The sequence below is a fragment of the Schistocerca nitens genome, chromosome 5, assembly GCF_023898315.1.
Source record: "Schistocerca nitens isolate TAMUIC-IGC-003100 chromosome 5, iqSchNite1.1, whole genome shotgun sequence".
Lineage (NCBI taxonomy): Eukaryota > Metazoa > Arthropoda > Insecta > Orthoptera > Acrididae > Schistocerca > Schistocerca nitens.
Genome location: NC_064618.1, coordinates 637,593,903 through 637,882,260, shown reverse-complemented (window position 1 = coordinate 637,882,260; position 288,358 = coordinate 637,593,903). Strand labels below are relative to the sequence as shown.

General features: G+C 40.6%; 1 protein-coding gene across 1 annotated transcript; it reads right to left on the bottom strand.

Annotated features, from left to right (window-relative positions):
• Positions 1–68,638: 68,638 nt before the first annotated feature.
• LOC126260636 (uncharacterized) lies at positions 68,639–274,975 on the bottom strand. The gene is made up of 23 exons (XM_049957973.1): positions 274,928–274,975; positions 273,103–273,252; positions 260,131–260,309; positions 257,475–257,635; positions 242,029–242,145; positions 238,762–238,909; positions 228,114–228,279; positions 227,824–227,972; positions 222,384–222,648; positions 211,940–212,091; positions 198,543–205,188; positions 191,098–191,361; positions 174,881–175,109; positions 148,731–148,883; positions 147,617–147,815; positions 146,631–146,785; positions 130,839–131,124; positions 118,585–118,699; positions 114,324–114,615; positions 109,035–109,133; positions 103,307–103,489; positions 85,597–85,707; positions 68,639–74,870 (listed from the first exon to the last, which is right to left on the bottom strand). Exons 2-23 carry the CDS (start codon positions 273,183–273,185, stop codon positions 74,772–74,774), a joined length of 10,251 nt encoding a protein of 3,416 aa, XP_049813930.1. The 5' UTR covers positions 273,186–273,252; positions 274,928–274,975; the 3' UTR covers positions 68,639–74,771.
• Positions 274,976–288,358: the final 13,383 nt, after the last annotated feature.

Genomic DNA, 288,358 nt, shown 5'->3' with positions numbered 1-288,358 from the left:
CTTTATTTCATAGCTGTGATATTTAAGCACGATCTATGGCAGTAAATAAGAGGGAAAGTTTCGTTGAAAACATGCAGGAAATTCAGTTACATAATATAGGCTTTTGCAGTTCATATTTGCATTATTGGTGATTTTTATTTTATGATCAAAATGCCCCAGTCCAAGACATATTTCGCTGCCTAACATTTTGTCTTCAGGGAAAACGGCTACTCTGACAGAGAGATAGATAGGGCACTACACCCTAAAAGATCTGGAGTGTATAACAAAAAAAGAACCAACTAATGGTAAAGTTTGCCTCCCGTTCATAAAAACCGTTACAGATTGCATCGACAGAGTACTGAATGGGTTCTGGGTGGCAAATTCGTAAAAAAATATTGTTGATATTAAGATGCTACGTATTCTTCCATACTTTTATAAATAAGTATCATTGGACTGTAGATCCATGTACATTTATTATGTGAACATATGCAGTATGTTATCAGTGTGGATAATATCAGAATTCAACTGAAATGAAATAACAGCAACAGCTATGTGATTTGATCCATCCATTCATGAATATACAATCTTTCATCGTGATTCTCGATGTCACCTGTTCCAGGAGGTCCTTTCAGCAGTTTGTGTGATGTCGGAAGCTTTTTGACATACTTGTTGTTCTGACTTTTGGGGGGAAATGGCATATGGGGTTCCCCAAAAGCTCCATCTTTGGTCTGCTGTTATTCCTCATACATGTAAATGATCTTCCGCCTAATATACAACAAGCTAAATTAGTTCTTTTTGTGAATGACTCTAGTATTGTAATCAGTCCAAGTGTACTTACAGCAACTGAAGAAATAGGAAACAGTGTTCTTAAATGTATAATTGCCTGGTTTGCTGTGAATGATCTGACCCTCAATTTTAAAAAGACATGACATATTCAGTTCTGCACATATAGATGTACTATAACCGGAGATAAATGTGGTACATCATGAGGAAATAATAAATATGGTAGAAAAATCAAAATTCTTAGGTATTCATATTGATGAGAGTTTAAACAGGAAAAGCACGAACAACTTGGTTAAGTGACACTGGCACTTAGAATCGTTGTAAACCTAGGGGAAAGACAAATCATAAGTTGACATGTTTTACATATTTTCATTCAATAATGTCATATGGAATAATGTTCTGGGGTAACTCATTTTTAAGCAAGAAAGTCTTCATTGCTCAAAAACACACTGTAAGAATAATATGTGATGCTCACCCATTGTCATCTTTTAGATATCTGTTTAAGGAGTTAGGCATTTCGAATACTGCTTCACAGCATATTTATCCCCTCATGAAGTTTGTTGCAAATAATCCACTGCAGTTCAAATGGAACAATGATATACAGTTTGGAAGGTTGGAGACGAGATACTGGCAGAAGTAAAGCTGTGACTACCGGGCGTGAGTCGTGCTTCGGTAGCTCAGATGGTAGAGCACTTGCCCGCGAAAGGCAAAGGTCCCGAGTTCGAGTCTCGGTCGGGCACACAGTTTTAATCTGCCAGGAAGTTTCAATGATGTACATAATTACAATACCAGAAGAAAACCTGATATTCATTACTTCACATTAAGGTTGTCTTTAACACAAAAAGGAGTGCACAATCCTGCAACCAAAATGTTTGATCACTTACCCTGTGATGTAAAGTGTCTGAGAGATAGCAGAATAAAATTTGAAAATAAACTGAAAATGTTTCTCCTTGACAATTCCTTCTATTCCATAGAAGAATTTCTGTTATTACAGCGTGTAAAAGGTAGTGGGTAGGAATTACTAAATCACGTAAAAAAAGAGAGAGAGAGGAAAGAAGAAGAAGATAAATAAAACACTTGTAAATGGTCAGCAAGTATTCATATTTACAAAATAATTTGCAATGTGAATATAAAAGACTCATTCTACATCATTATGATACACTGTACAAATGGTTTGTGGAACATGACACTAAGTCACTAAAGGCATCTGCTAACGAACTCCAACTGCCGTGTGCCGCCCAATAAGTACCTCAAACAAAACGATAATTCAGTATAAATGTTTTTACTAACACATAACATCGAGGGCTAGTAGAAATCCTTGGGCAACAGAAGAAATATTGAATTTAATTGATGAAAGGAGAAAATATAAAAATGCAGTACATGAAGCAGGCAAAAAGGAATACAAATGTCTCAAAAATGAGACCGACAGGAAGTGCAAAATGGCTAAGCAGGGATGGCTAGAGGACAAACATAAGGATATAGAGGATTATCTCACTAGGGGTAAGATAGATACTGCCTACAGGAAAATTAAAGAGACCTTTGGAGAAAGGAGAAACACTTGCATGAATATCAAGAGCTTTGATGGAAACCCAGTTCTAAGCGAAGAAGGGAAAGCAGAAAGGTGGAAGGAGTATATAGAGGGTCTATACAAGGGTGATGTACTTGAGGACAATATTATGGAAATGGAAGAGGATGTAGATGAAGATGAAATGGGAGATATGATACTGCGTGAAGAGTTTGACAGAGCACTGAAAGACCTGAGTCAAAACAAGGCCCCCGGAGTAGACAACATTCCATTAGATCTACTGACAGCCTTGGGAGAGCCAGTCCTGAAAAAACTCTACCATCCAGTGAGCAAGATGTGTTGTGAGACAGGCGAAATACCCTCAGACTTCAAGAAGAATATAATAATTCCAATCCCAAAGAAAGCAGGTGTTGACAGATGTGAAAATTACCGAACTGTCGGTTTAATAACTCACAGCTGCAAAATACTAACGCGAATTCTTTACACACGAATGAAAAAACTGGTAGAAGCCGACCTTGGGGAAGATCAATTTGGATTCCATAGAAATGTTGGAACACGTGAGGCAATACTGTCCTTATGACTTATCTTAGAAGAAAGATTAAGGAAAGGCAAACCTATGTTTCTAGCATTTCTAGACTTAGAGAAAGCTTTTGACAATGTTGACTGGAATACTCTCTTTCAAATTCTAAAGGTGGCAGAGATAAAATACAGGGAGCGAAAGGCTATTTACAATTTGTACAGAAACCAGATGGCAGTTATAAGAGTCGAAGGACACGAAAGGGAAGCAGTGGTTGGGAAGGGAGTGAGACAGGCTTTTAGCCTAACCCCGATGTTATTCAATCTGTATATTGAGCAAGCAGTAAAGGAAACAAAAGAAAAATTCGGAGTAGGAATTAAAATCCATGGAGAAGAAATAAAAACTTTGAGGTTCACCGATGACATTGTAATTCTGTCAGAGACAGCAAAGAACTTGGTAGAGCAGTTGAACGGAATGGATAGTGTCTTGAAAGGAGGATATAAGATGAACATCAACAAAAGCAAAATGAGGATAATGGAATGTAGTTGAATGAAGTCGGGTGATGCTGAGGGAATTAGATTAGGAAATGAGACACTTGAAGTAGTGAAGGATTTTTGCTATTTGGGGAGCAAAATAACTGATGATGGTCGAAGTAGAGAGGGTATAAAATGTAGACTGGCAATGGCAAGGAAAGCGTTTCTGAAGAAGAGAAATTTGTTAACATCGAGTATAGATTAAGTGTCAGGAAGTCATTTCTGAAAGTATTTGTATGGTGTGTAGCCGTGTATGGAAGTGAAACATGGATGATAAATAGTTTGGACAAGAAGAGAATAGAAGCTTTCGAAATGTGGTGCTACAGAAAAATGCTGAAGATTAGATGGGTAGATCACATAACTAATGAGGAGGTATTGAATAGAATTGGGGAGAAGAGGAGTTTGTGGCACAACTTGACAAGAAGAAGGGACCGGTTGGTAGGACACGTTTTGAGGCATCAAGGGATCACAAATTTAGCATTGGAGGGCAGCGTGGAGGGTAAAAATCATAGAGTGAGACCAAGAGATGAATACACTAAACAGATTCAGAAGAATGTGGTTTGCAGTAAGCACTGGGAGATGAAGAAGCTTGCACAGGATAGAGTAGCATGGAGAGCTGCATCAAACCAGTCTCAGGACTGAAGACCACAACAACAACAACAACAACAACAACAACATATGCCAAAATCCAGACCTGAGCTGTATTTAAAACATATCTTTTAACAAAACATTAATAAATGACACATTTTCTCAATTATGTAAGGTGGCAGTCAAATGAAAACAAGATAGGACCCACATGTTGCCAATGTTGTTTTGATTACACTGCAGAAGTTTTGCTGGGAAGCCCTTACGTATCGTCCACACAGTCTTGATCTGTCTCCATATGATTTCCATATCTTTCAAATACTGAAGAGAGATATTTATGGCCATCTATTTTGTTCTAGCAAAGAGGTGCACTCTTCAGCACAATCAGTGTTTCATAGTCAACCATAAACATTTTTCCCAGAACGGACTGACCCTCTTGTTTCACAATGGGATAAATGTATTAACAGCTATGGTGATTGCTTTTGGAATAGTAAATAGTTTAAAATGGCTCTGAGCACTATGGAACTTAACTTGTAAGGTCATCAGTCCCCTAGAATTTAGAACTACTTAAGCCTAACTAACCTAAGGACATCACACACATCCATGCAGGATTCGAACCTGCGACCGTAGTGGTCGCGCGGTTCCAGACTGGAGCGCCTAGAACCGCTCGGCCACCCCAGCCGGCCAGTAAATGGTTTACTTACTTTTTTCCCCACCTGTGTCACTTTCATTTCACTGTCCCTTGTATATGATGACAAGGGTATAGATAACTTCATGTCTCTAACTCTAGGCCGAAGAATCCTAGATTTAAATATGCGAAAATTCTGTACCCTCACAGTACTAAAAACACATGGTATTGACACAATGTTTAAACCAACAAGAAAGGTGCATGGATATTTGAACACAGCAGAGGAAAAATGCCCATTGCTTGAAACAGCACTAGTATATATGAACTACAAAAAGTGTACATAGGAGCTACAAAAAGAAGCATTAAAACTTGCCTTAAGGAACATGGGCAGTTGTCATCTCGGCAATATGGATAAATTGTCAGTGGCAGATCATGCACTGGGATAGGGAACCACAAAATTTGTTTCTCTGACACTGCGATTTTACAAATATAGAATAATTACTATGCTAGGGTGTATAGCGAGGACATAGAAATTCAATTCAAAAGAACAAACACAACTGTAACTGAAAGACTGAAATTAGACAAATTGTGGGCCTTTATGCTAAATAAAACAAACAGCACTAGCTCTTCCCTGCTACAAGCTCAATAGTACATGTTAGTGTGACTTCAAGTTCATTAGGCAGCCATCAGATGAAGTCATGAACTGACCAATGCCTGGATATGTATAAACAGTTTGGCTTGCTGAGCTTGTTTGACATAACCTGCTTTCTGTATCATTATAGCCTCTGATGATGTCTACTGCATTGAAGGAGGGAACATTAGAAAGAGAAATATGCCTTGGACCATTCTCTAATGCCCATAAAACAGAAATCTCAAATAATGCATGAGTCTGGCTTTAGCTACCAGAGACTGTGGTCACGTGTGTTTGAGTTGCGTTTGTGTGTGTGTGTGTGTGTGTGTGTGTGTGTGTGTGTGTGTGTGCGCGCGCGCGCGTGTGTCTCTTGTCTACTTTCGACAAAGGCCTTTTTGGCTGAAAGCTCATTTTGTGACAGTCTTTTTGTTGTGCCTATCTGCGATCAGCATCTCCACTATGTGGTGAGTAGCAAGTATCCTTTTCATAACACTGTTTACATTCCATCCCAGATTTTTCACTGTTCAATAATGCAGGAATTTTTCAAGAATTAAAAAAAAAATCAGAACTTCTAATACTACATTCAGTAGTCTACTGCACCTTATTTAATCTATTATTCTATTGTAGAAAACATTCATATTGTCATGTAGAAGAAGGTGTAATTAGATGAATGATGAACACTAACTTCACATAACAAAGGTTTATTCAGCACTTGCACATACAAGAGCGCAGAGCAAACTGCCTCTGGGCAGAACACATTCAGTGTATATACAGCTACAGAACATTCCAGTACAATGATTCTTGACATTTGTGGATACTTCTAGAATGTACTTGAACCGAATATAGAAATTAAAATTGGATAGTCCAGGTGAGTCTTGAACTCATGACCCTCCATGCAACAGATTAGTATCATAACCACTACACCATGGTGCTACTCAGCTTCTTCTGCAACATTGCTCTCTCCTTAAGAGAACAGCGTCTCGGTGTTATGTCCTCCTAGTCCGGGAACGAGTCATCGGTCCTGCATACTCCGACTCCTGATGACTGATTCTCGCCCTGGCAGTGATCTTCTTAGAACTTCTTTTGCCGCTACACTCTTTGTCACCTTTCCACTTATTGCCTGTTACTGGAGGTTTAAATTTACTCTGGGTTGCAGGATCCTTATAGGGCTTCATTCGAAGGACATGGACCGTATCTCTGATCTTTCATTGTCTTGTGTCGAGGTCGAAATCTTCAACTTCATAAGTAACATCCCACAACTGCCTTACAACCTTATAAGGTCCAAAGTAGCACCTGAGGAGCTTCTCAGAGATACTAACCTCCCGAACAGGAGTGAATATCTGGACCAGGTCACCAGGCTGGTAGAAAACAGGGCAGTGGCTCGCGTCATACCTTCGGCGATCGTTTTCTTGAGCCTGCAGTGTGCGGAGTCGAGCTAACTGCTGAGCTTCCTCAGCTCTGGTTAACATCTGGCCGATGTAGTCATCGTCCACGTCATCAGGATGTAAGGGAAACACAGTGTCCATCGTCGTAGTCGCCTTATGCCCATGCACCAGGAAAAATGGTGTAAATCCTGTGGTGTCTTGTTTGGCGGCGTTGTAGGCAAACGTCACGAAAGATAGCACCTCATCCCAGTTGCTCTGCTCAACATTGATAACATGTTGGCCAAGGTCATTTTAAGGCATTCAGTAAACCCATTAGTTTGCAGATGGTAAGCAGTCATCATGTGATGAGTAATGTTGCACTGACTGTGTATCTCTTGTCACAAGATTCAATTGAAAAACTTTCCCTTGATCCATAATTAATGACCTTGGGGCACTGTGTTTTAATAAAATGTCTTCCATGATGAATTTGGCTACCTCGGATGCTTCGGCTGTTTTCATGGCTTTTGTAATGGCATAGAGCATCAGATAATCAGTGCAAAAAATAATCCATCTATTGCCACTAGCAGACATTGGAAATCGTCTGAGGAGGTCAATCCCAACATGCTGGAAAGGCTTTTCGGCTGGTGGAATTGGTATGAGTTGGCCAGGTGGTTTCTGAGGAACTGCCTTTCTCCTCTGGCACTCTCGACAGTGCGACACATAGTGACGGACACTCCTAAATAAACCTGGCCAGAAAAATCTCTTGTGGATCCTATCATATGTCTTAATAAATCGTAAATGTCTGGCCTCTAGTGTGTCATAGTATTTCTGTAGAACATCTAAGCGCACGTGTTCAGGAATCACTGGTAGCCACCTCTTTCCAAGCAGATCAAAGTTTTTCTTGTAAAGTAATCCATTAACTACCTTAAATTGTCCTTTCACATCCTCTGACCGATTTAAGGTGAGCATAATTTGAGATATCTTGGCATCCTTCTGCTCAGCAGAGAGATCCTGGAGTGCAGCGAGACAGTTACTATCTTCATCAAAGACTTGATGGTCTTGCACAGGGTTTCTTGAGAGACAGTCAGCACCGTGGTGTTTTCTTCCACTTTTGTACATTATGGTAATGTCATACTCTTGAAGACGTAGTGCCCACCTGGCGAGTCGTCCTGTTGGGTCCTTAAGACTTGTCAACGAACAAAGTGAATGATGGTCCGTAACAACTGTGAATGGCCTTCCATATAGATACTGTCGAAATTTGCACATGGCCCAGATTACAGCAAGACATTTTCTTTCTGTAGTTGAGTAGTTTCTCTCAGCTTTTGTAAGTGTCCTAAAAGCATAGGCCATAACCTTCTCTTTTCCATCCTAAATTTGCACCAGAACAGCACCGATCCCATACTTGCTGGCATCTGTGTGTAGTTCTGTAGGTGCTCTCTCATCATACGGACCAAGTACAGAATCAGTCATTAGAGCTTTTTGCAGCACATTGAAGTAATCTTGTTGAGCACCACCCCAGATAAATTTAACATCAACTTTTAACAACTCTTGGAGTGGTGTGGCTTTGATACAAAAGTCTTTGATAAAATGGTGGCAATAAGAACTTGATCTGAAGAAGCTTCTAACATCTCTAATGTTTTTAGGAATAGGAACTTCCGTTATGGATCTCACCTTTTCTGGGTCTGGCCGCACACCTTCGTTTGACACAAGTTGTCCAAGTATTTTGATTTCTTTTGCTCCAAAGAGACACTTTCTTGGATTAAGTTTCAGTCCGCCTTGTTGGAGACACTTAAGAACGGCCCTCAGTCTTTTTATATGTTCACCAAATGTCTCTGAGAACACTATAATGTCATCTAAATAACAAAGACACATTGTCCACTTCAGGTACTTTAGAAGATTATCCATCATCCGTTCAAAAGTTGCTGGTGCATTACACAAACCAAACGGCATTACCTTAAACTCATACAGGCCCTCAGGGGTGATGAATGCAGTTTTCTCAGGATCAGCCTCATCTACTTCGATTTGCCAGTATCCCAAGTACATGTCCATGGCTGAGAAAAATTTAGCCCCCATCAGACAATCTAGTGTATTGTCAATTCGTGGAAGAGGGTAAAAGTCCTTTTTAGTTATCTTATTAATCTTCCTGTAATCAACACAAAAGCGTCAACTGCCATCTTTCTTCCTGGTGAGGACCACTGGTGACAACCATGGGCTCTGTGAAGGCTGAATGATGTCATTCTTCATCATTTTCTCTGCCTCATGGCAAATTATTCAACATTCCATTGCTGACTCACGGTGTGCTGGCTTATTGGTGGATGGTCTCCAGTGCTAATCTGGTGCTTCACTGTCAATTTGTCTAATTTACTCTCCACCTGTGAATTGAAGCATTTAGAGAACTCTTGAAGAATGGCAAGTAGCTTCTTCTGTTGTTCCTTAGTGAGATCTGGTGATAGTCGAGCTAGAAGATCTTGTTTCGTAGTGGTAGCACTAATTTCGCCCACAGACTCGGCATGGGAGGTTTCTATGATGCTCAGCTGTTCTTCAATTAATGACTCAGCATTTGCTATGCGCATGCATCTTGGAAGGATCTGCGGTTCTCGGCAACAGTTAACTGTCGACAATTCACCAAATCCGTTCTTAAATGAGACGACAGAGGCTGGGATGACCAAGTTATTCTTCAGTGGTATGATTCTCTTACATTCCACTACAAGATCCATGGGTTGATGCGGTGGCATGACAGGTGACAGTTATCTTTCTAGCAGTGACTGCAGGAATGGTCACTTCGTCTAGCACACAGTCTCCACACACTCGGATGCGCATCTCCCTGTCCACAGATCTCATCTCGTCTAGCATAATGTTCGAGCGACCACAATCTATAATTGCCTGAAAATCTTTCAAAAAGTCCTATCTGAGAATGATGTCATGACTACACTCTTGTAAGATGATAAATTCTAAGGTCACTTATACCCACACGAATGGTACATCTTCCTGTAGGTTTTACATATATCCCATTAGTCAGCTTCAGCAGAGATGTTTTGTTGTTGATGAATATGGTTTTCTGCAACTGGCGACGGTACTTCTCCAAAGTGACTGAATATGATGCTCCAGAGTCCACAAGAGCTTGGGCTGGTTGGCCATCTATGAGGATATCAACGTAGTTTCCTATCATTTTTGTAGTGATCGACAGTGGAGGAATTTTCTCTTCAGTGGCCTCACCTCCAAGAAAGGTTGCACCCTTTAGTTTTCCAGGTTGTGGTGGCTAGGTGATCAGCTGGAGCTTCTAAACGATGATGGAGACCTGGATCGGCGTGTTGGGGAGTGTCCTCTCCAGTGGCTAGCTTGCGGCAATGGTGACCTACGTCATCCTGCACCCACATTTTCTTCGTCCCAGAGTTGGCGTCAGCTAAGATTAGTCTGCTGCCCTCTGGCGCGTGCATCATCAAATATCTGCTGCCTTTCTCAACAATAGCGCACCACATTTCCTGGTTGTCCACAGTGGAAGCATACTGGTTGGTTATCCTGGGTCCTCTAGACGTCAGTCTTCCTTGGTGCCGAAACAGGTTCCTCATGTCGCATTTTAGGAACGTAACTCCACCTGGGTCTCAACTTTTTCACCATTTTAAAAGGGAAATGAAGGACAAGAGATTGGGTTCAATGTCTGTTCCACTTCCTCCCTTATGACCTCTTGAAGCGTTTCGGTTTTTTTCTCGCCAAGCAATCCAAGTGCCTTCTGAACTTCCTCTCTCACTATCTGATGAAGAACACTTGTTAAACCTGTTGCTTCCTCCATCACAGACATCAATATGACATTTGGAAACTGTTCAAACGTCTTGCATGTAATTCTTTTTTGATGCATTGTCTCAATATACTGGCACCATTTTATGAAGTCGTCTGCTGTCGAAACCTCCTTCAGGAGTAGGGCTTGATACATGTCCTCAGCAACACCCTTCATGAGATGTGCAACCTTATCTTCCTCCTTCATTCTTGGATCCACTATTTTACACAGCTCCAAGACGTCTTGAATGTAGGATGCTGTAGTTTCTCCTGGACGCTGTGCCCTGTACTTTAATTTATCTTCAGCCTTGCACTTCTGTCATTGTGCGTCGCTGAAATACTTGCACAGTTCTGCCTGGAATACTTCCCAGCTTGTGAACTTCTCCTCTTTGTTCTCATACCTTTGCTTGGCAGTGCCCTCCAAGTAGAAAAATACGTTAGCCAAACACACGGTGTCATTCCATTTGTTAAATTTGGCTATATGCCCATATACCTTCAGTCACTTGTTTGGATCTTGGCCATCATCACCAGAGGACCTGGAAGGATGTCACATGTGGTGGCACACAGTTACTGTCATCGTAACGCCCTCTTCTTCTTCTGTCTCTGATAGATTGCTATCTATTGAATGTGGCTCGAACTCAGGTTTCTCGCCACATAAACTGCGGTTCTGTCGTGGCCTGATGGGAGCCACTGTGTTGTCGGTAAGATGCGCTATCACAAGTTCCAATACCCAGCACCTCCACCAGAATAATGTCACATAGAAGAAGGTGTAATTAGATGAATGACGAACACTAACTTCACTTAATGAAGGTTTATTCAGCACTTGCACGTACAAGAGTGCGGAGTGAACTGCCTCTGGCCAGAACACGTACAGTGTATATACAGCTACAGAGCATACCAGTACAACGATTTTTGACATTTGTGGATACTTTTAGAATGTATTATAACCAAACATAGAAATTAAAATTGTACAGTCCAGGCGAGTTTTGAACACGACCCCCTATGCAACAGTGTAGTATCATAACCATAACACCCACGGTGCTACTCAGCTACTTCTGTGACCATATTTTTTGTGCTAATTTGTTTTCTTTTTATTTTATTTTACTTTTTTTAACAGCAAAGTACCTTCATAAACCTCCATAAACAGAGCTCATTGGTTGGAAAATCCTAAATCTAAACAAAACTTAAAACCTCTTCATAAGTATATTTGGTTCGTACATGTTGCTGGCTGCTTATTTACTTGAGTAAAATAAGTGCAATTAGCATTGAAACCTGATTTTCAGATTAAGTCAATGAATTTTGTCAAGCTTGTGGTATCACTAGCTAAAACTATGACTGTTCTGTTGGTTTCTCCTTTTTTTTTTAGTTTCTGCAATAAACACTAGGATTTTGTCAAAAGTAGTTCCGTGAGTTCTGCACCTGGAATGCTATACCTAGATAAAGTTAAAATATTTTGTCTTAACTCCACAATAGCTGCTTTCAAATACATGTTCTTCTTTAAGTGGGTCGAAATCATATCTTGCTTTGTATTTCGTCAGCATTTTCGTAAGTATGTAGTACCTCCACATGTCACATTACTCCCACAAAAGTGACTGGCAACGTTTAAATTTGGCAATGTTATTTAAGACTTTGATCCTGCCCTCTATAAGCCAATAATCTGAACTTGACTCATTTATGTTCCAGCACATTAGGAGCGTATTTTTACTTTTTTGAATGTTCTTGCAGGCATCTACAGTGAAAGATTGTTTCTTCCCTTTCTTTTTTGTGTTACCTATGTTATTAATTTTTACAACCCCATCTCTAAATTCTTGTCCTCTTACAAAGTTTGATCTTATAAAAATGTAGCCCATCTTGATCTAAACATTTGTTACTAATTAATCCATTCAGTTCCTTAGAAATTGCAACATATTTATTGTGTTGCTCTCTGATATTCAGTTTATTCACCACTGGCCACTTACAGCAGAATAGGGTTGAACATTAGTTATACAATTACGAATAATTTTGACAGTGAAGTTGTTACAATTTAGTTATATAGCTTTTGGAAATATTGTTACTGCTAATGTCAATCATACTTATTTCAAATAGTTCAGCCATCTTGTAAAGTGGGTGTTTGAGTAACTAATCATATATCTTGTAACACCTCCGATTTATGTATCCCGCTCGATCGGGATCTGATAGCAGCCCAAATAATAATTAATTGATGTGACCGAGTACCTAATGGGGCTGGCAATCGGATTTGACTGCTACGGAGTTGTTACATTCCATTTTGTCCTTCTCAAACGCTGTAATAATGAAATGTCTGGTGACAAGAAGAACGCCAACACAGCTTCACTAATCAAGACCTATATTTGTCTCAAAAACACAAGAAAAAGGAGACAGCCACTGCCTTCGTCGTACATATTTAATAACGGCTAATCTCAGCACAGGCTGTAGTAGCCACCAGAAAGATCGCGGGAGGCGCACATTGGCACGGCGCGTCACGGGCGGTAGTTGCCGCAAGTAGAGTCCCGTCCACCAGAGGGCACGCGAGAATTCGGACGCGACCTCTGCCGGCGTAACAACAAGAACAACAACAACAACTCCAGCAGCACGGGCCGTGCCCAGTCAGTCAACATCGGGCATGCCTAGGACACAGTCCCGGTCTACGCTAAGTGAAGTGCGACGTAAACGTGAACAGTGTTACTACACAGGCTTCCTCGCTATTCATTATTGTCACACGCAAATTCAATCACTGCAATCCAACACTGCAATCCAACACTGCAATCCAAATGATGCCGGCATGGTAGACGCAAAACTACAAATATCGGCACAGAAATATCACTGATCACTCTCGTAATTATACTTTTTCACTTTCCCGTATTATTCTAACACAAAGGGATTAAACCGCGGCGATGGCCACTCCCTTTGTCGGTAAACCTTTGCATCACATCAACCGGCCTCCGCACGGCTCGGCCCGCAACCAAGGAACTGACTCAACTCTACACTCGCTCTCGCAACCCGACACTATCGATTGTTTGCCCTGTCGACCTGTGCCGAGTGCAAACTTATAGTAAGGGCCTACGGACCCCTTACAATCTTAACTTTGAAAATATTGTAAGACAATGTCCAAGCAGATACTGGAAGTTTATTGCAATGTTTTAAGCCTGTTACTTTTGTGAGTTTGCTGCCTTTATGCGTCTGTATCTTGTTATATTGAGGTTCAGTTTACCTTTGGTGCTAAAATGGTGTATAGTCTCTCTGGTGTTGAACTCATTTAAGTTGCTTTTGAGGTAAAGCAATGCTGTGTGATATCTTAATAATACCTGGAGCTTGGTAAAGAGGGTAAGGCATTGTTCCTTAGGTAACTTTGCCATTATTCTGATTACATTTATCTTTTTAATTTCACTTACACAGCAGGAACGTCCCCATAGCACTATGCCATGAGAAATGCATCTTTCAGATACTCACTAGCCCAGTAGTGACTGTATCTATAATTTCCACATAAGATAGCGTACTCTTGCTATTCTCTTGTAGACATGACTAATATGTTCCTCCCAGTTTAAATTCTAATTGTGAAAGCCCAATAGTTTTACTGATTTACTTCCACAGCTGTAGCTAAACCCAGAATTAGTTCATGTACTTATTAGGATTACATAGGAGTTTACTGGAAGAAAAACAATTATTGCTAGTTCCAATTTTTCCTGTGTTGCCTGATGTGGTTCTGTCATGTCACAGAGGGTATTGGGCAGTGCTGTGTCATCCGCTGCTACAAGGTTAGGCAGATTATTAACTGCAATATGAACAGAAAGGACCTAGGCCCAAGACCTGTGGCACTCCAGTCCAAACTTCCTTCAGAAAGGAGCATCTATTTTTAACTGATACAAACTGCCTTTTGTTGCAATATTATGAAAAGGAAAATTGCTACTCGCCATATAGTAGAGATGCTGAGTCACAGATAGGCACAACAAAAAAGACTCTCGCACGTAAAGCTTTCGGCCAGTAAGGCCTTCATCAAAAGTAGATGACACACACGCGCGCACACACACACACACACACACACACACACACACACACACACACACAAATCACACACAAGACTGCAGTCCCAGGCAACTGAAACCACACTGTGAGCAGCAGCACCAGTGCATGATGGGAATGGCAACTGGCTGGGGATAAGGAGGAGGCTGGAGTGGGGAGGGGGAGGGATAGTATGGTATGGGTGGTGAACAGTGAAGTGCTGCAGGTTAGACAGAGGGCAGAAGAGAAGTGGGGAGGGGGAGGGGGGCAGGAGTAGCAGAAAAGGAGAGAAGTAAAAAAATTGGGTGTGATGGTGAAATGACAACAGTGTAGTGCTGGAATGGGAAAAGAGAAGGGGCCTAACTAAGGTTGAGGCCAGGAGGGTTACGAGAATGTAGGATGTATTGCAGGGAAAATTTCCCACAGTGCAGTTCAGAAAAGCTGGTGTTGGTGGGGAGGAGCCATACGGCACAGGCTGTGAAGCAGTCATTGAAATGAAGGATGTCATGTTCAGCAGCCTGCTGCTCAGCAACAGGGTTGTCCACTTGTTTCTTGGCTACAGTCTGTCAGTGGCCATTCAAACGGACAGACAGCTTGTTGGTTGTCATGCCCACATAGACAGCAGTTGCAGCTTAGCTTGTAGATCACATTAACTGTTATCACAAGTAGCCCTGCCTTTGATGGGATAGGTGACATTTGTGACTGGACTGGAGTAGGTGGTGATGAGAGGATGTATGGGACAGATCTTGCATCTAGGTTTATGACAGGGTTATGAGCCATGAGGTTAGGGGTTGGGAACAGGGGTTGTGTATGGATGACGAATATATTGTGTAGGTTCGGTGGACGCCGGAATACCACTGTGGGAAGCATAATGGGCAGGACATTTCTCATTTCAGGGCACAACGAGAGGTAATCGAAACCCTGGCAGAGAACGTAATTCAGTTGTTCCAATGCTGGATGATACAGAGCTATGAGGGGAATGCTTCTCTTTGGCCAGACATTGGGACTTTGGGAGGTGGTGGGAGGCTGGAAAGATAAGGCATGGGAGATTTTTTTTTGTACAAGGCTAGGAGAATAATTAGGGTCTGTGAAGGCGTCAGTGAGATCTTCGGCTTATTTCGAGAGGGACTGCCCATCACTGCAGATGTGATAATCATGGGTGGCTAGGCTGTATGGAAGGGACTTCTTGGTGTGGAACGGGTGGCAGCTGTCATAGTGGAGGTATTGCTGATGGTTGGTAGGTTTGATATGGATGGAGGTACTGATGTAGCCATCTTTGAGGTGGAAGCTCCACCACTGTTGTTTTGAACTGCAATGATTACTTGGCAGAAGGACTCCACCAGCTGTCATATACTTCCACCTACAAACCTTGCCACAGTGACCCCATTCTAGAAATCCAGCAGGATCTCTAGTCACTCTTCAAATCCTTAGGCCCATCCCAGAACCCCTCCCTGGGGTCCATTTCTCTACTCACCTCTACAACTCCCAGCACTCCTATCTTCCTAAAGTCTATCAACCTAACCACCCAGGATGCCCAATTGTGTCTAGTTACTGTGCCCCCACTGAGAGAATCTCTGCTCTCTTAGACCAACACCTTCAGTCTATTACCCGGAACTTACCCTTCTATATAAAAGATGCCAACCATTTCCTCCACTGACTCTCCACAGTTCCTATCCCTTTAGTACACGGTGCCCTGCTCATCACTATTGATGCCACCTCCCTTTACACCAACATTCGTAATGCTCATGGCCTTACCGCTATACCTTTTTCAACACCCAACAGATTCCACCCAGAATCCTAAACCTCTCACCTGGTTCAGATTCACTGATGACATCCTTGCGATCTGGGTCGAGGGTGAGGACACCCTATCCACATGGTCCTACTCAACCCAACAACCCACCTTCCTAGATGTTGAACTCCACGTCAAAGATGGCTACATCAGTACCTCCATCCACATCAAACCTACTAACCAACAGCAATTTCTCCACTTCAACAGCTGCCACTCATTCCATACCAAAACGTCCCTTCCATACAGCCTAGCCACCCATGGTTGTCACATCTGCAGTGATGGGTCGTCCCCCTCGAAATATACCGAGTGTTTCACCGAAGCCTTCACAGACCCTAATTATCCTCCCAACCTTGTACAAAAACAAATCTCCCACACCTTATCTTTCCAGACTCCCACCACCTCCCAAAGACCCATTGTCTACATGTGAAACCAGTCATGTGATCTACAAGCTAAGCTGCAACCAGTGTGCTGCTTCTATGTGGGCATGACAACCAACAAGCTGTCTGTCCACATGAATGGCCACCTACAAACTGTGGACAAGAAACAAGTGGACCACCCTGTTGCTCAGTAGCAGGCTGCCAAACACGACATCCTTCATTTCAATGACTACTTCACAGCCTGCACTATATGGATCCTCTCCATCAATACCAGCTATTCTGAATTGCACAGGTGGAAACTTTCCCTGCAATACATCCTACCTTCCCGTAACCCTCCTGGCCTCAACCTTAGTTAGTCACTGTCCTCAACCATCCAGCTTCTTCCCTATTCCTATTCCAGCACACTCATTCCACCATCACACCCAATCTTTTTACTTCTCTTATTTTGCGCTATTCCCACCCCCTCCCCCCTCCCCCCTCCCCCTTCCCACTTCCCACCTCTCTCCTGCCCTCTGTCTAACCTGCAGCACTTCACTGTCCACCACACCTACCGTACTATCCCTCCCCCTCCCCACCTCAGCTTCCTCCTTACCCTCACCCAGTCGCCACTCCCATCATGCACTGGTGCTGCTGCTCAAAGTGTGGTTTCAGTTGCCTGAGACTGCAGTCATGCATGTGAGTTGCATTTGGATGTGTGTGTGTGTGTGTGTGTGTGTGTGTGTGTGGTGTGTGTGTGTGTGTGTGTGTGTGTGTGTGTGTATGATCTGTTTTTGAGGAAGGTCTTACTGGCCGAAAGCTTTATGTGTGACAGTCTTTTTGTTGTGCCTATCTGCGACTCAGCATCTTTGCTGTATGGTGAGTAGCAACTTACCTTTTCATAATATTATTACATTCCATCCTGAATTTTCCATTGTTTGATTACTGTCTTTTGTAGTGTAGATATGACTTGTGTTGTGACTCGCCTATCTTTCAAAGTGCTGCTGTGCAGTTATGCGCATCCTCTATATGCGGCGCTGTCTGCCAGCCATGCAGCAGCAGCGCCACCTAAGCGGCCAGCCAGACTGTGGCCACTGGACTCTGACTCAGTTCAGATTTCATTGTTAAAGTGTACACACATCTTACTTTGTTTACTTGATCTGTGACTTACATGTATTGTGGCGTCCTTGAAATATATTTGTTCAACTTCACGTTATAACAATTGGTGACGAGGTAGTGAATTTTTCTTTTTCATCATTGACCCACAGGTTTCCATGCCTACTTTAGAGCAACTATTGCAAGGTCTCATCGAACATCAAATGCTTCTCACAAATGCAATTCATGATTTCATCGCGGCATCCAATGCGGGGTGTCTCTTGTCATTGTCTCTCCCTCCTTTTCCTCCTTACGATGAGATGGCGGAAGACTGGTCTGATTACGAAAAACGTCTTCGACAGCACTTCTTGGCATTTCATGTCACGGACGACCAAACATGTAAGTCACTGTTCCTTTCATGGATTTCACCTCAAATGTATCGGTTGTTGTCGCAATTGGCTCCTTTGAAAGATCCTGCGTCTTTGTCCTTTGCTGAAATGTGCTCACTTCTGTCCGTATATTTTCAAAAACATACGCATGTGGTAGCCTCTTGTGTTGCCTTTTATCATTGTCAAAAACAATCGAATCAATCCTATCGCGCATGGGCTGCTGAACTTCACGGCCTCAGTCGAAAGTGTCAATATGTTACTGACGTTCACAAAGAATCCTACGCAGATTCCATGGTACGGGGTGCTATTATCTGGTCGGCACCAGACAAAGAAGTTAGGCAACGTGCCCTTCAGTTGGTAAATTCGACTCTAGATGAAGTCCTATCCATCGCTCAGCCTTTTGAAATTTCTCACGCCGCTGGAGCACAAATAGAGGCAGGGGGTGACGTCGGGGACGTACAACCTCTGTGCGCTGTTGACGAAGTGTGCGGCATGTCCCCGCCGGCCGACATGGCCGCAGTACGCTCCCAAGCACAGCCTCAGCCTAACCGTAAGCAAACCTCTAAGAAACTGCAGCAAACCCCATAGCAACTTCTTTCATGTCTGTGGTGTTTTACATAACATTCACGAGAGGATTGTCCCCAACGTTGGGCCGTGTGTCACAAATGCAAAAGGAAGGGTCATGTGTCATCCGTTTGCAAATCCGACCACATACCTGATGTTCATGCACATGATGCTTATTCTGCTTCTGTGTTGTCTGTCAATTGTACTTCTTCCCTTTCAGGGAAGCTATTCCTCACTGTCCAAATACTTGGTTGGGATGTTCACATGCAGGTGGCTACTGGTTCTACTGCCACTATCATCAATTCTCAGATGTATCTTCAGTTGGGTTCTCCAATCCTGTCACCTGTCACTAGGCAATTACTGACTTACAATAAACAAAAGAGATCTCTGTTGGGACAATTTGATGCTGAGGTATCTTACAAATCTGTGATTCGCACTGTTCCCATATTTGTGGTCGACCATAATAATGCGGAGAATCTTTTTGGTTTCGATGCCTTTCACATTTTTGGGTTCTCCATAGATGACTCTGTCAATATCGTCTCTGATGCTATTCCTTATGCTCAATTGGCTTCCTTGTCGATGACATTTTCATCCCTTTTTTCTCCTGGGTTAGGCCGTGCAAACGACTTTGAAGCTCATGTCATGCTCAAACCCACTGCTTGGCCTAAGTTTTTTCGGGCTCGGCCCATTCCTGTGGTCCTTCGTGATCGGGTCAAACGGGAGCTGGATCGTGTCACTGCTTTGGGGGTCTTGCTTCCTGTCACTTCCAGTGAGTGGTCCTCTCCTGTCATTGTCATTGCTAAGCCCAATGGTAATAGTCGTCTCTGTGGCGATTTCAAAGCCACTGTAAATGCTCAATGCCTCATCGACACTTACCATATGCCTCGACCTGAAGTTCACTAAACTTGCTGGAGGCCAGTATTTTTCTAAACTTGACCTGTCAGAGGCTTATCATCAACTTCCTCTCAGGGCTGCTTCCCAGCAGTTTCTGGTCCTTAACACGCCTTTCGGCTTCTATCAATACCAACAATTGCCATTCGGGGTTGCCAGCGCCCCTCCTCTCTTTCAGCGATTCTTGGAACAATTATTGCTCACTGTCCCTGGGTGTATAAATTACATGGATGACATTGTTGTCACTGGCTCCACCACTGAAGAACTTCTTCAGAATCTCCGCACACTTTTTCATGTCTTACAGACTGCCGGTCTTAAGTGTAATCTTCAGAAATCAAAATTTTTTCAGGCATCTATCACGTACTTGGGGTTTCAACTCTCTCGGGATGGTATTCGTCCACTTCAGCAAACTGCGCTGCGATTGATGCCCTTCCTCGCCCTACATCTATTAAGAAACTGCAGGCCTTCTTGGGGAAAATAGCATACTATCACAGGTTTTTACCGTCTGCTGCTTCGGTGGCTCAGCCGTTCCATCGCCTGTTGCATTAAAACGTGCCTTTTCACTGGTCCGCGTCATGCGATGTGGCTTTCCAGAAATTGAAGATTATGCTGAAACAGGCCCTGTGCCTGGCTACTTATCAACCTGGCCAACATCTTGTTCTTGCCATGGACGCCTCTCAATACGGGGTCGGTGTAGTCCTTGCGCACCATTTTTCTGACGGTTCTGAACAACCCATTGCTTATGCCTCCAAAACACTCACGGATGCCCAACAAAAGTATTCTCAAATTGAAAAAGAAGCTTTGGCCATTATTTATGCTCTTCATAAGTTTGGTGTTTTTCTCTATGGATCCAGATTTCATCTTGTTACGGATCACAAACCACTTGTTTCCTTGTTTCATCCATCAACGTCACTTCCCGACAAGGCTGCACACCGCCTCCAGCATTGGGCTCTTTACTTGTCTCATTTCAATTATGAGATTCATTTCCAGCCGACGGCTCAACATGTGAATGCTGATGCACTGTGTCGCCTTCCCATGGGTCCTGATCTGGCATTCGATAGGGACGAACTTTTGCGTTTCCACCTGGATGTTGCCGAGCAGCGGGTTGTGGACGGGTTCCCCATCACCGGGGACCGGCTGGCGGCTGCTATGGGTTCTGATCCTACCCTCTCCTGGGTTTTACGCTGTATTCAGAAGGGTTGGCTAGATCGTGCATCCGCTAAGACTTCTGATCCATTGCGGAACTACTACGCTTTGCATTACCGCCTCACGGCTAGGGATGGTGTTATCCTCCTTTCCACCGACAATGCTTTGCCGCATGTTGTGGTACCTGTGTCTTTGTGTGCTTTGGCCTTGCGCCTCCTTCACCAAGGGCACTGGGGTGTCTCTTGCACAAAATCTCTGGTGCGCCATCATGTGTACATCGACTCTGAAATCGCACACGTGGTCGTTGCCTGCGGCCCTTGTGCATCACAGGCCGCCGCCCCGAAGTCATCTTTGTCACCGTGGCCTTCGCCTGAGAAGTCCTGGGAGCATATTCATGCTGACTTCGCAGGACCTTTTTTAGGTACTTATTGGCTTCTCGTTATTGACGCCTACTCTAACTTTCCTTTCATTGTCCATTGCACGTCGCCTACCACCGCGGCAACCACAAATGCTCTATCTCGCATTTTCTCTTTGGAAGGCCTTCCCTCTACTCTTGTTACTGATTATGGTCTGCAATTTGCCTCTTCCAATTTTGCGGATTTTTGTGCCCGTCATGGCGTCATGCATGTCACGGCCCCTCCGTTCCATCCACAGTGAAACGGTGAGGCTGAACGTCTGGTCCGCACATTTAAGGCTCAGATGAGGAAACTCCTGACTTCTTCTGCTGCTGATGATGCGCTTCTCCAATTTCTGGCTTCTTACCGTTTCACCCCCATGGGCGACCACAGCCCGGCTGAGCTCTTACATGGCCAACAGCCCCACACGCTACTTCATCTTCTGCGGCCTTCCACCTCACGGCCACAAACCCAGATGGAAACGGGTGTTACAGTGTGTCATTCGGACCAGCTTCGGCCTCGTGTGCTGGCATCGCTTGTTCTGGATGCCGCTACACCACCTTCATCTCTACCTGATGCTCGAAATCCTGTAATCTCTCATTACTCACAATGCAGTCCTCTCACCATCATCTCGGTGCCAGCACAAGAACTGACGCCAACAGGAGACGTGCCCATGCAGGAACCAGATGACCACCATCTGTCGGAACAACTCTACTCGCCTCCTTCTCCTACAGACGCGGACACATTGCCCAAGTCTCCTGTTATAACAACCGGACTTGCCACAATGGGCAGATTGGTGCACGGGGCCCCAGCCGATGTGACCCCATGTCTCCTGTCATTTCGACCCGTTATCATCGGGGACACTTCCGTCCTTATGGGAAGCCTCCTCCTTGAGACTTTATGGCCAGTCAAACAACACCTATGGACGTTTGCAATCTACGGGCCACCTCCATCAAGACATGTGCAAAAAACTTCAAAGGGGGGAAAAGTGTTGTGACTCACCGATCTTTCAAAGTGCTGCGTCCTCTATATGTGGCGCTGTCTGCCAGCCATGCAGCAGCAGCGGCACTTAAGCGGCCAGCCAGCCAGTGTCTACTAGACTCGGACTCAGTTCAGATTTGACTGTTAAAGTGTACACACGTCTTACTTTGTTTACTTCATCTGTGACTTATATGTATTGTGTCGTCCTTGAAATATATTTGTTCAACTTGACGTTATAACAACTTGATTATCTAAAGACGGGTTGTGTATGCTATAATATGCCAGTTTTGCAAATAGGGTATTAAATGGTACATGGTTGAAGGCTTTGATGAGATCACAAATTACAACTGATATTAAATCCTCATATTCCAATGCAGTTAGCACATAGTTAACAACTTCAGTGACAGCAGCAGTGGCATTTTTGTCACGTTGGAATCCAAACTCTCTGTTAGGGAAGAGCTCATGCTTTCAGAAATAGCTCTCTAGTTGGTTGTACATTAGATTCTCAAAAACTGTGGAGAAAATTGGGATAATAGAAATTGATTGGTAGTTTTGGAGCAAATGCTTTCTCTCCTTTTAAAGACTGGTATCACTTCAGCAATTTTGAGTGCATCAGGTAAACCCCATATTCTAAATATGTATTAAAGTTGATGGAAAAAATTTGATGGATGAGAAATATTATTTTTTATTCACATAATTAGAAAACCAATAGCAGTTCATGTTTCTGGAGTTTGAGAGCCTTGACATATATTTCATAATATCCTTGGGTATGACAACATTCCAGTGGAAGGCATAACCCTTATGTGGCTTAGCACGAGAAAGATCTAAAGCACAAGTGCCATTTTGATTAATTATGGCTTTCAGCTTACGCACAGATGTTATAAAGTAATCATTTACTTCTTCAGGGTCCAGTGCTGCATCTTGTGTGTGGGTATGGGACTTTTCTTCATTTTTGATGTCCCATTCTACTTTACCTTTGTTGGGAGTACCATCTATGTATCTATGTATGCACAGTCTGAACATCTTTTCCCTAATATGAGCCAGCTCATCTGTGTACCGTTTTAGATGTTTCTTTTTCTTTTTATGCTTAGGGCTAATTTTGATTAAAGGTAACAAGAGTATCACACTTCAGTGATCTTTTTCAGGAAATTATCAACCACGGCTTCCCCATGCCCTTCCCCAGTTGTGTGTTGTATACAAAGTCCCAGCTAACATCAGCTAATCCGTAAATAAATAAATTAATATACTCATCCTTTTGGCCTCTTATCCCTGTAGCATTAGACTTGATCCCAGCTGATGTGCATGATTTAGACAACTGATCACAGCTGAATGTTAATATTAAGGTTCATAGTCTGCTAGTGCATGACTAACAAGACTGACGTCATAAATATTTCTGGAAAAATTAGCTATAATATTATCCAGGCAGGCATTATTCCATGTGGGCTTGTAGTTTGTACAGTGTACATTTAGAGATCTTAATATATTAGAAAATGTTCTTTTAACTTGTTCATCCTTGTTGGTCATTTCAGCATTGAAATCACCACAGATAATGACTTCTGTCTCAGATTTCAAAATTTTCCTAATAAGCAATTCAAATCTTTCAAAAGATATGTTTGCATATTATCCTGGAAATCAATACAGTACAATATTGTTATTTATTTTTTCTATGTGTTTGTCACTCATGGTTCACCTGTACAGGATGCCACTTAATGTTAATTTTGCACTGTATTCATGTTTTTCATCATACAAATCAGATTTTGTGCTTCATTCATGATCTCTTCTTCACTGCTGTTCCAGAGTGAGTTTGTCCCCAAACGGATTTTCATTCTGACATACCTACAGAAAAGTATTTTGTTTCATTGTCTCCAGATTGTTTAAGTGATTATTTAACTGATGCCTGCTTATCCCTATACATTTTTTTTTTTTAAATTAGTGACTTATGAAGAAGTTATCTTTAGTGCTTTGCCTGTCAGTTCCTTGAAGGTTTCTTGCTTTGTTTTTGCAATCCAGTGGTATTAGTTTGTATGTTCAATGTACTTTGAGTTTTTCTTTCCACCCTCTTTGGCATGAATATCAATTTTTTCAGTTTGTTCATCACTTTTAATAATATACACATCCACATTGATCCTGCTTGTTTTATAGTCTCATCTACCAACCTTTCATTTGGTAATCTTCTGTCTTTTTTCACCTTTTAGAATCTAGCCAAGAACTTCCTTGATTCACCTGTCATCCATTTGTCTGGCTACATGTCCTGCTCACATTCATTTCATTTTCATTACAATCATGGCTACATCTGGTACACAACTCTGTTCCTTCAGTTTGTTTTCCTGCCTCTCCTAGCTATTTACAACATGCATATCTCACACCTATCTTATTTACAATCAGAGTTATTTAGATTCACTCTTTCTCATGAGAGTTTCCAGAACAGATCCATAATTAAATAACTAAATGAGCTTACTCGTGGTCTTTTCCACTAGTTGATATCACTGCACAGTTTTTTTATGTCAGTATGGCAATCAACCAACCGTCCATCAGAATAAATGGCCACTTCCAGGCCAAAAGCCAATGGCTAAGAAAAAAGTTGACCACTTGATGGTACAACATGCAGCTCAGCACAACATGCTCTACTTCACAACCCGGGCCATCTGGATCCTTCTACCACCACCAGCTTTTCTTACCTGTTCTTGATATACATTAATGACTTACCATTCCACATTGATGAAGATACAAAGTTAGTTCTTTTTGCTGATGATACAAGTATAGTAATAACATCCAAAAACCAAGAACTAAGTGATGTAATTGTAAATGATGTTTTTCACAAAATTATTGAGTGGTTCTCAGCAAATGGACTCTCTTTAAGTTTTGATAAAACAGTAAATGGCACAACTCTAGTAATAAATATAGACTTTGAACAGAAGTCTTTAGCTAAGGTAGAATTTTCAAAATTTTTAGGTGTGTGTCCATTGATGAGAGGTTAAACTGGAAGCAACACATTGATGGTCTGCTGAAACGTCTGAGTTCAGCTACGTATGCTATTAGGGTTATTGCAAATTTTGATGATAAGAATCTCAGTAAATTAGCTTACTATGCCTACTTTCATTCACTGCTTTCATATGGCATCATATTCTGGGGTAATTCATCGCTGAGTAGAAAAGTATTTATTGCTCAAAAACGTGTAATCAGAATAATTGCTGGAGCCCACCCACAATCATCCCGCAGACATCTATTTAAGGATCTAGGGATCCTCACAGTAACCTCACAGTATATATATTCACTTATGAAATTTGTTGTTAATAATACAACCCAGTTCAAAAGTAATAGCAGTGTGCATAGCTATAACACCAGGAGAAAGGATGATCTTCTCTATGCAGGGTTAAATCTGACTTTGGCACAGAAAGGGGTAACTTATGCTGCCACAAAAGTCTTTGGTCACCTACCAAACAGCATCAAAAGCCTGACAGATAGCCAACTAACATTTAAAAATAAATTAAAAGAATTTCTAGATGACAACTCCTTCTACTCATTGGCTGAATTTTAGATATAAATTAAGGGGAAAAAAAACTTAAACATTAGTGTCATGCAATATTTTGTGTAATGTAATATCTTGTACAGACATATTTTGTTAACCTGACAGTTTCCACATCATTACGAAGTGTCGTATTCATGATCTATGGAACAAGTATTAATCTAATCTAATCTAAGCAGACAGGCGTTATCCTTGCAGCACATCCTTCACACCCATAACTCTCGTGGCATCAGTCTCTGTTAACCCACTGTCCCTACACCATACAACCAACATTTTCCCATTCCTCTGCCCAATCACCACCTCCAAATTCACGTCTGCCCTTCACCGTAATCAAGCATCGCTCCCCAATGGCTCTTACACCCACGAATCATGTGCCTAGCCCGTGCATCTTCTTCCCTTCCCTCCTGCATTTCTAGTTCACAAAACAGTTGCCTCCCTCTGAACCACTACCTGCCCACCCCCAAACCCTCTTCCTGCTTCTCTTCACTCTCTCCCTCTACCCGCCCCGTCCCATGCACATTCTATCAGAATCTTCTTACTATAACTAAATGAATTAATTAATGACATATATCAGTGAGTAGTCGCCTCAATCCTTATGAGGGTGATAAAGTTACTTGATCTATCAGGAAACAGGTAATAAGGCTGCAAGCTGAATATAAGCTGTGACTGCAGTAATGGGCTTCAACACCACCATTAGCTATCGTACAAAGAAGGTCAGGTTATTTAGGTAGGAGAATTATCACCACCACTGTGAAAAACAACAACATTTATCATCCACTACTGTATAAAAACCTTCTCCAGACTTCTCCATGCATTATTTATAGACTTTAACTATAGTATATAAGTAAAGCTGTATGGCCTGAATGGCTAGGAGACCCTGAAGGGAAGGTTCAGCCACCTATCTGGAAAGATTTCCCCTACCCTCTGCACCTGCAAATACCTTTCCATCACGAAGTACAAGAACTGTGTATCTAAGAGTACCTATTAATTGTTGGTGACTGTAATTGTGTGTGTAGTGTAGTGTCATGTTCAGGTTGGATAATGATGAAATAAGGGAAAGGGTGAAACCCAGTGCTAGCACATAGCCTACTTCTCTCAAAGAGCATAGAAGGGGCCACCAAGCTTAAAATCCTTGTCCAATGGAAGAACCACCATCAACAGTGTCACATACCCTCACTTCAGGAGACAGTGCAGAGAGGTCTGGAATTTAGTCCAGGACATTAGCGCAAAGACTGTTAGTCAGAGACTTTATGCCACCACTTCTCCTCCCCTTGCCAGCCAAATACTGGCACTGAAAATTTCATTTCCTACCAGGATTCAGACCAGCTTACTGCCAAATCAAGCACCACTGCATAGGCATACATTAGCGACCTCAGCTATGGAGGTGGGTGTCTTTAGTTTTAAGTATCAGTGTTGCTCCTGCATGTTATGTAATGTCATTCACACATATTCAATTAGGTCATTGTCTTGGTCTTTTCATATCTCGTGAAATTCAGCAAAGAACTTCCTTGAACCATCTGTCATTTGTTTGTTTAACTAAATGTCCCACCCAACTCAATTTCCTTTTCAATACAATCATAATTGATGAGTTATCATGCTAAAGGTACCAAGCACCAATTTTGCGGAAAGTGCATTGTGCATTAGACAGTACATGAACAGGCATCTTATGTACTAAAAGGGCTATCTCCAATGATGGTTGATGTTGGTGCTATGAAGGGCAATAGATGGCATGAGAGGTAACTCCAATCACTTTTTCATGCTAAATGGGGTAAGACCAGAAGGTGTTATGTGAGTACCTGCATGTATGAAGCATTTGACACTGATACTTGTTTCAGAATACTCTTAGTAGTATGTTATGGCTATCAGCCATATTATGTACTCTTTAGATTTTTTTCTGTTGAACATATTATTTTTATAGTATTATCTTTTACACTTTGCTTTAATGGGTCAGATGGTGGCAGTAAGCTGAAACCAGTCATATTGTGAATTATATATGAATGTGTAATCAAGACAGATAGTTGTGAATAAAATGCCATATGTTATTGTGGTCATTTGTATAGATATTACATCTTCAATGTTGGTATTAAACAGAATGGACAGTTGTGCTATGGGGTGTTGGGAAGGCAAGTATGCTTGCAAAAAAGGGTCCCCAGGAGTACAGTCCCATTTCATGTACTACATCTGCATCTACATCTTCATCTATATACATACTGCACAAACCACTGTACAGTGTGTGGTAGAGGGTGTATGGGCCATCTAGAGGAGAAGACCTCCCTAGTCTCCCAAAATGCCAAACTCCCAGTCTGGTTCAGGTTCAGTGATGACATCTTCATGATCTGGACTCGGGGCCAAGACACCCTGTCTTCTTTCCTTCACAGCCTCAACATCTTCTCCCCCATCTGCTTCATCTGGTCCTCCTCAACCCACCATGACACCTTCCTAGACATTGACGTCCTTCTCTTTGGAAGCTCCATCCACACCTCTGTCCACATTAAGCCTTCCAACCACTAACAGCACCTGCATTTTGACAGCTATCACCCATTACACACAAAAAAAACTTCCCATACAGCCTAGCCAGACCTACCGGTAGGCTGTAAATAGGTCTCCCTTGCCATTTCCTCTCACACCCCCATCCGCCCCCAAGAACCAGCTACAAAGGAGTGCTCCATTTGTCACCCAATATCACCCTTGATAGGAACAACTGAACCACATCCTTTGTCAGGGCTTTGATTACCTATCATCATGCCCTAAAATCTGGGACATTCTACCCAAGATCCTTCCCACCTCGCTCCTAAAATGGTGTTCCATTTCCCACCCAACCTCCACAACATCTTAGTCCATCCCTATGCATCTCCCAATCCCAACCCCTGTGCAAGACCTCCCCAGTCCACCACCCAACACTTTCTATTCCAACCCTGTCACAGGCTTATCCTACCACAGCAGGGGCCAGATCACCTGTGAGAGCAGCCATGTCATTTACCGGCTCTGCTGCAATCATTGCACAGCTTTTTCCACCAGGATGAATGGCCACCTCCAAACTGTGGCCAAGAACAAAGTAGACCCCCTTATGGCACAACATGCAGCTGAACATAACAGTTTTGGTTTCAATGGCTGCTTCCCTGCCCAAGCCCTCTGAATCCTCCCCTCAATCACCAGTTTTTTTTAACTGTGCAAATGGGAGTTATCCTTACAACACATTCTGCACTCCTGTAATTATCCAGGCCTTAGCATATGGTAACACACTGTCCCCATACTCTTCACCCAACAGTTTCTACGTTTTCTGTTGTATCAACCCGTCCCCATTTGCATCTCTCACCTTATTTGTTTGCTGCCCTCTGACAATGCACCCACCCATCTTTTCTCACTCCTCTCCTTTTTCACTCCATTTTCCCCATCTCACTAGTCTCTGCACATTTTGCCAGACAGTGCTGCCCTCCTCTTCCCCCCACCCCTCCTCACACCCGTACATTGCTATACCTTCCCCTTCCCCACCCCACCCAGGTTGCTGCTTCTGTCCCACATGATAGTTACTTTCATTCTAGCCAAGGCCACCAGTCATGTGTGCATGAGGAATGCTTGTTTGTGTGAATGAATGGTGTATGTTTCTGTGTTTCTCTTTTTCTGTCAAAAGCTTTGTGTAAGTGTCTTATTGTCACACCTGTCTGCAATTTAACATGTCATCTTTATGGTAAGTAGTAGTCTACCTTTTCTTACTTTGTTGATATTCTACCTGGAGTTTCCATTGCTTAACACATATATTGAACACACTTCCTCTTTCCCCTCTGTGTTCATTTGTTCCTCCCACCTCTGTCTATCTCCTCCTCCCTACTCTTTCCATCTTTTCATCTCCTCAACCCCTTCTCTCTGACCATATCTTCCTCCCCTTTCCCTCTGACCATATGCTCTTCCCCTTTCTCTTTTCATCTCAGCTTAACTGTCTTCCTTTTCCACCTGTCGACTATCCCTCTACACCTTCCACCTGCCTCATGCATCTCTCCCACCTTCTCTCTCTGTGTCCATTCTTCCACCCATTCAATCTCTCCATCCCCTCCTCTGTCCTTCTCAGTTTGTCCCCAGCCATGCTCATTGGCACATGTAGCCCGTGCAATACAGTTCAATAAAGCAAGCCAATACTACTCCCACAACTTGTCTGTCATGCAGGGCAGGCTACACATCATAAGCTTGAAAATCATTTATTTGCCCCTGGTATATAGGCCGCCATGCAAAGCTGGTTGAGAAAACATGCCAATACTACTCCAACACAATACGCCTGTCATGAAGGGGAACCTAATATTAGGGAGTGAAAAATTGTTTCTTGCACCCGACATGTAGGCTGCCCTGCAAAACAGGTTGATTTGGTAAGCCAGTAGTTTCCACACAACTTGCCTGTTCTACATGCAGCCTATATGCCAGGGACCAGGAAAAACCAATTTTTTGCCATACCTCTTCACCTATTATAGTCAGGTGGTCATAAACCATACAGTCTTGATACTTGCGAGGCCTACTGTTTCTGTACCAAATTTAGTTGAAATCGAAAATGTTGTCTGGAAGGAGATATCGGACATACACATATATACACACTCTGCTTTTTGTATATATAACAGACAGAGACTATCAGCCTCAAACTATCACTGGCTTCTTAATGCTATTTGTGCTTGTGCCAGTTACTTTTAACCTAGTAAATTAACAGGAAAACCACTATTTTCAAAAAGGTTACTGTTTTGTAAGCTGTATTAAGAAACTGTTATTCACTTCTATGGGAACAGGATATGAATAGTGGTATACAGAATAAACTGTCCCCACTAATATCTGCACATACATATATTTCGACAACTATCATACACGCGCACACAGTACAAAGTATAAGAACAGGCTGAATTAATGTGGCGGCTCGAATGAGTGACCTGAGTCCCAAAGATTACCGTTGTCTATGGTCGATATAATCTATCAACGCCACACAGCCCCCCCCCCCCCCCTCCCCACCCGCAGTATGGAGTACCACATGTGAGTCTTGAGGGAAGACCCATGTGCGTATTGAAACTGTTGGTGGTCGTACGAGCTGGTAGACGCATGACTGGGACCTCCACCCTGACCGAGGCAGGGTGCGGAGGCAGAGGGACAGGAGGCAGGTCCACCTCAAAGTAGTTGAGCCAGCGAGGATGGATGATGTGGCGGCTAGCCCGAGAGCACGCGGGTTGAACGGCAGATGGTGGGGTGTAGGTGTGGCAAGCCCAGATGCTAATTGAGACATCCGGCAAGACGAAGGCGCAAATTGTTGTCGGGTCACACTCACGAGGGAGGTTGAGGCTATGCACAACACTGACGTTTAACTGGTTGTCGGGTAGCAGGGCCGCGGTGTCTGTGAGTAGAATGAGAATCCATCCGTCAAGAGTGACGACTGAAATGTCGTCCACGCGGTGTGGGGGCACGTTGCAGAGCGGGGTGACTATGGGGGGGGTGTCTCCATAGTCGATGAGGTAGCAGCGAAACCCGCACATGGGGTGGAGGGTGACGTGTCTGAGATACCTGCATAAGGTGACGGGGAGGCATCAGGTGAACAAAATGGCATGGTGGCCCGAGGAGAAACATTGTCGGAATCCACAGCGGGAGGTAGACTGGCGGGAGAGTCGTTAGGAGAATCAGACTGAGCCAGCAGAGGGACGTTGAGGTCCACGAATGCTGGTTTGAGTTGGTGTAACGAAACAGTTTGCGGACTGTCTTTGACGATTATGTTGAGAGTTGTATCACCCCACCGGAGGACTTTAAAGGGGCTGAGATAAGGTGGTTGCAGAGATTGTCGGACCGAATCATCTTACATGGGAGCAAGCATTGAGAGCGGTTGGCACGTAAGTGTCCGGCAGGGATTGGCTGATAGGTGGGTGCAGGCATGGATGTTTGAAATGGGTGCACATGTGACTTATGAAATCCGTGGAGGGGGGGATGTCTTCAGCTTCAGGTCCTTGAGGCTGAATGAGTTCCCCTGGTAGGACAGGGTTCTCCCCAAAAACGAATTTTGATATAGTTCCCTACAAGTTGGGCTTGAAAGTTGAATTGAGGCCGAGCAGTACCCATGAAAGTGCTTCGGACCAGATGCAGTCGTGGCACCTGAGCACCGTTTTTAGAGTGCAGTGCCACTGTTCCACTAACCCGTTACTTTGTGGGTGGTAGGCTGTGGTGTGAATTTTCTTTATGCCTCAGACGTTACATAAAATGGTGAACAGGGAAGACTCAAACTGCCGACCCTGGTCAGTGGTGATGGTGGTCGAACAATCAAACCTAGCAATCCATGAGGATATAAAACCCTTGGCCACGGTCTCAGCAGTGATGTTAGGTAAGTCCCAGTGGGAAGTGCGGTCAATTGTGGATAGAATGTATCTGTGGCCCTCCAACGGCAGAAGAGGGCCAATAAGATCGTATGTAGATGACGAAATTGTCATGGAGGGATGTCCAAATTGCCCAGTGGTGGGGTGGTTTGGCGGCTGATTTTGTTGCATTGGCAGGGGATGCAGCTGCGTGCCCAGGTGCGACAGTCCCGTTTTATATTTTTCCAAATGAAACGCTCGGAGATGAGCCGTGTAGTGGCACGGACGCCAGGGTGTGCGGGGTTATGCAGACCATTGAAGTCCTGCTGGCGCAGAGGGGGGGAGTAATGGGTGTAAGGTACCGGTATAAGAGTCGCAGCACACCTCATCCACAATGCCAGGGAATTTAGCTTCAGTAAACACAAGGGATGTTTGAGGGTCTGTGAGGAGAGCTTGAGATTCCTCGTCCGCAGCTTGTAGGGTGGCCAGGTTGGATAAGTCAATGATGTGTGAAATAGTATTGCTCCGAAAAAAAAAGAAAAAATCTGCGGCGATGTTGTCCATGCCTTTGATGTATCGAATGTTGGTTGTGAATTGGGGGACTAGATCAAAGTGACAGGAACACTGAGGGCGTGGATCCTCATGGGGAGGGGTGGAGTGGGGGGGAGGTTGCAGAAAGAATCTGCGAGTGGTTTGTGATCTGTGAGGATGAAGAACGAGCGACCCTCCACGTTGGGGCGGAAGTGTTTGACAGCCTTGTATACTGCAAGGAGTTCTCTATCGAAAGTGGAGTATTTCTTCTGAGCTTCTTTAGAGAAGAAATGAAGAGGGGAAACTGTGTCTGCCTTGTGTTGCTGTAGTACCACTCCCACTGCAATGTCACTGGCATCCGTCATGATGAACATCTCGTCCGAGAGGTAGGGGTGGGTGAGTGTCACGGCGTGAGCTAAAGAAGTCTTTAATGCATTGAAAACCTTCAGCATAGGTGCAGTCCAACGAATGGATTTGAGTCCTGAAGTCTGTTTACCCAACAGTGAGTCTGTCAGCAGGGCCTGCACGGCGGCGGCAGAAGGCAGGTGACAACGGTAGTAATTTATTGTACCCAGGAAATGTCGGTGTTCTTTGTAAGTAGCCAGAGGTGGCAGTGAAGTGATGGCATGCACGTGACATTTGGGAGGCTGTATTCTATCGGAGGAGATGGTGTAACCCAAGAAAGTGATGGAAGGCTGACACAACTGGAATTTTTCTTTGTAGACCTCGACGCCGTTGGAGTTCAGAGTCTGGAGGGCCATGGATAAATGATTTTCATGTTCCTCAGCTGACTTGCTTAAAATGAGGATGTCATCCAGATATGCAAAGCAAAACTTGAACTGTTGTAAGATGGAATCAATGAAATACTGCCACATATGCACCGCATTTTTTAGGCCAAATGGCATGAAATTGTATTGGAACAAACCAAGTGGCATGATAATAGCTGTATTAGGGATGTCATCCAGTGCTACGGTAATCTGGTGGTAGGCACATTTACAGTCAGTAACAATGAAGATTGTAGCGCCCGATAACATATGAGTTAAATCATTTATGTTAGGCACAGAGTAATTGTCCATGACAGTACGAGCGTTTAAACGTCTGTAGTCACAGCACATTCAGAAAGAATCATCATGTTTGAGGACAAGGTGGATTGGTGAAGACCAGTTGCTGTCTGACGGTTGCAGGATACCTGCCTCCAAAAGTTCGTTAGTTTGCTGCTGGGCTGCATACAACTTGAGGGTTGAGAGTCTAACCCTGTGCCTAATAGGAGGGCCGGCAGTGGTAACTATCATTCCGTCAGTGACTGAAGAAACTGAGAACTTCACATGAGACTGATTAATGTCCTGACGCGAAGTTTTTGGACAGGTAGGGCGCGACGAGGTGTAGCCATTAGTGCGAGTGGGAAAAGGCTGCACGAAAGCCACATGTCTAGTACGTGAGCATGGCTTGTGCTTGTTTGGAGAGGGTGGCTGCAGGCGCCCGCGGAGCGGGTTGGAATGTGCGGCAACTGTTTGCTGTCAATGCTGCACTTGGTACCCAGCGCAGAGAGCGGCATTGGCGTCACACATGGAACAGCGATGGCTGCTGAGTCACGTGGCTGGTGCGCGAGAGAGGGGGAATGTTTATCAAGATGCGGGGTGGCTGCCTGCACGGTGGGCACGGTCGTGTCACACGCGCAACTGTTATTAGAAGCACTGTCTGACACATATGGCAGTGAACGTGGTGAGCATGTCGGGGATGCAGAGTCTACCAGACATGAATCGTCACACGCAATTAATGTTCTTGGACTAACCTGATGAGTGTCCGAGCTGGTGTGTACTGGAGAAACACGATTAGGTGGCGAGACTGTGGACTGCAGTTTCAGCAGCGAGGTACAAGCTGTGACGAGCTCGTAGTAAGTGGGTGCTATTCCTTGTTTCAGCTCATTGTTTTCCATGCGGAGTGGTGCCGCCGAGTCATATTTTGACAGTAGGTCAGTGACGCGGGTCACAATGTCGCCGACAAGGGGGAAGCACTTGCGTACCACCTCACATTTCGCAAGAGAAACAGAACGTGGAACATAAGTGCGGGAGCATAGTATCTGAGTGTTAGTGGGGTGGTGTAGCACTGAGTCCTGAACTACATTCGGAGAGAGTTTGTAATGGGACAAAAATCCATACCGAGAATTGGAAATGTAGAAAGTCCACTGAAACACAGAGAAGAAGATAGGTGTACCGTAACTTTGACAGAGCCTGAGGTTTGTAACGTCGATGCAGTGACAGCTCGTAGAAGTGACTTCGTTGGTGAAAAGACGGGAAAGCCATCGATGTAGGTATGGCAGACACATCGAGACCAGTCTCGACTAGGAAAACGAGCCATGATGAAATGTCAGTCATGTACAAACAACCGCTCAGCCGGGCGGATGAGTGGACGGAGCGCAATGTATGAGAACGCCTGTGAGGTTCCCCGCAGGACTCGGTGTGTTTTAGGTCTTGCAGTCGGCGTTTGGGTGCCGGCAAAGTAATTGGCACTTTTTGGCATTATCGCCGAAAATGTTGTGGTACCAGAGGTACCGATGAGCCGGATGCGGTAGTGGTGGTGACTGCGGCAGCAGAGGAGGCTTGTCCTTGTCGATTTGTTCTGGCATGTATACTGGCACATACGGTGCGTGGGTGATCCTGGAGTGCTCGGACAGTGGAGAGAGCGAGCGGATATTGCCAGGCGGTGTAGAAGGTGTGGAGGCGGAGTGAGCTCTGCCTCTGCTGGCAGACTGCTGGTAAGCAGGAGCAGTTGTGCCAACCAGCGGTGAGTGGTGAGCTGGTTGGTATTGTTGTAGCAGTGAATACGGTTGGTCTGCGACAAGGAGATGAGAGCCGATTGACTCAAAGGAGTGTGGTAGCAGGTGGATCTGTAGGTCGGTAGGCAATCTGGCAGGCCACTTGCCCACAGAGTGACGTCTGGCACGGTATGCTCACTCACAAGTAACCAAAGGTGGCGCCAGAGTTGTGATGGAGTTCGGTCCCCCACGTGTTTCTTGTACAAGATCTTGACGATTAATTCTTGTGGTGTGCAGGCGAGTCATTCCATGATAGTTTTCTTCGTGAACTCGTACTTTGGTGGAGGCGATGGCGGGAGAAGTGGATCGTAAATTAAGTCTGAGTGATCGTGGAGGTGCGTGACGAGACACAGGACTTTAAAGTTGTTGTCAGACACGTGATGCAACTCGAAAAGATGCTCGACAAGGGCAAACCGTCATACAGGGTTGTCTTCATATAAAGGTGGCAGCTTCGGCAGATGACCTGGGGGAGGGGACGAAGGTGGCTTTGGTGTCCCTTGGAAAACCGGGTGGTCTGTGGCAGGAGAGGCTGTACAGCAGGCTGGCACAGTAGGCATGTGTGTGTTACTGGCAAGAACGTCCATAGCAATGGTGGGTCATGGCCTTGACATGTCATGGAAACACGATGCGGCTGGCATGTTTGGTACCTTAGGAACGAGTGGTTGCGCGATACATGTAGGGGTCCCGTAAACTGGGCCATAGTTTACAGCTACTGATTTGAAATTGCCCACCTCGGAAATAATGTGGCTGGCGTGGCAGGCACAGATGGAACTGTGGGAGAGGCGAGTGGCTGAGCAGTCAGAACTGGGGCCCCCTGTGAGTGTGGGGAGGGGAGGGGGGGCGGGGGGTGGTTGGGTCGGTAACTCATGTGACTAAAGTGTGAGTTCTCTGTGCACATTGAAAACATGTCCCGTAGGGTCAGACTATAAATTACCAGTGGAACTTGCGGAACATCACTGTGGTGTGGTAAGACGCCCCTGGAAGGCAAAATGCCAAAAGATGCACTCGAACCCATGTGATCAAAAAGTTGAGCAACAGGTCTGGGGGGTGAGCAATTTTGCACACATGGCACAACAGTAACTGTTGTTGCGGCCTGTTGAGAGTCAAAGTACTTGTGTGAATGTAGATTGCTTTGACCATTATACGATCGATCAGTCGGTAAACAGTTCTGAATATTATCCACTTCATACTTCACATGGTAGCGAGCACAGTCCGGCAACGCGAAACCCGAGTCCATTGTTTGAGTTAATGGTGTAGCACTCAACCGTTGTATAACAACAAAGTTTGAGGTAAATGTGGTTGGAGATCACGAATCACTATGGAGTAATGGAGAGCTGGCAGTTGGAAAAGAATTGAAGGGGCCTGGCGGTCGGAGTTGGGCTTCCAAATCTTCGAACAAAGCGTTGGGTGAGGTGGCCATGGCGGCATGTGCATAACCTGTTGATTTACATTACCCAGCGCGGAAGACATAGAAACTTCGGGGTCACCAGTATGGCAACAGGATACGAGTAGTAGGATATGGAATAAACTGTCCCCACTAATATCTGCATATACATATATTTCGGCAGTTGTCATACACATACACACAGTACAAAGTATAAGAACGGACTGAATTAAAACGGCGGCTCGGATGAGCCACCTGAGTCCCAAAGATTAATATTGTCTATGGTCAATATGACCTATCGACACCACACTCCTATTGGTACCTCAATGTTCACAGTAGGTAAGCCACCATTCAAAAAAGGCTCAAAAGAACATATGGGAAACTATTGCCCAGTCTTTCTTTCTCCATCACTATACAAATATTTGAAAAGGTAGTCACCACACAAATTCAAAATTTCATAGAAAAATTGAAAATAATCTCAAAAAATCAGTATGGATTTCAAAAAGGCAAAACCACAGTATCTGCTATAAATCATTTTGTTGATAAAATTAGCTCATCTCTAGACAACTCACTGCATGCCACAGCAATTTTTTGTGACCTATCAGAGGTCTTTGATAGTGTGAATCACTCCTTGCTACTCTGTAAACTGGAAAAGTGTGGAATTGGGGGTATGGTACTAGAATGGTTTAAGTTCTATCCAACCAACTAAAGACAAAGAGAGTGGTTACATCATCAGAGAGAGGAACTTGTACTTCAAAATGGAAAACCATTTCACACGGAGTACCCCAAGGTTCTGTCTTAGGTCCCGTTCTGTCTCTGTTTTACATAAATGATCTACCACTTAATATTGAGTGTCACTCAGTTTTATTTGCAGATGATGCCTGTGTAATCATTGAAAGTAACAGTACTGATCAAATTCCACAGATTATATTAAATACTTTAGAAAAATTAGATACCTGGTTTGATTTAAACGGGTTAAAATTAAACATTGAAAAGACTCAGTTAATGCAGTTTAAAACAAAACAAGCAAACTTAAGTGATATTCAGGTCAGTCACAGCAACCAGGATTTGCAGGAAGCTGGCTGTGTGAAATTCTTAGGGATGCAACGAGATAAATCTATCGTTGGGGTCACGTATACAGTACCTTGCAAATAAATGAAATAGCCTAGCATTTGCAATGAGGATTTTGTACAATGCTACCAGTATGGGCATAGGAAAAGTAGTCTATCACAGCTACTTTGAGTGAGTAATAAGGTATGGAATTGTATTTTGGGGTAACTCAAACCATATGTGTCGAATACTAAAACTTCAGAAAACTATCATTAGAAATATGCACAATGCACAGCGAAGAAAATCATTTCGCCCACTCCTCAAGAACCCTCACTATACATAAATGAGCTGATTATCTTTGTCCACAGTAACCCTGATTTATTTGTAGCAAATCATTTTTAGCATGATTACAACACCAGAAATCAAAATAATTTTATGCTGCCCACCTATTGTTTAAAACTTTATGCTCAAACTCCACAGAATATGGGTATGAAAATTTATAACAAAGTGAAAGGAAGAGAATTGCTCTGCATGAATTTAGAAACACTGAAAAGATCCTTATATGAGAAACTAGTCCAGAAATGTTACTATTCAGTAGAAGAATTCGTAAATGACAACCTGAAAATTCGAGCAGGAGAGAGCAAATATTTAGGACTGTTAATTTTTAAAAGTTTGTTACTTCTGAAGAAAAAGTATTAATTGCTTAAGTAAATAATTATTCAGTACCACATATTATATTACTGATATTCAGTGTGCGATTTGTGCTTTTACCAGTGGGGGGGGGGGGGGGGGGGATGTCTTAGTGGGTTAGTATAATTATGCATGTTACTAGCTTGGACCGCGGTGTTACCCATGGTTAAACAGTTGTTTATAAATAGATGTTAATGCCGAAACCCACTATTCACGTGTATGCACTATCAGAAAAGCCATCCCTTGTTCTATCTTTAAAAGTACATTATAGGTAAAGCTTATTTACAAAATCATCTACATACAAGTATACGAGGGGAATTCAAAAAGTAAAGGCACATTTGTGAAAAGCTGTACTTATTCTGATGATAGAAAACTGAAACATGCGTTATTTTTTTTCGTAACCTCCCTGGACTTCAATGCAGTTCTCCCGACATTGTACGAGTTTTTTTTTTTTTTTTTATTTCATCAGAAAATACGTTTTTCAGTTGCATCTGTAACCAATCTTGCACCGCAGCAATGACGTCTTCATCACTTTCAAACCTTCTTCCCTGTAGTTCTTCCGTTAAGGGTCCAAACATGTGAAAAGTGCTTGGAGCCAGGTCTGGACTGTATGGTGGATGTTCCAGCTCCTCGAATCTCAACTCCTTTATTGCGTCGGCTGTCCGTTTGGCAGAATGTGGGTGAGCGTTATCTTGCTGCAGAATGACACCTCTTCACAGTTTTCCACGACGTTTGGATCTGATTGCAGGTTTTAGTTTCACATCCACCATACAATACAGACCTGGCTCTAAAGCCTCATTTACGCTGGGTGGACGTCTTCCAACATTGTGGCATGCTAGGGAAATGTGGCGTGTGTCGTCTTGTAGCATGCTACAACAGGCAACATCTTAAGGCGTATGTTGCATGCGGCAGGTTAATTTATACCAAAGCAACAGAATTTGTGCCACACGTGTGTCGGTCTTGCAGTATAATGGATGATAAAGTGATCACAGTGGCAGCCTAATTGGTACTTGCACGTGTAGCTAACAACGGAAATGAAAACTAAACGAAAAGAAAACGATGGTGGAAGAGAAGAGTATTTAAAGAAGGTCCACGAAATAGTATCATAGGAACTAGAAGCAGCCATCACATTACGATTTTTAGCCACTGGCGATTCATACAAGTCACTAATGTACTTATTTAAAGTATCATATTCTGCTATTTCCCTCATAGTGCCAGACGTATGTGAAGCTGTTTCATTGGTGTTGAAGAATTACATAAAGGTAAGCACGCAACATTCAATACTGATTTCATTTAAGTAATGTTTTATTGGCATTTTTAAGCAAATTAAAATGGATATTAAAGAACTGTTAAAAAAACTTATTTTTAAAATCGTATTAATTCCGGCTCTTCTGTTTCTGTTTGAACAAATTAGTCACAATTATTATTACCCACATATACAATTTCACAGCTGTGTTTTGCAACCAATATTTCGATGCTCGGAGTTTGCTGTTCATACTCCCTGTAATATTATTGGGATTTCCGTAGTATGAAAGCTGTGAGTACCCTTGGAAAGGCATTCACCTAGCTTTATATTAAATGATCAACTTATGAGATGAGATATATTCTTTGAAAGACATTTGTTTTATATAATTTACATAACAGTAAAGATGCGCATCTAGTGCAGACGCTAATACATCGATTGCGCAGTCAAAGAAACATTTTAACAGAAGCTGAACTGATGTTCCGCTTCGATCTAAATAAAAGATGACAGTAACAAACTTTTGTAGATCTTCAGATTTTAATGTACTTCTGCTTGTAATGTGAAAGTGTAAAGAAAGTTGACTTTAAGCCATAAAAGTGAGCGGTCTAGCCAGCGTGCAGACAACATTATTAATTAATAAAATTCGAGTAATTTATGTTCGATACTGTAAACCGCAAGTTATTGTTATGAAGGTGTTGAACGGTGCAAGAATTGTCTTAAAGGAAGGAGAAAAGTAATGACTTAATTTGTGACAAAAACGTGAACCAAGGAGCTAACACAGGACAGGCTGAAATCTGATCGCACCATACAGTTAGAAAAGTACTTATGTAAGTTATACTGCCCCCCCCCCCCCCCCCCCCCCCCCATGAACCATGGACCTTGCCGTTGGTGGGGAGGCTTGCATGCCTCAGCGATACAGATAGCCGTACTGTAGGTACAACCACAACGGAGGGGTATCTGTTGAGAGGCCAGACAAACGTGTGGTTCCTGAAGAGGGGCAGCAGCCTTTTCAGTAGTTGCAAGGGCAACAGTCTGGATGATTGACTGATCTGGCCTTGTAACAATAACCAAAACGGCTTTGCTGTGCTGGTACTGCGAACGGCTGAAAGCAAGGGGAAACTACGGCCGTAATTTTTCCCGAGGGCATGCAGCTTTACTGTATGATTAAATGATGATGGCGTCCTCTTGGGTAAAATATTCCGGAGGTAAAGTAGTCCCCCATTCGGATCTCCGGGCGGGGACTACTCAAGAAGACGTCGTTATCAGGAGAAAGAAAACTGGCGTTCTACGAATCGGAGTGTGGAATGTCAGATCCCTTAGTCGGGCAGGTGGGTTAGAAAATTTGAAAAGGGAAATGGATAGGTTAAAGTTAGATATAGAGGGAATTAGTGAAGTTCGGTGGCAGGAGGAACAAGACTTCTGGTCAGGTGAATACAGGGTTATAAACACAAAGTCAAATAGGGGTAATGCAGGAGTAGGTTTAATAATGAATAGGAAAATAGGAACGCGGGTAAGATACTACAAACAGCTTAGTGAACGCATTATTGTGGCCAAGATAGATACGAAGCCCACACCTACTACAGTAGTACAAGTTTATATGCCAACTAGCTCTGCAGATGACGAAGAAATTGAAGAAATGTATGATGAAATAAAAGAAATTATTCAGATAGTGAAGGGAGACGAAAATTTAATAGTCATGGGTGACTGGAATTCGAGTGTAGGAAAAGGGAGAGAAGGAAACGTAGTAGGTGAATATGGATTGGGGCTAAGAAATGAAAGAGGAAGCCACCTGGTAGAATTTTGCACAGAGCTCAACTTAATCATAGCTAACACGGTTTAAGAATCATGATAGAAGGTTGTATACATGGAAGAACCCTGGAGATACTAAAAGGTATCAGATAGATTATATAATGGTAAGACAGAGATTTAGGAACCAGGTTTTAAATTGTAAGACATTTCCAGGGGCAGACGTGGACTCTGACCACAATCTATTGGTTATGACCTGTAGATTAAAACTGAAGAAACTGCAAAAAGGTGGGAATTTAAGGAGATGGGACCTGGATAAACTGAAAGAACCAGAGGTTGTACAGAGTTTCAGGGAGATCATAAGGGAACAATTGACAGGAATGGGGGAAATAAATACAGTAGAAGAAGAATGGGTAGCTTTGAGGGATGAAATAGTGAAGGCAGCAGAGGATCAAGTAGGTAAAAAATATAAAAATGCAGTAAATGAAGCAGGCAAAAAGGAATACAAACGTCTCAAAAATGAGATCGACAGGAAGTGCAAAATGGCTAAGCAGGGATGGCTAGAGGACAAATGTAAGGATGTAGAGGCTTATCTCACTAGGGGTAAGATAGATACTGCCTACAGGAAAATTAAAGAGACCTTTGGAGATAAGAGAACCACTTGTATGAATATCAAGAGCTCAGATGGAAACCCAGTTCTAAGCAAAGAAGGGAAAGCAGAAAGGTGGAAGGAGTATATAGAGGGTCTATACAAGGGCGATGTACTTGAGGACAATATTATGGAAATGGAAGAGGATGTAGATGAAGATGAAATGGGAGATACAATACTGCCTGAAGAGTTTGACAAAGCACTGAAAGACCTGAGTCGAAACAAGGCCCCTGGAGTAGACAACATTCCATTGGAATAACTGACGGCCTTGGGAGAGCCAGTCCTGACAAAACTCTACCATTTGGTGAGCAAGATGTATGAAACAGGCGAAATACCCTCAGACTTCAAGAAGAATATAATAATTCCAATCCCAAAGAAAGCAGGTGTTGACAGATGTGAGAATTACCGAACAATCAGTTTAATAAGCCACAGCTGCAAAATACTAACACGAATTCTTTACAGACGAATGGAAAAACTAGTAGAAGCCGACCTCGGGGAAGATCAGTTTGGATTCCATAGAAATACTGGAACACGTGAGGCAATACTGACCTTACGACTTATCTTAGAAGAAAGATTAAGGAAAGGCAAACCTACGTTTCTAGCATTTGTAGACTTAGAGAAAGCTTTTGACAATGTTGACTGGAATACTCTCTTTCAAATTCTAAAGGGGGCAGGGGTAAAATACAGGGAGCGAAAGGCTATTTACAATTTGTACAGAAACCAGATGGCAGTTATAAGAGTCGTGGGACATGAAAGGGAAGCAGTGGTTGGGAAGGGAGTAAGACAGGGTTGTAGCCTCTCCCCGATGTTATTCAATCTGTATATTGAGCAAGCAGTAAAGGAAACAAAAGAAAAATTCGGAGTAGGAATTAAAATCCATGGAGAAGAAATAAAAACTTTGAGGTTCGCCGATGACATTGTAATTCTGTCAGAGACAGCAAAGGACCTTGGAAGAGCAGTTGAACGGAATGGATGGTGTCTTGAAGGGAGGATATAAGATGAACATCAACAAAAGCAAAACGAGGATAATGGAATGTAGTCGAATTAAGTCGGGTGATGTTGAGGGTATTAGATTAGGAAATGAGACACTTAAAGTAGTAAAGGAGTTTTGCTATTTGGGGAGCAAAATAGCTGATGATGGTCGAAGTAGAGAGGATATAAAATGTAGACTGGCAATGGCAAGGAAAGCGTTTCTGAAGAAGAGAAATTTGTTAACATCGAGTATAGATTTAAGTGTCAGGAAGTCTTTTCTGAAAGTATTTGTATGGAGTGTAGCCATGTATGGAAGTGAAACATGGACGATAAATAGTTTGGACAAGAAGAGAATAGAAGCTTTTGAAATGTGGTGCTACAGAATAATGCTGAAGATTAGATGGGTAGATCACATAACTAATGAGGAGGTACTGAATAGGATTGGGGAGAAGAGGAGTTTGTGGCACAACTTGACCAGAAGAAGGGATCAGTTGGTAGGACATGCTCTGAGGCATCAAGGGATCACCAATTTAGTATTGGAGGGTAGCGTGGAGGGTAAAAATCGTAGGGGGAGACCAAGAGATGCATACACTAAGCAGATTCAGAAGGATGTAGGTTGTAGTAGGTACTGGGAGATGAAGAAGCTTGCACAGGATAGAGTAGCATGGAGAGCTGCATCAAACCAGTCTCAGGACTGAAGACCACAACAACAACAACAAGTTATACTGCTTATAAATAAGCCCTAATTGCTTGTGAGAATTGTTTGAATATATTTAGTGTTTACCAGATTTCTTATTCTATTCTTTTCCTTTATATTTTTTTTACCTCCATGCCCTATTATTTTTATAAATGTCAAGCAGCCTTTACTACAGCAGAGAATACTGCGGCATCCTGGTCGTAGACAAAAGGCCGCTCCTTGTCTTCTATACAACTCATAGCTGCCCCATTTATTCATGGTTTCACTTGCAATTGCAATTTTTTTATTGTTAATTGTTAAAAGTCCCTTAGGTGATTATAAAATTAATACTGATTACGTAAAGGAATCCGGGTTGTTCTTTTCCAAATAAGAGAAGTCTTTACGTAATCAAAAACTAGCCTCCTTCTGACAACGATCAGGAGCCGACCAGAAGACGGATGTCTTCGACCGCTTTCGTGTCTCCTGTGGCAAAGCTGTGCCGAATTGAGAACATGACATTCTAGTATGAAACACAGATTTAAATGGAAAGAACTGAAATATATTTAACCTAATTTTTTTTATCATACTATATCCCCCAATGCTGCTTTAAAAAGAACATTTGAAAATATGTGCTTGACCAATGTGGGAGGTACATGTTCTTCAAGAGCTACATCACAGTCATCTTTTGATACTGTGTCCTCTGTGTCATCAGTCTGAAAAAATAGGGAAAGTAATGAGTATGTTTTACTTTTCAGATTCCAAAGGATACAGAAGAATGGCAGAAGGTAGCAAGAAATTTCGAAGGGAAGTGGAATTTCCCTCACTGCATAGGATCCATATATGGCAAACATGTGCAAATTATGTGTCCTCCGAATACTGGAAGTGAATACATCAACTACAAAAAAAAACATTCATCATTGTCCTTATGGCAATTGTAGACACAAATTTCTGCTTTCAATATGTAAATGTTGGATGTCACAGGGACAGAAAGAGAGTGGAGGAGGAGATTGACTTAGAGGGGGAGAGAAATTGATCTTAGCGAAGGGGAGAGTGACGGAGGGGGTAGGAGGTGATAGAGGAGAAAAGCAGATGCACAGAGAGAAGGGCAGGAGGAAATGGGGAGTGGGAAAAGAAGGATATGGACATAAGGGGAACATAGACATCTGGGCAATGCCGAGTTTATTTACCTTATTTATAAAATTAGTAATACTTCATATATTGTTAATTAACAACTTTGTAAATGATTCATGTAATATACGATACTCAAACTATACTAAAATATGAGATGAATAAAATGTAAAATTAAAATTTTTGTTTTGTTTTGTGCTTAATTTTAACACTCTGAAATTATATGTGAAAGTTAATTTGTTAAATATTCATATTATGACAAAGCTACAGCAAAGTGTGGCCGGTTCAGCTAGTACTACAGTGTATAATTGTAATTTTAACTTACAGAGTTTAGTTGAAGAGATGAGATGAATCAGACTGCTCCTGAAGATTTGAGGGTTTGTCTGTTGGTCTGTCAAGGGCACTATGGTGCTGAGACTTGATCCACCTTGCTGCAGATTCTTCTGCAGCGAAGCATTGCAGTGGAGGTCCATTTATTGAAATGAAAAGTAGATTTGAAAGTGTCGGCCTTTGTAAGTGATTTCTCTGATCAGTCTGTGTTAAATTCATGGCACTAAATCCGCGTTCACATTCAGCCGTATATATAGGTATAACTTCGACTGCTTTCACAAGTCCCTTCACAGAATTGGGCATGTGTTGAGGATTTTCTCTATAGATTCTAAAATCTTTAACTAGTGACGCACACGTGCTTTCACGTAATTTAAAATCAACCTTATTACACAAGCGAGAAATTGACATGTCACCATAAAACACACATTCATAAGCATCTGAAGGCCATGTATCTGAATTTAATACGGCTATACCCGAAAAGAAATCCAGGTCCTCAAAGCGGTTTTTTATATTGTCTACCAAAGACTGAAAAAATTTGTTCCGAAATGTCTGAAATCTGTTATATTCATCACAAGATGGTTCTTTAATTAATACCCCTTTGAATGTGCGCTTTTCCTCCAACTCTTGTACTATCATCCTAATTCATGGCAAGTCATTTGTTTTCAATGTTTCAAGAGTTCTTATAGCCACGTCAATTTGCTGTTTTGTTTAAGGACTGAACAATTTCTGTTCTGCATAAAGAATGATAATACTTGTAGAACTTCTAGGGCCTCATAAAGCATAACTCATTCCATTACAAGTAATCACTTTGTGAGATGTTTTAGTAAACCTTCAAATTTAGATCGCTCCTGAATTGATCAGGAACCATCATGTCTCAGTTTTTCAAAAAGATGGACAAGAGAAATGTGACTTTCAAGAAAAGCTTGAACAGCATTAAATGAGGAAGCAACCCAACGTACGCGAACGAGAAAATACAGAATATAAGGAATCTAAAAAAACCTGTATATGGTATACAACTGCTACATCATTCATAACATTGTGGACAGCTAATTCCATGTTGTGGTTCATACAATGAACAACAGTTAAATCCTTATGTAAATGACTACACTGTAGAGTGGCTACGCCTTTGTAAGCAGCAAGCATTGTTGAGGCACCATCTGTTGCGATACCTACAAGGTGTACTAAAACATCATTTGTAATGCCATACTTTTCAAGAGCTACTAACAGTGTGCTGAAAACGCATTCTCCTGTCCCACTTTCTAATTCAACAATGTCAAAAAAATAATTGCAAGCAACTCCCTCAAAGGACAAACGTAAATGTATTATTAAAAAAGTTTTATTGGAAACCGTTGTACTATCGTCCATCATGATACTAAAGTTTGTACCTGATTCTGCAAGGAAGTGAGCAAGATTCTTTTTCATTTCTTCTCTTGCAAATAAAATTATATTTCGGCATGCATGGTCAGAATGAAGCATATTATCGACTCATAAACCATTAAGCTTTTGTAGTTCGATCAGTTTAATAAGTCACAGCTGCAAAATACTAATGCGAATTCTTTACAGACGAATGGAAAAACTGGTAGAAGCCGACCTCGGGGAAGATCAGTTTGGATTCCGTAGAAATGTTGGAACACGTGAGGCAATACTAACCTTACGACTTATCTTAGAAGAAAGATTAAGAAAAGGCAAACCTACGTTTCTAGCATTTGTAGACTTAGAGAAAGCTTTTGACAACGTTAACTGGAATACTCTCTTTCAAATTCTGAAAGTGGCAGGGGTAAAATACAGGGAGCGAAAGGCTATTTACAATTTGTACAGAAACCAGATGGCAGTTATAAGAGTCGAGGGGCATGAAAGGGAAGCAGTGGTTGGGAAAGGAGTGAGACAGGGTTGTAGCCTCTCCCCGATGTTATTCAATCTGTATATTGAGCAAGCAGTAAAGGAAACAAAAGAAAAATTCGGAGTAGGTATTAAAATTCATGGAGAAGAAGTAAAAACTTTGAGGTTCGCCGATGACATTGTAATTCTGTCAGAGACAGCAAAAGACTTGCAAGAGCAGTTAAACGGAATGGACAGTGTCTTGAAAGGAGGATATAAGATGAACATCAACAAAAGCAAAACGAGGATAATGGAATGTAGTCAAATTAAATCGGGTGATGCTGAGGGGATTAGATTAGGAAATGAGACACTTAAAGTAGTAAAGGAGTTTTGCTATTTAGGGAGTAAAATAACTGATGATGGTCGAAGTAGAGAGGATATAAAATGTAGACTGGCAATGGCAAGGAAATCGTTTCTGAAGAAGAGAAATTTGTTAACATCGAGTATAGATTTAAGTGTCAGGAAGTCGTTTCTGAAAGTATTTGTATGGAGTGTAGCCATGTATGGAAGTGAAACATGGATGATAACTAGTGTGGACAAGAAGAGAATAGAAGCTTTCGAAATGTGGTGCTACAGAAGAATGCTGAAGATAAGGTGGGTAGATCACGTAACTAATGAGGAGGTATTGAATAGGATTGGGGAGAAGAGAAGTTTGTGGCACAACTTGACTAGAAGAAGGGATCGGTTGGTAGGACATGTATTGAGGCATCAAGGGATCACAAATTTTGCATTGGAGGGCAGCGTGGAGGGTAAAAATTGTAGGGGGAGACCAAGAGATCAATACACTAAGCAGATTCAGAAGGATGTAGGTTGCAGTAGGTACTGGAAGATGAAGAAGCTTGCACAGGATAGAGTAGCATGGAGAGCTGCATCGAACCAGTCTCAGGACTGAAGACCACAACAACAAACAACAGTTCGATTACTGCAGGATGATGATTGAGTTGAGTGCATCCGGGCCTGTAAGAACTACTGAATTTCAGGATGTCGTTCAAACAAAGCCAAATTTCTGATTTCCTTAAGAGCAGTGCATTACCTGATACGTGTACAAACTCTGACAGTCAGGATACTAACAGTGGTGCTAAAAGAGTTAAATTTCTGTGATAATGATAATTTCTGTTTAGCTATTACATATGCAGATCTGAACAACCAAGCAGTTGCGATTGCTTTTTCTTGATGCTGCTTTACCCACATCTTTTCACTTTCACTCACGCATTTTTCTAAACTTTTCTTTTTTATATACTCAAGATTTTTACGCACTTCATGTGTGATTTGCACTTTGCATGATCCCCGATTTTATCATTTAGTTTTTTGGCATTATTAGCAGAAACACCAGCTAAAAACACGTTATCAATACACACATGTTCACTGCTTTCCACCTTAAGTTCAAGAACTTGTGAACACACTGTGCATATTACTAAGTTTTTTTTTCATTTACGGACAGCCACGGCTTATTCTTTTGCCAGTTTTGAAAAGGTAATAAGGCAACACAATTTCCTACTACAATCTCAAGAGTACTGTTATTCCCATTCCTACCTTGAGAAGTGTCACAATTTTCAGTCACCAGAGATTCAGTGTCTTCCCCTGTATCAGCACCATCATTACCATTTTCTTTTTTACATTCACTGTCTATTTTAACTCTTTTAGCACCACTGTTAGTATCCTGACTGTCAGAGTTTGTACACGTGTCAGGCAATGCACTGCTCTTAAGGAAATCAGAAATTTTGCTTTGTTTGAATGAGATACTGAAATTCCGTAGTTCTTACAGGCCTGGATGCACTCAACTCACTAATGAAGCTACTGAAGCGGGAACATGTGAAGATCGCCGTGTGTTTGTCAGACGCGAGGCAACGAACACACGGCACCAATTAATTTGGAGTACGCTATGCTGGGGAGCCTGTGTTAAGCTCAACCCACATGGTTCGCGGCTAGTGAAGTCAGACTGTCCGATCCCGTCTGACCAGTACCGTTGCTCACTTCGCGCTACTTTGTGCTTTCGTCCCAGGCGCATTAGTCTGCGCCATACCATTGCCAAAAGGTGGCCGACCAGTAAATGTTCGCACAGGTATCGGGTCACCACCCTGTGTCAGGGCCCGGGTGGGAATTTCAGCCCCAGCTAACCCAACTCTGCGGTACGACTGGTGCGGTATGACTGCCACACTACTTCCCTCGCAAGCTCGCATGTAAACGGATGACGCACCTTAGATGAAAGCAACAATGACAACATGATAATGATGATTTTGTTCTAAATGTTTTGAAATGCTTAACTACTACATAACACTTTTTCAAAATTAATAAGCAAACATATTAATAGTATTAATAGTAAGACTGTATTAAAAACTTTCAATGTTCGGCTCCACAAATTTAAATTATGTGTAAAGTTTTACTCCAGTGCGTGGGAAATAAACATCCCAGGTTGTGATGCATAAACTAAAACCAGAGGAGGGGATGGTCTGATCCAGAGGGGGGGAAATCCCCCCCATCCCCCCCTGCAAATCGCACACTGCTGATATAAGGAAAATTGTGAACCAGCTTTTGTGTTTTGACAAGTCTCCTGAATATTAAGTCGATGGCTTGAAATTGCATGCTATAAGAAGGCTCTATTTGAATTTTTAGTGGAGTTTTTTGAATACCTTTGCACAGAGTAGATGCTAGACAAGCAGGCAAAGTCTACATGAAAATTATTTTTGTCTTGTATTGTGGTTGTACAAATCACAGTTTCACTGAAACTGGTTTTTATCAAAAATGGCTCTGAGCACTATGGTTTTTATCCTCAGCAGAGAAAGCATCAAGCACATTTACTGGGAAGTGAGTGTAAGGCTTCCAAGAGGCCTCAGCACGCTGTGCACTTATATGCTTTACACAATGGTTATGCAGCTCTCCTCTCCTGAATAAATACTTTATTTACTTTAGGTGCATGTCCCTAGAAAACAATACTGTAGGACAATAGGGAGTGAACATATTTTGCATGAGTCAGATTACTCATCTTTAACTCAATAAAATCAGAGGTACCTGAAACAGCAAAACTTGCTATTCTGAGCTGCTTCATTTCCTTATTTATGTGTAGCCTCCATTTTAATTTGTTACCCTGTTGGAGCCCAAGGAACGTGCAAGAACATGGACACACAACCACCAAGCTCTGGACACCTTTGCCAGAGAATATGAAGTGAAGACTGTATATATGTCAACTAGTTCACATAGACACCATAGCTTTACTGTCATCAAACAAGGCAAAGTTAGCAACAACATTGTGTACTTCATGTATACTTAAAATTTACCAGAAGCTTGGTGGAGGAATAATGTCAGTTCATTGGTCCCAACTCTCTAAAGAGTTTTTTCTCTCTCTTTTTTTAAAAATGTTTCTGTCACTCTTTTCCATGAATGTTCTAATGTTAGTCTGATGATTATGCACTTTTTCCCTCATGTAAATTACAAGTATCGGGTTTTTCATTTTGGGAAAATACTTATTTGTGCAATTGGATGGGGGACCCAGTCTTATTATGGAGAATAGAATCTATTTATTCTATTATTTTCTCTGGTCAGTCACCTGGTGTTAGCCATATTGATGTGTCCATGAATAATAGTTCTTTTTTGAATTTCATTGATACTAAACTATTTATTTTTGTAAGCAACATGTCATATTACATGAACCTAAAAGAAAATTAATTGTGTTAAAGAAATAGTTTTATGATGTTAGTATTTTAAATCCCATCACCTCAAGTACTCACACCAGGAATTACAGCTTGTAAAGTGAAGTAAGTAGTTGTAGCTCTGCTTTTTCACTCTTATTGTCAACAGACTTGGAACTGTACCCATAAAACAATTTTCCCCCTTTGAGAGGACGAGGTTGGAGCCTAGTTATTATAACAGAATTTTTGTAAATTTGGAAGATATAATTTTTAGGCAATTTAAAATGTCATAATAGCTTTTTTTCTTAACAGTGATTGCTACTTGTACATGTTTCATTCATCGAAAGTAGTAAATAAAAGTTGACGTCTTCCACTTCACACAAAAATCTACATCACCAAGCAATTATGTCTACTTGCTTGATCAATATTTTGTCACCTGAAATATTTTTGTTTCGTGAAACAGAGATTTTTGGGAACCTGTCACATTGATTTAGGACTTTCAGAAATTCTGGACTTCTGCAATCTCACAGGAAGCTTACCTAAGGCAGGCTGCTTTCTACAATCTGCAGAAAATGTCAGGCATGCTTCTAAAAATCTCCCAAATCAACTAGTGTCACAACACTGTGGTTCCTACTTCATTTCTTTTATTCTTGAATGTTCCAAATACAAAAACCAGTTACTTCATGTTTCTTCACTACAGTCTTGGTAGATACAACACTTTGGGAAACGTCAATTGGGTGTATACTTACCTCATTTTTTTTTTGTTTCAGGGCATTTATTGACATTCTAATGTATTTGATTCACACTTTTACTGCCGCAGTCATAAATTTCACATTGTCATAACCTTCATTATTTGTGTTGAACCTCCATACGTGCTGTAATCCTTTATAATGTGTCTTGCATTTTGTGTAAAAGATGGTTAAAAATGGCCCAAGTCTAAAACTTCTTGTAATTTGAAGTAAAAATAAATATGTTACTTACGACATTATTCAGTCAAAATTGTAAGAGAGGCTCACATGGTTCCACTTCTACTTCTACATCTACATACTCTGAAAGCCACCATATGGTGCATGGCACAGGGTGCAAAGTACCAGTTTTCTCTCACAATAGTCCTCCGGGCTCTTGCAGATTAACATGACTGTCCTTTAAGTGCTGTTCCTTGTCCAGCTTTTTCTTGTTGTGTTCAGATTTTGAATTCTTGACCTCTGTTTTTCATCATTATATACTTCATTGGACATCATAAATAAAAACAGCAACAGGAATAACATTGTGCAAAAAGTGAACCATATAGTCCAGTCACAGTGTCACAAAAAAGGCCCTCTGCTTACAAAAAATGAGGTAGACAATCTTATTTTTTTATCTTGTGTATATAGTTGAGGGTATGTAGAATCCAAGTTTTCAACCTTCAGTACACTTGGGTCAACTTTAAGTGGCAAAAAAGCCACGAAATTTTGGCACTTTTTTCAGATTTTTGCACATTGCTAAAAAATTATGCATCTGCTGGAAGAGCTACCATTACCAAAATGAAAGATCATTAAATTTTGCATCGCATGATTACTTAAAGGTCAAAATTGGTGCAGCTGTTTGGTTGCAATAAGCCAACTTGGCTAAAAAGTCTTCTCCAGCACCTCTAACTCAAAAAGAGCTTCTCCAAATTAAAAATGTCAAGTTATCAAAGATTTAGAGCATGAAATTTCATGTTACAAAAGCATCAACTTTTTCAGTTTTAAACACTATTAAATATCTTAGGTTTCAAACAGAGCAATAGCATCCATTTTATAAGGGTTAAGTGCACCTGACACCTTAGTGTGCTAACAGTGTGTAGTCTTTCTATCCCAGTATCTTTTAATTAAAGTTTCATCACTTTATGAACAATATTTTACTTTGCATAGGGAAGTAAGCTAAGTTTCTCCCAATGAGAATCAATATCCTCACCACAACAAAAGCAATGTTTATTAGAATCAAATACCTTCTTGTATGATTGAAGATTCAAAGTTGGCTGAAGTTGAAGTGCACAATGCTTGTCAGAAGAAGCACAAGAACTCAAAACTAACTAGATTGTCAGTGACAATGTAAATAAACAAAAGGCCCTGCACTTTTCCTTACATGAGATGCTCACATTGGGAGATTGAATGGATGCTACTGAGTTCAAAAGATTTTCAATTGAAGGCTACTTCATCATTAGGTAAATTGATAAATTTTGGTGTGGGGTATGGTCTGATATGACAATAGAGCAAATTTTAATGTAGACAATGAAAGCAACAGGTAGCTAAACTCACAGATGTGGATTTTCAGATTCTGTGCTCACAAAGTGGACTTCAGGGATGGCATCTTTATGGGAAATTTGTCAAAAAATTGAAAAATTCTGTGGTATATCATCAGGAACAAGCAAGCAACATGTGGTTGTAAAAGCTTCACACAGAGATCGAAATGCAGCAGGCAGTGCCAATCTGAATTATTGGCTGTTAAAACATCCACCTTTTCCAAAATATAATGTGCTGATGTCAATAATCACGGAGTAAGTTGTGATTAATCCGTAAATTGTCAGACTCATTAATAGAGAGAATTAAACAGATCACCAGCATTAAAAGAGAGAACTGTAAAAACATCTCATTTCAATGCAGCCCGAAGGTCATAACACTTGCACCCTGCACTGTGGTTCTCAGGATAGGGAAGAAGAGGATTCCAACCATAAACCCATTACAAAATCAATATCTCTATGATGCAGTCACACCCCTCCAACAGAATGAAGTACCCAAAATGAAAAGCTTTGTGGTGGATGGTGGTCACCTGCTCCATAAGTTTGTTTGGCATGTCAAAGAAAAGTTTGTAAGCATCTATATGAAATATGAAACCCATTTGAGAAAGCACCATGGACCCTAAATCGCAGTTATATTTGATGGCTAGCCAAGTGATGCTTTGCAAAGGGGAATAAAGTCTTCTAAAAGATCTCTTTGTTAAAAGACATCAGGTTCTTCATCAAATAACATTTTCAAAGAAAATAAAAATGCTGCAGTCACAAATAAGAGCAACAAGAATCACTTGATCTTGATGCTCATGCAGAAATTTGAGGACGTATGTATGCAAGTGCTACAGGCAGAAGAAGATACAGCAGATTCATAAATTATGGAAACAGCTATTTCCAAAGTTGGTGAGTCTGACAGTGTAGTAATCATGAGTGAGGAGAGCGATGTGCTTGTCTAATAATAGGTCGAGAAAACAACTTGTACTTCCTAAACTGGGAAGACAGAAATCAGCAGGAGAGTGGTACTTCAGTAATTTTTTCACTTTCTATCCTACATTTGCCTTTTCAACAATGCCTTACAGAATGGCCAAGGAAAAGGGAAATTACTTAACTTTAGGGCACAGCAGCCACACCTCAAAGCGCAAGCTGCTGAATTCGTTAAACCTTGTCTCTCAAGATGTAATTGCACACGTAGGAGGACAGCTATTGTTAGCACTGTAGGGAATTCCAACTGCATGATTTTGTACAAGCTTTTTGTAAAGTCTGCCCTGAGAAAATCATTCAAACTTGGAAGCTACCAGCAACATTGGACGCAGTAAGGTGGCACTCATTGTGGACCTGCCATCAGGTGGACTCTTGGCTGGGGAAGAAAACTGATCCATGCCAGTGGGGCTGCAAAAAAACCTTATCAGGTTTGTTTCCCATGGCAATGACAATAGACACAGCACCATACACGCTACTGAAGACAGTTTACTGCGCATGCAGAACAGGATGCACAGCTATATGTGGATGTCGCAAATCTGGACTCAATTGCTACTTGATGTGCAAACACTGTTGTGAATTATCTTGTGAGGACGCCACAGAAATTGTACTCAGCTTGGATGAGGAAGGTATCAAAGAGGACGAGGAAGTTGTGAAGGCGCCACAATAGATCCTGAAGATCATATGCTGGACCGGGACCTTCCGCAGTCTCCTATATGAGCTTGATGGAATTGAAATTTGATAAAATGTGAATCTCTGTTATTTAAATTGTGATTTTTAATACTGTCATGCACTTCTATTTGTTCATTTGTACAAATTTTTATGTTACACATATGTAAATACATATTTACCACTAGTATGAACTTGGTTTTAATTTTAGTGGCCCACTACTACAAATAAAGGCATGGATAAAAATGTATAAAAATACACATGAACAAAGAAAAATAAAAAAATATGTACATAGAAACAAATATGTGCTCATTAGAGAGCTATCTTCCCACTGGAAATTTCATTTCATTGAAAAACTTTGACATACAAAAAAAAGCAACAAAATGGAATTACTTTGTTTTTCATGTGTATGAACGCTTTATAGTGCCTAAAACTGAAAAACTAGATGCTTTTGTTACGTTAAATTTCATTCCCTACAACTTTGGTAACTTGACAGTTTTTCATTTGGAGTAGTCATCTTCGAGTTACAGGTATTGGAGATGAATTTTTAACCAAGGAGGTAATAATGAACGAAGTTTGACAACTGATTGAAGCCAGACAGCTTCATCAATTTTGACCTTTAAATAGTCATTCGACACAAAATTTAATGCTCTTTCAGTTTGGTAATAGTAAAATTTTCAGTAGGATGCATAGTTTATGAGTAATAGGTGAAAATCTGATAAAAGTGCCACAATTTCTTTCTTTCTTCTTTTTTTCCCCACAAAAAGTTGTCCTGAGATTTTGGAAATCAAAAACTTAGATTCTACATACTCTCAATTATATTAACGAGATAAAAAAATTAAATCTTCTAAATCGTTTTTTGCAAGCAAAAAATACCCTGCTACTGGACTAATGTGGCTACAACATACGACAGTGACTGGCAACGTGTGCATACTGACCCTGTGTTTGGCACATGTGCAAACGGTGCACAGTTTGCATGCAACACTGAGAGGTTTTTCATGGATGTACTGATTAAAACTGTACCTGAAAAGAGAGATGTAACCAAGGGGCTACCAACAGAGTATTCTCAAGGATTGTTCAGTGAATGTTGCTGCATATGGACCTACGCAGCAGGTGCCTGGCTCATGCGCCAATGCTGACGCTGTTCATTGGCGATGCTTCATTGCTCAACAATTGCATGTCATTCACCTGTACACATCTCCACAGCCGTCATTCACCCTGTCATCTATGTCCTGTATTGATCCACAGTTGCCTTGGAGCCGGTTTTGGACAGCGCCATTTTCCCATACTTAGTATACTTTAACCACAGCAGCACGCGAACTGTTTACAAACTTAGTCGTTTTGGAAATGCATCCACTCTTGGTCCGAAATCCAATGGCCATGGCCTTTTGGATGTCAGATAAATTGCTCCGTCTCTGCATCATGACAACTACTGCACTGTTCTCCGCATCTCCCGGCACCCTTTATCTACTCTAGACTGCTGGTGCTGACAAAGTGTCATCTGTGAGTGGTTATTGCATGTAGATGTTCAACATACATGGTGGTCACATTAATGTGTCTGGACCATGTATGTGGTATCCATTCCTGATGTTAGTCACTAATATAATTTCTGCTGCTGCTCAGTACCTTCGTCTTTCTTTGGTTTACTCTTGGTCCATATTCTGTTCCTATTACACTGTTCATTCCATGCAACAGAGCCTATAATTCTTCTGATTTCACTGAGGATGGCAATCTCATAAGCGAATCTTATCACTGATATCATTTTACACTGAATTTTAATCTCAGTTCTGAATCTTCTTTTACCTCTTTCATTGTTTGAATAGTAGAGGGAAAGATCATCACTTTTGATCTGAGTACTTCTATCTGAGTCTTCCATTCTGATTTTTCCCTCTCGATTCTAGTATATACTGTAGATTACCAACATTGCCGTATAGTGTATACTTATTTTGCCGCACGGAGTAGCTCTTCGAAACAAGCACGCACACTGCAAGCTGTTTGTGATATTGCATTGACCTGCTGGTAGATGACGCTGTGGCGGGGAAAAACGAACTGCATTTAGGGGTGGGAATGGTCCCCAAGAATAGTTGCATACTTGTGCTGATCCATTGTGCCTTCCAGAACAACTTAGGAAATGACACGAAGGCATTCTCCAGACCATAATGCTCCATCCTTCGGCCTGGACCCTGCCGACGATTCCTGCAGCGTGTTTTGCTTTCAGACATTGAACGCTCTATATGCCAACGCCTTCTGCCTGATGGAGCATAACATGTGATTCACCTAAAAAAGGCCATCTGTCACCACTCAGTGGACATCCAGTTGCAGTACAGCTGTGCAGATTCCATTTTTCCTTGCAGAAAAAATGGATTCAAATAGGTATATGTTTGTAATTGGAGTTCTAGTTTCAAAAATTTAACCAGTGAGTGGTGCTGTAAGTGTCAGAACGCATATGCAAACCAACACGCACACAGCACGTAGCTGTATCTCAGTTTGCATCCTAGATGCCTAATATAACTGTCTCCATGAAGGACCGCACATTGCTGGTAAAGCTATTTTACAAGAACAGTGACTGAGTACCAGTAGCCCTGCAGTAGTCCCGGATTCTCAAGAGTATGAAAAAGGGCATTGATCTGATGTCTGGGAAAATGATTACAAAATTTGAAAAGGTGCAATGTGGCAGAGGTAGGAACACAATAAATCCAGTTTGTCAAAGATGTGGCCACAGCATCGCAGGAGGGGTTAAGCAGCGGCGTGCAAACATGCAGTGAATGGGGAATTGCCCCTTTATGCGTACAGACAAAACCCACTTGCAACTCTAAGGACATCTCAATATGCAGAACTACAGAATGTGGATAATGGAAAATCCATATACACATCAACCAGTACCACTTCACTCTGCTGAGATTACTGTGTTGTGTGGGTTAACGGCATCGTTTATCATAGGGCTGTATTTTTTTGAGGAGAAGAGCCTGTGGGTCCTGTTACCTGTACTGTCACTGGTAAATGCTGGGAGTGTTTTTTGCACACCATCATTCCCACTCTTCAACGGTGCTGATGTGTGGGTAGGATCATTTATATGCAAGACGATGCTCCTCTATACAATGGATAGCAAGTGAAACAGCTGCTGCAGAGGCATTTTGGAAATGATTGAATTATCAGCCATTATTTCCCTTCAGCCAGGCCTCCCAGATTACCCAATCTTAATCTGTGTGACTCCTGGCTGTTGAGCTATCTGAATGATGGTGTGTACAGTGCTCCAGTTATGAATGTAGGTGGTTGGTTGGTTTGAGGATTAAAGGGAGCAAACTGCAGAGGTCATCAGTCCCTTGTTTCATAAACACACAGAGCACAGTGAGACCATCCATTAGTCATTCGAAACACAAGATAAAAATTCCAGGGGAAGGAAATCCCCAAGGTCAATAATAAAGAAACATGGAAAACGGAGCACAGCAACAAAAACAACAAAGAGAAGAAAGGCAGAAAGAATTAAAACTGTTCAGCAGAGGATCTTGGCTGGCTGATCACGAAAATAAGAGGATGAGCCAGCCACTCTGCAACACGTTAAAACCTCCAGCCTAAAAGATTAGGATGGAGTCGAATTACAACACAAAACTAATTAAAAGATACAGCTCAAAAGAGGGTGGTGTTAAAAAAAAAATTAAATGGACCTATAAAAGCCGCTTGCGTGAATAAAACTTAAAACCCGATCTGCCATAGAGACATTGTCACCTAAAAGAGAGGATAAATCACCCTGGAGATTAAAAGCACACCTGAGAGCGGTTAAAAGAGGACATTCCAACAACAGATGGGCCACCGTCACGGTTGCACCACAGCGATAATGAGGGGGGTCCTCTCGACGCAGCAGATGACCATGCGTCAGCCAAGAGTGACCAATACGGAGCCTACAGAGAATAACAGAATCCCTGCGAGAGGCCCGCATGGAGGAACCCCACACGGTCGTGGTCTCCTTTACACGCCGCAGCTTGTTGGGTACAGACAGAGTGTGCCATTCGTCTGCCCACATCCCAAAGACCCGACGGCGTAACACCGATCGGAGATCAGTTGCCGGGAGGCCGATCTCCAACGGCAGTTTGCAGGTGGCTTCTTTAGCTAACTTGTTGACGTGTTCGTTTCCCGCTATCCCAACGTGTCCCGGGATCCATATGAACACCACTGAACGTCCACGCTGTTCAAGAGCATGAACGGACTCCTGGATGGCAACAACAATGGGATGGCGTGGGTAGCACTGGTGAAGAGCCTGTAGACTACTGAGAGAGTCACTGCAAATGACAAAAGACTCTCCAGTGCTGGTATGAATACGCTCAAGGGCACGAAAAATGGCTGTTAGCTCTGCAGTGTAAACACTGCAGCCGTCCGGCAAGGAGCGCTGGTCGACATAGTCCGCATGAGCATAAGCGTACCCCGCACGGCCATCAACCATCGAGCCATCTGTATAGATAGCCTCCGAGTCGCGGGATGCGTCGAGGAGAGCAAGAAATTGGCGGCGCAAGACTGCAGGAGGAACTGAATCCTTTTGCCATTGTGAGAGGTCCAGCCGAAGCTGCGGCCAACGAATACACCAAGTTGGTGTATGTGGGTGGACCTGAAAAGCAGATGGAAGAGGCAAAGACTCGAGGTCACTAAGGAGTGACCAAACACGGATCCCAATGGTATGGCCTGATCGAGGCCGCCGGTGTGGGGTATGGACTGCCGCATTAGCGAAAAGGAGACGGTAGTTAGGATGATGAGGCGAACAATGAACGTGGGCAGCATAGTTGGCTAAGAGTTGTAGACGCCGAATGTGGAGCGGAGGAACCCCAGCCTCAGCAAGTAGGCTATTAACAGGACTGGTGCGGAATGCTCCTGTCGCCTGTCGAATCCCACAGTGGTGAATGGGGTCCAGCAGTTGCAACACTGAGGGCGACGCTGAGCCATACGCCACACTCCCATAATCCAGTCGGGACAGCACAAGGGCTTTGTAGAGCTGCGGCAGCGTGTTACGATCTGCACCCCAAGTTGTGTTGCTGAGGCAGCGGAGGGCATTCAGATGCAGCCAGCACTGACGCTTGAGCTGATGAATATGTGGAAGCCAAGTAAGCCGGGCATTGAACAGCAATCCCAGAAAATGGTAAGTGTCAACAACCCTGAGCATGGCATCTTATGAATGTAGATGAATTGAAGGCACGCATGGCACAACATGATCTGAATGTGACCTCTGATCTATTGTCGATCATGCTGTTTCTCAATTTCAGCTTGGGGCAAAAAAAGGTGGACAGCATATTGACCTTGTCTTGCACCATTCTCGCAACAATTACAAACCAATGTCATTTTGATTTTTATGTGGTTTTTGGCTCCAGGACCATTAAAAACCAATGCCATTTTGATTTTTATGCTGCTTTTGCCCCCAGGACAATTAAAAACCTATGTCATTTTTGAAACTTCCTGGCAGATTAAAACTGTGTGCCCGACCGAGACTCGAACTCGGGACCTTTGCCTTTCGCGGGCAAGTGCTCTACCAACTGAGCTACCGAAGCACGACTCACGACCGGTACTCACAGCTTTACTTCTGCCAGTACCTCGTCTCCTACCTTCCAAACTTTACAGAAGCTCTCCTGCGAAACTTGCAGAACTAGCACTCCTGAAAGAAAGGATATTGCGGAGACATGGCTTAGCCACAGCCTGGGGGATGTTTCCAGAATGAGATTTTCACTCTGCAGCGGAGTGTGCGCTGATATGAAACTTCCTGGCAGATTAAAACTGTGTGCCCGACTGAGACTTGAACTCGGGACCTTTGCCTTAAGCTGTGAGTACCGGTCGTGAGTCGTGCTTCGGTAGCTCAGTTGGTAGAGCACTTGCCCGCGAAAGGCAAAGGTCCCGAGTTCGAGTCTCGGACGGGCACACAGTTTTAATCTGCCAAGAAGTTTCATATCAGCGCACACTCCGCTGCAGAGTGAAAATCTCATTCTGGTATGTCATTTTTCTTTTTGAGTGGTTTTTGGTCTTGGGGCAATTAAAAACCATATTTTCCCAACCAGTGTGGTATGACCTTGGCATCATGGATGGACTTACTTAACTAACAGTGCCACAGCTGTTGACTGCTAAACTTGTGCAGCTATGCACATTGAATAGCTGTCATATTGTGATTCATCTGTCATCTGCAGCAAACCCCATTTACTTTAAGAAACTTGCAGCACCGTCTATAGGTCTAATTTCTTTTTTTTTTTTTTCATGACTTTCCCCCTGCGTCAATAATATGCTATTCAAATTTGACATCATTCTCTGTAGTTGTTCTCTTTCTATAGAGTTTTGAAACTGGAATTTTAATTATGTAGTTGAACACCAGAAGTGTTAACTGGATGGAAAAGTGAGGTATACCGTTTCTTTTAAAAAGTGTATGTCTAAAATTTCAGCTGAAACTGAGGAATGTAACCAAAGATATGCCACATTATAGATACGACCTGAAGAGCATACCTTGTGATATACAGTATAATTCAGGAACAAGTTAATGCATTAGAGTTAGAAAAAAAAAAAAACCGCAAGAGCTCCTGACAGAAGTAGCATACTTAGTTACATTTTCCAGGGATCATTTTGCATGACAGATCGTAATGATGTGGAATGAGTAACTTTACATTCACATCACAAATTAATTTGTGCATACGGTTAAATTTTGAACATTTATAAGTAGTTTTTTTTTCTTTTCTTTTTTAAAAAAATGATATTCAGATGTGAGTTAGTAATTCCTCTCACCACCTTTTATGCATCACAGTAATAGAAATTCTTCAACAGAATAGAATGTATTGTCAATGACAAACTCTCTCAGTTTGTTATCAGATTTTACTTTGCTGTCTGTCAGACATTTTATATCACTGGATAAGTGATCAAAAATTTTTATTGCAGCAATATGCGCCCCTTTTTATGCTATGCTGTCAAGGAGGCAGTAGAAAAACACATTCCCAAGAAAAAGAATATCAAGAAGGCTAGATGGTTGTCGGATGAGGCATTGCAAATTGCAGAAGAATGAAGGAAAACAAAAGCCAATGGAATAGATCAGCAATGTTTAAATTAAATGCAGAGTTTTGGAAAGTAGCTACAAGAGACAAAATATCTTCTTAAATGAAAACTGCAAAGTAGTTGAAGAGAATGGGGAAGATGAGGGATATTTACAAGAAAATTAGTGAACTTAAGGGAAAATTCCAGATGAAAATTGGAATGATAAAAGATAGAATAGTTAAGATCTAACAGAAGCAGAGTAGAAGATCCATATAAGAAACAGTTGCATACTGATGACAATGAAGATAATGTGATTTTAGCCCAGAGCCAGATATTTTTAACAGTAAAGTCAAATAAGCCCTTGGAAATCTACTAAAAGGAAGGCTAGTGGACATGATGGAATTCTAACAGAATTATTCGAAACAATTGGAAAGAACACAGTGAAAGTGCTGCATTCAATACATCAGAAAAAATGGAGAACCCAACAGCAGCCAAAAGACAGCAGAACTCAGTATTCATCCTAATTCCGAAGACGTGAAGTCTTAAAAGACTGTTCAAACTTTCAGACAATCACATTTATCTCATAACCTAGTCATGCTTAAAATTTTTCAAAATAGAGTTGTGGGCTGAGAGCTACCCGAAGAACAAACTGGATTTTGTATAAAAAGAGGAACCAGAGATCTCATTGCCAAAATCTGATAGATTACGAAGAAGGCAAGAGAATTCCAGAAAGATTTGTACCTCTGCTTTATTGATTATGCTACAGACTTTGACTGTGTTGACCACAAGTTGAGGGAAGTACTCAAAAACATGGGGGTGCCAGATCACCTCTTTACCTGAGATGGAATTTATACTCAGTCAAGAAGCCTTGGTGATATCTTATATGGAGCAACTAAACGGGTCAAGATTCAAAAAGGAGTATGGCAAAGCTGCATATTGTTACCTTATTTATTCAATATGTATGCAGAGCATATCATAAGGAATGTTGGGTTAAATAAAGAAGAGACCGGAATTAAAATAGCTGGGATATATGCAGATGACACTAAGCTGATGGCAGAGTGAAGAAGTGCTAAGGAACCTCTTACGGACGGTAAAAGAAGAAGGTGCAAAGGCTGGTCTAATGCTGGATGTGAAGGAAATGAAAAGTATAGCAATTACACCTAGCCATGCATGGAATATAGGATTAGAAATAATGCAGGTGGTTCCTATACTCGATTACCTCAGCTCCCAGATTTCTACTGATTGATCAAGAGACGCTTGTTACTTGGCAGAAAGGCAATGTCCAACCTTTTTACAATGTTTTAACAAGTACAGACATAAATTTCACAACATAGATCCATGTAGTAAGGACTATGGTCTTCCCAGTTGTGATACTTGGATACTAAACCTAGACCATAAGAAAGGCTAAACAGGACAGAATAGACATCTCTGAGTTTTGGTGTTGGAGGAGACTCCTTAGCTTTCCATGGACCGCAAAGAGAACAAATAGGTCACTGTTATGGGAATAAAACCAGATTGCTCCTTGGAAGGTCTGATACTGAAACAAAAACTAACTTACTTTAGGCACATCATAAGAAGACATGATTTGCTTGAAAAGACATTAATGCTGGAGAATATCAAAGGCACAAGGAGAAGAGAGCAGTAAAGGATGAGAAGGATTAATGGCATCACAGAAGTAATGGATTACAACCTGAAAAGTTTGTAGGAGAAAGTGCAGCACAGAAGAAATTTGCATGCTGTAGTTCATGGGGTCACGGAGATTTGGAATCAACCAACAAATAGAGAAACAGAATGTTAAAAGCGTCGCAAGGGACGCTGTAGAAATATGTGTCCAGTCTCTAGCAAATGAGATGGGAACTGAAATTGAGAGCCGCAAAGAAAAAGCTGAAATGTTTAACTCTGTTTTCAAATGTTCCTTTACAAAGGAGACCCCAGGAGAATTGCCATACCATTGGAAAGGTGTGTGAAGCCAATATATGTGTCATTAATGTTGAGAAACAGCTGAAATTGTTACAAATGAATAACTCCCTATGTTTCTATACTGAATTCGTGGCTGAGTTAGCCCTTCTTATAACATACAAAAAACTGTGCCCAGCAGTCGGAAGAAAGCACATGTCACACCCACTTAGAAGATGGGTAGTAGAACTGATCCATGAAACTACTGTCCAGTATCCTTGACATCAATTTGTTGTAGAGTCGCAGAACATATTCTGAGCTCAAACATAAGGAGATATCTTGAATAGAATGACCTCCTCTATGCCAACCATCATGGATTCCGAAAACTTTGATCTTGTGGAACTCAAGTCACACTTTTCTCACATGACATACTGAAAGCTCAGGATCTAGCTAGTCAGGTGGATGCAGTACTTCTTGATTCCCCAAAAGTGTTAGACTCAGTGTACCATACCTATGCTTATAGTCAAAAGTTCGATCATATGGGGTGTCAAGCAGCATGTTATTTTGGATGGAGTCATCTTCTGATGGAGAACCAACTTCAGGTGTGTCCCAGGGAAATGTGTTGGGACCCTTGCTGTTCTATTGCATATTATTTGATCTTGCAGACATTAATAACAACCTCAGACTTTTTATGGATGAATCAGTTCCAACTAAAGCAAACATTTCCCTCCATCTTTTAAAACTGTCATGGGTTGCACCAGCAAAGTACTCAGACAACACGATATTAATTCAGTATTCAAACAAACAAGAAATTTGCGTGACTATTTGAACATTGTGAAGGACATACACCCGCCGTCTGAAAGAAGCTGTATAAATATTCAGTCAGACCTTGATAAGATTTCAGAGTGGTGCAAAGACTGGTAACTTGCTTTAAATGTTCAGAAATGTAAAATTGTGTACGTGGATAGATACCTCACAGAAATTCTAATCATCATCCCAAGCAGAAAAGAGGAGTGATCAAAACAATGGTAGATTGTGTAGTGGACTGACAAGGCAGCCAGTCCACAGTGACGGGTAGCCGAAAGGGCACACGTACACACACGCCGACTGGCGCGAAGTCTGGAACAGGATTCGTAATGAATGTGATAAAGAAAAGAACGTAGCTACTAGAACACTTAACTTTTATATTGTCCTTTGGTATACAGCATTCTTGATGATACAAGTGAGACTGTCTTGAGATACATGCAATGGTACAATTGGCGCCTTGCTAGGTCGTAGCCATTAACTTAGCTGAAGGCTATTCTAACTGTCTCTCGTCAAATGAGAGGAAGGCTTCGTCAGTGTAGTCGCTAGCAACGTCGTCGTACAACTGGGGCGAGTGCTAGTCAGTCTCTCGAGACCTGCCGTGTGGTGGCGCTCGATCTGCGATCCTGACAGTGGCGACACGCGGGTCCGACATGTACTAATGGACCTTGGCCGATTTAAGCTACCACCTAGCAAGTGTGGTGTCTGGCGGTGACACCACAGATTGGGCTAAAAGAATCTATGAACCATAGCACTTGTAAGATGAGCAAGATCATTTAAGAACAGCCTTCAGAAGCCTGCTCTAACAAAGAATTAAATAGGGCACTACATCCTAAGAGTTTCTAGGAAAAAAAGAACCAACTAAAGGAAACATTTTCCTTCCATCTTTTAAAACTGACATGGGTTGCAACAGCAAAGTACTCAGAGAGAGAGAGAGAGAGAGAGAGAGAGAGAGAGAGAGAGAGAGAGAGAAAACAAACGGTATTAATACAGTGTTCAAACCAACAAGAAATTTGTGTGAATATTTGAACATTGTGAAGGACATACACCTGCCGTGTGCCACAGTAACCATGTGTACATAGGAACTACAAAAATAAGCATTAACACCTGGCTTAAGAAAGACAAGTGTGGTTGTCACCCAGTCAAGATTGATAAATCATCAGTTGCAGATTACTCCTCTAAGACCATAGAAATACAAAAGCAATTCCAACAAAATAAGGATTAAGATTAGACAAGTTGTGGGCCTTACCACTAAATAGAACAAAACAGTACAAACTTCACCCACAACAAGCTCCATATCATACATAAGCACAACTCCGCCATCTTAGGCAGCAGTCTGATGGTCTCATGAACCAAGCATTGTGTGAAAACATGAAAACTAGAATTATAGCCTAAAGTTGCACCAGATTTTCTAAATACCTGTACATCCATAAGTGAAATGTGACCTCCTTTATCTTCTTACATTAGTAGTAATGTCATTTACAAGATTAACGAGTTCAGAGAGTTCTTTTTCTCCATGAGGCCATATAGTGAAAGTATAATCCATGTAACGAAACCGACAAGAGAGTTTCTTCTTTACCTTGTGAAGTGCTGCTTCTTCAAATTTTTCCAAATAACAATTAAATACAAGTGCACCGAGTGGGCTCCCCACATCCACACCATCATTTTGCTCATATAACACAGGAAACCATCGAATTAGTTTCTCCAATACTGTGATTTAAGCAAGGTCTAATAATTAATATGCTAGGATGTACAGAAGGCCATAAAAATATAAAAGCATAAAAACAATTTCAACAGACAAGAAGACGGATTGGAATTAGACAAGTTGTGTGCCTTCCCAGAACTAAATAAAACAAACAGTGCCACTCTTCCCCACAACAAGCTCCACAGCATACATTGGCGTGAGTTCTTGATCACACGCAGCAGTCTAATGACGTCTCGAATACTCTGTTACTTGGATACATGTAAACAGTTTGGCGTGCTAAGCTTATTTTAGTCCATAATAGCTTTCTGAATCATTAAAGCCTCTAGCAATGTCTGCAGCATTTGAAGACAAGACATTAGGCAAGAATTGTGTCTTGGACCACAGCCAAATGCCCGTGATACAAATATCAGCTATATCATCAACCAGCCGTCCAACATAATCAATGGCTCCCACCAAACTGTGTCCAAGAGCAGAGTTGACCATCCAGTGGCGGAACATGGTGCTCAGCCCAACATGCTAGAGTTCAATGGCTGTTTCACAATCTGAGTAATCTGGTTCCTTCACCACAGCATCAGCTTTCTAAAGTAAACAAATGGCAGTTATCCTTGCAAAAAATCCTTTGTTCCCATAATGCTTTTGGCCTCCCCCTCTGCAAACCCCCAGCCCACCACCCACCTCCAGCCTGTCTCAGGACCCTAAATTACTTCATCCTGCACCCACACCCTCTTCCCCAGTCTCTCCTTCCTCTGTTCTATCATTGCGTGCCAACCCACTTCCCTGTGTCATCATCATCATCATCTGATGCTGCACAAACTCACCAGGGCTGGCACCAGTGTGTCACATCCCTTTTCTGCACCTACTGCCTCTCCCTCTCACATTCCTATCCTGTATACCTGCTACCTCCCTGCAAGCTGTCAGTCATGCTTCCCCAACCCTCTTTCCCCCTGACAAAACCCCTTGCTCTAGTCTACCTACATTGCGTATTCAGCCAGCACAATGCAGCTGTACAGGTGTGTGTGTGTGTGTGTGTGTGTGTGTGTGTGTGTGTGAGAGAGAGAGAGAGAGAGAGAGAGAGAGAGAGAGAGAGAGAGACCCAGTAGGAATGGTCAATATTGAGGGATATAGGAACGATCATTCAAAACAAAAACAGTCTAGTAAACTAGGCTCTAAAATGCATACCCGAAGAGCTATGAGCACCACTTCATCTTGAGTACTGTTAAACCTCTTCTGCTGAAAGCTCTTAGCTTTCATTATTTTGAGAGGTGGTAGTACGGACCAAAACGAGAAAAAATGTCCAGTACACATGGGCTCTAAAGTGCACACCACCAGAGCTATGAGCACTGCTTCATCTTCATCTCTTTTACTGAACAAGTGCTCATAGCTCTTACAATATGAATATTAGTGCCCATGCTTACTAGTCTTTTTTTGCTTTGAATGGCCATTCCTGTAATATCACTAAATACTGACCATTCTTCATGGGACACACTGCATACACAACTAGCTTAGCATCTGCTGTTTGCTCATGTGGATGATATGCCTGCATAGACTTGGTTTTTTTTTAACTACATTTTTATGTTGTTCACGAATTGCAGTGTCATTTAAACTTTTCAAATTAATTAAGGCCCTAGAAGCATGGTTTTTTCAGAATTTACTTCTGACCAAAAAGCAAATCTTGTAACTGGAATCAGAGGTCTTTGTTAATCCTGCCTTTTGAGTTCTTGTGGTGATATTTACATGGATGCTTTCATCTCGTAACACATATTTCTTTAGAAGCCAAATAGCAGTTTTCATAGATCTAGCTTTAAAAATTCTTTAGTAGTACTTTAACACACAAACACACACACACACACACACACACACACACACACACACACACACTTCGCCTGCTGTTTTACAATCTTAATGGCTGAATTTCTAAAAACGCTAAAACAGGTATTTTTTACCAAGAAACAAATTATTAAATTCACAGTTATAGCTTCAAAATTTCCTTAATAGACATTTTCAAAAAACCATTCACCCCTACTTCACCCCTTTAGGAGTGTAATTTTAAGCAACTCCTTATTAACCATTTAATTGCTCTGGATGTCTTAACGCGCGCACCTTGCTACCTGTCCCTGTGTGCTCTGAACGTGTTTACACGTGCCACCAGTCGTCCTACCTGGTACTCTGAATGTGTCTACACGTAGACATGTTGAGAGTACCAGGTAGAAGGAATGGTGGTGCACATAAACACGTTCAGAGTACACAGGGGCAGGTACAAAGGTGCGCGCACTGGCACATCTAGAGCAGTTTAAAGGTTAAACGAAGCCTACAGTATAAGATCAACATTCGATACAAATTTCAAGTTTCTATCCTTAGCAGTTTGGCCTGGTTGACGATGAATCAATCAGTAATGACATAAGTAATTATCAGTTTCTGTAGCCCTCAGTGTGTATCTTCCATAGGACCCAAAAATATTAGAATAATTACAGCATTCACAGAGGCATTTAAGCAGTCATTCTTCCTGTGCTTCATGAGTGACTAAAATGGAAAGAAATCCTAACATATGGTATCATACAATGTATCCTCTGCCATGTGCTTCACAGTGCATTTGCAGAGTATGCATGTACAAGAAGAGTTTGTTGTAAGTGTATTTTATTGAAGTAGCCAACAATGGTTGTTTCTGCTTGTTAATGTCAGCTTGACTTGTTCTACTTCCCTGAAGGCTCTCCAGGATGTACAGAACAGGGTGTGTGAATTCATAAGCATTCTGACACAAACTGTATGGATATTATGACAACGTAACATTCTACTGTAAAGTGTTCAATATAAATTGTATAACTTATTAATTCACTAATTTTATATTGTATCATGGCTAATATACTCAGACACAAAAAACTGACAAGTATAAACAATCAAGACATTTTATTTTTAAATGATGTATTATGAAAAAACAAATTTGCTACACTATTACACTTATGTAGTTCTGTAAGTATCAACTTTGGTTATGTAGTTCCTAACTGCTATTACATCACTGAGGTATAAAATAAAACATTTATCTTATCACAACATTACAGAGCAAACTCAGAGGAGGAAAAATGATATGCTACTGGATTCCAATGTACCACTTTTAACACTTGTACAATCATTTAATACTTCTGCTACACAGAATCTGGAGAAGACATTATTAAACAGGAAAGGGAGGCTGATGACAACAGCTAATTCACAAAACAAAAACGTGCTAGATTATTGCATGTCTTGATGGAAATACAAATCAATCCTAAAACACAATTTCACATAGGATGCAGACATATTTTCAGTACAAGTTAATGATGTTATGTAAATGCTTTTGCTTCTATGTTAAATTTTTGACACATATATATTTTTTCTTTAATTGTCTTACAATGAACTTCTGGATAGGATATGGAGACAGATCATAAATTAGAGTACAAATGGTAATGAGGTGCAACTGTACAAACAACCTATTGTAATGAAAGATAAAAGCCTGAAAACGCAAAATAAAAGAACATCAGAATTCATATTAAATAAACTTTTGGTTACAATTTCTCAAAATTTGTTTCACACCAGATATTTTATAGTAGAAAAGCTGGAACTTGAAATGACTATTCCTTCACAAAAAAGTAAAAAGTATAGTGATAAAGCAGTCAAACAAAATTTTTGGCCATTTATGTTACTGTTTACGCAGACAAAACTAAGGTGCTAAACATTCACAATTCCAACAAAAATATTTTATGACAATCAAATTTTCCAACCTGTCCTTAAGTAAAGTATTAATGTATGCCTGCATCATATGGAACTTCATGTATAAACAAAATAGCAGCTGATCACAAATTATGATGTACTTTTCTATTAAGCACAAGAATTAGTGAAAACATTAATTGTGCATAAATAAGTTAAATAAAATAAATATAAAAAAGCTTACAAGTAATTTTTCATTTGTAATTTCTGTACATATAAATTACTTTTTTCTTAAAATACCACATTGTGCTACATTAGTAAAACTTTAATCAAAATGATATACATGTCTGAAACATTGTCAATAAATACAATGATGTTTCATCAAAAATATTAAACAAACAGTACATATTTCAATTCTGTACAAAAAGCAGATTGAAATACTTCATTAAAACAAATCACACCTGTCAGTGCAAAAATAAATAACCAGTATTATTAAAGTTTTTTATATACTGTTCCTATTTATGTTCTTATGTGAACTAATATTCAATACACGAACAGACTAAGAAACCAAATCAGAAAATTTAGATTTATGCATTCTGAATGCAGATTCTCTTTTCACAATTCTTTTAAAAGCTAATGGCAGTGATAATTTTGTTCAACCCGTTTTTAAAAACATTCAACATTCTATGCATCCTTACATTGTAAGTTTTTTTTATGGCATCACCAAGATATAAATTTCTTCAACACAACAATTTTAGTTTTACATTTTCCATATGCAAAAGAGTTGTATGTTACAACCATATAACAATACACTATAGTATTTTTTTTATGCAACACTATTTGCATGGCACATAGCAAACTGTATCATAAAAATGAAAAATATTTCACTACAAATTTTAAAATCTTTTTTTTTTGTGCGAAACTTTCTTCCGAACACTCAAAAACTGTACCTTAAATGCAATGATAAACAGGGAGATTTAGCAAATTTTTCGGTCCACATTAAATTGCAATCCTGCAGATGTGTATAATATAGAAACAACATATTTGTGTACCTCGCTGACAGATCATCAGATACAAAATTATAAATCTACATTACAAATACTGAATAAATAATAATTAAAAACAACAATAACAATAACACAAACACTAAATTTTTTGAGTATTAAGTACAATAATCAGATGATCCTTTTCTAAGCAACACAGTTTTTGGCAGGCATGTACAGAACTTTCACAAGATATCTTCTTTATGACAGAGAAATAAGAGTCTTTGACAAATATACTGTGGAACTTCTTCTGTCAGACAAGTAATCAGATAGTTATCAAGAATTGTATTTCCATTGTTGTTTCATGCTCACACAAGGGACTTTTCAGTAGTGCTTGTAGAAAGTGTTTCACACCTTCCCACAAATATTTGGTTGCCTTTGTATCTCATCCTCATACATAACATTCTTGAACAGAGATAAAAAAATGAAAAAATAAAAATAAATAAATAACCCGCAAATAAATAAAAAAACATTAAAATGAATCGCATTGGGACACCCTCAGATTAAAAGTCAGACAGTGGGTTAAATGAGTTGATAAAATGAACACAAAAGTAAAAGATGAAGACTAATGAAATTTAAGACTAATATACAACAAGTATAATATGGCTGTCAAAAATGTAAAGGCAAAAACTACTGAGAAATAAGCTATCAAGCAAGTTCCAAGTTTCTGGGTTTTCAGGCAAGTTAATGTTGCCATTTTCCTTCCACAATATTCTGACAGCTTCCCCAGCCATCTTTGGCAGCAGATCTCGTTGGTTGCTGTTTGAACTCCAACTAAACTGTGAATGGACCATGCTGTCCTTGGCCAAAGTATAACAGAAATTTAGGACCGACCAAAATAGCTATGCCAAAACATAAAAAATCTGCACTCTACATCTGATGAAGACAACTAAGGAAGCTATCAAAATATTGTGAAAGGAAAATGACATTAACGTGATTGCAAACCCAGAAACTTCGAAATAATCAATTTAGCAGAGAAAATCTGTGTAAGATTACAAGGTTTTTCTGAAGGCAATTCTTACATTTGAAGTAACAGGCAAGGCATAATAAAAGAAAAAGTTGAGAAAAGAAGTGTAGCTGGTAGAGGGTGGGAAAAGTTTACCTAGTTTGGGACAAGAAAGATCTGTGCTCCCCCCCCCCCCCCCCAACTTATTGCCAATTTTGTCTTGTCTTTTGCTACAACCAATGTGTTCACTTATTCTCGAATTGTGATGTTTTTTGTTTCACACCATCTGTCCTAGATATTGCAATTTTTTCATTTGTTACATACAATTGCTGATTTCATTGTTACATATTATTAAAGGCAAAGCTCACCAAAGATTACATTTAGGTTTGAGACTGTCCAGTCCAATTCCTATGATTTCCACTGTCTATAGGTCGTGAATTGCAAATCAACATTATATAACAATTAATTATGAAATCAGACAGCTCTAAGGAAGACAATACAAAGAGAAATTCAGTTGTTTGCTACATCCCTTTGCTCCAAAGAATGAATATCATTATTCAAACAATATATACAATTGGTAAACATGGAGCCAGTGGTCAAAGTTTAGAATTGAACCCAAGACTACAGTGAGGTGCAAGATCATAACAGTGCTTCCACACAACAATGTATGGTGGAAGATATATGGAGATGCTGTATGGTCAGTGACTGCTCACTGTGACAACATTGCTTTATGCAGAGTGGTGCTCACAGTATTTCTCAAATAAAGCTCACTAGTGGTTACACAACCATTTTCCAGACCAATGGGCCTGCAGCCATGGCACACACAAATGACCAGCTTCAACCCACATGTAATATGTTGTAATTTTATTCTTTGGGGATGGATGAAGGAAGAGGTTTGCCATCAGACACCAAGACAAGGGTGAAATGGAAGTAACAATCATCACTGTACCCTTGAATGATCTGTACCACACATGTTGAGAGCAACACATGAAAGTCTACTGAACCAGCTATAAAAACATGATGTCAGTACTGGCCTTATGCAATAATTTAGCTGGCATCATACAAAACCTGAATGTTACTATGCAATGACCAAGTTTTAATGTACCCATTTAATTCATAATAAATTATTTGAAAATAGGGAGTAACTTATCAAACACTTTGAACACAGCTAATCCTATACACCATTCAACTTACAAAAAGCAATTCGTCCTACACAAAAATATAAATTTGTATATGAAAACAAGGTAAGAAAAATTTCAGAATAAGAAAATATATAACTAACTATAAGCAATATAGGATTGGTTTTTCAACATGTCATTCTAAATAAGAACATTGAAAGAATATTCATCTTAAATGAATTCTCAATGACCATGAGCATAAAAGAGATTCAAAATATATGTGTGAGCATGAAACAATGGAACACATAAACCTTATGCGAGTAAAGTAATAAGTAGAACTTTAAAGCTTTTCCAGATCGTACATCTAACTTTGTGGATACGATACCTATAAGGAACGCTGCAATATCATGGAACACATCCAGATACTGCATGGAAAACTGGTCTTTGTATGACGATGTTGGAAGCATTTAAAATAATCATTTATCAGATACTGACTGGCAATTACCCAAGAAACAACTATCAAGAAACAGTCACATGAAAAAAGGTCATATTTAATACTTGTCAAATAAAACAAAGGCAGGAAAAAATGAAAGTGAATTGTGGCAAATGATGTAAAGCATACAATAGTAATGAGGACATCCATATATCTGAAACAAGAGAAGCACTTATTTCTAGCAATACTATTACTGCCAAAACCACGTCACTCACAAAGTATCAGTTTCAACATGGAACTTTCCATAGGGAAGACTAGATGTGTCAAATAGGGAAGGAAGAATGAAAAGGAAGTGAGGGCAAAGAAGCCATATCAGTCATAAAGAATGCAGTGAAGGTTAATACAATGAAGTGAAAATGATAGTTAAAATGCAGTATAATTCATATGACAGTGGGATGAGGGCAAAGTGCTAAAACTATTTCAGGGCTCACTAGCTGTAACAGCTATTGACGGAAGCTACAGTTGTGCTTCCCCGTGTGTCCTAGACAATTCAATACTAAGATAAACAAATAAATACTGTGGAATGCTATGGCTGTCATTTTAGGTGTGTTCACCTGTCCCTTTTACACATCGCCAGATGTGACAAATATTTAGCACTGTCATGTATATGCATATCTACATGTAAGCTTATCTTTAAAAATGCTGTGATGTTTATGTCAAATTATAAAACAGCCCAAGATATCTGAATACCTGTGGGGTAATAGTTACAGTAGCAAATAATTACATATTTTATTTATCGCAATCAGAAATTAATCACAATAAAATACTATATAGAAATATTTACTGATATAAAGAACAACTATATTGTTGGCAATTAATCAAATAAATTTTTCTTATGGTACTACTGTCCACTGTCACTAACACATTTGCTAGAAATTAGTTCCTGTGAAGCCAATGTAAGCAGTGCCAATTAATTTTACATTTCCAAAGAAAAGTAGGGTTATATCAAAAATGTTAAGAAATTGGTCACTCAACCCAGTGGATGCAAGCCCACTTTTCTTTGTTATTTTCATTTATTTATTTTCTTCTTTTATCCTTGGCAATACACAGAGTCGAAAAATAACAAAATTTGTTATCCCTTTCTGAAGATTGCCAAACATGTCACAATTTCTAAAATGTGTAATTAACACTTGCCTAAATACCTTCACATAGTATTTTATTGTGATCTTTGCTACAATGAAAGCAGACTGAGCATTCATAACTCAGTACTGTTTATGGGAAGTGGTTGATAAGTAGACTTGATAACATATTATACTTGACTAAATGTTACTGTAGGACTTTGATCCAAAATGGAAGCTGTTTCGTTACAGGAACGTGTTACATAATATATTCTACCACAAGGGAAACATTACAGTAACATCTGCCCAATGACTCTGCTATGTTTTGTTTGCAGTACTGCTACATATGAGTAATGGAATGCTGAAGCAAGCTGACTTCTGGTAACAGAGAAAACTTTCAATGTCAAGCTCACCCCTTGACATTTTTGTAGAAAAGACAACAACAGCATTGAAACTGGAGAGTATTAAGATACTTGACATGATTACAAAACTAATGGCAAGGCTAAAATGAACTACTCTAGGAAAAGCACAACATACACACATCCTGGAAATAATACTACAAAACAAAAATTTCACAAATGGACTACTATGAGGGATTCAGCGAGCAAAAGACATGCAAGTAATACAACTGACTGATGCCTAATGGTTGCTATTTACAAGATTGTAAGAAATTGGAGTGACTAGTTATTTCTGAGACGGAGCACTATGTTTTGGCTGACTTTTCCGGTGACGTTTTGCATCTATTCTATCTTGTAGCTTCTGAACCAGTTCATGCAGCTCAGACTGAAAAAGAAAACATTCTATAAGTTTTCTGTGAGTAACAAAATTATATAAGACATTTTTAACAAGTAAATGTATGTCAAACAAAGAAAAAAATTATTTTTTTGCCCTGTATTCTAAGGCACTTACAGACTTAAAGGAGGCTTGATATCGTGACTTTAAAAAAGCTGGATCTTATTAGTGCTTTCTGTAAGACATAAAGAGAAACATTTTTGTTATGTGACATAAATATCATAGGTGTACCGTTTCCCAGGTGTCCTTCAAGGGTTTGACACAAAGTTCACAGCTGTTTTGACTGCTACATGTACAATATGTTGACACTGGAGTCAAATTTGCAACACAATTATACCTTATTGGTAGTAAGGGTAAGATTTCATTACTGACAACAAGTTTCTACTGATGTTTGCAGTTTCTTGAGGGCTGATTACACTCTAACCAAGTTATGGGGAGGCAAGTTGCAACAATAGAGCAGCAAGCTATCTGTACGCAGAATGTTTTCCATGGAAGAGCTTATCAAATAAATCATGTCACATTTCAGAGACTTGATGGTCCTCTTTGCGAAAAGGGATTCCTTAGATTAAAGTGAGAAGAAAATTGGTGGACCTCACAGTGTGCTAACTGTTCAGTTTGAGGAAGCTGTGTTGTAGCTAACTGAGGGCAACCCCAACACCAATATGTCATCCATAGGAACTAAATACCTCCAACACCAATGTTGGAACATCCTGCAGGAGTCAGGCATGCATCCATCCAAATATCAGAAGGCACAAGATTTATCAACTGATGACTTTCCCTAGTGCACCGAATTCTGCCAATGGTGTCCACATCAAATTGTAAAAGTCCCTGAGTTTTGCTTACTAATGAGACTGCCTTCACAAGGCAAGGAATAGTCAACAGCCACAATAACCGTGTCTGAGAGATGGAAAATCTTAAGCAACTCTTGTGTTCCAATATCAACAGAAATTTACCATAAATGTGTGGGCTGGTATTATTCATTTACACCTGATTGGGCCGTATTTTCTGCTTAATACATTGCTAGAGAATATTACCCTATCTTTCTCCGTGAAGTACTACCAGAAATGTCGAAGAATGTCCTACTACTAGTCAGGCAATGATTATGGTTCCAGCATGACAGAGGCCCACCACACTTTGCTATTAATGTCAGAGAACGTTTAGGCAATGTCTTGCCCAACTGCTGGATTGGCAGGGGTGTACCATAGTCATCGTGTTCTCCCATCTTGCCCGTATGGATTCCTTTTCATTAGGGAAGCTGAAGCATTTGGTGTACAACACACCAATAGATACTCCAGAAGAGTTGATTGCCCATTTGCCTTAAACTGTAGCCATTCGTGGAACACTATGTGGTTTTGATCAAGTTAAACAATCATTTACCATACAGATGTGAGCTGTGCATTATTGTAAACAGAAGACATTTTCAGCAACATCTCTAAAGCAACTGTTTGGACATAGCCTGTAAAGTCACTACATCAAAACATTCAAGGGTCCCTAGTGGGTAAATGGCGCATACAGCTTTTTTTCTATCTCGCCTAAACATTCTAAACGTAGTACACACATTTTTTTTTTACACCCTGTAAGTACTCCGCAAGCCACTGTAGTGTAACAGAAGGTATTTTGTACCATTATTAACAAATTTCTGCGCTATTCCATTTGCATATTGAATGAGAGAAAAATGTCTGACCATACTTTCCCTAATTTCTCTTACCTTATGCATCTATACGCAAGGTATGCAATGGTGGCAGAAGATCTGTCACACAGTCTCCTTTGAATACAAATTATCTATGTTTATCTACCAAGTCTCTACATTTACACAACAGGTTTTTAGAAGAATAACCTCTGTTACACTTCTGCATAGGCTAATATCAATCTATTATGTGTCTAGTAGCCATCTGGCAATTTTTTTCAATTTCTGGTATCATGTCTACTCGATGAGAACTGGAAGTGCTGGAACAGTACTTCCTTTACAGACGCACTACATTTTCAACTTTCAGTGTAACCACGTTTTCCATTCACCTTCCATACTACTGATTGGATGTGTATCCAATTTCATATCACTTCTTGCTACTACCCCTACATACTTACTCCAGATGTTGACTACTAATAAAGTGAATGGGTACAATTGGGTTCTTCCTTTTTATCGTACATATCATTGTGGATTTATCAAAATTGAAAGAGAGCTTCCATTCATTTAAGGAAATAAAAGAAATTTCTAAGTCTTTCTGAATTTCTTTATGATTGTCGAATAGTGATACTTTCCTGTACATAACAGCATCAACAGAGGACAATCTGATGGTGCTGCTAAACCTATCTGTTAAATCACATATGTATGTTAAGAAAATCAGATGTCCACTTTCACTAACTTTGTGCACACTGAATTTTAATTTTGTTTCTGCTGATTATTAGTCATTGTGTATAACATATTGGGATATATCAATAAAACATTAACAGAGCCAATACAAAAATACTTTGTATGATCATATCTTGGTCACTGGCTGATGGCGTAGTACTGCACAAGTGCCCCATGTGCCCCCCCCCCCCCTCTCTCTCTCTCTCTCACACACACACACACACACACACACACACACACACACACACACACACACACACACACACAGACGGACGGAGGGAGGGAGGGAGGGAGGGAGGGAGGGGTAGGGAGGGAGGGAGGGAGGGGTAGGGAGGGAGGGGGGGGGAGAGAGAGAGAGAGAGAGAGAGAGAGAGAGAGAGAGAGAGAGGGGGGGGGGGGGTTACGGGTTGGAAGTAGGGATGTGATGATGTAAACAGTGAAGGGTGTAGGTCAAAGGTGGGAGGGAGAAGGGGGTGAGGAAGAATAGTGTGGTAGGATGGGAAGAGACACAAGAGACAGGGAGACTACTGAGATATCCTTATATCCTTGAGATGTCCAGACATCACGGAGTTGGGAGGCACCTATCGTTACAGATGTCAGATGTCGTGGGCTGGGAAGACTGGTAAAACAGGAAAGGTGGGAAATTGTTGTGTAACTAACATCAGACTTAAATGCTGGGTCCATCTGTTAAATTCCAGAAATACACATAGCACACTATTCTCTATACATCACTGTGGTTGGCTCCTGTGCTAGCACTTAAGAGTGTTTCTCCTTACAGCCTCAACACACTGCTCACCAAATACACAAAACACTGCTGCCTCTCCACAGGTCACAAGTTGTTATGAACCAGCTGTTCGCTTGCCACAGTTGATGCTACCTCCCTATAAATCAACTTCCCTCCCATGCTTGTGACTTTGCAGCCAGTGAATACAGTCTTTCCAAATGTCTTGTTTACTCCAGACGAAACACCTAATTCCTTGTGCAAATTGTGACTCATACTCTCACTTCAAAGTCTTTGGAGAAAGGTTAATACAACCAAACGTGTGTCACATAATTAATGCACACACTGATCAGCCAGTGCACTGTGGCCACCAACCTACTATCGATATAAACCCATCCAGGCAACAGCAGCATCACCTGGCTAGGAATGACTGCTAGTCAGATACATGCACGGTGCATGTAGTATCAGTGAGCGTGTTGTTTGAGCAAGGGCAGAGTATGAGAATCCACAGGCTCGGCATGAGCATTTCGGAAACTGCACAACTTATGGGATTTCAAGGAGTGCTGTGGTGAGTGTCTCCAACATGTGGCAAAACCAAGGTGAAATCATGTCCAGACATCATGGGGTTGGGAGGCACCCATCGTTACAGACGTCAGATGTCGTGGGCTGGGAAGACTAGTAAAACAGGAAGGGTGGGAAACTGTTGTGTAACTAACATCAGACTTAAATGATGGGCAGAGTACAAGTGTGTCTGAACACACAGTGCACTGAACAACCAAACGGCAGGTCTTCGCAGCCAATGACCCAAGCATGTGCTGATGTTAACACCATGGCTTTGGCAACTATGACTGAAATGGGCATATGATCATCAGCACTGGATGTTGGCAAGTGTAGAGCATTGCATGGCTTGATACCTTCTTCATGATGCTGATGGAGGGCACGAATCCGTCGTCTTCCAGGGGGACAGCTCCTTGACTCTGTACTGTGGAGTGTAGACAAGCTGGCCGCGGCTCCATTATGCTCTGGGAAACATTCACAGGGGCATCCATGGGCCAAGAGGAGCCCGTGCAAGGCACCATGACAGCCAAGGAGTATTGTATACTGGTTGCAGACCACATTCACCCCTTCATGACAATCATGTTTCCCGATGGCAGTGACATTTTTCAACAAGATAATGCACCATGTCATAAGGCTAGGAGAGTGATGGAATGGTTCGAGAAACGAAGTGGTGATCTCTGATAGATGTACCCCCCCCCCCCCCCCCCCCCCCAAACCTCCAAGTCATCAGATCTGAGCCCGAAGGCACACATCAGGGATGTGATTGAATGTGGCATCAGAGCTCATCGCCCCTCTCCCCAGAATTTACGAGAATTAGTTGACGTGTGCACAGATATGGTGCCAACTACCTCTAGTGACCTACCAAGGCCTCACTGCTTCCATGCCATGATGGGTCGTCACTGTTATCCGTGCCAAAGGTGGTCATACCAGCTATTAGATAGATGGTCAAATGGCTGATTAGTGTACATCAACCTGGTTATGGATTATATACAGGAATCCTCCCTAGTCACTCACAACCCTAACAATCCAGCATGATTGAGATTTCATCATGATAGCTTCATGATATGGATTAAGAAACTGAATCACATTACATCACAGCTTTACATCATCTCTCCTACGTATTTCATCACATCCTCTTCAGCTCAACCCATCACATTCCTAGATTTAGACCCCTATCTCTCCTGTAACTCCATAAAAGCCTTTGTGTATGCCGGATCCTCAAGCACCACCAATACTTCAACTGACATAGCTGCCATCACTTCAAAATAATTTAAGTAGCTTTAATGATTAATAGTTTTTGTGAATCACTGAAATCTAGCAGCAAAGTACTACTTGTATCATAAAAGTTAACTTGAAAGCACAGGATAAACTATGGACAAGAGGTGAGCAGATGAGATGTGCAAAGAACAAGGGAGAAGAAGAAAGGTGAATGTGCTAGGAGGAGGAGGAGGAGGAGGAGGAGGAATGGCAAAGAGAAGCAGTGGTAGGGGTGTCACACCTGAGTGGACTCGCCCTAATGTAGGCGCAGGTAGCAGTGAAGGAAAGAAAAGTAGGGTTTGACATTGCACCATGAACAAGGCCGTCATAAATGAAGCAGAAGTTCAGACTGCGAAGGATGGAGGATTGGGTGGAATTGGCTGTGACCTTTTCAAAGGAACCATCCAGTTATTTGCCTCAAGCAATTTTTGAGACCATGGAAAACATAAGTCTGGATAAGAATTTCACCCTGGGCTTCCCAAAAGTGAGTCTAGTGTCTTAACCACTGAATCCTCTTGCCTAGTCAGGGGGCAACAATGTGTTCAATATGGCAATATGGGGAACGAGGTTGGGAGAACCACGGGCGGGGGCAAAACTGAAAGAAGGGAGAAGGTGTCTGCTGAGAGAACAAGGGAGATGAAGATTCGTAGACTCACAGAAGTATAATTGACTAGAGTAAGGGGGTCAGAGCAAAGCAGTGAGGAATAAGGAGGAGAAGACAGGGGGAGGGAAAGGGTAGCAACAACAGTGACACATGTTAGACAGTGAGTGCTGACCGGGGATTTGCAGGACCTAAACCCATCCTCACATGGGATATGTTTCTCATTGAGAAGTATGCTAGACGTGGTATCCTTTGTGGTTGTTACATTCTCTTAAATGTCCTGCTACAGATCGTGAAATGTGTTCATCATCGGGATTTGTGATTCCAGCACTCTCCAGTGGCAGTTGTTGGCTGCATCTGGTGCACTAATTACACAGTTTGTTTATGTAAATGGATGTACAGAATACAGCTGCATTAACTCTGTTAGCAAAAGTTGAAGTAGTATGGAGAAAACCATCAAAAAGATTTTGGACTTGTTGATATATTGAATCTGAATTGCTGGTAGAGGAACATTACATATTCTGTACAACACACTGTAGTTTATAGTAGTTATTTGTTAACTCAATTGAATCTTCATCACATTTTCAGTTTTAAATGTCACTTTATGCTTGCATAATAACCATATTCTTTATGTTGTATTGACTACCATCACTCTGGAGTAACGCACTTCATTACATAGGTTTCAAGATCGATATTCGTTTCATAATTTTATTCAAATGGATTTTTTTCAAAGTTACTCCCATCCCTGAAAAAGATATTTACTGGCAAGATAAAAACATAAAGCAGGTCATAAAATCAAGAGACAGGTATATATCTTTTACACAAAGTTTCATAATAGCAAAAACTTCCAGTGTGTAACTTTTATTTACTTTTTGACAAACTTGCAGCCACATGGGTTTCTGGCCACTGGGGAAACATTCCAGTCCTTGGCCTATACAACAAGAATTGCAGTAAGTACATTATTTACAATAAATAACATCAACCATTGCAGATAACACTTCTGTTAATAAGAATGTGTGTGAAATGTTTGTTGCTAGTGTAGATCCTCTGTCTATGTACTTTAATTCTAACTGATAACTTGTTGGTAGTCACACCAGTGTAAAGGCTGAACAGTGTTTACACAACATCTGGGACACAACACGTGTCTTTTCACAGGTGGCTCTCAGTTTGTTTTGCCAGTTACAGGGTTGGTATAGGTGGTGGTAGGAGGAGAATAGGGTCTGACCAGGATATTGTGGAGGCAGGGGCAAAAGCTAATCTACGTTTGGTGGGAAAAATGTCTGACATACTGGACCTCATTTTAGGGCATGATTTTAGGAAGTCACAGCCTTGTCAAAGTAGCTGATTAATACACTGATGACCAAGATAATACTGTGTGAGAACAGGTGTACTCTTAAGCTGTTTTTTGAAGGGATCAGCAGTACCATGATTGGATGTGATGGCCCGAGGAATCCGCTTCTGAACAAGGCTGGTGGAGTAATTATGTCCAGTGAATGTTGAGGTGAGAATGGTAGTGTATTGCTGTACAGGCTGCACTCTGAATACATTGCTTTGAATGCCTAGGCTGTATGGGAGGGATGGCAACTGTCAAAATCTAAGCACTGTTGTGTAGCTCTGTGTGTTGCAGTGTCTGTCTGCAGCTCCACAGTGTCACCTTTACAGAGATGCCAACTTCTAAGAAAGCCAATTAGTAATGTGCCGGACAGTGCAAGCATCGGCAAGGAGGTGGGGTGGGAGGGGTGAAAAATTCTTCAATTTCCATTGGAAAACATCAGCAACTTACATATGCTTAAGAAACTTGTCTTTGACTGGCCATTTGTTCACAATGTATTCACATGTTTTTTGTTCAGAACAGTCTGACATTGGAATAAAATTTTTTCACTGTAGTTTCATCTAGAGCAACTTCCTTTATGTAAGCCCTCATGTTTGGCCCAATGACTGTCACTTTTCTGTACCTTAAGAGACCCAAAATCTACATGAAACAAATTACTATCGGCCTCCGAAACTGAGGATGCTCTCACAAAGTGAACAATAAAATCAATGAAAAGATTATTTAATTTTGAATGAAGTTTAAATGGGGTTTCTTATTAGATGAACATATTGAAAGAGTTGAGAAGCGGAAGAACATAGGTGAGAAAAAAAGATAAAGCTTAGTAGATGGACTTTCAAACTGTGCCTTAACTTGTAGAAACTTCAACATAGCCTTATCTGGATATGATTCGCAGAACATTTTTAAAGGGTTTTACTCTTCTACCACACTGTCGCAGAGACGACCACCAAGCGGAAACATACTTAAACATTTTGTGTGGCTTTTCACCAAAGACTTGCTGACTTACCTTAAAAGCATTTTGCCTGTTTGAGCTATTTAGCAAGTAATAAAAAATGTCAAACACTGTTCAATATTAATATTTACGAGACTATTATAGTCCTTTTAAGCAACTACATGCACAAGATGACAAGCACAGCCTTGCACATGAATATTAATATTTTCTTTAAAAAATAAGAGAACTTACACCTTTGGAAACACCAGTCACAGTATGTGCATTGTCACATGCAAAACGTACACAGTTATTCCATGGACTCTCCCTCTTCTATAGTTCATTATCCAAAACACTGAATGTTCCTTTGACTGTATTGTCATTCTTTTGAGAGAATCACACCTGCAATCTGTGTAGTTTCGGCATCGAAAAGCAACACAACTACTGGGTAGAGATTTTTGCCATTCATATCTTTGCTGCTGTCTGTTGCCAGAGCACAAGACTGGGACCTCATTAATTTGTCACCATTCCCTCAATTGTAGAAGCCACAGTTCAACTAGTGCTCCTGTTTTTGTTCTCGCACAACCAGACTTGGAGGCTTTTTTTTTTTTTTTTTTTTTTTTTAAATTTGGAAACATTTTCTTGAACAATTGTCCTGCATGATCTCTGCATATTCAACGCAGTTGAGCTCAACAAGGCATGTTGTACATAAGAACTCTGGGTTTGTTACCAAACTTTCATCTCCCGAGGATTTAGTAAAAATTGTTATTAAATTCTTGTTTGAGTCCCTCAGCTTCTCTGTATATGAATGAATTTTGCTCGCTGTCTGTTTGCACCAACTGTCTCTTCCACCATGCGCGACTGAAAAATCCTGGCTGCACACACTACATAACACATGTCAATCAGATGTGGTAAACAGGACACGATTTTGAGCATTTCTCCCTAAATTTTTGAACAATTCTGTTTGTTAACAGTGCACTAGTCCTGGTACTGTCACCACACACATTTTGCGGCACCATAAATTGCTTCACTGTTTATTTTAAAATCGTTTGCACGCATTTCCTCAACACATGCTTAGTATGCACTAGAGGAGCATTCTATGTTACTTTGTTTATGATAAATTCAAAAAATGCTTGTTAATATGTCACAACAAAACAGACACCTGTCACCAGGAAGAGACATCATGTGAGTATAAAAGAGAACAACTGCACAAGATATGTCACTTCATACCTGGTCACACGTTACAATGAATGAAGTCATATACCATGTATGACTTTTGGTGTAATCAAAATTCTACACACGCAGAAAAGGAAAAGTATACGAACTGTATTGTTGAGAATTCAAGTGGTGAAGAATGATTTTTTCTTGTGCATCCTTTTGAGCACTTTACATGCTTACATTTATAAATCAACAAGAAATCATAATTTTTGCCACATTGTTCATAAAGTCATAACAACTGGAAGAAATTCAGAATTATTATGAATGATTCATAAGTGACATCCCTATTGTTTTGGTGATTAGCAACGTATCCTTTTCATAATATTGTTTATACTTAAAATGATTGTTTTGAGAGATCTCAAGATACTTGTTGTTCAAAACATCATATATTCACATTCCATACTCTAGAATATAAAAACTACCAAACACAAAGCTCAACTCCATGGACTTAATACAATGTGGCATCTCCTAAGTTCTGCTTGTGATGTAATACCAATGCTGCATCTCACTGGTCGTATTTCTTTCCTCGAGCCAAAAATCTGGCTTGGCATATTCTTGCTTTCACACATCGCAATGTAGTGGAATGCGGAATTCCATGCTGTTATGTCACCAGCTCCTTGTCCATGAATGTTTTCATGCCCCATGAGAGGACACTTAAGGATGTGTTGGAGGGGCAGTTCCCACATATGCAGTTCAGAGAAGCTGAAAGAATTGTGGGAAATGGTGGCTACCAGTTGAAATATACCAACACCATGGTTAGACAAAAACTTTGCAACCAAAAACAAGAATCGAAAATGGATGTTATTGTTTACATAAATTCAAAACTATAGTGTAGTGATGATGAAGAATGCATTCTTTTTAAGTTAACTCAAGGCACACAAAAAAGTAGTGGGTACTGATGAGCAAAACAAAATCCACTCTCACTGTAGCCCAAATATTTGGGGGCATAACAACCAGTGCTTTGTATGAAATATGTATCTCCCCTTGTCCTCAACACCTGTGTGGGTCCATCTCAACTTATGGTGTACGTGACCCTGCCCTCTCCCCCAACCCCTACCTTCCTTAACCTATCCCTCTTTCCTCCCTCAGGAGGAAAAGACAAATAGTTATTTTTTCTATTTTTTTTTACATGTGTCTCAAAGTAGCACTTAGTGCTTCTCCTCCTTAAGTAGTGGCCAACAATTCCGCCTCATAATTTTACTGTTTTCTCAATTGATATTTATTACATTTTTTTTTGTCACAGCTGCAACAGCAAAGTATTTTATATTTATCTACTCTACATCTACCATATACACAAGCACTCCCCCCCCCCCCCCCCCATTTAGGCATCCATGTCTGTGTAGACTACCCCGAGAAATATTTATATTCTATTGAACAAAAAGCAACACACTAATACAGCAAGTGGATACCATAATATTCACAGGGCAAAATAAAATTAAGAGAAATGAAAATGTAAATTTATTAATGATAGATTTTATTTCTACAGCACTGGAGTTTTTCCAAACATCAGAGCACATGTCATTAAGCTGTATGCCAGCATTAAAAATACTCTCAGAAATCTTCATAGTAAAAAGAAACTAAGAGCCCCCTGCTACTTTTTGAACTGAACATTTAATGCATATATCAAATGTGTACAGACGCATATCTCATGTAAAAAAAAATAAATAAATAAATAAATAAATCAATCAATCATATCAGTCTGAAATTGCATGCACTTTAAACAGAATATTCTTTTTATGCAGAGGGAAATTTACCTGATCATAAGTATACATCAACTTGCAGTATTTTAAGTGATGCCTCTTTTTTGTAAGTAGATCAATAGCATGGGGAAGGCAGTAGACTCCTTCCTCATGGGAATTTGTAACCTGCAACAATATTAACAGGGTTAAAGATAAGCATTTAAAATAAAATACATTTTTCACTAAAATATGGGCTAGAACCTGAAATATAGTGCCCACTTACAGCACACAAGCTTCATTAATAACCATAACAGAGCATCCAATACGTGACTACCAAGATGGAAAGAGTAGGCTTACACTCAACATAAAAATGACTGCATTATCTCGTTTATATGGTGGCAGTATTGTTGATAAACGTATGTTCTCCCATCTTAATAAAAGTACACAAGAAAATACATTTTTGCCTTTGCATCAGCAATATTTATTTTATTTTACATGACCTAGGTAATCTATTTAACCCACTGTCAATATTATATGATGGGAAACTGTATCTTTAACTTTTAATCTACTAGATAGTGCTCCATCAATGTCTTGTATCATCACTTAATTTCTTTAATACATATTATAACATCCGATCCATTTCAAATTAACACCTAATTTCTTTGGCCATTACATGTTCTTTGTCTTACATAAGAATAGAAGATGTGAATAACATCTTTCAAGCAGTGACACTAGAAAATAGAGTTTTAACCTGAATTCTAGTCATGTAAAATAAAATATAATGAACTGTAGGCAGAAAACTGTGTTTTCATGTATAATTATTTATTACGTATTCATATTCAACTCAGTTAGAATGGTTGTTGTTTCCATAATATGCCTCACCAGACGGTGGTATACTGCCGAAAGATGTCCATATTGCACATGTTACTGTAAGAGCAAAAATCTTTAGGACTGTGGAATCAAGAGTGTCAGTGATTCCACACAGTGACAGTTACAGATAAGCACTAGCAGATGTTCTGCTTCCTTTACCATGAGTAAACCCCACAGGTCTCATGCCTCCTTCCATGAATTTATTGTATTTAATAATCAGTATATTTAAAATGCTGTGTGTTGTTCTACATCTGTACCAATGCACACTTCCAACTTCACTCAAGATAAAAATAATAACTTTTCCTTCCAAAGTATTTACTGATGTACAAATATTACATACAATTGACTTAGAATTTAAAGATTGGAAAATCCAGGATGGAATTGTGGTGCCTATCTGTGACTCAGCATCTCCACTATATGGTGAGTAGCAATATTGACTTAGAATTTAACAAGTTTCGTCATCACGCAGTGTTGATTAGCAAATATAAACCCGAAGTCATGCAAATTGAGGTGCACATGTGCATACACTTAAATCCTGAATGAGATTTTCACTCTGTAGTGGAGCGTGCGCTGATATGAAACTTCCTGGCAGATTAAAACTTTGTCCCAGACCAAGACTCGAACTCAGGACCTTTGCCTTTCGCAGGCAAGTGCTCTACCATCTGAGCTACCCAAGCATGACTCACGCCCCGTCCTCACAGCTTTACTTCCGTCAGTATCTTGTCTCCTACTTTCCAAACTTCACAGAAGCTCTCCTGCGAACCTTGCAGAACTTCAGGTTCGCAGGAGAGCTTCTGTGAAGTTTGGAAAGTAGGAGACGAGGTACTGGCAGAAGTAAAGCTGTGAGGACGGGGCGTGAGTCATGCTTGGGTGCTCTGATGGTACAGCAGTTGTTGCGAAATGCAAAGGTCCTGAGTTCGAGTCTCGGTCCGGCACACATTTTTAATCTGCCAGGAAGTTTCACTCTAATCCTATTTACAACCACAGCTGATGAACTGTACTGAGGTAAATTAACTTGACATACTAACAAGGAGAGACCACGATGCTTGGATCATAGATTTGCTTCAGACTTCACACACTTTTAATAGTTCATTAGGACAACATAATGTGAAACTAATAAGACTTATTGCTTAGGAGATTTCAAGCAAATGGCAAGAGAAGTTTTGTGTGTCAATCATGTACCAGTGCACTGCGACACTGAGCATGAGCTGGCGGTGGTAATGTGATTAGTGTTCAAGCTTCAGAATTGGTGGATAGCTGGACTGAGTTCTGCTCTTCTTCTTCTTCTTCTTCTTCTACACTAGTCACATTATTTGTTCATATTGAATTTGAAAGGTAATATGATGAAAAGAGATGTGCATTTGCATGCACTTTTATTTAATTTCCAATGTTGTTTTGCTGTTTACTAATTTTTATTATTACAACAAATATATAAGCAAGTTTAAAGCTTTATCAAGCACTTTCACATATTTGACGGACAACAAACAAAAAAATTCTCTCCTGAAGATGTTATTAAAATGCATTCAATTGTAAATCGCCAATTTTTGGTATTGATATTTACAAAAATGTGTTAGGAATATTTTGCTCCAAATTATCGAAAGGAAGAGAAATTTTTCAAAATTTTGATGAGCTTTGTTTCACCTTACAAATTTAGGAGATTCCTTGTGCATGCGGGAAACTGCATTCATTCAATGGAGTATAAGGTATTTTAATTTATGTTTTCTGTGTCTATATGAAAAATATCATCCTGCAACTTGTAATGTCAAAAGAACACCTTCAAATGTGCCTCTAACAATTAATCATATCTTACCTTCACATTCTGGCATTTTGTACCTCATTGTATTATTGATTAAAGTTATTTACACCTTTATTTATTGATGTTTGACTTGGTCTTTCCAAGCCTGTCCCCTGTCCTTGAAACTTGTGCCTGTAGATCAAAGCATCCAGGTGCCAAGCAGTTCTCAGTACCTTACTCAATTGCAGGTATACAAGGCTTTGGATATCATGACAGGCACACATTTTCGGGAAAACTTTATGCATTTGGTTGTTTATTTGCTGATAATTATAAATTTAGTATTTGTTGTCATAATAAAATTAGCAAAAAAACAAATAACATTTGAAATTCAATAAAAGTCCATGCAAATACACTTGTCTTTTCATCATATTGCCTTTCCAATGTAATATGTACCAAATAATGTAACTAGAGTTGGTGTTGGGAAAAAAAATAAAAAAAAAATTATATGAGTGATCCAGTGCGCTTGAATGCTAACCACATGACTGCTCCACATGACTGCTGCCATCTCGTGCACTGCATCGCAATGCACCGATACATCAATCATGCATAAAGTTTATCTTGCAATTTTATCAAATTCATATAACTGGTACACCTTACTACTTGCACATTATGTTGTCCTAGTGTACTATTAAAAGTGTATCGAGTTTGAAGTAAATCCAAGAGCTGAATGTTGTTGCCTCCCCTTGTGAGTTCTCATCTCTGAATACCATAGGGTCTGATCAGAAGTACTGATCACCATACGTTACAAGGTGCTTTGCTGAGTACAGATGTAGATGTAGATAACATTAATCAAAAAGCGTATCATTTCTTTCAATAGCATGATCCAAGTGGGATACGTTTACCTCCACAAAACTTGCATCACTTCAGCTACCACAGAACTTAATTTTCATTTATATTTTAATGCTAGTCAATGAGATACTGGAAAGTTAGAAAGTCCTAGAAGGGAGGGGGGACACAAATAATTGAAGACGTACAGGCAATAGACAATCACTTGTCAGAGGATGAAAAGGTTGCTAAGCTTCCAGACAACAAAATTTAGCACCCAGAAAGAGAAGAGAATTTAAAATGAAAGATCTTGTGTTGAGTCGGGACTTCTTCCCAGATTGCTGCCACATTTGCTGATTATTATTATCTGGGATAGTACAGAACAGCAGTATATTGCCGCACACAGTCCAATGTCATTGATTGGCAGTTATGCTTCGCGGTCATTGCACCACTACAAACACAGCCATTTGAGTTGTGATATTAATGTTATCCTGCACATGGGATGTTAATTCCCTAGTCTGGTAGCTGTTAGTCTCCAACCAGTGGTGCAGGATAACTCAGAATGTTGCAGGAAGTTCTCGGATGACAGGTGCTGGTATGAAGGGCTTATGATGTGCTCAGTACACAAAATATTGATCTTACCTTATTGTTGTCAGACATGGTCAACGGGAAATTTGACAACCCTCAATTTACAGTCGTGTCCAATATCAGGCCATTGTCACATCCGAACGTGCCACAAATCTGCAGCATATCTGTGCCTTTTACAGTGATCACTCAACATCAGACACTGTTCGAATAGCTTATATACCCAAGTGGGCTTGGTAAAAACACTAAATATGAGCAACACTAATGGTAGAGCACTTGCCCGCGAAAGGCAAAGGTCCCGAGTTCGAGTCTCGATCAGGCACACAGTTTTAATCTGCCAGGAAGTTTCATATCAGCGCACACTCCACTGCAGAGTGAAAATCTCATTCTGGAAACATCCCCCAGGCTGTGGCTAAGCCATGTCTCCGCAATATCCTTTCTTTCAGGAGTGCTAGTTCTGCAAGGTTCGCAGGAGAGCTTCTGTAAAATTTGGAAGGTAGGAGACGAGGTACTGGCAGAAGTAAAGCTGTGAGTACCGGGCGTGAGTCGTGCTTCGGTAGCTCAGATGGTAGAGCACTTGCCCGCGAAAGGCAAAGGTCCCGAGTTCGAGTCTCGGTCGGGCACACAGTTTTAATCTGCCAGGAAGTTTCATATCAGCGCACACTCCGCTGCAGAGTGAAAATCTCATTCTAGAATGGGTAGTGTTTGGAAAAGTGGTTATAATATGAACTCCGCCAAAGCCGGTCCCAAGCCCGGTTGAAAAAGGAGGAGGGGGAGGAGTAACACCTCGTTAAAAAACCTTGGGTCACCTGGCCTGGGTGATAGTACCTCGTGAGGGTCCCTTGCCAGGGAAACGGTGAAGACCTCAAGGGCAGTGAAGGCGGCGATGAAGATCATCAGAACGGCGGAACTGGCGGAAGAGGCAGGCTTTTGTATAAAAGCACCAGACTGTAGCGTCTGTTCCCACAGTGGGCGGCTGCAAAAGGCATCTGTCCCACATGTTAGTGGCGGCCTCACTTTTAATTCTAAGCTAAATGCTTTATTTTTATCATCGAAAGGTTCAACTACCTTTCCCCAAACCAAACTTTAACCTAAGACATGATGGTAAATTTCAAAATGAAAACTACTCCAGGAAGTAACAAATCTTCCATCGCTATTCATGGTGGTGCAACTAGGCCTTTGGATTCTGGAGAGCCTAGAACATCATGTAAGGAAGAGTCGGAGCTTCCTAGTACTTCTTCAAAGATAAGACCCAAGAAAAAACATCTACTGGGGACTCTGAATATCAACACACTTATGAAAGTTGGAAAACTAAAACACCTAATGGACACTCTCAATCAACGCAACATACTTATATTAGCTCTTCAAGAAACAAGGTATCTGGATGAAAATGCATTTGAATCAGGTGGATACATGAGCTACAAAGGAAAACCAGCCATTAAAAATTCCAATAATACAACTATATTAGGGACCGCATTTATGGTCAAACAGCAACTTACGGAATCAATAACTAATTTTAGCTCCCCATCAGAACGAATTTCATTTCTGACGTTCAAGTCAGGCAATAAACACTACACTATTATAAATGCACATGCACCTATTAACCAACATAACAGAACAAATGTTGACAAAGTGGAAGATTTTTGGGAAATGCTTGAACACGAAACATCCATATTACCAAAAGAACATACAAAAATTTTAGTGGGAGACTTTAATGCACAAGTTGGCAAAGAAATAAAATTTAAATCAGTAGTTGGAGATTATCCAGCACATGCAAGAAGCAACAGAAATGGGGAAAGACTCATAGATTTTTGTAGACAGTTTAATCTAAAATTAATGTCGACATGTTTCAGGAAACGTGCAAGAAAGAAAAAAATGTGGGTATCACCTAATCCAAATCAAGGTGAATATCAGTTGGACCATGTGGCAATAATGACTCGCAACTACAAGGAAATCTTGGATGTCAGAGTGAGGAAGGGCCTAAACATAGACTCAGATCGTTATCTGACAGAAATAAAGACCATGTTCCAACCAAACAAACCTAAACCAAAACCAAGAAGATTTCCAAGAGTGAACACTAAATTTCTCCTGCAAAAGCAGGACAAATTCTGTCATATACTAAACACAAGAAAAATGGATAATTGGGAAGAAATTAAAGAAACAATGATAGAGTCAGTTAAAGAAATGGGACAGCCACGAAGAATACCAAAACACAGATGGTGGAATGAGCTGTGTGATGAAGCAATTGACAATCGACTAAAGGCATGGAAAAAATGGAACAGTAATAAGAAACATGAATACTGGGAAGAGTTTAAAGAAGAAAGGAAAAGACAGCAAAAATCATCAGATCAGTGAAAAGAAAATATGACAAAGACAGATTAGAAGAAATGGATTCTGATTTCAAAAGGAATAACACTAGAGACTTCCATAAGACTTTCAGAGAAGTTTTAACAGGATTCCAGTCACCAAGTTTACATTTTAAAGATAAAAATGGAAAAATGGTTTTAAGCAATAAAGAGAACTGCCAAATCTTAGCTGAAAACTTTGAAAATCTATTAAATTGTGAGGAGCCTAATGACAGGTTACAATTTCAAAAACCACAACATGAAAATCCACCGTCGGAACCACCTACAGTAGAAGAAATAGAAAAGATTATCGAAGCATTGAAGAATAACAAAGCACCAGGTGAGGATGGGATAGTGGCAGAAATGTGGAAACTAGGGGGCTTATTCGCATGTCAGAAAATTCACAAAGTAATTAAAGACATTTGGACAAAAGGAATCATACCCAGTGACTGGAAACAAGCATTGATCCACCCTCTCCATAAAAAAGGAGATAAAACAGACACCAACAACTACAGGGGCATATCCTTGTTACCAGTGACATACAAAATACTTTCTAAAGCACTTTTAAATAGAATAGAGGAACAAGCAGGACCTAATATAGGAGATTATGAAGCAGGATTTAGAAAAGGTAGATCATGTGCAGAACAGATTCTTAATTTAAAAACAATTTTGAGAGTGAGAGCTATACAAAATAAATTTACAGTAGTTACTTTCGTAGACTTCAAGAAGGCCTACGACTCAGTTGACAGACAAACACTATTCCAGATACTTTATGAATCAGGGATAGATGAAAACACCAGAAGACTTGTTGAACAAACGCTCACAGATACAACATCAAGAATTAAGTTTCAAGGCGAAATTTCTGAACCATTCAAAATAAAAACAGGAGTTCAACAAGGTGGAGGACTGTCCCCAATTCTCTTTAACTTGGTTTTAGATAAAGTAGTAAAAACATGAGAAAACACATTAAAAACAGAGGCACAAAGGGTATAAGCATCGGACAAGGAAAGAACAAATTTGAAGTAAAATGTTTAGCCTTTGCGGATGATATGGCACTGATAACTGAAAACCGAACAGACGCAACAGTTATGCTTGATATGTTACACGAGATTGCTGAAACGACTGGGCTAAAAATATCCTACGAAAAAACCGAGTATATAGAACACAAACATAATACAGAAAAGTTTATGAAAACAAAGTATGGAAAAATTAAAAGAGTTGATAGATTCAAATACCTGGGGGAGTGGATCCAAGCCAATGGACTGGATAACACAACAAATAAAGAAAGAATAAAAAAGTTGGAATTTGCATATATATTAACACAAAACTACTACAATAAGAAATCAATATCCATACAAGCAAAGATTAAACATTATAATTCAGTTATTAGGACACAAGCAACATATGGATCAGAGTGCCTAACATTGAATAAGAAAGGCGAATTAAGAGAACTAGAAAAAAGAGAGAGAAAAATATTAAGAAAAATTCTAGGTCCTGAGAAAAACAAGGGTAATAGGTGGATTAAAAGGAGAAATGAAGACCTATACAAAAATACAGAAAAGATCACAGATACAATGAGGAAGAGACGGCTAAAATTTTATGGACGTTTAAACAGAATGGAAGAAACACGGATTACAAAGAAAATTTTTAATTACGTTAGTAAGCTGAAAAAACTGTAGGATGGATAGAGGCAGTAAAAAAAGACGCCAACAAAATAAGTGTAACAGAAGAAATAATATGTGACAGGAATAACTTTAGGCTACTTATAGAAAACGCAAACTATGAAGAAGATGCGCCAAAACCTCGACCCAAGAGATTGTGGACAGATGAGCAGAGATGAGCAGTTGGCGAGAAAATGAAGTGTCTTAAGTTGTATGCGGACCATAGCTGGCCCAATTCATATATATAGAGGGAAACATTCCACGTAGGAAAAATATATCTAAAAACAAAGATGATGTGACTTACCAAATGAAAGTGCTGGCAGGTCGACAGACACACAAACGAACACAAACATACACACAAACGAACACAAACATACACACAAAATTCAAGCTTTCGCAACAAACTGTTGCCTCATCAGGAAAGAGGGAAGGAGAGGGAAAGACGAAAGAATGTGGGTTTTAAGGGAGAGGGTAAGGAGTCATTCCAATCCCGGGAGCGGAAAGACTTACCTTAGGGGGAAAAAGGACAGGTATACACTCGCACACACACACACATATCCATCCACACATATACAGACACAAGCAGAAATATGTCTGCTTGTGTCTGTATATGTGTGGATGGATATATTTTTCCCACGTGGAATGTTTCCCTCTCTCTCTCTCTCTCTCTCTCTCTCTATATATATATATATATATATATATATATATATATATGAGGATCACCCTGTGGCTAAACATGCCTTGGTGCACGGCCAGCACATCTTGGCACAGTGTTACACCGTCCGGGTTATCTGGATACTTCCCACTAACACCAACCTGTCAGAACTCCGGAGGTGGGAACTTGCCCTTCAGCATATCCTCTCTTCTCGCTATCCGCCAGGCCTCAATCTCCGCTAATCTCCAATTTCTATTTGCCGCCGCTCGTACCTCACCTGTCTTTCAACATCACCTTTGCCTCTGTACTTCCGCCTCGACTGACATCTCTGCCCAAACTCTTTGCCTTTACAAATGTCTGCTTGTGTCTGTGTATATGCGGATGGATATGTGTGTGTGTGCGAGTGTATACCCGTCCTTTTTTCCTCCTAAGGTAAGTCTTTCCGCTCCCGGGATTGGAATGACTCCTTACCCTCTCCCTTAAAACCCACTTCCTTTCATCTTTCCCTCTCCTTCCCTCTTTCCTGACGAAGCAACCGTTTGTTGCGAAAGCTAGAATTTTGTGTGTATGTTTGTGTTTGTTTGTATGTCTATCGACCTGCCAGCGCTTTTGTTTGGTAAGTCTCATCATCTTTCTTTTTAGATATATTTTTTCCACGTGGAATGTTTCCCTCTGTTATATATATGTATATGTATATATATATATATATATATATATATATATATATATATAGATATATATCTAAAAAGAAAGATGATGAGACTTACCAAACAAAAGCGCTGGCAGGTCGATAGACATACAAACAAACACAAATATACACACAAAATTCAAGCTTTCGCAACAAACTGTTGCCTCATCAGGAAAGAGGGAAGGAGAGGGAAAGACGAAAGGATGTGGGTTTTAAGGGAGAGGGTAAGGAGTCATTCCAATCCCGGGAGCGGAAAGACTTACCTTAGGGGGAAAAAAGGACAGGTATACACTCGCACACACACACGTATCCATCCATCCATGTGTGGATGGATATGTGTGTGTGTGTGTGCGAGTGTATACCTGTCCTTTTTTCCCCCTAAGGTAAGTCTTTCCGCTCCCGGGATTGGAATGACTCCTTACCCTCTCCCTTAAAACCCACATCCTTTCGTCTTTCCCTCTCCTTCCCTCTTTCCTGATGAGGCAACAGTTTGTTGCGAAAGCTTGAATTTTGTGTGTATATTTGTGTTTGTTTGTATGTCTATCGACCTGCCAGCGCTTTTGTTTGGTAAGTCTCATCATCTTTCTTTTTAGATATATTTTTTCCACGTGGAATGTTTCCCTCTGTTATATATATATATATATATATATATATATATATATATATATATATATATATATATATATATCTAAAAAGAAAGATGATGAGACTTACCAAACAAAAGCGCTGGCAGGTCGATAGACACACAAACAAACACAAATATACACACAAAATTCAAGCTTTCGCAACAAACTGTTGCCTCATCAGGAAAGAGGGAAGGAGAGGGAAAGACGAAAGGATGTGGGTTTTAAGGGAGAGGGTAAGGAGTCATTCCAATCCCGGGAGCGGAAAGACTTACCTTAGGGGGAAAAAAGGACAGGTATACACTCGCACACACACACATATCCATCCACACATACAGACACAAGCAGACATATTTAAAGACAAAGAGTTTGGGCAGAGATGTCAGTCGAGGTGGAAGAGTAGAGGCAAAGAAGTTGTTGAGAGACAGGTGAGGTATGAGTGGCGGCAACTTGAAATTAGCGGAGATTGAGGCCTGGCGGATAACGAGAAGAGAGGATATACTGAAGGGCAAGTTCCCATCTCCGGAGTTCGGATAGGTTGGTGTTGGTGGGAAGTATCCAGATAACCCGGACGGTGTAACACTGTGCCAAGATGTGCTGGCTGTGCACCAGGGCATGTTTAGCCACAGGGTGATCCTCATTACCAACAAACACTGTCTGCCTGTGTCCATTCATGCGAATGGACAGTTTGTTGCTGGTCATTCCCACATAGAATGCATCACAGTGTAGGCAGGTCAGTTGGTAAATCACGTGGGTGCTTTCACACGTGGCTCTGCCTTTGATCGTGTACACCTTCCGGGTTACAGGACTGGAGTAGGTGGTGGTGGGAGGGTGCATGGGACAGGTTTTGCACCGGGGGCGGTTACAAGGATAGGAGCCAGAGGGTAGGGAAGGTGGTTTGGGGATTTCATAGGGATGAACTAACAGGTTACGAAGGTTAGGTGGACGGCGGAAAGACACTCTTGGCGGAGTGGGGAGGATTTCATGAAGGATGGATCTCATTTCAGGGCAGGATTTGAGGAAGTCGTATCCCTGCTGGAGAGCCACATTCAGAGTCTGGTCCAGTCCCGGAAAGTATCCTGTCACAAGTGGGGCACTTTTGTGGTTCTTCTGTGGGGGATTCTGGGTTTGAGGGGATGAGGAAGTGGCTCTGGTTATTTGCTTCTGTACCAGGCCGGGAGGGTAGTTGCGGGATGAGAAAGCTGTTGTCAGGTTGTTGGTGTAATGTTTCAGGGATTCCGGACTGGAGCAGATTCGTTTGCCACGAAGACCTAGGCTGTAGGGAAGGGACCGTTTGATGTGGAATGGGTGGCAGCTGTCATAATGGAGGTACTGTTGCTTGTTGGTGGGTTTGATGTGGACGGACGTGTGAAGTTGGCCATTGGACAGGTGGAGGTCAACGTCAAGGAAAGTGGCATGGGATTTGGAGTAGGACCAGGTGAATCTGATGGAACCAAAGGAGTTGAGGTTGGAGAGGAAATTCTGGAGTTCTTCTTCACTGTGAGTCCAGATCATGAAGATGTCATCAATAAATCTGTACCAAACTTTGGGTTGGCAGACCTGGGTAACCAAGAAGGCTTCCTCTAAGCGACCCATGAATAGGTTGGCGTACGAGGGGGCCATCCTGGTACCCATGGCTGTTCCCTTTAATTGTTGGTATGTCTGGCCTTCAAAAGTGAAGAAGTTGTGGGTCAGGATGAAGCTGGTTAAGGTAATGAGGAAAGAGGTTTTAGGTAGGGTGGCAGGTGATCGGCGTGAAAGGAAATGCTCCATCGCAGCGAGGCCCTGGACGTGTTGCCTCATCAGGAAAGAGGGAAGGAGAGGGAAAGACGAAAGGATGTGGGTTTTAAGGGAGAGGGTAAGGAGTCATTCCAATCCCGGGAGCGGAAAGACTTACCTTAGGGGGAAAAAAGGACGGGTATACACTTGCACACACACACATATCCATCCACACATATACAGACTTGTGTCTGTATATGTGTGGATGGATATGTGTGTGGATGGATATGTGTGTGGATGGATATGTGTGTGTGCGAGTGTATACCCGTCCTTGACTTGTGTCTGTATATGTGTGGATGGATATGTGTGTGGATGGATATGTGTGTGTGCGCGAGTGTATACCCGTCCTTTTTTCCCCCTAAGGTAAGTCTTTCCGCTCCCGGGATTGGAATGACTCCTTACCCTCTCCCTTAAAACCCACATCCTTTCGTCTTTCCCTCTCCTTCCCTCTTTCCTGATGAGGCAACAGTTTGTTGCGAAAGCTTGAATTTTGTGTGTATGTTTGTGTTTGTTTGTGTGTCTGTCGACGTGCCAGCGCTTTCATTTGGTAAGTCACATCATCTTTGTTTAAGTGAAACAAAGGGAATGGAATGTAGTCAAATTGGCTCCAGTGATGCTGACAGATTTAGACTAGAGGAAGAATGTGTATGGAATGTAGCCTTTTGCAGATGTGAAATATGGACAATAATAAGTTGAGATGAATAGGGAATAGAAGATTTTGAAATATGGAACTACAGAAGAATGCTGAAGAATAGATAGGTAGATCAAATACATAATGAGAAGGTACTGAATGAAACTGGGGAGAAAAGAAAATTATGGAACAACTTGACCAAAAGAAGGGATAAACTGACAGGGCATATCCTGAGGCATCAAGGAATCGATACCTCACTACAGGAAGGAAGTGTGGTGGGAGCGAAAATTGTAGAGGAGACCAACGCTTGACTACAGTAAAAAAAGGTTCCAATGCATGTAGTTTGCAGTAGTTATGCAGAGATGGAAGAGGCTTGCCGTAAGCAAGCCTTCATTGCAGGCGTTTTCAATCAAGGCCACCTGTATTATAGATTTGCAGTGTTTGGAAGAGTGGGAAAGTATGCTGAGTCATTGCGTGAATGATAATCAGATCTGATCATAGTGAGTCTAGTAGCAACCTTCCTTCTGCTCATTGCATTGTATTACAAGAGCTTAAATTAAATTTCACAGTCATTTACACAAAGAAACACTGCTTTTGAAGAAGGCCATCTCTATAATGGGCTTCCACAAATTTTTGTAACTTCTGCATGAAAAACGCTAATCCAGGCAAGGCAGCCTTATGTTGGTACAACCTGATGTTAAATGTTAACACTCCTCCTCAAGATGCTCCGCAACATGACAATAATTTCTGCTCTCTTTCTCACCCAGGATGTCCCTGGACTGAATGACCTAGTCAGCAACAAGCTGCACATATTTTGCCTATTGTTCTCTGTTTACGAAGACTCTAAACTTTAGTGTTTTAACCAATATTGCGCAAAAAGTTTTATTTACTGTAATTTTATAGTGAACATCAATAATAAGTCTCACATTAGGACACAAATCTCTTTTTATGCTGTTTCACAAAAGAGCAGGGCTAATTGCTGTTAGAAAGAAACAAAAACAATTAACTATTTCAGATTTTTTCAAATGGACAAAATTCAAATTTTTTATTTTCATATTTTGAGCAATATAAAGAGAATGACGGTAAGAGTAATTTATTCACTTTCGCTTGTTATGTTTTCTATGCTTTTCTCTATTTTACACTTTCCCGCATTTTACACTTTTTTGGGTAAGTTAGCTGAAAAGTGTAAAAGGAGGTTTTACTGTTAGAAAGCAATGCTTCTACACAATGAAAACAAATTTCCTTCTGTTCCCGTTGCTCGCACAGTTAATCTGAAGGAAATATGAGAACATTAAACTGCTACTACAATTATCCAGTTAGAGGATTACTAAAAGGGTGTATGTGGAGATCTCAAGATAACTTCAATACTTCTTGGCATGCTGCTCGAGTACACGAAGCACTGCTGTTTCTATGTGAATGGGGCAACAGAGACAGGAAAAGTCACTATTAGGGAAAAAACAACCCACTCAGAATGACCTACTGCATGGACAGAAGAACACGGTGAAAGCCCCTTTCGTTGTCCCCAAAAGGCATGGTCGTGAGGATTCATATATTTTTTTAAGATGTTTCCAAGGAACAGTGAAATATGTAAGACCATAAATTGTTTGTTGATTGATGCTGAAAGAACGACAAGTCTATGTTTCACAAGTGTTTGCATGAAATTTTTAGGCAACCATAATACAGAGAACTATCATAACACTATATAAGAACTATTGAGATAATATCGTCTAATGGGTTGCATCATGTCACTTAAACTACATTTACTGAATGATCATTTGAGCTTCTTTCTGGATAGCCTAAGTTCTGTTAGTGATGAACATAGAGAATGATTCCATCAGGACATTTCTCAAATGGAAAAGTGTTATCAGAGCAAATGCAGTAACACAAGAGAATTCAGCTAGGTGACTTCTTTGACAACTGGCCTGTGGTTGTCAAAGGCATCACCCAACTGCGTTACTGTAAGTTGTTTGAACATTTTATACACTGGGAGAAACAAGTTTCACACAGACCCACAATGTTGTCAGGAAGGAAACATTTTTAGGTATGATTCTTCACTCTTATGCTATTCACTTCTTTCATTCCTTTACGTACTGACAAATTCTTTTGCTGTTTGGATTTTGTAGCCTTGTTGTGTGAGGGGTATCATTTTGCCAGATACATATAGGAGTAATACATAGGCTTCGATACACATTTGCAGAAACTATTATTGCATGAAAACTAGGGCCTGAACATAAAGTCTGAAATTAGATCTATATTCCGGGGCAAATCATCTTCCACAAACTGTGGACAGGGTTCTTGTACTCGCACTCCCTTTTTTTCTGTTTTCTTTTGTTATCAAGAATGTAAGAAAAGATAGATTGCTACTTACCATAAAGAAGACATGCTAAGTTGCTGACAGGCACAATTAAAAGACATTTACACAAAGCTTTCAGCCACAGCCTTCATCAGCAAAAGAGAAACAAACACACACACACACACACACACACACACACACACACACACACACACACATACATACACGACTCTGCCAACTATGGCAGCTCAAGCCTGAATGTCTTTTTACAAAGAGACACACACACACCATTTGCACACACAAGCAAGCACACCTCATGCACACATGACACCCAAATTTGGCAGCTCAGGCCTGAAGACAACTACCACATGGGATAGTAGTGTATTGGTGGGAGTACAGAGGTAAGTTGTCTGGTGGAGTGTGCAAGGTCTAGAATGCTAACAGGTGTACTGTCAGGAGGTCGTGAGGCAGGGAGGTGGAGAAAAAAGAAGCGTAAAGGAAAGGAGTGTGGAAAGATGGGCAGATGCATTGGCAGAAAGCAGTAAACAAAGAGGCTGGGAGACGAGAATGGGGAGGAGATGACAGGACACAGCTGTAAAACCATTGGGTGGAGTGTGCGGGTGCAGTATATTACCACAGGTTGAGGCCGGGATAATTACAGAAGCATAGAGTGCATTGTAAGGATAAATTCCATCTGAGCATTCAGAAAACCTGGTGGTGGAGGGAAGGATTCAGATAGCGTGGGTAGTGAAGCAGTCATTGAAATCGAGCATATTATGATCAGCTGTAAGTTGACCCACAGGGTGATGTACTTTGCTCTTGGCCACAATTTGGCGGTGGCCGTTCATCCTGCTGGACAGCTGGTTGGTGGTCATACCAACATACAAAGCTGTGTAATTGTTGCAGCAGAGTTGGTAAATGACATGGCTGCTTTCACAGGTGGCTCGGCCCCTAATGGGGTACGATAAACCTGTGACAGGACTGGAATAGGAAGTGCTGGGTGGGTGGATGGGGCAGATCTTGCAGCTGGATCTTCCACATGGATCTGATCCTTCTGGCAAAGGTCTGGGATAGGAAGTGGCAAGGGGATGGAAGTGTAGAAGAGGTGGGAGAGTTCTCAGGTAGGATGTCCCTCACTGGGGTGATGATATGTAATCAAAGACCTGGTGAAGGATGTGGTTCAGTTGTTCCAGTCTTGGGTGGTACCGGGTGACAAAGGGGGCACTCCGTTGTGGCCAGCTCTTGGGAGGAGGGGGGGGGGGAGGATTGGGGGTGTGAGGGAAAATGGCTTGGGAGATATGTTTGTGGACAAGTCTGGGGGATAGTGCCTTGGTGAGATCCTCAGCATACTCAGCAAGGGAGTTCTTGTCACTGCAGATATGCTATCCCTGGACGGCCAGGCTGCAAGGGAGGGATTTTTTGGTGTGAAATGCTGGTACTGCTGATGGTCGGTGGGTTTAATGTGGACAGAGATGTGGATGGAGGCATCAGAGTGGAGGAGGTCAATGTCTAGGAATGTGACATGCTAGCTTCAGGGGGATCAGTTGAAGTGGATCGGAGAGGTGTTGAGGTTGTAAAGGAATGAGGTAGGGTGTCTTGGGCCTGAGTCCAGGTCCTGAAGATAGCATCTGAGCCTGAACCAGACTAATTGTTTGGCGTTTTGGGAGGTAAGGAAGGTTTGCTCTAGATGGTCCATAAACAGATTGGCACAGGAGGGTGCTGCATGAGTGTCCATGCCTGTGCCATCGTTTGTTTGTATACCTTCCCTTCAAAGGAGAAATAGTTGTTGGTTAGGATAAAGTTAGTATGGTGCATGAGGAATGAGGTAGTAGCAGGTTTGGAATCTGAAGGACATTGAGAAAGGAAGTGTTCAATAGCGGTAAGACCATGGGCATGAGGGATGTTGAAGGTGGCGTCAACAGTGACGAGTAGGGATCCAGAAGGTAAAGGGGTGGGTATGGGGGAGAATCAGTTAGGGAAGTGATCGGAATCTTTGATGTGGAAGGCTACATTATGGGTAATTGGTTGGAATTGTTTGTCAACAACAGCTGAAATTCTTTCAGTTGGGGGGGCACAATAACCAGCTACACTCGGGAGGGGGGGTGGGGTTGCAGGATTGTTGGGTTTGTGGATTTTGGGGAGCACGTAGAAGGTGGGTGTTGACAGTGTCATAGGGGTGAGGAGGGAAATGGATTCAAGGGTGAGATTTTGCGTAGGACCTAAGGCATTAAGCAGAGATTGGAGGTTGTATTGGGCACCTGGGATGGGATCACTTTGGCAGAGTTTATAGGTAGAGGAAACAGATAATTGGCAGAAGCCTTTTGCCAAGTAGTCACTGTGATTCATAACAACAGTGGTGGAACCTTTGTCTGCAGGTAGGATGAGTAGGACAGGATTTGTTTTGAGGTTGTGTATCATTATGTTTTCTTCTGCTGAAAGGCTGTTATTCTGAGGAAGGGACCTGAGCAAGTAAGGAATTTCTGGAAGGTGATCATCAGGTAGTTAGGTAATCGGGGGGTTCACGGTTGGATGGTGGTATGAACTCAGAGAGGCGGGGTTCAATGTTGCAACTATGTTTTGGTTGGAGGGATTGTCTCTGACAAGTCCATCATGGTTAAATTTGGGTGTATGGCTCAAGGAGAGGCCTTTGGATAGCACTGAAACTTCCACGGGGCTGAGGGTTTTGGTGGAAAGGTTAACAACAGTGTTATGGGAAAGTTTCAGCTTCTTGAGTCAAGATATTCAACCACTTGACAGGGAGATAACAAAATACAAATAAAAACTTCTGTAAATTCTTTTTTTCTGTTATATTAACACCTGGATTATCTGCTCATCTACTCTGGACAATAGTCTTGTTTGCTCTACTGCTTTCCTACTTCTTGCAATGTGAAGATATGTCCGATTCTGGGAGCTAGGGCTTGGAAATCTCAGTATTAATCTGAAATGAATTTTTGAAATAATAGACAACCTAAATCATTATAGCTGGAGTGACCAAACTCTAGTTTATTACAACCTGAGTACACACAAAATGTAACCATAACCATGACATTGAACTTCTAAGTTAAAACAAAAAGAGCTGAGGTATAATGAATTACCAGTGAAACAAAAAGATTTGCTCGGCAAATTTCGCACTCGTAATCCCCATCTTCTTCTCTTGCAGGTCGATACTTCTTCTTTTCAGGTAATGGCAGCCTCTCTGATGTCTTAAGACCAAGATTAAAAAGCTGCTTTCGCTGATCCAATTCTCGCTCCCTGACTTTCAGTATCATTGGCAGCACCTGAACAACAGAATTTTCATTAAGCCACAGAAATCATCAACTCCAAACGAATGGAATACAGAATTTTGACCCTGTGATGGAGAAACAGTTGTGGGGAAGATACATAAATAAATGTGGAGTACAGCGACGGAGACCAGCATGGTGCACTCATATGCAATCAGTTTATGAGCCATCAGAGGAAGCCTTCCTGACTACCCCAGATCCTGAATCTCGACTGGTTCAGGTCCAATGATGATATTTTCATAATATGAACTCATGGTCAGAACACTACACTCATTCCTCAACAGTCTCAACATTTTCTCTCCTGTACATTTCATCTGGCCGCCATGAGCCCAATAGGCCACTGTTCTAGGTTCATAGAAACCTCTGTTCATATGAAGCCCACCAACCATCAGCAGTACCTCTACAATAACTGTCACCCCTTCCACATTAAAAATGTTCCTTCCATACAGTTTGGTAAATCCTTGGCAGTCCACCAGCAGAGATGAACTGAAAACTATCTCCACCCAAATGAAAAGAAACTGAAAAACTGTAGTCACAGTAAAGATGACCATCCAGTGACAGAACATGCTGATGAGCATGACATGCTCAACTTCAATGGCTATTTCACAAACTGTGCCATCTCGATTCTTCACAATATTAGCTTCTATGTATTGCTTGGATGGGAATTGGCTTTACAAGTTACCCTTTGGTCTCCTTGCCTCAATCTCTGTTAAACACCATCCAACCTACTTCTAGTCCTGTCCCCAAGCCCACCACTTCACTCTACTAATCAACTCTCACGCTACTTCTTGACACACTCTATTCCTCTGTTTTATCTCCCATGCCCATCCCAAACCACACACCCATACCAAACCATTCATCCTGTTCACAATATATCACATTTGTAGCCTGTCCCCTTGCTTCCTCTTCCAGCTATCAGGCTCCATTCCCTCTACCACCCTCTCCATCTACCCACCTCTTTTCTCCTAGCACCCAATCCACCTGATAGAACCCCTTACCTAAGATGGGCTGCAGTTGTGCGACAATATGGTTAGTCAGCACAATGTAGCTGTGGCAAGCAGTTACTTCTACTCCTGCAATTACCAATTATTTAAATTTAAAACATAGCTCAACACAAAGCATAGCAAGTGAATTCACACTGCAGTACTAACTAAATATCTGGGTTAAGTAAGTAAATCACTCGAAAACATCAGTTTACCTTATACTGTGTTTAAATTATGAGCAAATACTTTGCCAGCAGATAGCAGTACTTGTACCCTCATCACAGAGGCTAAGGGACAGCCCATGCAAGATGGATGGTGTGCTCCACAAGTGTACATAAGTAGAACAGTGTGCAGTCATGTGTTGTTCATGGGCCAAAGGACTGTTCTCAGAGGAAGTGCATCATGAAATGCTTCCCATTTATGGTGACAATTGTTTATTACGGAAAGCTGTGTTTAGTAGGATCCAGGATAACAAGGGGAGGCAAGCTTCAGAGACCACGAGGGTTTGGTCATCTTGTGCCAGTGGTAACAGAAATCACACTACATTGTGTGGAACAGAGATCATTTAAAATGACCTGCACATGAAGGCTGATGATGTAGTGCATACCATAGGCTGTTCACATGGAACCACTTACAATATCATGCGTGAGTAGTTGCAGTTTCATAAAGTGCACACTGGAACGCAATAAGTCTGTCTTAGGAGCACATCGTTTGGTACTCTGAGGAACGAGACAACTTCACAGCACGAATTGCTACAGGGGATGAGTCTTGGTTTCATCACTTTTCAACTGGAAACCAAGTGACTGTCCATGGAATTAAAACATTCCGTCTCCCCGTCAACAAAAGTTCAAGACCATTCCATCAGCCCACAAAGTTATGATCACTGTTGTTTGGGACATGCAAGAGGTCATAATGATGAAATTCCAGCCTCATGGTGAGACTGTGAATGCTGTGTCATACAGCAACACTCTGTGGGAACTTCGACAAGTCATTCACCACAAACGACCTGGCTTCCTGACAAAGGGAGTGATTCTTCTGGATGACAATGCCCACTGTCACATAGCAAGAAAAACACAGGAGATGTTACATACATACATACATACAAATATTGAGAATGTTTGGAACATCTGCCATACAGTCCCAACTTTGCCCCCAGTGACTTTCATCTGCTTGGGTCCCCCCTAAACTCTCCTTTGGATGGCTGACATTCTGTAACTGATGATACCATGGCCAAAGGGGTTTCATACTGGCTGCAACAACAAGCAAAAGATTTTTTGTGGTGGCTATCAAGGACTTGTAAAGCAATGAGGTAGTTGTCTGAATGTACAGGTTCAAAGTGTAGAAAAATGAAGTAAATTTCAGGAAATTAGGCTCATTATTAATGCCGCTAAGTTTTTTGCAACTTATTTCTTGACTTACTCTCACAACAGTAAGGAGATAGATTTTGAATTCAGACTGTCAGAGCAATACAGATGTTTTGCAATGGTGGTGGTGGTTAGTGTTTTAACGTCCCATCGACAACGAGGTCATTAGAGACGGAGCGCAAGCTCGGGTTAGGGAAGGATTGGGAAGGAAATCGGCCATGCCCTTTCAAAGGAACCATCCCGGCATTTGCCTGAAACGATTTAGGGAAATCACGGAAAACCTAAATCAGGATGGCCGGAGACGGGATTGAACCGTCGTCCTCCCGAATGCGAGTCCAGTGTGCTAACCACTGCGCCACCTCGCTCGGTTGTTTTGCAATGCACAATTTTAAAATACTATAAAAATTAAGAAATTTTAAGCTTTATATCTAACTGCAGAATGGAATAAGCCACTTGTCCAAAATGAAACATAATGCACAAGTGGTGTCTCGCACAAAGCAGCTGTCATATAGTTCGTATTACATGCTATTTCTGTTATGGCAAGTTTTAAATATAATTAATATTGACTGACTCATCACACACAAGTCAGTGCAAACATGGCTGCTAAGCTTTTATGTGTTCATTGAAACAGCTCATGAAAACTGTCCTAATCAATTTAGTCAAGTAAAAGTTTTCTTTAAACACATGGAAACAGATAGATATACACAAACAAAGGTTGACAAACATGTTTCACATTCAAGGGTTCCCTCACTTAGGAAAAGAGAATACTGAGGTTAGATGACATGGTACAAACCAAGGCATAAAGAAAATAATGCCACCCCAGTCTCTGGATTGGCGGGGGTGGGGGTGGAAGACAATAGGACAGCATGTGACAATCATTTGTTAGCAAAATAAGTCATTTGAAAAGTTTATTTGTTATAGATGGCAGTGATACCACTTAACAAGATAAAGAAATGAAAAACTTGGAATAAAGGGATACATGAGGGAATGCTGATGGTGGCAGAATAATGAATGGAGCAGCAACAAATTAAATAAATGGCTCTTCTTCTTCTTCTGTTATTTCAAGCTTTTGCCCCTTTTTCATGATGGCTGTCCAGCTAACACTCATTTACACTTCAGTGTTTACTCTGTCATTCTTTTATTTCTTGACTTGTTGGGTGGTCTTTCTGGCACCTCAACTCGACAGAATTTTTAAAACTCATTTGCTGCTGGGATGTCATTCTGATCTACCTTTTGCCTTGTTCAAATGTATTCACTTTTAGTCTGGAGTCCTGTTGATATCCTACCCAGCTTACAAATCAAACCATTCTCAAAACTTTTCCCTCTGTTTAAGCATTTCAAAGTCTTGGACTCCATAGCTCTCCTACAGTAACAATTACAAACAAACATATATAAGACTGTACCTCTGGGTGATATGCCAAATTGTTGTTTCCATTTGTTGCTACCCAACTATCATTTTCAGGAGCTGTGACTTTTGCCTGCCTGGACTCCACCGGACTGAAAATTACTCTTGGTCTCATGCAGCTATTTACAAGCAGGGACTGTGTCCCGAAACCCATTACACTCCATGATACTCTTTTGTTTCTCATATTTTGCCTTGATATTCAGTGAAATGGAAATTCTTTCAACATTTTCCAACTCTGGTGGCTGATTTTCCAACTCTGGTGGGTGTTATGGCCAGTGATCTTTTAAAAATTGAGTTCCAGTCCCCATGCATTGTTTGAATTGAACCCTCCACTCCTCTTTTATTAGGTTTTCTGGCATCTTTATTTTGACAGACTCCTCAATTTTGCTGTTCCACAAGTTTGTCATTTGTACCATGATAATGGTCTTTCCATATTTCACTTCATCATTATATTTGAGGCATGGCTCAGCGGCAGTTGATATGCTTTGTTGTTTAATCAGGTGTGTTACTGATGTTCCTTGCATTTCACAGAACAACAGTGTGAGCTCTGACAAATGAGTATCAAAACTGAGAGTGAGCATCAGGAATTGAACTCAGCTATAAATTGTGGTGTGAGACAAACAACATTTCACAGTCTGGTTGGAGTCCAGGCAGTGAGTACATATAACAGCAAAACACACACCACCTGCTGGGTCAGTTGTCAAAATATTGTGCAGGAAATGGAAACAACTAGGTAGATCACCCAGAAGCACAATATTAATCAGCCATGCCAAGAAAACCTGAGACATCAAAAAATATATACAACCAACAATGTAATTAAAAGGAAAAATTAATGTTCAAGGTCAGGTTCTCCAGCTACTCTATTACTTCATGAGGAGGAGGAGGAGATTAGTGTTTAACGTCCCGTCGACAACGAGGTCATTAGAGACGGAGCGCAAGCTCGGGTGAGGGAAGGATGGGGAAGAAAATCGGCCGTGCCCTTTCAAAGGCACCATCCCGGCATTTGCCTGAAGCGATTTAGGGAAATCACAGAAAACCTAAATCAGGATGGCCGGAGACGGGATTGAACTGTCGTCCTCCCGAATGCGAGTCCAGTGTGCTAACCACTGCGCCACCTCGCTCGGTACTATTACTTCATGACCCGCCTGATGCAGTTCTTCCAAGGTTTTCACGAAAGCATGCAAAAGAGTGTCCCGAATGATATGTGATACTGCCTGTATCACCTTCCTGCAATCATACCTGGCAGAGTTTGGCAATGCCCAGACGTGGAAAGAAGAGGCAGTTCTTCCTGCGCCACAAAAGATGTGGCCATATTTGCACTGGATGGCACAAAAGCAAGAATTTGGCAGCCAGTGTTTTGATTCACAATATGCTGTACTTGAGTGAATATAACTACTCTGATTTCTAGGCAGCCTCAGAATTAAAATTGTAGGCTAAAAGTCTCATGGTGGTTCTATAGTCCAGTTGATGAGATTTCAGTTGAACTGTAGAACCTCAACTGCTTAGCACCGTGATGCACCAGAAAAAACTCGTTTGTCAGGTTTTGTGTATGTATCAGTCTATTGTAATCTGGGAAGTATATTTATTTTTGCTGACTGACAATTAACTTAAAGCAGAAATAGATGATCTTGTAATTCTAAAAGGATTTTTAAAATTAATGTGTCAGTACTTTCTGCTCTAACATCTTCAACATTCTTGAAATGTTTAAGACCTTTTGACTTGCATGAAACTACAATTACATGGTGCTGAGAACAAATTATTATGTATGTGATGTATAATTAAATGCTCACCTGTTTTAAAACCTCCAAGTTGGACCGTGTGTCAGTTGCAATACTGAAGAGCAATCTCTCCAAAGAAAACATAGAAGGCTCACAGCTTTCTTGAATATCCTGTATGAGAGACAGATTAATAACAACTTTTCCTTAACATTTACTCAGTTAGCGACAAAATATCATTAGCTACAGCGTTGTAACATGTATATTACTGAGGTGTTGCTGAGTGCATTATTTAGAAAACTTTCCGATTACTCGGCCTTGGATAGATATTTATTTATCCCAATCACACAGTAAACAGCAAAAGGAATGACCTCTGTCTGTAGTGTAAAAATAAATTTTACATGTTTTTCAAAGCATAAATGCAGTAAACACATAATCTTTTAAAAAATCCTTATATAGTACAGCACACTATACACTGACGAGCCAAAACATTATAACCACCTGCTTAATAGCTTGTTTGTCCATTTCTGGAACGAAATACATAACTGATTATGTGTGTCTCAGATACGACAGTTTGTTGGTAGGTTTGTGGAGGTATGTGGCATTAGATGTCTACACACAGTTCATGTAACTGGCATAAATAACAGATTGCTGATTTGTGTATGCAGTGATGGCACCCAATAGAGACCAGATGAGTTCCATTGGATTTACAACAAATGAATGTGGTCATCGAGACATCAATGTGAGTTCACTATAATGCTCTTCAAACCGCTGTAGCTCAGTTCTGGCCCTGTCAGCATGTCTTCGATTACCACCACAGTTCCCATGCAAGTGGAGGTGAATGTCTCCCATAGCGTATTACTGCTCCCACCAGCTTGTATCACTGGTGTGCTGGACATTTCATGCTGCCGTTCACCTCGATGATGGGTTTTGTGGAGACAGCCAGTGACCTAATATACCGAAAATGTGTTTCACCCAAAGAGCCAACACATTTCCACTGATCAACAGTCAAATCCTGATGGTCCCATGGCAATCGTAATTGAAAGTGTCATTGGCTCAACAAGTGAACATGTAGGGATGGTCTGCTGCAGAGCTCCATGTTCAACAATGTACAATGAACGGTGTGCTCCGAAACACTTGTGCATCCACCAGCATTGAGCTCTTTTAGCAGAGATTCCACAGATCACCATCTATCCTACTTTACAGAGTAGACAAGCTCCGAATGCGTTCTGTGAAGAGTCGTGGACATCCAACCATTTAGCGCCTAGTTGTGGTTTCACTGTCCTCCTACCTTTTTCTGTAGGTGCTCATGACACTGGCATTTGAACATTTAATCAGCTTCACCTCTTTTGAGATATTCATTCACCTTCTCTGCTTATTAATCTGCCCTTTGTCAAAATAACTTATCTCAATGGATTTCCCCATTTGCTGCCTATATCTTCGCTATGGTGATCTCCCATCCGTGTCTGCTCCACTTACATACTTTTGTTACCACGCCACGTGCCTGCAACGCCATCAGACAGCATCCAACATCACAGTTGGCAGTGGTCATATTGTTTAGGCTTGTTAGTGTACATCAACTCAACAGCACTTAATATACTGCACCTGTGATTTAATGATCGTGATCTAGAATGTAAGTCTCATTGGAAATTGCTGTCTCCTAAGGTCAAAAGAGACAGCCTTTGGAATGAGTAGTATCTGTGGAATAAAGGTTATTCAACTCTCTTCCTTTCCTTTTTCAGATTGTCAGTTCAGTTCAAATGCACTGCAATCACCTATGCATACTGCCAGGTGCCAATACACAGTTTTGACAGGTCAAGTTTCTGTATTAAAAGAACTGGAGATCTCACTTAAAGTTAAGAGTGGTATGGTGAACTGGGCTGGATCAAATGAGTGTAGGAATTCCTCTTGGAAATTGATGACCCCATCAGAATTTCCAAAGGTATAGTAGGCCATATGTACACTGATGGAAAAAAATCACAACACCAAAAAATATTTAATGTAGAGTAATGAAATTTCAGGAATACCTTTATCTAGGTAACATATTTAAGTGATTAACATTTACAAGATCACAGGTTAATGTAAGTGTGAGATAAACCAGTGCAAATGTGAAATGCTGGCACATATGTTGAATGCAAGCACACAAATGTACATGCATTGTATTGTACACGTGCCAGTTGTCAGTTTGTCAGATGTAGTTCCACGCCTGTTGCACTTGGTCGGTCAATACAGGGACAGTTGATACTGTTTGTGGATGAAGCTGGAATTGTCATCCAAAGATGTCCCATATGTGCTCAACTGGAGACAGATTGGGTGATTGAGCAGACCAAGGTGGTATGTCGACATTATGTATAGTATGTTGGGTTACAACAGTGGTGTGAGTGAACATTAACCTGTTGGAAAACACCCACTCGAATGCTGTTCATGAATGGCAGCATAACAGGTCGAATCACCAGCATGATGTACAAACTTGCAGTCAGGGTGCATGAGATAACCATAAGTGCTCCTGTTGTCATACGAAATTGCACCCTATACCATAACTCCAGGTGTAGGTCCAGTGTGTCTAGCATACAGACAGGTTGATTGCTGGCCCTCAACTGGCCTCCTCCTAGCCAACATATGGCCACCACTGGCACCAAGGTTGAATCAGCTTTCATCAGAAAAGACAAAAGTCCTCCATCCAGCCCTTCAATGAGATCTTGCTTGACGCCATTAAAGTCGCAAACAGCAGTGGTTTGGGGCCAGTGGAGTGTATGCTACAGTGCATCTGGCTTGGAGCTGTCCTTGAAGTAACGGATTTGTAACAACTCGTTCTGTCACTGTAGTGCTATCTGCTGCTCAAATTGCTGCTGCAGATGTAGTACGATGCTCCAGAGCCATATACCAAACAAGGTGGTCTTCCCTCTCAGTAGTGCCACATGGCTGTCAGGAGCCCAATTTTCTTGCAACCGTACATTCTCGTGACCCCCACTGTATGTCATCATGTACAACGACTACATTGCTGCCGAGTCTTTCTGCAGTATCACAAAAGGAACCTCCAGCTCCTTGTAGGCCTATTACACAACCTCATTCAACTCACTGGTGGTTGATAATGGCTTCTTCATTGTCTTAAAGGCATTCTTGACTAACATCATCTTAAAACGTTCATTCTCATTCTGTTACAGCATGTATTAAAAGAAAACCTGATTTGCATCCTCGTAATGGTGCTACTAGCGCCACTCTTATAGGAGACTGGTGCGATATTTGAATAGACATCATCCTTCAGGTGTAGAAACATGCCTACCAACCCTTTTTTTCCCCATCAGCGTGTATGAAGTTTGGTTTGAATTACACATGTGTTTCAGATGTATGCTTACATGTCAGCCCTTCCTTCACCTACCACCACTCCCATCCCTGGAAGTGCTATAGGTGTCCTAGATCCATGAAATTCATCCCCTCCCCCTAGATATTTTATCATGTGTTCAATGTTTGTCACTTGTTTTCAATTACTTTTACATATCACCTCTCCACCTATTTATAAAACTTACTTTTACATTCTCAGGGTGTATACGTGGACAAGGAAAAAAAATTCCCGGATTTTTCCCAGATTTCCCGGTTAAAAATACACTTTGTCCCGGATGAAAACACACTTTTTCCGTGTTAAGTAACAGTATACTTTTCCTCGGGACTGTAAAACTTGTCAATCCTTTCAACACTGGTTGTTTTATACACCGACGTAGAATTTCTCGGCGCTTTAGAAAACGAAACTCAGGGGAAAAAACACGTTTAGGAAAGATTTTTGATGTGCAGCAACATGTACACTGCATATTTTCGTATTACGAAAGTATAAATTCGAATTCCACCAAACACCGCATGTTACTTTCCGAAGGATTGAAATCGAGATTGCGATACGCTTTTGTAAGCCAGTCGTAGCTCATGTCAAGCGATCTCGCCAATCGATGTCAGCGGATACTACAAACAAAAGGTTTTATGTTAGGAAATAGTTTCACATTTCATTCACACACTTTAGCTTCTGAAGCATGAGATCGAAAAGTAGTAGTACGAAATTTATATAAATTTGGAATTGCCAAATTCTTCCGTAATCTGTGAGAGTCTCCGTTTCTTCTCCTTCCTCGTTCTAACAAACAATCTTGTCATCACTAATTCTGTAACTATTCCTGCCAGTGTCAAAATTTATTCTCTGGTTAACTTCACTAACCCTGCCACAATCACCAGTTTAGTTATGCCGCATTTGTTCTCCGATTCGGCGTTATTACGTGTTCGTACAACGCGTTTTCCGCGCTACTCCCAGAATAGAACTTTAGCGGCTGCTAGCAGGTGACTGTATAAATGGCCCTTAGTAGTGTAGCGGTCTGGCCAAAAATGTTTTGTCAAAATTTCATTTTCTTGGCTACACGGAGAAGACAATATGTAATCTTAGTTGCCTGTTATTCCTGTTAGTCATTTATTTCCACTCTGGTAGTCTGAATCTATGGAATTCGCTAGTAATTATAACAACGCTGATCATTTGCAAACCCAGTCAACCACATAAACAGCGATTGTCATTCACCCTCTCAACTTTATTCTCTCAGCTTGTGTACAGGAAAGTTTATTTCTAGATGTGACGGATGGTGGGCGCTTTGTGAAACAAGGTCTTTTTCCTCAATAATATGAATTTGGAGCCTCCCCTACCCTCCCAGAAACTGCCTCCGGGGGCAGATACCCCGGTTTGCCCCCGCCTGTTGAGCATACGTGAATCTGTAGCTTAGGTGCACCAGCAAAATTTTTCTGGATAGCATCTGGCTGCTTGCTGCAATTCCTTGTACAGCCAACTGCCACACTTCTGTAGCCAGAAGCGGGAGAAGGTACTACTCATACGCGACTCAACTGTACTTGCGCATAAGCTCGCTCCCAACCACTCAAACGAATCTATTGTAAACACTTGTGACGTCACGCTCATCGGAGGCGATTTGTTGTTATGAAACACTGCATAGTCTTCCCAAAGACTTTAACACGTTTTGCTGTTGGCAGACACTTGTATGAGCACTGTGTTTTGTTCTTGTATATGGTGCATTTCCTTTGCAACTTAAGTTTTATTTTCGTTTTTTTCTCTTGTTCATGTTATATTGCTGCAGTATTATTCTGAATTAGCGAGATACAGTAATATTCTTTGTTAGAGTATTGGTTCTTACTAGTCAAAGTTACGAAAATGTAACTAAAAACTAAAACAATGAAAAATTCCCATAATTCTAAAAGATTCCCGGGTATTTCCCGGTTTTCTCCTGGATGAAAAAATTCCCTGGTTTTTCCCGGATCTCCCGGTTCGTATACACCCTGATTCTGTTCTCTCTCAAAAGTACAACCTAAAATGGAAAACGTACTTACCTTAAAAACCTGCTCAGCAGTGTCAAGCCAATGTGGCTGAGCAAAATAGACACTCTCAGAAACCAGGTATCCTGTGCAAATGCTTGAAGTGAAGGCTCGTGGGAAGACAATGATGAACTGGCCTGGCTCCTGGACAGTATGGCAGAGAGACACACCATGTTGCACGAGCATTGGGGGCGGCACCATGGCAGTGTCAGAAGGCAACCAGATGGTGCGATTGCGGCAATAACGTGGCACCAGTTTCCCGAGAGCGTTCCTGAATGCTGTACTGTAGGTGTCGGGTATGCCATACCTGCAAGAAAAGTTGAGCTTCAGTGTAAATTGTCTGAACAACAGAAACGGAAAAAATTATCGACATATGTCCTTCAAAGTTACATAATTGTAGTACAATATACAAACTGTGAACTGTTACCTGCAATGCAACACTTCTAGCTGTGGTGCACTTGCAATAAACTGTTGTCTACTTAACTACTGATCTACATCTTCATCTGTATGGAATGTGGCAGAGGGTAGATAGTCTACCAATATTAATTCAGGATGTATATGCGAACAAGGAAAAAAAATTCCTGGATTTTTCCCAGATTTCCCGGTTAAAAATACACTTTCTCCCGGGTGAAACACACTTTTTCCGTGTTAAGTGACAGTATATTTTCCTGCGGAACTGCAAAACTTATCAATCCTTTGAATAGTTGTGGTTTTATACAAGAGTGTAGAATTTCCTGGTACTTTAGAAAATGAAACTCGGGGAAAAAGACACGTTTTGGAAATGTCTTTGATGTGCACCAACCTGTACACTGCATATTTTCATATTATGAAAGTATACATAGGAATTCCACCAAACACCGCATATTGCTTTCCGAATAATTGAAATTGTGATCGCAATGCGCTTTTGTAAGCCAGTCATAGCTTATGTCAAGTGATCTTGCCAGTCAATGACAGCGGATATTCAGAGCATAGGACACGTGATGTAGTCAGCCAACAGCAACATCACTGTTATGTAACATGAACACACAAAGAGGGAAAGTTAATAGTTTAAATTAATATACATAATGTTGCTACACATATAATATTGGTCTCTAAGGTTAATAAGCTGTAAGAGAAGCTAAGCTTTCACATATAATGTTGATTTTTTTTGCGCATGTTACACTTTAAGATATATCACACAAATGTGCCAGCAAAATTTTTAATAATGACATAAATGTCTGGTCTTCAGGGTTTGACATTCTTCTAAATGGCTCGTCATCAAAGAGTTGATTTTTAAATGAAAATCAAACACTCTGTGATTTAAGAAATTCATGGTACATTCTCGCACATAGTTCAACTTACGTAAAAAGATACTTACTTTGAAAGTAACACTTTTCAAACCACCATTTGCAATATTTTCCTGCGACCTGTTAGAAATAGGTTCGTTTCAGCAGTTGCCAGAGAGCACAGATAACAGGCAACATTGCGCTTGCACAGCTACCATGACACAGAAAGCCCTTATGTATGTACATGTAAAACATTAAAGATCATACATTATGTCATAAAAGAAACAAGACATCAGAGGATACTCCAAGAGCACAGTAATTTGGTGAACCATACTAAAATGTGCACATTTAAAGTGCATACTCAAAGTGCACGTTTGTATGTCCAGATTCCCAATGAAGTAGACTTCGACCTGATATTAAGCTTTTCAGTGTGGTTTTCGGGGTGTAAATTTTCTTGGAGCACCAGTACTGTATTATATCATGTTTGGTTCTTTATTATCAAATAATGCCATATGTGCTAGAAGAAATGCAGTGAACAGTTGAAACTAGCCAGTGGAATTAAACATTTCTTTCAAATACATTGACTGCCTCTGGGGAAAAGGTTAATAAAAGTCAAATTTCTTTAGCAAACACACAAAAATAACTTCATTGTTCCGCAAGGCGATTAATGCTTGACTCTCAGAAAGGTGGAAATAAAATAAAATCTGACACTAATAACATATTTTAGCCTTCCGCAATTATGTGAATGTATTTTAATTAAATTGATAGCTCCCGGCCACAGATATCAGTTTTGATTTCATTTGACGTGAGAGTGATATCAGCCTGGGATCTACGATATTTGCGAACTGGGTCAGTACAACAAGAAAATCGAATTTTCAAAAATATGTTCATATCGTAGCGCACATCTTTCTGAAAAGTCTGAAACATAAAACGTACGTGTTCGAGGAAATGTAAGACATGTTATTTGATCTTAAGTGTGCCGAAGTGCAGTGCCACGCCTCTTCATACAGCATTGTTCTATCGCATAATGCTGTATTTTGCTCTGTAGAATTGAAACATGTATATTTTGTAATGGATGCCATCAAACTATATTCAGGACAGTGGTAACTGAAATGTCCTGTGGTGCCTCTCCTGCTCCCAGTTGACTGGTTTGACAACCTGCCCCTCTTTAAAAAAATCTTGCAATTAATAGCAGATGGGATTATTTGTAATTGGGATAACAAGAACTCAGACAAGAGACAAGCAAGAAAGTAAAGAAAGTATGCATTTCTTCAATCTTTAGCTCCTAGCATTTTTTCCTCTCTAATCTTGCTACAGCTTTACATGATGTGCTTTCCTTTCTGCAAAAGAATCTATTACCTCATCAAAGTTCATCAAACGTTTTGCTACATGAAAAATCGAAATCTCGTTATCTAATACTGAAAAAGCTGTTAATACAAATAATACCCAAGACCGGTGTGGTTCCTCGATCTGATTACGTCTATTTCATCACTGTCTGCTAGATAAAACAAAATAGGCCTTTCTAATACTGCAGCAATTTTGTAACACACACCAAATAAACGAGACTGTTTTGGCGCAAATTGTCATTTTTATAACACGACAGAATATAGTTCATGAAGTACCAATATCAAATGCCTATTAGGCCTACTACAAGAAAAAAAGCTGTATGTTAGGAAATAGTTTCACATTTCATTCATACACACCAGTTTCTTAAGCATGAGATCGAAAAGTAGTATTTTTATATAAATTTGGAATTATCTTATTCTTCCATAATTTGTGTGACATCTTCGTTTCTTCTCCTTCCTCGTTCTAATAAACAATCTTGTCATCACCAATTCTGTAGCTATTCCTGCCGTTGTCAAAATTTGTTCGCCGATTAACTTCACTAACCCTGCCAGAATCAGCGGTTTAGTTAACCCGCGATTATTCTCCGTTTACGCGTTGTTACATGTTCGTACAACACGTTTTCCGCATTACTTCCAGTTGCTAGCTGGTGACTGTACAACTGGTCCTTACTAGAATGAGATTTTCACTCTGCAGCGGAGTGTGCACTGATATGAAACTTCCTGGCCGATTAAAACTGTGTCCCAGACCAAGACTCGAACTCAGGACCTTTGCCTTTCGTGGGCAAGTGCTCTACCATCCGAGCTACCCAAGCACGACTCACAACCGATCCTCACAGGTCCTGCACACAGTGGTCCTTACTAGTGTAGTGATCTGGCCAAAAATTTTCTGGCAAAATTTCATTTTCTTGGATACACCGAGAAGATAATACGTAATTTTTCTCACCTGTTATACCTGTTAGTCATTTATTTCCACTCTGGTAGTCTGAATCTATAGATTTCGCTAGTAATTATAACAACACTGATCTTTTGCAAACCCAATGAACCACATAATCAGACAGCGATTGGCATTCATCCATTCGCCTTTACTTCGCTCTGCTTGTATGGCCCCGTGGTCACCTTAACTGCTTGGCTATCTGAGCACACTTCCCATCCAAACCAAATTCCCAAACCCTCATACACTATTTCATTAGTGATCCACTGTCCACAATCCTCATTGCTCGCAGCATTTAGCACGATTCCTACAAGAGGTCGGACCTAGGTGCATTAGCTTAAGATATCATTTAATGCCATAAAGGCATTTATATTATAATTATTATAATTATATGTGTGGTCTCTCTTCTTTCTTCCATGTCCAAAAGATCAGACACCACACATATAGAAGTCATACTAGTGATTAAAAAATAATAACAGCCATATTAATGATTAAAAAATAAGGCGATTCACAGTTCTCATAACTAACTAAACATTATGACTGTTTAATATATCTATCTGTTTGTAAATAACATATTTCCTTCAGTAAGCTAAAAGCTTGCCAAATTTTATGTTTATATGGTGAAGCACAAAGCTGTAAGCACACAATTTCTTTAACTGAGAAACCACCCGAAGCAGTTTTCACTACAAACACAAAATGATACACAACTTAATTTGTAAGAATCATTAATTTACCAAATCTTGCTTGCGCCTGTGTGAAGGTATTCAATCCAAGGGAGACCATGAGGATCTCTGTACCAACAGCATGTTGTGAATAACATTCCCACATGGAGGGTTGGCACTGTCACGCCTGGAAAAAAAATTGAGCTTAGTATGGCTTACTGTGATCAGTATTTACAGTGGTGTCCTAATTAACCTGAAACTTTAATTTTTATTTTTTATTGAACTTTGCCATTTGTCTTGGTCTCACATTGAACTTCTGCCCAAAATATAGAATATCTTGTCTCAAATGTTCTATAAAAATAATATTTGAAAATAAAAATTAGCTGTTAGCTATTAGGTGCACATTTTTCAAACACTGAAGGGAAGCTCCAGTATACCTTACTGGATTACCACACTTGGGGGGAGAGAATGTTAAGTTACTCTCTAAAAGTAATGTCAATACAGAACTTTGAGAAATGATCATGCAGCTAAAGGTGTGTTTAACACACTAGGGAGCAGCTCGTCTTGCTCTGGGCATGTGTCTATGTCTGTAGGCCGAAATGGGTATTGTGGGCATGAAGTGTCCAGTGGTCAGGCATTGCACTAAAGGCATCTAAGGTCACTTCTGGTCAGCATACCTCAGCAAGCCAATGCCCTTCAGTACTCACTGGAAGGACTCATTTACAACAACAGCTGTGCTGCAAGGACTTTGCAAATAAATGCTACTAGAATTCTTAGTGATTATGGTACTGACAAATTCTGGATACTGGCTGGATGCCAGATGGGATGTGAATGGTACAAACTATTATCTGGCTGCTGATCTACTGAGTAAGGCTTGGCACATGAGTGTTTTTGTACAAACATTTTCATTGTCTTCCAAAATATCTTATACTATTCTATGCTTAGCTGTTAAAACTTTCTTGGCCTTATAAAATCTCTTATACTATAGAAAACATAGATTATAAAACATACTTTGGTATCCTTCCTTCTTCCTCTTTATTCAGCTATCTTTCTTTGATTCTATCCTCTCTATTTAGGTGTGTGTGTGTGTGTGTGTGTGTGTGTGTAATCCATCTCGAAAAAGAATTTGTCCGAAAGCTAGCGAAATTTTTTGTCTTGTTTCGTCCCTGTCAATGATTCAATGCCTGCACTTTTCAGTGCGTTGTTACCTTCACTAAATAAAATAAATAAATAAACAGAAATATGTTTTGTCAAGACTTTCTGTTGCCATTATAAAAGTATGATTTTGATTCATTCACAAAGTGAACATGTTAACTCAGAAAATGATAGCCTAATTTTCAGTAGATGAAGATTTTTGGTGTTTTCCGAATTTTATTGATCTGTTGCAAATAGATGGGCAGACAGAAAATTGGGTCATACGTTCGCTATTCAATGAAGCATGACGTTACAATGTACTCCTTGACTAAAATGAAATGCAGTGTATCATAAGCAGATTTACTTAAATTGTTAAACTACTATCGTCTATTCCTTTTTAGCTTTCTATCTAAGTCAATAGTGTGTGGTATCATTATTTTTAATCATCACCAACACCACCACCATCAATATCATCTCTGGTGTCATTATCTCGGATGATAGTGACACCTAACCAATGAGAGGTGAGAAAAGGAGGCCTTGTATGTCTACATGTGTTAACTGTAAGTTAGCCGATGCCAGAGGATGGGGGTTACGAGAGCAAGCTTATAATCTTGGATGTCATAAATATTTGGCTGTTTCTTATATGCTGCAATTGCAATTTCTAAGGTTGTGATTTGTGTGGGACCAGAGAACTCAACTGTTTTCCCCAGATACATAGTGCATTTCTCTTTCATATTGACATTAGAATGTGAGAATACTCCTTTGTCTCTTGCTTTCATCAAACATTCACTGTTGGCAGCACTACAAAATGTGCTGCCCACTTACCATTCTCCTCCCCACATTTGTCCTAGTCCTTAGCCAAGCTGGTCTCAACATTCTCCTTCGGACATCTTCAAAATAAAACTGCATATGATCTCAACTTCCAAATATTCATCTTTAAATGTAACATGACCCCTATATTAATCTTTTAAAGAACATAAAAAAGTTGAATGCAGCAGCAATGTAATATGACCCTGTAGTTTTTGAATGAAAAATTTGGGGAAAAATCTTGTTTTATAATCAGTTAAAACCTATCAGAATAACTAAACCTAATAACCTAATACCAATCAGAATAACTAAACAACAAATTCTAGCAATGATACAATTCATAATCACAACTAACTATAATAAACTGGTAAATTCAAACAACACGTTATTTTCTCACTTTGTTTCAGTTATATCCATAATAACTTCATTGTATTTTTTTGATTAAAGTACTCATGACAATCCAGTCGTAAGCAAGAAATAAAATGTAGTTTTATGATACAGAACTTGTATAATCATAAATATACTACTACCCATTTCATAACAATTGACTCCTTCGTTTTCATAACAACTGACTCCTTCGTTTTGAGATTCTTATCTGGCTGCATCTTCCCCCATGAACCATGGACCTTGCCGTTGGTGGGGAGGCTTGCGTGCCTCAGCGATACAGATGGCCGTACCGTAGGTGCAACCACAACGGAGGGGTATCTGTTGAGAGGCCAGACAAACATGTGGTTCCTGAAGAGGGGCAGCAGCCTTTTCAGTAGTTGCAGGGGCAACAGTCTGGATGATTGACTGATCTGGCCTTGTAACATTAACCAAAACGGCCTTGCTGTGCTGGTAGTGCGAACAGCTGAAAGCAAGGGGAAACTACAGCCGTAATTTTTCCGGAGGACATGCAGCTTTACTGTATGATTAAATGATGATGGCGTCCTCTTGGGTAAAATATTCCGGAGGTAAAATAGTCCCCCATTCGGATCTCCGGGCGGGGACTACTCAAGAGGATGTCGTTATCAGGAGAAAGAAAACTGGCATTCTACGGATCGGAGCGTGGAATGTCAGATCGGGCAGGTAGGTTAGAAAATTTAAAAAGGGAAATGGATAGGTTAAAGTTAGATATAGTGGGAATTAGTGAAGTTCGGTGGCAGGAGGAACAAGACTTTTGGTCAGATGATTACAGGGTTATAAATACAAAATCAAATAGGGGTAATGCAGGAGTAGGTTTAATAATGAATAAAAAATAGGAGTGCGGGTTAGCTACTACAAACAGCATAGTGAACGCATTATTGTGGCCAAGATAGACACAAAGCCCATGCCTACTACAGTAGTACAAGTTTATATGCCAACTAGCTCTGCAGATGATGAAGAAATTGATGAAATATATGACGAGATAAAAGAAATTATTCAGGTAGTGAAGGGAGACGAAAATTTAATAGTCATGGGTGACTGGAATTCGTCAGTAGGAAAAGGGAGAGAAGGAAACATAGTAGGTGAATATGGATTGGGGGGAAGAAATGAAAGAGGAAGCCGCCTTGTAGAATTTTGCACAGAGCATAACTTAAATCATAGCTAACACTTGGTTCAAGAATCATAAAAGAAGGTTGTATACCTGGAAAAATCCTGGAGATACTAATAGGTATCAGATAGATTATATAATGGTAAGACAGAGATTTAGGAACCAGGTTTTAAATTGTAAGACATTTCCAGGGGCAGATGTGGATTCTGACCACAATCTATTGGTTATGAACTGCAGATTGAAACTGAAGAAACTGCAAAAAGGTGGGAATTTAAGGAGATGGGACCTGGATAAACTGAAAGAACCAGAGGTTGTAGAGAGTTTCAGGGAGAGCATAAGGGAACAATTGACAGGAATGGGGGAAAGAAATTCAGTAGAAGAAGAATGGGTAGCTCTGAGGGATGAAGTAGTGAAGGCAGCAGAGGATCAAGTAGGTAAAAAGACAAGGGCTAATAGAAATCCTTGGGTAACAGAAGAAATATTGAATTTAATTGATGAAAGGAGAAAATATAAAAATGCAGTAAATGAAGCTGGCAAAAAGGAATACAAACGTCTCAAAAATGAGATCGACAGGAAGTGCAAAATGGCTAAGCCGGGATGGCTAGAGGACAAATGTAAGGATGTAGAGGCTTGTCTCACTAGGGGTAAGATAGATACTGCCTACAGGAAAATTAAAGAGACCTTTGGAGAGAAGAGAACCACTTGTATGAATATCAAGAACTCAGATGGATACCCAGTTCTAAGCAAAGAAGGGAAGGCAAAAAGGTGGAAGGAGTATATAGAGGGTTTATACAAGGGCGATGTACTTGAGGACAATATTATGGAAATGGAAGAGGATGTAGATGTAGATGAAGATGAAATGGGAGATAAGATACTGCGTGAAGAGTTTGACAGAGCACTGAAAGACCTGAGTCGAAACAAGGCCCCGGGAGTAGACAACATTCCATTAGAACTACTGATGGCCTTGGGAGAGCCAGTCATGACAAAACTCTACCATCTGGTGAGCAAGATGTATGAGACAGGCGAAATACCCACAGACTTCAAGAAGAATATAATAATTCCAATCCCAAAGAAAGCAGGTGTTGACCGATGTGAAAATTACCGAACTATCAGTTTAATAAGTCACAGCTGCAAAATACTAACGCGTATTCTTTACAGACGAATGGAAAAACTGGTAGAAGCTGACCTCGGCGAAGATCAGTTTGGATTCCGCAGAAATGTTGGAACACGTGAGGCAATACTGACCCTACGACTTACCTTAGAACATAGATTAAGGAAAGGCAAACCTACGTTTCTAGCATTTGTAGACTTAGAGAAAGCTTTTGACAGTGTTGACTAGAATATTCTCTTTCAAATTCTGAAGGTGGCAGGGGTAAAATACAGGGAGCGAAAGGCTATTTACAATTTGTACAGAAAGCAGATGGCAGTTATAAGAGTCGAGGGGCATGAAAGGGAAGCAGTGGTTGGGAAAGGAGTGAGACAGGGTTGTAGCCTCTCCCCGATGTTATTCAATCTGTATATTGAGCAAGCAGTAAAGGAAACAAAAGAAAAATTCGGAGTAGGTATTAAAATTCATGGAGAAGTAGTAAAAACTTTGAGGTTCGCCGATGACATTGTAATTCTGTCAGAGACAGCAAAGGACTTGGAAGAGCAGTTGAACGGAATGGACAGTATCTTGAAAGGAGGATATAAGATGAACATCAACAAAAGCAAAACGAGGATAATGGAATGTAGTCAAATTAAATCGGGTGATGCTGAGGGGATTAGATTAGGAAATGAGACACTTAAAGTAGTAAAGGAGTTTTGCTATTTAGGGAGTAAAATAACTGATGATGGTCGAAGTAGAGAGGATATAAAATGTAGACTGGCAATGGCAAGGAAATCGTTTCTGAAGAAGAGAAATTTGTTAACATCGAGTATAGATTTAAGTGTCAGGAAGTCGTTTCTGAAAGTATTTGTATGGAGTGTAGCCATGTATGGAAGTGAAACATGGACGATAACCAGTTTGGACAAGAAGAGAATAGAAGCTTTCGAAATGTGGTGCTACAGAAGAATGCTGAAGATAAGGTGGGTAGATCACGTAACTAATGAGGAGGTATTGAATAGGATTGGGGAGAAGAGAAGTTTGTGGCACAACTTGACTAGAAGAAGGGATCGGTTGGTAGGACATGTTTTGAGGCATCAAGGGATCACAAATTTAGCATTGGAGGGCAGCGTGGAGGGTAAAAATCGTAGAGGGAGACCAAGAGATCAATACACTAAGCAGATTCAGGAGGATGTAGGTTGCAGTAGGTAATGGGAGATGAAGAAGCTTGCACAGGATAGAGTAGCATGGAGAGCTGCATCAAACCAGTCTCAGGACTGAAGACCACAACAACAACATCTGGCTGCATGATGAAAATTTATGTGCTTTATCTCGTTGGAATTGCAGCAATGTTTACTTTTATTTGGTGTACTAATATCACTTTTTAGTTGAAAAGGGGTGACATCTGCAGTAATATTTACAAGAAAGCTCTTTTGTGCATGTTTTGGCGAATGTCGACCTTGGAGAGTCACAGAAGCCAGACCATAATTATGTTAACAGTATAAAGAGAAACCATTGTCTACTTGAAGGCAGTTTTTGTTGCTTCCTGAATAGTGACTCTGTCTTAATACGAGGGGCGTTTGAAAAGTTTGTGCAAAGCCCGAGAGATGGCACCACTGGCGCATGTCGAGGTCACGAGGTCATGTGTAGTTAGTAGCATCTTTGGAAAGAATGGACACCGAGTTTCAGCCATACTGGTCTATTTCTTTGTGTTTGGCATTTGTGTGAATCAAGGAAGTTGAGTGACTGTCAAAAAATGGACGGAAAGAATTTCTTGTGGTGATGAAACATTACTTTACGAAAGGCAAAATGTCTCGGGAGACTAAAGAGAAGCTTGATAAACATTACGGTGACTCTGCACCTTCGATTACAACAGTTTATAAGTGGTTTCAAAATTTTCAGAGTGGCCATATGGGCACAAGTGATGGTGAACATTCTGGGCACCTTGTGGAGGTTACAACTCCAGAAATCATTGATGAAATCCATGATATGGTGATGGATGACAGAAGAGTTAAGGTGCGTGAGATTGATAGTGCTGTGGGCATCTCGAATGAATGGGTACATAATATTTTGCATAAACATTTGGACATGAGAAAGCTATCCACAAGATGGGTTCCGCGACTGCTCACACTTGACCAAAACCAGAATTGTGTGAAGTGTTGCAAGGATGGTTTGCAGCTGTTCAGGAAGAATCCGCAGGACTTTAAGCGTCATTTCGTCACTGTGGATGAAACATGGATACATTACTATACTCCTGAGACCAAACAACAATCTAAACAATGGGTTACCAAGGGAGAATCTGCACAAAAACAGGTGAAGACTACTACTTCGGCCGGAAAGGTTATGGCGACTGTCTTTTGGGATTCGCAAGGGATAATCCTCATCGACTATCTGGAAAAGGGTAAAACTATTACACGTGCATATTATTCATCATTATTGGACCATTTGAAAACCGAGCTGCAAAGAAAAACGCCAGCGATTGGACTGCAAAAAAGTCCTTTTCCATCACGACAATGCACCAGCACACACTTCAGCAGTTGTGGTCGCAAAATTAATGGAAATAGTATTCCAACTCATTTCACATCCCCCCTATTCTCCAGACTTGGCTCACTAGGACTACTATTTGTTCCCCAATTTGAAGAAATCGCGGGTGGGACAAAGATTTTATTCAAATGAGGAGGTGATTGCAGCAACTAATAGCTGTTTTGCAGACTTGGAGAATTTCTATTATTCGGAAGGGATCAACAATGTTGGACGAAGTGTATAAGTCTACAAGGAGACTAAAACATGTAAGTAGTTTTTATTTTTGCATGAACTTTTCAAGCGGCCCTCGTAAAGGTGGATGGATTTCCGAGGTTCGCCTAGTAGCAACACATTTGAGCAAGATGAGAAGTATAAATGGAAGCTCTGTCATTACCTTTCACCAGGTCCATCAGATTCACCTGGTCCTACTCCAAATCCCATGCCACTTTCCTTGATGTTGATCTCCATCTGTCCAATGGCCAGCTCCACACATCTGTCCACATCAAACCCACCAACAAACAACAGTACCTCCATTGTGACAGCTGCCATCTATTCCATATCAAATGGTCCCTTCCCTACAGCTTAGGTCTTCGTGGTAAACGAATCTGCTCCAGTCCGGAATCCCTGAACCATTACACCAATAACCTGAAAACAGCTTTCGCATCCCGCAACTACCCTCCCAACCTGGTACATAAGCAAATAACCAGAGTCACTTCCTCATCCCCTCAAACCCAGAACTTCCCACAGAACCCCAAAAGTGCCCCCCTTGTGACAGGATACTTTCCGGGACTGGATCAGACTCTGAATGTGGCTCTCCAGCAGGGATACGACTTCCTCAAATCCTGCCCTTAAATGAGATCCATCCTTCATGAAATACTCCCCACTCCACCAAGAGTGTCTTTCCACCGTCCACCTAACCTTCGTAACCTCTTGGTTCCTCCCTATGAAATCCCCAAACCACCTTCCCTACCCTCTGGCTCCTACCCTTGTAACCGTCCCTGGTGTAAAACCTGTCCCATGCACCCTCCCACAACCACCTACTCCAGTCCTGTAACCCGGAGGGTGAACACGATTAAAGGCAGAGCCACGTGTGAAATAACCCACGTGATTTACCAACTGACATGCCTACACTGTGGGAATGACCAGCAACAAACTGTCCATTCGCACGAACGGACACAGGCAGACAGTGTTTGTTGGTAATGAGGATCACCCTGTGGCGAAACATGCCTTGGTGCATGGCCAGCACATCTTGGCACAGTGTTACACCATCCGGGTTATCTGATACTTCCCACTGACACCAACCTATCAGAACTCCAGAGATGGGAACTTGCCCTTAAATATATTCTCTCTTCCCATTACCCACCAGGCCTCAACCTCCACTAATTTCAAGTTGCTGCCCCTCGTACATCACCTGTCATTCAACAACATCTTTGCCTCTGTACTTCCACCTCGACTGACATCTCTGCCCAACCTCTTTGCATTTACATATGTCTGCCTGTGTCTGTATATGTGCGGATGGATATGTGTGTTTGCAAGAGTGTATACCCGTCCTTTCTCCCCCCTAAGGTAAGTCTTTCCGATCCCAGGATTGGAATGACTCCTTACCCTCTCCATTAAAACCCACATCCTTTCGTCTTTCCCTCTCCTTCCCTCTTTCCTGATGAAGCAACCTTGGGTTGCGAAAGCTTGAAATTTGTGTGTATTTGTGTGTTTATTATTGTGTCTATCTCCCAGCGCTTTCTCGTTTGGTAAGTTACAGCATATTTGTTTTTTATATATATTTTCCCATGTGGAATGTTTCCCTCTATTATATTCATATGTTTAATTTATTAGTTTTTTCACTATGGGCTCGCAGAGGCTATGTTACTGGACCTCTAAACAGTTTTTCCATTTCACTGTTCATTGTTGCAGTATCTACATTGGGGCTTCCTGACAGATATGAAACAATCATGTTGTCATTTGTTGTTATGTACTCATATGAGACGGCCTTCATAATATAATTACTTGCCTTGTACTTGTGTGAAATTGTGCATCAATTACCGAATTGCAAAAAGTCAATGGTATTTTGTGCCTGTGCTTACTTTGAGGATGAAAAAGAACAGATCAAGGAATTCTGTACCTCAGTCAGTAAAGAAAACAGAAGAATGTCTCAATATTAAGGAAATTACAGGGAAGCGAATTTCGAGAGTATAGAGAGAATAGGTACTGCTAAGATTCTCAACTACAACATGATTTTTGAGCAGTGTTAAAATCAATAGGATAATACTTGTGATTTTTGTAGTATTCAATCTCTCAATCACTTTTCTAGAGAAGCAGTGAGTGGTGGATGGACTAAGTTTTCTCTTACTTCCCTACGCTATTTGATATTTTGATTCTACATATCTTGAAATGTATAATGTAAAAGCCTGAGGAAGTCCCAGAATCTTTCAATCTTCGTTCAATGTCTATGTTTATTATTGGAAATAATAGCAATTTAAAAAAAAAAAAAGTTATGCCTTGTATTTAAAGAGAGAGAGAGAGAGAGAGAGAGAGAGTTCTGGTGAACGAATGAGGTTTGCATTCAACAAGTTTAAACACAGAGCCATAAGAAAGAAAATTCATAACTTATATGTGGAAAAGCAGTTTCCAGCAGCAGCAGCAGCAGCAGCAGCAGGCATATTGGAAAAGTTCAAGACTGAAGTGGAAGACTTTACTGATATGAGTGAAGATTCTGTGAAGCTTGGAAAGTAGGAGATGAGGAAATGGCAGAAGTACATCTCTGAGGATGGTTTGTGAGTCACGTTTGAGTAGTCCAGTTGGCAGAGCACTTGCCTGTGAAAGTTAAAGGACCCGAGTTCAGGCCTTGGTCCGACACACAGTTTTAATCTGCCAGGAAATTTCAGCATGGAAATTATGGCAACAGTAATAAGTTAAAAACTTAACAATCCATTCACAGCTCATTATACATATAGAAAGTAGCTGATCTGCTGCCTGTGTCTATGTAATATGCCTTTATCTGCCTGCTACCCTTGTAAATGGACAACTTAACATGAAAAATTGAGATATCAAACTTCAGCCTTCACCCTTTAGCACTGGCTATTTGTGATTTCCAGGTACTACTAAGATCCTTGACTACAACATGATTTTTGAGCAGAGTTTCAAAAATTAAAATAAATAGGAGAATATTGGTGTTTTTTGTATATTCAATCTCTCAATCACTTTTCAACAAAAGCAGTGAGTGGTGGATGGCCTAAGTTTTCTCTTATTTGCCTATTTTTTCTGATATTTTGATTACACATATCTTGAAATGTATAATGCAAAAGTCTGAGGAAGTCTTAGAATTTTCCAATCTTCGTCAATGTCTATATTTATTACTGGAAATAACAGCAATAAAAAACCAAAAAATGTTTATTTTAGGTACCAGTTAATTTGAACAATTTTAACAGCTAGGTTAAAGTGGATACAGAAAAAAATGGCGGGGGGGGGGGGGGGGGGGGGACTGAAAACTGGTTGTTTCAGTGATAACTGGCGTCCCTAACAGGGAGCATGACGTACGGTGTAATCAACAAAAGTTCAATCTTTGTGCCCATGCTCTCTTTGCTGTTATAGCTACAATGGTAAGTGCAATTACAGCATCTCACATTTGACGTTGTAGTTGGGTTGGGTTGTTTGGGGGAAGAGACCAAACTACGAGGTCACTGGTCTCATTGGACTAGGGAAGGAAGTCGGCCAAGCCCTTTCAAAGGAACCATCCCGGCATTTGCCTGGAGCGATTTAGGGAAATCACGGAAAACCTAAATCAGGATGGCTGGACGCGAGATTGAACCGTCGTCCTCCCGAATGCGAGTCCAGTGTGCTAACCACTGCGCCACCTCGCTCAGTGACATTATAGTGATGAAATGTCTGCTCTGAAAATAGCTACCATCTGCCTGCAAATAGAAAAAGCTCGTAGCTATAAAGTGTGCAAAGGAAATTATTCTCCTAATCATGGTCTGGCTTCTATGACCCCTTAAGGTTGACACTTAGGGGAAAATGCTCAAAAAAGCATGCTTCCTCTTAAATATTACCGCATATGCTGTCCTCATTCCAATTAAACTCTAATATTCACAAATCAAGTAAAGGCAGACACTTAAAGACTATTCTGGCAAAGTACAACACATCAATGCTCACTGTGTTATGTAATCACAATATGAGCTCAAAGTCAGTGGTCAATCATTACGAAATTTGGGTCATTCCATGTAAAAACACAGATATTTTGGTGGACCCTATGGTGAATATTTTAGAATTTAGTCATATTTGGTACATGGATACCTACATGTCTTGATACTAAAACAGCCCATGGCACTGTCCTAACTCTAATCATTTTTGATAAATTCTGAAGACTTTAGGGCATGTACCTGGTCATTATTCAGGTGCCAATTTCCCTGTTTTCAGATACCTACTACTCACTAATGAGTTTACCTACATGCCTCAATTTTTTTGTGTTGGCCACTAAGTTGACATAACGTGCAGAAGGTAGGATACATCAGTTACATTTTTTATGAAAAATGTTGAAAAATAAACTTTTTCCATGCTGCGCTTTAAAATTGTGATTATGTGTAGCTATCGATGTATGTAGACACCTGGGTCATCTTTGGTTTGACTTGTAAACAGTAATAAGCTGTGGAGTTGGCAGTATGTTGAGCGCTCCCTCTTGTAATGTTGTACGAGTACATTGATTATTAATAAAACATGAAGGAAAGCAGTGTCTGGTGGAATTTCACTGCTAACAACATAATTTATATTACAGTTTGACAACAGATAAAACTGTATGTATGCAATGTATCTAAGTATTTCATGACATGTATTGACACATTCCGTTACATTACTCTGTGTGTTGCACTTTTATTTGCAGTGGCGAATTAAGGATTTTATATTATTTGAACCCATTGATTTTATAGCACCTTGTAAGCGCTTGTAAAGATTTTGTGTGTGTACATAACATTACATTATGCAAGTTTTTATTAAATATGTGGCAGTTAGTGATATACAGACAGTTCAATTTGTAATGCATTTGATGTGTTCTTCCACTCGTATACAGGCTATCTGATGATGATCTGTAGACCAAAACTGGTTGTATAAAAAAGAAAAATTTTTTCAGCAACTGTTGGTGGCTAATCATGACTTTTTAAAAATAAAATAGCTTTTCATTAGCAAGACAAACCACACCATTCATTCATTTTCAACTGAATACATCCTTAGCGTCTAAATATGTTACTACCTTACTGCATTAGAAGTACTACTCACCCATCACTGGACCAAGAGAACGTAGAACAGAACCACTATTGTTCGTGAGAACTTTCAGATTCCATGGGTGCTTTGCAAATGGGCTATTCTTTGATACAGGAAATCCATAGCCCCAGCCACTGGAATCGATAGAACCAGAATGGACGCAGACATGTGCCTGCCGGGACACCACGTGCTTCCAGAATTCCTGCTCCACTTCAGATGCAAGGGGTTCTGGCTGCTTAAACCACATGGCCATAGTATTCCTCGCAATCCGGTAAAATGCACTGAGAGCCATGCTTCGACCCTATAAAAGGAATATAATAATTTCATCAGATGATAAAATCAATACTACCAAAAAATAAAAAATTAAAGACACTACATTATTGTAATTTCACACTTTAGAAAATTTCACTTACAACTATGAAGTTGCGTGTTTGAGTGGGCATGAACAACTGATTCATTCATTCGCAAATTGTTTTTTGTAAATCCAAACCATCCAGCATACAAAATGAGTAAGTTATATACAAACACGTAGAAAGCACAATTGCAGACTACTTTGCAATTACCAAAAACGTGTTAAGAAGGCAGACAACAGTGTATAAAATTATGTATGACAATGGAGAAACACTTGACAGGAGATATCTTAGAATATGAAATATACATTTTGGTGTCCCTTTGCGGCTCCATTTCAGATTCTAGTCATATGGCATGTAAATGCTTTCCCCAGGTGCTCTAGACAGTAAGCACCTGATCACTACATACGCCATGACACACCTTGTGTCTACTGCGCAGGCATCTAACCCAATCATACTGAAGAGATTACAAAACTTATTGAATTGAAACAGCTCCCTTAAAGTGGTAACTTAAAAGTTTAACATACAAAAAAACAAATATTATTCACTTTAAACATAGTAGTCCAAATAGACAAATGATGGTAAATGATCAGATTTTGTAAAAAAAAAACCTGTTTAGCAAGTAAATTTTTGAGTTTGTACTTAGGTAACTGACTTCCATGGAAGCATCAGGTTGACTATGTCTCCTTAATGGAAAAAAGCTCTATCTACAAGTATTAAGGAGATTAGCACCATAGCTTAACTCTTAAATTCTTTTTCAAACTAATATCAAAAGGGCTTTCATCAAAAAATAGAAATCCAGGATGGAACGTAACAATATCATGAAGAGGAAAGTTGCTGCTCACTATACAGTGGAGATGCAGACTCGCAGGTAGGCACAACAAAAAGCCTGTCACAAACAAAGCTTTTGGCCAGTAAGGCCTTCATCAACAATAGATGACACACACACACACACACACACACACACACACGCCTCAGGCAATTGAAGTTACACTGCGAGCAGCATGATGGGAATGGCGACTGGGTGGGGTAAGGAAGAGGCTGGGGCAGTGAAGGGGAGAGGTAGTTGGTTGGGGTGGCAGACAATGACATGCTGCTGGGGAGTGTGCACGGATGAGGTGGAGAGAGGGTAGAGCAGCTATGTGCAGTTGGGAGTTTGGATGGAGGGGATGGGAGAAATGCGGAGGGGAGCGGGCAGGGGTTTAGTGGAAAAGGAGAGAAGAAAAAAGACTTGGTGCGATGGTGGAATGAGGACTGTGTAGTACTGGAATGAGAACAGGGAAGGGGGCTGGATGGGAAAGGACAATGACTAATGAAGGTTGAGGCCAGGATGGTTACAGAAACTTAAGATATATTGCGGGGAAAGTTACCACCTGCACATTCCAGAAAAGCTGGTGTTAGCGGAAAGGATCCATATCGCACAGGCTGTGAAGTAGTCATTGGAATGAAGGATGTCATTTTTGGCAGCATGCTCAGCAACAGGGTGGTCCACTTGTTCCTTGGTCTCAGTTTGTCGGTGGCCATTCATGCAGACAGACAGCTTGTTGGTTGTCATGCCCACATAGAATGCAGCACAGTGGTTGCAGCTTAGCTTGTAGATCACATGACTGGTTGCACAGGTAGCCTTGACTTTGATGGGATAGGTGATGTTTGTGAACGGACTGGAACAGGTGGTGGTGGGAGGATGAATGGGACAGGTCTTGCAAATAGGTCTATTACAGGGGTATGAGCATTAAGGGGTCGTGTAGGGATGGAAGAGTATATTTTTTAGCTTCGGTGGATGGCAGAATACCACTGTTGGAGGGGTGGGAAGGATAGTGGGCAGGACATTTCTCATTTCAGGAAATGATGAGAGGTAGTCAAAACCCTGGCAGAGAATGTAATTCAGTTGCTCCAGTCCTGGGTGGTTCTGAATTATGAGGGGAATGATCCTCTGTGGCCAGATGGTGGGACTTTCCCAAACACTTATATGTGGATACAAATAATGCTGTAATTTGTACTTTATTGACACTGCTAAACGATACAAATTTGCATGTTATGAGGACGGGGGAGAGGGGGAGGGAGGGAGGGAGGGATGGAGAGATTGCTGATGTACTAACATTGATAACTGTGGAAATTACCTCTGCATTACGTATACAGGTAACTAGTTCGAAAACTGCCAATGTTTTTCCTCTTATATTACTCATCTGCTGCTTTTATTTACTGCTTCACTTTAAGCATTTCTGTAAATTCACTGGTTTCAGAGAACTCTATAAGCTATTTATACACTGAAAACACTGAAACAGGCATTAATGTAATATTCTTGCTGCACACTTCTATACAATGACTTTTTTGACCAGAACTGCTTCATCCTATACAACATCGTCGACAGGACTGACTGCGGACCTTTGTTACAGAGCCGAGTGGAGGGTCTGAATCAGAGGCTGAGACGGTTCTGCGACCGTGTGGGCTGCAGATTCCTCGACTTGCGCCATAGGGTGGTGGGGTTTCGGGTTCCGCTGGATAGGTCAGGAGTCCACTCCACGCAACAAGCGGCTACACGGGTAGCAGGGGTTGTGTGGCATGGGCTGGGCGGTTTTTTAGGTTAGATGGCCTTGGGCAAGTACAGTAAGGGCAACAGCCACAACGGGTGCAGGGCAAAGTCAGGACATGTGGGGACCAAGCAGCAATCGGTATTGTAATTGTAAACTGTCGAAGCTGAAATTGTTATAGATACAGAAAGCTGGCTGAAGCCAGAGATAAGTTCTGCCGAAATCTTTACAAAGGTACAGACGGTGTTTAGAAAGGATAGATTGCATGCAACCGGTGGTGGAGTGTTCGTCGCTGTTAGTAGTAGTTTATCCTGTAGTGAAATAGAAGTGGATAGTTCCTGTGAATTATTATGGGTGGAGGCTACACTCAACAACAGAGCTAGGTTAATAATTGGCTCCTTTTACCGACCTCCCGACTCAGCAGCATTAGTGGCAGAACAACTGAGAGAAAATTTGGAATACATTTCACATAAATTTTCTCAGCATGTTATAGTCTTAGGTGGAGATTTCAATTTACAAGATATAGACTGGGACACTCAGATGTTTAGGACGGGTGGTAGGGACAGAGCATCGAGTGACATTATACTGAGTGCACTATCCGAAAATTACCTCGAGCAATTAAACAGAGAACCGACTCGTGGAGATAACATCTTGGACCTACTGATAACAAACAGACCCCAACTTTTCGACTCTGTATGTGCAGGAGAAAGAAAACTGGCATTCTACGGATCGGAGCGTGGAATGTTAGATCCCTTAATCAGGCAGGTAGGTTAGAAAATTTAAAAAGGGAAATGGATAGGTTAAAGTTAGATATAGTGGGAATTAGTGAAGTTCGGTGGCAGGAGGAACAAGACTTTTGGTCAGGTAATTACAGGGTTATAAATACAAAATCAAATAGGGGTAATGCAGGAGTAGGTTTAATAATGAATAAAAAATAGGAGTGCGGGTTAGCTACTACAAACAGCATAGTGAACGCATTATTGTGGCCAAGGTAAACACAAAGCCCATGCCTACTACAGTAGTACAAGTTTATATGCCAACTAGCTCTGCAGATGATGAAGAAATTGATGAAATGTATGACGAGATAAAAGAAATTATTCAGGTAGTGAAAGGAGACGACAATTTAATAGTCATGGGTGACTGGAATTCGTCAGTAGGAAAAGGGAGAGAAGGAAACATAGTAGGTGAATATGGATTGGGGGAGAAGAAATGAAAGAGGAAGCCGCCTTGTAGAATTTTGCACAGAGCATAACTTAATCATAGCTAACACTTGGTTCAAGAATCATAAAAGAAGGTTGTAGACCTGGAAGAATCCTGGGGATACTAAAAGGTATCAGATAGATTATATAATGGTAAGACAGAGATTTAGGAACTAGGTTTTAAATTGTAAGACATTTCCAGGGGCGATTGTGGATTCTGACCACAATCTATTGGTTATGAACTGCAGATTGAAACCGAAGAAACCGCAAAAAGGTGGGAATTTAAGGAGATGGGACCTAGATAAACTGAAAGAACCAGAGGTTGTAGAGAGTTTCAGGGAGAGCATAAGGGAACAATTGACAGGAATGGGGGAAAGAAATACAGTAGAAGAAGAATGGGTAGCTCTGAGGGATGAAGTAGTGAAGGCAGCAGAGGATCAAGTAGGTAAAAAGACGAGGGCTAATAGAAATCCTTGGGTAACAGAAGAAATATTGAATTTAATTGATGAAAGGAGAAAATATAAAAATGCAGTAAATGAAGCTGGCAAAAAGGAATACAAACGTCTCAAAAATGAGATCGACAGGACGTGCAAAATGGCTAAGCAGGGATGGCTAGAGGACAAATGTAAGGATGTAGAGGCTTGTCTCACTAGGGGTAAGATAGATACTGCCTACAGGAAAATTAAAGAGACCTTTGGAGAGAAGAGAACCACTTGTATGAATATCAAGAACTCAGATGGATACCCAGTTCTAAGCAAAGAAGGGAAGGCAAAAAGGTGGAAGGAGTATATAGAGGGTTTATACAAGGGCGATGTACTTGAGGACAATATTATGGAAATGGAAGAGGATGTAGATGTAGATGAAGATGAAATGGGAGATAAGATACTGCGTGAAGAGTTTGACAGAGCACTGAAAGACCTGAGTCGAAACAAGGCCCCGGGAGTAGACAACATTCCATTAGAACTACTGATGGCCTTGGGAGAGCCAGTCATGACAAAACTCTACCATCTGGTGAGCAAGATGTATGAGACAGGCGAAATACCCACAGACTTCAAGAAGAATATAATAATTCCAATCCCAAAGAAAGCAGGTGTTGACAGATGTGAAAATTACCGAACTATCAGTTTAATAAGTCACAGCTGCAAAATACTAACGCGAATTCTTTACAGACAAATGGAAAAACTGGTAGAAGTGGACCTCGGGGAAGATCAGTTTGGATTCCGTAGAAATGTTGGAACACATGAGGCAATACTAACCTTACGACTTATCTTAGAAGAAAGATTAAGAAAAGGCAAACCTACGTTTCTAGCATTTGTAGACTTAGAGAAAGCTTTTGACAATGTTAACTGGAATACTCTCTTTCAAATTCTGAAGGTGGCAGGGGTAAAATACAGGGAGCGAAAGGCTATTTACAATTTGTACAGAAACCAGATGGCAGTTATAAGAGTCGAGGGGCATGAAAGGGAAGCAGTGGTTGGGAAAGGAGTGAGACAGGGTTGTAGCCTCTCCCCGATGTTATTCAATCTGTATATTGAGCAAGCAGTAAAGGAAACAAAAGAAAAATTCAGAGTAGGTATTAAAATTCATGGAGAAGAAGTAAAAACTTTGAGGTTCGCCGATGACATTGTAATTCTGTCAGAGACAGCATAGGGCTTGGAAGAGCAGTTGAACGGAATGGACAGTGTCTTGAAAGGAGGATATAAGATGAATATCAACAAAAGCAAAACGAGGATAATGGAATGTAGTCAAATTAAATCGGGTGATGCTGAGGGGATTAGATTAGGAAATGAGAGAAATGAGACAATTAAAGTAGTAAAGGAGTTTTGCTATTTAGGGAGCAAAATAACTGATGATGGTCAAAGTAGAGAGGATATAAAATGTAGACTGGCAATGGCAAGGAAATCGTTTCTGAAGAAGAGAAATTTGTTAACATCGAGTATAGATTTAAGTGTCAGGAAGTCATTTCTGAAAGTATTTGTATGGAGTGTAGCCATGTATGGAAGTGAAACATGGACGATAACCAGTTTGGACAAGAAGAGAATAGAAGCTTTTGAAATGTGGTGCTGCAGAAGAATGCTGAAGATAAGGTGGGTAGATCACGTAACTAATGAGGAGGTATTGAATAGGATTGGGGAGAAGAGAAGTTTGTGGCACAACTTGACTAGAAGAAGGGATCGGTTGGTAGGACATGTTTTGAGGCATCAAGGGATCACAAATTTAGCATTGGAGGGCAGCATGGAGGGTAAAAATCGTAGAGGGAGACCAAGAGATCAATACACTAAGCAGATTCAGAAGGATGTAGGTTGCAGTAGGTACTGGGAGATGAAGCAGCTTGCACGGGATAGAGTGGTGTGGAGAGCTGCATCAAACCAGTCTCAGGACTGAAGACCACAAGAACAACATGTGCAGAACAGGGAATCAGTGATCATAAGGCCGTTGCAGCATCCCTGAATATGGAAGTTAATAGGAATATAAAAAAAGGGAGGAAGGTTTATCTGTTTAGCAAGAGTAATAGAAGGCAGATTTCAGACTACCTAACAGATCAAAACGAAAATTTCTGTTCCGACACTGACAATGTTGCGTGTTTATGGAAAAAGTTCAAGGCAATCGTAAAATGCGTTTTAGACAGGTAAGTGCTGAGTAAAGCTGTGAGGGACGGGAAAAACCCACCGTGGTACAACAACAAAGTTAGGAAACTACTGCGAAAGCAAAGAGAGCTTCACTCCAAGTTTAAACGCAGCCAAAACCTCTCAGACAAACAGAAACTAAACGATGTCAAAGTTAGCGTAAGGAGGGCTATGCGTGAAGCGTTCAGTGAATTCGAAAGTAAAATTCTATGTACCGACTTGACAGAAAATCCTAGGAAGTTCTGGTCTTACCTTAAATCAGTAAGTGGCTCGAAACAGCATATCCAGACACTCCGGGATGATGATGGCATTGAAACAGAGGATGACACGTGTAAAGCTGAAATACTAAACACCTTTTTCCAAAGCTGTTTCACAGAGGAAGACCGCACTGCAGTTCCTTCTCTAAATCCTCGCACAGACGAAAAATGGCTGACATCGAAATAAGTGTCCAAGGAATAGAAAAGCAACTGGAATCACTCAACAGAGGAAAGTCCACTGGACCTGACGGGATACCAATTCGATTCTACACGGAGTACGCGAAAGAACTTGCCCCCCTTCTAACAGCCGTGTACCGCAAGTCTCTAGAGGAACGGAAGGTTCCAAATGATTGGAAAAGAGCACAGGTAGTCCCAGTCTTCAAGAAGGGTCGTCGAGCAGATGCGCAAAACTATAGACCTATATCTCTGACGTTGATCTGTTGTAGAATTTTAGAACATGTTTTTTGCTCGAGTATCATGTCGTTTTTGGAAACCCAGAATCTACTATGTAGGAATCAACATGGATTCCGGGAACAGCGATCGTGTGAGACCCAACTCGCTTTATTTGTTCATGAGACCCAGAAAATATTAGATACAGGCTCCCAGGTAGATGCTATTTTTCTTGACTTCCGGAAGGCGTTCGATTCAGTTCCGCACTGTCGCCTGATAAACAAAGTAAGAGCCTACGGAATATCAGACCAGCTGTGTGGCTGGATTGAAGAGGTTTTAGCAAACAGAACACAGCATGTTGTTATCAATGGAGAGACGTCTACAGACATTAAAGTAACCTCTGGCGTGCCACAGGGGAGTGTTATGGGACCATTGCTTTTCACAATATATATAAATGACCTAGTAGATAGCGTCGGAAGTTCCATGCGGCTTTTCGCGGATGCTGCTGTAGTATACAGAGAAGTTGCAGCATTAGAAAGTTGTAGCGAAATGCAGGAAGATCTGCAGCGGATAGGCACTTGGTGCAGGGAGTGGCAACTGACCCTTAACATAGACAAATGTAATGTATTGCGAATACATAGAAAGAAGGATCCTTTATTGTATGATTATATGATAGCGGAACAAACACTGGTAGCAGTTACTTCTGTAAAATATCTGGGAGTATGCGTGCGGAACTATTTGAAGTGGAATGATCATATAAAATTAATTGTTGGTAAGGCGGGTACCAGGTTGAGATTCATTGGGAGAGTCCTTAGAAAATGTAGTCCATCAACAAAGGAGGTGGCTTACAAAACACTCGTTCGACCTATACTTTAGTATTGCTCATCAGTGTGGGATCCGTACCAGATCGGGTTGACGGAGGAGATAAAGAAGATCCAAAGAAGAGCGGTGCGTTTCGTCACAGGATTATTTGGTAACTGTGATAGCGTTACGGAGATGTTTAACAAACTCAAGTGGCAGACTCTGCAAGAGAGGCGCTCTACATCGCGGTGTAGCTTGCTCGCCAGGTTTCGAGAGGGTGCGTTTCTGGATGAGGTATCGAATACATTGCTTCCCCCTACTTATACCTCCCGAGGAGATCACGAATGTAAAATTAGAGAGATTAGAGCGCGCACGGAGGCTTTCAGACAGTCGTTCTTCCCGCGAACCATACGCGACTGGAACAGGAAAGGGAGGTGATGACAGTGGCACGTAAAGTGCCCTCCACCACACACCGTTGAGTGGCTTGCGGAGTATAAATGTAGGTGTAGATGTAGAATTATGCCATGTGGCAGTATTGAGTGAAATTATGCAACATATGAAAGCAATCTTGTCCACAAGTAAACATAATGAGAGAAATTATTAAGTTTAGGTTAAATTACCCAAGTGCTTTCATCATAACAGTTTATTGCCTACCTGAATGGATGGGAATTTCACACATGGAGATTCATTGACTGCCCCTTGTATGGGTAAATTTGAGCCCTTTATCGCTATACTTTTTTCATCATCAATCATCACCAATTTTGAAGGATTTTTCAACATCTACAAACATACTCCACAATCCACCATACGGTGCGTGGCAGAGGGTACCTTGTACCACAACTAGCATCTTCTCTCCCTGTTCCACTCCCAAACAGAACGAGGGAAAAATGACTGCCTATATGCCTCTTGTAATTCTTTTAAACAGGTGAAGTACAGGAGTGGGCCAAGTTCAGAACCTTGTATATTTAATGTTTCCTCCTTTCAAATAATTGTATGTGGACATTTACACCTCACTGCTTTCAGTGAGAGAGCATCAGGAATTCGGGTGAGGGGACTACACTGATTCATGTCTAAAAAATTCAACAGAAAACACTCTAAGAAAACATTTAATATAGTGACTTGTGGTCAGTCATTATGAACTCTAACCCATATAAATATCTGTTGTCTGGTTGTTTCCCTATTAATAGCAGTCTTATCTAGGTAAAAAGGAGTCACAGCTGTACGAAGAAAACTGATCACCTCATTCCTCATGAACATTCTACACCTGACCACCATTCATACTGATACTGAATTCATGGTGACTGCTGAAGAGTATATGCAAACAGGGCAAAGTTTTTTTTTTTTAAGGGCGCTCAACTACTGAGGTCATTAGCGCCCAGTCACAATTGTTAGAGCACATAGAATCTAGTAAAACTCAAGGGGAGGGGCGGGGGGGGGGGGGGGGGGGGGCACCAGAAAGTCCATACAAAGATGCAGATAAAATAAGTAAAAGAGTTAAATGTCTTTGGACAAGCCAGTCAAAGTTATAAAATGAAGAACACGAGCAGCTGCTCGAGCGTCATCAGCTAAAATATCCGGTAAAGTAGACGGCAGGGACAGGACTACACGAGATTGACTAAAGCGGGGACATGACAATAAAACATGGCGCACTGTTAATGCTTGACCACAAGGGCACTGCGGGGCTGGGTCACAGGAGAGCAGGTAGCGGTGGCTAAACCGCCAATGCCCAATCCGCAACCTGGTCAGAAGGACCTCTTCTCGCCGAGATGGTCGGGAGGAGGTTGTCCAAGCAGTTGGGAACGGTTTTACTGCCCGGAGCTTGTTTCCTTGGAGGGATGACCAAGTATCCCACCACAACGACACAAGCCTCTTACAAACAACCCCACTAACGTCAGATGACGGGACACAATGGGAGGCTGGCCGAGGCAGGAGGACTGCAGCCTTGGCTGCAGCATCAGCAGCCTCATTCCCAGGCACTCCTACATGTCCGGGAACCCACAGAAAGCTGACAGGAGAGCCATCATCAGCGAAAGAATGGAGGGACTGATGGATCCGTTGCACCAAGGGATGGACCGGATAGGGAGCTCCAAGGCTCTGAAGAGCACTGAGTGAATCAGAGCAGAGTACATACGATGAATGGCGGTGGTGGCGGGCATACTGAACGGCCCGATGGAGAGCAAAAAGCTCGGCCGTAAAGCTGGAACATTGGTCGAGGAGCCGGTATTTAAAGGTGACGGCCCCAACGACAAAGGCACAGCCGACACCATCATCAGTTTTGGAGCCATCGGTGTAAATAAAGGTGTGACTGGCAAGTCGCGCACGAAGTTCGACAAACCGTGAGCAATACACTGCAGCTGGAGTACCCTCCTTCGGGAGCGAGCTGAGGTCGAGATAAATATGAACCGGAGCCTGGAGCCAAGGTGGTGTCGGGCTCTCACCCTCTCTGAAGGTGGTAGGGAGGGCAAAATCCAATTGTCGAAGCAGGCGACGGAAGCGGACTCCGGGGGGCAGCAGGGCAGACACATACAACCCGTACTGACGGTCGAGAGAATCGGCGAAGAAGGACTGGTAAGAGGGATGGTCGGGCATAGACAACAGCCGGCAGGCATACCGACACAACAGTACGTCGCGCCGGTAGGTCAATGGCAATTCGGCAGCTTCAGCATAAAGACTCTCGACAGGACTAGTGTAGAAAGCTCCGGTTGCAAGACGTAACCCCCGATGGTGGATGGAGTTGAGACGGCGTAATAGGGATAGACGAGTAGACGAAGCTCCCATAATCCAGCTTCAATCGGACTATGGACTGATACAAGCGAAGCAGGACAGTGAGATCCTCTCCCCAAGATGAACCACTAAGAACTCTGAGGACATTAAGGGAACGTGTACAACGGGCCGCCAAATAAGAGACGTGCGGAGACCAACGAAGTTTCCTGTCCAATGTGAGCCCTAGAAACTTAGTTGTTTCCACGAATGGGAGAACAACGGGACCGAGACGTAAGGATGGCGGAAGGAACGCTTTATATCGCCAAAAGTTGATACAAACCGTCTTCTCTTCAGAGAACCGGAAGCCATTTGCCACGCTCCATGAGTATAGGCTGTCTAGACAACGCTGAAGGCAGCGCTCCAGGAGGCATGTTCTCTGGGCACTGCAGTAGATCGCGAAGTCATCGACAAAGAGAGACCCTGAGACATTAGGTGGAATGCAATCCATAATTGGATTGATCGCGATGGCAAAAAGGGCTACGCTCAAGACGGAGCCCTGAGGCACTCCGTTCTCCTGGAGGAAGACGTCGGAGAATACGGAACCCACACGTACCCTAAACTTTCGATCTGTTAAAAAGGAATCAATAAAAAGGGGCAGGCGACCGCGTACACCCCACCTGTGCATAGTGCGGAGGATACCTCCTCTCCAACAGGTATCATAAGCCTTCTCCAAATCGAAGAACATGGCTAACGTTTGGCGCTTTCGCAAAAAGTTGTTCATGACGAATGTCGACAAGGTCACATGGTGGTCAACAGCGGAGCGGCGGCGACGAAAGCCGCATTGAACATTGGTAAGTAGCCGTCGAGATTCAAGAATCCAGACTAACCAAGCGTTAACCATGCGCTCCATCACCTTACAGACACAGCTTGTAAGAGAAATGGGGTGGTAACTAGAAGGAAGGTGTCTATCCTTCCCAGGTTTGGGTATAGGAACAACGACGGTGTCACGCCAACGCATGGGGACCTGACCTTCGGTCCAGACGCGATTGTAGGTACGAAGAAGGAAGCTTTTGCCCGCCGGAGAAAGGTGTGCCAGCATCTGAACGTGAATGGCATCTGGCCCGGAGCAGAGGACCGGGACAGTGCAAGCGTACGTTCGAGTTCCCGCATAGTAAAGGGGGCATTATAAGTTTCCAGATTCAGCGAGTGGAAGGAAGGTCGCCGAGCCTCTTCTGCCTCTTTCCTGGGAAGGAAGGTAGGGTGGTAATGGGCGGAGCTTGAAACCTCCACGAAAAAGTGGCCGAAGGTGTTGGAGACAGCCACAGGATCAACAAGGACCTCATTACCTGAGGTCAGGCCAGGTACCGAGGAGTGGGACTTAATGCCCGACAGCCGGCGCAGGCCACCCCAAACGACAGAAGAGGGAGTAAAACTGTTAAAGGAGCTGGTGAAAGAGGCCCAACAAGCTTTTTTGCTGTCTTTGATGACTCTACGGCATTGCGCTCGGAGTCGTTTGTATCCAGTACAATTCGCCAACGTAGGATGGTGGCGAAAGGTGCGTAAAGCACGTCGTCGAGCACGGATAGCGTCTCTACAAGCCTCATTCCACCAGGGGACGGAAACGCGACGTGAAGAAGAGGTAGTATGAGGAATGGAACGTTCGGCAGCATTGATGATAACAGCCGTGAGGTATTCGACCTGACTGCCACAACTGAGAAAATCGTGGTCCGGAAAGGTCGCCAGGGAGGAGTAAAGTCCCCAGTCAGCTTTCGGTATGTTCCAGCTTGAAGGACGTGGGGATGGGGTGTGGTGCAGGAGACGAACGACACAGGGGTAGTGGTCACTCGAATAGGTGTCAGAAAGGACATACCACTCGAACCGACGGGCAAGAGTGGTAGAACAGATCGAAAGGTCCGAGTGGGAGTAGGTATGAGTAGAGTCCGAGAGGCAGACAAGATTGAGATGGTTGAAGACATCCGCCAAGAGGGAGCCTCTTTGACAGGATGCAGGAGAGCCCCAAAGGGGATGATGGTCATTGAAGTCGCCAAACAATAAAAATGGCGGAGGAAGCTGAACAATCAGGTGCATCATGTCAGCCCGACTAACTGCGGATGACGATGGAGTGTAGACGGTACAAACTGAAAAAGTAAAGGCAGAAAGAGTAATACGGACAGCTATTGCTTGGAGTGGGGTGGTCAATGGGATGGGATGGTAATAGACATGGTCCCGAACGAGCAACATGACCCCACCATGAGCTGGAATACCGTCCACAGGGGTGAGGTCATACCGCTCCGAGGTATAGTGGGTAAAGGCAATACGGTCAGTTGGGCGCAACTTGGTTTCCTGGAGACCAAGGACGAGCGGACAGTGCAGGCGGAGGAGCAGTTGTAATTCCTCCCGATTAGATTGAATACCTCTTATGTTCCAATGTAACAAGGCCATCGCTAGTCAGAAAAAAGGGGGGAACGAGACGGGGGAAGAGCTGGTCACCTCGACGGCCGCGGAGGGCCAGGTTTCGAGGGAACAACGCTACAACCGGCGGGAGGCGGATCCTGTTCCTTCGAGTCGTCGCCAGCTGCGGCCGCTGTCCCGGGTTGCGTAGGAGGGGCAGCATCATTTGCCGATGAGAGGTCAGCTGAGCGCCTGGCAGCAGAGCGTCCCGACGAAACTGAGGACGGCCGGGAGCAGCAACTCACGGATGGAGCATCAGACGAAACGCGCCGGGGTGCAGAGGGGGATAGAGACTTCTTCTTGGAGGCCTTCTTGGAAGTCCGAGGAGGCACAGGGATGGTGGGCTGGACCCGAAGAAGGTCCTCACGCGCGGGGTCCGTTTTGGAACGCCGGACCTCGGAAGCCAGGGTCCGGAACGTTTCCTCGATGGACGCCTGAGAAGAGGATCGCTTCTCAGGCGGCGGGGTGGGGGCGGTTGGGGGGGGGAGGAAGGGTGGCCCCTGGGGCAAAATGGGGCGGGGGCCACGGGGGAGGAGGATTTGGAAGGGAGGGATTTGGGAGGCGGAGGCATAGACCCCGGATGGGGGGAGGAGGTGGAGGGGGGACAGGATAGGGGTGAGGATACTGTGGAAGGAGTGGACACGACTGAGGCAAATGAAGTTGTCAACGTCACGGGATGGAGGCGGTCATACTTCTTCATGGCCTCAGAATAAGAGAGACGATCCAAAGTTTTGAGTTCTTGAATCTTCTTCTCCTTCTGATACGCGGGGCAGTCTAAAGATCTAGGCGAGTAGATGCCAGGACAATTAACGCACCGAGGTGGTGGGGTGCATGTATGTTCCTCACGAAGAGGACGTCCACAATCGCCACAGAGGGGCTCAGCCTCACACTGTGACGACATGTGCCCAAAGCGCAAAGAACGAAAGCAGCGCACAGGAGGCGGGACGTAAGGTTGCACGTCGCACCGGTAGCACATCACCTTTACCTTCTCTGGGAGAACGTCGACCCTCGAAGGCGAGGATAAAGGACCCGGTGTCGATGCGACGGTCTTTGGGGCCGCGCTGGACTCGCCAGACGAAATGCACGCCTCGGCGCTCCAGGTTGGCCCTGAGCTCCTCATCAGATTGCAGCAGGAGGTTCCGATGAAAAATAACCCCCTGCGTCCTATTCAGTGCCAGATGCGGGACAATGGACACTGGGATGTCCCCTAGTCGGTCGCACGCCTGGAGCGCCACCGACTGTGTGGCGGAGGTGGTCTTTATAAGAACGGACCCCGAACGCATTTTACTGAGAGCCTTGATTTCCCCGAAGATGTCCTCGATGTGCTGAACAAAGAACATGGGCTTGGAGGTGGCGAACGTCCCCCCCATTGGTCCAAGAACAGACCAAATAGCGGGGGAAGTACTTCGCCCCAAGCTGGCGGGCCTGTCCTTCCTCCCAGGGAGTGGCCAAGGGGGAAAGGGCAGGAGAACCAGAGACAGTACCTTTCTTTTTAAAAGACTCAGCCACAGAGCGACCTGATACATGTTGATGATTCATCTGCGAAACGTCCGCCCCGATACCACCCACTCCAACCAGGGGCTCTCCCCACGGGCGCCACCCAGCCTCAGCAAGGGCCACCTGGCAGGATGACCGTTGCCGGGAGTCCTGATGCCCCAAGGAGACGGGCATCTACTCCTTGGCCGACGTGGGGAGGGTGCAGCTCAGGTATCGGCAGTACGATCCCTGTGTTGTCAGGGGGGCTACAACCTAGAGGGTACATGACGACCCCACCACAACGGGCTGGCTACCGTGCTGGATTTCGGGTGCCATGGAAAGTCCATCATGATCGTAGGTGCAGATGGGGACGCACTATGGGCGTAACTTGTACAACTCACCAGGCGTTTAGGCCCAATTTGAGGAATAGTGGGTATGGTTACAACACCGTTACAATGCTGAGTGCCAAGGTCTTAGTGCACGGAGGACCAGTGATACACCACTTAAGGCGTCCTTCCCCAAAAGGCTCGTACTTCTGTAGAATTTTGAAAAATGGAGGTCAAACCCCAAGGGGGACCATCACATGGAAGGCCGAAACGGTTGAAACTCCTTTTAGTCGCCTCTTACGACAGGCAGGAATACCTCGGGCCTATTCTTACCCCAGACCCGCAGGGGGGCAGGGCAAAGTGAACACTTCTCCTTCTGTTGTAGTCACCTGGTCTAACAGCATGCACACAAAGAACCTGAGTATTATATATTTGTGGACTAATACCTTTTACAGGTTCTTCTAATGAATAGCATGTGCATTAATGACCACTGTGGGTATATTTTATTTACGTTTTTCTCAAATGTTAACTCTGTACTACAGCAGTGCAGTGCATCAAACTTTGTTTTGTCTCTATTGGAGAACGGTATTTAGTTTGAATGGGGAAGCAAAGAAAAAAATTGTAGAGAAATCTGTTGGTGCCCAGGGTGGGAGGGGGTGGGTGGACACACACACACACACACACACACACACCTACCTTTACAATACATTCTTCATTTTCATCACTTGTATCTCCGTCTGACGAATCATCTTCATGCGTGCCTGTACTTGACGTATTATCCGGTACGGGTAAACGACTTTCTCGGAGTGCCCATTCTTTCTCCACTTCCTCAAACAATTTCTCTCGTTCACCTATATAGAAAAAACAACTTTTATTACATAAAACTTGCTGTTCTTACTTAGGTATCATAATTTCAGTTATGGAGACAATTTACACTAATAAAACAGCAGATAAACTATGGAATGAATAAAGGCGATGAGCCATTGTGAAGAGAAGGGGTTAAGCAGTAGATGCATATACATAAGCAACTGAAAGCTGTAGTTAAGCTTTTAAAATAATGTATTTCTGCTGAGCAAATTGCATCCACAAAAACAGACTAAAAATACAATACATGTTGCAGATAGAAATGTTTTCATGTCAGATGCAAGTGGCATATGAAGCATATGTACAACTTCACTGGTATTGACATACCTGGGGAAAATCTAAAAAAAATGGCTGCGAAACTATATTTTTCTCTACTTCTAAGGGTTTCTTTTGCCAAATACTTGGCACTCTGCCTCCTGAAAGTATTAGCCAACAATTCCGTTTCACTGTGGTTTTATACTTTTACATCACGGCGGTGCATGGAACTAAAGTAAGTCAACTGAAAGAAATTTGCCTTGGACAATTCTACATAAATAATATCAGATACATGCAGGAAGTTTAGGACGAATACAAAAATTTGGAAAAAAACTACAAAGCCAAGCAATAATTAATTAAAAATGTTAAAAACATATGGGGAGGAAGCCAGCTGAGCAAACAAACAAAATGGCGAATAGTGGGATTTTCAGGTCACAGCGTCTGAGTATTTGACAGAACACAACCTCTAGAATACTGGCAAGCATTCAATTTGCATAAACATGAAATTTGGCATTCTATGCGGAGTGACCTAATGCAATGGAATTTGAATGTGTTAGGAATACCTGGAGACAATGTGTCATATGGAAGTAGATATTTGCAATATATATCATCCAACTTTGTAACCCTGTCTTGTGCTGCTTTCGGTATTTTCATTCCATCAGCAACTCGCTGCCATTTCTTCTTTTCAATCACTTCCTTCAGTCCACCAAAACTTTGTACTGTCTGATACAACCTTGGCAGGTCTACTTCCATACCTCCAACCTATAATAATAATAATAATAATAATAATAATAATATTTTAAAAGACTTTTGAAGTAACTCATAATAGCAGTTCCCAGTCAAAACTTAAAAAGGTCAGGTCAGCAAAATGTTTAAATTGCGTTTTTATTTTTAGTAGCATCGTTGTCAGTTCGCTTCTACTTTCATCAGAACACGGTTGCAATTGTGCTGAAAATGTGATGAAGACACAATGTTATTATGAATGTTACAGTAGTTTAATGCATATGGTTGTAATGAAAGACATGGAATGAAACAAAGAAACTACATCACCATGGCAGAGAACACTGAAAATTAAAACAAAACATGTATGGTTTAAACAGAGAATTTCAAATTGTCAGATCAGATGTATTGTAAAGTAACCAACTGAGACAAATATGCAGTTAAGCTTTTGGTTAACTATAAGTTTATGATACTAATACCAAAGTCAATACATAGTTTAAATCTCTTTTTCCTCATCAGATTTTTTATCTGCTGATTACATACAAGAAATTTGCAAAATGAGTTCCCATATACATTTGGATTCCAAGATTCATTATCTATGCATGTGGTTATAAGTTGAGCACATGGAAAAAACATTTTCAAAAACAAATTATTTAATATTCAGAAACTCAGTTTCTTAAAAACTAAAACACGAGCTCTCTCATAAACTACTGTATATTGTAAATCCAGTGGTTAGAACTGCTTGAAAGAGCTCAACATGGGCTCATCTGTATGTTGTACATATTATGTGTTAGTAAATTACTTAAATTCAGTGGGACACTCAATTCAAAAAGAAATTGCGTTACAGCTTTGAAACTGGTTAACTGAACAAGTTGTTCCATATTTAAAAGTTAAAAGGAATCTCCAAAATTTTGATTGTACATTCATAAGTTATTACACGTGGTCAACAACACTCACCCAAGGAGGATTGTTCAAGAGTATGCTTTGAGTAGCCAAGTATTTTTTAATTGCCATCATTTCTCTTACATTTGGTCCCCAACGATGCAACATTTTATGAACATACTGGTTATAGGCTGTAAATCTCATTTCATCGGAAACTTTACATTCCGGCTGAAAAAAATAACAACAGAAAGTTAGTACCTTCATAGAATCAAAAAATAAAGAGCTAGAGAAACGTAATACAATACTTGCACTTAAACTACATCAGCAACAATAAAAAACATTACTCCTGTGTCGACTCACACAAAAACAAACTTATGAGCAATCCTTCCCCCCCCCCCCCCCCTCTCTCTCTCTCTCTCTCTGTGTGTGTGTGTGTGTGTGTGTGTGTGTGTGTGTGTGTGTGTGTGTGTGTGTGTGCGTGTGCGCCCTCTTCCCTCCCCCAGTTTCAGACAGGTGTCTGCAACTTGACACGTCTTCTTTACGGTGAGAAGCACTCTATCTTTTTCCTACATTGTTGATAATCCTACCTGATGTTTCCACTGCTTGAAAACATACATTTCCGTTTAAAAGGTGCAACTTACAGTAGTTGTAAGCATACCCAATTGGTTACAAAAATGTGATGCCAATACAGGGGCCAGTGTCAAAATTAAGCCACAGTCAAACAGTACCTCAAGGTCTGGTGTGGGTAGTGGCCAAGTTTTAAGCAAACCACTGCGCGGGGTAGCCATACGGTCTGAAATGCCTTGCCATGGTCCGCTTTCCAACCACTGCTTCCCATTCATCCCCCTAGATTTTACAACTGCCATCTGGTTTCTGTACAAATTGTAAATAGCCTTTCGCTCCCTGTATTTGACCCTGCCACCTTCAGAATTTCAAAGTATTCCAGTTAACAGTGTCAAAAGCTCTGTCTAAGTCTACAAATGCTAGAAATGTAGGTTTGTCTTTCCTTACTCTATCTTTTAAGAAAAGTCATAGGGTCAGTACTGCCTGAGTTGTTCCAACATTTCTACAAAATCCGAACTGATCTTCTCCAACGTCGGCTTCTACCAATTTTTCCATTCATCTGTAAAGAATTCATGTTAGTATTTTGTAGCCGTGACTTATTAAAGTGATAGTCCAGTAATTTTCACATCTGTCAACATCTGCGTTCTTTGGGATTGGAATTATTACATTCTTATTAAAGTCTGAAGGTATTTCACCTGTCTCATACATCACCAGATGGTAGAGTTTTGTCATGGCTGGGGCTCCCAAGGCTATCAGCAGTTCTAATGGAATGTTGTCAACTTCTAGACCCCTGTTTTGACTTAGGTCTTTCCGCACTCTGTCAAATTCTTCATGCAGTATGATATCTCCCAATTCATCTTCATGTACATCCTCTTCCATTTCCATAATATTGCCCTCCAGTACATTGCTCCTGTATAGACCCTCTATATACTCCTTCCACCTTTCTGCTTTCCCTTCTTTGCTTAAAACTGGTTTTCCATCTGAGCTCTTGATATTCATACAAGTCATTCTCTTTTCTCCAAAGGTTTCTTTAATTTTCCTGTAGGCAGTATCTATCTTACCCCTAGTGATATATGCCTCTACAACCTTAAATTTGTCCTCTAGTCATCCATGCTTAGCCAATTTGCACTTCCTGTTGATCTCATTTTTGAGACATTTGTATTCCTTTTCGCCTGCTTCATTCACTGCATTTTCGTATTTTATCTTTTCATCAATTAAATTCAATATCTCTTCTGCTACCCGAGGATTTCTACTACCCCTCGTCTCTTTACCTACTTGATCCTCTGCTGCCTTCACGATTTTATCTCTCAAAGCTACCCATTCTTCTTCTACTGTATTTCTTTCCCCTGTTCTTGTCAACTGCTCCCTAATGCTCTCTCTGAAACTCTCTACAACCTCTGGTTCTCTCAGTTCATCCATTTCCCATCTCCTTAAATTCTTACCTTTTTGCGGTTTCTTCTGCTTTAGTCTACAGTTCATAACCAATAAATTGTGGTCAGAATGTGTATCTGCCCCTGGAAATGTCTTACAATTTAAAACCTGGCTCCTAAATCTCTGTCTTACCACTATACAATCTATCAGAAATGTTCCAGTGTCTCAAGGCCTCTTCCACATATACAACCTTCTTTCATGATTCTTAAACCAAGTGTTAGCTATGATTTAAGTTAAGCTCTGTGCAAAATTCCACCAGGCGGCTTCCTCTTTCATTCCTTACCTCATTCCATATTCACCTACTATTTTTCCTTCTCTTCGTTTTCCTATATTGAATTCCAGTTCCCCATGACTATTAAATTTTCATCTACCCTCACTATCTGAATTTCTTTCATCTCATCACACATTTCTTTAATCAGATCATCATCTGTGGAGCTAGTTGGCACATAAACTTGTACTACTGTGGTAGGCACAGGCTTCATGTCTATATTGGCTACAATAATGCATTCACTGTGCTGTTCGTAGTAGCTTACCTGCAATCCTATTTTTTTATTCATTATTAAACACACTCCTGCATTACCCCTATTTGATTTTCTATTTATAGCCCTGTATCTGCTGACCAGAAGTCTTGTTCCTCCTGCCACCGAACTTCTCTAACTCCCACTATATCTAACTTTAACCTACCCATTTCCATTTTTAAATTTTCTAACCTACCTGCCTGATTAAGGGATCTGACATTCCACGCTAGGATCCACAGAACACCAGTTTTGTTTCTCCTGATAACGACGTCCTCCTGAGTAGCCCCTGCCCGGACGTCTGAATGGTGGACTGTTTTACATCTGGAATATTTTACCCAAGAGGACGCCATCATCATTTAATCATACACTTCGATTATACACACAGTGTACAATCGAAGTATTCGAAAGTAATCACCAGAGGTTTGAGCACAACAACCCCACTGTTTCATGAGTCAAAGGATTCCCTGTTCCCAGAATTCCTGTGTCTTTGATCTTAATCATCATGGTACCATACTTATGCCCTCCACCCCATGTACAATGTGCATTTTATTAATGGTCTGCTTGATTTCCTCACTGCATTTAAGAGCTGTTCATCATATTTTAACTCCTCAAAACTGTGGCTTTAAGCAACTAGTTATTAAGTAAACGTTTAATTAAGAATGGCATGTGAGCAAAATTGTTGCAGACTAGGCATGCATAGTCAGATGCAAACATAAGCCAACCCTGCAAAACATTAAAACAGAAAATTAACAGGTTTTTGGAACAAAGAAGTCATGTTTTTATGGGTGTTAACAGTTACTTCAGTTTGCAAATATTTCAAGAATATAGAATATAACACATCCAGCTGCTTTCATGGAGTAATTTCGTGATTCTTTCCCAAAGGCATGCCCTGAAGGGCAAAAAGTCAAAATATGTGTAAATTATTTGAAAGATGGATCACATATACAGTGAAGCGAAGCCTCCAAAACATGTAACACTTTCCAAGAATTTGATAAGGAATTTTGGTGTGAATAATAGTGTCAAAGCTTCCAGCAGAAAATTGGAGTTGACTTAATGTTTCTGCCAATAAAAGATTGCAATAAAGGAAGAATGAGTAGCTATTTTCAGTATCACTGGGATAAAAACACATATCTGCATGATCTGGTAAAGAATCGAGATTCCGCGAAAGACTTGCTATAATGCTGCACCATGACTGTGAAGAGGTATTGTGTTTGATGCTCGATCATATGGAAGTCATTAACGATGAATGCTGAATGCAGGAACAAACCCAGAATAATCAATGCGACCAAAATTTTGGGTACGCAGCATGACTAACACTACAATAATCATAATCAACAATGTAATTACAGCTGATAGGTAGAAGAAAATTATAGGCAGACAGATAATCGGTACGTGAATGAACAACACCAACAATATGAAGGACATTCTCAGTCACACTATGATGAACAAAGGTGTGATAGGTCACTTGAAAAATCAAATAATGATCGACAGACACAAGTGCACCATTATTTGGAAAACTAAGTTCAGTTTGGAATAAGATCCAATTCAAAACAACGCAGCCACAGAATTTGTCATGCTACCTCATATGATCAGTTTGGATTCCGTAGAAACACTGGAACACGTGAGGCAATACTGGCCTTACGACTTATCTTAGAAGAAAGAATAAGGAAAGGCAAACCTACGTTTCTAGCATTTGTAGACTTAGAGAAAGCTTTTGACAATGTTGGCTGGAATACTCTCTTTCAAACTCTGAAGGTGGCAGGGGTAAAATACAGGGAGTGGCAGGCTATTTACAAAAAATGGCTCTGAGCACTATGGGACTCAACTGCTGAGGTCATTAGTCCCCTAGAACTTAGAACTAGTTAAACCTAACTAACCTAAGGACATCACAAACATCCATGCCCGAGGCAGGATTCGAACCTGCGACCGTAGCGGTCTTGCGGTTCCAGACTGCAGCGCCTTTAACCGCACGGCCACTTCGGCCGGCTAGGCTATTTACAATTTGTACAGAAACCAGATGGCAGTTATAAGAGTCGAGGGACATGAAAGGGAAGCTGTGGTTGGGAAGGGAGTAAGACAGGGTTGTAGCCTCTCCCCGATGTTATTAAATCTGTATATTGAGCAAGCAGTAAAGGAAACAAAAGAAAAATTCGGAGTAGGTATTAAAATCCATGGAGAAGAAATAAAAACTTTGAGGTTCGCCGATGACATTGTGATTCTGTCAGAGACAGCAAAAGACTTGGAAGAGCAGTTGAATGGAATGGACAGTGTCTTGAAAGGAGGATATAAGATGAACATCAACAAAAGCAAAACGAGGATAATGGAATGTAGTCGAATTAAGTCGGGTGATGCTGAGGGAATTAGATTAGGAAATGAGACACTTAAAGTAGTAAAGGAGTTTTGCTATTTGGGGAGCAAAATAACTGATGATGGTCGAAGTAGAGAGGATATAAAATGTAGACTGGCAATGGCAAGGAAAGCGTTTCTGAAGAAGGGAAATTTGTTAACATCGAGTATAGATTTAAGTATCAGGAAGTCATTTCTGAAAGTATTTGTATGGAGTGTAGCCATGTATGGAAGTGAAACATGGACGATAAATAGTTTGGACAAGAAGAGAATAGAAGCTTTCGAAATGTGGTGCTACAGAAGAATGCTGAAGATTAGATGGGTAGACCACGTAACTAATGAGGAAGTATTGAATAGGATTGGGGAGAAGAGAAGTTTGTGGCACAACTTGACCAGAAGAAGGGATCGGTTGGTAGGACATGTTCTGAGGCATCAAGGGATCACCAATTTAGTATTGGAGGGCAGCGTGGAGGGTAAAAATCGTAGAGGGAGACCAAGAGATGAATACACTACGCAGATTCAGAAGGATGTAGGTTGCAGTAGGTACTGGGAGATGAAGAGGCTTGCACAGGATAGAGTAGCATGGAGAGCTGCATCAAACCAGTCTCAGGACTGAAGACCACAACAACAACAACCTCATATGACTATGGACATGACATGAGAGAAGATTTATTGTGAGAGATTGAAGTAATTATGGACAATGTCTTAATGGCTATTATACCAGTTCATATCCGTGGGTTAAATTTATAATTTAATAGCTGAGAAATGCAGCATTGTACAGTTGGAATATATGGCCTGGCAGATGGCACGAGCACCATTCTAGATATGAGATGCATACAGATGTATATCTCATAAAGGATATTATGAATGCATTCAGATTTGACGTCGGTTATCTGATTCACGATTTGTGAGCGAAGACACTGAGTCGCCTTGCTTCATTAACATTTGCTTTTTGTTCCTCACTTCTGTTACATTCTTGTGCGCATTTTTATAAGTGTTGCTTTTCTTTCTTCTTCCATTTCGTTTCTTCATGCTAGTTTTCTTCATTGCGGATTCACATAAGTGTATGTGAACATAATTTTATGCTTCAGCATGTTGTCTGAAAATGAAATTATGTACTGAGTAATACTAAATCATCCACAGTAACTAATAGAAGTATGATAAGAATTATACTCAAAAAGAATAATGCAAAAGAAGAAAAAGCGAAGTGACTGACAAAAATCCACTAAATTATGAAAAGGATTGTACTCATGAAGGATAAGCAAACTGTTTATTCGAAATCACTATAGTCTACCATTTGAGTATTCATTTGTTAGTTACGTCTACCATTCGATTATTCATTTGTTAGTTACAAGTATTTTTGTCTTTGAGCCTATCTGGATTTTTTTCCTGTTATCTCTGTTGATCATCGGTAAAGTGTGATTGATGAAAATGCACTGAGAGATTAAAAATTGATCTATTTGATATTACACAGTGATTAAAGTCTGAATGATGAAACGACACAATCATCATATTATGTTGGACAACTGATACAATAAATGCATTTTCACATGTGCGGTAAAGTTCGTAAGTCACAGACTATACAGGGGTTTCCCTAAGAGTATTTACTGCTCCATATTTAAAGGATTTTTGCTTGTCACATTCGCCCACTGCCACGCACCATGGCCAAATTCTCTTACTAATAGCATGAGACCAAGGGCTGTCTACCACCACAAAGACAAGTGGGTGGCAAAGTGTGGTCATGGAGAAAAGTCTGTCAATATGTACACTCACTAGCCTTTGTTATATAGAGAAAGAAGAAGATGGAAAATGACAGTCAACTGACTACAGTCTCACATAAATAACAGCAATAATTATGCAGCATTGTTATTTCTGGTCTTTCCAGCAAATAGTGTGAGAATTATTAGTGTGATTAAAAATAAAAGTAAACCCATAAGTGAGCAGATATTTTTAAAGTTTTCTGTTGACAGTAGAGAATTTGAACAGGAATGTTGATAATTCCATCTTTATTTGTTAACTTCTAGATTGGCAATGCCTGGCTTATGAAATACAAGTGTAGATTGGATTTCACAAGCAGTAGATTAATTATTAAAGGTAGCAGAGCAGAGATGATAGTCAATTTTAAAGGGTGCTCTAGAAGATGTTGACACTCCGACTGTAAATGAAAAATATATTGATGTACGAGAAAATGAAGTTGAAGCTCAAGTCAGTGTGGTTAATTATGCTGATACGCAGGTCATTGCAGTTGAGGAAAATGAAGACACCAATCTGATTCTATGTAAAATCCATGGAAAAATTCAACAATTATCAGATTTAGTAAAAGAACAAAAGCGAGAATTACCTGAGGTATCAAAACAGTGTTATAAGAGTGCTTTCCAAGAAACCAGGGTTAATGAATGTCTGTAAACGCAAAATTACATATTACGGATCATGAATATTTAAAGGCAGACCTTATCTTACTCTGTCAATACAATGTGAAGCTGTGAAATGAGAAATCAAAAGAAAGCTGTAACAAGGAATCACTGAGCAGTCAGATTGCAACTATTGTAATCCCATCTATGTAGTTAAAAAAAAAAAAAAAAAAAAAAATTAAAAAATGCATCAGTCAGATTGGTTTTGGATGCATATCCTGTTCACAAAATTATACTTTTATAACAACATCAGACACAGAATCTAGAAGAACTATTACAGAGATTTAAAGGCATCAAATATTTAACAAATTTCAAGTTAAAAAGCAGTTTTTGGCAGCTGGAATTGATGAAGCTAGAGGAGGGTACAATGCCATTCAAAATAATGGCACAGATTATCAGTCCACAATAATGTCATGCGGCCTGAATGTGTCATTTTCACTTTTATGCATTCATTGGATAAAGTTTTAGATGAAAAGTTGCTGCAAAAGGTAGTCATCTGCAATGACGATATTTTAATTGGAAGCAAAACTTGGGAAGAACACCTTGATCCCATGAAAGAAGTATTAGAAACATGTAAAATATCAAATATAATCATCAGTGTGGATAAAACTAAATTGGGCGGAAACAATTAAAATTCTTGGGACACATTATAACGTCAGATGGAACTGGGCCAGATCCGGAGAAACTGAAAGCTGTAAGAATGTTTGGAATGCTGAAATGCCGGGAAACAACATAAAAGCATTTTGGGATTCTGTGGACATTATTGTTGATTTCTTGAGATTACTGTCTGTCAGTACCCTCACTAATGAAGTTACTGAAGAAAGACATAATCTGGATATGGTCAGAGGAATGATGATCCAACTTCGATTTTATCAAGTCAAAATTATGTCAAGCTAAACCGTGACACCATCTGGATTTAGCAAAGGAATTTTTCACGGACTGACAGTAGCAATACACCATAGGTATTGAGGTGTATGAAATACATGGCAAAACAGACCATCATACATATGCATCTGCAAATCGCTCCTTAAATCTACGAGGAAGTACATAGTTACCAATCATGAACCTCTAATGATTGTCTGGGGATTTCAGAAATTTCACTTTTACCTACTTGGAAGAAAAACTATTGCCTTGACAGACCACAAGACTTTAGCTTTCTTAACGAGCTGTCGCTGAATGCACAACCATGACATGCTGGGGATTAAGTTTACAAGAATTTGATTATGAAAGCTTTTTACCACTCCAAGTCAATATTTTTGACACACTGTCACATCTTACTGATTTTGTAGGAGAGACAAACAGTGCACATCTTTTACAGTGAGATATACACATTAATTTCATCAAGGGTGTTGGAGGAGAGTAGTTATCAAGAAATTACTATGCAATATGTTGGCAGAACAAGGTGCAGATGAAGTGTTAAAGCAAGAGAAGACTTTGTATGATGACCCAGATCACTTAAACTCTACTGTAATGAAGAACAAGCAATATTATCAAAAACAGCAGACTATTTTGTACCAATGATGCAGTCTTAATTCTGACTAGTGGAGATTATTTATACCACAACATGCAATAGATGATGATAAATATTTACACAAGAGTTACACACATTTTGGCCTAAGTAAATGCATTACGAAATTGCATGAATATAATGCATTTAATAACATGGCAAAAACAGTTTTTGTGATATCAAAACTGTGTGATTTTGTGTTAGAAAATAAAGGTTTCAACTGAGTAGCATAGAGGATATATCAATAGTAAAATACTTGACAAACCTGGCCCCGATGCTTTCAGCTGATCTCTATGAATCAGAGCCAAGAGCTAAAGGCAATTTTATGCACAGTATGCACAATTTGTTTGTCTTTATCCTTTGCATAATGCACAGCATGTTTGTCTCAACACAATTGCAGAATGCTCAAGAAATTGAAAGGTTATTTTCTGAATATGACCAAACCAGAAAGCATCCTCAGCGATAATGGCTCACAGTTTAGATCAAAATTATGGAAGTTTAATGGGGAATCAAGCCATAAAGCAAATTTTAATTTCCAGTTATTGTCCAGCTTTGAATCCAATAGCGTGAATTATGTGAGAACGTGGAAGATTATTTCATGCATACTATGATAAATATCATAGGAAGTGATAAGCAAACCTTCACAACTTCAAAACAGCAATGAGCATTTTAAGTCTTGACAGCATACGTATGACACCACGCACAGTTTTATGCAATCAAAAGTAACCCAGTACTTTTGAACAGTATGTAACTTATCCATAAAAAAACTGATATCCCACATGATGAAATGTTGCAACAAGTTTTAAGCTCCACAAATGAGAAAGCTAATGTTCACAAGTAGAGCCATCATGAAGTAGTGACACCTCTAATACACAAAGTGGGTGAGTGGATTCTTGTCAAATTTCATACAAAATCTTCCAAGGTGAAACATGAATTTAAGGAATTTAATCATCATCACGTTGGCCCCTTTGCAATCAAAATGACTGTGCATCTATTTGCACACAACAGCAATTCAGGCAAATTTATAGGATTCCAGCACACAGAGAATATTACACTGTACTACAGATCTTGAAATGTGGGTGTAGAGTTTTTCACTTAAATGGACAATACTATGGAACTGTAACTATTTTCTACTGTATAGGATTTTTTATGCATAGAAGAAGATTATTTGTGTGTGTGCATTGTTGTTCATCTTACAGACAGTGAGTGATCTGATGGAGAAAATGGCTCTGACCACTATGGGACTCAACTACTGTGGTCATCAGTCCCCTAGAACTTAGAACTACTTAAACCTAACTAACCTAAGGACATCACACACATCCATGCCCGAGGCAGGATTCGAACCTGCGACCGTAGCAGTCGCACGGTTCCGGACTGCGCGCCTAGAACCGCGAGACCACCGCGGCCGGCCATCTGATGGAGACATTGCAACAGTGCAGTTTATACAAATTACATTTGTGTGTGTGTGTGTGTGTGTGTGTGTCAGAACTTATTGAAACAAGTGTTTTAGCAGCAAAATCTGCAAGAAAAAATTAACACATTCACATGATTGTGTATTTTCTTTTTTATTACTGCTGGTATCAACTGTCTATTTTTTATGTACCTGAGCCACATACACAGTCATAGAAGCAATGTAGCAGAGATCTGATTCTGCAGCTATGTCATCGCAAAGGTGTGCCACAGTTAGCAGTGTTCTTTGATGGTTAGAGTTCACCACCTTCCAGTCCATTCTGTCCCCTCCACTTTGGCAGTGTCCACCAATGTCCACCAACACTGACCTTTCAACATTGACACACTCCGAATGCTTTGCAGAGCAGTTGGCAATGCATCATGTCATTAACCAAAATGAATTTTAATCACCTCAACTTAACCTTAACTTTGCTGTTCTCACATGCGTTTTCACAGTCTGCTTAAGATATTAGCTTAACAACTACCAATAAAGTACACACTAGAAGATGTCTTGTACGTTTGTTCTGATGAAGAACATTTTCAATTATATTATTGTTTGATTGCTAATTTATGCATCTACTACATGACATTTCTCCCCTGTTCAATGGTTTTATGAGTATGTTCCTCACATTTCCAATCCATCTTGCAAATATTTCTATGTTGTTTATATTTGTATATGTGCAATTACTTTACTTGACAGGTTAGGCCAACTTATAGTTTCTGATCATTCAACTATATGCTCTGCCAGTATTTTTAGTTTGCGAATAACATTTTATTAAATCATTCAGTTTTTTTTTTTTTTTTTTTTTTTTTTTTTAAATTAAGACTGTGTATTGACACTCACTAATAACAAATGCACATGGACTTTGTACTATTTGTTAATTTGTTATACAATTTTGTATTATTTATAATAATACACAATGTACAATCACATTAATGTGACCACCTGTCAAACACCCTGAATAACAATCTTTTGCAGTGCGGTCCGCTGTGAGACATGCTGGATGAGACTCATTGAGGTTCTGGAAGGTACTTACAGGGATGAGGAGCCATGTTGACTCCAGTGCCACGGCCAGCTGTGATAGGTTTCTCAGTTGAGAATCCATGGCATGAAAGCCCAATCAATGTGGTCCCACAGAATCTTAATCCAGTTTAAATCTCGGTGGTCAGGGGAATATAGTAAATTCATTCTGATGCTCTTTGAACTAAGCATATACACTGCGAGCTATGTGACACAATGCATTGTCCTGCTGGTAGATGCCATTGCGCTGAGGAAAAACAAACTGCATGCAGGTGTGGCCATGGTTCCCAGGACGGATGCATACTTGTATTGGTCTAGTGTGCCTTCAAGAATGACAAGACCACACAGGGAATGCCATAAAAACATTCTTCAGACCATAACCCTCCCTCCTTGTTTGCTTTTGGAAATTTGATGATGTACACACCAACGACCATCTGTCCAATTGAGAATAAATTGGATTCATCTGAAAAGGCCACCTGCCACTCAGTGAATGTCCAGTTACAATATTGGTGAGAAAATTCCAGCTTTTGTCACGCATAAGCAGCAGTTGGCTTGGGTGCATAAAACAGACACCCCTTGTGGAGGACAATATGCGCCAATGTTGAATGAATAGTTGTTAAGGAGACACTGTTTGTAGCCCCTTCGCTTAATTGGGTGGTCAATTGCTCAACAGTTGCACATTTATTCACCCTTACACATCGTCACAGCCATCTATGGCTTGTGGTGCTTCAAAGTTGCCTCGGTACCTGTTTTGGATAGTCCAATTTTGTCATGCATGGTATACTTTAACCGCGGCAGCACGTGAACGGCTTACGAACAGAGCTGTTTCAGAGATGCTTTCACCCTTGGCCCGAATGAGAATGATCATGCCCTTATGGATGTCAGATAAATTGCTCCAATTATGCATTACAACAATGACTGCACTGTTTTCCATGTGACAATGCTGAGAAATAAATATGTACACATGAAGAATAAAGTTTATTTTATTTAAAAAGGCTTTAAGAGTTTTCACATAAGAAATTCAGAGGCATTACTCTTCAGCAATCCATCATACAAACTGAATTATTTGAACAAAGTAGAAATCTACAGAGATCTATACAGTTTTGCAAGTAAATTTTGTGGTTTACAGTGTCAAAACACTCTATGTTTATTGTATGTGACAATAAACTATGTACTACACTAGTTTGCTCCTGATCAGGAGCCTTGTTTTTTGTTACAGTTAATCAATTGATTGTATAGATCAAAGGATATTAAGGATGGAGTACGATTACATATACATCTATACCTATACTCCCCAAGTCACCTCAAAGTGTGTGGCAAAGGGTAATTTATGTACCACTGTAACTTCACCCTTTTCCTATTCCAATCACATTTGGTTCTCAGGGAGAAGGATTGCCGGTAAGCCTCTTTGTGGGCTTGAATCTCTCTAATTTTATTTTAGTGGTCTTTTCATGATATATATGTGGGAGGAAGCAATATATTGGTTGATTCTTCTACAAATGTACACACTCTGAACTTTAACAGCAAACCATACCCACGATGCATAACACCCCTCTTCCATTGTCTTCCACTGGAGTTGGCTGGGCATCTCCAAGATCCTTTCTTGCTTAGCAAATGAAGCTATAATGAAACATACTGCTCTTCTTTGATCTTCTCTATTTCCTCTATCAGTCCAATCCAATATGTATCCAAAATGGATGAGAAATACTCAAGTAGTGGTCAAATGAGAGTTCTGTAAGCTATTTCCTTTGTTGATGGACTTCATTTCCTAAGGATTCTTCCAATGAACCTCAGTCTGGCATATGCCTTACCGACAATTAATTTTATGTGGTTATTCTAATTCAAATGATTCTGTACACATACTCCTAGACAGTTTGTAAAGTAACTACTTCTAGTGATCGTTTTTTAATCATGTAATGATACATCATTTTCACTTTCTTCACTATTTTTATTTGTCCACACCTATCAGACCAGGCTGCTCCAACTCATTCGTGTAGGAGGATCACACTAAACATACCGTTGTACAGGCTCCTGTATGAACGACATAGTAATATGCATCCCTGGCACTGATTCACAGCTGAGAGCTTAAAACAAATAAGTCACCTAGTCAGGATGGAATCCCAATTCGGTTTTACAAAGCATTATCTACAGCATTGGCTCCTTACTTAGATCGCATTTATCATAAATCTCGCACAGCACAAAGTCCCAAGCAACTGGAAGAAAGTGCAGGTGACTCCTGTATATAAGAAAGGTAGAAGAACAAACCCACAAAATTACAGACCAGTATCCTTAACACTGGTTTGCTGCAGAATTCTTAAACACATATGCTCATTTAAAATGCAATAAATTTCCTTGAGATGAAAAAGCTTCTGTCCAAGAATTAGCACAGTTTTAGAAATCATCATTTGTGCAAAACCCAGCTTGCCCTTTCCTCATACCCTGAAAACCATGGATGGAGGGGAACAGGGAAATTCCATATTTCTAGATTTCCTACATTACTTTGACATGATGCCCCACTGCAGAATATTAACAAAGGTACGAGCATATCGAATAGGTTCCCAGATATGTGAGTGGTTCAAAGACTTCTCAAGTAATGGAACCCAGTGCATTCTCCTCGATGACAATTGTTCATCAGAGATAAGGGTACAGTCAGGAGTGCCCCAGGGAAATGTAATAGGACTGCTCTTGGTCACTTTATACATAAATAATCTGTCAGGCAGGGACAGCAGCAATCTGTGGCTGTTTACTGACAATGCTGTAGTGTACAGAAAAGACTTGTAGTTAAATGACTGTAGGAAGTTACAAGATTACTTAAACAAAATTTCTACTTGGTGTGATGAATGATTGATTGTTATCAATGCAGAAGATTGTAAGATAATGCAGATGAGTAGGAAAAACAATCCTGTAATGTTTGAATAAAGCATTAGTAGTGTACTGCTACGAAATATCTAGATGTAACATTGCAATGCAATATGATATGGAATGAGTACTTGACGAAGGTATTGGGGAAGGCAAATTGTCAACTTCAGTTTTTTCGAAGAATTTTAGGAAAGTGTGATTCACCCGAAAAGGAGACTGCATATAAGAACACAAGTGTAACTCTGTTCTTGAGTACTGCTTGAGTGTTTGGTTCCTACACCAGATCGGATTAAAGTAAGACACAGTAGTAATTCATAGGCGGGCAGCTAGATTTGTTACTGGCAGTTTTGATCAATACACGAGTACTATGGATTTGCTCAATTGGGGATCCTTGGAGGGAAGATGGCATTATTTTCACAGAACACTTCTGAGAAAATTTACAGAAACCAGATGATTTGAGAACAATTCTAGTGCCACCAACGCATGTTTTGCACAAGAGAAATTAGAGCACATGCCGAGGCCTACAGACAATCATTTTTCCCTCATTCTATTTGTGAGTAGAACAGGAACACAAATGACTAGTAATGATGCAAGGTACCCTACATCACACAATATATGGTGGCTTGTGGAGTATGTATGTAGATGTAGATGTAGATGTAGAGCCCACAAGGCTCTGCTCCTCATCTACTGGGCATGTGCAGTACACAGGTGACCTGTGGCACCATGTTCACACCTTCTTCAGTTGTGTATGAACAGCCTGATCTCTCACTGATATTACACAAGATTTAAATAACTTAAATATGATGCTCCAAAGGAAGAACCTACTGATTATCCACATTCATGGTTGAAGTCCATCTATCTGAATAGCACGCATTTCCCCCCTCCCCCACCTGTCTTTATATCTATGAAATAATTAAGCAACCCATTTTTCAGTTGCACATGACACTGTGCCTTTCGAAATGCAATGAGAAGCAATTGATTTACAACATTAAATTCTGTTCAGCGATATGTACTACAGTGGCACGAATTTGCGATGTACAGGTAAAAGTGCTTCCCAAATGACACTGAAATGTGATTGACATCATGTCTATGCTTGGGTCAACATTTTGTTGTGATCAACTAACTTTCTTTCTTTCTTCTTTTCTTGTCAGGTAGAAAAAAAAAGCTGTAGAAAGATCATAGCATTACTATCCAAGACTGTAAAGTTTTCTGCATCTTGTGACACTACAGAATCTGATGACATATATTTCATCAGCTGTGAATAAGAATCAATGTCATATACCAAATCTGTAATAAAATGTTAGTATTTTTTACTTGGGTGGAATATTTCTGTTAAACAGTCAATGTTAACTCACCACACTGCATTGTTATGTGAAAAGTGTTGACTACCAACGTAAGAGCCATTACTCAAGCTCTGGTTGTGGGCACTTGGTTGAAGCACACAACTGAGTTTGCTTTGGCCCGATAGAGGCTTCTCACGCTGGAACATCCTGTATCAGACCATGCTTTTCACATCCTTTCTTTTGATACAGGGGTCTTAATCACAATACTACAGAAAACTTTCTTGTATTTCTGTTTTTGGTAAAGCACCCCAATACACTCACATCTCACACTCCCCTGCATCCACCTCCTGTTAGTTCTGTTGTGTTTCTTGACTTATCATCTATAACAAGAATTTTATTCTCATTTGATGCCTCCTTAAATGGAAATTTGGTAACACATATTAATTCAGCATAATTCCAATTTAACTTCATGTTTTCTACATAAAATATTTCACACTCTTCTCCAGATGTCACTAACGATCAGAGATTGTGCGGACTTTCATTTGATTCATGGTGTACATTAGAATATTGTTTTGATTCCCCAGAGATTTTTTTCTCTGTCTGAAAATCTGTTCTACAGTCTGAACACATCATTCACATTAATGTTGCAACATATTGTTAATTCACCTGTTACTGGACGGCAACAACATACACCCCCCCCCCCCCCCCCAACTCTACCAGCAGCAAGATTCTTACTTGTATGAGCAGTATTCGTTGAGTCCATAGCTATACAAAATCCTTCCGCATCTAGGATGAGACAATGAGTAGGAATAGAAGTAAAAAGGTTAGTAAAAAATGGCCTCACATTAAAAAGGCAACAGACATTACAAATTAATTGCAAAATGTTAAATGAACTGAAGTAAACTTTACATTTTTCTAAGCTAATTTTCCACAGCTGATATCACTGAACCTGTCTTTTTTTGTGTTGGTAAGTGCTATTTAATAACATCAATCATCAACTTGGTCTGTGGAATAATTTTGTTTTTACAGATTTCAAAACAGTAGTATTGTGTATGTAACCTTCAAATCAGTAAATGGGAGTTTTCTCTCCGTATACAATTCTTTGTCGGTCAGTTAATCACATACGTAAATTCAACCAACATTTCCAATAATTCATACTTGAGTGACTAAATTCGAATATATTCGTATGTCTCTTGAAAATGAGCCATATGAAGGATATTGCAACACTGCAGCCACACATGTAAACATCAAGAAAATGTGCAATATGATATAGAATGAAATGTGCTTAGAACTGAATAAGCCACAAGTATGCCATAAGTATATTGGAGGGAGAGTAATATAGATTTTACATGGAGAACCATTATGAGAATCTTTGGAGTGAAATGGAGGCAGCATTCTTTAATTATAATATTTAATTGTAATAGTCAAAAATAAATGTGAAAATGAATTTCACAGGTTGTTTGGACCACTTTGAAAATGATCTACTAATTTTGTGAAGTAATCTAGTACTGGGGATGAGACATGGATCAATCATCCCTTCAGTAATGAAACACAAATCAAGGCAATGAGCCAAAGTTGATGGCATTTCACAAAACAGGACAAAGTCAAATTTTATCTGCTGGAAAGATTATGGTCAGCATTGTCAGAGATGTGAAAAGGCTTTTCTTCATCTATTGCCTTGGAATCGATAAACCAGAAACCAGTAAATACTAGCAAAATCCTCCGTAATAAATGGATTAACAAAACATGTAAAAAGATGACTGGAATACAAATGGGAGAAAACTGAGGTGGTAGTAATTATTCTTTTACTTATTTGTTAGTTAGGCTCTAGAATCACAATAATCTTCCAATGATTATAACAGTTCTCAATAAATTATTCCAAAATATATGATCAAGTTGAGACACTGTTTATAAAATCCACATTTCAGTCACTGTTGCAAGTGACCTTCATCAGGGTGACATATTTCCAGCAAATACATTACCTTGTTGAATGCCATTTTCAACAGTGGCAACATCATGATCTCGTACATATCTAGAAATATTTTGCTGAAGGTGATTATAGCCACTGAAGCCTACTCTTGCACATATTAATAGTTGTTATTTTTTTAAGCAAGATGTTTCTCTTGAGTTCACTGTGTCCAGCACAGCTCTCTAAATCTACATCTATACTCTGCAAACCACTGCAATCTGCATGGCAGAGAATACATCCCAATGTACAAGTTAGTAGAGCTTTTTCTCATTCCATTCACCTATAACGTGTGGGAAGTGTTTGACACCTCCATGCCTACTGTTATTAATCTAATCTTCTCCTCAAGGTCTCTATGGAAATAATATGAGTCATCATTTAAAGTCACCAGTTCTTGAAAGTTTTTAAGTAGTCTTTCTTGGGATATTTTAAGTCTATCTTCAAGAGGCTGCCAGTTCAGTTTCTTCAGCATCTCTCCGTGACACTCATGGCACCATTAGGTACTAGTTCCCAGTTTCTCATATAAAAAACTCTCAAAATAACATTATAGTCGTTCTGAAGATCTTTTGGTTTTAAGTCTCTTATTTTTGTATGCCCATTTCCTATATATTTTTTTCTAAATTTCATGTATCAGGATAGTCTTGTTCTCGGATCAAGTCAAGGATGTTGAAGGTGTGTTTCATCCATTTAATTACCTTTTTTGCACAGTTTCCTTTTTTTTATCTTTTTCTTTCCATTTTTAAGAATGTATTTCTTTTATTGGATTCTTTATGTTAACAATTTTGACCCAATACATTGTGTATGAACGTTCTCTCTTTTCTTTTTAATTACACTAACAAATAACAAACATCTTTGAGAAATGATATGACACTTGGATGTACACACACACACACACACACACACACACACACACACACAATTTATGTCAATTTTGGAGAGTTTAATTCTGGTATTTATGGAGAACTGTTTTCTGTTGCAAATGTGTTGTTTGTCTCAAGAATCTATTTCTGGCTCCTGCTGTCAAGGTTTCTACTCTGTCACATATTTAAAGCTACTTGCATACGTATTTTAATGGTCTGTATTTGGAGCTTAGTGGGACTGTGTTTTCACAGATATTAAACATTACTTTCACTTCTTCAAAAGATACTTGCAAGTCAGTTTGTGCTGCTACTTCTCTCAGTATGTTAATTTGTTCTGTCGCTGTTTCACAATCTTCTGTCAATATGGCTATGCCATTTACAAAAGCTAAGCATTCTATTTCCACACTACTCTTGTTAGTCTCAAGCATGAAAAATTTAAACATGTTCTGAACCTTTAATTTATTTTGCAATACTTATATCATCTTCTTTTTTTTCCCCACACACACAGCTGAATTACAGTGACAAAAGTGCATTTCCCTGCCAACCTACTGCTTTGCTTCAAATTGTTTATTGAACGTCCTTGGAATTTTATTTTGGACTCGCTATTAGTCAATGCTGTTTTTCATCAACTACCACTTCTGACAGTACGTTAAGAAACACGTCATGTTTAATCGAGTCATACGCCTCATTAAAACTGGTGGAGGTCAATATACGAATATATTACCTTTGTGTCGGCAGAAAACAGCTTATTGATGTTTCCAGGTGATGTCAATAACAAATAATATTTTTAATCAGGACAATGGATTGAACTGATAGGGCTAGAAGGACCAAACTACGAGGTCATCAGTAACTCCATCTTATATGTGTACAGCAGGAAAGGATACAGAAGACAAATCCTGATGAACTCAGTTGTAACCAAGAGTCAATAAAACCAAGAGAGAGAGAGAGAGAGAGAGAAGCAAGTAGAAGTGAGAGTGGGGTAAGAGGGTGAAGATGAGGGAATTGTTGTGCTCAGAAAGCATCTGAAGGCCCCTGGGACATGTTATGGGATTGGAGACGTGCCCTCTGCATGTGAAAGGCATTCCCTCACCCTCGATTACAACATGAAAACTAGCAACGTGGACAAGTTTATAAGACCTCGGGGAAGAGTCCAATGATGACAAGACAGTAAATCAACAACAGATGTAAAAAAATAAGAAAAATTACAACGTGGGAAGGGCAGGAATCACACTGGACCACTGAGCAAGTGCAGATATGGGCCCGCTGGGTCAAAGCAGCCAATGAGGCAATGTGACCTACCTCACAGAAAGGAGTAGAAACCACCCTTACAGGTAAAATGTAAGGCCAGATCAGTCACTTTGGCATCATCCGCTAGCACCAGAGCATCTGCTAGCAGGTTGAGAAATCAGTGCAGACAATGTGTTCTGAAACACTTCACTATCGGCAGGGAGATATCACATTGTAGACAGTAAAACCTAGAGACATCCTCACACAAACAGCCACAGCCTCCAAAGTCATATTGAGTGGCACATGTTCACTATAGACAAAGAGTCCAGAATGTACATGCAACCTCCGCCCAATGCTCTGTCATAGTCAGCTTGATTCTTAAAATAACCCCAACAGGCACAGAGGGCTGGGGTTCGCAATGCTGGGAACAAAGTTTCCTAGATGGCAATGCAACCATAAGGGGCATCCATAAGACAAATTTTAGCTCAGCCAGATGGTGGAAAAACCAAAACAGTTCTGCTGAAAGATCATGCTATTCGTTTCCAACACGGGGTTGAAGGAACCAATGAGGCATGTCATGCCCTAGTGTTGCCTGCTTGCCACTGGTTGCAAGGATACAGCATCATTACACATTGGTTCTGAATCAGTTGGTGTGGGTGATGTGGTGCCACAGGAGCCACCAGGAACTCGGTATAGAGGTGGAACATGAGGGGTCTGGTGGCAAGTGGACCACCGGAACCTTCGTTTCCCTGGAGGTCTTCTTTTTGTCCGCCTTTTCCTTGGATGATTTCGATGTCCGCAAGGGCTTGTTTACCTTAGTTTCAGGGTCAGGGGAAGAATGTTTAGCTTTACGACCAGCAACCTGTGTTTCCTTCAGCCACTGGTTGATATTCAGTAGTAGATCTGCAGAATCCTGCGACAGGAGTGTTGGTGTGTTCCAAGGAACCTCTGCCTGGTGACAGACACCGGAGGAGGGTGTTGCACCTCTGGCTGGGGATGAAGATCAATATCCCTGGTGGGTGGGCAGTCGACACTCCAACAGTGTATGTGGAGGAAACAGGAGGAGGAGGGGCCCCAGGTGAGTGGAGGTAGTTTAGTGGCCCCAAGGGCCTGATGTAGAAGGCACAAACTGCATTATAGCAGTAGCAAATGTCATCTCCATATGTACATAATGCAAATGCTCACATTTTGTTTTGGCCTCCTGATATGCGAGTCGGTCGAGAGTCTTGTGAACAGGGGGAATCGTACTCCCCACAGTTGACATAGCAGGATGGGCAGGGTTGGCCAGGTGGGGTGTGGGGTGGATGGCTACTGTGTTGGATTTTGGGCATAGCACAAGGAGCATTGGCTGAAGTTACAAGGAGAAGACATGTCCCCACTTGTGAATTTGCAGTACCGCATAGGAGGGGGAACATACAGCTTCACATCACAGCGATAAACCATTGCCTTGACCTTTCAGTAAATCGGTCACTTTCAAGGGCCAAGACGAGGACCCCAGTATCAACCCTATTGTCCTTTCGTCACAACAGGACATGATGGATGAAATGCATACCTTGTCGCTTCAAATTGGCACATAACTTGTCATAGGTCTGTAAAGCACGTCATGGAGGAAGACGACATCTTATACCACACTGTGACTGTTGTAAGGTGGTGTTAGTTACAAGAATGTCAACTCAATTGCTTGCAACAGGTGAGAGTGCCCGCAACTGAACAGGGGATGCTGTTTTAATCAGAACTGAATCACTTTTCATTTTCAAAATAGCTGCTACTTCCCAAACCTGTCCTCAAGGGGTTCAACAAATAATAATGGCTTTGTGGTCTCCATAGCAAACTAAGTGTTGTGGGGAGTATTTCTCTCCTTGTCTGTTTGCCCTCTGTCCCTTGCATAGCAAAGCCAGGGAAGGAAACATTGCGGAATAATACCCCTCTGCATTGCATTAGTCCTTTCCTTCAAAAGAGACTGCTGGGGCCATGTTGACACCAGTGGAAAAAACGTTTGTATTTGCAAGTCATCTGCCTTGGTGCCACCCCCTCTGAACATCGACTTTCCTCATGGGCATCAACCACCCACAGCAACAGCAAACTAGCTCGTTAATCATTGCTAGGAGTCCTTGTGCCCCAGCCACAATGGGCACATACTCCTTGGCATACATGGGGAGTTTCCAGCTCAGGTACCAGTAGTACGATCCCTGCATGATCAGGGGGCTACCACCATGCAGTACCAGACAACCCCCCCCCCCCCTCCCCCGCACCCCCCACCCACACACACACAATGGAATGGCTACGGTGTTGGGTTTTGGGTGTACTGCTTTTGCCAAAATGGAAGGGTGCAAAGACAGAAAGGCACAAAAAATGGATTATACACAATATAATGAAAGATGAAAGGTTTTAGAAAGTGCCGGAAGACAGGATAGTGAGTGTTCAAAATCGTAAGTCAAATCCAAGCACAATTGGTGCCAAGAAGACTATCCAATGGAAAGGTACAGGGAGAAATGAAGGAGGATAGACTTGCAGCATGGAAAGGGAAGAAGCATTGTATGGGGCAGGGACCCGTGGCAGTCAAGCACAAAACAAAGAAATGGGAGCCCTCTGGTGGGGAATCAGGACAATTTGTCTGCCCACAAATCTACAGTGGATTTTTATTAAAAATTGTAGGACAAACTACCATGTTCCTTAGTATTATCATTATCTGGCTTCAACCTACTCTGAGATATAAAGATATTGTTGACTGGGAAATGTTCTGAATCTAATGAATGTATTAAATTCAACTGAAAGGCTGTGACATATATATTCTGCTAATATTCCTGAATCACACTTCAAATGGAATGCACATGCAGTTCGACAAGATGCATTAGTGTCAAAGAGAAATGTGTGGGAAAATAAAGTAATTTTTTGACCTTAAGGGACAGCCTTTCCACGAATTAAAGGAAACTATGACTACTACTACTACTACTACTACTACTACTACTACTACTACTACTACTACCACCACCACCACCACCACCACCACCACGGGGTGTTCAATATGCATTTGGTCTACACAAAAAAGTACATCAGCTGCAAGAATCCCCTCTACACACTCAAGAACTGTGTGTCTGGTATGCATCATCACATAGCCAAATAGTCATTACATTCTTTCATGGCACAGTAATTAGTGAGCACCACATACAGATGATGCAACAATATCTAAACACTATACATGAAAATAAGTTCTTACCTGGCAAAGTGAACTGGTTACCTGGCCAGCATGGCAGCACCTTTATGTCAGAGGAGGAGGGAGAAGAGGCATTACTAGAGGACACTCCAGCAGTCTTGTGAGCAGAGCAATGTCATGTTTCACGGTTTTAAGTGCCACTGAGTGTACTCCCAGTTAATAAGAAGAATGAAAAAAGGCATACAATATATCTCACCATGGCTGCTCTCGATGCTTCATTGGCAGTAATCATAAAATGATCTTCTTCACTGAAGGTAATCGGTATTCATTGAGCACTACAAACAGACGCTGCAACGTTTTTTAGACACCATACATGATAATCAGCTATTACCCAGCATAGCAAAATGGTTACTTGGTCAGCATGGCAGTACCTTCATGCCACAGAAACATGGAGAGGCATTACTGCCGTACAGTCCAGTACTCTTATAAGCAGATCAATGTCACATGTTAAACGGTTGTATGTGCCACTGAGTGAAGTGTCCACTAATAAGAACAAAGAAATGGCATACAATTTATCTCACCAAGAGTGCTCTCATTGTTTTGCTGGCAATATCCATAAAATGACCTTCCCCCCTGAAATCACTGTCTTCAACAGCTGTGTCTGTTGACTCATCATCTGGAGTATCAATTGTCGATGAAAATCCTCCCTTTATGTTTCTGTCTTTGAGGGGTGTTCAATATGCAATGCAACACATTTTCTTCAGCCAGTATTGGCTGATAAAATGTGGAATTTGTTGTGGGATTTTGTGGAATATTTCCACTTCAGCCTTTATAGTTTCATGACATTCCAATAAGTAGTCAAGCTATAAGTAGCCTTCAAAACGGCATTTGTAATGGAAGGGCATTCCAAGCAGAGAGTAGTCACTGAGTTTCTTTTGGCGGAAAATCAGACCACTGCAGACATCCTTAGGCATCTGCATAATGTCTACGAAGACCTGGCACTAAATAAAAGCATGATGAGTCATTTGGTGAGGTGCCTGTTATCACTGCAACAATGCTGCGCAAACCTGTCTGATCTCCCAAGTGCCCACTGGCCGCACACAGCTGTGACTCCTGCGATGTTGGAATGTGTGGACACTCTTTATTTGAGGTAGCAGACGGATCACAATCAAACACCTCGCTACACCATTGGGCGCCTCTGTTGGTAGTGTTGACACACACGTCCACTACTTGGGGTACTCAAAGGTTTTTGCCTGTTGGGTTCCTTGTTGCCTAACACGAAACCATAAAGAGTAATGGAGGATCATCTGTGGAGAATTGCTTGCATGTTAAGAGGCTGCTTGACAATTTATTTATTTTTTATTAAACATCATCACAAGCAATGAAACATTGGTTCATCACATTGATCTGGAAACAAAATGGCAATCCCTGGAGTAGCGCCCGCCAGCTCTTCTTCAAAGAAAAATTTCAAAACTACACTCTCAGGCGGTAAATTCATGGTGACAGTCTTTTGGTACTCTGAGGGGATTTTTCTATTTCATGTCCTCCTTCATGCTGAAATGATTAAATCTGAAGTGTACTGTGCTACCCTCAAGAAATAATTTCTGCATGTTAATCACCACAAAAATGCAAACGAACTTCTCCTTCTTCATGGCAACGCAAGGCAAAGTATGTGAACCCAAGAGGAGCTGACAAAATTTCATTTTTTGGATTACTCTTCCTCATTCATCCTAGAGCCTAGATTTTGTACCTTCCAACTTCCATCCGTTTGGCCCAATAAGGACGCACTCTGCAGGCAAAACATTCTCACAATAGAAGCTTTCCCCCCCCCCCCCCCCCCCCCCAAAAAAAAAAAACACACACGCAAGCAAATGCAATTCACACACACACGACTGCAGTGTCAGACAACAGAAACACTGCCTGAGACTGCACTCCTGTGTGTGTGTGTGTGTGTGTGTGTGTGTGTGTGTGTGTGTGTGTGTGTTTGTGTGTGTGTGTGGAGGGGGGGGGGGGGCGCGAGCACGTGCACACGTGTGCATGTGTATGTGCCTATTGGTGATGAAGGCTTTAATGGCCAAAAGCTTCAATTGTCAGAGTCCTTTGCTTGTGCCTATCTGTGACTCAGCATCTCCACTATATGGTGAGTAGCAACTTTCCTTATCATAATATTGTTACATTCCATACTGGATTTTCCACTATTAGATTCATATTCTTGATGTATTAGAACTATCGATCTTATTGTTTGCAAGATTCCAGATCAGTTCTGTAGGACTTATGTGTAGATAGTGTGACAGCAGTCAGAAGGGAACCAGTCTTCCCGTAAAATTTTGTCAATGCAATTTAGAGCAGATGGTTTATACTCCTTAAATAATTAATGCCAAAAGTTCAAATTTCCTTGTTTCTATGTACTTTCTGTCCATTTCTACATGATAGTCCAAAGTTTTTCTGTTACAAGTATAGGAGAGAAGTGAACGTGAAAAGAATTATTGCCTGACACTATTTGACAATTCTCTCACCACACTGTAAATTTGCAACTTTTATTCACAGTGTAGTGTGTATGAATCCACAGTTTGTCTAAAGAAACTATTTAATTATGATGTTCATTTCTTTTTATAAAAAGTCTAATGAAGTATGCTATTTTTGTAACTGTGTTCTCATGTCCACACATAATTATTCGTTCATTCTGGAACCTTTAACAATGAAATTTCATAGGTGGAACAGTTTTTCTCAGAGTTTCTTTCTTAGCCTGGAGGTCTGCTTCTGTGTGACAAAAGCTGTGAAGTTTTTGCAAAGATCGTATTTAAAAAATTGTTGTCTAATAACACATTTATCTACATCATGGATGAAATATTTATTATATGCATTTTACTTATTCTGCTTTAGTGCTGATCGGCTCAGCACTGTGTCCCTCCTTCAATTTTTACACTACTGACACACTCAACTCCTGATTCTCTCTCTCTTGGTAAAATTAATGACTACAACAGCAAATTAATGTGGCTAGCCATGAAGGTATTTTCGGTGGTCACGTTTCACTCACATTCTGTGCTCACACTGTCAGCTAACAATGCGGATTACTTTGAACTGGAACATGACTCAACCAAGTAATGTGACCAACTGATTTCCCACTATGGCTGGTAACCACTTTACCTTGCTGTGTAATATAGTACTCGTGGTCCCAGCAAGACAATGTTACTGCTCATACAGTCAACAACAACAACATTTTCTCAGCTCATTGTTTTCATGGACAACCCATCCTAAAGGGCTGCAGTATACAATTGCCTGATTTATCCCACTTGATTTCTTCTTGTGGGGGATTCTTATGGACTCTGCTCACACAGCTCATCCTCACACTATTCTTGAACTGCACAAAGAAAGCGAACAATGTATGGCTGAAACCACTCAATACATGCAGCGACATATTCTATCACGTGAATTGCAGAATGTATGCCACTATCAGCTATTATTGTAAGCTAATATTTTTCCTATTAGGTTCTGTTGCTTTTTGAACACCTTAGCCACAATTTCTACTTCTACTGCTACTGTTACTACTACTTCTATGTTACAACTATTATTACTGTTACTATTACTACTACACTAAAGAAAATCATTTACTATTCTTTTATTCAAACCTTGAAATTCTGAGGTGGAACAACACGGCATAAGCCAAATTTCTCTGCAATTGGTCGTATCTTATCTATGAACTCAAGGGGGTCCTGAAATTCTTTCTCAGTGGGCCGAAATGTAGGTGCTTCCACCAACTGTGCAGCACCACCTGGAGCTGGGAATGCTGATGAATTGACGGGTGTAATCACATAATTTGAATCTGATGACTTTACACATTTTGCCTTTGCAGGACCCCTAGAATTACAAAAAAAAAAAGGTAAAATAAACATTTACTACAATTTCATATGTTGAAGTGAGTTCTGCTATAAAACTAAATAACTTCTAACTACAGCATAACATACTATACATGCAATGTAACTTGGCACTTAGTGCACAATGGGGTGGGGTTCTGGAAGCAGTGGAACTGGTAAAAGTCAGCTGGTATTAAGTCATTTCCATCTTAGTAAACAATCCTGTTCACAAGATTAATTGAAACAGCGATAAGATTTTGGCAACATGAAATCATTTAAGCAATTGTCACCTCTGTGTATCAACTCTGCTCTGCTTTCACAGAAATGTAGCTGCACGTTTGTTTTGTATGCTATCTGCCATGTAACCATTGCTATCACAAATTGCTTACATCTTTTCAACTGCGTCTTGTACTCATCCACCGCAGCACTCGAGGTCACAGAACCAAGTTACGACACCTGAAGATGGGCATATAAGAGCTCAAAACTGAGCGTGTGATAAATGAAAGAACGTTATAATTCTAGCGGTATTTTCAACCTCTGGCTTACATCTTTGTTCCAAAAAGGAGGCCCCCCCCCTGTGTAAAGTGCCAAGTTATGTTGCCTGTATAATATCAGACTATAAAAGAAAAATATATTACACTGCTTAAAGGTAAAAGTCATATTCGCTTTATCACACATTTATCTTCAAGTGAACTGTTGGCAATGAAAGACACTTTCAATATTAGTTAGTGAAAAAATTAAATGACTGTTCTCCATGAAGTAAAAATTCAAATTTTTCCCCAAATTTAACAGTGAGATAGTATGAAAAGCTCATACATCTTAGTCATAACCACATAATGTAATTCACATGCATCAAAGCTTGGCAAGTATACTAACAAAAACTGTATTTCAAAAAGGACCGATGTCATGGCTGAATAAAGAGTTTGGTATTGACAGGTAGGAAGAAAAGGAAGCAAGATGAATCCAACTAAGAAACAAGTATACAATGAATTTCTAAGCCCTCTTACAAAAGATAAACTGCCTTCAAAAAAGTCTCTCGGTAATTTTCAATACAGAAAATTGTAACTGGAAGCTTGGGATTACTTAGAAAATGGATGAGGGAAGGGCTGTGTTAGAGGTGAATTGCCATGGTGACAGGGTATATGGACATGAACTTACAAAATGCGAAAAAAGCAATTACAAATAGTACTACAATGCAAAGGATGCCACTGTGGGACTGCTGGAATCACTAATCAATTCTTCATTAAAAAAAAGGGCTCTAAGCACTATGGGACTTAACATCTGAGGTCCTCAGTCTCCTAGACTTAGAACTACTTAAACCTCACTAACCTAAGGACATCACACACATCGATGCCCAAGGCAGGATTCGAACCTGCGACTGCAGCAGCAGCGCGGTTCCGGACTGAAGCGCCTAGAACCGCTCTGCCACAGCGGCCAGCAATCCTTCATTACAAATGGAATATTTTCACCTCATTATATGACAAGTGCCACATTAATGTTTAAAGTATTCATGCACTCACTTTTTACATTTACTGAAGCCTGTGAAGCCTCAACCTCATCAAAAGCCCCAAGAGTAAGATCACAAAGATCTAGTATCCTGGGATTTTTCTCATGCTAGTGTTCTAATGTCATCTACACTGCCTCACAGAGACATGAGGAAACTGATAATTGGACATTATTATAAATTTTGCCGAAAATTTTATAAATTCACTGAGTGATACAAAATGCCCAGATATCAATAAAAAGCTTGAGGGGAAAATTCACACAATTTAGCCAGGTCTTTGCTTCTAAGCTATGTTGTAAGAATATCTTACAAAAAAATTAAGTAATGTAAAAAAACCTGCACAGCTGCAATGTACAAGAAATTGGCTTGCACAATGCTGCCCACGCCCCTATTATTTGGTGAGTTGTCACCCTTGTCGTTTAAATTATTTATAAAAAAATCTCTAGTTCAAAATAGGACTTGTACGAAAGCTAGCATGTTATCAGCCTTGTTTATGTGTGTGTTGAGGACGCAACATATCTGCAGTTTGTTTAGTTGTTGCCTTTACTCTTAAATTCTTTACATTTTCATAGAATTTTCCATTAACATACACTCATGCTCATAAATTAAGGATAATTGCAGAATGTGGTGCCACACAACGTGGCACTACACAAAAAGTGGCGCTAATAGCATAGGCACATAGGGAACACGCGACACAGATCTGTAAGTCCACAATATTGGTGATACGTTGAGAAAACCGTCCTGAAACACTTGTGCTACAAAATGCCACTGTTTCCTGCGCATGTACCCCGACATCAATATGGGATATGATCACCATGCACATGTACACAGGCCGCACAATGGGTTGGCATACTCTGGATCAGGTGGTAGAGCAGCTGCTGGGGTATACCTTCCAATTTTTGCACCAGTGCCAGTTGGAGCTCCTGAAGTGTTGTAGGGGTTTGAAGACGTGCAGCGATATGTCGATCGAGAGTATCCCAGACGTGCTCGATGGGGTTTAGGTCTGGAGAACAGGCAGGCCACTCCATTTGCCTGATATTTTCTGTTTCAAGGTACTCCTCCACGAGGGCAGCTCAGTGGGGCCATGTGTTATTATCCATCAGGAGGAAGGTGGGACCCACTGCACCCCTGAAAAGGTGGACACACTGGTACAAAATGACATCCCGATACACCTGACCTATTACAGTTTCTCTGTCAAAGACATGCAGGGATGTACATGCCCCAATCATAATCCCACCCCACACCATCAAACCACAGCCTCCATACAGGTCCCTTTCAAGGACATTAAGGGGTTGGTATCTGGTTCCTGGTTAATGCCAGATGAAAACCTGGCTAGAATCACTGTTCAGACTATACCTGGACTCTTCTGTGAATACAACCTGGGACCACTGTTCCAATGACCATGTACTGTGTTCTTGACACCAGGCTTTATGGGCTCTCCTGTGACCATGGGTCAGTGGAACGCACCTTGCAGGTCTCTGGGCAAATAAACAATGTCTGTTCAGTCGTCTGTACACCGTGTGTATGGAGACAACTGTTCCAGTGGCTGCAGTAAGGTCCCGAGCAAGGGTATCTGAAGTACTCCGTGGCCGTCTGCGGGCACTGATGGTGAGATATCGGTCTTCTTGTGGTGTTATACACTGTGGACGTCCCGTACTGTAGCACCTGGACACGTTTCCTGTCTTTTGGAATCATTGCCTTAATCATGAGATCACACTTTGTGACACATGGAGGGCCTGTGTTACAATCTGCTGTGTTTGGCCAGCCTCCAGTCACCCTAGTATTCTACCCATCATTATGTCATCAATATGTGTTCTTTAAGCCATTTTCAACACCCAGTCACCATTAGCATTCTGGAAACGTCTGCACACTTACTCGCTGCACCGTACTCTGACCTGCACCAAGACACCTCTGCATATGTGGACTGCTTCCAACGCCACCGTGCGACGACCGCAGGTCAATTACCGTCTTTACTCGAATCTAAGCCGCATTTTTTTCCCGGTTTTTGTAATCCAAAATCCTGCAGCTTAGAATAGAGTGCAAAGCGGGAGTTCTGAAAAATGTTGGTAGGTGCCGCCACAACTAACTTCTGTCGTCGAATATATGTAGCGCTTCGCAGGCACAAAGTTAAATACTGGCACCAAAACCTCTGCGTCAGTAAATAAATTTAAAAAAAGGTGGAAGACGAGCTTTTTTTTTTTCTCCGCCCTGAGTTTTGACCACTGCATTTTCATACATTATCCAACGAAGTAAATACAAATTCCGTATTGTTCATCTTCGAATGTAGCAGCATTTCAATGTACTACGAAAATCCAACTGGCAAGACTGTTTGGGATGTTTGTCAATATGGCCAACTCTGCATTCTGAATTTTTTCCTACCTGTGAGAAGAGATGGTTGCTAATAGGAACTTTTATGAATTGTGAATGACATGCAGTATTCTCTTCACCATAATAATAATAATAATAATAATAATAATAATAATAATAATAATAATAATACAAATATAAACATTTTGCCATGTATTCTTTCGTGTTTGCTGCTATCTCATTTAAATCCTGTCTGTCTAATAAACTACGAAACTAGAGTGAAACAACAGCAAACGCGGAAGAATATACATATCATGTCATGTTTATACTCGTATTATTCTTATGCCGAATAGTGATACAGTCAGAAACGAAACACGGCAATTGATTAGATTTTTAAATCTAAGATGACTAATTTCTGTGCAGAATGTAATATACAAAAGAGGCGTCTGCAAAAATTTTGAAACGGAGAAAAAATTTTCACTAAACTCTTGTAAGCAGCGGTAGCGCGCACAAAAGCAAGCCATGCCGCGAGTGGCGACAGGTCGTAAACACTCATTATCAGAATGAGACAAACAATGCATGACACAGTACAGTAATGCATTTTCAGCTTTGAGTGACGTAAACACCTATAACAAAGAGAACGGCACTTATCAGATCAAAGAAAAATAAGCAATCAATTCAAACCAGACGAAACATGTGAAAAAGGAAGGGTTCCCGTATAAATACGGACGGAGCGCCTGACGCATAGCAACGGCAATCTGGTAAAGCTTAACTGCTAAGCTTACAACTCGAACCAAACTACTATAGCTGTATAGTCATTCATTCGACCTAAATTGTGTCTCATATTACAATGGACCAACTTTGTTTCAATTTGTAAGGTGCGGCCTAAAACTTTTCTCTCCCCTTGAATTTCGAGTCTCAGATTTCACGTGCGGCTTAGATTCGGGAAAATTTTTTTTCCTCGTTTTCGAGTCTCATTTTTCAGGTGCAGCTTAGATTCGAGTGCGGCTTAAATTCGAGTAAATACGGTGGATAGGTTTCATTCGGACTGATGCTTAAAGGTACTGATACTGTTCCTTGTGATATTACGCACAGTAAAAATTACAAAATGTCTATGAAAGTTTAAACATTAAAATCAAGATATTGAGCACATCACAGTTCATACCTAAACTCATCACTGACTCATTAAAATTATCTTCCATTATGACATGGTCACACTGGTTCCTTTGCAATGAACTGGGTTCTACCAAAACCCTGCATGCAGCCATTTAGCAGGCAAGCTTGTGTAAAATAATGGCAGAAACCTATGAAGGATTTCTAATGCAGGATTTACTCTAGTAGTGGCATTAGACTGATGTAACTAATCCACTGTTATTCATACTTTTATTTCTGCCAACACAACTGCCTTCTGCCTTGTTTTTGAAATTTATATGGAGCTCTGAGAACAGGTGGAACGAGTCTTTCACTTTTATATACCAAGATATAAGAATGTAATGTTCGAAACATGTACAGTACATGAAATCTATACATACATAAATTACAGACCAGGGCTGCAGTTTCTTTCTGTATGTTTGGGATAATATCACCAAAACTGTAGGACCCAGTTTTCACTAATAGATGGACTGATTGATTCATGTACCTAATTTATAAATATTTTGTACAAACTGATCGAACTATGATGAATTAAAGCCAGCCATCACTGCAAAAACAATGCCATTCAAGATGGCAATTTGGGCCACAGCTTGTACCAAAAGAAGACGCACACCGACCTATACTTAAATGTGAGACAGCTGCCACCACCCAGCTCAAAGGAATGGCATGCTCAAAAGGGCTTGCACCCTCTCTGAGAATGAAAGTTTCAACAAAGAACTTGAACATATGAGAGCAGTTTTCCTGAAGAGTGACTTCAAGGAGCGGCAAATTTGAAGAGCCCTTCGTTCCATGCCCTCTGTACAACTGGCGGAATCAGAAGAGGATTCTCAGGACATAGTGATTGCATATATTCCTTTTTGTGGCGTGTTATCTAGGAAGACAGAACGAATTCTCCAGAAACATCTTGTGAGAAATGATCTTGGACTACAGAAATCCAGGGTCTGTCAAAATACTCTGCCAATGTGGTAAGACATACATAGGTCAGATGGTGCATACTGTCGAACACCAACTGCGTACCAGATTGCAGCAGTTTAACAGATTGTCAGTCACAGAACATTGCCTGATAGAACTGCATGGAATGGACTATGACCATAACCTAGGTTCTGAAACAGATGTCCAACTTCTGGGACTGTGTCATTAAGATTCCAGTAATAAGGTAATCACTGATAAGTTGTGACAGCACATACATCCCAAGTAGGCATGGGATCCTACTATCAGAATGATCAAGAAGAGAAATGAGATACCAGACATCAAACTGACATCGGGGGCAGGTGGAGGAATAGCAGAGGTGCTACCAGTATGCACATGTGGATGCAAACCTAGTACGGAGCATCGTGTCAGCAGGATGAGTGGGGTTATGGATGCTGTGTGTGGACAGCTGACACAGCTGCTGATCAAAGGGAGAGGGGCAGGGGATAAAAGCACAGTGCCGGGCCCACCATCAGTCAGTTCATCAGAGAACCTGATGATGACAATGTGAATATTTGTTGAAATACTGTGCCCCTTAGACACTGACGTCCGGCAGTTCAGTTCACCTCTGAACCATTTTGGAATGACATTGCCATATAGCGGCACAGCTGCCGTGACTCCAGAGAGCAGTGAGGCTTGAGCTGAATCCAAGTCAGGCATTGTAGTCTAGAAGTAAAGTGCACATCTGAAAAGCAGAAAGTTGTGGGATTGAAACATACCCAGATCGCAGATTTTCTTTAACTCAGCATTCACCTCTGTCTTTTAACTTAGCATTCACCTCTCAATGACGTGGAGAATCACCAGAAATGAATTGTGATTCAGATTACACACTGCACTGTGGGTCATCTTTCCCCAATTGGACAATTGGCTACGAAGATACAAGCTGCCGATGTGATGCCCAATTAGAACACCTTCTCCAGGCCATTGAGCACCACGAAATTATTACACACACACACACACACACACACACACACACACACACACACACAAAATTCAAGCTTTCGCAACAAACTGTTGTGTGTGTGTGTGTGTGTGTGTGTGTGTCAATAACGTGGAGAATCACCAGAAATGAATTGTGCTTCAGATTACACACTGCACTGTGGGTCATCTTTCCCCAATTGGACAATTGGCTACGAAGATACAAGCTGCCGATGTGATGCCCAATTGGAACACCTTCTCCAGGCCATTGAGCACCACGAAATTATTACACACACACACACACACAAACACACACACACACACAAACACACACACACACACACACACACACAAAATTCAAGCTTTCGCAACAAACTGTTGTGTGATATATATATATAGTTATAATAGAGGGAAACATTACACATAGGAAAAATATATCTAAAAACAAAGGTGATGTGACTTACCAAATGAAAGTGCTGGCAGGTCAACAGACACACAAACAAACACAAACATACACACAAAATTCAAGCTTTCGCAACAAACTGTTGCCTTATCAGGAAAGAGGGAAGGAGAGGGAAAGACGAAAGGATACGGGTTTTAAGGGAGAGGGTAAGGAGTCATTCCAATCCCGGGAGCGGAAAGACTTACCTTAGGGGGAAAAAAGGACAGGTATACACTCGCACACACACACACATATCCATCCACACATATACAGACACAAGCAGGCATATTCAAAGACAAAGAGTTTGGGCAGAGATGTCAGTCGAGGCGGAAGTGAAGAGGCAACGATGATGTTGAATGACAGGTGAGGTATGAGTGGCGGCAACTTGAAATTAGCGGAGATTGAGGCCTGGTGGGTAACGGGAAGAGAGGATATATTGAAGAGCAAGTTCCCATCTCCGGAGTTCGGATAGGTTGGTGTTGGTGGGAAGTATCCAGATAACCCGGACGGTGTAACACTGTGCCAAGATGTGCTGGCCGTGCACCAAGGCATGTTTAGCCACAGGGTGATCCTCATTACCAACAAACACTGTCTGCCTGTGTCCATTCATGCAAATGGACAGTTTGTTGCTGGTCATTCCCACATAGAATGCATCACAGTGTAGGCAGGTCAGTTGGTAAATCACGTGGGTGCTTTCACATGTGGCTCTGCCTTTGATCGTGTACACCTTCCGGGTTACAGGACTGGAGTAGGTGGTGGTGGGAGGGTGCATGGGACAGGTTTTACACCGGTGGCGGTTACAAGGATAGGAGCCAGAGGGTAGGGAAGGTGGTTTGGGGGTTTCATAGGGATGAACTAAGAGGTTACGAAGGTTAGGTGGACGGCGGAAAGACACTTTGTCTTTAAATATGTCTGCTTGTGTCTGTATATGTGTGGATGGATATGTGTGTGTGTGCGAGTGTATACCTGTCCTTTTTTCCCCCTAAGGTAAGTCTTTCCGCTCCTGGGATTGGAATGACTCCTTATCCTCTCCCTTAAAACCCACATCCTTTCGTCTTTCCCTCTCCTTCCCCTCTTTCCTGATGAGGCAACAGTTTGTTGCGAAAGCTTGAATTTTGTGTGTGTGTGTTTGTGTGTCTATCGACCTGCCAGCACTTTCGTTCGGTAAGTCACATCATCTTTGTTTTTAGATATATTTTTACCACGTGGAATGTTTCCCTCTATTATATATATATATATATATATATATATATATATATATATATATATATATATATATATATATATATAGCGGAAATACCTTAGGGGGAAAAAAGGAAAACTTTAGAAAACGAAACCGAAACGCAGGGGAAAGAACACGTTTTGGAAAGATGTCTGATGTGCAGCAAGATGTACACTGCACATTTTTGTATGACGAAAGTATAAATTCAAATTACACCAAACACCGCATGTTACTTTCCGAAGGATTGAAATCGAGATTGTGATGTGCTTTTGTAAGCCAGTCATAGCTCACGTCAAGCGATTTCGCCAGCCGATGACAGCGGATATTCGGAGCATAGGACACGTGATGTAGTCAGCCAACAGCAACATCACTTAAGAACCACGAACACACAAATAGGAAAAGGTAATGGTTTAAATTGACATACATAGCGTTGCTACAAGAAAAGAAAAGAAAAGAAAAGATTTCACATATAATGTTGGTCTCTAAGATTAATAAGTTGCAAGAGAAGCTAAGCTTTCACACATAATGTTGATATTTTTTGCGTGTGTTACACTTTAAGATACATCACACAAATGCGCCAGTAAAATTTTTATCAACGACATAAATGTCTGATCTTCTGGGCTCAAAAATATTCTAAATGGTCGTCCTCAAAGATTTGATTTTTGAATGAGAGTCAAACGCTCTGTGATTTAAGAAATTCATCAGACATTCGCGCACGGCGTTCATCTTGTATCAATGTAAATTACTTTACTCGAAAATAACGCTTTACTAACAACCATTTGGAAAATTTTCCTGCAACCTGTTAGAAATAGATTCGTTTCAGCAGTTGCGCCAGATGACAGGCGTCGCCGCGCTTGCGCAGCTACGATGACACAGGAAGCCCGTACGTTCGTACTTGTAAAACATTAAAAGATCTTCCATTATGTCATACAAGAAACAAGACATTAGAAGATACTCCAAGAGCATGGAAATTTTGTGAACATTACTAAAATGCATAATTCGGCTTAAAGTGCACATTCGTATGTCAAGATTCAGATGTAAAATTTCTTGGAGTACCAGTACCGTATTATCACATGTGGAAATTAAAATGTCCTGTGGTGCCTCTCCTGCCCCAGTCAGCTGGTTTGACGTCCTGCCCCCTTTAAAAAAAAATCTCACAATTAATAGTGGATGGGATTATTTGTAACCGGCAGAACAAGAACTCTTCAGAAAATTTGCAGTCTTTACTGCCTATTAGCTAATAACTTGCTGTTTCGTGTGACATAAAATTAAATATAGGATACATAAAACGAGTAAAAACAAGACAGAACACACTTCTTCAATCCTTAAAGTCCTTGCTTTTTTCCCTCTCTAATCTTGTCACAGGTTTATATGGCGTACTTTTCTTTCTGGGAAGGAATCTATTACGTCATCAAAGTTCGTCAACATTTTGCTACATTAAAAAATGAAATGTCATTGTCTAATATTAGAAAAAAGCTGTTAATACAAATAGTACCCAAGACTGGTGTGGCTTCTCGATCTGATTATGTGTATTTTGTCACTGCTGGATAAAATGAAATAGGCCTGCATAATATTGCAGCAATTTTGTAACACACACCAAATAAACGTTCATAAAAATGTTATAAAAATAATGCGACAGAATATAATTCACGAGGTACCAATATCAAATGCCTATTAGGCATAGTACAATCAAAAAGTTTTATGTTAGGAAATAGTTTCACATTTCATTCATACTCTCTAGCTTCTGAAGCATGAGATCAAAAAGTAGTAGTACGAAATTTTTATATAAATTTGGAATCGTCATATTCTTCCGTAATTTGTGGGAATCCCCACTTCTTCTCCTTCCTCGTTCTAACAAACAATCTTGTCATCACGAATTCTGTAGCTATTCCTGCCAGTGTCAAAATTTATTCTCTTGTTAACTTCACTAATCCTGCCACAATCACCGGTTTAGTTATCCCACATTTATTCTCCGGTTAGACGTTATTACGTGTTCGTACAACGCTTTTTCCGCGCTACTTCCAGAATAGAACTTTAGCGGCTGCTAGCCGGGAACTGTATAAGTGGCCCTTAGTAGTGTAGAGGTTTGGCCTAAAATTGTCAAAATTTCATTTTCTTGGATCACGGAGAAGACAATACGTAATCTTTGTGACCTGTTATTCCTGTTAGTCGTTTATTTCCACTCTGGTAGTCTGAATCTATGGAATTCGCTAGTAATTATAATAACCCTGATCATTTGCAAATCCAGTCAACCAAATAAACAGCGACTGTCATTCACCCTTTCGGCTTTATTCGCTCAGCTCGTATACACCCATGCCCTTTTGTTTGCAGTGAAGTTTATTTCTAGATGCGACGGGGACTCCTCTGGCAGAGACATCACGTACACTATGCACGCATTCAAAAATCAACTTACGATTCATTCAGAAATCAGAATTTGATGAAAAACCAACAGGGATGCCTTCAGAATCATATGAGTAATCGATAGAGCAAAGTGCGCTGGATGCTAGGCGCTTTGTGAAACAAGGCCCTTTTACTCAATAATATGAATTGCCCCCCCCCCCCTCCTCCCCGCCCCCGAAACTGCCACCCGGGGCAGATACCCTGATTTGCCCCCGCCCAATAGTTCCGCGCCTGTTGGACATACGTGAATCTGGCAGCTTAGGCACACCAGTAAAATTTTTTCAGATAGTATCTGGCTGCTTGCTGCTATTGCTTATACAGCTGACTGCCACACTTTTGTAGCCAGAAGCGGGAGAAGGTATTACTCATGCGCGACTCAAATGCGTATGCACATAAGCTCGCTCGCAACTGCTCTAACGAATCTAATGTAAACAGTTGTGATGTCACGTTCATCGGAGGCAATCTGTTGTTATGAAACACTGCATAGTCTTCCTGAAGCCTTTGACACATTTTGCTGTTGGCAGACGTTTGTATGAACACTGTATTTTGTTCTTGTATATGGTGCATTTAAGTTTTATTTTTTTTTTTTTTTCTCTCTCGTTTGTGTTTTATTGCTGCAGTATTATGCTGCAGTAGCGAGATACAGTTATTTTCTTTGTTAGAGTATTGGTTCTTACCAGTCAAAGTTACAAAAATTTAACTGAAAAGTAAAACAATGAAAAATTCCCAGAATTCTAAAAAATTCCCGGGTTTTTCCCGGTATTCTCCCGGATGAAAAAATGCCCCGGTTTTTCCCAGATCTCCCGGTTGTCCCGGATTGTATACACCCTGTTATTATGGCATAATGCCATACATGCCAGGAGATGAAAATGTGCATTTGAAATTCAGCGAACAGTTGAAACTAGCCAATAGTGTGGAATGAAATGCTTCATTTTTTATCAATTGACTGCATCAGCAGAAAACATTAATAAAAGCCACATTTATTTAGCAAACTGACAAAAATAACTTCATTGTTCTGCAAGGCGATTAATGCTTAACTGCCAAAAATGTGGAAATAAAATAAAATCGGAAAACTGAAACTAAGAACAGCCTTACGTGATTATGTGCACGTATTTTAAAGTGCGTGATAGCTCCCGGCCACAGAAGTCTGTTTTGTTTTCGTTTGATGTGTGAACTGTAAATGAAGAGGAAATAGGACATCGGGAAACAGCAAAATCACTAAATATAAACACAGATCACTATCCTCTTCCCCATTAAAACCCAGAGTGCTCTGCACATGGGTGAATCTGACAGCTTTTTTCTGGGTAGCAAGACTGTTTCTGGCTACTGCTGCAGCCAGACTTCAAGTAGCCAGAAGTGGAAGAAGGTACTGCTCATGTGTACCTCAACTGCACATGTGCACGAGCAACTACTCAAAACAAACTTAATGTAAACAGTTGTGATGTCACGCTCTGCGGAAGCAGTTTGTTGTTATGAAGTATTCCATAGTCTTCGTCCTAAAGCCTTTGATGCATTTTGCTGTTTATCACTTCTTACCAGTCAAAATCACAAAAATTTAACTGAAGACTAAAAAAATGAAAAATTCCCAGGTTTTTCCCAATTTTCTCCAGATAAAAAAATTTATGGGTTTATCCCGATTTACCAGTTGTCCCGGAACGTATACACTCTGAACTATCATTTTGATCACTTGTATTGAAGTACTTCCTATGTCTATCATGGGAAAATATAAGTATAAAGTAACCAATAAATTATCATAAGTCTTACAGTTCACGAAGGATATGGTGAGAAAGTTGACTGTACAGTTTCTGGTGAGGAATTTAACACAGGATGAATCAGTAATGTAATTAATATGAAGTAAAACAAACATGAACTTTCGGTTCAAAATAAATTGATGAGTTAAAATTGGTAGCTACTTTTCAATAAAAACAACTACATATATGGAAAAACAATTTACAAGGCAAAGAGCTACGTTTCCATAACACACTGTGACGAACAACAAGTGTGTTAGGTTGACAGAATGCACCACTGATAGAACATGCTCTCAAACAAAAACAAATCAGTTATCGCAAATTTAGCTGTCCCACTTGCTATTGAACAACTAATTAATGATACTAAAGAAGCACACTTTATGAAAGTTTAAATGACTGTCTTATGCTATTTTGTTTATTTTTTTTATATATTTTACATTGTGGTGTCACGAATACTGCTTGCAGCATGTGCCTTTAGTCTGAAGATAGCTACAGGCTGCTTGAACTTTGTTACAGCATTGTGAAATGCTCATTTTATTGTATGGTAAGAAATACATAAGAATAAAAGATGTTCAAAATATTTCAGCTTACTTGTCAATTCTCCAGCAACATCGATTTCAGTTCAGTTCCTTTATTTGTTTATTCAGATAAAAGTACTGTAGTTATTGCCATGAATCATCATCAATTTCACTTAACTACAAATACTGTAAGTTATTTTTATAATTGGTTTTTAAGTCAAAGAACATTATTAACCTCCTACTTTGTCCACATTAAATAGCAGTATGTAGGGGGGATATGATTGAAAATTCAAGAGTGTCAGCATTTCTACTCACTTGTTTGGAATGTTTAGAGCAATATTTTGAAAATGTCGTGATCTTACTTAAAAATAATGTTCGAATACTACAAATGATGTCAAATTTGGCAAAGTATTGTCTTCAATCTACATAACACAATTTACGATTCTTAGTAATTCACAAGACAAGTGAAAAACACATAATGACAATTTTATAAAACAGAAACAAACTAATTCATCCTCAACAAAATGGCTCCTACCAGTCAATTCATACCATGATACACAGAACTCAGAAATGGGGCCACCAGATGTAAAATAGTCGAAATTCTCTTACAGATTGAAACTGCCTCATTAAATAGAAGCTCTAGCTGCTTAAAAATTTATTTTAATAATTTTTGATGTAAGTGAAAATCACTCCTTGATCAGCATTTTTTGCTAAGTATGTGCCTGATTACATAATTCTTTGAATCTGCTGAGTTTGTAAACAACAAATCATGATTCTGTTGGAAACACCAGATGGATTTGAATCTAGTGCACTTGCATGAACTGACCTTGAACCTTTGTGTGCATGTGTGAAATTTTCCCCACCTGTCGACAGCATCAGTTGCTAGTTAGCAGCAGATGCATGAGGTAGTGTGTAGTGGCAATGTCGGTTTTTCATTGCAAGGGAAATGATTGGAATGACTGGAGCAGTGCTACTGCATCAAATACTGCCAGAGACTGGGCGACAGCCAGGTGGAAACTATTTGGATGGCTTTCGGTGACTATTCTCTGAGCATCACACAGATTAAGGAGTGGTACAACTGGTTTAAAGATGGCTGCACATTGGTGGATGGCGAGACATGTTCCGGTCAGCCATCAACATGCCCATATGATCACGCCACTGCCAAAGTGAATGCTGTGATGATTCGGGACCGTCGTGTGACTATCAGAGAAACTGGGCAAGAGGGGACACCAACTTTTCCAGCACATTCCATTGTGACCAAAGATTTGGCCACAAAGAGAGTGTCGGCAAAATTCGTGTCCAAGCTGCTGACGGTAGAGCAAACGCAAGTTCATGTTGAAGTCTCACAGGACACGCTGAGCTCCACAGCGAACCCCAACTTCACTAGTGAGTCCTGAGTGTATGAGTACGTCCCTGAAACCAAATACCAGTCATCACAGTGGAAGCACTGTTCGTCAGCAAGACCAAAGAATGCCCATCGACTGCACAGCAACATCAAAGTGATGCTGACTATTTTCTTTTGACTCCCAAGGCGTGTACACCAAGAGTACATACCACAGGGTCAAACAATCACCAAAGAGTACAACAGGGATGGCCTCCATTGCCTATGTGATGCTATGTGGCACAGGAGAACAGACTTGCAGTCAATAGGAAATTGGCGCCTCCATCACAACAATGTTCCAACACTTCCTCGCACTTGATTCAGAGCGTTTTGGCAAAAAAAAACTATATTCCTGTGCTTCAACAGGCTCCTTACTCTCCCGATTTAGCCCTTTCTGACTTCTGGCTGTCCCCAAACTTGAGGCCATTGAAAGGAATGTGATTTCAGACAAGAGAGGACATTATGGAGTGCTTTTTCTCCTTCACTGATCTGCAACGAGCAATGGCTACTGGACACTATATTTATGGGCCATATGCTACCTTACATGCATTATTTTTTTGCCAATGTCAATAGCTGTTAAGTATGTCTTCCCTGACATCTTCTGGCAACTTCTTTTACTCCCCCTCCCCCTTGTACCTGCTCCATCAGTGTGCCCCAAGCACTCCTTGACATACAACACTACTTCTACTGTGTAAATTATGTACATCTGTTAAGTATAAAAATTTTACTTAAATTAAGCAGAGCTGTAATGCAAAATTATTCATAGCTGTACTTAGTGTAGCTGCTTCTACCACTTTTAAGACACATCTTATTCGTGATTTTATATTTAGGTTTATTGATGTTCACCTGAGAAGGCCTGGGAGGCAAAATCAGTTGTGACAATAAAGAAATTTTATGAAACTGAGGCTACTAATTAATCAGACTCATATAAACAGTTGTTGAAAATGCTTTATGTCCAAAATAAGGAGTGTGCTAGACAAAATAATAAAACACTGCGTTGAACTGGAACGTAAACCGATATAATTACCTTTTATACTAACATACTGACTTTGTGAGACAGATCATGGGGCATGTCTGGACAGCTCAGCTGGTAAAAGCACTACCCACAAAATTTGAAGGTCAGATTTTGAGTTTCCATCTGTCGCACAGTTTTAACCTGTCAAGAATTCTAACAACAACGCACAGTTTTAACCTATCAAGAATTCTAACAACAACAAACATTTTGCTGCAGATTGAACCATTTAGTATCTGCCAAGAAAAACAAGAATGTAGCTTCATCATATTAAATATTATTGTGAAAAATCACACAGCTTAACAAATAATCCTGCTACACACACACAAATTATGCCTGCTACACACACAAATTATGCTACAAACAATCCTAATACATAAGCAAATGTATATCACTGAGAATGAGCTATGCAAACGTACCGCTTACTTGAAACCAATACTGATTTAGATGACGTGCCTGCAGCACTCTGATCAGCAGACCCTCTGCGTTCCTTTGGCAGGGACTGTACCGACACAGGCTGTTTCACGACTGGTGCTGGTGAACGTGGAGTAACCTCATGTTCGACAGTTGTCGTTGTTGCATCGGTGCTGATAGGTCTTCCACGAGCTGTAGGCTGCACAGTACCCACGGGTGTAGATCGTGACTGCGTGATAGATCGTTGACTAGGTGCACCGAGGACAGACCTTAAAAACAGTGTTTCACCTTTCACTTTACAAAATATGGCTTAACACAAATAAATATTTGCATGAATCTTGGATTTTACAAAACCATACGAACAAATATGGAGGCTCGAAACTATCTGAAAGTCGAGCTGGTCGGCTCATTGTGGCTAATTCTGGATCCACACATATCGTTTTTATATCAGGAGCAAAACTTGTGTTTCATGATCGTAAGAGTTCTGTTGTGTCTGATTAGCACTTGGAAATGAATGGTGTTGTTTTCAAGAATTGATTCATTAATTTGTTACACTCTTTGTAAGTAGTATGCATTATTGTACTGGATAATTCCAGCTATCATTCTATCAACATTGACAGAATACCAGCTTCGAATTGGTTTACAGCAGACATCATGGATTGGCTTCAGATGCTGGCCGGAGTGGCCAAGCGGTTCTAAGCGCTACAGTCTGGAACCGCACGGCCGCTACGGTCGCAGGTTCGAATCCTGCCACGGGCATGGATGTGTGTGATGTCCTTACGTTAGTCAGGTTTAAGTAGTTCTAAGTTCTAGGGGGCTGATGACCTCAGAAGTTAAGTCCCATAGTGCTCAGAGCCATTTGAACATTTTGGCTTCAAATAAGGTTGTTCAGTTTTCTCCTGCTGAAACGAGGGATGAACTTTTCTCCAAGCACGAGATAATAATTGTGAAGAAGGTAGGTGAATCCATCTACACTGCAAAGGAAATGGGACATGAAGTTGGGTGACTACTACCTTACCATTACCAGTATAATCTCATTGAGTTGATATGAGCTCAATCCCTTTTTATATAAATTATAGGCTACCAGTTTTTAAACAGAAATTATCAATGGTATATATGGAGTTATTCAGGAGAAATGATTTTGTTAGATCTAAAACTTGCTTTGCTACATGTCAGACTTTTTATGTTATTGAGCAGATGATCAAAAATTTCTTCTGTTGCTGCATATCAAATTCCTTTCTCAGCCACTGACAGCTTGAACAACTGGTATTGTAGCTGTGGATTTCACAATTCTTCTCAAACTGCGATGGATTATTTATGACAAATTTCATTAGTGAATATACACTGAGGTGATAAAAGTAATGGGACAGCTTTACACACTTATACAGATGGCAGCAGTATCGTGTACACAAACTATAAAAGGGCACTGCAATGGGTGAAGCTGTTATTTGCACTCAGGTGAAAAGGTTTCTGACATGTGATTATGGCCACACGAGGGGAATTAACAGACTTTGAACACAGAATGGTAATTGAAGCTAGCTGCATGGGACTTTACATTTTGGAAATCGTTAGGGAATTTAATATCCCGTGAGCCACAGTGTCCAGAGAGTGCCGAGAATATTAAATTTCAGGCATCACTTCTCACCATGGACAGCTTTCACTTAATGACCAATAGCAGCAGCATTAGCAGAGTTGTCGGTGCTAACAGACAAGCAACACTGCGTGGTTTTTTTTAAAAAAAAAAAAAAAAAATGTGGCATCTATGACAAACTTATCCATTAGGACAGTACAGTGAAATCTGGCAGCACGATTGACATTAGTACCCTTGTTAACAGCATGACATTGCCAGCAGTGCCTCTCCTGGGTTTGTGACCACATCCGTTGGGCCCCAGATGCTCGAAAACTGTGGCCTGGTCAGATGAATCCCGATTTCAATTGGTAAGAGCTGATGGCAGGATTCGAGTGTGGTGCAGACCACATGAAGCCATGGACACAAGTTGACAATAAGGCACTGTGCAAGCTGTTGGTGGCTCCGTAATGGTGTGAAATGTGTTTACACTGAATGTACTAGGTCCTTTGGTCTAACTGAATTGACTATTGACTAGAAATGTTTGGCTTCCTGGAGACAATTTGTAGCCATTCATGGACTTCATCTTCCCAAACAATGATGTCATGTCACTGGGTCACAATTGTTTGTGACTGGTTTGAAGAACATTCTGGACAATTCAATTGAATGATTTGGCCTCACAGTTTGCCCATCAAGCATTTATGGGACATATGCTGAGTTGATGCCACATCAAGTTGTTGCATTACACTGGACAAAAGGAGGTCCGACATGATATTAGGAGGTATCCCATGACTTTTGTCACCTCAGTGAACGTACTATGATCGTGCAGCTATAATGTTAATTCTACCTTACTTACTGACTCCTGTTTATGTGTTACATCAATTATTGGAATGACTCCATCCGTTGTACGGAACTAAATGTAGTGTGTTTTCTCTAAATTCAAGGAGAGTCCATTTTCACAGAACCACTTAATAATTCTTTGAAAAATTTCATTAATAATCTCTTGTGTTGCTTTCTCTCTTGGGAGTCATTCTAACACTAGTATCATCTGCAAAAAGTACCAATTCTGCTTATTGAATATTAAGTGGAAGGTAAATCACATATGTAAGGAATAGGAATGGACTCAAAATTGAAACCTGTGAGATTCAATCTTTGATGTCTCTCCAGTTGCTAAAATTTTTTACCTTTTCAATGTTGTCTGAATTACTGATCATAACGTTTTGAATTCTGTTTGATTCAAACCACTTGTGGGTAAAGCCATCAATTCCGTAAAACGCATGTGTTGCTAAGAGTGTAACATGATATACACAACCAAATGCCTTGGAAAGATCACAAAAAATGCCAAATGGTGATATTTTATTATTTACAGATTGTAATATTTGGTGGGTAAATGTATAAATAGCAATCTCAATCAAGCAACCCTGCTGCAATCCAAACTATGATAAGCTAAATAAACTGATTCTACTTAAATGTGAGACCAATGACACCCATACAATTGTTTGTAGAGGGAAGACCAAGACCTAGGGGTATGGAGTATCTTTAATATTTTGGAAGATGAGTGGCAACTTTTAAGTAACCATTGAAAAGTTCCAGTTCCAACCCTGTTAAAAACTTACATAATACCAATTTCTAAATCATTTCTTCAAAGAGAAACACTTGATTACATCATATTTTTTCCTTTCCCTCCAGGCATGGGCACCCTTGTGTGAGACTACTCTCAGGTACACTACTTTCTCAAATATATTGGAAAAAGATATCAGTACAGAAACTGGATGATGATTATTTGTATCTTTCTTGCACCTTTCTTATACAAAGGTTAAACAATTACATATTCTAATCTGCCTGGAAAAATTCCCTTTGCCAGTGATGCATAACATACAAGATGTCCCTCCTAACTCTGTCACTCATATATTTCCAAAATGAAGCAAAATGTGAAAAATGCAATTGGTCAGGAATGCACCTGTCAGGGGCTCACACAATGGGCAGCAGGAATGCATAATCCATAAGGTCAATGAACATCACTTCCTACAAAAAGTTAGATTTTTTGGCACATATATGTTTTTTTCCACAGAATTGAAAACTTGAGGGACAATTACTGACAGCAGACTTGGTTTCACTGTTCTAACGTCAAACATTCTGAAATATTAGACTTAAAGGATGACAACAGCACCATGGTTTTTTTGCAGGACTAGGGTTGCCTGCACTGTCCTCCAGCCTCCTGTCAGGGACTCACACAATGGGCAGGTATGCAGCACAATCCATAAAAGTAAACAAACATCACTTTCAACATATATTTATTTAAATGGCACATGTTTTTGACAGAAATGAAAATTAGAGGTACAATTTCCTGACAAGACATGTTTCTACTGTCTTAAACACAATTATTAGTGGCATATACCCACAGAAATTTCACATGTGTGCATGACATCCAGCAAGGAAAACACACTCACAAATAATCGGTAACATCATATCCAATGAACCTCCATCACCTCAACAGATGTTTGAAGTGTCCACTGTTTGCATCAGTACACTTGTGGAGACAGTGAACAAGTGAGAAGTGCACAGATTGTAGTATTTTCACAGGTATCGCTGTACGTGCAGCAGTAATATGTTGTTCCACACCCTTTGGTCTTGTTGGGGATTTGTAGTACACACATTCTTTCACTGCACCCCACAGAATGAAGTCTAGCGGCATCACATCAGGCAGCTGGGCTGGTGAGCTCACAGGACCTCCCCATCCTATCCATTTATTTGGAAACACTGCAGCTACAACTTCCCTGGAAACACATGCATAGTGTGCAGGGCACCCATCATGCTGGAACCACATTGATAGACATGTTTCCAATACCATGTCCTCCACGAGAAGAGGGAGTGTGTCTTCCAGAAATGATGCATATTGCCATTCAGTTAATGTTCCCTGATAAAAATAGGGACCATAACATGCATTCCAATGAAGACCAGACCAAACACTGAAACCCCACAATCACTGATGAGCAACTGAGCAAAACCAGGGGGGATTTTGTTATTTTGTACTGGCCAGTAGTGTATGTTCCACAAACTCATGCTACCATTCTTTGTCAACAAAGCTTCATCTGTAAACAACGTATCATGTAGGTAGAATGACCTCACGACACTGATGTGCAAAAGTCTTCCTGTACATTTCTTGGTATAGTGAGATGCGATACGGATGAAATGTATGCCTAAGCAAAATTCTCCGAACACTACTACAGCTTATTCCAGAACTGTGTGCAATCTGTTGTACAAATTGTTAGTTGCTGTGTTTGTACACAACACTTTCCAGGCACCCAGCTGAGTGTTTCCATGAGATACGATCTGGGTACTGTTCAGCCGATCTGGGTAGCATTCAGTGCACAATGCTACAGCTGTTACTGCATTTCTGTGACATCTGCCATAAATTAACATCATATCTAGTTTCTCTTCACTACTGAAGACCGGCATATTGACGAGATGACTGCAAACGTCACAAGCCACACCAATGCAGGGAAAGCACTGTCTGAAACACCTATGAAATTTGTCACAGTGTATTTTCCTGTTTGACACTGACAGCAGTTCTGCCAGTAGTAACAGCACCTCTAGTTTTCATTTCTGTGGAAAAAAACGTACATGTACATTAAAAAAATGACTGTGTTGAAAGTAGTGTTCTTTGACCTTCATAGATTATGCACTCCTGTCCATTGTATGAGCCCCCACACAGGTGCAACCCTAGCCAATTCCATTTCCCACATTTTGTTTCTTTTTGGAAATATATAAGGTGACAGGTTTGGGGTAGGGGGGCACCTTATATCATTATGGAAATTTCTTATTAAGTTAGAGAAATTTTTCAGTATTCTGTTTAAAATGCCATCAACACCAGCTGAGCTTTTGTTTTTTAGGCTTTTTATAATGTTGTTAATTTCAGTGACGGACGTTGTTGCTACTTGAAGTTTTATGGAATGATATTTTTAACATACTTTCTTGCTTTTTCAACTACACCATCATGGTAAGTTGATGATTCATGTGGTGGCTGTTGGAAACGGCAGGAGGTGTGAATTACCCCTGTATTAGGACTTCCAAGGGAAGAGGAGTGTTGAAGGGAGGTAACATCAGCTGCTTGCCACAGTGTTGGCACCATTACCCTTAACAATGTGTAACATAACAATTCGCATCTAGGGGCAGCTCAACTCTGGCAGCACTCAGAAATAAATGAATATATCCCAATTAGTGCCAGTTTTCTTGGCTTCTTGTAGCACCAATAAAATCCACGTTATCGTAGACAAGCAGCACGTGAGCTCTTACTTCCCTTAGTTATCCACGGCTTACATGGTTTTTAACCATGTTTTCTGCATAAGTTTTTAGGGTAGCTATTTTCAAATACTGATACAAATTCACAATGGAATAAAGTGAATTTGACATTAGTGTTCTTTCCATATATATGCCTCACCCCATATCATGTCTTTTTAACTTACTCTTAAAACACTGTATCCTGTTCTCATTAATAAGCCTCACTGCTTAGTAGGAACCTGTCTCAGGGCTGTAAGGTGCTATATTGCTAATTTCCATTAACTGTACATCAAGGTTGGATGGTCCATTAAAAACTGGGTACAGATTAATTGGTTCAGCCTGAACACTGTCTATTAATATATTGTTAACCAGGGTCCTGCTATCTTGCTGCACCCAAGTTGGAAAATTAACTACTGAAATTAGACTGAAAAACCCAAATACTGATTATGGTTCATTTTTCCTGCTTGTATCTTTTAGGAAAGATACTTTGAAATATTGGCATATTACTGTTTCTTCTTGTCTGACAGGCTGTCCAATAATGTACCTAGATTTCTCATAAATAGCTGAAAGTTTCCTAGTGGGGCTCTGTAGACTGTTGCAATTACCAGAGAAGTATCCTGCAGTAACAACTCATAAGCATATGGTTTTAGGTTTTGACTACACAAAAACGGTTTGTTTCAATATTTCTGACTCTGTGTCCAACAACTAACTAACTATACTTCCTGTAATCTCCATTTTGTTAGTCTTATAATTTCTGTACAAGATGTACTGTAATGACAGATGAACTGTCATACAATCTCCATGAAATACTAGTTCTTCATGCAACACGGTTTTGAGAGAACAACCTTGCCTTTCTTCAAAGATTTGCATTTACGTTCCTCAAGAATCTCTGTTACACTTTCATATGGGCTCTACTGCCCTGTTACAATCCTAGCATTAAATCAGATCAAATGAAACTATATGATTCCAGAGATCTTCTCAAGTCTCAAACATCTATGATGTATATATGCAGACTGATGTAACAAATGAAAATTTGTACCACATAGTTTCATTTGGTTACAGCACCTATGCCTGGGTTTCAGGAAGGATCCCAAATTTCATTTGATGCTGATGTGCTGTTCCTATACAGTTGGAGAGTCTCTGCAATGCTGTTTGAGTTTAGTGGGAATACCAAGTGGACTGCGGTGTGAATGGGAATTTGGACTGAGGAGGGAGGTGTGAGAGGGTAGTCAGTGAAGTTGTGCAAAGCTACTGTGCCAGGGTGGCACAATGTTCACTGCATCTGTTTATTGAGTAGGAGACCTGGGTTCGAATTGCGGCCTTAGCACAAATTTTCATTCGTCGCTTCGATCAGCATTTATACATCGAAAATATGTAACACTATTTCTTAATGTTTTACATTTTATGTAATTAATACTGATAATATTTCATATCTTTAATCCTTTCACTGTAGTAAAAAAAATTGAAATGTGTGTCATTGACTTCCTTCCACGACCCAGAGACTCCTCTCTGCGGTATGTGACAAATGTAATCTTATTCCTAACTAGTGACTGCTCTTTGGAGATGTGCTTCAAATGCCAGTAGCAAGAAAAATCAACTTACCTCCTAGCAAGAGCAGAATCTTGTGCAGAAGCAGATGAGCGGCTGAAGTTTGGTGGTTTCGTCACAAGCTTGGCTCGCATGATGACACGCTGGTTTGGCCCTGTGGGACCTTCAGTCCCCAATTTCACTGCTACACCCTGTATCATCTGTGAGGAGGAACCATGGCATGAACCAGGTGACGACTGTAAGGGAATGTAAAAGAGATGGCCTTCTTCATCATCTTCGTCATCGTCGCCTCCCTCTGTCTGAGTGGAAATCTCCATGCTGCGCTGAGGTGGTTCTGGTTCGGGAGGCCCAGTATCTGGATCAGAGTCTAGATTCACCTGTACGGCTATCGATGTACTGGTCTTCTGACCAGGGACAAAGCTTTCATTTAATATGTCTACCTGGACACATGCTGACTTTTCAAGTTGCTGCTGAGATTTGTCTGGCAGGGCAAGTGAAATAGTCCGCTCATCAGTCACAGACAATTGGCTAGAAGCATGAACATAAAGTTTTTCGGGATGAGGGTCTCTCACAAGTTGCCCTGTAGTGTTCCCTTCAAACACATTCGGTAAAGACTGGCATTCTTTGCTTGTTTCGTCCATTCCCGAGGCAGCGTCAGTCTTACAAGGAGCCAAGAAATCTCTCTGGCAGCTTGATTCCAAAACTGATTTGGACACTGACCTATCTAAAATTTCTGTGTTATTCGGTTTGGGCGAATATGGTGCACAGATTTCTTCCAATGGGAAATTTCTCACTTTGGTAGGAACATTCTCCTTCTCTGTTACTGAGGACTTCTCTGATGCCCCAGTACAAACAGGAGCAACTGCAGGTGGAGATTCAGCAATAAGTGTGTTCTGGACCAGTGAATTAGTGTCTGCTCTCTCTTCAGTACTGTAGTGAGACGAATTATTTAAATTCTGTGGTTCAGCCTCAGGTTGTTGAACTGGCGTGTCGCAGTGTTCAAAGTTCTTCTCTGTTACTTGTGACATGGAGCAAGGCTCATTCTTATCACCGATGACACAATTCTCTACACTTCTCTGCATATCCTCTTTATCAGCAGATATGATATTTTCGCTTACAGAGCCTTCTAGGGATACATTTTGAATTTCAAAACCAGTTTCATTAGCATCAGGACTGGGACATACCTTTCCTAATGCACTTTTTAGTGCTTCTCTTGCGACACCTAACCCACCTCCATCCAGAGACAATTCTTTTTCAGTTGCCGACAATGGCAAATCTGTCCCGCTTAATTTTTCTGCAACAGATGGCATTATTGTAGTAATGTCAAATGCCTTGGTATTTATAGCTGGTGCTTCAGTGACATTTATATTTTCAACAATTAGCACTGGTTTCTCTGGAATATTTCTTGTTTGTGGAAGTACTTTAGGCATTTCAGGGACATTAGGATTATTGACAGATATATTTGGAACATCTGAAACATTTTTATGTAACTCTCTTGAGCAGTCTGTTGGTGCAATACAGTCTGAAACAACACGACTGGAAACACTGTTTTCAGTTTTCTGTTCAGATACCACAGTTTTCAGCTTTTCAACTTCAGACATATCGACCAGAGGTGCGCTCTGCTCACCAATCACATTCTGAGCCCCTGCATCTTTTGTTAACAGGAGGAGAGGGACATGAGTTGGGCTGAGAAGTATTTTGCTGGGGTGTTTGATAGGCGGCACACTGGTACTGGTGGCAGGAAAGCTGTTGTCCCTCACTGTGTTTACATTGCTCGCTTGCACAGTACCGTGTTCTTCACTGTAGACTGGACATGCAAGGACTGGTGTCTTATCGGAGGGTGCCAAGTACAAACATGTTGTGTGTGGATCTTTCTGAGTGGCCGTTCTTGCTGGGCTTAGTAATATCTTCGTAGGTGCCCTCACCGGTGCTGTGCTGAATTGTCCACCAGCCAAACTGCTAGAAACATTGACAACAGAAACATTGTTACCTTGCAATGCAGACACATGGCACTCTGAGGGATTCGCAACACTTGGGATCAGTGCAACATATTCAGTAGGCTTTTGTGCTGGGAGAACCAACAATGTTACAGGTGAGTTGGGATCTGTGCCAGATCGTAACAATATGCCACTGACCTCTTTATTCAGATGAGGTGTATGTTCCTTGGTAGCCGGTACTGGCTGATTAGATTCTTCAACTGTACGAGAGACTGTAGAACTGACCGTACCGCTTACAGTTTTTGCACACCCGATCCCCGCTGCTTTATCCTGAGGTACCTCCGTGTTCTCTGGAGATTTTCCAGGATCGGCTTGTGGTACTGATTTGACAGGGGGCGGCATAGACAGTGGTTGTACTGTGGCTGTAGGAGGTGACGGTATATCAGTTTCTCCCAGTTTTGTTAAATCCTCCTCAGATTTTGATGTAGTAGTGCTCGACGTTCTACTGTCACGAGTGTTTCTTCTGAAAGGTGTGCTAAGAGGAGGGAGCTCAGAATCTGATTCAAATGCGTACACACTACTTTCATTTTCGGGTGAAAAGGCATTTGCACTCGGTACAAGCTCTTTCCTCGCTTTAACTTTATGTGAGAAGGACCTTCGCTGCTGGAATATGGACTTTTTTTCTGGAGATGGCTGGATTTTGTGTCCTGGACTCTTCATTGGGGTAGACACTTTACCTGCAATTTTGACTTTTTTGGTTTTGGCAAAGCTGGAGGGTTTTTCTGCCCTGTTTGCATTAGATGAATAAGTACCCACATTTTTTGACTGGTTCAATATATTGTGATTGGCAGCAGAACCACTAGCAGTGACTGGTGTCACTTTCTCTTGCATTATGGGCTTACTTTTGTGGGTTTCGTATTCTTTTCTTGTTTCAGTGCTGCCTTTTTTTGAGACAGGGTCTTCTGCTGGCACTTTCTTTGTTGGAGGAGATTCAACCACTTCAACATTAATTATTTGTGATGCTGATGTGTTGAAAACAAAATTCAAGTTTGAAGGTGTCCTCTCACCAGGTGGTTCAACAGCTACTTTCTCACGAAGAGGTGAAACTTTGTTCTGCACATTTAATTTATAGCCACCCTTTCCCGATGAAGTAGCTCGAACAGTTCCAGCAGTACTCCTATTGCCAACTTCCGTCTTGTATGAGTCCTGTTCCACTTTTGAGAATACTGAATCACACATTTTTGGTGTGTTATCTTCAACTTCACTACAAGAATATTCACTGTCTATCACAAGTTTGTCATTGAAATAATCATCTTCATCAGCTGAAGAGGAGCACTTGCACACATTTGTTGTAAACACTGAACAATCTCTTTTGTGTTCAATGTTATCACTATAACTTTCATTGAGCCACTTCTCAATTCTCTCCGTTGACATGTTAACTTTGGTTTTACTCTTAGTATTCCTCATATCGTGAGGGATATCAAAATCTGGTAGTTCTGCTGGAGGTGTTGCCACCGGATGCTCTTCATTGAGCCTTATTTCCATTTCTTTTCCAGTTACGACATCTTTATTGATAACAGCATTACCATCAACAGATCTCTCAGCACAATTACCTTTTGCAATATCTTCAAAAGTTTTAAACTGAGGTTTCAGTTTCCTGGAATCCATTTCACTTCCTTTTGGAGAAACCATTTTACTTTTTTCTTTTCTTTGACTCTCCTGCATTTCTGTGACCTGAAGCAAACTTTTATTCACACGATTGGGTACGTCCAGCTCACTCAGTCCCTGACAGCTGTATGGCACAGTAGGATAGCGTTGCTGAGGTGGTATCTCTGATTCTGGAGATGATAAAAAGCCTAACAGTTTCTGAATGTCTTTTACTGACTCCCTACTGGATGAAATGCTTAACATGCTCTGAGTTTCTGCGAGATTTTCTACACTTTTTGACAATACAGCATTCTTCTTATCAGCACTGCTCTCATTTTGAAACAATAAGCTCTCTCTCCCTTCACCATCTTTCTCTATCGTAAATGCTGCGGATACATCCTTTTCGCTAGCACCGTTACTGTGGTGTCCAGTTGGTATGCTGCAATTTCTATCAAGTACTGCAGAAGCCCCCACGAACAAGTCTCCATGGGCTTTCTCTTGGATTTCAGGCACTGTTTTATGGGCAGCAGTGTCCTCATCGTTCTGAAATGACGAATCACTTGAAACAGACAACTTCCTTTCAAATGGTCTCTCCATGTTCAACATTCTCTCTGCAGCAGCTTTCTTACTGTTCACAGAAGTTGGTATAGCTGACATCATAATACCAGGTACACATTTCCTCTCCATTTCGTAGTCATCTGTCGATGAACTCGATAACATTTTAAATTGGATGTCATTTTGAGGATTACGTTTTGAGAAAAGGCCTGCCTCAGTTCCATTTGTGGCTGTCTTTAGGTATGGCACCTCCACTTGTGTGTTGACTGGAATACTAAAACCAAAAGATTTTGAAAGAATTGGAATGGGTTTTGGCACTCTTAAGTGTGGTCCAAAGACACTACTCGTAATACTACTGTCAGGATGACGCAGAGAAGAAAATGTGCCTTGGGTCAGAATGTGCTTCCTTCCAAAAGCTGCACTTCCTGAGCTAAAGGAACTAAATTTATTTTCAGTGTGAAAAGAGGCAGCTTTCCTTGAAGAAAACACCTCCTCCTTCGTATTTTGTTTTTCTTCCAACATTCCTCTCCTGAGTCTGTCCCCATCACTACGAACTGATTCAATCCGCTTTTCAGAAAACAACCATGAATTTGTTCTGATACTAGAATGTCTCTTTTCCACAATAGCAAAACTATTAACAAACTTTTGAGTATCTTTTTGTGATCCGGAAGATCTTCGTCTCTTGCCTGACACCCCCTCCTGTTTTGGGCTGTCTGCATCCTCGGACTCTGTGTCTGATTCTTTGAGTGAGACCAGACTCAACCTTCTTTGAATTTCCATTTCAGATTCAGTCCATGAGGAACTGGACCTCCGGCTCAACTCTATCTTTGACATTTTTTTCTGTGACTCTGTTTCTGGAGTAGGGGAGCAAGGTAATTCACTTGTGTTGTGAGTTTTATCAATATTACACACCTTTTTCTTGGGTGATGCCTTTAAAACATCTTTCGACCTGCTATGTTTCTTCACTATTTCTTTATCAAGAGCTGTTTTTTTTTGAAAGATTTTTTTGCTAGTGTCCTTGAGATCATTTGAACATTTCTTTTCATTCCCTTCTAGAACACATTTACTCTCTTCCTTGTCTAAATTATCTTTTTCTTTAGTCTTTTGTTCACTAGATAACACAACTGGACTGGCAGTATCACATTTCGCATCATTCACTTCTTTATTTTTTGAAAAAACTGTCTCACTATCAACAGAATTTCTGCTGTTCTTCTCAGTTGTATTTTCTTTTGTTTCATTAGAAACTGTGTTAGCACACACTTCCTCAATTAGAAGTTTTTTTTTATTGCCTCCAGAGTCGTCGTCCGCTTCAGAGGCCTCAGCACACTGTTCACTACTCTGACCTTTCTTATTTGACTTCAACTGACCACTTGTAACTGGCGTGCCTGTACTCCCAGATAACACAGGTTTCTTCCTAGTGTTTTCTTTAGCAACAGTGGGCTGAGGCTTGCCTTCCTCATTTTTTGTATTCTCTTCGTTTTTTGGTCTTCTTGCATCTTTTGTCACCTGTTTCATATCATTGCTCTTCTTTACCTTTTTAGATAAATCCACTACATTCCTTGCGCGAGTTTCCTGCACTTTATCCAACTTTAATTTTGAAGACTTTTGAGCAGAATCAAATGTTTTCCTCGGTTCTCGTGAATTGGAAGATGTGATTTTCGAATTATGTTCTTTGCTTTTCTTAGGTACATTTTTATCCTTTTCTGTTACAACAGCTTCTATTTTACTTTTTACATCCACTTTGTTTGCCTTCCCTGTAGAAGAATTTTGGGTATCTTTATTTGAAATATTTAGTGCCTTAACTGCAGCATTTTTTAAAGCTATTTTACCCAATGGTTCTTCATCAGAGTCACTAAATTTATCATCCAGAGCACTTTCGAGAGCTCTAGGCTTACGTAGTGCTCTACTGGGTGAGGAAGGAGATGAATCCTTATTTCTAAGATTTTTAGAAGCAGCTGACTCACAGGTAGTACTCTCGGATGATTCAGAAATGGTAGATACAGGATCTTTCATGGGTGCTCGTAGGCTTCGACGAGGAACTTGAGGTTGTTTCATGCCACCATCATCACCTTCCTGTTCTTTAGGTGTACGCTTTTCTTTAGTTGTGATCTGTGTTTTGGTACTCGATGAAGTCTCACATTTCTTTTTTTCCTGAGTTGCTTGTAACTTCACCTTTGCCTTCAATCCAGGTGAATGAACCACTTCCTTTGATTCTTTTGAAGAATCTGTGGGAACTTTGGCATCAGTTTTATTTTTTACACTACACTTACTTCCTTGCTTCTCATTTTCAACTTTCCGCCTCGCTAGAAGCTTTCGTCTTTCTTCTGGAACTTTTTCCTTTCCCAGCGTTTCCTCTTTCTTCACGGCCAACTTTGGTTTTGCACTAGGAGTTTTTACCTTCTTTGTATCCTTTCCCTTGAGATTCTCGTCATCTGCACCTTTCTTTTCTGTCTTGTTGGGAGCCTCCACTTTCGTTTGTCTAGAACGTAAAGGTGAACTGCTCTTACTGATAGTCTTTAGGGTCTTCACAGCTTTTGCCTTTATTTCATTTTCTTGTTGCTCTGGGAAAAAAAGAAAAAAATATATTTACAGTAGTAAAGTTATTGTGACTATTGCAGAATAGTAAAGTCATTGTGCTTTATCTTCAAAACAAATATTTCTGCATCACATTCATTTTAAAATGATAAGGAACAATCCTTCTGCTAATAAATTGTGGATTCAATGGAAGAAAACTGAATAGTATTATGTGAAACTGCAATCAGAAAGAGGGTAAGGAAGATCAGAGTTTAATATCTCGTCAATGGTGAGGTAATTAGTGACAGAGCTCGAGCTGGGACAGAAAAAGGATGATAAATGACACTGGCTGTGACAAGGCACCATTTCTAAATTCAAGTATTGCATCTGGTTGTACTGATGATGTGAAAGACAGCAGGAGTTTTGATACTGAAAATCCTAGAGTGCTTTCCACTATTCCGAAACTGACTGAAGGAAATATTAATCTGATGATCCTTTCACCTCGAGGAAGTATAATGTCATCAGTGATAACCATTTCAATTTATCCTGATGCACACATTAAGTAATAGTTGTGAACAGTATTCTCCAACTTGCAATACAGGGTTTGATTTATTTATGATAATTTCTTTTTCGTTTCTCTCTGTATTATCATTGCCTCCATTCAAGGTACAGAACTACTCTTATGATACTCGATCCAGTTACCATATTTACTCGATTTTTAGACAAGATTTTTGCCCAAACTCTTAATTCAAAAAACAGAAGGCCGTCTTATATCTGCAGATCAAACTACTGCCGCTGATGTTAACAGGTTCACATCATTTAATAGGGTATATGGGGACCATCTTTCATTTACGGATGAAGCTTTGGATATTGAGGCCACCTGCTGATTTATTTTGAAGAATTCAGAAGGGCAGGGCTGGACATACAATACTTGCTTTTGAATACATTCAAGATTTCCCAATATGTCATTTGAACAACCAAGTGACATTTGACTCACAAGGCACCAGTGCAACAGATATGCGAGAAACAACGAACTAGCCACTACAACAATCTATTGCCCTGCTTAAAATTTGACATTTTGTGAAAGACACGAAGAAATAGCACTGAATTCTATCACCTTACAAACTGTTGTTGTATTTGAACAAAGAAGCAATGAAAGTTCTCATACATGTATGGATACCATACACAAATACTACGCTGCTTTTTAAATGAAGGTAACTTTCAAAAGTGGAAATGTTGTCCTTCAAAAAACATTATTTGATTCTGAACCCGGATCAATATTTTATTTGATTATGAGAGACTGTAACAATTTACGAAGTCGGTTACAAATGAGAAATTTGATTGCTGGTCACATTTTAGAATACTGAGTAAAAACATTACCAGTTTTTAATCAGCTTTAGAACATGATGGTGACATCCAGGTGAAATAACAAGGAAAATTAACTGCAATTTGCCTGAATCCTTTTGTAGTTGAATTTGAATTTAAAATTGGGAAGTACTCCAAAATAATATTCATTTCTGCAGGAGATGGTAAAAGTCTAGATAGGGGCCCAGGACATACTTGTGTGTTTTGTGCTAGAATTTTGTCAACATTCACCAAGACATACAGTACGATGGGAACAAAATGGGGAGTGTCAGCTGTTAGTTCTACACAGCCAATGAGAGAGCAGCAGGCAGACGATATGCTTGGATAAGAACAGCTGAGTTCTCAGGTTCCATGGTAGCCACAACTTCAGAATCACAAGTTAACCTAAACCATTTCTTTTTATTTTATTTCTCCTTGTTTTATCAAAACGTACAGAACTAATAAATGGCATAAATTTAGACTAGGTATAATGTTAACTTTTTAAGCAGATATTTATGTCAATAAAAATTTGTAACTTTAATTAGTCAAAATATGTTAAAAATAAATTTTTCTCAAGAAGCCTCTTGGAAAAAAAGGGGTTGCTTATACTCAGGTAAATATAGTTAAGTTATTTTTAATTAATAAGTGACTCTGTACTGTAGTTGTCGGTCAAGCTATGCAGAGATATAAATTTTTTGGTAATGTATGGAATTCTCATAACGAAATTTACTTGTTTCATTTGTGGTATTTTGTTTCTACACATGATTTACTATAGGACTGTTCTCATCCAAAAACAATAAATTCCTTCACACAAAACCTCATATTTCTACAGTGTTCCTAATATTTTGAAGTTTAAAATATGTCCTACGATATGACATTATAGTATATTGGTATCATAGTCTCATGCAGAGCCGTCTGATTTATTATGTCACTGTCCAAACAAGACATGTTGTATCACAATCTCCACTTATCCACAAGGCCTTTGGCCTGTCCCCACTTCCAATTCACATAGGTTTGCAAGACAACATTGAGAAGCACTCAGCTCTCAAAACTGAATAGTCTCTTGTAAGAAGTGTATGAAAGAATACCTCCTTAAATTCTGGATCCTCCCCACAAACACCAGCTTTTCTAAACTGCGCATGTGGGAACTCTCCCTGCAATATATCCTATGTTTCCATAACCCTCCTGGCCTCAACCTTTGTTACTCGTTGTCCTTCACCTACCTATCCCCTTCTCTGTTCCCATTCCAGCACTATGCATTTGTCTATTTCACCAGTCTTTTTACTTCTCTCCTTTTCGCCCCCCCCCCCTCCTTCCGCCTTCACCTAGCTGCCCTATCCTCTCCCCATCTTGTTCCTGATGCTCCCAGAGGCAGCATTTTACTGTGCACCACCCCTACACTGCTATCCCTTCCCCTTCCTGCCCCAGCCTCCTCCTTACCCCCACTGCTCAGATTGCTTTTCCTATCACGTGCTGCTGCTTGCAGCCAGACTGTGGTCATGTGTGTGTTAGTTCTCTCTCTCTCTCTCTCTCTCTCTGCATGTGTGTGTGATTTCCACTACATGGTGAGTAGCAGCTAACCTTTTCATAATATTAATTATGTACCAGATAGGATCAGCAACACTACAAAATAGTTTTCAGATGATGCTCTTGTCAGGGAAGTATTGTCAATGGATGATTGTAAATAATTCAGAAAGCCTTGGGACAAAACTTCAACAGCTCATTTTAAATGCAAGACAATATCTATAACAAACAGAGAAAAACCTGCCAAAATTCCACTACAAAATTGATGGTGAACCTCTGGAGCACACAATATGCGAGCAATATGAAATGGAACATGCAGTATTATCGAAGGTGAAAGGAGATGTCAGATATGTTGCAAGGGTTTCAAGAAAGCACAGTAATCTGTACCTGAAACATCATACAAGCCACTACTGTGACCAGTTCTAGGATACTCCTCCAATGTTTAAAAGTTGTCATCAAATAGGCATCACAGCAGAAAATGAATGAATACACACACACACACACAGATATATATATATATATATATATATATATATATATATATATATATATATATATATATATATAGAAAGTGATGAGACTTACCAAACAAAAGCGCTGGCAGGTCGATAGACACACAAACAAACACAAACATACACACAAAATTCTAGCTTTCGCAACAAACGGTTGCTTCGTCAGGAAAGAGGGAAGGAGAGGGAAAGATGAAAGGAAGTGAGTTTTAAGGGAGAGGGTAAGGAGTCATTCCAATCCCGGGAGCGGAAAGACTTACCTTAGGAGGAAAAAAGGACGGGTATACACTCGCACACACACACATATCCATCCGCATATACCATATATGCGGATGGATATGTGTGTGTGTGCGAGTGTATACCCGTCCTTTTTTCCCCCTAAGGTAAGTCTTTCCGCTCCCGGGATTGGAATGACTCCTTACCCTCTCCCTTAAAACCCACTTCCTTTCATCTTTCCCTCTCCTTCCCTCTTTCCTGACGAAGCAACCGTTTGTTGCGAAAGCTAGAATTTTGTGTGTATGTTTGTGTTTGTTTGTGTGTCTATCGACCTGCCAGCGCTTTTGTTTGGTAAGTCTCATCACTTTCTTTCTTTTTAGATATATTTTTTCCACGTGGAATGTTTCCCTCTGTTTTATATATAACAGAGGGAAACATTCCACGTGGAATATGTCTGCTTGTGTCTGTATGTGTGGATGGATATGTGTGTGTGTGTGCGCGAGTGTATACCTGTCCTTTTTTCCCCCTAAGGTAAGTCTTTCCGCTCCCGGGATTGGAATGACTCCTTACCCTCTCCCTTAAAACCCACATCCTTTCGTCTTTCCCTTTCCCTCTCCTTCCCTCTTTCCTGATGAGGCAACAGTTTGTTGCGAAAGCTTGAATTTTGTGTGTATATTTGTGTTTGTTTGTGTGTCTATCGACCTGCCAGCGCTTTTGTTTGGTGTATATATATATATATATATATATATATATATATATAAAAAAAAAGATGATGTGACTTACCGAACGAAAGCGCTGGCAGGTCGATAGACACACAAACCAACACAAACACACACACAAATATATTTTTCCCATGTGGAATGTTATCATAACAGAACAGTGTAGCCCAAACGTCAGAGTAGCAAAGATGCTGGGGGAATTTCTGTTGAAATCATGAGAAGAATGTTGACAAAGTTCTGCAAGAACTGTATTAGTTAAAGATTGTGTGACCATTATGTTGCCACCATCACATATCTCATGTAGGAGTCATGACATTAAGAGAAGAGAGACTAGGATGTGTACAGGTACATACAGACAATCATTCTTCCCCTCCCTTAAAACGCGAATGGAATAGGATAGAAAAATCACTAATGTTGGTACAAAGCACCCTCTGGCATGCCCTGTACAGTGGATTCTGGAGTATGTACAAATATGTAAAAGCCTCTTTTGAGTGAGTACAGAGATTTCAACAGTGCAGGAACAGTTAGGAACACAAATGTGTTACTACTGATATATAATCATTATTGAAGCATTAATTCTTATCCGCCACATACTGACATGATCCCTCATTGCTCCAAAAATTTTACGTAGTGTTGTCCTCTCACATACGAGGTGTGGCTAGAAAAAAACCGGACTAGTACTGGTGAAACAATAAAACGAATGCAATAAGGCTGAAAGTCGCGTGGCCTGTCACATGACTCTCGCTCCGCCTACTGCTCGAGTTTCATCTGCCTCCTGCACTCAGTCTGCCCGTGGCGTCTGTTTTAAGTAGTTGACGTTTTGTCTGTGCGTCGGAAAATGTTGAGTGTACAGAAAGAACAGCGTGTTAACATCAAATTTTGTTTCAAACTAGGAAAATCTGCAAGTGAAACGTTTGTAATGTTACAACAAGTGTACGGCGATGATTGTTTATCGCGAACACAAGTGTTTGAGTGGTTTAAACGATTTAAAGATGGCCGCGAAGACACCAGTGATGACACTCGCACTGGCAGACCATTGTCAGCAAAAACTGATGCAAACATTGAAAAAATCGGTAAACTTGTTCGACAAGATCGCCGTTTAACAATCAGAGCAGTGTCTGAGTTAACAGGAGTTGACAAGGAAAGTGTCGAACAAGTTTACCGATTTTTTCAATGTTTGCATCAGTTTTTGCTGACAATGGTCTGCCAGTGCGAGTGTCATCACTGGTGTCTTCGCGGCCATCTTTAAATCGTTTAAACCACTCAAACACTTGTGTTCGCGATAAACAATCATCGGCGTACATTTGTTGTAACATTACAAACGTTTCACTTGCAGATTTTCCTAGTTTGAAACAAAATTTGATGTTAACACGCTGTTCTTTCTGTACACTCAACATTTTCCGACGCACAGACAAAACGTCAACTACTTAAAACAGACGCCACGGGCAGACTGAGTGCAGGAGGCAGATGAAACTCGAGCAGTAGGCGGAGCGAGAGTCACGTGACAGGCCACACGACTTTCAGCCTTATTGCATTCGTTTTATTGTTTCACCAGTACTAGTCCGGTTTTTTTCTAGCCACACCTTGTATACTAAAGGTCTCTCATCTTTCTTTGGCAGTGTTTGGGTTTCACATGTGTATGTTACAACTAGTTTTATAACTGATTTTGCTGCTACATATTACAGTTTTCCTACAGATATTTCTGCTCTTTAAGATATCTAACAAAGTGTAATATATATGCATTCTGATTTCAAATTTTGATTTAATCTGTTAAATTATTTGCTATACCGAAGACAGCTCTAAGATGGAGCAATTTATACATTCAAGATTCAAATCATCATTATCTTTGGGAGCACAGATCAGAAAAAAAAAAGTTTTTCTGGCATTAATTGCAAACCAGTTCCTCTGAGGACTTTGGTCAACTGCTATGCAAGAGATATAATTTATCTTTCATTATCTTAAAAAAAAAAAAAAAAAAAAAACTGTCATGTAAATCAATATTGGAATGTTTTAAAATTTTGTGCTGAGTTGTCTGATGAGTTGGATCCCTTTTTAAATGCTAGAATGGATAAATATGCTGATAGACCACATATTAAATCCATCTGAAATGAGAATTTTAATTTTGATCCTAAAGATGGCATCTTCTGTGCATATTTGGGTTATGTTCGTAAGTTTCTATGGGATTACAAATTCTCTCATGGTTGTCCAGGGCTAATTTCTCTTAACTAGAAGATGCTTGAGACATTTTAAGAAGGTTTAATGTGTGCGGTGATACAGTTTGTATAATTAAATTTATTTTTTCCAAGCAGAACAAATGCGGCTCCATATTAAAACTTTTGTATTACAACTGCACCATACAGCAACTGAAATCTCAACAAAATTCACACACAATTGAGAGAAACATGGTATCTCCGATCAAATGTTTGGAAAAAGGCCGCACAAAATTATTTGAGTATACCTCAGTCTGTCTGAAAGTGGCTACTTACCAATTCTCCTTGAATTTGGCAGCTCTGGAAAACTATCTATTGAGAGAGAATCCTCATCTACTTCCTGATCCGGTGTGGCTAATTTCTTTCCCAATAATTCCATGTATATAGCAGCTGCTTCCTTTGTCTTGCGAGTTGGTCGAACAGAAACTCTGCAAAAATGCAAACTTAACAGTATGTACAGAATGGTTTTTGTGTCTGTAAAATGCAAGTGTGTCTGTAAAATGCGGATAACATTCAGATAAAAGCACCAATAATTTTTTTTTTCTTTCTGGAAATTACAAACTTAAAAATGCTATGAGCTACACTTTATTACACATACACTGTGTAACGTAAAAGACTTTTTGTGAACACTGCTGAGCAATGTCTGGATATTCATTTCTTTTAAAAAGTAATTAAAGAGATTTTTGTGACATCATGATTTTATGAAATAATTACAAAGCGTGTATTTTTAAGTTTCATTTAGACTCATCAGACATCGGAGCACTATGGCTGAATGTACTTTGCTGGAGAGGACAATCGCTGTGCCGATCAGAGCAACAACTGTAGCCAAGAACCAGCGACTATGAAAAGATATCGCCACTTTCTTCTGATTACCTATGTCCATTATTTTTAATTGTAAAGAAAAAAGATATACATTTCTGTTCTGTTCATGTCTGGCTACGCTGGCATACATATTGCTGACCTAGTGATGAAAACTAAACCATTTTCTGAAGCGGTCCTGTCACCGTCCCCACAAATGCCGCGATAAGCCTTGTTTCACTAGACCATCAGCTGATGCAAACACACATAATTTCTTCTGTATGTATTTTGGATTAGATAGTTGCATTTCAGCATGATTTCACTTTGTATGCAAGTTCCTTTCAGGAATAATTTATAATTGGTGTCCCGATAGTTTTTGCATTTGGAAGACATAAGATAACCACAACAAAAGGCTAGAAGAGACTCATACCACAGGCACAGTTATTGCAGAGCATCCAGAAAAAAACACTCAGGTCTTATGGAGTGCACCGGACTGAGAGGCCACTAGAAGAAAAAAAAAGAAGGTCCAAGAACAAGAATGTTCTTTCAGGGAGGAATCGGTAGAGGAAAATCAGACATATAATAGGGCGTCTCAAGTGAAACCCATAAGGGTACCTTGACTTATGAAGTACCACTTACTGGATGGGGAGGATTTTGGACTCAGGAGGTGAGAGTTAAAAAAAATGATTTGTCTGGTATTACCAGTATATGAAATTACAATGGTGTGTATAACTGGATACAGGGGTAAACTTGTAGGGAACAGAGAATTTACTCAAAGTTCTTTAGTAATCCAAAATATGAATGTACCATTACTATTAGGATTAGACTGGTTGGGAAAATACTATGCTATACTGAACTACAAACAGTTTGATTACCTGATCCTAAATCTGGAGCAAGTATTTATTTAAGGGAAACCAATATTTTATCAAAAGTATAACAGAAAATAGTGAAAGTATTAATTTAGTAGAAGAGATAGGAAATAATGAAGAACTGGGCATCATCCATAATTAGGATATGGATGCACAGGAAGCTATTATTGAAAGGGTGAGAGAGAGTGATAATCTGTCTGCATAGGAAAAACTGAAATTATTTAATTTCCTATATCATCAAAAAGTATTTTCAGAAAAATCAGGCGTGATAAGGATACAAATTTCAACATAAAATAAGGAATGACTGCTCTGTTTTTAAAATATTATAGGAAGCCACAAATATACAGTTCAGTACTACTATTAAGAATGAAACTAAAGGAAACTATGAAAAATGGAAATAATACTTTGTTGGTGAAGTGTTAAGATTGTGCGACACTGCCTGAAAAGTTTATTTGAAAACCCATTACCCTCTCTTACTGGAGAGCGTTTAATGAAGTGAAATGTTTCATTTAATTATGAAAAGAAGTTGTCAAAGACAATACACTGAGGTGTATACCTGTCCCATGCACCCTCCCACCACCACCTACTCCAGTCCTGTAACCCGGAAGGTGTACACGATCAAAGGCAGAGCCACATGTGAAAGCACCCATGTGATTTACCAACTGACCTGCCTACACTGTGATGCATTCTATGTGGGAATGACCAGCAACAAACTGTCCATTCGCATGAATGGACACAGGCAGACAGTGTTTGTTGGTAATGAGGATCACCCTGTGGCTAAACATGCCTTGGTGCACGGCCAGCACATCTTGGCACAGTGTTACACCATCCGGGTTATCTGGATACTTCCCACCAACACCAAAATATCCGAACTCCGGAGATGGGAACTTGCTCTTCAATATATCCTCTCTTCCCGTTATCCACCAGGCCTCAATCTCCGCTAATTTCAAGTTGCCGCCACTCATACCTCACCTGTCATTCAACAACATCTTTGCCTCTGCACTTCTGCCTCGACTGACATCTCTGCCACAACTCTTTGTCTTTAAATATGTCTGCTTGTGTCTGTATATGTGTGGATGGATATGTGTGTGTGTGCGCGAGTGTATACCCGTTCTTTTTTCCCCCTAAGGTAAGTCTTTCCGCTCCCGGGATTGGAAAGACTCCTTACCCTCTCCCTTAAAACCCACATCCTTTCGTCTTTCCCTCTCCTTCCCTCTTTCCTGATGAGGCAACAGTTTGTTGCGAAAGCTTGAATTTTGTGTTTGTGTGTCTATCGACGTGCCAGCGCTTTCGTTTGGTAAGTCAGATCATCTCTGTTTTTTATATATAACCTCTTAGTTCATCCCTATGAAATCCCCAAACCACCTTCCCTACCCTCTGGCTCCTACCCTTGTAACCGCCCCCGGTGTAAAACCTGTCCCATGCACCCTCCCACCACCACCTACTCCAGTCCTGTAACGTGGAAAAAATATATCTAAAAAGAAAGATGATGAGACTTACCAAACAAAAGCGCTGGCAGGTCGATAGACACACAAACAAACACAAATATACACACAAAATTCAAGCTTTCGCAACAAACTGTTGCCTCATCAGGAAAGAGGGAAGGAGAGGGAAAGACGAAAGGATGTGGGTTTTAAGGGAGAGGGTAAGGAGTCATTCCAATCCCGGGAGCGGAAAGACTTACCTTAGGGGGAAAAAAGGACAGGTATACACTCGCACACACACACATATCCATCCACACATACAGACACAAGCAGACATATTGTGTCTGTATGTGTGGATGGATATGTGTGTGTGTGTGCGAGTGTGTGTGTGTGTGTATATATATATATATATATATATATATATATATATATAAAAACCCACATCCTTTCGTCTTTCCCTCCTTCCCTCTTTCCTGATGAGGCAACAGTATAGAGGGAAACATTCCATGTGTGAAAAATATATCTAAAAACACAGATGATGTGACTTACCGAACAAAAGCGCTGGCAGGTCGATAGACACACAAACAAACACAAACACACATACAAAATTCAAGCTTTCGCAACAAACTGTTGCCTCATCAGGAAAGAGGGGAAGGAGAGGGAAAGACAAAAGGATGTGGGTTTTAAGGGAGAGGGTAAGGAGTCATTCCAATCCCGGGAGCGGAAAGATTTACCTTAGGGGGAAAAAAGGACAGGTATACACTCGCACACACGCACATATCCATCCACACATATACAGACACAAGCAGACATCTCACAAGCAGACATATTTAAAGCAGACATATTTGGTCTTTAAATATGTCTGCTTGTGAGATGTCTGCTTGTGTCTGTATATGTGGGGATGGATATGTGTGTGTGTGTGCGCGAGTGTATACCCGTCCTTTTTTCCCCCTAAGGTAAGTCTTTCCGCTCCCGGGATTGGAATGACTCCTTACCCTCTCCCCTAAAACCCATATCCTTTCGTCTTTCCCTCTCCTTCCCTCTTTCCTGATGAGGCAACAGTTTGTTGCGAAAGCTTGAATTTTGTGTGTGTGTTTGTGTTTGTTTGTGTGTCTATCGACCTGCCAGCGCTTTCGTTTGGTAAGTCACATCATCTTTGTAGTTATAATAGAGCGAAACATTCCACGTAGGAAAAATATATCTAAAAACAAAGATGATGTGACTTACCAAATGAAAGTGCTGGCAGGTCGACAGACACACAAACAAACATAAACATACACACAAAATTCAAGCTTTCGCAACAAACTGTTGCCTCATCAGGAAAGTGTCTGTATATGTGTGGATGGATATGTGTGTGTGTGTGTGTGTGTGCGCGCGAGTGTATACCCGTCCTTTTTTCCCCCTAAGGTAAGTCTTTCCGCTCCCGGGATTGGAATGACTCCTTACCCTCTCCCTTAAAACCCACATCCTTTCGTCTTTCCCTCTCCTTCCCTCTTTCCTGATGAGGCAACAGTTTGTTGCGAAAGCTTGAATTTTGTGTGTATGTTTGTGTTTGTTTGTGTGTCTATCGACCTGCCAGCACTTTCATTTGGTAAGTCACATCATCTTTGTTTTTAGATATATTTTTCCTACGTGGAATGTTTCCCTCTATTATTACCTAGTTAAACATTTACACAGAAGAAATAAGATGTTCGTAGCTCACCAGTACAAGGTCACATAAAACAAGATATATCACGGCAAATGTTAATATTTAGAAGCATTCTTCCTCAATTGCCAGTTCAATGCTATTATCTTGTAGATAAGAATAACTGTTTACAGTTTTAGTCAACTGAATTTTATTTTGTTTTTACCATATGTTCCACACAACTGTTTTAGGCAACTTCAGAAGTTTTTGTCTCCTATGTTTTGTGTATGTCCACTAGTTCTATTCACTTCCGAGCTGATTTCACACAAAAGAAATTTTTATTGAACCTAGCAGCTAAGATAAGTGCAGGAACAGCACTATTGCGAAATGCACTTCCGAGAAAATTTTTATACGAAGGAGTTTCGGTCCAGAATTGTCTACAGAAGAGTCAACAAACAAGCAACAAAACTAGGAGACAGAAAAAGCAATGCAGATTCCAGTATGCAACTGGATGTGAGATTTTTCATTAAAAACAAAAATACATGTCAGTTGTAAAAGATGATTAATAGTTTTATAGAGGCACTGGATTGCAATAGGCTCACAGTGGTTAACAACTGTAAGAAAACAGAATAGTGGGCATGTGTATTCTAGCAGTTCACTACATTCTTCAAGACATCTTTAAGAGAGGACACAATATCCTTTATGGACAACACTCTCCTTCACAAAGTAGATGACGATAGGCAAATAATGATTTACTGCCCAAGAAAAAGAGTAAAAAATTAATCAATTACAGGGAGTATTGTATGATATAATGGTGCTTAAGAAGGTCATACAAATGAGAAATGTGTTGATGCATGTAAGGGATTCTTGTCTTGGGCTACTTTAACTTGCTAACTGATTATTACAAGATAACTTAGGTCAAACTCTCTTGCTAGAGTTATCCTGAGATAACTCTAGCCTCCAAATTTTACGCATCCCTGCACTAACATCCCGATTATAAACATTGCAGTTTCTTTCATTGTCACTTGTTAGCAGCAGGATCCAGATTATGATCCCTGTAGTTCCTTCTGCTATCACTAGTTAGCATTTTTTGTAATTTTGCATTTTGTTACAGTGTATTGCTACTGGGTTGTGCTCGTGAAGTCGTTACAAGATTGCCATGTTGTTTCATAGAATTTTGGTGCAGTTGTTGCATATTACATCTGCTTGCAGACTTCTAAAATGAATAGAGATTATTCCCGTGAGGAAGAGCGGTGGGAAGACATCCCCGTTTTGGAATGTGTTGATGACTCTTTTGAACTTCCGTCAAGGGAGGAAGAATGTGATGAAGACACCAATATAGATTGGTCTCAGGTGAGTGCGTGGCATGTTGTTGATAAAAATAATGATCATGCTCCACCAAGATTTCCATTTACTGCTAATCCCGGCTATATGATTCCTTTTTCTGATGATGAACTTGAAATATTTGAACGCTTTTTTCATATGGATTTGGTGGAAATGGTAAACTTGGAAAGGCCCAAATGTATCAGCCAATGTGCTTCAACCACTAGATATAATGTTTTGCCACCATAATATGAAGAACTTTGAATTTTCCTTGCTCTAATCATTTTGCAGTGTTGTTCAGAAACCTGAATTGCAGATGTACTGGACATGGCAGGCAAGCATATCAACTCCATTTTTCAATTACATAATGTCTTACAAGAGGTTTTGCCAAATCAAAAAGTATCTCCATTTTTCTGATAAAGAAGTGTATGATGCTGCAAATCACCCAAAACCCCAACCTTAAAAAAAATTGGCCAGTTTACTGCAAAGTGAAAATAAATTCAAAACTTCTTATGTTTCATTATGGTGGATGAAGGTCCACCTCTGTACAAGGGCTGACTGGGTTGGGTACAGTATATCCTGATGAAAATGGCAAGATCTGGAAAAAAATTCTACATGCTGTGTGAATCATCTGGCAGACAAGTGTGGTCCCTGATTATTTACACACGGAAAGTGGCAAAGCTGAATGCAGACTTTACAGATTTTCCACTGTCATCACAAGTTGTTTTAACCCTTGTAAAACCACTCCTGGAGCAAGATTACTGTCAAATGACAGATAGCTTTTACACATCCCCACATTTAGCAGATTTCCTAATTTTGAAGTTCACTGACAGTTACGGAAATAAAAAAGTATGAAAGGAGATCTTTCAAGTGAGAGACAAGAAAGGTGACGTACTTCTTTCAACTATCCACGCTATGGTGATATGGTGGAAGAACAAACAAGAAGATTTGTGTTTATAGTGTTCTGCCGACAACACAGATGGAGCACAAGCTTGGATTAGGGAAGGATCGAGAAGGAAAGCAGCAATGCCCTTTTGAAGGGACCAGCCCGGTGTTTGCCTCAAGTGATTTAGGGAAAGGATTGTGAGTCTGTGTGCTAACCAATGCAACACCATGCTTGGTAATATGATGGAGACTAAGATAAGGTCAAACAAAATAATGAAGCCAAAGCTTATGCTTGACTACAACCACACAATGGGAGGAGTGGATCGCGTGATCAGAGAACGGCTAAGAATCCAATACCTAGAAAGGAAGGCAAGAAGTACTACATGAAAATCTTTGTCCTTTTGCTGGAAATTTTTGTGTGGAATTCTTTAACTTAGGATGACAAATCTGGAGGGAAAAAGGAGTCCCTGTAATAAATGTTGACCCTCTTGGAAAAAATGTTTGAGAAATACAAAGGGATTATCATTTCTCCTAAGCCAGGCCAACCAGGACGAAGCCCTATGCTCTTCAGTTGATGGAAAGATGTTTTCAAGAAGTCATTGAAACAACAGAGAAGAAGAGCAATCCGACATGAGTAGGGGAGACAATCATGATACTACTGTCCCCATTGCCAGGTGGTCTAGTGTGTCACAGGTGCTTTAGAATCATACACAAATAGATTTCTAATACCATTCTAGTGTGATTCTGATATCTATATCTTATCTACCGCCTGATTTGTATCTTTAAATAAACAAATTTCATCTCTGTAAATAAAAACAATGTGACGTAACGAGTATTTGCAGAAATTTGGGATGAGTCCGAGTTACCTCCAGGTAATACTGTTTATCCACTTCCACCTACAATACTTCCTTAGATTTTCAAGAATGAGTTGCCAAAGCAATATATTTTCAAAAAACGTAAAATTACATAGAAAAAAAAAGCAGGTAACATTTTGAAAGTTTTGTGGCAGGAATAGGTACATTAGGAGGTTACAGTATAAGTCAATATTTTTCCTTCCATTAATTAGTGCAGCCAGCTGTTGTTTACAAATACACACCATATTTCATCTTGGCACCTGCCACCTATTTTCAAGTGAGCCAACGAAGACTGTTACAGTGTACTGGTCACAGGTGAGCGTGTGGCATGTTGTTGATCAAAATAATGATCGTGCTCCACGAAGATTTCCATTTACTGGTAATCCCGGCTATATGATGCCTCTTGCTGATGACGAACTTGAAATATAAACACATATGGTCCCTGATTATTTACATGGGGAAAGGGGCAAAGCTGGATGCAGACTTTATGGATTTTCCAATGTCATCACAAGTTGTTTTGACCCTTGTAAAACCACTCTTGGAGCAAGATTTGTAGTTGCAAGACCAACCACACTGTTGCACTGCGTCCTTGATGGCAGAAATGTGAAACTCAGATGCCTGGTAGGCTGCTGATCACCATGGCCCTAAGCATAGTCTATTACATGCACTGAGAGCAAATCGTACAAATAAATGTATTCCACATGTTACCCAACTGATAACAACGTCCCAGTCAATAGGGTTTCCCACCATGCTTCCAGACTCCTTAACAATTGAATCCCAAAAAGAATTACCAATAGCCAAAATTGTTGTTTCAGTGTATTACAGTGCATGCCCAGCAGAAATACAGTGCTCACTAGAAGTAGACTTCATCGGTTGCAAAAGGTAAAGGCAGCACTGATTTTTCTACTCAATATTCTTCTACAGTGCATGTGGTCTGACCTAAATACACCGTACCACACTGGATAAGTATTTTACGTACTCCAACTTTCTATCATTCACTAATTCAAGAAGATCTGCAATCTTAGATGGTGGGTGCTGTAACGTTACAAAAATGGGGAAGAGCACCTTACTCATAAATGGTGGTACAAAACGCGAAGTTACTAAGGCTGAGCAGGCAACTGACACAGGGACGGTGGGGGTGGGGGGGCTTAATCATAGCTAGCTGATGGAGCATATGTCTCAGGACGTGGTGAGGAACTGAGTTGTATGTGGGTTTTCCCCACAAGAACGGGTTGAACTCCAGCCTCGGAACAGCGCCGGAGTTCTGCAGCAGCAGCAGTTTGTTTGTACACAGGTCACATACATATTTAGTTTAGTGGTACTCTTAAGCATTTCTGACTGGAAATGAATAATAGCCGATTGCTTATCTGTTTTTAGTAGTGCTATTTGAGGAGTCCCCTACAATCAATCTTTCTCAGCCAGTAAGTCTTCACTGACCCAAGATTCTGGGCAACTTTTCTGTAATCCTTCCCATTTCCTAAATCTCACCAGTGCTTTTCCTTCATCCCTTTTCCTTTCCCATCAACCATTCTGCCAGAAGAAGAAGCCACTGGCTACAAAAGCTCTCATATTTCCTTAACTTTTATATGTGTTTTCTTCTGCCACTGCTTGGTGAGTACATTTTTTTATCTAAATCTACATGATTACTCTGCAATTCGCAATTAAGTGCCTGGCAGAGGGTTCATCGAACCATGTTAAGTTACTTCTCAAACAACATGCGAGAAAAATGAACACTTAGATCTTTCAGTGTGAGCTGATTTCTTTTATTTTATGATGATGATGATGATTATTGGTTTGTGGGGTGCACAACTGTGCAGTCATCAGCACCTGTACAGAGTCCCAATTTTTCCATAGTACAAATTTTACACAGTTCGATCTAGCCACTGTCACGAATGATGATGATAGTGATGAAATGATGAGAACAACACAAACAACCAGTCTCCGGGAAGAGAAAATCCCCAACCTGGCTGGGAATCGAACCCAGGACCCTGTGATCCAGAGGCAGCAACACTAGCCACTAGACAATGAGCTGCTGACATTTTATGGTGGTGATCATTTCTCCCTATGTAGGTGGGCACTAACAAAACATTTTCATACTCTGAAGAAAAAGTAGGTTACTGAAATTTCCTGAGAAGGTCCTGTTGCAGTGAAATACAGTCTTTGTTTTAATGGCTGCTGCCCCAATTCTATCACATTTTCAAAATCTGATTATTCTCTTTGCATGTTGGTCCAAGACTGTTGCTTGATATGGTACATATTTAAATTTGACTTGAGGTAGTTTGGGATTTTAATGGCACACTACTTGTCTATGGTGATTTCAGAATATATGAAGAAGTTTATTTATTGTAATCATACTTTTATGATTAGTGAACATCACACTTTTACTGTAGATATATGTTAGGCATCTTTTGCTTGTTATCACACCTGGATTGAACATAGTAGTCATTACACATCCAGGATTGGGAAAGTGTTAAGTTAGGCCATCAGTCTAAGAATATTTTAATATTCACCTCCCTATAGCCAGACTGTCACAAGTGTCTTACCACCCTGCATGGTATCAAGATTTAAGCTCAACATCACAACACTCGCCTGAAACACTGGTAAAGTTTTGCACTGTTTTGTTGTAGTACCATTAAAAGTTCTCAAACTCGTATCCCATAACTTTCATCTTGCTGATGTGAACTGTCTTGTTTATATAAGTGAATACTTGACTTAAAAAAAATTGATATTTTTAACTGATGAAAATATCTTATTGGATATAGAACACTGAATATGCCCAACTGCCAAACAATACAGAAATACGTGGTCAAGTGGGTGGGTGGATGAACAAAATGTAGTGGAAATAGCTATGAAAATTACAAGTCAGTAGGCCTCTACAGCAGTACTTTGCTTGGTCATTTATAAAAAATTAGTAATCTTATTCTAAAGCCTACAGTAACTCACCCACTGCTTGTTCTTTGTTTTGTTTCTGTCTCTTGAAGTCTAGAACGTGTTACAATTTGTGGTTTTTGTCTTCTTGACCTCTCAACTATCCGCTTAATAACTCTTCTTGCTAGCTGTTGCTTTCGATTCTTTTGATTTTGTTGCTGTTTCTGCAGCTGTCTTTGTTGCTCCACAGGTTTGGTTTTCTTCACCAGAGGTTGATCATCATCTGACGAAAAATCTGAGAGAGTGCTTGCAAATGATTTACTGGCGTTCTTCTCAGTCACTGCAAACCAGAACAGTCATATCACAACTCAAAAACACACTTTTTACAATAATACCTATAATTTGGAACTTTAGTATTCCTACTAAATTATTGAGTTACAAGAACACAAATCTCTAATACACCGGTTTCAATTTAAAATCCAATTTCAAAACAAAAACATCGCAATACATCAGGAAACAAGTCATTACAATATAACTAGATCATTGTAAACACATAATGATCTATAAACTCAATTAAAAACATTAAATTGGTTCAACAGTGTTTGAGAGAGGAATATTATTAACATAAAGTAAAATGCTTTATGATGTTGTGTGATGCTGTTTTACATTACTTTAGGTGAACAGTTTCACACAGAACAATATTATCTGTACTCACCAGGTCCTCATTCACTTCAATGGCAAATACCTAAAATGTACTTAGAATTTGGGAGCTATTGCACTCAAAGAGTTATGCATTATTTAGGTGTCATTGTTGAGTTGGGTCTTTATGAAAATCAGACAAAACTGTCCAACCTTCAGGAGAAATTTCACATTTTTTCATAACACTTTCTTTAAACATGCTCCGTAAGTCTGAATGACTCTACTGAGATAAACTAAGGTGCACGTGCACACTGAACAAAATTAAATGATTCATTCTGCTGTTCACAGGGCAGCCTTTATGTGCATGATGGATATTAAAGCTTGGGAATTTTAGTGAACATCCTGTTCAAAACAAGAAGAAACAATTGGCATACAACTTGTTGTTTCTGAATAATGAACATTAAATTATTCTCCTCAGCTACTATGCAACTATTGTGGCCTCTAGATCCTACAATAAATCGTCATTGAAAACAGTCATAACTCCATCTGATATTTCCATGGTTGTCCTGTCAACACACTGACATGATGCCAGCCATAGCATCACAGTCTGCATAAAGTAATTTCCATTTCATAAGCTTTCATCCATGTTTATGCTTCCAGTTGACAGTGCCATGCACCACGGTAATGGAATCAACTATGGCTTTGTTTGCATTTAGTGCCCAGTATATCAGGAAAACAGCTTCCTTGGCAAATCAGAGTAGATGAAGATCTGGATGGTGTTTGTTTTGCATGGTGTACAATACACAGCTTTAAATTCATTTCAGCAAGCATTGAGTTCACACACATTATGTCTGCAGAATCATACAGCATGAAACATGTGAAGAACATCACAAAATACTGCCAATTGAAGCAATGGGATTGTTGCAACTGACATGCCATGAGAATTCATTCTGTGATTTCTAGAGAGTAAAAATGCCCATTCACAGATTAAACTTAGCAAGAACAACTACTCATACGCCTACGCCTGTGTGAGCTATTTGCCAAATTGTATCTATATGACCTCTATGGGACAGATACGTATTGGCTGGAAATATTGGTAGTTTGCGACATGTCAGTCCAATAAGTTTCCTAAGTAAGTTCTTTCTGACATGAGTGTCTCTTTTCCAGTGACTGCTAATTAAGATTTTTCAACATTTCTGTTACAGTCTCTCCAGGCAACAAATCTGTGACCATTTGCACTGTACTTGATGTTCTCTGCCTTTTGGACCTGATATGGTTTCTTCCACTCGAGCAGTATCTGAGTATGGGCCACACAAGTATTTTGTATGTGCTGTCTCTTTAGAAGACAAGCTGCAATCAATGAATCGGCCTGGGATTTGTGTGGTCCACGACTGAGCTTATGTGGTCATTCCACTTCATATCTCCACAAATATTATTACTCTCATATATTTGTATGTTGTGACTGACCATGGTAGTGACTAATTAATCCTGCAGTCAAAGGATGCTACAATTTTACTTTTCATGAAGCACACTATTTCTCTATATTAAGAACAAGTTTCCAGTCATTGCACTAGAAGGACATTTTGTGGAAGTCTGACTGGATAAACAACAGAATTAGCAGTCTCCATCGTATTTTATTTTTACAGGTAACTGGTTTCAGCTTTACAGCCATCAGCAGATTTTTTAAAAAAAAGCAGCAACACAAAGGCCACGTAGTCCAAAGAACAATTTTACATCGCCTCATGATTTAACTAGATATGGCAACAATTTTTAGGGTTTCATGCCTCAATCAGTAAAAACAGAACCCTTATAGGATTGCTTTGTTTTCTGTATGTCTGTCCATCTATCTGTTTGTCCAACTGTTAAGAACCCTTTTACTCAGGAACGGGTACACATATCAAGTTCAAATTTGTCACATATGACTATGGTCAGTTGGAGCTGCAAAAATTTTAATCTTCTAGGTCACTTACTCAAAAGATGCAGCCACTTCTGTCTTGTATTTTGATACTCGAAAACTCACTCATCAAAAACGGACAGGTTGCTTCACATTGACCAAGAATCATGAAATTTGCCAAGACACAAGGTTTCACAGTACAAATAAAGGAGAACGTCCCAAACTTGTTAATTAGAAATTATATCTCATTCCGTAAAAAAAAAAAAAAAAAAAAAAATAAAATAAAATAAAATAAAATTGTCTTTTTTTATTCGTCTGTCTGTCTGTCTGTCTGTCCCTCTATTAAGACCCCTTTGTCTAAAGAGCAGTTTGGCATATCATGTCCAAATTTATGTCACATACTAAAGTCTATGGTCCCTTGGAGGTGTAAAAAATTTAAGCTCCTAAGTCACTGCAATCAAAAGATTCAGTCACTTGTCACATATTTTGATATTTACAATTTAAGTCATCAAAACCAATAGGTTACTTTCTGTTGACCGAATCATGAAAGTTGTAAAAATATAACAAATATATATATATATATCTAAAAAGAAAGATGATGAGACTTACCAAACAAAAGCGCTGGCAGGTCGATAGACACACAAACAAACACAAATATACACACAAAATTCAAGCTTTCGCAACAAACTGTTGCCTCATCAGGAAAGAGGGGAAGGAGAGGGAAAGACGAAAGGATGTGGGTTTTAAGGGAGAGGATAAGGAGTCATTCCAATCCCGGGAGCGGAAAGACTTACCTTAGGGGGAAAAAAGGACAGGTATACACTCGCACACACACCCATATCCATCCACACATACAGACACAAGCAGACATATTCAAAGACAAAGCTTTGTCTTTGAATATGTCTGCTTGTGTCTGTATGTGTGGATGGATATGGGTGTGTGTGCGAGTGTATACCTGTCCTTTTTTCCCCTTAAGGTATATATATATATATATATATATATATATATATATATATATATATATATATATTTCACCATTTGATCATACATCGCATTCATCATCTGTCAAAAGCATAATAGACAAACACTACTGCATGCAAACATAAAATGTAAGCTGTACTCGTGTTTTGGTAAGCAAATAAAATACATTTTCTTAAATCTTTCCTCTTTACATATATAAACTGAAGTTCCCTGCTTACTTCTTTTTGTATGTCCAGACTATTGTGAGGAACCATTGTAGAGATTTAGATATGGTCTTGGAATTTCCAGGATCAGTATCTTGCCAGTATCGATAATAGGCAAAAATGATTGAGATTCTTGATTCCCAGGATGTATGAACTATATATAAGGGGCATTCAAAAGGAAACGAGCCGGAGTCTGGAATGCGCAAACCGCCGACAGGAGGGTAATATCGTGGCATGTGTAACGAAGTGTGGTTCCGATCAGAGCATGGAAGTTCACAGCCTGTCGCTAGAGGGCACGCGTGCATGTCACGTGACTATACAGAGCTAGCAGCAGCATGCATTAATTGTCCAATGCTGCCAGTCGCATTGCAAACAGTGACATCGAGGCATCAACAGAAGAGCAAGGAGGTGGTGTTAGTTTTCTGACAGCGGAAGGAGTAGGAGGAATGGACATTCATTAACAAATGTCACAAGTGTACAGCGAACACTGCATGTCCCTTGCAAGGGTCAAGGCGTGGCACAAGCGCTTCAGGGAAGGACGGGTGTAGTTAGCTGATGACGCACGGTCTGGAGCACCACACTGCATTACTGATGACATCCTACAACTGGTGGATGCACTCTTTACCCAGGACCACCGAGTTACAGTGAAAGCCATAGCCGCCATGGTTGGATTGAGTGTTGTAAGTGTTCACACTACCATGAAGGAACGAATGCACATACGCACAGTTTGTGCCCAATGGGTGCCCCACAGTCTTCAGCCACACCAGGAAGTATGCTTGTTCATCTGCAGCGCTATGCTCGGGAGGGAATGCTTTCCTGGCATGAGTGGTGGCTGGATATGAGTCAAGGCGTCATCACTTCGAACCAGAATCAAAATGACTGTCTCCAGTGGAAGCATCCAGGGTCACCACCACCAAAAAATGCCAAGGCCCTCCACTTGACTGCAGGAAAGGTTATGCTGATGTTCTTCTTTGAGCATGATGGCCCCATTCCGATTCACTTCCTGCAGCATGGGACAACACTGAATGCCCAGTGTTACTTGCAAACCTTGACCACCCTTCACCAAGCAATCAAATCAAGACCAGGCAATATCACCTGTGGGGTCATTCTGCTCCACGACAATGCAAAGCCTCGTATGGCTAACACAGTCGCGGCACTCCTGCAGAAATTCAAATGGGAGGTTCTCGGCCACCCTCCATACAGTCCGGACCTCTCTCCTTGTGATTAAATCATTTTTGGTCCCCTCAAAAAGGCTCGGAGGGGCAAACGATTCACCTCGGATGACAACATCCATCTGTATGTGTGGAACTGGTTAACATTGCAGCTCCAGAAATTTGTGTCACAGTGGGACAAGTGCCTCAACAGCCTGGATCAATACTTCTAACACACAGGTACTGGTTTCTGTAATTATGCCTCCCGCTCGTTTCTTTTTGAATGCTCCTTATATATACACAATTAAGTTTGTCTGAACCTTCAGTGCGTGAGTCTACTTGCACTTGGCCAATTTTTATTCAATAAAATTTCCTCACAGTTAGCAGCATTATCAATGAAGACCCTAACATTGCAACTAATATTACTCACTAACTCATTAACGTATAACATGAAAATCAATGGTACTACTGCACTCTCTTAGGGTACACCAGATATTACTTCAGAATCTGAGGATGACTTTCCAATCCAGGATAAAATGCTGATAATTTCCCATCCAGTTGCAAACCTGATTAGGTCGCCAGTAGGAATATATCTGAATATTTTTCCCTTGTGCCCTGTGTGTAGTTTGTTGTTTTCTGACAGTTACCTTTTTTGTCGCCTTTTGGTTCAGCCGGCTTAAGGGCACGTTCATTTGTAATTCCCTGATCACTTCCTACAGGAAGCTGCCCACCACTGCGCAGTCCCCGCCGCCTCGCAAGAATTTCTCTCGATATTTCTCTTCTTCGCAGCAAGATTCTAAAAAAAGGTACAAATGAAATACAGCCTTAAGTAGATGCATAAACCCAAGTTAGAATAAAATATTAGTGAGCTACTTTTAGGGTAACAATAAATATAAATCAAATGAACCTTTGTAAGTTACGTTTTCATGCAATTTACCTCCTTAAAGGTGAACGCTTGATTGGTCTCAGTTTCCTAACAGCATGAATAATTTTGACAGGAGATTTCTTGACAACATGTTTTGCTGCTGAAATAATTCTTTTATTTGATTTTGTCTCTTCCATCAAAGCGGCAGATCTCGTTCGCACCATATTCTTGTCTTTAACTGAAAAGAGAATTGGGGAAAAAAGATCAAACTTTAAGCAAAATCTAAAGGAAAAAGGATTAATTTGACAGTTCAAATGGAAATGTGAGAAAGATAGTTTCTGAATGCATTTGAATAAAGACTGATAAAGAAAAAGGCAATGTGGGATGTGAGGCTAGAAGTAGGCAATAGTCATCAAGTAATGGCTGTTCTAATATGCTATACACTTTACAGAGCAATTCATACCACAAACCTGCACAGAGCCACACTGCGCAGTGTTGATCGCACATTATGCAGTGGTTTTCCTACAGCAATCGGGCAGTGCACATCTGCAACTATGCAGGGTGATTCTTATTAATGTTTAAAAACCCCCGAAGTGATGTAAAAGATGCTGAGACAAGTAACTTGATATAAGACACGTGGGGGCCACAAATGTCGGGAAATGCCCCAAAACTGGCTGACAAAAGTTTGAACATGTGATGTCACCAGATAATGTATATAGTTGCATGTGCATGACTTTAGATCATGGGGCACAGGGTTTGAGTCTTGCACCTGGCAGGCAGTATTTTCTCACAGTGTGTAAGACAATTCTGTGTTTACATTCAGGTAAGATTTGTTATTTAATTTATTGGTTTCGCTGTCTCCAATGGTGTATTCAAAAGTATAGTACAACAAAAACCTACTGCGTTGTTTCACAAGTAAATGAGTATAAGTTTCCGGACTGTACTGCAACCAGTAAGTGGCCTACATTTTTTTTACTAAATTATGTCTGTAAATAAACAAAGAATGGAGAAAAGAAAAGTAAGACAAAATAAGAACAGCTTTTGGTTGGTTACAATGAGGACCATAATTCTGTAACTACTTCATTTACAACAAATCACTCTGCTTGAATGCGAGTATTGCAATGCTCAATCATTCCTTCACTCACGCGCTCAAAAATACCCTCTGTATTTGGGATTTACACAGTGGAAATGGCCATGTGGGCTAGGAGATCCATTTTGGACGTTACTGGGGTGATGTAAACTAGCTCCTTCACATGACGCCAAAAGCAAAAATCTAGTGGAGCAATGTGTAGCACTGCACACTACTGGCAAGGGTAGAAATGACAGGCCCAGTCAGCGCAAGTGTGGCAAGGCATGTCGACTGGTGACATCATATGTTCAACATTTGTCATCCGCTTTTGGAGTATTTCCTGACATTTCCAGCCCTATGTGTTTTATAGTAAATTACTTGTCTCAGTGTTATCTACGTCACTTTGAACGTTTTTAAACATTACTAAGATTCACCCTGTTTAATGCAGGGGTACCTTGGTACATTTACATCTACATCTACATGGATACTCTGCTAATCACATTTAAGTGCCTGGCAGAGGGTTCATTGAACCACCTTCACAATTCTCTATTATTCCAATCTCGTACAGTGCACGGAAAGAATGAACACCTATGTCTTTCTGTACGATCTCTGATTTCCCTTATTTTATTGTGGTGATCACTCCTCCCTACGTAGGTTGGTATCAACAAAATATTTTCACATTCGGAGGAGAAAATTAATGATTGGAATTTCGTGAGAAGATTCAGTCGCAACGAAAAACGCCTTTCTTTTAATGATGTCCAGCCCAAATCCTGTATCATAAAAAAAGTAGTAGTGAGATGAGAGAATGTGCTTCCCTACTTCGAGACTCATACACAGCACCATATACTTTTATCTTTCTCTTGGTGTTATAATGGCTTTGAATGGTCGCAAAAATAAACAATACCAAAGTGTGTGTAATTCTAATGAATTATTCGATTAATTACAATAGAAGATTTGTATGGATGGTGATGAAACAGGTTTAAAAAAACCTGCAACAAATTTTCATGCCAGAGGTTCAAAACCTGGTATCATATTTAATGTATTGTGAGACACTTTTGCAACCGAGATGTGCCATTCGGAACTAGTGATGGGAAAAGTCAAGATCTAGAACTGTTTTTGAGATTTTATGGTCATGTATTAATGCCAACACTGTAGAGTCAATATGAACTTGTTATTGTTGTACTTGTAGATGGAGCACCATAGTCTTCTATTATACCAAAATGTTGATCTAACACATCAATGTTAAATCACTGTCTTTGTGCTGTAAACAACACAGAAATATTTCTAAAGAATACTTAGATTTTATGGTCTTACAGCATGTTCTCCAATATTTTTCAATGAAAGAGCTGTCAATGCCAATAAATTTCACTATACATTACTGTCCGTATAATTAATTTTTTACATTACTGTCAGTATAATTAATTTTTGTTGGGAACTTCTGCCTGATTTATGTCCTGAGAACTGTCTTGTTTCATTTCACACTACAATGTTCTGGCTACATTGTGGAGCACCACTAATTTTGCTTTAACTCTTGGCAGCGAAGGAGACAGCGGATAGTTCCAGGCAAACAGAAGCCATTTTGACAGGATTCAGTACATGCATTTCAGTCTGTTCACAGAACTCACTAAGCTACAAAATTATACTCAAACACTTAAATATAAGACAATATTATGAAAACCAAACAATGGAAAATCCAGGATGGACAGCCTTCATTCCATCATCGCACCCAGTCTCTTTGCTTCTCTCCTTTTGCGCTACCCTCTCTCCCCACCTATGTGTGACTCAGCATCTCCACTATGTGGTGAATCACAACTTTCCTTTTCATAATATTATGAAAACGATAGACTGCTACTCACATATAGAGTTACAGACAGGCATACGAAAAACACTGCTACACATTTGAGGCTTCGGGCAAAAGGCCATCTAAAGTAGAAATCACATGCACATTCACGCATGATCCTTGCCTTTGGTTGTTGAGGCCTCAACGGCCAGAGGCTGTGTGTGTGTGTGTGTGTGTGTGTGTGTGTGTGTGTGTGTGCGTGTGTGTGTGAGAAAGAGAGAGAGAGAGAGAGAGAGAGAGAGAGAGAGAGAGAGAGAGAAGGCAGGAATAGGTACAAGAAATGTCCAAGACAGTTTTTGAAAATGAAATATTTTGACCAATTTTGAAAAAATTCCATATAACAACGGAGCAGATAACTTTTTTTAGATACATAAAATAACCACGCAATATTCAGTTCAGTCTGTTTTTGCTTACAATATTTCCTGAGAGTGGACTCTCAGGGTGAGGTGCTTTATTTGTTGTTTCTCCTATTAATTTCCTTAATAAACTACAATTTCTGTTCTTTCATTGTATTTAGTTTCTCCTGAGTTTTCTTTTTTTCTTCTTTCACTGGCATCTCAGTTCATTTTTGTTAGTATTGTTTGTCATCTGTCTTCTGGCTGATTTGATGTGCCCTGCCACGAATTATTCTCCTGTGCCAACATCATCAGAGTACCAACTGTATGCTCTGTCCTCAATTATTTGTTGGATGTATTTCAGTCTCTGCCTTCTCCTATAATTTTTTACCCTCTACAGTCCCCTGTAGTATCATGGACATTATTCCCTGATGTCTAAACACACATCCTTTCATCCTGTCTTTCTTCTTGTCAAGTGTTTCCTGTACGCTCCTTTCTTCTCTGATTCTGCTACGAACCTCCTTAGTATTTAACTTATCACTCCATTAATTTACAACATCCTTCTGGAGTACCATATCCCAGATGCTACAGTTTTCTTCTTTTCTAGTTTTGCCAAAGTCCCACTACTGTACAACGTTTTGCTGCAACATACATTCTCAGAAATTTATTCCTCAAATTAAGATCACGTTAGACACTAGACGACCTTTTTGAGTAGGTATGCCTTCTTTACCTGAGCTAATCTGTTTTTTATGTTATCCTCGAACGTACATCATATTTCATTTTGGTTCCGCATTAGCAGTCCTTTACTTCATCTGCTTCAAGGATACCTATGTTGATGTTAAATACATCGCTAATGTCATTTCTGCCACTTGCCATTGCTTTCATCTTTCTTCAATTTCCACTCAATCCACATTCTGTAGTCACTCCATTCAACAGGTCCTGCAATTCTTCTTCACTTTCGCTGAGGATAGTAATATTATTATCAGCAAATCTTAAACAGACCTATCCAACCTGCTATTATTTTACTTGTATTAAATTTTTTGTTTTTCTTTTCCTCTTTTTTATCTTGAATCCGGTCAGACATTAAACATTTTCTGGAACATTGTTCTAGGAAAACAGTGATCTCCTGTATATCAATAAAATTTGATAAAAACCGTCCTGATAGCATAAATATTTATGCTATCAGAACTATTTTTAGCAAATTTTATCTAGTCATACATATTGTACATCTGTAGTGAACACCCACATCTGTCAAAATGCTAGTCAGACCATATTTCATACAAATCCATCATTCATATGATACTGATTACAGTAATGTGTTTAGCTGTTCTGAAAACCATATTGATTAAAAATAATGAATAATTGAAATCATCATAACGGATTGTAGTGGTAGATTTTGAGTAAGCTACTCAAAAGTTAAGTATTGACACTTACCATTAGAAAGCTAGGAATTCATGCTGTACAGTAACATGTTTTAATTTTTCTATAACTAATTAACTTTGGATGTAATTGGTACTTAAGTTCAGACATACTGTACCCACAATTATTGTTGCCTTTGGTGCCATTGTACTTGTTTAAATCCCACGTTTACCATTATAGTTTTGTTGACCTAATTTTTCCGGACCAAATGACACACTTCATTAATCAATTAAGCCACTAATTAAGACTTTGGATAAATTATTATATTTACAAAAATGGCAACTTTACTTGTAAATAGGAAATTCACAGTGTAGATATACAGAATAGTTCTGTGTCTTTTTTTTACTTTACTAAGTACTTCTTATGCAAACCAAATAATCCTAGAAATATGTAGCTTGTCTGAATTAGTAAAACCTCACCTAGTAGTTTTATAAACAAATCTGTATGTTCCAAAATCCAAAAATATCATTATCTCTGTTTATAAACACCCGTTGAAACCCAACCATCTTCAGCCCTGGGCTAGCTAGCACACAGCAACATCTATGTAAGGAGTACGCATACTGCAATTACTTGCTAACATCTTTGTGTTGGTATCTGCAATCCCACGTTTACCATTATAGTTTTGTTGTCCTAATTTTTCTGGACCAAGTGACACACTTCATCAAAGTCAGTGCATACAAATAATTCGGTTCACAATTCATTGCGAGTATGTGCTCATTTGGAACAAGTTATGCTGTTATATACGTTTAAAAGCCCCTCCATTGTCATAGTTGGAATGATTAACATTCTCGTGTCATTTCTCCTGTTAATATGTCTTAGTGGAATATCAATGTGAACTGCTTTGACTTGTGCAAGTATAAACTATGTTTACCAATTTACACTTTGTGGATATGTTTTTGTGATTTATGCCTTGCTGAATGCTTACAGTGTCATTAATAATAAATAAACTGCCCTCAATTGACTGTGTTTCTATGACCTGTGATTTATGTGATTGGGAGATTCATGGTAAGTGTTACCATTGAAACAGTTTCAGAGTGTAGGGACTGTCCTGGTTGTCGTGCTATGTAACCAACAGAGTTAAGAAACTGGTCATCATCCATAAAAGTCACCTGAGGTTTAAGAAATGTGTGGAAAAAAGTCATTCTGGAAACAGTAGTGTTACATTCACTATTGTTTAGCACCATTCAAAATGCAAAGAAATTTTCAGTTACAAGACAAGGAACTTACAGAGGACAAAAAAATTACGCTCAAACCAGATTAGTACCATCACAAACCTGACTTTTAATCCCACTCTCGAACCTGCCAAGAGTCTCACTGAGGCATCCACATACAAAAGTTATCATCCCAGTCTGATTCAGAAACAGATCTCCCATGCCTCGTCTCTTAGAGTCACCTCCCACATACCCACTGCCCAACCACAGAGGAGCGCTCATCTTGTGACTCAGTATCACCCAGAACTGAAGCAACTGAATCACATTCTCTGCCAGGATTTCGATTGCCTCTCATCGTGCCCTGAAACGAGGAATATCCTACCTATTATCCTCCCCAGTCTCAATTCAAGTTTAATAAATGTGTGAAATAAGTGGATCTAAAAACAGTGTAGTAGAAAACATTATTATTTAACACCATTCAACAAAGAAAAAAAAAGTTTTAAGTTATGAGACAACAAACTTCTGCACTACAGAAAGAAGAAGATGAGGCTCGAACCAAGTTAGTACCATAAAAACCCTTACTTTTAACCCTACTCTTGAACCTGCCAGAGGTCTCACTGAGGCCTTGACAGGTCGAAATCATTATCCCAAATTTGTTCGGAAAGAGATCTTATGCTATGTACATCTGGTTTGGCCACAGAGGAGCAATCCTCTTGTGACTCAGTAACACAAAGGACTGGAGCAACTGAATCACATTCTACTTATTGTTATGGCCTGAAATGAGGAATCTTCTACCCTCCACTCTTCCACCTCACCCACAGTGCTATTCCACCGTCCACTGAACCTACACAATATACTTGTTCATCTCTACTCAATCCCTGCCCCAAATGTTTTGCCTCATATACCTGCAACATAACTAGCTGCAAGACCTGTCCCATAGATCCTCCCACTACCACCTAACCCAGTCCTGTAAGAAGCATCTCCTATCCCATCACAGGCGGGGCTACCTATGAAAGCAGCCATGAGCTCTACAAACTAAGCTGCAACCACTGTGCTGCTTTCTATGTGGGCATGTCAAATAACAAGTTGTCTGTCTGCATGAATGGCACTACCAAACTGAGGCCAAGGGACAGCTGGACCATCTGGTTTCTGAACATGTTCAACACAATGTGCTTCACTTCAATGACTGCTCCACAGCCTGGGTCATCTGGATACTTCCTACCAATACCATCCTTTCTGAATTTTGCAGGTGGGAACTCTCCCTACAACATATCCTTCACTGCCCCAACCACCCTGGCCTCAACCTTTGTCAGTTCCTGTTCTCCACCTACCCATCACATTCCCTGCTCCCACTCCAGCACTACACACACCTTCTATTCAGCCAACATACCTACAATCTTTTACCCTTCTCTACCTGACTCCTCTCCTCTCCCTATTCTGCCCACCCTGCACACGCTCCCGACTCTGCTCCTAGCAGCCCTATCCTGTACCCACCACATCTCTGTTAGCTCTCGTAGGTAGCACATCTACCTCCACCCTATCCTGTTGTCTGTCCCTCCTCCCCACCCCAACCCTTCCTTAAACCCCAAACCAGATTGCTACGCAAGTACAGACTGCAGTTGGACAACAGCAGGTGGAGATAGTGGCCACATTTTTTTTTACAGCTCTACACCTCCTCCCTGTGACAAGTAGCAATATAACCTTTTCCTAATATTGTTGTAAGTCTTTAATTTTATGTCCCTGTTTCCTGAATATTATTCTTGTCAGTAACTTGGATGCACGAACTGTTAAGCTGATTGTGCAATAGTTCTTGCACTTATCTGAGCTTGCTATCTCTGGAATTGAGTGGATGATATTTTCCAAAAGTCTGATGGTATGTCTCCAGTCGCATAGATTCTACACCCAAACTTGAATCGTCATATGACTGTCATCTCACCCAATGATTCTGAAGGAATGTTATCTGTACCGTCCGCTTTATTTGATCCCAAGCCTTAAAAGGTCTGTTAAACACTGATTCTCATACTGGAGTCTCTCTGTCTTCCATATTGACTTTCATTTCTTCCTTCTATCACATCACTGTAAAAGTCTTCTCCTTTGTAGAGGCCTTCAACATATTCTTTTCCACCATCTGCTCTCTAACACGAGTTTAAGAATGGAATTTCCACTGCACATTTAATATTGGCATCCTTGCTTTTAATTTCACTATAATGTTAAACATTTCGATAATGGAAAGCTAAGTTCATTCAGCAATTCTGAACAACATTACTGGGATCCTGCCGGTAGCACAGAACACAATGATTCCACTGCAACTTCTACTTTTCTCCTCCTCTTAAGGGAATAGCTATTACACTCATTATGCTTCTAAGGTGTTAATATTTCCATCTTATCATATACTTCTACCCTGAGCAACTTGTGGGCTGAATCCCTTAAAAATACATTTTATCTCTATGCTTTTCACTCCCTTTTTTTTCTTTTTCAAAAAAAAGTCAACAAAGTATCAAAGGGCTGAAACTATTAATGGCTTCGATGTGTGATGGTCAATGTGTATCTACCTTTCTAACTGGTACGATGTCAATTTCCTGCAGCTATCTGATCTGGAAAGTCTTTGGCTGAATACAAACAATGGTCTTCCAAAATGTTTCACTGAGGAAGATCATAATGCAGTTCCTCTTTCAATCCTCTCACAAATGCTGAAATGGCACATATTGACTGTGGAATAAAAAATCAACTAAAAATTCTCAATAGTGGAGGGGCAACTGGGTAAAATGAGATACCTGTGAGGTTCTAGATAGAATATTCAAAAGAACTTGTTTTTCTTCCAGCAGTAGTTTATCATACATCACTGGAGCAACGAAGGCTATCTCGCAACTGGAAACAATAATGGGTCACTCTCATTTCAAGAAAATTTGTTGAACAGATGTGCAAATTATAGGCCTTTATTGCAGATGTCAACCTGTTGTACAATTATGGAACATGTTTTATGCTTACAAATATTAACGTGTTTGAAGAATGAAAATTTCCTCTAGAAAAATCAGTAAGGATCACACACAAAGGTCATTCAAAAGCTCTCTCTGTTCATCCGTGAGATCCATAGCACTGTAGACAAAGGTGCCCATACTGATGACATGTTCCTTGACTTTTGGAAAGCATTTGATGCAGTTCCGCTCTCTCATTTGGGAACAAAATATGAGCTTACAGAGTATGGGGCAAGATTTATGATTGGACAGAGGACTTCCTTGCAGACAGAGCCTAACATGTCATTCCCAACAGAACAAAATTAACAAATGTTAAAGTAATTTTGGTGAAACCCAAAGAGAGCTATGGGCCACTACAATTTACAATTTAATGATCTAGTGGATAATATTGGAGGTGCCATGGGACTATTTGCAACAATGCTGTTGTCTACAGGAATGTAGCAAGCCTAGAAGAGTACGGCGAAATGCAGGAAGACCTGCAGATGATCGATGATGGATGCAGGGACCAGCAGTTGACTCTGAACATAAATAAATCTTAATGTATTGCACATACACTGCCAAATAAAGCCACTACTGGTAAAAAATCACTGGTAACAGTAACTATCATACAATATCAATGAGTAGCCAAATGGAGTAATGTAAAGTGAAATGACCACACAAAACAGGTAGTAGGACAAGCAGATGCCAGGTAGAAATTCGCTGGAGGAAGCTTAAGGAAATGTAATCCATCCATGAAAGAAGTGGCTTACAAAACACTCATTCAAGCAATTCCTGAGACTGTTCATCAGTATGGGACACTTACCACGTAGAGTTAATATAAGAGATACACTAGGTCCGTGAAGAGTTGCGCATTAATCACAAGATCATTTATTCAGCAACAGAGCATTAGAGAGATGCACAACCAACTCCAGAGGCATATGCCACAAGAGAGGCGTCATGTGTCACGGAGAGGTTTGCTACAGAAATTTGGAGTGTTTGTTCCAAGGAGAGTCAGGGAAAATATTACTTTCTCACACAAACACCTTGCAAAATGATCATGATGAGAAAATTAGAGCTCATATCGACCTTCACTGACAGTCATTCTTCCTGTGCACCATTTGTGAACGAAACAGGAAAAGGGGGGGGGGGGGTAATGGCACAAGAAATTCTCCCCCCTCTCCCTCCCCAACACCATGAAATGATTTGTAAAGTATAGATGTAGATGCAGACATAGATGTACAATTGAAGGAGTAAAGGGAAGCCACTCACAAAATATTTTTGGGCTGAGCAGTTGACAAATGCATGAACAGACAACAGCTTCCCACAGTAAAAAAAGAGAGAGAGAGAGAGAGAGAGAGAGAGAGACAAGAGGCTGGACAAGCTGGACAGGAGAGACAGCAAGGGAAAAGGGTAGGCATGTGGCACCAGCAAATGATGTTATGTTAGTCTACTAGCTCCAAGGAACAGCAAATAGCTGTCTCTACTCCTTCCTTTATTTGCTTGAACTTCATTTTGGACTATTATTTTCTGCTACATCTTTTTGTCTGTCTGTTTCCCATAAGATAATATATACACATCCATACTTCTCAGGAAAGATCCATTACAGCAATCTGCCCAACATTTATGAATCACAGACTTAAAGAATCTGAGTCTACCCCACATCGGCATGTCCTTACCAATCCCATGAAGAACAAACATGTAGATTTCTCTTTATTATCAGTTCATGCAAAATTGGAGAAACAGGGCTCAAAATGGTGTCTACTAGGAGGGAACTTGATTTCAATAATATTAATATGTTTACCTTAGTCACTCAATTTACAACCAGCCGAAGATGTACCATGGCTTATAGCTTCTTGCTTCTTTCAACGATGGGTCTTCATTAAATCATTTCATATTTCAGCACCTTTAAGAAAGACTGGAGGGAAAGGGAACAAATCTAGACAGTGAGTTACCTTTCTGGACAAGTTTGCTCAGATTGCCTGCTCTCTGCCTGGCAAGCCGTTGCTCTTGGTACTTCTTCTTAAGAGCCTGAACTGCAGCTGTTGGCCTCCTTTTAGCAATACTCTCCAGTTTTTCATTTTTACGTGGAGTAGGTTGTGACTGCTGGAAACAAAATGTAGCTTATTTTATGAGAAATCACTTATTAATGTCACAATATTTATTCAAAGTTCTGCAAATAAATGGATATGTTAAATGCAATACTTACAAAACTAAAATCAACCAATGAAAATGTGCACTTAATCACTTAATAAAAAAAATATTAAAAGGAAACATTTTACGGAATATGGGCTACCAAAATGACACAAAATCTGTCCTAAGCCCGAATCTTTACTCAGTCTCTTTGTTACTCTTTTCACTTATTTTATTTATACGTGAGAGAAAGTATGAAATTCTTTACTATTAAGATATAATATTGTAACAACATGGAGAGGGGACGGGGCAAGGGGTGGTCATCAATAGAACAGACATGAGGGAAGTAACTCCGTCATACTCACACTGGCAGAAACATATCGCCATTTTTCTGAACTGTTTTATAAAAACTCTTAATTGTGTAATGGGAAAAAGAAATTATTACTTCTTGAGCTACTTTACAGCTGCCTACCCTCTTGAACACGTTATCAGTTGGCTCAACAAAGATAACATCTGCCAAAGATTTTCTTCCAATTTATTACTATTTCAGACCTTAGTACTCCATTCCTTCTCCAAGAAATTGAGTCTCTCTTCAGTTTTTTCATGTTTGATTGCATGAGCATTAAAATTATTTGAAGGAAAATATTGCTGAGTCTGTTATACTTAGTAAGTGTAGCATTTTTTTATTACCACTACTACCCGATTTCAGCTGCAGAGCCATTTTTAAGTAGACCTACAAATAATCATGTAACTCATCAGCACAGGCGATAATATGAGCTGCACTTGCTTTCACATGAGAGGAAGCTTATGTGTCATTTACCAACATTATGTTAACATTTATTTTATTATTTGATATGGATATTATATATTGTATAGCAACTATTATTTTATTACTTGATGTGCACATTACATAGTTCTCATCCTCTTTAATGATTATGCTATATACCTATGTACACATTCCTTCATTTCTATATTATGAGCCCAATGGACAATTCAGTGCTGACCAGCCGCCACGCCATCCTCTGCCAATGGCAATAATTCGGATGCAGTACAGAGACGTGTGAGGGTGAGGCACAGCACACCTCTCTCCCAGTCACTGTCATCTTCCCAGACCTTGGAGCTACTACTTCTCTCTCAAACAGCTCTTCAGTTAGCATCATGAAGCTGAGTGCATCAAATTTCAGTTCTCCCACAAATGGAAAATCCCAGGCAGTGCCAGCAATTAAGCCCAGGCCCTCCATATGGCAGTCATCCATATGACCAACCAGTTATTGATGTGGAACTTATATGTAGACAAATCACATGAACTCCCCCCCCCCCAAAAAAAAATAAATAAATAAAAACTGCATCAAGAATATCATCAATGACTGCAGGAGAGACTAGATGAAGTGGCTGTTTACATTTTATACAGTCAAGTAAGTTTCTTTCAGTTTCTCATCAAATTTATGGTCTCTGTGAAAATAATGTCACCCTTTAAATTCTTCTCTACAAGTTCACACATTTCTCTTACAGAACTACTCAATACGATCCATACTGTGCTTATCTATTTTCTTATTCTCATGTGAGGCCCTTTACGTGCCAATGTAACTGTCTGCAAATGCAAACATTTTTGGATTTCAAACAAGCTCTTTTACTATTGTATCACATATTCATATACTTTATGTGATACAGATGGATGTAACAATGGATATTCCATAGGTACAACATGCCACTATAAGAATACCTACACATTCAATATTTCAACACATTTTTCAATACAGCAGCTATTGCTACAGTCACATTAAAATGAGGGAAGTATTCTTCCTGGATACCTTTTTCAGCACCTTGCCTCAAGCACCTGGAAAGAATTGAAGAGCATTTTACTCCTATAGACTCTGGGAAGACACTTGGCATGGTGGCTCATGGGTTTAGCAGAATCAACAAAAGCCACAATGCATCATACAACTTTGGATCAATATTCACTTGTTTCGGGTAACTAACAATCTAAGCCCAGCACATAATGCACTGTACACTGGCACTATTGTCATTATTCTATACAGTCTTCGTTATGTTGAGTTTTGTTTCATGTGACATTAACTGAATGGGTTGTCTCTCCTCTTGTACACAGAGGCAGACAACTTGCTCAATCCAGTGCTGACTGCTAAGTTAGGCTTGGCTGGCAGTGAGGGAAAGTTGTACTTTCAGTTTGCACTGATTCAGCTAGCCCCATCAGCCAATGCACCAAGTATCTTAATGGAGAGCATCAACAATAACTTTTAGTTGTTTGCATGTCTCAAGATATAAACAGTTTGCTGTAAATTTTTTTTACTCCTGAGTTACCATGTGGATAGCTCGACAACACTGATTCTCAAGAAAGTTAGATACCAGATAATCTGAAGCCAGTGTTTTTGTTCGAAAAGAAAATTTAACAAATATTAAATTATAAAATTTACTTGCCTAATATGAGAACCTGAGAGTAATGCTTCATTTTAACCCATAAAGATACCAATTAACATTTTCTTTTTTCTTCCAAAAATTTAAATAAAAATAACAAAAATTCATATACCTCAGTTCAGCCATCACGCCACCAATATAATGTGAATAATTAGTGAACAATTCATATGTGGTGTGATTAATAACATTACAGACAGAGAGTGAACATTCACTACACAGCCAGTACACTATATGCAAATTAAATTGAATAAAACACTTGCTAATAAAAACTTAACATCAAATAAAGTTCAAAACTTTGCAACTAGCATATCTTGTGACTGCAACTGGAAACAAAAGTTTCACTTTTAACACTTGAAGTAGTAGAGCTGGTAATGCCAAATGCATTTTAGTATAAAAAATGTGGTGAAGGCAGCATAATCTTTCTTTCTTTTTTCCTTGTATTACCTCTAACAGAGAAAAAATTCAGCTCAGGCAAAAATATAAACGATCAAAAAATGTAAATAAAAGACATCAAACTCAAGATAAATGCATCTCTCAGCAGTATTAAAAGGCACACAAGGCATTAGCAAAATTCTAACATAACATTTTGTGCAGCTGCTATTTCAAATCTTCCAGCTCAAATAACGTACAGACTGATATAACCCCGTGCTACGTACACACAAGCCAAGGCTAGACGCCTGACCATCCGGTTGTGAGCAATGAGCTTTGGAACTTGAAGCTACCAGTGGCTCCTTAACAGCCACAGATATTCCACATTCCTGAGTCACACTGGCCTAAGGAACAAACAATTCACTGTCAGAAAAAACGACCAGGTAGAAAAAATTAAATATGTAAATGAAGAAACAGTTTGCAAGAAACTTCAATATTATTCCCTTATATGGCTGACAGAATGCACTGCTTTCAAGCACGAGAGGCTAACCGTTAAATGGGACCTCTGTGTATCCTCCTCATTTTCCAACTGCCACTACAATATATAAACACACACACACACACACACACACACACACACACACACACATATATATATATAGTTTGTATTACGGCCTTTTAGGCCCTCTCTTGCATCTAATCAATCGTTCTTAGAGAGATGACATTGCAATGTTCGTAGTATATGAAGTGGGCACAACAATAATAATACAGTACACAATAAACAGTACAACAGTAACGCCAGTCTTATTAACAGTTGTGTTAAATAATTTTCCTGTAACATAACATTCCTGCCGAATGGACATAATGATACACCAATTAAAATACATAGCAACCTACATAATCTAATTTTTAAAACTTAATAAGCATTAAAACATTGTGAATTTACAAAGTTTTTCACCTAATAAAATGCTTTTTCATTAAAAATCCGAGTCATTATTATTCATTTCAAACACATCATTTTACCATTGGTCACTCAGCATAAAGCAGATTCAGGCTAAAAGATGCATGGAATAAAGAATGAATTATCTGATTTCAGACTTGTGGAAAAGATTCAGCTGCAGGACGGATATCCACCATAGCTTGCTATGGTTCTGAAGGGGACAGAAAATTTAATTTTTTTATTTATTAATCCTGGGATCAATTTGCTATGATACAGGATTTGTCATCACAATCCAATCTAAACAGATAGCCTGAATACAAATACATACAGAGTATATAAGAATGTTTTTCATGAGGATAGGACAGGCAGTCAGCTATACCCTTGCTGAAGTAACCATCCCAACTTTTGCCTCATTTGGGTGGTTCCCACCATACAATCTTCTTTTCTTCACACGCAATTTGCACCATACAGCATTTTACTTAATCAAAACTGAACTGAATGTTTTACTGATCAAGAAACACAGATGCTAAAATTTTTAAACTGGAATGTCTACACTTTCTTTGATATTACTCCTGGAGAAAATAAATACTAATGTTTTTCTGTTTTGGAAGTAACTTCTGCACAACAACTGGCTAGTAAATATCAAAATTACTTCAAGGGATATGTTTTATAATTTCCAGTTGTTCAGACAGTAAGTTTTGCAGATTCCTACTGCAGTTAGCTTTGTTGAGGGATTTCTATTTTATGGGAGAACTTGATCTTTAAACTTTCACAGTATCATAAGTTCTAAAATTTCGAGCCAGCTAATAAACTTTTGCTTGAACACTGACACAGACTGAATGAAAGTATTAAGTTTTCCAATTATATAAATATATTTGGCTTACATGTCATGCAATAATTTGAAAATGATTTTAATTTAAATATTTCATTGTTTACACAGAACCTTAATAAAAAATAACACTTAAATTATGCTTCAAACCAGTTTAATGTTTAGAAAGGCTTATAAATTACTGGGGGACCCAAGGATTGTCGTCTTATTGACTACAAAATTATTTGATCATAAACTATATAAAATAAGCATTTTAAATAATTTGTGAAGTATGCTCCAACTTAAGACTACATATAGAACCATGAAACAATGCAAAGAGGCTATTGTCACACAGTTTTGGCCTTGTGACTATTCAAGCTTTCCCAGAGGATGTGTTGTAAATAGTCTTCACGAGTTTGCCACCTTCACGGGTTTTGGCCTTGATTAGCACTTGCTATCCAGTGAAATATAACTTCATAAACCTTAGTGAAAGCTTTTGCAATGTCTCCGGTTGGGATTTTCCAGAATGTGTGTGGGGGTAGGAAGTTAATATTTTTGTCTGAACTATATAACTCTTAAGATTTTAGGCAGGGTACTCACTGATGTGGCATGATAAGTGATGCGAACACATGGCATGGCAGGACAATGGCATGGCATGCATGCAACTCAACAGCAACAGAAGTAATATGACACCTTGTCTTCGTTGTACAAAGATGGTCGTTCGGCTTTAGTCAACTTGGTTAATTTTTATGTAAATAAAACAAAGCTATACCTGTCTCTGTAGTTAGTTTCTTATTACAACTTTCACTTTTTATGCAAGAAATTAAAAATCACACGTTTGGGATTTGTGTATGTTATCTGCTACGTAACAATACCAGAGAAGGAAAGTTGCTACTCACCATATAGCAGAGATGCTGAGTCGTGATAGGCACAACAAAAAGATTCACACAATTAAAGCTTTCGGCCATTAAGGCCTTTGTCAGCAGTACACACACACACACACACACACACACACACACACACACACACACGTGTGTGCGCGCGCGTTCACATAAATGCAACCTGCACATATGTCTGCAGTCTGAGAGAACTGAGAAGCGTTAATTGTGTGAATCTTTTTGTTGTGCCTATTGCGACTCAGCATCTCTGGTATATGGTGAGTAGCAACTTTCCTTCTCTGGTATTGTTACATTCCATCCTGGATTTTCAATAGTTTGATTTTTATCTGCTATGTAATATTTCTCATTTGGTTTTGAAGAAACTTTTCAATATAAACATTTTTGATTCTTTCATATCTTATATTCTCACATCACAGCTTTATAATGATCTGGTTTTCTTTTCATTATTGCTTGTAGTTATTATGATACTTCAAAATCAAGTAACCTACCACCCATATTTCAAAAAGGTTGTAGTGAAAAATACAGTCACTGCCTAGTTTACATTTGGTGCACTGTAGGTCACACATTGCTGCGTATGAAATGTAGCTAACACATCGAAACTGTTTGTAACTATGGAGGGAGAGCTGTATCTATTTCCAGTCTTGAGTAAACAGGTAATATATTTTGGCAGCTGGCTGCGAAGGGCTACGGCATGCCACACTTGACACTATAGCCTTGCGCTATGTGGAGTTGGGCTCATGTTTCTCTTTCATATGTGGTTTCTGAAGTCTGTTACAGTCACATTTTAGGTTACCAATGTATTAGGAATTATTTTCACTTAGAAGTGGAAATCGACAATCGCAGATACAACAGCACAGTATACTGTATGTGTCAATTTTTCTTGTTTGCACTAGCAGTTTCATTCCTGAAGCATTCAGTAACAGTTTTTGTTTACATGTTGTGTGTTCCAGTGAGCAATCAATGTTAAATTGGACTTTGCTATTGATATAATTAAAGCATACTGTGTTCTGAATGATTACCTATGCGAGAGAGAGAGAGTCAGCAAACTGAAAACACATTTACTGCAAAAGAACTTGAATCTACCACAAACATGGATGAAAGAAGAAGAAAAATGTCAGCAATAGGAAACATAGATGCAATGGTTAATTATTTATATAAGTGAGACTGGTAATGTGGCTTGCCAGGACACCAAAATCTGATGTGTTTCACACATCAATCATCATATACATTTCCCTTTACATACGTAATTTTGCTAATTTCATTATTTTATCTTGATTGTTTTCAATAGCTGTGTCTGTAAATTATTTTGAAACATAATAAAACAAACTAATTTGCTTCTGCTGCCTCTTCCTCACATTATCTAGTAATCTGTTTTAGAGCAGTGCTTACGGAATGTGCTTTGTTTAATACTCTGATTTTAATGATGTCAGTATCAATCCTTTCCAATAATATAATTGTCCAAGTTGATCATGTGGCTCAATTCATGTGATGCAAATGAATTGATGCCACTATTTCTGTTCGTTCACGAAACAAGCGTCACATCATGTAAGAAATCGTAGTGTGTGCTGCCATCGATGCTGCATTCTCATCCGCCATTCATTTGTTGTACATGTTGTAAAAGGACACCCTCCTCTAATATTACCTTTTTTTGTAGAAATAAATGATACCATGTATACTATTGATTCTTGTATAGGTGAACATTATCTCAGCTGTTTAACTAATTGAATTTAATATGATTTTGTATACTATGTATTATATTTCAGGCTAAAATGTATAAAAAGAAATTACTTTGTTATTACTCTGTAAGTGCAGTTAAAATTACTCTTCTTTTAGAAATGTTTGTAAGAAATATCTGGCATACTTAAAATTCATATTATTAACTGCACAATCTAATGCTACTTATTAAATTTATTTCTGGATTCATTTATAAAATAATGTTATATCTTGGTGACGAGTCTTCTATTGTTAAGAAAGTTTGTAAACTCTTTTGCTTTGTAAACTCTTTGGAATACTGTGAGTACTACAGAATGTTAGTAGTAGTGGGTATGTCTCTGATGGAGACAGATGTATTTTTATGATTGACACTAACAATGTAATTTGGGATGTTATAGAAGTGGAAACTGTAAAGATGGTGTGATATTGAAAAATGTGACAAAAACTAAAATTCAAGAGTAAAACAGGCAAATCTTCAAACATTATTCAGATCAACAGGAATCTACAAAATCAAAATTTCAGCCTCAAGAATATATCCCTAGACGCAAGAACTGCAGCCAACAACAAGAGAAAATGAAGATAAGTAAAAAGTTTTTTCTTTGGCAAATCTTATGCCTCTCAGCGCTTTCAAAACTTGTGCAGAGGGAGAGAATTTTAATAGTGATGTGTGGGACAGTAAGGTTAGAAGGTTTACAATGAAATAATTTAACATAACATATTTATCTTTATAAAAACTACTACACATTTCCAAATACATGTCTGTCAACCAATCACACTAGAAATGCTTTAGAAAGCACATTATTTCAAGTTTTCACAGTTATTTGACTTGACTTGTCCACAGCAGCATGTTAAAAAATACTTGTTATAAGGTTCTGTCATAACACAGTTGAATTCATTTATTAGCTGACTGTGTCAGAAGAAGCGTGATGCAACTCTTCAACAATAAGAGAAATGTAGGAGTGTCTCCAAACTTTACAGCTGAAATCCCACAAACATTTAAAGTGATCAAAGAATTCAATATGTACCCCTCCCCCTCTTTTTAATTTATTCTACCATTTGAATAACTATGGTTGAAATGTCATAGGCAATGTGGGTATATCTGCAGCATGAATATTTACTCAACATTAAACTCTGAACTTTCTGGGGATCGCAGCTTGTGACGTCTGGCCATCAGATACCTAGTGCTGTCAGCGAATGTTACACTCAGAAAATCATCTTTACACAGCCTATACACAGAAAACGCAAATGGTCAATAGTCGAGTGCACAGTCTGCTGTTATACCTCTGCACTGTGGCAAAAACATAAGATAAAATTGCAGAAAATACACTAATAAATGGGTTATGAACTACTGTATGCTTACTGGAGCAATAATACATTTCCCTCGCACTACTTACACTAATAATATATCGAGTTAAATACAGCGAATGTAAAAGATATTTAGCAGCTACATATTTCTGCTTTGAAGCTTGTTCAGGAGACAAATCACTGAACTAAGAAGAACACAGGCTACAAATTTAGGTGTTTTAAGATTTTACTTCTATGTCAAGTACTTGAACATGAAACACACATTACAGCTTATAAGATAAAACCACACAATAAATATTAATATCTTAATTTAGATAGTAAATTTGCAGGTGTTTTATATGATGTGACTACCAACTTCATAGTCTAACGTATTCTGAAAGCTATTTGTTCAGCAAAATATCTTCAAGCAGATGCTCATTTACAGTAAACAGTACAGCAGTCAGCTACAAATGTGGAATTGTGTTCATAATGTACCAATGTCAACAGTCATCACTAATAAAAATAAATAAAAAAAGGCAGCCTGATGTTCTGGATCATGATAAAACTGAGACTGAAGCTTTACATCACCAGCAAGGACTGTAGAAGTCTGGTGATTGCATGCACAAAAAAGGTAGTTCATTGAAAAATCAGTATGTTTACATACTTGTTGGAACAAATGATGTTTACAGAAACAGTCAAAAAAATGGTTCAAATGGCTCTGAGCACTATGGGACTCAACTGCTGTGGTCATAAGTCCCCTAGAACTTAGAACTACTTAAACCTAACTAACCTAAGGACAGCACACAACACCCAGCCATCACGAGGCAGAGAAAATCCCTGACCCCGCCGGGAATCGAACCCGGGAACCCGGGCGTGGGAAGCGAGAACGCTACCGCACGACCACGAGATGCGGGCAGAAACAGTCATGCAAAGTGTTGAGAGACACTGTGAATAAAGTGAATAAGCATCCCTCATGACAGTCATCTAGTAGATTCTAGTACATAACAATTCAAAAGGCTGGACAGTATCCACAAAAGATACGCTGCATTTTCTCCCAGGATATTCTACATTTCCTCTGTATCGTGCCCACTAATTTCTTCGTTCTGTGGAGAAATAAGCGTACGAAATGCACCAGTACTGTCGATGAAACTTCCTGGCAGATTAATCTGGTTTTACTCTGTGACGAAGTTTCTTTTCAGCACACACTCTGCTGCTAAGTGAAAATACATTCTGGAGGATTATTGATGTACCTAAGCCATTTCACATGTTCATACAAAATTTTAATTTGTTTCATATTACCCACAACTGACAATAAAATGTTATTTTCCTTAGAAAATCATGACTGAATACTTGTTCATTACTATTTCCAACTGACAAATGTATAGAATTTAAATAAAAGTAAAAAAAAATGCTGTAAAGGAGACCCAAACTGGAGACTCTTCCATTACAAGACTTCAACAATAAGCATTCAACGACAGGCATCTACATAGCATATGAGAACTGTTTTGCACTTAATAATGCTTTGGAATCGTCTCATTTTTATCGGAAACTTTTTCGAGATTTACTTTTTTAAAACTGTGTTTCACTTCTTTAGGAAACTGGTGTCTGAGAACAGACTTTCAAATCTTATAAATATCACCATCATCATCTTACATCATGGACTGGGCCTATAGGGCTGTTCTGTCTGCTTTAGAACTGATGAAGTCATCTCTTCACTGGTCTCCTTAAAGACTTTTGTATCTTGGTTTACATTGTTTTATAGCTTTAGCAATTCTTGCATCTGGCATACAGTCTATATGGCCCTCCCATCTCAACTGATGTCCGCCCCGGGTAGCTGAGTGGTCAGTGCGACAGACTGTCAATTCTAAGGGCCCGGGTTGGATTCCCGGCTGGGTTGGAGATTTTACCCACTCAGGGACTCTGTGTTGTGTTGTCCTAATCATCATCATTTCATTCCCATCGACGCGCAAGTCGCCGAAGTGACGTCAAATCGAAAGACTTGCACCAGATGAGCGCTCTACCCGACGGGAGGCCCTCGTCACACGCCATTATTATTGTTATTATTATTATTATTATCACCATCTCAACTTGTATTGCTTTATTATGTCAATTATGTTTTGCATATTTAGTTCAGCTTGGATGTCATTACTTCACTTTTTATCCATCTGTAGAGGAACGTTGGTCAGGGATGGGCTGTCAGGATGTGACGTATTAAAACTAGTCCGAATTTCCCACGTGATTTATTATTTCCAACTACAGTGCTCCCGTTCCTCTCGGTCTGCGTCCCGCAATGCTGAGGACACCACTTCGGTGTCTGTGAAACGGCTTGGCATGTAAAGGGTTGCCTCAGTGACCCATGCAGTGCACTGCTGTGTGTCGGCCTTGTGACAACGTCAGGTTGCGCCGGCAGTCGACTCAGCGGTCTTCATCCCTGCCACCTCAGTACCGCAAACTGGGAGTTGCAAGGTGGCCTGCGGCATGCTTCCTCGCCGCCGTGGCTAAGATCGCGGCGACAACAAGTGCCCGCGATCCGGCGTCCGAATCTGCAGCCCTTGCCTCGGGATGCTTCCGGCGTGTGTTGGGAGCCAACAAGACTGCCCGCAGTAGCAAGCCTTGGCGTGGCCCACCGCTGGCTGGCTGCAGCCCTTGCGTTGGCCTCAGAGGGTTGAGCCAGTGACCTGCCGTGGACTGGAATGCTGTCGCCCCATCTGCTGCTGCATATAGCCGGTGGTGTGATGCGCCCAACCATCCAGGAGAGCTGTCACACTTGAATGCCTTGTTAGTGAACTGGTGCCTATTTATATGCGGCTGTGCGCCTCTATTTTGCTAACGCGCCACTCCGAGTCATGTACTCATAACACCTGGGTTGGGCCAGTGAGCCCATTCTGCCTGTAACTCACACCATGCAAACCGTTGCGTTTACTCTTTGCAGTATGCCTACAGCCCTGTGGCTCCCATTCTACTTTGCCACTGGTGGTAGCCCACACTCAGAAATATTGCACCGAAGCTAACCTCTTCCCATCTTAAATGGTGGTGCCGCTACATATTCTCCCCTTCGGAAAGACCTGGTCCCCAGGTCGACCTCTAACTACTCTTAAACTTGTTTGGGCCAGCACGTACTTATGACATATTTACTACTACTATTAGAAAACTTAGATGTGGTCTAGTCCTCTTAAAGCACATGACATGAGACAAAATGTAAAAATTCCTTACTGGATGACCACTCCACTTAACGCTCAATCAATCCCTTACCTACCCATCTTATGCCCTCGGTATCCAATCCACTGGGTTTTGGACTACCATCAGTTGGCTCTCCACCTGATCAGAATGAAAACAACATACAACAAAGTTACGGCTGCAATGGCACTTGGCACAGAGGTGCTTAAGATGATCGTTACTTGTCATTGCCTTTCCCTATATTGAGCGACATGCTGCACAACCTGTTCGGCTCATATGCACTCCTCTTGCTCTGAAATGAACTGGTTTACGGATCTCGACAGACCTGACTTCAGAGTTAGATTTAACAAGGTCAGATTCTGCCTTGGCAAACTCCAAAGTTGCTTCTGGCCAGTACAGCTGTGGCTGTGTAACATTCAATTGCGTGACTCCTGAAATTGATGCTGGCAGATGGAAGGTTGGTCCTATTATGTTACTCACAGTTCCACTGATTAAAATTCTGCTCCCCTCGAGCTCTATATGTTTCACTTCGGCAAATATTCCCTGCTCAAAACAACTTGCTACTACTATTAATTTTTCATAGGTGGAGAAGATCCAATGCATCCCGACCTGTTGCAAGCTCAATTTTGGCTCCACGGCGTCCCTTGGACAGTCCATTTCTTTTCTCCTGGCTAAAAATAACTGCATCGTGCATGTGTCCGAATTGGTGCTTATCACCCTGGCTGGACATACCGTTACCTTCCCTCTTGGAAAAGACAGCTGTCCCTAGCAGGCTCACACACATACAACATATGAAAATACAATGCCTAATTAATCTACGCAAACCCAATGACACATAACAAGAAAACAAAATAAACTACAAATACTCCACTACTTTCTGGATCGCAACACCTATGGTACACCTCTCTCCACTCTCTCTTTCTTCCTCTTCTCTTCCTGTGACGTGCCTGGAATCACATCTGGACAACCCTTAAATGGCCGCAACTGCCCAATGTGTACTATCGTTGTTCTAGTTGGCAGCTGAAGCTTAACATTAACCGGGGATGTGGTTTCAACTACCTGGTATGGCCCTTGATACCTCGTGACGAACTTCTTCGTTTTCCCTTTTGGCGTATAGGGGCTGGATAGCATTACCCATTGCCCTACTCTATACTGTAGTAAACTCCCTTTCCACTTCACTGCATCTTCCTGCCTTTCCAAAGCCTTCATATTCACCTTTTGTACCCATTTCCAGACCTCCTGAATTGTCCTCGCCAATTGACGTACAGATTCACTGGCCCTTCCTTTCTGTAGCTTCACTAAATCAAACGGTGATGGCATTTTTCGCCCATACACTACCTCATATGGAGACAAACCGGTATTGGTATGGACTTTTGCTGTGTGTGTGCATACAATATGCTTCAAATACTTGTCCCACCGATAATGATGAGAACCCACATAAAAACTCAGCATCTTCCCTGATTGTTGTGTGTACCCATTCTGTCTTTCCGTTCACCTGTGGATGCAATGTGCTCATCCTAAACTTCTTTATGTTCAACAATTTACACAGTTCCTTCATTAAATATGACATAAAGTTGGTCCCTTGGTCAGTAATCATTGTCTCTGGTACACCAAACTTATAAAACCAGTTGTTTATTAACGCTTGCGCAACCATTGCTGCCTGTTGATTTGGCATAGCCACCATCTCCACATACCTCATAAAAATGGTCTATTATTGTCAGAACAAAAGTGTTCCCCAATGGTGTTCGACTGAAAGGTCCTAAGACATCAATTACCAACATAGAAAATGGACTTGTCGCTTCCGGCAATCGTTGTAGCTGTATCCATTTCCGACTCAAATCTACTCTCTGCGCAGATGGTATTAAATTCTTGACATACTGATCCACATCTACTTTCCTACCCCTCCACCACTCTCTTATTTATCGCTCTACTCCCACCATGACCAGATAACACGAGATCATGTGCTTCTTTCAAAACCTCATCTCTCAGCTTCGCTGGTACTACTACCCTTGGCCCTAACTTCATTTCCCTGCACAGAAGACTGTCATACATATTAAATTGTGGCTGTGTCCGACACAATTCACAATCATTGTCAGCGTCCCATAATTCTAGCCATACTGCTAGGTCATAACCTATGACTTCTACTTTTGCCACCTTTCTACTCAGTGTATCCGCATTATCATGCTTCTTCCCAGGCTTATGCATGACCTTGTAGTTGAATTCACTAAGCCTCACAATCCACCTAGCGAGTCTAGTGGATGAATCCTTCAACCCCAACAACCACTTCAATGCAGCATGAGCTGTCACTACCCGAAATCTTCTCCAATGTAAATAACATTTAAAACATGTGATTCCATAGATTACGCTAAGCATCTCCCTCCCTGTTGTTGAGTAATTTCTCTCTGCTGCATTCAACTGCCTAGAAGCATAGGTTACAGGATGTTCTTTCTTATCAATTTCCTGACTAAGAACAGACCCCAATGCTTGATGCGATGCATCGCATGCTAGAATAAATTCCTTTTCAAAATCTGGAAACATAAGAACCGGACTTGATGTTAACACTTCTTTCAGTTTGTCAAACACTTTCTGACACTCTTCTGTCCACTCAAATTTCACACCCTTCTGCAACAATAGTGTCAATGGCTGTGCTAAATCTGCAAAACCCTTCACAAACTTTCGATAGAAATTGCAAATTCCGATGAATGATTGCACTTCCTAAACTGTTTTCAGCTCCCGAAAATCGTACCAACCTCAAATCTGTTCGCACTCCATCCTTACTGATAATATGACCCAAATATTTTACTTCTTCTAATGTAAAACAACACTTCTCCAGGCTCAATGTCAAACAAGCTGCTCTTAATCTCATAAAGACTTCCCTTAACTGCTGTCTATGCTGCTCCATACTACTTGAAAACACTATAATGTCATCCAAATAGACAAGACACTGCCTTGGTTTCAAACCCCTCAACACACTGTCTAGCAACCTCTGAAATATTGCTTGAGCATCTTTTAAACCGAATGGCATTCTGATGTACTGGTAATGGCATCCAGGAATAGAGAAAGCAGGTTTTGGATGACCCTCTGGAGCCACCTCTAACTGATGATAACCACTTGTCAATTCCATCATAGAAAAGTACTGACACTGTCCTAAGTGATCCAAAGTCTCCGATATGTTTGACATGGGCTGTGTGTCCTTAACCGTCTTATTATTGAGGTATCGGTAGTCACAATAGAACCTGTATTTCATAGTTCCATCCATAGATTTTATAGGCACAACGACAATGCCAGCTCCTCAGCAACTATTACTATGCTCTATAATACCGCCCGCAAGCTGCTGATCAATGAAATCCTCCACAATCGGCTGCAAATACCTCGGTATTCTATATGGTTTATGGTAAACAGGTGCTTCGTTCCCTGTTGGTATCATATGTAGAACTAATGGAGTTTCTGGTAATGGCCCTTGAAGAAAAAACAAATCCTTAAATTCCCACAAAAACTCTTCCATATGCTCTTTTTCTCCTCCTTTAAAATGCTCAACTTTGTTATGCAATGCAGTTCCATCGGCAATTAGTGGTTGATCGCTACGCCTACCTCTCGAACATGTCTTCGTCATCTGGTCCATCCAAATTCGCTACTAAAACTCTTTTTCCCAAATTCACTTCTACAGCGCTAAAATTATCTACATTCATGGGGACTACTCGCCCGTCGTTTTGCTCTTGTAAGCGTACAATACTACGTTTCACAAAATAACATAATGGATCCAAAACTTAATTATCCTCCAATGGTTCAATAACACATACCGTACCCACAGGTAGATTTGACTCTACACTTATCCGAAGCGACTTCCCAGTGCCACTAAGACACACACTCATGTGAATTAAGCTTTAATGCTAATGTACGCGGCTCAATTGGTTTGTTCATTACGTTGAATCCCCCTCGCGACAGCTCTGCATCAACAACAGTTTTCCATAGCTGAAGTAACATTCCGCCAAGTTCCACAGTTCGTTGTCCAAGGTCAGTTTTGGCATGATGTTGATGCAAGAAATCTACACCTAGGATCATGTCATAGCCCTCGCTTACCCATTGTACTACCTCCATGCATGCATCAAATCGGACTTTCCCTATGCAAAAGCCAACTGCCACTGACCCCAAAGGTGTGACCTCCTTATCCCTCACTCCACACAACCTATAATGTGGTGGATCTAACTTCCTTCGTCCCATTAAAATCTTAGTAGCCACTGACACTTGCGCCCCTGTGTCCAACAAAATCTTAAACTTTTTAGTTCCTATGGATCCTACAACTGAAAATTCCACCTCTGCATATGTATTTGTAGCATTGAAATTAAACGGGAGCTCCCTTAGGTGGGTCTTGGGCCCCCTCTGCCGTTTAACGATTGTCCACCTCTGCTAACCGCCCATTGCCACGTTTATTTCCTCATGTTGAACTGCCAGCTGAATGGCCGAATACAAATCTTTTGGAGTCCCTTCGCTCACTTTCCACGGCATACGGCAGTAATCCCCTCAAAAATACATCAAGTGCCCTTTGCTCAGCCTCCTGCAACAGAACACCATTTGCCTCATCGCTCTGACTCAACTCGTAAGTGTACTCGTTAATTTCTCTTATCCTGTCCGCAAATTTCTCTACGGTCTCTCCCTGCCTCTTCATCACTGTACTCAAGCTCTCCCTGAAGTACTGAGCGCTATTCTGTTTCTTGTACCACCGTAAAAGCCCCTCCTTCAACTGCTTAAATTGTCCCGCCTTCCTTAAGGCCTCAGAACACCTTACATATGTCTTCGCTTCACCCATTAATCTAATATTGGCTACATGTAACAACTATTCGTCAGACCAACCATTCATCACAGCAGTGGTTTCCAAGTCCTCCACAAATGAACAAACATCCCCAGATGCCTTGCCAGAAAATGGAATAATCAAACTCGCGGCGGCTGGATCAATCTCCTGTTGCAGCACACTAGGCAAAAACGACTGATCAGATGCAGTTTCCTGCCCACTTATAGCTGTTAATTCACTTCTCAACTGCGTACTGCCCGCTGTCAATTGTGCAACCTTTTCCAACAAAATCTGTAGCGCTTCTGGTTCGGACACACCTTGCGTCCCTGGCTCTGCCATTGTGTTGCTTTTGTTCCTAGTTAGTCCCGAATCAAAACATTTAAGTACACGAATAACCTGACTCCCTACAGCTCCATGTCATCGTAGTCAGTATCATCATACATCAATACAAAAGTAATCAAATGCCTCGAAAAACATCATCTTACTGCCCCAAACGCACTATCACTTATTCTGACTTAAAAAATAATATGCCTCCACAAAACATCTAAAATTGCCTGCCAGGAGCCATACTCAAAACAAAAACAAAAAATGAAAGGAAATGTCTAACACTCAAAAAGAAAAATTGGTCAACACTCAGCACATTTTGTGACTGTAAGGCAGGCGGTGGGCTCGAATGTCGTACTTTACAGACGAAGCCCGCTACTCTGACACCAAATGTAGAGGAATGTTGGACGAGGATGGGCTGTCAGGATGTGCCGTATTAAAACTTGGCTGAGTTTCCCAAGCGATTTATTATTTCCAGCTACAGTGCTCCCCTTCCTCTTGGTCTGCATCACCGGGTCCCGAATGCTGAGGACACCACTGTGAAACAGCTTGGCGTAGAATGGCTGCCTCAGCAACCCGTGTAGCGTACTGCTGTGTGTCGGTCTTGTACGACCGTGGAGTTCTGACAACGTCAGGATGGCTGGCAGTCGACTCAGTGGTCTTCGCCCCTGCCGCCTCAGCGCCACACGCTGGGAGTCGCAAGGCAGCCTGCTGCATGCTTCCTCGTCGGTATGGCCAAGATTACAGCGACAACAAGTGCCCACGATCTGGCATCTGAATCTGCGGCCCTCGCCTTGGGATGCCTCCGGCGTGTGTTGGGAGCCAACAAGACTGCCCGCACTAGCGAGCCGTGGTTTGGCCCACCGCTGGCTGGCTGGCTGCAGATCCTGCGTTGGCCTCAGAGGGTCGAACAAGCGAACTGCTGCATACTGGAATGCTGGCGCCCCATCTGCTGCTGCCTGTAGTCGGTTGTGTGACACGCCCCGCCGTCCAGGTGAGCTGTCATACTTGAATGCCTTGTTAGTGAACTGGCACCTTTTCATATGCGGCTGTGCACCTCTGTTTTGCTAAATTGCCGCTCCGAATCATGTACTCATAACACCTGGGTTGGGCCAATGGGACCCCTTTGCCTGTAACTTGCACCATGCAAACCACTGTGTTTACTCCTTTCAGCAGGTCTACAGCCCTGTGGCCTCCATTCTACTTTGCAACCGGTGGTAGTGTAACTTACTGTCAACAGGCCCACGCCCGGCTGTAACTTGTGGGCTCAGAAATATTGCACCGAAGCTAACCTTTTCCCATCTTAAACGATGGTGCCACTACACATCAAAGTATATTCATCCTGTAACTATACACAAGCAAAACAGAAATGTTCGAAAACTGATAGTAGTACAGCCAAGGCACATGGCAAAAGTGGAGCAGTCTGCATTCATCTGGCAGTGGTGTGGCTGCCACATAGTGTAGTTACGTTGTGTCAGTCTGATAGGAGTGATCCCATTAGACTTTGTGCGAGTTCCATCTGAAGTTGCATGCATTGTACCACACCACTTGTCACGTAACACTCCAGTGGGCGCTCTGCCCTATGTTTTGGACAGCAATTCACCAATGTACTCATTACTGGATAAATGACGGTGTAACACAAATGTTATTAACTACTGTCTTTATTACCTATAGAAACCACCATTGTGAAATTTGTTGTAGCACTGAAATTCCAACAGTAATCAAATGGTGAAGTTCAGAACACCCTGTACACCAAAGCATTACAACTTTTTTACTATGAGCTGTGCTGGGTCACTCACCGGGGGCTGGTCGGCCATGCGCGAGGGGCGGCTGCTGCTGGTGCTCGCCACGGGGGCGGCCTTGCTGCTCTCCCCGGCCACCGAGCCCCCATCCTCCTCGATCGTCTCCTGGACCGGCGCTGTGTTGAAAAAGTCCAAGCGCGCAGGAAGTATCGGAGTACCTGTAATAGAACAGTTGTGACTTCTAAAGTTTTATGAGCTGTGTATCCAAAAGTAACAACAAAAGTTAATATAAATCATCTTCTGTCTTTTCAGTAGTGTTTACACTTTGCCAGCGTACATTTCAAAGCACTGTTCCATCAACAGGGCTACAGTTGCTGTGTAAGAAACATGCAATGCCAACATACCACAAATACATATTTGCAAATTCTGCCAATGATTTTTGCATATGACATCACAGTGAAGTAACTTTCACATGTTGTTGACACTGTTTTGTGAATATACACAGTTTTTGAAAATGACAAATGATTAACTTTTATGGCTGCTCTACAGTAGGACCTGGAATTTACTGAATTATTTCTAACAGTAGCAATTATGTTGATTCGAATACATTTTTTGAAAATCTGAAATTAAAATACAGGAAGCAAAAGGTTATGTAAAACATGTGAAGAAACCAGACAGCAGTTCTCAGAGTGGAAGGGCATGAAAGGGAGGCAGTACTTGACAAGGCAATGAGATAGGGTTGTAAGCTATTCCCCATGTTATTCAATCTGTAGATAGAGCAAGCAGTGAAGGGAACTATGACGGAACTTGAAAATTGAATTTCAGGAAGAAGAAAGAAAAAATTTAAGATATGTTAATGACATTGTAGTTCTGTCGAGACAGCAAGTAATTTCAAAGATCAGAGGAATGGAATGGATAGGGTCTTGAAAAGAGGTTGTAAGATGAACATGAATAAAAGTACAGCAAAAGTAATTGAGTGTAATCAATGCAGATGGTGCCAGGAGAATTAGATCAGGAAATGAGCTACTAAAAGTAGAGAGACGAGTTTTGCTATTTGGGCAGCAAAATAACTGACAACAGAATAAGGAATGAGGACACAAAATGCAGCCTTACAATAGAAACTAAAGATTTCTTGAAAAGAAGAAATACGATAAAACTGAATACAAAATGTGTTAGAAAGTCTTTTCTGAAACTATTTTTCTGCAGTGTAGCCTTATACAGAACTGAAACATGGACAGAAAATAATGAAGACAAAGAGAGAATAGAGGCTAAGATGCAACCCGAGGCATCAGTACACTGTGAAATTGGTAATCAAGAGAATTATGGGGGTTAACAATTAGAGTGCGAGACTAAAGCTGCACTACAGTAAGGAGGTTCAAATGGATGTAAGTGGCAGTAATTATGTAGAGAGGAAGAGGCTTGCACTGGGAGGACTAATGTGTAGAAATGTGTAAACAAGTCAGACTGATTATTACAACTAAAACGACGAAGGCCTCAGTGCTTGAAGACTGGAAAATCACAACTGAGGTGACAGCGGAAAAGCGAAATTCAGCTGCAGATCAGTTTTCAATTTCTTGTGCAGTATATTTAAAACGTCGCTGCCCATTGGGTTGTGCAACTGTCGGTATCAATTCAAAAGGCCAACTAAATAGAGCCAGCAGCAGAAATATTGCAGTTCTGCCACGCCAATCCAGATGACTGTTTTGGCCACTCAACTGCCACAGACAAGCTGTGTGTATCACTATGAACCCAAGACAGACGAGCATAACAAGCACTGTGAGAAAAGAGTCATAGACCCAGCATCATAGAGGCTGGTGATACTGAGTGTTTTTGGGACTGCCATAGTTTAGTGCTAACAGGTTTTGCTCCTTGGTGCAAACTGCCATAGGATTATATTGGTAGTCAAGCTGAACCAATGTGAGAAGCTGTCTAAAGGGGAGTTTTTGCTCCAAGACAGGCTCCAGCTCATTCTGCACAAAGCACAGACAGACAAGCTGCTTATTTGGGCTATTAAATTTTCCCTCGCATCCAGTACTGTCACGACATGACACCTTCCTCTTTCCTCGCATGTAGAAAGCACTGCATGGCAGGCATTTCTGGAATGACAATGAGGTGGCTTTCGAGGGGGGGGTAACATTTCCTGAACAGTCAAAATGCAGACATCTACAATCACTGTCTCAAGCAAATCATCCATCCCTAGGAAAAATAATCGCATATAAGGTTGAATATGTAGAGAAGGACGAACACCATCACCAAGTTTTATGGCTGCAGTTTGATGTTTTTTTAGGTTCTAGTTAAAATTTAATAATACCTCCTACACAACAAAAAAAGTTTTCATTTCTCTCAGAAATGCTATTTACAGCACATTTTATAATGCCCTATACTACTGTAACACATAGTAAAAAGGAGACTGGTAACATAATTTCATCTATAACACAACACCGTGAAAATTACTGGCAAAAGAAAAATTCTGCCTTTAAATACAGCAACAGTATGTTTTGCAAACAGTAAGTACATAAATGAAGTAGGTTAGAGTACACAAATTAGTAAAAGAATGGGGAGGTGAAATTACGTAACCAATAGTATAAAAAATCAACACTAATTACAATCGTCAATAGTATAAAAATATCAACACTAATTACAATCATCAATAAAATATTTTTTTTACATTTTTTAAAACTACATTAAAGGGTAATTTTAAAAATTGCTTAACCTCGGAAGCATAGAAACGTAAGAAAATCCTCAGTCTTTGGCCGCTTCGATGGGATGAGTTCTGGAGAGACGACGGTGCCATTGCTCTTTACTTTGTCCTTGTCTTTCACTGGAGTTAATGCTGGGCTGCTTAGGTTAGAAGAACCCTGTGCAAATTTCCTCTGAGCGTGTACTTTCGTTCTGCAACAGTAGAGGGAAGAAAATGGGTCAAAATTAATAGCTGTAATGTTCCTAACACTGTTAACTGTTCCACTACGAAGAAATAATAACTACTATAAATGGAGCACAAAATACAGTAAAAGTTACGAAAAAGGGCAATGTTCATATTTAAGCATTTTATGAAGCTGAGTTGGAAGTGATCTCCATGTAGTGTGGCATTTGTGTCTACAGCTGATATTAAGCAGCCAATGAGAGAATATCAGACAGACAACTTGATTCATATGAATAAATTTAAGTAATTCTCCATGTTCTGGTATTAACACAACCTAGGGATGTGTAATATATTAAAAAAGGTGTCATGGACATGCGGTAGCTACTACAGAACTGTAATACAGCTCACTGTGATGACATCAAGTTGATCTTTTCTGCATTTGCTTCCCAGTTCCCACAGGGACAAATATCTAGCTTCTGTGTGGTGTTTTGGTTTGTTATTTGGTTTTATAACTATTTGGCACTAACACTCCCATTTTGAGTCACCTGAAATGCAAATTTTCAAGAGAGATAAGATCAGTAAAGATATTTCTTATTTTTTATATGATAAATACAGGGTGCTAGAAAAAGAGCCTTGTACTCTTACAGGAGACGTTCTGGCTGAAACTAGAGAAAAAAAGTCCTTTAAACACATGTCTGGAAGCAAGAACTTGTCAAGATATAAGTAATTTTACTTGCATCTAGAAATGATCAGCACAGAGTGTTATAGATTGTCTTCTAATTGATCTTAATTGAACACTTATTATTGGTTGTATTTGTCTCTGTACTTAGTTCAATTATGATGCTATTGTCTGATACAGCACTTACAACGTACAGCATTAGTCAATCTGTACATGTTGCTCCAAGATTTTGCTGGCATCAGAACAAGATTTTTGATTCCATGGTGTGTGGACAATGTCAAAAGTAAAGTGGAGGCTTATTATTCCACAGAGAACTCATAGACATGGTGTTCTGGTATTGTTCAGCCAATGGTATTGATCAGCAGCACATGTTGTGTATATCAGCCAACTTCAACAATACACTGCATCTTAACCCCTGGAGCAGGCATGTAGCATACTTTGTACACATGTAAAAAAAAAAAAAAAAAAAAAACCACGATCTTTATGTTATCAAGGTAAAAAAGTATGAGCAAAATAATAGTTTAATCTTAGTTTAATTAAACAATGACAAAATAAAGTTATACTATGTGCACTAAATCACTGATTGATTAAACAATAACAAAATAAACTTTCATTGTATCACTCTGTAGCCACGTACAGGTGTTAATCCACCGTGATGACTCACTCGAAGCATTAAACAGCACAGTTGCAACAGATCCCAGCTACATGCTTATTCTATTATTAATTACCTCACAGACAACTGGCTCATTGTGGGATTGTGCTGCTAGCTTGGAATGTGGGGCATTTCCTTGCTCAGATCGTAAATTTGTTTCTCATCTAGCTCACTGCTTATTTTATATTGTTGCTGCTCATTTGGATGGGGTGACACCACAACTTATCACTGTGTTAGCTGAAACAATAATGAAGGAATAGATGTGGGCTCGCAATTGTAAAACAACAATGTAACGGCATAAGACAACGTTATTTGTGGTTGGCGCACTTTATACATAGCCACATCCACTCAAGGGTCAAAGATGTTCAGCAGACTGTTCTAGCAACTTGCAGACACAGTGTTATTCACAACAAGGACATGGGGTTGCAGCAGACCTTTCACAATTCATTTGAATGCCAGATATGATTCAGTGAGTGTTGTGATGATTATACGATCTACATGATTACTCTGCAATACACACTTCAAAGCCTGGCAGAGGGTTCATCAAACCATTTTCATACTATTTATCTACCACTCCACACTTTAACAGTGCAGAGGAAAAGGAAACACTTAAATCTTTCCATGTGAGCTCCGATTTCTCTTATTTTATAACAATGATCACTCCTCCTTATGTAGGTGGGTGTCAACAAAATAATTTCGCATTCAGAGGAGAATGCTGAAGATTGAAATTTGCTGATAAGATCTCACCACAACAAAAAACACCTTTGTTTTAATGACTGCCACCCCACTTGCGTATTATATATCTGACACTCCCTCCCCTATTTTGTGATAACACAAAACGAGCTGCCCTTCTTCCAACTTTTTGATTTCTTCTGTCAAGCCAGTCTGGTGAGGATCCATACTGCACTTCAACACTTTGTTAGATGATGGACAAGCATAGTGCAGGGAGTTCTTTTAGTTGATTTGTTGCCTCTTCTACTTGCTCTGCCAGTAAAACACAGTCTTTGGTTTGTCTTCCCCACAACATTATCTCATGTGATTGTTCCAGTTTAGTTTGTTCCTTATTGTAATTGCTAGGTACTTGAGTGAATTGACAGCCTTTAGATTATCCTGAAACGTGTGCAAAAAGTTGGAGCTGCTGAAGTCATAAATCACATCCTTGCCTGGTCATTTCTGCATGAGCAGTTATTTCATCCATATCACTCACAGCATTTGTGAGTCCTGAGGCCAGAAGAACACCATGTCAGATAATACTTCTACTAATGGATTCTGAGATGGAACATTGAAGAAATACAGTTTACACCTTGCATTTTATTTATGAATGAGGCTGTATTTACACACGATGGGATAAAAAATCAGCACAGTAATCACTTGTATGCAGCTGTAAATTATTGATTATGGAAGCAAGACACCAAGTTCACTTAAGTATCAATGTGTGAGCAGGAATTGTGGGTGGTGGGTTCACAGGGCCATACATTTTACTGGACAAATTGACTGCTACTGTTTCTTTCATGCATATGGGGGGAGGGGGGGAGGGGGAGTGGGGAACAATGAAGAAGAGATGTGCTGGAGAACATTACCACTGCGAACTGCAAAAAGAAAATGGATGTGGCTTGTGCATGACAGGGCATCATACCATTTGCTATGCCTTGTACAACAGTAGTTAACAAATGTTTAATGAGTGCTGGAATGGTCAAAGACGTCCAGTAGCACGGGCTCCTCATTCTCTATACATTAATCCCTTATATATAAGATCATCGAGATCATGAAAGGCATTAGTATAATCCACACTCTCTAACAATGTACGAGTTTGTGAACCTTTGAGAAGGAAGCTGAAGGTTGTGGAAGAATGAATGGTACTCACACTGAGCAACTTGTGTAGTATCAGGCACATGGCTATCACAGTACATTTATTTTTTTCTGGGAATATGTTTCTAAGAGTGGGTGTTTTTTATTTTTTATTTTATAATACTGTGCCCTGTAAGAGTATGGAACACTTAAAAAATGGAGAAGAAGAAGGAGAAGAAAGAAAGAAAACGATAAAAAAAACATCCTGCACACCAAAGTATACTTACATTCAGTGATAATTTAATCTCTCAATTTAGTCAAATGGTTTTCTCTTGTTGCCAGTGTTTGTGGAGGAATTCATTATTGAGCCACATGTTTGTATGTGGAACAAGGTCTTTAGTGGTGGCAGTATCTTTTTTTAGTCTTGGATGTCCTGATAGTGAATTTTCAGGTAGTACTACAATAACAGTGTGCAATGTGATCAATGTCTTTTTCACCCTACTCTTGTAAGGTATCTATATGATGGGCAAAAGTAAAAAGGAAGAGAGATGAGTCTGCTGTACCATTGACGATGAGGTCATTAGAGAGGGAGCATAAGTTTGGATTGGGAAAAGACAGGGAAGGAAAGTGACCATTACTTTTGACAGGAACCATCCCAGCAATAGCTTTAAGTCATTTGGAGAAATCACAGAAGACCTAAATCTGCACTGTCAGATGGGGATTTGAATGTCACACTAGTAAAAAAAGTAAAAAGAAGAGGATGGCAAGCTTTTATCACAAAAAACAAACCAAGAGTTAGTGGAGTTGCTGAAAATGTGCAGCTACAAGTGGTAGGAAAGTATTTTTGACGTGATGTGGACAATGCAGCCATGGAAGCACGACATAAGAACTAATATCACATGTGGGCTTTGGAAAGTACCATTAGGAATCCACACCTGCTTTCCAAAATGTTACAAACCTTAACTTTTCATTAATTAAATCCTTCATCAAGTGGTTATCTGGACATAAATATCACATATAAAACTGTGATACAACAGTTCATCACAGAGGAAAATTACCAATACTGGCTCATGTACAGTACAAGAAATATTATAGCAAAGTGGGATACAGAAATTAATTTGGTCCAATCGACACTTTACTTTACAATGTTTTGTTGTTGTTGTTGTTGTTGTGGTGGTTTTCAGTCCTGAGACTGATTTGATGCAGCTCTCCATGCTACTCTATCCTGTGCAAGCTTCTTCATCTCCCAGTACTTACTGCAACCTACATCCTTCTGAATCTGCTTAGTGTATTCATCTCTTGGTCTCCCTCTACCATTTTTACCCTCCATGCTGCCCTCCAATGCTAAATTTGTGATCCCTTGATGCCTCAGAACATGTCCTACCAACCGGTCCCTTCTTCTTGTTAAGTTGTGCCACAAACTCCTCTTCTCCCCAATTCTATTCAATACTTCCTCATTAGTTACGTGATCTACCTATCTAGTTTTCAGCATTCATCTGTAGCACCACGTTTCGAAAGCTTCTATTCTCTTCTTGTCCAAACTATTTATCGTCCATGTTTCACTTCCATACATCCTGAAGGAAGTCATTCACAAGATGTGAACGACAGAGGCACGGATTGTCATCCATGAAGACAAATGCCTCGCCAATATGGTTGCACTATCAGACAGAGGATGGCATTCACTTATCTTACAGCCGTTATGGCTCCTTCCATGACAACCAGCTGGCCCCACATAATGCCACCCCAGAACAGCAGGGAACCTCCACCTTGCTGCAGTCGCTGGACAGTGTGTCTAAGCCACTCGGCCTGACCAGGTTGCCTCCAGACACATCTCTAACGATTATCTGGTAGAAGGCATATGCTACACTCATCTGTGAAGAGAATGTGATGCCAATTCTGAGCGGTGCATTTGGCATGTTGTTGGGCCCACCTGTACCGTGCTGCATGGTGTCGTGGTTGCAAAGATGGAGATTGCCATTTACGTTGGGAGTGAAGTTGTGCCTCATGCAGTCTATTGCACACAGCATCATTCAACATTGTGGCATTACTGTCAAGGTTCCTTCGAGCCATAATCTGTAGATAGCGGTCATCCACTGCAGTAGTAGCCCTTGGGCAGCCTGAGCGAGGCTTGTCATTGACAATTCCTGTCTCTCTGTATCTCCTCCATGTCTGAACAACATCACTTTGGTTCACTCCGAGACGCTTAGATACTTCCCTTGTTGAGAGCCTTTCCTGGCACACAGTAAGAACGCGCATGTGATCGAACCACGGTATTGGCCACCTCGGCAAGGTTGAACTACAGACAACACGAGCCGTGTACCTCCTTTCTGGTGGAATGACTGGAACTGATCGGCTGTTGGACCCCCTCCATCTAATAGGTGCTGTGCATGCATGGTTGTTTACATCTTTGGGTGGGTTTAGTGACATCTCTGAACAGTCAAAGAGAGTCAGTCTGTGATACAATATCCACAGTCAATACCTATCTTCCGCAGTTCTGGGAACTGAGGTGATACAAAACTTTTTTTGATGTGTGTCTATAGATCAGGAACAGCAGAGGGCCTACAACACTTCGTTAGGGAATGACAGATATAACTTCTGTTTCTATCAATTACTATGAACTGTGAGCTTTCTGACAGGAAATCACAACTCCAGTCACATAATTGAGGTGATACCCCACAGGCAAGCAATCTGATTAGAGGCTGCTTGTCAGGAATGGCAACAAAGGCCTTCTGGAACACTAGAAATGTAGCATCAATTTGAGATTCGCTGTCAATAGCATTCATTACTTCGCGAAAATAAAAGGTCAGCTGTGTTACACAAGAATGATATTTTCTGAATCCATTCTGACTTTCTGTCAACAGACTGTTTTCTTGGAGGTAATTCATAATGTCTAAACACAGTATATGTTATACAATCCTACTGGAATCAACATCCATGATATGGGTCTGTAACTCAGCAGAAGTCTCCCATTTTCTTTCCTGAGGACTGGTGTGACCTGCACAGCTTTGCAGTCTTAAGGTACAGATATTTTGCTGAGCAAGTGGTTGTATAATACTGCTAAGTATGGAGCCATTATATTGGCATGCTCTGAATGGAACATAACTGTTATACAATTTGTACTGGAATAGTTGCCTTCATTTACTACACCAAGGATATCTACTTCTATGTTACAAATGCTGGCAGATGTTCTTGATTCAGATTCTGGAATTTAAAATCATTTTCTTTGGTGAAGGAATTTTGGAAAACCACCATTAGTAACTCAGCTACTGTAGTACTGCTACTAGTAACATTATCATCATTGCTGCACAGTGAAGATATTGATTGTTTCTTGCCACTGGTGTACCTTTATAAGACTGTAATCTCTTTGCTTTCTCTGCCCGATTTCGAAACAGAGTTTCACTATGGAAACTGTTGAAAGTATCTCGCACTGAAGTCTGCATTAAATTTCATGCTCCATAAAACTTCATCAATCCTGGAGATTTTTTTTATTATTTATTTGGTATGCTTTTGTCACTGCTTCTGCAACATAGTTCTGACCTGTTTTGTCTACTATGGGGAACAGTTTTGTCTTTTATTAATTTATTCAGTATAAGTCTCAATTGCGGTGAATACTATTTCTTTGAAACTAGGCCACATCTGGTCTACACTTAGTTCGGACAGAATAGAAGCTGTCTCTTAGGAAGTCATCAGGTGATATATATATAAAAACAAAGATGATGTGACTTACCAAACGAAAGCGCCGGCACGTCGATAGACACAGAAACAAACACAAACATACACACAAAATTCAAGCTTTCGCAACAAACTGTTGCCCCATCAGGAAAGAGGGAAGGAGAGGGAAAGACGAAAGGATGTGGGTTTTAAGGGAGAGGGTAAGGAGTCATTCCAATCCCGGGAGCGGAAAGACTTACCTTAGGGGGAAAAAAGGACGGGTATACACTCGCGCACACACTCCCTTAAAACCCACATCCTTTCATCTTCCCCTCTCCTTTCCTCTTTCCTGACGAAGCAACCGTTGGTTGCGAAAGCTTGAATTTTGTGTGTATGTTTGTGTGTCTATCGACCTGCCAGCACTTTCGTTTGGTAAGTCACATCATCTTTGTTTTTAGATAGATACACACACACACACACACACACACACACACACACACGGGGTGTTTCATTACATGTGTTTGCCTCTGTAAGTTATGAAGTAATAAGCGATGGAAACATTTATTGCGGTAGGTCACCATAAGAAACGTTACACTGTCTGCGGAGCTATGAACATAGTTTATGGTGTTGTTATCCAATGAGTTACAGCAAAAAGACACAATTTTTTAAATGGAACAATAGTTGTTTCTATCATGCACTGGAATCAGTAACACCAGCTGTCTATTACATCAATTTAAACTACATTCCTATCACTCTTAGTTTGTGAGCTACAACCCTTAAAAGTTTCAGGGGCAGATACCACACACACTGAGCATAACGCAATGCGCCTTCTAAATGTGGTGTGGCCGAGTTGTAATGTTGTCGGTGTCACGGAGCGAGAAGTTTCCTCGATGCGCTGTTAGACTGCCGACTGCCGCCGCACACAGTCACAGACCCAACAGTTCGAGCCACACAAACAAACGGGGCTCAATATACCACAGTTACTGACATCGGATGAAGATGGCATAAACGAATGAGTACGTTGACATGTTGCTGATGCTCGACCAGTGCTGACATGATGCCACTGAAGCAGCCGTGGCGGCGAAGAGCCTCGGCAGCCATTACATTCTTATGTGCCGAACAACTTTGGGAAACAGGCAGCTTGGTAATGTGCCACAGTTACAGATGAACTGCAAGAAGTGAGGAGACGGAGGTGTTTGTTTTAGCTGCAGTACACCGCGATCCTCATGTCAGCTGACGAGCCGTTGCTCCAGTCATTGGTGTCAGTCTCACATCTGTGTGGTGTAAAGTATACGGCCACAGGTTTCACCTGTACCACCTGTCACTGACCCAGGAGCTGCATGGGAACGATTTCTGTGCGAGAGTTACATTCTGTGAATGGGCCATGCGTAATTTCACGCTGGAGTCTTTACAAGGTGTTATGTTCTCTGATGAGTCCACATTCACAAATTATGGTGCAGTGAATTGCCATGTCGTGCACTACTGGGCTGCAGACAATCCTCGGTGGGTATGACCTGTCGACCGTCAATGTAGGTGGTCTGTTAATGCATGGTGTGGAATCCTTGGGGATGAAATCATCAATGCACACTACTTCCCAGGTACACCGACAGGTGAGTTATATCGCGCGTTTATAGTCTACAGTTTGGGTGGTTTCCTTGAACATTTGTGTCTACACACGAGAGTCCATATGTGGATTCAGCACGCAGGTCACCCAGCCCATTCTGTGCATGCTGTTGTGGAAGAACTAAACAACAGGTTTGCAGGAAGGTGGTTGGGGCGCCATGGTCCTCATTCATGGCCCGCAAGGTCACCCGATTTGACACAATTAGATTTCTTTTTGTGGGGATATCTAAAGGATCGTGTTTATGTCACTGAGCCTACATCCCCAGATGATCTAAAATACCACATTGAGGACGCATGTTACTCCGTGACACCAATGGTGTTACATCTCGTCCGCAGATCCTTTACAAGGCACATTGCATCGTGCAGTCAGGAACATGGGCACACATTTGAACATCTTATTTAAATCAACTTCCCACCGCCAGAACATCCATCGCCCACCACACAGCCATGTATTATGTACAGCATGTGGTATCTGTCCCTGAAACTTTGAAGGGTTGTAGCTCCCAAACTAAAAGTGATAGGAATGTAATTTAAATTGATGCATACACAGCTGGTGGTGCTGATTCCAGTGCATGATAGAAACAACTATTGTTCCATTTAAAAATTGTATCTTTTTGCTGTAACTATTTGGATAATAACACAATAAACTATGTTCATAGCTCCACAGACAGTGTAACGTTTCTTATGGTGACCTACTGCAATAAATATTTCCGCCGCCTATAACTTCGTAACTTACAAAGGCAAACACATTTAGTGAAACACGCTGTGTTTGTCTAATATAGTGTGTATATTTTTGGTGAGTTTGAATGTTACACGATTCAGTCTTGCTACAACGACCTTATATTTGTTGCGAAAAGGGCAAGTATGTTCTTGCAACCATTTACTCTTCGAGTGAGCTCCTGAACTAATTTTCAAAATTAATTTTTGGAGAAAGCAGTTAGTGCATCTCAAATAGCTACTGAAAATTCTTACATTGAAACACAAGAATGGAAAAATGTCAATGCATTCAAAAGAGGGATGCCATGCCATATTTAATCTGAAAGACCAGCCACGGGTATCAGTTGTAAAACAGGTAGACTTGATGGCAATATTTCTATTTCTTCCTCAATAGCTTGGGGAGTTCTACAACAAACTTTATAACATCTGATCATAAGAACAGAGCTGTGTAAGAAACAGAAGGCAATACTGGGAGATGGTTTTTGTTTACTTTAGGTCTACTAGTTAAAACATTACTGCTGTATCTCTGTACTTCTGTTATAGCAAATGAAATGTATATTCTGTTCATCTAACAACAAACATGATGTAAACAAACTCAAATGCAATGATTGGTCAGAAGCCGTAGTATACATATGCTGGTTCTGTTACACTCTTGGAAGTAGGTCATTCTTATGTATTAGATATATTATTACCACGTTACATTAAATGAAACTTTAATATATTCTAATGTATTAACAGCCATCAATGCATTTCTTTATCATGCTTTAGCTATGTAGCTTTTATTTAAAAAATAATGTACAGTCATAGTCCCTGTACTGTTTTGCTCTGATAGTCATGCTGTTGATACAGAGTGTGAAAACGGCTGAGGCTGCTTCACGTTCTGTAGTGCAACACGCATGTAACATGCGCTGGATTCATAGTGGAATTGGTTACATAGTAACATGTTAATTTAGTGCAGTTCATGGATCGCTGGTTCAAGTCTCGCCTTAGTCATTCTTTTTTATGAATAATGCACGTCTTCTTGTTTCTAGTTACATATTTCATTAAAAATTCCTGTCTTCATTTCAAATATAAATTCTTAATTATTGATATTTTATAAAATATTGTTACTAAAGGTAGCTTAAATTGTGAAAACTTAACAACTTAATTTTTTAGGGCAAAAAAGAAAAACCAAATACTCTTTATTTGGACTGTGTCCTTTGTTTTATACCACAGATGTAGTCTCATGCGAACCAGAGTGATAAGAGGAGAAAATGCTGTGCCTGGGTGGCTTCGTGGATTCTGACTCATTATCAATGTAGTAGAAGACAGAGGATTCAGATAAGGAAGGAGTTGTAATTAATACCTTCAGTGGTTTCAGTATTCACCAGTATGGTGAAATCCCTGCAGTATGCCTTTGTATCACACATAGCTCATTCAGAAAAATTACCTGTATTTAATTTAGGAATTTGCATTATGGTTGTTTGTTATTAAGACATTATTTTCGGTAAGAACGAGAGCATTTTGTGCTTTCCATCTGGTCACCTAAGAAGCGTTGTGCGAAATATTACTTCATTCTCTTTACAAATTAAATGAAACTCAAAGCTATATTGTTTCTTTGCTCTTCTCATTTATGTCTGAACTGCAACTGCTAAGGTTAGCTGGACCAGCTGGCTGGCCAATGCTGTCTAAGATTAATGTGCTGGTAAAGCTGTTGTCCTGCACTATCATTCAGCTATGTGCTTGTAACACAGCATAAAACATATCCTTATGATCATACTTGACACTACTGGACACAGCTTGGCTTCTGCTTCATGGGAAACAAAATCCATGAGATTCAAGCAAATGTGGAAGAATACATGGTGTAATGTTTACATTAGGTTCATACTTATAATGAACAGAGTACAGTACCTCAGTATAAACAGCACTTGGAACAAAAATTTTCTTATTGGCACTGAGAATCATTCAGTTCTATGGTATAGTATTAGAACGTGTTAAATAAATTATTTATTTTCCAATTTATCTCACTATTTCTCGCACTGATGAGCTTAGCACCATAATTCTATGAGATCACAATACTTTCTCAATATCTGGGATGCAAATAAGCTACATACAAAAAGAGATACTTAAAAAAAAAAAAAAAAAAATCCTGATAAATGAGAGATTTGCCACTCAGAACATTTGACACTTACACTATCTATATGACATCACACTTCAAGGAATATATCAATGACACACTTTGTTCACTACATCACATTGTAACTGTTCTGTGATCACTGGAGTATCTGCTCTTCTACAATTCATTAGAGTAGGACCGAGCGAGGTGGCGCAGTGGTTAGACACTGGACTCGCATTCGGGAGGACGACGGTTCAATCCCGCGTCCGGCCATCCTAATTTAGGTTTTCCGTGATTTCCCTAAATCGCTCCCGGCAAATGCCGGGATGGTTCCTTTCAAAGGGCACGGCCGACTTCCTTCTCCGTCCTTCCCTAATCCGATGAGACCGATGACCTCGCTGTCTGGTCTCCTTCCCCAAACCAACCAACCATTAGAGTAGGGGCCTACTTAATGACCTAGAACCACGTGTTGAAAGTTGCATTCACTCTTTGGGCCACCATTCTCACCAGTCCAGTGCCTGACATCAAGAATTGTCCAGAGTGAGTTTCCCAACACTTTCATACTGTACAGATTGAAGGGGGTAGAGGCCTATGTAAGGGTGTTACTATAACTAAAATTATACATTCATAGCTGCATTGTTTAGACTTCTGGTGTTTTCATGACTGATGTCATCTGTGTGATAAATCAGTCAGTCGAACTACGCAACAGCAGCCCTTGCAGAGCCCCTCCCTACAAATGTGAATTAATATTTAGTGTCCTGTAAGCTAGCAGTTGTTGAGCATTGAAAATAACATCCCTACTCAACTTGCTTTATTTTCCTGATAAAGATTCATTAGATGTATTCAGTTTCTGCATTACTTTCAAAGTATTAGTTGTAGTGTTTTAACAGCTCTTATACTATGTTTGTAGTACTGAAATGGAAAATACAGTACAAATATATCACACTGGCCAAAACTTATGAAGATATGATGAACGACAGTAACATTAAAGTTACTTGTTTCTATCTGGTGGATAATTTATTCAATACTAGTTGCACTAGTTTGTACATTTTCTAGAAGGTGAGCCAACACTAACTCCTGATGATTACAAAGTTTCTCTCGATCTGGCATCTAGATTAACATCCCAATATTAATTCTCTTACACTGAATCCATTGTCATACGTTACATTTGTTTGATGAACAGATTTCATTTCTTGAGTAATGTCCAGTGTCCTGTCAAAAATGAAGTGACATGGAAAATGCAATAAATAATTTTTTTATGTTCTAGATGAACCAAAAGCTATATGTTAAACAGCTATAGCCACAGACAAGGTATGAAAACCACACTGTGCACAAATTTGCTCTCAAAAGTAAAAAGAAATAAAGAAGAGGAATATTAACTTACACACAAAAATTAACAATCATTCATCTTGAAAGTTTGCTTTGAATTTGGAGAATAACACTGTGTGAATTTTAGGCTTGTAAATAATACATTGCACTATGCTACAGAAATCATAAAAGCAGCATAGATGACAAACACTTCCTGACAAAGTACTTTATCAGCGACCAAGGGTAGAATTGGGGTGAAACATTCAAAGGCTCAATTTTCATAAAAATTGTAAAAGTGACACTTTTTACCTTTTTGGACTTCCCTGTATATCTTCATCTAGGGATTCTTCCTCCTTTCTACGTTTCTTGATATCACTTCTGCTGATAACCATTGCTGAAGAGGGCACATTACAGCTTTGGACACTGCGTTGTCTCCCCCATCTTCTCTGGAATCCTACGCTGAAATTATAAACAAAATAAAAAACAACTGAAGAGAAAGGTAACATTCAAACTTTAAACTGCATTATGGAAATGAAATATGTAAATAATGACCTTCAACATTGTGAAATCATACATCAATAATGAAGGAAAATAAAAAGCAAGTAATTTGGATAAAACTGCCATGTTCCAACATTTTATCACTGATTAAAAAGGTCTTGGACAGGTACAACACATAATCCCTGCATTCCGCCCCCCTCAAAGTCATACTTTCCTCATCCTGAGATTACAGCTCATATGGATTTAAGTGATGCAACTGGTTATAGCCAACAAAGATATCCATTAACTTCATTAATTACAAGATCATTCACGATCCAGACATTTCAGTGTGAAACAACATGAAGGGCACTACGAACACATCATTTAAACTACAATGGTTTTAAAATTACTTAAGTCGGCTTTTTTATTACAAGACAGGCATCACAAGTCCACAAACAAGTTACTGACAAAATACGACCCATCTTTTCAACACGTGAACAAATAAAATGGTATCTTACATTTAATAAGACATTATCTTCCTCCAGCTTATTTTTTGAGTTCCATGAATCCTTGACATGAGCGAATTGCTAGGATATAAAGCACGTCAGATTATTACACTGACAGCCTTATGTAGATGATCATAAGTTACTCTCTAAATATTATGCAAACAGGTATGTGAAAAGTGAGGTGCAAGTGCTCAGATGAGTGTAGTAATAATTGTCACACACAAAAATAAAAAGGCTTACACTTTAATTCATATATAAAGTGTTCTGTTTAAGCGAGATACCAGTGCTACATTGTACGTTCACATTATAATAAATAAAATTAAGCTCAGTTAACAAGTATTACATTCTCAAAAAAATCCTGTAAAGAACAGAAAGAGACTTCAGAAGACAAGTTTTTAGCGGGTTTTTGAGTTTAGTCAGAATCCCAATGGCTGATGTGGCATGAAATGAATATTTATTATATGCCTTTATGCTTGTATAATGAACTTTCTTCTGCACCATGCCGAGGATTTTTGGTATATTTGAACATATATTGTTAACTTTTTGTATCATGATTTTGATAGGGACTGGTTATTTTAGTTCGACCTTTGTTGACAAATCACATAAGCGAACAAATGTACTGGAAATGGCATAGTGAGGTTTTTCTGCAGTTCGAAAAAATGTATGTAGAAACGGATACCAGTTTTAAAAAGCAAAAATGATCACTTCCACCAAACATAAAGTTAAACGTAACACTACTAATTCGAATAGGCATTAAACATTCTTTCACGCTGATAAATGTTTACGCCAAAGCTCGAACATTTACGCGAGCCATCATTTGTGCGTATTATGTATAAAAGCTGAATCGCACGTGTGCGCTTTCCGTTCCTGAAATCTAATTCTTACTTTCTTTCAGAGTTGTTCGGAGATGATTACATGAAATACAAACCAAACGACAGCTTCTACAACTCAGAGTTGGATGCTTCTCACTATTTACTACCATCGTGTAATGACCTAACAAAGTTCAATCACCTAGACCTTGGTCTTTATTACCTCAATAGATATTGTATTTCGGTTCTCACACTGAAACATGCAGCTACACATACCCGTACGGCTCCTAGGAAGTTGTTCCGTGACACAAATAACCATTATAACATCAATTTCTCACATACCTACACCGCTCACACACACACTTCACATGGACGCATCCTAACTTTGTTATTGTTTTGTACCTGTGTTCCAGCTATTGTCAAGAGGCGGCGTAAAAGTCGATACCGATGAGTGTACCTGTAAAGTGTAGGGTATTATCTTGCAATCCAATGAGAAGCCCTTGCTCGAATAGCAGCATCATTCCCTTAAACTGAGCTTACCTTTCAGTTTATAATTAATGTTAAGTTCGCACGTTACACCGCGGCGTATAAACTTTTTTAAGGTAGCGTCAACACATTTTCTCCGCTGCAAATCGAGATGGCAGTGGTAGACAAATGGCGGCAAATTCAAACGTAATTCCTTCGGGGTCACTTTCGCAAAACTGTGCTTATCCACAAATAATGGCTGCCTGAGCAAATTATTTAACGCAGCTGTTGCCTAACAGCCAAATTTTACGTCAAATGTTTTTGTGTACGAAAACATGAAAAAATTAAGAAATATATCTACAATTTTTTATTTGGTTTCTGTTTATTGAACCACACTGCCAACAAAAGGTATAAATAAAAAATTATACATACAGAGAAATCTCTATACAAATAGTCTGAACAACCATTTAATTTTTTTTGTAATTTCCATATAGGTTGAACAGTTATAGCTAACGTATCTTGACATACCAACTCAACAGAGTGGGGAGCATACACCTGGAGATTAACGTGTTAACGCAACTACAACTGGAACACCAAACTGGAGACACACACGTTACAGTCTCGTAGAAAACAAAAAAGGGCTTAGTACATCTGATGGTCCATTTCAGGGTTTCAATAGCTTGTAATATGCTCTTTGAGTCTGACGCTTTCAACAGGTTCTAGAGCCCCGCATAACAAGCAAATATGTGAGCCTCTCGAATCGCTATCTTTTTCGCGGTAAAAATTGATCAGTATGGGAGCAGACGAAATTGTTTGGGAAATTTCAGCCTGAGGTCAAGAACGTCGCTTGATATCGAAAGTCGTAAGTAATGCATGAACAAAATGTGGCCAAGAAAAATTAATGCAAGTGCTGAAATTTGAATTGATTACGCCAAAGCAATTTTCGTAAATTTGTAATGGTGAATATTGAGGTTTCCCAAATGATATCTGAATGAACTTCCAAATGGGATTATATAACTGTCTGTTTGAATCCAGTTGTCGATGGTACGCACTATGCCTAATGGTGCCATAAACAGTGGGCAAATGTTCCTAATTTCCAATGTAGACCTTATGAGGGAAGATTGTCTATTATTTCTCGTAGGACGATTAGTCTACTAGTAGGCAGCTGACTCTTGCGGCAAATAAATTTTCTCGCCAAGTACTAACGTCGAACATACAGTAAACGCATCTACATCTACATAGTACCCTGGAAGCCACCTAATGGTGTATGGCGGAGGGCACTTTTGTATCATTAACTGAGTCCTCGAACCCTGTTCCACTCACGAATAGCGTGTGGGAAGAATGATTGTCGGTAAGCTTCTGAAATGGCTCTAATTTTCAGAATTTTCTCCGGTTTAAACCCGTCTCTGGCCACCCAGGTTTAGCTTTCGTGATTTCCCTAAATCGCTCGAGGCAAGTGCCGGGATGGCTCATTTGAAAGGACACGACCGATTTCCTTCTCCATCCTTGACACAATCCGAGCTTGTGCTCCGTCTCTAATGACCTCGATATCAACGGGACGTTAAACCCAATCTTCCTTCCTTCCTTGGAATTTTTCCTCGTGGTCATTACGCGAGAAGTATGTGGGAGGAAGTAATATGTGACCAAAAATAAAAACACCTACAGCCGTCCTTATGCCTTTATTTTATTTTGTCGCTACCAGTTTCGACGCTTCACTGTGTCATCTTCGCCGGCCGCTGGTGGCCGAGCGGTTCTGGCGCTACAGTCTGGAACCGCGCGACCGGCTTGGATGTGTGTGTTGTCCTTAGGTTAGTTAGGTTTAAGTAGTTCTAAGTTCTAGGGGACTTATGACCTCAGCAGTTGAGTCCCATAGTGCTCAGAGCCATTTGAACCATTTTTTTTTTTTGGTAGCGACAAAATAAAATAAAATCATAAGGACGGCTATAGGTATTTTTATTTTTTGTCACGATAGTAAACGGCCGTCGTCCCAGAGACGTCCTGCTAAAAGGATGGACATACGGAAGTAATATGTTGTCCGACCCTTCCCGGAAAAAGGTCTCTCGAAATGTCAATAGCAAATCTCTCCGTGATGCACAACACCTTTCTTGTAACGTCTGCAAATAGAGTTTGTTTAGCATCTCCGTAATGCTCTCGCTCCGGCTAAACGATCCCGTGACGAAATGCACCGCTCTTCGTTGGACGTTCTCTATCTCTTCTATCAGTCCTACCTGATAGAGACCCCAGGTAGATGAACAATACTCAAGAATTGTTCGAAAGAGGGCCTCGATAAACCAATTCCCATGTGGATGAGTTACATTTCTTTAACATTCTTCCTATGAATCTGAAACTAGCATCTGCTTTTCTCACTATTTGTTTTATGTGGTCATTCTACTTAAGGTTGCTCCTATATATTTTACGGTAGATACTGTTTCCAGCTCCTCGCCATCAATAATGTAGCCGTGCAGTAGTGGAGCTCTTTTCCTATGTATGCGCAATATGTTACAGATTCACGGTCAACTGAAAGAGCCTGTACCATTCATCAATTGTCTGGGGGCCATTCTGCGAATCGTTACTATCTTCAGGCGTTACTACTTTGTAACAGATAACCGTATCATCTGCGAGCAGTGTTAAATAGCATTCGACGTTTGCTGCTAGATCATTTATAGATATATATTGTAAACAGTAACGGTCCTACAGCACTTCCTTGGGGTGTTACGGAAATAATGTATACATCCATCGACTTTGTTAAATTAAGAGCGACGTATTGAGTTCTGTCTGCGAGAAAGTCTTGAATCCAGTCGCAAATCTTCTCCGATACTCGATAAGCTCGTATTTTTTTCACTAAACTACGGTGCGAGGCGGTGTCAAATGCCTTCCTGAAGTCAAGGAACACATCAACCGTTGTCTACGGCGCTGTGGATCTCACGGCGGAACAGAGCGAGCTGAGTTTCACAGGATCTCTGTTTGCGGAATCTGTGGTGATTTTTATAGAGGAGATTTTCATTCTCCAAAAACGTCATAATTCTTGAGCATAAAGTATGTTCCATAATTCTGAAACAGATTTACGCCAACGATGTTGTTGTTGTTGTGGTCTTCAGTCCTGAGACTGGTTTGATGCAGCCCTCCACGCTACTCTATCCTGTGCAAGCTTCTTCATCTCCCATTACCTACTGCAACCTACATCCTTCTGAATCTGCTTAGTGTATTGATCTCTTGGTCTCCCTCTACGATTTTTACCCTCCACGCTGCCCTCCAATGCTAAATTTGTGATCCCTTGATGCCTCAAAACATGTCCTACTAACCGATCCCTTCTTCTAGTCAAGTTGTGCCACAAACTTCTCTTCTCCCCAATCCTATTCAGTACCTCCTCATTAGTTACGTGATCTACCCACCTTATCTTCAGCATTCTTCTGTAGCACCACATTTCGAAAGCTTCTATTCTCTTCTTGTCCAAACTGGTTATCGTCCATGTTTCACTTCCATACATGGCTACACTCCATACAAATACTTTCAGAAACGACTTCCTGACACTTAAATCTATACTCGATGTTAACAAATTTCTCTTCTTCAGAAACGATTTCCTTGCCATTGCCAGTCTACATTTCATATCCTCTCTACTTCGACCATCATCAGTTATTTTACTCCCTAAATAGCAAAACTCCTTTACTACTTTAAGTGTCTCATTTCCTAATCTAATCCCCTCTGCATCACCCGATTTAATTTCACTACATTCCATTATCCTCGTTTTGCTTTTGTTGATGTTCATCTTATATCCTCCTTTCAAGACACTGTCCATTCCGTTCAACTGCTCTTCCAAGTCCTTTGCTGTCTCTGACAGAATTACAATGTCATCGGCGAACCTCAAAGTTTTTACTTCTTCTCCATGAATCTTAATACCTACTCCGAATTTTTCTTTTGTTTCCTTTACTGCTTGCTCAATATACAGATTGAATAACATCGGGGAGAGGCTACAACCCTGTCTCACTCCTTTCCCAACCACTGCTTCCCTTTCATGCCCCTCGACTCTTATAACTGCCATCTGGTTTCTGTACAAATTGTAAATAGCCTTTCGCTCCCTGTATTTTACCCCTGCCACCTTCAGAATTTGAAAGAGAGTATTCCAGTTAACGTTGTCAAAAGCTTTCTCTAAGTCTACAAATGCTAGAAACGTAGGTTTGCCTTTTCTTAATCTTTCTTCTAAGATAAGTCGTAAGGTTAGTATTGCCTCACGTGTTCCAACATTTCTACGGAATCCAAACTGATCTTCCCCGCGGTCCGCTTCTACCAGTTTTTCCATTCGTCTGTAAAGAATTCGCGTTAGTATTTTGCAGCTGTGACTTATTAAACTGATAGTTCGGTAATTTTCACATCTGTCAACACCTGCTTTCTTTGGGATCGGGATTATTATATTCTTCTTGAAGTCTGAGGGTATTTCGCCTGTCTCTTACATCTTGCTCACCAGATGGTAGAGTTTTTTCAGGACTGGCTCTACCAAGGCCATCTGTAGTTCTAATGGAATGTTGTCTACTCCCGGGGCCTTGTTTCGACTCAGGTCTTTGAGTGCTCTGTCAAACTCTTCACGTAATATCATATCTCCCATTTCATCTTCATCTACATCCTCTTCTGTTTCCATAATATTGTCCTCAAGTACATCACCCTTGTATAGACCCTCTATATACTGCTTCCACCTTTCTGCTTTCCCTTCTTTGCTTAGAACTGGGTTGCCATCAGAGCTCTTGATATTCATACAAGTGGTTCTCTTCTCTCCAAAGGTCTCTTTAATTTTCCTGTAGGCAGTATCTATCTTATCCCTAGTGAGACAAGCCTCTACATCCTTACATTTGTCCTCTAGCCATCCCTGCTTAGCCATTTTGCACTTTCTGTCGATCTCATTTTTGAGACGTTTGTATTCCCTTTTGCCTGCTTCATTTACTGCATTTTTATATTTTCTCCTTTCATCAATTAAATTCAATATTTCTTCTGTTACCCAAGGATTTCTATTAGCCCTCGTCTTTTTACCTACTTGATCCTCTGCTGCCTTCACTACTTCATCCCTCAGAGCTACCCACTCTTCTTCTACTGTATTTCTTTCCCCCATTCCTGTCAATTGTTCCCTTATGCTCTCCCTGAAACTCTCTACAACCTCTGGTTCTTTCAGTTTATCCAGGTCCCATCTCCTTAAATTCCCACCTTTTTGCAGTTTCTTCAGTTTCAATCTGCAGTTCATAACCAATAGATTGTGGTCAGAATCCACATCTGCCCCTGGAAATGTCTTACAATTTAAAACCTGGTTCCTAAATCTCTGTCTTACCATTATATAATCTATCTGATACCTTTCAGTATCTCCAGGATTCTTCCAGGTATACAACCTTCTTTTATGATTCTTGAACCAAGTGTTAGCTATGATTAAGTTATGCTCTGTGCAAAATTCTACAAGGCGGCTTCCTCTTTCATTTCTTAGCCCCAATCCATATTCACCTACTACGTTTCCTTCTCTCCCTTTTCCTACACTTGAATTCCAGTCACCCATGACTATTAAATTTTCGTTTCCCTTCACTACCTGAATAATTTCTTTTATCTCGTCATACATTTCATCAATTTCTCCATTATCTGCAGAGCTAGTTGGCATATAAACTTGTACTACTGTAGTGGGCATGGGCTTTGTGTCTATCTTGGCCACAATAATGCGTTCACTATGCTGTTTGTAGTAGCTAACCCGCACTCCTATTTTTTTATTCATTATTAAACATACTCCTGCATTACCCCTATTTGATTTTGTATTTATAACCCTGTAATCACCTGACCAAAAGTCTTGTTCCTCCTGCCACCGAACTTCACTAATTCCCACTATATCTAACTTTAACCTATCCATTTCCCTTTTTAAATTTTCTAACCTACCTGCCCGATTAAGGGATCTGACATTCCACGCTCCGATCCGTAGAATGCCAGTTTTCTTTCTCCTGATAACGACGTCCTCTTGAGTAGTCCCCGCCCGGAGATCCGAATGGGGGACTATTTTACCTCCGGAATATTTTACCCAAGAGGACGCCATCATCATTTAATCATACAGTAAAGCTGCATGTCCTCGGGAAAAATTACGGCTGTAGTTTCCCCTTGCTTTCAGCCGTTCGCAGTACCAGCACAGCAAGGCCGTTTTGGTTAATGTTACAAGGCCAGATCAGTCAATCATCCAGACTGTTGCCCCTGCAACTACTGAAAAGGCTGCTGCCCCTCTTCAGGAACCACATGTTTGTCTGGCCTCTCAACAGATACCCCTCCGTTGTGGTTGCACCTACGGTACGGCCATCTGTATCGCTGAGGCACGCAAGCCTCCCCACCAACGGCAAGGTCCATGGTTCATGGGGGAACGATATAGGTCTATAATTTTGGGCGTCTGTCCTACGGCCCTTCTTAAAAATGGGAATGACCTGCGCTTTCTTCCAGTCGGTGAATACCCTTCGTTGCCCAAGCTATCTGCGGTAAATTACTGCTAGAAGGGGAGCAAATTCTTTCCAGAATCTTCGTAGAATATTACAGGTATCTCATCTAGTCCTAATGCTTTTCCACTACTAAGCGATTGTTGTTGCTTCTCTATCTCAGTATCTGCCATTTCGACGTTCGTTCGACGATTGGAAGGAGGGACCGTGTTACAGTCTTCGGCGGTGAAACAATTTCGGAAGACCGAATTCAGTATTTCGGCCTTTTCTTTCGGTGCCAGATGGTCACTGAGTGAATGAATAGATGATTTTGACCCACTCGCTGATTTTACACACTATCAAAACCTCTTACGGTTTTTACTCAGATCGGTTGACAAAGTTTTACTTCCTAAGTCATTGAACGCTTATCTCATTGCTTTCCTTACGCTCATTTTCGCTTGATTCAGCTTTTGTTTGTCAGCAAGGTTTCTACGTCTCTGGAATCTGAGATGAAGTTCTCTTTTTTTACGTAGCAGTTTCTTAACACGACTATTAAACCATGGTGGTTCTCCCCCCTGCCTTAAGTCATTACTCATTACTCGGAACATACATGTCTTGGGCACATTGCCCGATGCCTTTGAATTTTTTCCATTTGTTCCCCACATCTTCGACCTCATCACCCAATATTTGATGCTGACTGCTCAGATACTCTGAAATTCGTGTCCTGTCACTCTTGTTAATCAAAAATATCTTCCTACCTGTCTTAACATTCTTTGTAAGACCCGTTGTCATAGATGCTATCACAGCCTTATGATCACTGATTCTTTCCTCTAAGTCAACCGATTCGATAAGTTCAGGTCTGCTTGTTGCCAGGAAGTATAAGACGTTGCCCTCCGGAGTTGGTTCCCTAACTATCTACTCAAAGTAATTTTCGGACCAGACGTCCAGAACAATGTCACACGAATCCCTGTCTATGGCACCAATTTTGACAGCATGGCACTAACAATCTATACCTGGCAAGTTGAAGTCATCCCCTATTGCAACGGCGTGATCGGAAAATTATTAATGATATTCTGCAAGTTCTGTCTGAAGCTCCTGACCCAAGCGGCCTATAAAAGCATCCGATTGCCATGTTTGACCGAGCTTTGATAATTAACTTCAGCCAGATTAATTCACAATCGGAATCCGTGATAATCTCGCTAGATTTTGTTGAATTCCTTGCGGCAATAAACAGGCCGCCACTATTTGTGACTAACCTATCCTTACGATAAATATTCCAATCTGAACTTAGGATTAAGTTGTCATGTGCGTTGTGGCCTTCGTTAAGCGACACTAATTCTGGGATCTTTCCTTGGATGCTCCTGCAGTTTACTAAAATCATGTTAACCTTTTCATTTCTGATCTGCGAAGGCGAACGTTCTCGAGGACCATGTGGCTAATTTATTAGGTAAATCGTCTTTGATCCCAAGCGAGAGTACCTGTAACCTAAAAAAGTTCCATGTGCACGCCACACGTACTCCACTACCCTAGTAGGCGCCTCCTGTGTGTAGTGCACCTATTAAGGGGATCCCTACAATTCTGCGCCCGACAGCGGAGGTCGAGTAATTCACACCCGATAGCGTCGCAGAGTAGTCTGCGCCTTTGGTTTAGACATTCCACTCTGCTCCAAACCAGAGGACCGCGATCAATCCTGGGTACAACGCTACAAATCAGCTTAGCCTGCACCCTGCGTGCGATGCTCGTTGCCTTCACCAAATCAGCCGTCCGCCGAAAGGAGTCGAGGATGCCCCCAGAACCCAAGAGGGTGCCATTCTTGCCAGCATGTGCCACTGCATGCAGCCGGTTGCACACAGTGCCCTCGATAGCCACCGGCAGGGCCTTCTCCACATCAAGCACGAGACCATACGACAAACATGCCGAGTTCACACTGGCTTTCTTTCCCGCCTTGCCTGCTATTTTCCTGAGAGGCTCCATCACCAGCCTAACATTGCAGTTCCCAATGACAACCATACCCACACTCTACACTTGTCCGGAATGGGCAGGAAAATCAGCCGCTGGCCCGACAGGAGAGACATCCCGTGCAGGCTCAGAGTTATCATCAGCACTTCATCAGTGTCCCCAGTATTTATCTATAATTCAAAGATAAAACTTTAATTGTAGTGGCAACAGAGATCACTGCGTGGTAGCTGGCTGTCCTCACATAATATAGATTTTTTTTAATTTAATTTAATTATTTTTGTTGTAAGCAACATGGTCATTATAGTTTATTAACTTTAGTGAAGACAGTTAAATCTTAAACATACAGATATTTTATATAAGCATGTCACTATCCGATCGCCAGAGATTTAAATCCGCTTCTTTCAGATAACGTGATATTACACTTACCCGTACAGCTGTGATAAGGACTGCTAGACTTCGTTAGGCGTGTAGGTATCTTTCCGCCTACTAGAGTGGGTAAATTGTCCACTCTCTGAATTACGCAGAACATAACTTTATTTATTAGAACAGTGAACAACTGCATCCAGCTCGCTTATGAACAGTCGGGAGACGTTTTAAACGACTGTAAAATCATCTCTTAAAAAGCTGAAACAGTTGACGATGAGTCACTAGTCAAGTCTCTCCGAGAGTAAGCATAAACCAAAGAATAAAGAGCACTGTCGCTGCAACATCATCTGTGGCGGCGTTCGCACTTCCACTTGACAACGCAACGACACACAGCAGACGACGGCAGATGCCGACGATGTGTCACTACATACTGTTAATTTCAAGATCGTTCTCATTCTTGGTTCAATAGTTATGGCAAGGGAATTCGCATTGATGTAGGACTTTCCCACAATTTATTTTGATTTAGAGCACATTTTGAAAATTCTAAAATGATGTGGTTAAGATCTCCGTCGTCTTATGGACGTTTGCTGCATGGGGGAAAATCTACACTGAAGCGCCAAAGAAACTGGCATGGGCATGCGTATTCAAATACAGAGATATGTAAACAGGCAGAATACGACACTGCGGTCGGCAACGCCTATGTAAGACAAGAGTCTAGCGGAGTTGTTAGATCGGTTACTGCTGCTACAGAGGCAGGATATCAAGATTTAAGCGGGTTTGAACGTGGTGTTATAGTCGGCGCACGATCGATGGTACACAGCATCTCCGAAGTGGCGATGAAGTGGGGATTTTCCCGTACGACCATTTCACGAGTGTACCGTCAATATCAGGAATACAGTAAAATATCAAACCGCCGACACCGCTGCGGGCGGAAAAAGATCCTGCAAGAACGGGATCAACGACGACTAAAGAGAATCGTTTAACGTGACAGAAGTGCAACCCTTCCGGAAATTGCTGCAGTTTTCAATGCTGGACAATCAACAAGTGTCATGGTGCGAACCAGTCAATGAAACATCATCGATATGGGCTTTCGGAGCTTAATGTTCACTCGTGTTTCCTTGATGACTGCATGAAACGAAGCTTTATGCCTGGTCCCGTCAACACTGACATAGGGCTGTTGATGACTGGAAACATGTTGCCTGGACGGATGAGTCTCATTTCAAATTGTATCGAGCCGATGGACGTGTACGAGTATGGAGACAACCTCATGAATCCATGGACCCTGCATGTCAGCAGGGGACTGTTCAAGCTGGTGGAGGCTCTGTAATGTTGTGGGGCACGTGTAGTTGGAGTTCAAAAAATGGCTCTGAGCACTATGGGACTTAACTTCTGAGGTCATCAGTCCCCTAGAACTTAGAACCACTTAAACCTAACTAACCTAAGGACACCACACACATCCATGCCCGCGGCAGGATTCGAACCTGCGGCCGTAGCGGTCGCGCGGTTCCAGACTGTAGCTCATAGAACCACTCGGCCACCCTTGCCGGCGCAGTTGGAGTGATATGGGTCCCGTGATATGTCTAGACACGACTCTGACAGGTGCTACGTCTGATCACCTGCATCCATTCATGTCCATTGTGCATTCCGACGGTCTTGGGCAATTCCAGTAGGACAATGCGACACCCACACGTCCATAATTGGTACAAGGTAGCTCCAGGAACATTCTTCTGAGTTTAAACACTTACGCTGGCCGCCAAACTCCCCAGACATGAATATTGTTGAGCATACCTGATATGCCTTGCAGCGTGCTGTTCAGAAAAGATGTCCACCCTCTAGTATTCTTACGGACTTATGGACAGCCCTGCAGGATTCATGGTGTCAGTTCCATCCAGCACTACTTCAGACATTAGTCGAGACCATGCCATGTCGTGTATCGGCACTTCTGCGTGATCTCGGGGCCACTACACGATATTAGGCAAGTGTACCAGTTTTTTTGACTCCCATGTGTATAAACTGAAGTCCCCTTCTCGCTTTTTTTTTTTATTTGTAAATTCAGGCTAGTCTAAGGAACTACTGCAGAGATTTTGAGCCATTCCGCCTCTATTTCCGTCCATAATTGCGAAGGTGTTGCCGGTACATGATTCTGTGCACGAGGTGGCCTCTCGATTATGTCCCATAATTGTTCGATGGTAATCATGTCAGGAGGTGTGGGTGGCCAGATCATTCGCTCGAACTGTCCTGAATGTCCTCAAACCAGTCGCGAACAATTGTGGCCCAGTAACAAGGCGCATTATCATCCATAAAAATTCCATCTTTGTTTGGGAACATGAAGTCCATGAATGGCTGCAAATGGTTTCCAAATAGTGGAAAATACCCAATTACAGTCAATGAACGGTTCAATTGAACCAGAGGACTCAGTCCATTCCATGTAAACGCAGCCCATACCATTATGGACCCACCATCAGCTTGCGCAGTGCCTTGTTGACATCTTGAATCCACGGGGTAGTGGGATTTCCACCGCTCTCAAACCATACAATCAGCTTTTACCAACTGAAATTGGTACTCATCTGATCAGACCGCTGTTTTCCGGATATGGTCACGAGTCCAGGAGACGCTGCAGGCGCTGTGACACTCGCGTCGGTCGCCTGCTGCCATAGTCCAATGACACCATATTTCGCCGAACTGTCCTAACACATACGTTCGTCGTACGTCCTACATTGATTTCTGCGTTTATTTCATGCAGTGCTGCTCGTCTGTCAGCACTGACAACTCTACGCAAATGTTACTGCTCTCTGTCGTTATGTAAAGCCCGTCGGCTACTTCGTTGTCTCTGGTGAGAGATAATGCCGAAATTTGGATTCCTGTCTCCATACTCGTACAAGTCCATCCGCTTGATACAATTTGGAACTAGACTCGTCCCACCATGCAACATGTTTCCAGTCATCAAAAGGCCAACATCGGTGTTGACGGGACCAAGCGAGGCGTAAAGCTTTTTGTCGTACAGTTATCAAGGGTACACGAGAGGGCCTTCGGCCCCGAAAGCCCATATCGTAATACTGACACTTGTTGATGGTCCAGCATTCAAATCTGCAGCAATTTGCGGATTAGTTGCACTTCTGTCACTTTGAACGATTCTCTTCAGTCGTCGTTGATCCCGTTCTTGCAGGATCTTTTTCCGGCCGCAGGGACGTGGGAGATTTGATGTTTTGCCGGATTCCAGATAATGACGGTACAGTTGTGAAATGGTCGTTCGGGAAAATCCCTACTTCATAGCTACCTCGGAGATGCTGTGTCCCATCGCTCGTGTGCCGTCTATAACACTAATTTCAAACTCACTTAAATGTTCATAACCTACCATTGTAGCAGCAGTAACCGATCCAACAACTGCACCAGATCCTTGTTGTCTCACATAGGCGTTCGCCGTATTCTGCCTGTTTACGCATCTCTGTATTTGAATGCGCATACCTATACCAGGTTCTTTGACGCTTCAGTGTATATGTAGAGAGAGATGATTTAATAAAACATGTCTTATTTACTTACTAAAACATGTACTATGAAAACTTACTTCTTGCCGAACTTCATGATTCTAGGTCAACGGGAAGTATCCAATAGCTTTTGATGAGTGAGATTTCGATTATCATAATATGTGATATAAATGACCGAATCTTTTGATTGCTTCAACGTAGAAGATTAAATATTTTACACCGTCAAGGGATGATAGATTTCAGTATTTGACAAAATTTGAACTCGATGTGCAAACATGTCCTAGAGAAAAAGGGACCTTAAAGACAGACGGACAGACAGACGGATAAAAAATATCAAAAAAATATTTTTTCATGTGATATAATTACATATTAACAATTTTCGGATCTTTTTCCTTTGCTTGTACAGTTCAACCTTACTTCTTGCAAAAGTTCATGATTCTAGTCCAACGGGGACCACCCTATACGTCTTGATGCACGAGTTTTCGAGTATCAAAATATGTGACATGAATGGCTGAATCTTTCTATTGCATTGACTTCGAAGCTTAAAAGTATTACACATCGGAGGACCATAGACCTTCATATATGAAATAAATTTTAACTTGATACGTCTACCGTTCCTGACAAAAAGGGTACTTTGCAGTGGGACAGACAGTCGGATGAAAAGCGATTGTAAAGGGTTCCGTTTTTACAGATTGAGGCGTGGAACCCTAACAAACAATGTATACACAATTTCCCAGTGTTTAGAAGAGATCAAAAGGAAGCACTTTTTTATGTGACAAAAATATCACAGACACACTGTTTCCCAAATAGGGCTCTTTGAAGGATTGGAAGCTGGATTTAATCTGTATGCAACAGGTGAAGCTGTTCTCACAGTTCTTATTTCATAAAACACTTGTCTGAAGTACAAGTTTTAACTATCGTATCCCTGTACTCTTCGTTAACCTACACTACTGGCCATTAAAATTGCTACACCACGAAGATGACGTGCTACAGACGCGAAATTTAACCGACAGGAAGAAGATGATGTGATATGCAAATGATTAGCTTTTCAGAACATTCACACAAGGTTGACGCCGGTGGCG

Bases quoted from the DNA above. Each gene is read 5' to 3' on its own strand.
- LOC126260636 (XM_049957973.1), bottom strand. From the start codon at position 273,185: ATGGTTATCAGCAGAAGTGATATCAAGAAACGTAGAAAGGAGGAAGAA. The intron at 175,110-191,097 runs GTACGTTTGCAT...TTGTAATTCTAG, and splicing joins GTATTGGTTTCAAGTAAGCG to GGGTCCTGCAAAGGCAAAAT. The intron at 148,884-174,880 runs GTTTGAATAAAA...TATTTTTTTCAG, and splicing joins TTCCACCTCAGAATTTCAAG to CCGGAATGTAAAGTTTCCGA.